This window comes from Aquila chrysaetos, chromosome 24, assembly GCF_900496995.4.
Source record: "Aquila chrysaetos chrysaetos chromosome 24, bAquChr1.4, whole genome shotgun sequence".
In the NCBI taxonomy this organism is placed as follows: Eukaryota; Metazoa; Chordata; class Aves; order Accipitriformes; family Accipitridae; genus Aquila; species Aquila chrysaetos.
This window is the reverse complement of record NC_044027.1, coordinates 3,802,051-4,041,723: the sequence shown is the minus strand read 5'-3', so window position 1 is coordinate 4,041,723 and position 239,673 is coordinate 3,802,051. Positions and strand designations below refer to the sequence as shown.

Sequence of the window (239,673 nt, the reverse complement as noted above, 5' to 3'; positions counted from 1 at the left end):
AGATGTGCTCGGTTTTAACTAATTACTCTCCTGCCAGCACTTGTTTTACTGTTCCCTCCGAAGCCTCTCAGAGCCGGGAGCCATCACACGGTGCCCGCATGGATGCTGGCCCCGCAGGCTGGGCTCTGCTGGGCACCCTGGGCTTGCCTGCCCTCCTTCCCTGGCCCCTCGCTTGGTGTCTCAAGTGAAGCAATTCAATGAAGCAGGCTAAAATTCATGAAATGGTCCAGTCACCTAAACTAGTATTGCTCTGTTGTTGCTGGTTTTAGAGCAGCTTAGTGGCAGGGTACCCCCAGGAGCAACACACGTCTGCCTCGACCTCGCCGGGATGGGCAGTGCGTGATCCCAGCTGGCCATCGCTGCTGCTTGTCCGATACTCTGTGCTGGCGATTTATTATGGATGGGACATTGGGTGTATTAATGATGGGAGCTTATTGTCTAACTGCTAATAGACTGCCAGGGCTGTGCATTCCTGGGGCTGTGTCTGTGCTACCAGGCTCCCATGCTGAGCATGTCTAGAGATGCAGCCAGCATATAGCAAGATGTACAACACAAGGCTTGGAAACTATGCAGAAGCCGTGGCAGGCAGGTGAGAAACCCTTCTGCTTCAGGGCTGGCTCACCCCATTGCTGTGAGGTTTCTGGGCACCGCGTGCTGCGGGCGGCTGGAGGATGCCGTACGGGATGAGCCCCGCGTTCGAGCAGCTTGGATGTGCCTCTGCTTCTTCGGTGGGGACTGCTTTCAACAGCCCGAGCTATTTCTGTCCGCGATCACAATCAATAAAGCAAGAGCAAGGGTTTTTTTATTTTCCACTCCAAATACTTTCTTCATCCTGTTTCCTCCCAGTTCACACGGTGGACTGGGGCGTGCTCCAGCAAGGAGGCCCACGAAGTCTTCTCCTCCTCCTCCTCCTCCTCAATGCTGATGCAGTCCCCTGCTCCTGCCCCAGCCCCAGGCAACCCCGACGGTCCCTTCTAATTCACTGCAATCCAAGGGGCAGGTTTTGCTGGGGGGAAATGAGAGAAACGCATTGCACACGTGCGTGCGTGCACACTCACACACACATACACAAGAAAACACTTTCAGAGCCAAAGGAAAGAAAAAATAAAACTAGGTCTTTGGAAGACACAGCGGCTCATGTAATCCCAGGTTCTGCTGGGCTGCCTCCGCACAGCGCGGCGATGGGGGGACGGGCCGAGGGGAGACGACTGCAGTCTATTAAACTTCCTTTGAGAACCTGCCAGACTGACAACAGCTGGAAGGAATTAACATTTCAGGTCCACCAGCTCCTCTCCTCGCTTTCACCCTTCCCCAAAAACCAGCTTGAGGCCACAGGCCCGGCAGCATCACTTTTTCCCACTCCGTGGCGTCCGACAGTATCTGGTCCGAGCTGATTTCTTCTTTGATCCTGAACCTGCCAGAAGCGTGAGCATCTGCTGGACGAAAAATCCCAGTGCCTGTGCCGGCACAAGCACCCAGTTTGGGTCCCTTGCATCCTAGAGGGTTGGGACCAAGGTGGGATGTCACAACAGTGCTGCACGGTGGCTTCAAGCCATCTCGCACCTCTCAACCTCCTGCACAAGAGACAGCACCGTCGAGGAAGGAAAAAACCACCCAGGCTGCCAGCTGCTGCCACTCAGGGCAGCATGGATGCCCTGCACACGTGCAAGATGCAGGAAAGGGTTTGTTGGCCGGCGAAAGCCCACCGGCTGCCACAAAGCCCATGATTGCTGTCGCTTTGGGGTGTCCTCATGCTGTGCAAGCACCCGTGCCGGGGAGAGCCTCGGAGCTGCCCGTCCCCTGATTACGGGGACCCGCACCGCAGTGAGGGGTGCTGCCAGCCCGGCACCCTGGCCCCTTCGCTCCGTGCGACGGGAGCTTGGCAGGAGCTGGTTGAGGGGCGGGGAGCATGGTGGGACAGCTCTGTGCTGCTGTCGCCAGCAGAGATTACACAGAAAGTTATCGTGTCTCAAGGGAAGGGGGGGTGCAGAAGCTGTCTGAGCTCGGCGATAGCTGAAGCAGTGCAGAATTGGCAAATGCCGGAGGGTTTTGCTGCCAAACGGCAATCTGCCTGAAAGCACCGGCTCCTCCAGCCAGCCTTGGAGGCTGGGACCCAAGCGGAGACCATATATCCCCATGTTCTGCCTTGCTACCAAGTTGGAGAAGGAAAATGCAGAACCGCTCATGTTAACCCTCTCCTGGGTGCCTGGGGAGGAGCGGAGAGAAGCCAAGCAGCCCGTGAGCTCCTCACCCTTATGCACTGCCAGAGACCTGGGCAAAGAGAGCAGGCGACGGCTTTGCCCCCAAAGAAACACCGAGACCCTGGGGGACACAGCAAGGGACAAAGCCAGGATGCACAGGACAGCTGGACCCGTGGTCCCTGGGGTCACATACACATATATAGTCATAGGCACATATATCCAGGGACCACCGCTTGATTTAACGCAAACCCCTTCAGCCTCCTGCCCAAAGGCAGAGAAACAAGGTTGAAGCCCAGCTGTAGGAGAGCTGGACAGACACACAGACCCCGTCTCGCCCCGGTCGGTATTTTCCCTTGTCCAAGCGCATCCCGGAGCTCGGCATCACCACGGGCTCCATCCGAAGGGGGCTCTGCCTCCCGGGCAGTGCCGCAGCTCAGGGCAGAGCCGGCGGCTGGAAGGAGCTGGTTGATCGGGTCGTGTGGGGAGCAGATGACTTTTCCAGTATCGGAGAGGTCAGGAAAACAAGAGAGAGAAACAACCGCTTCAGAGGGGTTGGTGGTGGGCTCGGTGTGTGGTCCGGCTGCCTGGGGAAGGCACAGCAGCCCCGGACACGGGCACGCCTGGGCTGGGGCATGGGAAGGTTGGATCCTGGCCCAGCAGCACTGTGCTTTCATGCATCACCATTACCGGGGCTAATTACATCCACTGGGCTCCTGCTTAGGAGCCCCACACTGGGTGCTGGGTCCTCTGCGCGTGCAGAGCAGGGACCTGAACCAGGAAACGTCGCTACTAAAACTGTGACTTTATTTTTGTTTTAATAACACTTCTTACGCCTTCAACACCTTAACATACACCTTATTTCCTCTACGGAGCTGATAAGAACCCCATCAGCTCAAGCATCTCCTTTTTTTTCCTGCTAGCAAAAGCTGCAGCCGTTGCATGAGTGGCTTTCGAGTGTCACCTCATCCCTCGGCCATGCGATGCCAAGGGCTGGTGCAGGATGCCGAGAGCTGGCGTGCAATGCCGAGGCTCCGAGCCGCCCCGCCGGCACAGGGATACCTGCCTTGCAGAGCAAGCAGAGACTTTTCCGCGCGGCTCGTCAGGAAGAGGTGCCTCATAAACCCAAATAGTGATTTCCTGCTGCAGTCGGTGGGAGTTGTTTTCTTTAAAAATGCAGCTGAAACTGGAGAGGAGATGGAGTTAGCTTAAATATCTGGGAGCTGGGGAGTTTGCTGTGTGTGAGACAGCGCCAGCAGCCAACACACACACACATGCGCATGCACCGGCCAGGGATGCCAACATTTGAAAGCCATTAACAGGAATATTTTGGGAGGAAAATTCGGCCCTACCTTTAACCCCACACAGAAACGCGCTGAACAGCCCCAGTGAGTTATAGAGTGAAAAAAGTGGCACCATTTTTCTTTTAAGACCAAAGCACTCGTCCCTGCTAAGTAGGGAAAGTTGGCACACGTTGCGCACACGTGCGTGACAGGGCAAACAGACACTCACCTCCCACGCATTAATTCACTCCTATTTACATGCTGGGCCTCCTATGGGCTCCTGCTCACACCCACCCTGCTTCCCCCATGTGCACAGATGCGATGGTGGCATGTGGATGTGACCTGAGCGCTCCTATTTCGTCTCTATGTACGTGTGGGTGTGCGTGGGACAGACCCTCCTGTGTGCTATATAGTCTGTCTGACTATATATATATATATATACATACACACACATATACATAGACACACATACCTACATATACATATTTTTGTGCGTTTATTTGTTTGTATATATATTTTTCTACACTTGCCCCAGTGGTACTGTCTGCACTATCTTGTTGTTGCAGGCTTCGTCCCGCGAGCGGCCTCTGGGTTTCATTTGCCTGTGGGTGGGTTTCCCCTCGGTGCTGGGATGCCCTGTGCTGGGGCTGGGTTTCCCGCGGAAAGCTGAACCTCCCGCCCGATTGCCAGGGCTCGGCAGCCCCCTCAGCAATCCGGGAGCCATCCCCTGCGCTGCCGTTTGGTGTTAATTATTTGCTGGCACTGCTGATGCTGGAGGGATGCTGGTGGCTCCCAGAAGATCCAAGCTCCATTTCCACCCAAGCCCCATTGATTTCCAAGCTCGTTAGTGCCTGAGCCTGTTCCTGGTGATGGGCAATGAAAGATTTTTTTATTTAAGGCTCTGAGTTTTAAAGTATACTGAGCCCTCAGCGTTGCTGGGTGTCTGCGCCTTAGCGTCTCTGCCTGCTTCGGTACCCCTGCTGCGAAGGGGAGATATCTAACGTGTCTGGCTTTGTTATTTTGCTCAGGATTTTGGCAGCACAGAGGGAGCTCTCGTAACATACACTGCGCCGAGCGTGCAGCCCCTCGGCTCGGCCGGGACCCGGAGGCTCAGCCGCGCCGGCGATTAACCGGCTAACCTCACGCTTCGCATGTGCTGCCTTCCAGCCACCTTTTATCTCCTCGCAATAAAGCGAATCCTGGGGGCTATCGCCGCGCTGCCTTTCTGGTTGCACTCAGCCTCCTCCCGGGCCTCCCGCCTGAGCCGGGGAGCTGCTCTCCCCTTGCCGCGCGTCAGCCGGGCAGCGAAGCCGCTCAGAAATGGCTTCCAGATGTTGCAAGCAACCGTCTCCCTCCTGCAGCCCGGAGGAGCTGGGGCGTACGAGCCCCGGGCACGTTTCCCCGGGTCCCTCCCGAGCCCGAAAGCAGAGGCTGCCCCTTGCATCCAGTTCGGCCGCTCTCGGCAGCGGCAGTTTGGCTTTTCGGGCAGGCCGGCAGCTGCCGGAGCGCAACCCCTTCCCGTACACACCGACGCCTTTCGACGCCGGGTTGCCCAAGGTGTGAAGTTCTTTGGATGCTCCCACCTGGCTAATCCAAAATTGCAAAGATTTAAGGCAATTTTATTGGCATGATGCTGCCCTCTAGTGAAGGGATGACCAGCCATCCCAGTCTTCCCGCCATGCACACACTGGGCCCATTGCCGGATGGACAGTGGTCAGTGCTCAAGCCTCTGGTTTGTTTCTTGAGTGGAAAATCAAGACATGAGTATCCCATTTTTATTGCAGAAGTCCTCAGCATCTGCGCCTCTTAGTGACATCCAAAGACACCCGTTGCATTAGGAAAGATTTTACACAACTCGATCTGAAGCAGTTTCTAGTTTCTAGCACCAAGCCAAAAAAGAAATCATCGTAAGAGAGATTAAAAGAGATGTCGGAGACTGCGCTGGCAGCAGAAGTGCTGGTCGGCTCTGACCACCCCGCGGAGATCTGCCCTGTCTCAGCTGCGGCAGTGACACCCCACCAAACGGAGGGTCCTCGGGGCTGCTTTGCTACGAGGTGCGTTTTGCTGCAGATCCTGGGTGCCAGGGACCAGCCAGGTGCTCGGTATTAGTAGTGGGTGATGGAGGTGGAAGAAGAAATCTCCCGGCAGCGAATCGCCTGGCAAGGGGCGGAGAAGGGGAATCACCTGCACAGGGGCTGGGGTATAAAAGGCTCTCGGCAAGACAGGGCTCCTTTTGCTGGGGTTGGTGGGACGGGCTCTGTGGTGAGCAGCCAAGGTAAGCGTGTGCTCTGCTTCCCCTGGTAAAAAGCAGGGGAAGGCGGTTGGGGTAACCCCGGGATGGCGATGGGAAGTTGGGGAAGCTGATTTCCTCCATGTACCAGATCAACCCAACCCCTGGGGTTGCATGGGCTGTGCTGAAGAGGCAGTGGGCATCTGTGATTTTTGGGGTTGAATCCTCCTGTTTCTGCCTATAGCTCCCTGGCCTAAAGTCCTGATGCTTTCTTTTTATACTGAGCAGCTTTCCCTTCCCAGCTAGGTTTTGCTCTTCAAGTCCTAGGACATTCCTGTAGCACCTGAGATAAAAATAAACTGCTTTCTGGAGGTTGTGTTGGGGCTTGCTGACAGCCAGGTACCTATGGTGGCTGTTGCCTCTGCTCTTCCCTGAAAACTTGTAGCCTCTGGAAAGGCCAGAGGGTCCCCGAGTGCCTCTCACAGCCCTGCCTGTGGGCTTTTTTGCCCAACTAGCTTGATCCCAGGGCTGCTTCCAAGCAATAGATAGTTGGGGCTTCACTCACCAGGCTGGTGTGAAGGACCACACCAGCTCCCCACAAACCCCCAGCTCAGCATCCTCCATCCCTTTGTCTCATACCAAAGGGCTGAGCAGTCCCGCAGTGACCACGCTGCTGCTGCCCGTAGCAGTGGCTGCTTTTCAAAGGATTCATTTTTACATGGCATTTTACAATCCTCCAGCCAGGATAGCCCAGTGCACGCTACAGCCACTTTTATTCCCCTTTACTGGGGAAAGTTATTCCCCTTTACTGGGGCGCAGAGCAAGGCTGGCCTTGTGGGTACAGCACCTAATGGTAGAAAGGAGGGTTAGCTCTTGTTTCACATTGCTCAGGTGTCAAGTAGGAATGAAAATCCTCCTCCCCTTTCTCTCCAGCCTCTTTGGATTGCAAATCTCAGCCCCGCAGAGCACCTGGCACAGCACCTCTCTGACCCTGCAATGCCCAGGCTCCCAGCTCTGCAGGATGGCACTGGGGCCAGGAGGAGACCCCCCACACACACACCCCCAACCCGCAACCAGTCTGCAGGACCAGCCTTTGCTTCCTCACAGCAGTCCCTGCAGCCTCCTCATCGAGAGCAAACACTTGCCGATGGGGGAGAGGAAGCAAATGAGGGAGGTGAGCGTTTAAACCTCAGGCAGTATTTCTTGGTTGTAAATGGGAGCCGTTGTGGCCACAGCACTTAAATAGCCCCTTGATTATTTTTCTGCTTAAAAAGTTTTCAAGCAGTCTTGCAGCATCCCAGGCTTCCTGGCAGGTCGTGTCCTGGCTCTGTCCCCCAGCCACACATCTGGAGTCAAAGCACCTCTGTACTGGCCAGAAACCCCTCTGGACTCATTCTCCTGGGATGAGTATTGATACTTTTTCCTAACAGACAGGACCACAACTGCCCCTCGGTCCCCAGGATGGCAGTGACACTTAATACAACTGCTCTAATCCCAGTTGGTGCCCTACAGAAAGAGCTGTGGCCTCGGTGGGGACTTGCTGGGCATGAAGCAGAGCCTGGTGCAAGCCGTGATCGTCCCTGTCTGGTTCCCCTTCCTCCCTTTGGGTCGCTCTGCTCTGTGTTTGCTGAGCGTGCGTAACACATCCGCACAGTAATGTCCCATAAAGTTTGCACTGTTTCAGGTTGTGGTTTATGTCCCCTTGGTTTTATGTTTACATTGAGTTATTTTCAATAAAGGTTTTTTATTGTCTGAACTATTTCATGTTCAATAAAGGTTGTTATTGATGATGGTTCAATACAGCATCATAAAAATTGCACATGGCAGAAACATAATGAAATGCCCTTTCACGATAGTGTTGCACAAAGTACAAAAAAAAACCCATGATAAATTCTCACTTAATAAAACCCCTTGCACAGATGGAGGAAACTTGCACAGAGCACATAATATTTCACCATTTTTTCTCCTAGGAGCAGGGTATCCTGTGCCTGTGGCGGCTGGGTGCAGGCACAGCCTCCTCGGGGTTCTCCTCCCAGCTGGACACAGGTAACGGAGAAGCCAAATTGGGGGTTCCTGCTTCTTGCCCCGTGTAGACAGTTTTGCTGAGACACAGACTAGGTTTTCTAACTTTCCTCCTGTATGGCTTTTAGACAGCATGAGGCAGCCTCCTCTGACAGCCACCACTAACCCACGCAAAATGGAAAAAGGCAACTGCACGGTGCGGAGAGCTGCTCCGCAGAAGTGCCGAAGCCCCTCACTGAGCCTTCGCGCTCCCCTTTCTCAGGGGCTATTGCAGAGCATTCACCAGTACCTGCATGCAATGCCAAGGGATGCCCAGCAGTTTCATTCCCCCTGTATTTGACTTGCAGCAGCAGCTAATGATAAGGCTTCAGGAAGAAAAACGGCGTTTACAACTTCTCCCAGCTGATGAACTATGTGGCAGTGTGGACGTGGTCCCGTGCTGGAGGTAAGGGCAGGCTCCCTGGGGTCAGCGCTTGCTGCTCTCTAGGTGGAGCAGACTGGGATCCCCCCATAGCTTAGTGAGAGCAGAGGATCAGCCCCCGAAACTGGAAAAGAAACGGAAACCTGTCACCGTGGTGCACAGTGTGCTTGTCCAGCCCCGTGGCACCGGGCGTCACAGAGAGCGAAGGCTCGGCAGTGGCAGCAAGAGCATCTCGAAGGAAGCGGGGAGCTGCCAGCCCTGGTTAGCATCTCCTGCTCCTGGATCCTCATCTGTGCTTAAATGCTTCGGAGGGAAGATACCGCAGCAAAGGCAACCAGGCTCATCTGCTTCCATGCCTGCAGAGCTGCCAGCCCAGCCCTGACCTGTGCAAGCCTAAAGCTCAAAGTTATTCATCCTTCCTAAACCTCTGCCTTTTCCCTACCAGATCTAGGGATATCCCCATTTGCGCAAGCACAAAAACAAAATAAATATGCTGATGGGATATAACCTGTGCGTACATGGGGTTAAAGAGGGACTTCTCCAATGCAGCTATTCGGTAGCTGTCCCACCTGGAGATGGTTTTTTAAGTTATCATCTGGACATCTAGTGCCAGCCTTGCTGGGGGACATGGATGGCTGACCTTGTGGAGGCATGTAGGTGAGTGTTCCACTATGCCCAGGTGGGCAGGGAACAGACAAACTCTTCAGCAGCCCCAGAAACCACATCATTTCTAAGCCATGACAGGGAAATAGGCAATCATTGCACTTGCTCTGCTCTTTGGCAAATCCTTTCTGCTTTTAGCCCAAACGAGCCAAGAGCTGCTTGGGCTAACGTGGGCCGGGGGTGGCAGGTTCCAAGCTGAGCTGGCACCTTCTGTCTGCACACATATTGCAGAAATCCCGAGGCTCTAGGGAAAGGGCAGGAATAAATAAAAGTTGGCTGTTTGTTAGTTGGTACCAGCCTCGATGACTTTTCCTCCCTGCAGAAGAGCGGGGAGGTGTGGAGTAATGAATAAAAAGTAGTAAGATGGAGAAAAAAAAAAGTCTATCAGGTTCTTCCTTCGCCAGTATCCCCAAGTATAAAAAAAAAAAAAACCCTGTCCCTTTGTCCCCTCACTTGCCCTCTACAGATGCACATGCAAAATCTAATTAAAATTTAGCAGAAGAGGAAAAAAAAAAAATGACACAGGGTTTTTAGCTTTAAAAAAAGAGAGAGAAAGAAAGAAGATCCTTAACAAAGGCCATAATATTAACAGGGCTGATTCGTCAGCCGCTACCTGATAATATAGAGTTGAGCGAGCTTTATTAACGTTGGAAGCCTTGGCTCTTTGTTAATTACGGGCTTTGCTAATGATTTGGAATATTGGCCGGTTCTGGGGGATGTTGATGAATAGAGACCTCGCCAAGATTTATTCCTAATTATCTCATTTGTCTCCCTCCATTACTTTTTATGGCTGAAATTTATGGAGCTATTACCAGGGACCTCACCACGGCTCTGAGATGATTTGGGAGAAGAGAGATGTTTAATAATAATAACAATACTAATAATAATAAAAAGCTAGATTAATAGGAAACCGATTACGTGGCGGTGGGCGGCGGGGGCCGTTCCTGGGTGACCCCCGGTCCCGGTGGCATCCGGCCTCCGATGCTCCCCTCGAGCCCCTGTGTCCCCCGCAGGGAGCGGTGTCCTTGCCCAGCAATCAAGGGACATCTGGAGATGCTGAAAGAGCTGTTGGGAAATTCCTCCCGGCACCTGTAAGAGTTGGGAAACTCCTTTCGGAGGAGATGGCAGAAATCCAGCAGGTTTTTTGTGCATGGCTTCTCCCCGCAGCCATCCCCGTCCGGGTGTCCTCCCTCCCCTCCGGATGATGCTCCGGCTCCTGATGCAACCCAAGAGCTGAAGTTAGCGACAATGCCGAAACCCCAAAAGCACCCCGGGGACATTGATCTAACCCCCGGTGTTTCCATTTCCCCACTCCTCCCACCAAAATAATTCAACGCCTTAATATCTGATACCTCGGGCCACTCATAAGGGGGTTTTTGCCATGTCCCCATGAGGGGTGGTGGCCGTGGCAACAACAGGTCCCATCTGCCACCCCACCACGGGCCGTGCCGGGAAAGCCGAGGGGCTTCCCAGCAAACCAACGCTTTCCTCCCACCCCATCCCGGGGCCGGGGCCAAAGCCGAGCCCACCGCCCTTTAATTATCATGCAAAGCAATTATTTTTTCTCAGCTGTGCTGGGGACTAATTCTCTCCCGAAGTCTCCCAGTAAACATTTTCCCAGTACTATCAAATGTGCGACACAAAGGAGAGCCGGGGCTGCAGCTTATCTCCGTGGAGTATTATTCCCCTATCTTCCAGCATGTAAACCTACTCTCGTCCCGATAAGAGGCCTCGCACAAAAGATCAAAGGCAGCAAGACTCTTACAGAGAGGAGGGTTTTCTTCTTCTTTTTTTTCCTTTTTCTTTTTTTAGTGTTATTATAAATTTGCAGATCCAGAAGAAGCTGCATTCCCGCCCAGTAATGCAGATTAAAATAATTACCCGCAGCTGGTTTCATTAGCCAGGAGGAAAAAAATATTAGCATTAGCAATCCGGGGAACCCCAAATACAGCACCCCTCGTGGGGACTTTGCCGCATGGATGAGGCCACAGCAGGGACAGGAATGTCCCAGCAGCCCCTCCCAGGCTTGGGACAAGCGCAAGCACAGCCACCACACACCTGGATTTTGGGAGAAGAGGGAGAATTTCCCGTTGAGAAATTGTCTCCAAGCAGGATTTGCTGGATTTATTTGGGATTTTCAGCTGATCATGAGATCCCTGAAGGCTCCAGGCACGTGTCCCTGTCACAGGCATCGATCGCTATGGGAACATCGGTGGTTTGCTCGGAGCACGGGTACCCTGGACCTGCACAGCCGGACCCCCCCGGTGCACCCCCCAGACACTAACCCCCCTGCGGAGTGAGAGGTGCTCCTGCTGCAACTCTAGCCAGTTGTCAATCTGAGTCACATCAAACAGCTTCTGCAAAAAATTTAACAGGGAAAAGAGGAAAAAATATTGCAATTATTGAAGCAAAATACATCAGTGCTTTTTTTTAAATTGTTGTTAAATACTGTGGTTTTCTGCCATACATTGAAAGGGGAAGGGGCTGTAAAGCTCACCCTGCATTTTGATAGCCAACATAACCAGCACAAAATGCTTTGGCTGGGGTTAAAGAAAGCGTTCTGGTGGACCCACAGCACTCTCCCCAAAGTCCAGGTTTTGTTTTCTCCCTCCCTCCTAATTTTGGCTGCCGAACCAAAAACGGATGTGCCAGCACGCAGTCACCTCTGTCCCATGGCATGTCCCTGCCAGCCCCATCCCCAACACGTCCCCCGCAACTTATGGATACTCTGAGCCCCTTTATACTTTCCGGATCCTGCAAAAGGAACTTTACACCTTTTTTTTTTCCCCTTCTTTTGCAGATGAAGGTTGGTGCAAATGAAAACCAGGGCTGCCTGGAAGCTAAGGGAGCTCTTTCCTCCTCCGGGTTGGGAGGAAGACGGAGAGTGATTGCCATGGTTATTTCTGGTTGGAAACACCAGGGCGATGCTCGCAGAGGACAGTGGTGGTGATGGATGGGCTGGAACATGGCATCCAGTCCTCCTGTCCCAGCACAACCCCAGGGATCTCCGCTTAAACCCACACTCCCAGCACCCCACAGACCCCAACAAGCCCCCCCGGGACTGAGATGGTGTTCAGACCTCTCTGCCCCCGTTTTGTCCTCCGGAGCCGGGTTCTGCCCGCGGTGATGCCGGCTGGCACCAGCTGAGGATCAGGCTCCAAGCACAGGAGCGAAAGCACTCCCTTCCCACCCGAGCTGCAGCCCGTCAACACAGATGGCAAAATCTAAATGTTATGATAAGGTATTTCTCCCAAATTTCCATCTTAATAGAATTACGAGCCTGTAATTACCCTACAAGCCTGAAAACCTGCCGGAATCCCAATTAGGAATCTGAGGACATAATTGGCCCCTAATTAGAAAGATTTGTCAAATGCGAACAATTTTCTCACCTCTTCATTTTTTTTTTTTCCTTTTCTTTTCCTCCTCTTTTCCCCCTGGTGAAAATACAGATATTTTCTTTTCCCCTCCACCTCTTTCCCCATAAACAGGGGGCTGCAATCTCCCAGCTGCACTGCACTCCGCATCCCACTCCTTTGGGCTCTTGGGAAAGACGAACTCTGCAGCAGCTGTTAAGCTATTTTTTATGTTTCCTGGAAAACTGCAGTATTAAAAAATAAAATAACAACAACAACAAAAAAAAAGACTGAGGGAGAGACCTACAAAACTGCAGCCTTGGGGTTTTGACTTTGCTCCCACTGCAAAGATGGGCACCAGTGGGCTGGCCAGGGCAGCGAGGCTGCTGCCAGAGCAGCTTTCGGGGCTGGGAGATGCAGAGAAGGCGATGGATGCTGGGCGCAGCATGCGGTGGTACAGGGCATCGCTCCATGGCTGCGATCCCCAGTGAGATCAGAGGGGGTTGAGGAGCAGGCGCAGCGGCTGGGCTGGTGCACAGTGGGGTGCAGGAGCTGGGATGTAGCAGCCCTGGTCCTACATGGCAGCGACACAGCCAGATCCAGAGCAATTCCTCCACCAAAACCAGATAGTGAGCTTAGACACGGTGCCAAGCTAACACTGGCACCGACCCACATTGACCCGCAAGCACCGAGCCCTGCGATGCCCATTGCACACACGCACAGCTGAGGGATGAAAATCCACCCCAGGAGCAAAGCCACGGCGGTTCCCACAAGCGCCCAGCCGGGTAGGTGCGTGCAGCCGCCCCAGTGTGCCCATTTCGGGGAGGATGGGCCCTCGCCCCCGTGAAGCAAGTGGCCAAGCGAAACCCCGAGGGGACTTTGGGCTGAGGAGGACCTGTTTAAAGGAAAACTTTGCTGTCCCAGAGATGAGATGCTCCCACTGCCTGCTGTCTGGCAGGAGAGATGGAGCAAGGCAGGAAAACCAGAAAAACCAAAGGAATAAAGGGGGGCAAAGTGGACAGACTCACCAGAAGGGAAAACCCACCTCTTTGGGGACCGTTAAGCACGTGGCCATGGGGCAGGGAGTCGCACAACCCAGCACAGAAACGAAGGGTCTGCTTCCCCCACCCTGTGGGACCCCACGGTGGAACGGCAGCACGCCGGGGGCTGGGAGGGCCTGGAGCCACGGCGGGGGACGATTCACCGAGCTGGTGGAGAGGGCTAAAGCCGTCTGTTGGCACGGGGGGGTCAGCACCCTCGGCAGCCGGCCGGTGCTGCAGCGGCTTGTCCTGGATGGAGCTGCAGGAAAGGGGCTTCATGGAGATGTCTCCAGGAGGAGGGTTGTGCCGCATCACCAACACGTTACCATTAACCAACCCTCAACGAGCAGCCCGTCGTGCCTGCACCCCCATCCCTGTCGTCCCCCCCGCCCAAACCCCCAGCTGAAGCTGCATACCGTCCCAGTGCATGTGCTGGGAGCACAACTGCTCCCCTGAGCCAGGTTTCACAACCTCCCCCCTTCTATCTTCCTCCTCCTCCTCCCACCAGAGGCTCTTTAGTTAAAAGCGACAACAGGAGGGGAGGGATGGGGGGGGATAGGGGGAAGCCTGGTTTTCCTAATTAACAATTAGCACAGAGTGTGCTGCTAATTATGTGGTTCCATGTAATTAAGAAGCTAATTAGTGCAGTGTCAATTAAGATTTAATTAGTACCCTTGTCAAAAATACTTGAAAGCGCAGTTTATATGCAAGTACTTCAATATTTCAATGGTCATGATCTCCCCGACGCGGGGAGCGCCTGCTTGCCAGCCCTCGTCAGAGCCTGCTAACAGCTCTCCCGAGTTTATTGATATTGTCCTTTAAAACGCTGTCGCGTGTATCTCTGTAACAGACACTTGTATTGATTCTGCAGGCAGCTGGCGCTGGTGACGTGGCAGAGCTTTGCTTCCCACCGGGACAGGGCTCACGTCGGCCGCTGGCATCCCCGGGGCTGTGCCGGGTGGGCGCGAAGCCTCCCTCGCCCGGGCCATGCAGCACGGAGCCGGCAGTACCGGCACCCGCAGGACCCCGGTGCCAGGAGCACGGCACCATCGGGGCCTTCTTCAGCATCAGCCACCGCTGAGCAGCTCTGAACACCGCAATGCCCAAGCCCACGTGCAAGCAGCTTCCTCGCCTCCGAGGAGCTCCCAGGCTCTTTTAAAAGCAAGCACGCAACACCCACGGCGGTAATATTTTGTGCGCCCAAATGCTTTTATTCTCATAATCATCGCTGCTATCTCCAAAGATGACGGCAACTTGCCTGTGGGCGCATCAGCGCCCAGAGCTAAACCGATGTCCTTCCAGTCTGGAAAAGAATAGAGCAGCTGGACCGCATCGCACCGCCCCAAAGGGACACCTCGGACCAGTGCTGGCCGTGCTGCTCGATGGGGCTGTGCCCAAAGCCACCGCTTGGCTGAGCTCCAGCCCCTCCTGCCACGAAGATGGGATAGCAAAGGGTCCCAAAAAGCCCCAGGGACCAAAGGCAGTGGCTGGTGATGGCAGAGCAAGAAGGAGACGGGAAGGAAAGATGGGGAGAGCCAGGGTGAATAACATCCACCCCAACACCCATACCAGCAGCATCTGTACAGCGCAGAGAAAAGCCTTTTCTGGTCTGGGCTTGGCCCTGGCGAGGGGTCCCACAGCCGCTCGTGGTGCTCCCGGCTACTGCCCACGGTGCTTCGGATCGCCCAGGAATTTCTTATGTCAGGAAGGGTGTGGGCTGAGGCAGGAGGAGGAAAGGAAGAAATATGACGAGGGCTCTCAAGGCTTCAAGAGACACATAAACAAAAACCCACCTACACAAACAAACCAGGGAAACTCTCCGCAGTTTGTAAATCATCCTCTGCAAGCGGCTCAAAGGCTCCCAAGCCCAGAGATGCAAGGAAAAGAGCCAGTCGCTTGCTGTTTTTCAACTCAAAGGCGTGGGGCTGCTTGCAGGGCGCGATCTTGGATGTGCCATGACAGCAGCTGGGAAGGGAAACGGCATCCCAAACTCACAGCTGGCTTCCACGCACCCCTGGGAGCCATCCCGGGCCGGGCACAGGGGCTGCCACGTTCTCCTCCAGCAAACCCCTGCCCTCACCCCAGGCACTTTCCCACGTGTAAATCCACCCCGTGAGTACACACACACCCCCACACACACCCCACGGGGCTTGCAAACTCCTCCAAAGCCGCACGCTTCGCCAGTGCCAGCAAATTAAAGCCTGGCTCACTCAGGAAGCTGGTTACCGCGTGTTTTGGGTCTTACCTATTCATTTTATGCACTGTGGGAACACGTGCCTGGCTTGGTCAGGGACCAGTTTGTTGCACCAAGCACTAACTGGTCCCAGAGAGCATCCGAGCAGGAGCCCTCTCCCGCAGCACACCCAACGGCCCCCTCAGCCACACGAACATCTGGGGCTTTGGCATTTTCACCCGCCATCCCGCCCCTTGCTGGGCGAGTATTGCCAAGAAATGAACAACTCCAGCACGCACTGGAAGGTTCATGGTCTCAAGGAGGCTTGGGAGCAAGGTGGTCCACAGAATAATCTCCTTGGGCAGATAAAAACCTTCAGAAAGCCGGTTTGTGCTTTTTGAAGAAATGCCCAGTCCTCCGAGCGCTGCAGTTGAGCAAAACCTCACTCGGGATGCGGTGCTGAGTCCCAGGCGTACGTGCACAGAGCTTGACTGCAAAATGACTCCTCGAAACGGCAGCTCCTGAGCAGCTCCTCCTGCCAGGATGGGAAAGCCTTGGCCTGATCCCCAGGCGTGGTTTCTTGGAGGCAGCATCTCTGTGCCAGGCCAAGGGACCAGGCTGGAGCCCAACGGAGCCGACGTGGAGCATCACCAGGAGATGGACCATTTCGCCACTGCACCGGAGGGTTCGGCTCTTGCCCAGGTGACAGCGGTTGGTTTTACACCCTGGGGAGGAACAGGCACACATTTCTTGCCTCTACACCAATTGTCTCTCTGTGGGAAGCTTTCAGCACCATGTTGAATAGCGGAAAAAAACACCCAAGGGACTGAAATAGTGTCTGGACAATCCCTCAGAGTAACCCCATAGAAGAAATGATCCAGGAAGGAAACAGAAACCAGGACAACATCAGAGTTGAATAAATGGCGGGGGGGTCTCAGTGCCAGCCGAGGGAGGGGACCCTCTGTATTTTCCACAGCGAGACCTGGGACCTTGTGTTTCGGGAACTGGCGAGGACAGACTCTGTATCGCCCCGTGGCTTTGAGCAGGGCTGTCCCACACGCTCGGGTCCAACAGGTCTCTGCCATCCCGCCCTGGGCACGCTGCCACAGCCCCGGCTCTGACGCAGCGGAGGGGAACGTGTGGATTTATCACCTTGTTTTAAAGGGGGGAAAAGGAGACGATGGAGCAGCTCATCCTCAAAGCAGCTGCAGCCAACCCACCTCCCGGCCAGAGCTGAGCCCAGCAAAGCCACCGCTCCGGAGCCGCACGGACAGAGGGATGAGGAGTCCAGGGAGCACAGAGGAAGCACAGGAGGTGCTGGGATTTTTCCCCCCCCCTTCTTCCCTTCTCCCTCCCCCCTGCCTTGTACGCGGCTGAGCCGCCTGCTCTCCCACAACGGCTGCCAAAATACAGTGAGACAGGGTATAATTACAGACACTTACTGCGGCCATTACACCACCAGCACGGTCTGCGCAAAGTGACACACGACCCGTCAACTCCTTATTCACGCCATTAAGGGGACTCATTAGCATCTTCGCTCAGAAGCAAAATTACCCTCACTGCTCATTTCAAGATGTCATAAATTTTAATTTAGGACCCAAAGATAGCACAATGGGAGCAAGCTGGCTCTCTCCAGCAGTCGCTGGCTGGCTGAGGGAGGTGGAGGTGGTGGGAGGGAGGTGGTGGTGTTGGAGGGGGGAGGAAAGAGAAATGAAAGGGCTGGTTTGATAAAAGATGGTGGGGTTTTAAGGCGAGATGGGGAAGGAGGGAAGAGAAGACGTGCCCAAAGGCCTGGCAAGTGCTCTGCCCCATTGGAGGCAACGGAGGAGGAGGGAGCCTGCTGAGGGACGAATGCCTCCCCGGGAGGAGTGGGAGAACAGGGGCAGTGCCAGATCCTGCCAGGGCACAGCATACAGCAGAGCCCAGCAACGCAACTCGGTCCTTCCGAATCCCCTTCCCCAGGAGACTGCCCTGACACAGCAGCATCCCCCAGGGCTCGGCACTGGCCGGGTTCTGCTGGGAGATCTCCCCCACCACCCGGAGGGAGGTCGGGCAGAGGGCTCCAGCCCCAGCTCCTGGGATGGAAAGCAGAGACCAGAGGGACAGAAGCCCAGGGATGTGATGCTGCAGCAGCAGAGAGCAAATCCCTGCGCGAGGATGCTCTTCGTGCCCGTGACGCACACTTTGCTTTAAAAGCACATTAATGGTAGGTACAAACTGTCTCAAGCAATCCCGTTACCACCACTCCGTATGTTACCACTCACCAGCCGAGCGGCGAGAGCCCTCAACCCATGGGGCTCAGCTCAGCCCCCGGAGCCCAAGTCACCCCCCCAGGCCGTCCAACTTCACATCTACCCCACTTGGACCTGCTGGGCTAGAACTTTTGTAGCCTGTGGCTCAGCAGAAGAGTGGAAATGTGCTATAGCCTCCCACAAAAATATTGCTTTTATTCTAGAGTAGAAGTAGCTGTTGGAACCACATCTGCACGGGGCACACAGGACTTTGTAGACCAATTTTTGCAAAAGACCTTCCAGCCCATCTCTCCTGCAGTCAAGCCCTGATAACCTCCCTGCCGAGTTTTTGGTACCCTACCCACGCTAGGAGATGTCCCTGCAAGGGTGACCACCGGCACCCCTTCCCTCCCACCCCAGCCCACGGGTGCTTGCTTAATCCTTCGCAACGAGGGAGAGACACCTCCTTTCCCCCCTTCCCTGCAAAACTCTGCCAGGACCAAACACAATCACAAACATTTTAGACTTTACCAGCTACCGGGCTCCATGATTAATGAGTTCAAAAGTCCACATCTTTAAAAAACAGTGGAGGAAAGAATTAGAAGGAAAGCAGCTCCAATTACAGGCGGCTGAGGGACTCTGGCCCACTCCTGTGCTATAAGAACATATAACCAGAAAGGTTATGTTAATTTTTAATGTACAAGACTAATTAATTTCTGGAGCTTGCTGGATTAGCAAAGAGTGTAAATTCCAGCCTCAGCTCAGGCTGCAGATAAACCAACACCACTGAGGGCTGGGGCCACGGGGCTCCACGGGGCCGGGAGCAGCACCACGCCAAGGCCACGGCTCTCGGTGGCTCCTGGGGACCCCGTGTCTCCACGCACAGACCTGGCAAGAACCCCTTTGCCAGCCCTGAGGCACGGTGCTGGTGGCACCGGGGATGGGGCTGCCACAGAGGGTCCAGCCACCCCTGCACCGTGTCTGGCGTTCAAGACGCTAAGGCATCCAAAGCTACTTTGGAAAGGTAAAAATACAAAATAATCCCTCCAACGGCCTTTGGAGAGACTGCAAGGAAAGGGTCTGGACCCGGCAGGCGGGGATCATGTGGCCTGGAAATACAGTAAGTTTTTAAAGGAAAGAAAAGGCTCCATTATTCTCCCATTAAACTCTCCCCAGCTCTCCCCCTCTCTCCCTTCCCTCTGTCAGTCTTTCGTTCGCTCACTGACTTCCCCCAGCCTCTCCGAAGACAGATCGTTCCCTTAATCACTCTGGAAAAGAACCCCAAGCCGATATAATATTATAATTAATTAATTCACTAAAAAGGTATTAAATTTCTTTTCCCCCCTGTGGATATTATCTGAATTCATTGACCTTTAGAAAAATCACCCTCTAATTGTAACCAGGTTCAAGTGCATTTCCAGCCTGTCCCTTTTACATTAATAATATCTTCCAGGACTCCACTATGCTGCTTAAATATTGTATAAATTTCACTGCCCCCTCAAAAAAGGAGAGAGAGAAAGGCATGAAATGAAAACTATGAGCTGATTAAACCAGCTCCGGAGTGCGGGGGGAAGAGGTAAAAGGACTTCACGGTGGCCTGGGAGGTGGCCAAACCCACAGCAGGACCCCGAAGGGGCTTGGGACGAGGAATCCCGCATTCCCAAGGTCCCTGTGGTCCCCAGCTCCCAGCTAGGAGGAAAATCCCAGGACCAGGATGCGGGGCGGCTCCCAGGCAGAGCATCCTTGGGAAAGCAGATTGCCAAGCACTTTGGGGTACAGCTTGGTGGGAGAAGGGGTCCCAGCATGTCCACAGCAACATCTTTGGGGTGTCCGTGTGGCACAAGAAGACTGGATTTCCAACAGGATTTCCAAACACTGAGACAAACGGGGCACTGCTCATCTCAGCCTGGGCCTCACTGAGGTCCCAGCACCTCCATGGGCCCCGAGACTGCTGCTCCCTGGGTTTCTGTTGCTGCAGCCACTGCTTTTTTCATTCCAGGTGCCCGTTGTCCCCTTTTCTGGTTGCAGGGACAGGGCTGTGCTGCTCTGATCTCAGCAAGACCATGCTCGAACGACAAGCCAGCTAGCAATTGCTCCAGCATCCGGCACCGTAAATTCAGTGTCAGGCATGGAAAATCCAGCTGGGCGGCTGCTGTCGAGTCTGTCGGGTATCCCGTGCCAAAGTTCCCCCTGGCAGCAGTCCCAGCCCTGCCAGGGCCAGCGGAGCGGGGCCATTTGGCTCCGGCAGAGACCTGGGGGTACAAATTCCTGCTGCTCTACCCACTGCTCGGGAGGCAGAGCTCAGCCTCTCCCAGCACCCCAGCTCGTCTCAGCCGAATCCAACATGCGGGACTGTGCACAGCCAGCCGGGAGCTGGGGTTTTGCTCCACAGGGCTTGACCCTGGGGAGTTTGCATCCCATGGGGAAGGGGCTGCTCCGACATCACTGCCCCATGCAAGCTGCCACCTGCACCGCAGGGGCTCAGCAGCAAGGGCCAGGTCACCTCCCCTGCATCAGCTTTTGCATCGTTACCTGGGTGGTGGGGAAACTGAGGCACGGACCTTCTCCACATCCTTCTCTGTGACAGAGTAGCTTTCTACCTGCACCTCACTTTGCTCTTCCCAGGGCTTTTTTTTTCCATCACATCTCTACCCCTCTTCACAACCAGCAAGCCGCCATCCTTCAGCCCCAGCTCTCCCGGCCCTTTGGTTTACAGCACGCAGCCACTCCTGCCGAGGCACCAGAAATCCTAACAGCCATTAAACTGTCTGCAAGGGCTCCACGCACGGTCCAAAGGGCTCCCCAACCCCATAGCTTTAAAAAGCTGCTGACGGAAAAACAACAGGCCAAACGCATCCAGGGAGTAACCCTTCTGAGCCAGGGACTCACCCAGGGACCAACCGAGCCCCTTCTCTTTGGAAGCAATTTCTGGACAGGCATCAGAGGTTTTCCGGTCTCTCCCTCTTTATTACATGCAAAGATTTACTTGCAAAGAGCTGCTTTGGTTTCTCGAAGCCAAAGGCGGCCGTGCTGCCTATTCCCCCACCTGAAAAAGCCATCCCTTCCTCCTGACCTCATCCCAACCGTTGCCACAACAACCCGCGGTGACGTCACCAGCGGAGGATTAGGGCTTCAGGTGGGGAAGGAGCAGCAGAAGTAGCCGAAATGCTCAAACCACAGAAGGAGCTCGGCGAGAGCCAGAAAGGAAATGAAGGGAGACGGGGGGAGAAGGAAAACTCAGCAACAGCCCAGCACCGAGACAGGGGATGGCTTCCAGATTGCAGGTCTGGTTGGTCCCACGCCAGGGATGCCACGGAGCCGTGCGGGGATACCTTGGGCCCAGAGAGCCCAAGGTTTGGGGTGGAGCAGGGGAAGCCCCTCGAACCATCTCCCACTCCTCTTGCTGCCTCTCCACTGCTCTTCTGCTCCGGTATCCAGGGAAGGGCTGCCTCGCTCGGGTGAGCATCTCGTTCCAGAGGTGCCGAGGGCTGGCTTGTCTTGTGCTCGTTCCTTCTTGCTTCAGGATCAAGCCCATCTTCTGTTTTATTAAAGGGTTTTTCCCTCCCCAAGAAAACTTCTTGTAGCAAATTTTCTCGGACTTGAGAAACAGCTTGCCAACAGCATTGGTGAGGGGGATTGGAGACATGTCTATACAGCGGTACCTAAAGGATGGTGCTGGGGATGTCACAGCTCTCTGTATGCAGATCTCCGTTTTCAGACAAGTCCAGCCTGCCAATAAAACAACAGAACCAAACCCAGCCCTAAGACCTTTTGCATGGAGCAGCCCAGGGGGATGCAGCTGCATCTTCCCGGAGAGCGCGGTACCCAGGGTTCAGCCTCCCGGCACTGCGCATCGGAGGGTTTCAATTCTGTCCGAGCTGGCCCCGTGTTCAGCACCCCTGCTCGCAGCCCCTCTGCTCTTCTCCAGCCCAGTTCACCCTCCAGCTTCTTCCAGGGGCTCTCCCTTTCCCCAGCTTTTACTGGCACTTTAAGCAAGCTGGTTTGTCAGAGGAGCCGAGCGCAGGGCCTGCAGAGAACAGCAGCCGCTCAGCACCTCTGCCTGCCCGCCGGTTTGCTTTTAGCCCTCCCGGGTTTCCCAAAGCCAGCTCAAAGAGGGAGATAGCGCAGCGGCCCTGGAGAGGGGATGCCGGCAGCAAGCCGAGAGCACAAGCGGGAGATGCTCTTGCTTGCAGAGGGGCATCAACCCTGGTACAACTCGAGCATCTGAAATGTCTTTTCCAAGCGAAATGATTCTAGGAGCTCTCGGGGCCCGGCAAACCCCAGCATCAGCTACTGGGGGAGAGCTACGTTTTGCATAGGGATGGTTCCTACACCCCGAAGCCACGAGCAGCTCGGCCGGGTTCGCTCCGTTCCCTACGACCGAGTCCCGGGCCCCGGGAGCCGCCGGCGGGGGCAAGCCGGGGATGCTCACCCCCTCGGCCGGGCCGGCTCCCCCGCCGGAGCCCCGCGCTCTCCGGTAAGGGTCTGGCTCTCTCTTGTGGCTGCTCAGCCCCGGTGCAGCCTCGCTGCTCCCTCCCCGAACCCTGCGGGAACCCGCGGAGGGGACACGAGTGGGTCTCGGGTGTGCGGTCCACGCAGGACACGCCTCCGGCTGGCCCACGGCACCGCTCCGGTTCGCATCCTCCTTCCTTCTTCCCCCCCCCCCCCCCAAAAAAAAAAAAAACAAAACCACAACATTGCGTGGGGCAGCGGGGAAAAAGCACCCCGGGCAGCGGGAGACCAGCGGTGCCACCGAGAGAGCACGTCACGGGAGGGGAGGGGGGGGGGCAGAGGCGAGGACCCCCCCCCCCCCCCCCCGGGGGGTGCAGCACCCCAAATCCCCCCCGGTACGATGGCAAAGGGGCTGCGCCAGCGGCGACCTGCCGCCCGGTCCCCGTCCCACTGCTCTGTCCATCCCCGCAGGCAGAGCCCGGCCACAGCTCGTCACACCCCCCGCAGCCCCAGCCAGCACTCCCTCCCTTTTATATCCCACTTGGAGCCTCGACACCGACTTTTTTTTTTTTTTTTTTTCCATGGGTGGCTCACAGACTGTAATTAAGAGCCCTTCTCTCCCGCCTGCCCCAGCTCCCGTCTCCAGCAGCTGCTGTTTAAGCAAAGGAAACCCCCTTTCGTCCTCTCTCTCCTTTATAATTTTTTTTTTTCCCCTCCCTTCTGAACATAAAGGGATGACAGTGCTCCAAGCCAGGGTCTTTTGCATTTCTGAGTTGGTTCTGTTAATTGGAAGGAGGGTTAAGAATCTGCAAGGTCGTTTCAATCTACATCTGACCTTCAGAGTAATCCTCTATGCCAACACCAGAGCATGTCATTAAAATGAGGCCCTCTACCATATCCCGGCATCCCTTTATTCTCTCCTTGTGCACATTAATTGCTCATAAGTTGATTTGATCTCCCTATTCTGCAAGAAGTAAATTGCCCTCTTATTTCGCCATTTTCATCCTGTTTTCTTAATTAGGCCCTTAAAAATCTCTAGGGCCTCAGCCGGGCCGCAGGCCTCATCCTGGGAATAAATTTTGATCTCAGCCTGATAAAGAGTGAGCAAACCCGGAGATTGAACAATGTCATTCTCCCCCCTCCCTCCCTCCACGCTATTCTCTTGACATGAAAAGGCTATCAGTTTTTCTCTGTGTTAATATAGGAAATAATTCACACTTCAGGCGTTGTTCTCTATTTAGTGTTCACACTCCCCAGATAAATCAAATCAGGGATTTTTTTTTTTTTTTTAAGTGTCTGAAACTACTTACTCTTTCTCTTCCCCCCAGCCTTCTCGCACTCTTTTTTCCCCTCCTTCTTCTTTTAATAAAGTTTCCAAGATTAGCCCCTGTGATTTTCCATCCTGGGAAGTCTATTTTAAGGTGGATTTTCTTTTTTTTTTTTTTTTCTCGTGTGTGTGTTTAACACCATCACAGAGGGGAGCGGGGGGGGCAGCGGGAACCCGGCACGTGGCTCCGCACGCAGAGGAGCGCACGCAGGGTCTGCAAACGTGGCGTGGGACGAGTTTTGCCAGGCGCGGGCTCAGCCCCCTGCCCAGCCCAGCAGGAGACTTTACAAGCGTATTTTTTTTCCCCTTTCCTTGCGCTGGGCAGGAAGGTGCCCAGCCTGCAGCAGTTTTGCAAAAAGGAGGTGGGAATACCTTGCTCCGAAGGCTGCCTGTCCAGACCCCCAGAGAGGTTCTGCAGCACCCAGGGGTGATGCTAAGCCAGCCCCAGCAGCAAGGAGCGGGCAGCAAAGTCCCCCACTCCGCCCCACGGACCACCCAACAGGTAGAAAACGCACCTGAGCTCCCAGGACGGCTCCACCATCGCTCTCACCCAGCGCAGACCAGGATGGCCGCCGCAAACCTGCCCCCGTGCTCAGCCCCAGAGACACAACTCCTTCCAGCTCTGCTCTCCGGGGCCTTGTGACTATTATTAATTAAGGGGCCAAGGCTGGTTCCAATTAAGCAATCAGCAGACGGGTCAGCACCTCACAAGTCCCAGCTGTGCTCAGCACCAGGAGCTGTGGACCTCCCCAAAGCTCCAGAGGGACCCCAAAAACCCCAAACCACCCCGGGACTGGCTGAATGAGAGGAACAGCAGTGCTTCCCCCTTCTAACCAAGCCACGCTTTCCTGCAAAAAAACCCCTAGCCCCCAAGCAGCCCCCCAAATCCAGGGCAGCTCCCCTGCAAGACGGGGATGCTACTGCAGCCTGAGCTTCACGCACGGCCGTGGCGTCACTGGGGGAAAGCGGCTTCGGGTGCTTCGAGCTCCACGACCCTCCCTCCTCCGTGACAAGAAGAAACAGCCCACGCCGCAATGCTCCGGGGTGTTGTAAATAAATATATTTTAATGATTCTTCTTCCATTCCAGTTCATTCTTTTATACATTTATTTATAAAACAGTAGTAAAATTTTTTAATCAGAGCACAGTGCATTAAAAAAAGAAAAGAAAAATAAAACAAACAAAAACTCCAAAAGATTAAAAAAAATAATAATAATCCACAACTGTTTACTCATGGCCAGGGGAGACGCCGCGTCTCGTGTTGAGCAGCAGACGGTTCTGCGCCCCGAGCAGGGCGCAGAGCGGTCGCACGCCCCAGCCAGCCCCACACGTGCCGTGTACCACCAGCGAGAGCCCAGCAGAACCACCCGACAGCCACGATAATCCCAAGCGACCAGGGATTTCGCACGCCCGCCCTGAAGCGCCCGCGCAGACCCTCTGGTGTCCACAGATCACCCACGTCTATAGGTACTCGGCACAGCGTACGGGGTGCCACTGCCCTGCCAGGGGGGATTATTCTCTTTACAGGCACTAACGGCAGCGCACGAAGGATGCCAAGGCCTCCCGTGAACACGCAGGGTGAAACAGCCCCAAACCCACCAGCACACAGCCCGGAGCCCCTCGCCCAGCGCCCCGACGTCCCCTCCGCTCCCTTCCCTGCACCCCCGCAGGGCAGCGGCCAGACCCTGCTCTGCCCCAGCGCTCCAGGACACCTCCGACACGTCCTCCTTCTTCTTTTCCCCCTCTCCTCCCCACCTTCTGCACTTCCCCACACCCTCACGTCCGACAGGCACCTCTCCAGGGGGGCACCGGGGCTGTCCCCCACCTCGCAATCCCAAATCCAGCCACAAAGGAGCAAGTTTGTCCCTCCTTGGCTGGGCTTTCCCCTCGCGGTCCCAACTCCACGACATCCCCCATCCTTGGTCCAGGACGGGGTGCACCCAGTGACCCCCATCCCTGCATGGGCTCCCAGCCACGGCTCCCACAGCCCGGGGGGGTGATGCTGTGCTATAGGGCAGGATTGCAAAGGGGTCTCCTCTCCCCAGCCTTCCCTCCCTCTCCCTGAAAAAAGTCATGCGGTATTTTCCCTGTGAACAGCTTCTCTCTCCCCTGCTCAGCTCCCTCCCCGCCACCGGCCGGGCTGAGGAGACAGAAGATGACGCAGAGCCCAAAGCAGGTCCCCATCACCGAGCCATCCTGGCTAGGGAATGAGCTGGTGACACTGGGAAGAGAAATAAACCCCACGAGCCAAAGGCGGAGAGCAGCAGCTCAGGTTTGGCAACCGGTACGAACCACTCCCTGGTCCCCGGCCACAGCCCGGACCTCCGTGCCCAGATGTGGGTCAGGACATGGGCTGTCAACAAGTATCCCCCCCCAAAAAAGTGTAAAAACCCTTTGTCCTTCCACCCAAAGAGCCAGGGCTTGGTGTTACGAAGCAGAGGCACCTCTGCGGGGATGTCTCGAGGGAGGCTGAAGGTCACCCAGCACCATGCAGCCCTTTGTCCAGAGGCCAGCGAGGTTTCGGGGTGGTGGGTGCTGCCAAACCCCGAGGGGGTGTCCCCCCACAAGGTAGGGGTCACAGCAGGGGGTTGACTGAGCATCAAACACCCGATCCCAGCTGTTTTGGAAGCCTTCAACATCAACCCAAATTCCTAGCCTCAGACCCAGCTCACTCGGACGACATCCCCCCGTGCCCTGTGAATTAACGTGCTCCAATTAACACCTCTTCTCCCTCCGGCCCTGCGACCCGGAGAGGCAGCGGGTGCTCCGAGGAAGGAGGAACCGTGAAGGACGTGGCACCGTGAAGCACCCGCGGGGCTCAGAGGCCACTGCTGGGGACGCGGGCTCCCGGAGCGAGATGGCAAGGAGGCAGCGAGCCAGACGAAAAGCTCTGAGCATTGTCCCTCTCCTGCCAGGGACGCAAAGGCTCCTGCCCGCTCCGGCTCTGAGCCAGCACCCTGGGGAAGGGGTTCGGTCCGGGAGGGTTTCGCTGAAAGGCAAAGCAGCCGAGATCACGCTCCCGGGCTGGGGAATCTGCAGTCAGGCCAACGCCACGGCAAGTCAAGAAGGTCCGCTCCAGCTCCTGGCAAAAAAAAGCTTGCAAAAGACACGGCGGTACCCGGCGAGCCTTGATCCAAGACCCCCGTTGCATAGAGAAAAGGTACTCCTACGTAGATTCAAGTGCGCGGCAGGACGGGCTCCTCCTGCGAGAAGAGTGCCCTGTAACTTCACTAACCAAACTCGAAGGTCCAGTCCTCCCCCCCAGCGTCGGAGCAGCTCCTCGTCACAGCATGTCTGCATCCTCCATGCTGAAGCTGCTCCGGCGACTGCTGGCCTTGGAGGCCTCCGGGGACATGGCCGAGAACAAGGGGTCGGAGGCCAGGGGCAGCATGGTGTCCTGCATCAACATCAAGTCCAGCTCCTTCTTGGATAGGGATGGGAAGGAAGCACTGTGGCCGGGCTCCAGGCTGTCCGGGAAGCCCCGGGAGCCATCGTCGAAGCTCAGGCTGTGGGTAAAGTCCAGCTGGTGGTAGGGAGACTGGGGTGGTGGAGGCAGCGCCGGCTGCAGCTGCGATTCAGGGTCCGGGGGTGGCAGCAGCGGCTCCAGCGTCCCCTCGTCCCCACCGGCTTCTTGCTTGACCGCCTGCTGAGCCAGCTCGGCCACGTTGACGCCCGAGGGCGAGGAGGTGGGCAGCCCGTGGACGCGCGCCTGCATCTCCAGCTCCTGCCAACAGAGCACAGGAGGTCTTTTGGCGGGGACGTCGCGCATGGGGACGCGGCACGTGGGCATTCGCGGAGGTGGCAGGGACAGGGGGACCGAGAAGCTCACAGGGAAGGAGCCCGTGGAAGAGGTGAAGGATGGAAAATGGTGACCCATGCAAAGCTGAACAACACTCGCTGCGGTGACCTGAGCCTCAGACGTCTGGTTTGTCTGAAGACTTTGTTCCTGGTGACTTGACAGCCGTAAGAGGGAGGAGAGCCCCTGCCCATCCCTTTGGCGGGGCAGGAGTGAGCCGCTCATGGGGCTGGAGCAGAGCGGAGGGAGGGAAGAGCGCAGGGAAGCTCACCTGGATGCGGAGCAGCAGCTGCTTATTCGTCATCTCCAGACGCCGTGAGTGATTCTCCAGGTCTCGTGACCTCTGCAAGTCCTTCTGCATCCTCTTGATGTAGTCCACAGATGCCTTCAGGATTGTCCCTTTGTTCCAGCGCACGTCCCTGCGGTGCAGGATGGAAAAAGAGATTGCCACCTCCATCCCAGCAAGGTGTCCCCTCACCCCTGCTCCACCAAAAAGCCCCTCTGCAAGTATCGCCTGCCCCGGGGCCGAGGGTCGAGCAAGCCCACGAGACCCACAGTTATCCCAGCCCCGCAGAAACCACTGATACGTACAGGTCGTTGGCTTTGGGGATCAGCATCCCCAACTCTTTGATGCGGTCGTTGATGTTAAACCTTCGCCGTCTCTCGACTGCAGGGCGAGAAGAGAGGGATGGCGGTGAGGAGGTGTCAGGAGCAGGAGAGGCTCAATGTCCCACAGCCCCCACCGGCCACGCTGCTGCTCCCAGCTCGTGGGGCTGGGAGCCACTGTCGTGCCCCAACCAGACCCTCCGGAGTTGGGGGGCTCAGGATGAGAAACCTCTGGGGCCGACCCTTTGGCACCTTGCACCCATCCATCGCCCCGGCAGGTCTGACCTTCCCCCAGTGCTAACGAGAAGGACAACAGGGTGTCTCCCGCACTGCAGACATTTTGCAGAGCCGGGAAAGAGGGAGCCATGGCAGGGGGCTGTGGGGGTGTTTCCTGAGGGTGAGGTGGGCTCGAAGGGGAACCCAAGTCAGACGGAGGGGGAACGAGGATGAAGAGTGATGGGGAAAGGGCTGCAGGGGTGGGAGAGGGAAAGCCATGCCACTCACGGGCAGCCAGCACCGAACTCACTCAGGTTGTGATTGTCTTTCTTCTGGCGCTCTTTTGCCAGGGCTCGGCTCTCAGCATCTGTAACCAAGACCCACAACGTCACCCGGAGGGGACAAGGCTGCATCTCGCCCCACGAGCATCCCGGGCTGGTGTCGGAGCATCCCAGCACCCCCCAGAGCCGCCCTCCGCACCCACGGGGACAGGGCAGCCCCGGCCAGTTTTGGCACTCGCCGTCACCCCGCCAGCTCTGGGGCTGGGGACGTACCTGTCAGCTCTCTCTTCTGGGTGAGGTCGGCGGGGCAGGAGCTGCTGGTGACACCTACGAGAGAGGCCGTCACCTGGGGGTCCCCGCTATAGACATTCATGTGACTGCTGGACATCGGCAGCTGAAAACCAGAGGGACAGGCGGGTTAGCTCCATCCGGGGCTGCGGGACTGGGGTTCAAGCCCGGCTGCTTGGCCTCTGGGATGCGAGTGCGTAGCCCAGGCAGGTGTAATTGTCTTCCTGGGCCCTTAAAACAGCTATAATCAGAGTAGCAAAGAAAACAGGACTTCAAAGGGCACAGCTGATCCCCTCCCACGGCCAACATCTAAAATAGGGCAGATGAATCACATCCGAGAAGGGCTCGGCAGGATGAATCCCACTGGGAGGCACATGCTGCCGTACGGATCTGACCCGGGAGACGGCGCTGCTCCGAGGAAGTTTCTGGCTGGGAAACCTCTCCCAGCACTAACATCCCCCTGCGCTGCAGTGGACGCTTGGTCCCTCCCCGTGCCCCTCTCCTGTCTCTCTGGCTTTTTATGAGGGTTCCCAACTATCATTAAAGAGAAGAAGCTGAAGAAGAACTGGCTCTCGCCGTTGCAAAAGGATGATCTCGCTGCCTCCCTTCCCGCAGCCCCAGGTCCCCAGGGACACCCGTCCCAGGGACGAGGCTGGGTTTGGCTGGCACCCGGGCATCGCTGCAGGGATGTGGCAGAAGGACAGGTCCCCTCTGTGCCACCTCCATCCCCAGCAAGCATCGGGGTGCGGGACAGCCCCGGGCCACTCTCCCTCCCGCAGCCCAGGGTCTGGTCTTTTCCTAACGCGCATCAGAGACTTACTGTGTTGGGCATGTGGACTTCGGGGTTCATATAGCCCAAAACGTCATCCAGGCGCATGATGTCATCGATGACCTCATCGAACTGAAAGGGAAAGGCGTAAGGTGCCAATGGGCTTCTCTGCCCTTTCCGGCACCTTCGCCTCCCCCAGCAGCGTGGTGGCACCTCCTCACCTCCCGCTCGGGGTTGGAGCCGATGTTGAGCATGGCCATGGGGCTGTTGGGCGCGCTGTTGCCCGCCGAGGAGGACACGACGTGGGTGGGTCGGACGCCGGGGGACGCGGCGGGGGGTGGCTTGGGCGAGTGGCTGACGGGGCTGACGTGGGCAGCAAACTTGTTCCCGTAGGTTTCAGAGAGATAAGCCTGAACCTTCTTGTCCCGTGACTTCTGGAGGTGGTACGTGGTGGGGTTCTCCAGGTAGGACTGAACCTGCAAGGAGACAAACCATCAGGGGTCTCCCACATCACCTCGGCCCCGGGGCAAGGGGGACACCCCCCAGCACCGTACCTTGAGGACCTCTCCGGGCACAGGCGGCGGGGACTGGTAGTGGACGGGGGTGTTGATGGCCGGGGTGGAGGCCACCGGCATCCGCTGCTGCTGCATGTAGTTCATCATCATCTGCTGCTGCACGCGTTCCCTCTCGGCCTCCTGCTGCGCTTGCTGCTTCATCAGCTCCATCCGCAGGCCGATGCGGGACGCCATGGCGCACCAGGGGGGTGGGACGCGGGCGCCCGCTGAGCACGGAGCTGAGCCTGAGAGGGGGACACGGCACATCAGCATCAACCTCTTCTGCAGCAGGGAAACTGAGGCACGGGGAGGGAGCAGACAGCCCGGAGCACCCGTACCAGCCAGTGACTAAGCCAGGACAATCGACCCAACGCCAGACGGACGGGTCTGCCCTCCTGCCGCAGCTCCCCGTCATGCCACCGCTCTCCCTGGGGACGGCTGGGCCACCCCTGGTGGGGGGGGGGACATGGGGAAAGCAGGGAGCAGCCGGGACCCCGCACCCGGCGAGTGTGGACTCACGTACCGCCGGGTTCAGCTGGAGCGTGCTTTGAGCCACCAACTTCCAAAACACCGGAGCAAAGCCAGAAGGGCCAGGAAAAACCAGAACCCGGGAGTGGAGCGAAAGGGAAAGAGAAAGCAAGGGAAGAGCAGGAAGAAAAGGCCGGCGGGTGCCAGGAGCCGGAGGCAAGCTTTAACCCTCAGCCCCGCTGCCCCGAAACCTCAGCTCTGGCACGGGGCGAACAACGCGGCTTCTGTGCGGGGCCGGCACGCGAGCGCGGAGGCCGGGGGGGGAGGCGTGCGAGGCCCCCGCACCGCACAGACCAGCCCTTGTTCCCCCGTACAAAGGGGACGGCGGCCCGCGGAGGGGGGGAAGAGGATGCCGGGGTGAAGGGAGCTGCCATACCCAGGGCTCTCCGGGACACGACGACGGGTCTCCACGGGGCTGGTTTCCCACACGGCGTCGGGATGGGGATGCGGGAGATGCCGGGCGGGATGGGGGTCTGGACCACAGCATCCGCAGGGTGGGAGGGAAAGCGGAGCACGGGACCCAAAGCAACCGCTGCCAGGGGAACGGGCAGGAGCCAAACAGCCGGGGTTTGCTCTGCGGCAGCGTAACCTGACAAATCTGGAGGGTTTTGCTAGTTAAATACAATGCGTAATTGCAGACAAAGGGGCCACGGCGGACACAACACACCGGGGTTTCGGTGAGGCATCTGATACGCAGTGCCACGCGATATCCTAAGGGGGAAATTAAATCAAGCCAGCATGGACAGAAATACGATTACATGGATCAAGAGCCAGCTATTGAACAGCAAGAGAAAGGTAATTAATTAGACATGGTGGCCCATCTGAAGGGGGATGGGAGAAGAAGAGCCTGGGACAGTTATCAATTGAAGCTTCGTCAAGACGGCTGTCGCAAACGGCCTTAGAGGAGGGCACAGGGGAATGTTTGAGACGAGCAACAGCAGAGCCCTGGAAAAGGACCCAGCGATGCCGGGGACAGCCCGCAGCGGATAAAACAAGGCTGACGGGGGATAAACCACAGCGGATGCACACGGCAGATGTAATAACTCCAAACATTAAGGGCAGGGTGAGAAGAAAAGCCTCCAAGAGCCACGAGGAGACGGGATGAGCCATCGCAGCGTGGAGGGACCGATCGTGCTTTGCAAACCCGGCTCACGCCGCACAGCCGGGGCACGGCCAGGGCAGGGAGGGCGAGAGGCGCAGGGGCCACGCAAGATGGCCATTTTCGGGGGGGGGGGGGGGTCCAGAACTGGGGAGAGCAGGAAAGGGATTTCAAGCCGTGCATGGGAAACTTTGCGGTCAGTCCCCGTGTTTGCAAGCAAGCAGCTACCCGTGGCCCTACAAAGCACCGTGAGCAGCAGCAGGGCTGAGCGTACCCCGCGGGTGGCTGCACGGGGACCCCGGTTCCATGGGCGCAGGGTGGGGGGACGGGACGGGGAGGAGGAGGAGGAGGAGGAGGAAGCCCGAGCAGCCGGCACCTCCAGCACTGGGGAAACTCGGTGTCAAGGGTGAGGACGGAGCTGCCCCGCTGCGGAGCTGGGAGGGTCCAGGCTTTTCTCAGGAAGGGCAGCCGGTACGGGGGGACAGGAGGGTGTCATGTGAAGTGTGCCAAAGCATAGCCACCCACGGCACCCACTCACCCCCACTGGCCCGGGTCCCACCGCCCTGCCTGGCTGCAGGACCCCCCCGCTGCTCCCTTATAGGAAACGGGGATGGGGGGAGTCGAAAGCGCTGCCCTCTCCGCTGGGAAGCTCCCAAGAAGGGGAGCTGCTGAGGGTGAGGGTGGGGAAGGGTTGCCAGAGCCGGGCCCGATAAGGAGAGGGGGGAAATTAGGTCAGGTTTAAAATAACCTGCTTGGTTCTGCTTGGCTTCCCCCCCGCCCCCCGAAACGTTGAGCAGCTTCTGCTTTCACTCTGAGTCAGCCCGGCGGGGAGAGTGGCAGGCGGGAGGGAGGCAGCCGGCAGTGGGAAAGGATGGGGACCCGGCCGGCATCACGGTGCAGGCACCCCACCCCGGGGGACACGTCCCACCCGGGGACACGTCCCGCCATCCGTTGGTCCAGGGGAGCAGAAATAAAGCACGCGGGATGGCAGCTCCATCCGGGATGCCTGTTATTCCTGAGAAGGCGAAAGATGTTAGCATCCTGGAAAAAGCACACCCAGCGGCTTTCCCGCTGAGCCGGAGCCGTCCCCGCGCCAGGGGCAGCTCCAGCTTGGTCCCCACCCGGAGGGGACCCCGGCAAGGGTCCATCCCGGTGGACGGGCAGCAGCTTGCCTGGCTCCGAGCGGGCAGCACGGCCGGCCAAGGCATGTCCAGGCATTGGGTTTCCTGGTGGGTGCTGCCAGGGCACCTGCTGGGCCAACGTCCCCATCGGTCACGGAGAGGGACGAGCAGACGAGGGGAGGGAGGAAGGCATCGGGGGGTCCGGGGGGGTCGACGGGGCAATGGGAAGTGGATGGAGAGGGAGAAGAGGGGCTGAAGGCAAGGAAGGTAGGAGGGAGCAGGGGAAGGGTGGACGGCCCCCAGCAGCTCTCCACATCCCGACTCCACCTTTCCTCTCCGGAGAGCGGGGACCAGCGGCAGTGGGGGACGCAGGGAGGCTTTTCCATGCCTGGAGCAGCCGGTACCCAGGTGGGCCCTCGACCCCCCTGCCCATAGCACAGGGTGTGCTGCCCATTGCCAACCATCGGCGGGAGAAGGCACGGAGCTGGGCTGATCCTGACCCCGGCTGCAGCCCCCAGGTCCGGGGGGGGAGCCCAAAGCACCAGCCCAGGGTCAACCGAGGAATGCAGGGAAAAGGGACCGATTTCCCAAAGGAAACTCTACCTCTGCTCCGAAAACCCTACGACCCTGCCCCTACTTCCTTGGGGTGGGGGAAAAAGCTAATCCCACTCCGTTGCAGGATTGCATCCTAAAGCCAGAGCAGCATTTCGAGTGAAAACCTCCCCAGGTGCTGGAGACCGGTGGGCTCCATCAGCGCCTGCGGGCTGTCCAGGCACCAGCCACACTCCACCACCGCACACCAGACCCACCGCTGGGACAACGCGCAGGGCCGGAGCCAGGGAATTAATCTCCCTTCAAAATATCTCTGCTGCTATTTAGCGACACGGTTATTTCTGGACCTTTCTTGCTTTTCCTCTGGGGGTGTTATTTCATCAAGAGACCAACACGCTCCCCCCACGCCGGGGCGGCACTCGGGGGTGGCTCCAGCCAGAGGATCCCCAGTGCCACCCAGAGCTGCCTTGTCCCCCGCAGGACTTTGCGTGGCCCTGAGCTGTCCCCCGTCCCCACGGGAGCCCAGCATCACTGCAACCCAGGCTGCCGATGCAGTTTATAAAGCGACAGCCGGTGGCGCGGGGTCGGCTGCTCAGCAACCGCCGGTACTTTCTGGAGTGACATCGGGTGCCGCTCCGCAACGCGTGAACCGCTGCGGAGAGCCGGCGTGGGGCACCCAGTGCCACCCCAAAGGGACAAAACACCCGGAGCCGCACCGCCGTCCCCGCGCCCACGCAGCACCCCGCCGCCTCCTGCCCAAGCGCATCGCTGCGCCCAGGTGTGGGTTAGAAATAAAAGCTGCCGTAAGGCACTTTCCAGATTTAGCCCTTGCGAAATACAGCGGGATCGCGTTACCCTCCCTGGGCAGCCCGTGGGGAAGCGGCATCCACGCTGCCTGTCCTGCCTGCACCATATGGGCACACAAACACATATAGAGCAAGTGCAGCGCATCTCCTGCCCACTCCCTCGAAAGCCGAAGAGAGAAGAGGGGGGGCGATGCCCCACTCAGCCCCGAAGACGGAGCTGAGAACCCCCAAACTCATTGCACCGAGGAGCCGCCGGCCCAGCCCCGCTCCCTCGCGTGTGTTTATTTCCTGGTCGATTGTGGCCGTTTATGAGCGGAAAAATCAATCGGCAGCTTCAGCCAGGAGCGGGGACCCCCAGGGAAGGAGGGGAGCTGGGTTGGGGGCCACGCTGCCCACCCACCCGCCGCTCTGGGCCGCTTCATTGACAACCAAGAGGGCAGCGAAAAGGAAAGGGAGAAGAAAGAAGTGAAAACAGCTCTCTGCTTCTTGCTACCGACAGCAAGCGCCCGCCGAGCCTTCCTTCCTCGTTTTTCATTTTCAAATGCCGGGGGGTTGGGGAGGAGAGACGCGGGGACGGCGAGCGAGGGAGCCCGGCGCACCCCAGCCCGGGCAGGACCGAGCACCCACCGCCGTTTCGGGGCAGGCAGCGGCTGGCTGGGTGCAGGCAGCCGGGAGCCCGGCGGTGTTTGCTCCGGACTGAGATTTCCGACGGCACCGAGCTACCACCCCCCGCCGGGCACCCGCAAAGCCACCCCACGGGTGCCCGCAGCCCAGGGACGGGCTCCGCTGCCACCCCGCCGTGTGGGGAAGGGGGACGATGGGGCAGGGGTTACCTGGGGGTGGGATGGCGGCACCGGGGGGGCCTCTGGGTGCCAGGGCCAGCGGGTCGCAGCTCCTCCGTGGTCCTCGCCGGGGCCAGCCCCGTGTTTCCTCATTTTCAGGACCCTGCTTTTAAGGCAGCAGCAGCCACATGGGTTGCGGAGGGCGGGGGGGGGGGGAAGTTGCAAAAAACCTCCAAACCTGCTTGTTTTTCTCACTGCAACACAGGAGTTAGCAATCGAGCTGAGAAAAAGCGTGGCAAAAACAGATGCAGCCACCACCACCGGGCTCTCCGGGGTGCTGGAGCCGAGGCTGGGTCTGCCCCATCGCATCCCCTCGGGAGCTGCAGTGCTGCCTGCAGTGACATCCCTGCCTGCAAATACACAGAGGGGCAAAAGCCATCCCTTGTCACTCCAGAGGATGGTACGCAGGGATCCCTCACCCTCCGTGTGCCCGGAGCGAATGCAGAATAAGCACCAGCATTATGCAGCCGGATTCGGCCCCGCACGCTGCTGGGCAGTACGCGGGGTCCCTCCGGCACCCACAGCCGGTCCCCACCAGGACGGCAACACCAGTGCTGGCCAGCACCAGCCAGGATGGCAATGGCAAAGCCAGAAGATGACAAGGACGCCTGTGTGACGCCCCACACAGCTAGCACGGTGCCGGGGACCCCCCCCCCACATCCCCGTTATGCAAAGCTGCTTTGCATCACGTCCCTGTGCTGGCTGTACCACCGTCCCATGAGGACACCGCGGCACGTCCCCGAGCACCCTGAGCAGATCAAGGTCCCCTACCCACCCCCCCCCCCGCTGTGGAAGCTCCCCCAGGTCAGGCCGGCAAGCCACTGCCATGTCGTCCCCCCCCACCCCAAGCAACGCAGCTGGCACCCATCCGCTCCTGTGCGGCTAGGACCGGCCGCGCGGCATCTCCTTTGGGGCACTCACCCTGACTTGGCAAGGCCACCACAGGGGTGATTTATGCCGTGCCAGCGTACCCATGGTGCCAGGGGTCGGGTAACGCCGGCACCCGGTGGGAAGAAGGCTGGCGTCCTTCATCTTCATGCAGAGGAGCGCACGGCGCTGTGGTCGGCAGCCCCAGAAAGGGGCAGCGGGACAGCGTCCAACCCGGGGTATTAGGAAGGGATTTCTCACCTAGCCAAACCCTAGCCACAGGGCAACCTCCATCCTTGGAGACCCTGATCTAACGCCAACGTTGGCCATGCTTGGGGCTGGACCAAGAGACTCCAGAGGTCCCATCCAGCCTACAGCCCTCTGGGATGAGGATGGGGTGGTGGGAGAGGCAGGGAAATGGCCCCGTTTCCAACCCCAGAGAGTAACAGTGCCCTCCCAACCACCCACCCAGCAGGCAGGAGTTGGGTCAGGCAGGAGATGGGTCAGGCAGGAGATGGGTCAGGCAGGAGATGGGTCAGGCAGGTGGACGGCCAGAGCCACCCCAGCCCCGTCCAGAGCCGCCTTCCCCGTGCGGCGAGCACGCAGCCCTGAAAGGGAGAAGGAGAAGGCGGAGGGACTTGGCAAATAAAAGCCAGGGTCAGTTGACAACGCCAATGAGAGACTGAGTCACCGGGACTGTTTTTAGCCCCGGCATCTCAGAAACGTGGACAGCGGCGTTGTTAACAGGCACTTGGGTCAGAGGCCAAATGTTTTGCCTTCCATGCGTTAAATACCGCTCCTGGAAGCGACCCAGGTATCCAGCACAGTAAAAACATTAACGCCAAGTCTTGTAAGGCAGCAGGACCCTGGCTAAAGTGGTCCCCAAACTGCCCAGGTAAGCTTGACTCACCAGGGAGGTAACAGGGACCCAGTGGAGGAAAAAGCATCAATCCCTGGGAATCAAAAGCCAGGGCTGAGTGTCCCTTGTCACAGTGTCACCCCCAGGGCAGAATAAATGGGGTCCATAAAAATGCCCCCTGGTGCCGGTGGTGCCAAGGTATATCCATGAGAGCCCACCTGCGCGTGGCAGCCGTTGTGGGGTTAATAATACGCAGCCTAGCTCCGATGCCTCTCCTTCACCCCAAAAAGCCTCTCCTTCACCCCAAAAAGCCCCCTCTGCCCGGCACGGCACAGCTGGGGGACGGCATGCGTGCCATCACCCCAGCCGGGCACGGCAGGTGGAGGCTGGCACCCGCGGGCCAGGTCCAGGGGCATTCCCCGGAGCCGGGCTGGGGGAGGCAGGGGGACCCCTGGGACCCCACCACAGAGGGGCCACATCCTGCTTCTACGGCCGCTCCAAACCAGAGCAAAAGCCCTGGGTTTTTTGGGTGGTTGGCACGATGCGGGAGCCCTGATTGAAACATCACTGTCCGACTGACCATCCGGGGAATTCACAGCCCGCGAGCGCAAACAGCCCGAGCCAACAAGTTCCTGCCCTCCCCTCCCACCCCCCGCCCGGCAGCGGCAATTAAAAATAAAAGTGTTAACGGGCAGAAGGACGTTCCTCGGGCGAGGATGAGCCAACAGCAGCGGAGGGGCCGAGGACACGCTGCAGCCCGGCACCACCCCGGGCTGAGTGATTAATCAGCCCCGTATCGTGTCCGCCTTTCAGCGACGAGGCGAGGAGAGGAGCGGGGTGACCTTGGAGGGGCCTCGGCCGCGCTGGCGAGGAAGGACGCGCGGCCGCACCGCGTCCCGCTCACCTCGGCGAAGGTCGCGCGCTCCCAAGCGCGCGGGAGAGCGCCGGGAGCGGGGGGCCCTGCGTGCAACCCACGGCCAAAGAACAAACCCCGTCCTGCTCCACCGCGGGCTGACTCCAGGCAACTTGGGTGTTGGTTGTTTGTTTTTTTTTTAAAATAACTGCATGAATGAGCAATAAGGGGAACTGGCAGGACAGCATCATCCCTGGCCCCCAGCTTGGTTCCAGCAGGGCAGATGCAACGTACCATGGCGCCGGGATTTAGAGGCACCGCGTGTCCCGAAATCCTAGAGAACGCCCCGGAAAGTGGGGACGCTCAGCAAAACCAGCCCTTGAGCTCCACGCGCCCCGAGTCCACGGTGCCACCTGCCACGAGCAGAAGGCGCAAGGTGACAGCACCCACCCCGTGCCCCCCCACCGGTGCTGGTGGCGTTCCCAGCGCCGCCCCCATTCCTCCTTCCTCCCTCCCTCCCACCGCGGCCCCGTGCTACTGGAAGGAGGTAATATTTATAAATACGCCGCGTCCAGCCCCCAGCGCCCGGCCAGGAGGCTTCTCAGAAGGCAGATTTCATGTAACCGTACCGCTGCCGGCAGCCCCAGCGCCGTGGCCGCCCCATCCACGGGAGCCACAGCTGTTCCCCGGCCCCAGGAATAAACAAGTTGGGGACAGCCTGTGACTTGTCCTCCCAAACAGCCCCAGGGCCCTCCCCGCTGCCATCCCGGCCCCAGCAGCACCCATCACGCCCGGGGGAGCACCCAGCCATCGCCGCTTACCCGCAGAGGAGAGGTTTCTCCTTTCCCCCCGGCTCAGCCTGGCACTTTCCTGCTCCGTGAAGGTCAAACTCGTCTCTCGGGAGCCCCCGCTGCCAATCCAGCCCCTGCCCTGGCACCGTGCCGCTGCAACCGGGTCGGGTCCTCGCTACGGGTGCTGCCGCCTCCCCGGCACGAGTTACGCCGGTTTGACCGTCTTGGAGCCCAGAGGGTTTTTTTTTCACCCCCCCCCCACCAGGCTGGGCTTTCTCCAGGCGAGATCTTCGCCTGCCCCGAGCCTGGAGCGGTCCCCGAGGAGCGGTGGCGGGGCCGGGGCTGAGCATGGCACCCACCCTGCTGCAGATAAGGCGAGAGCTGCAGCCAGCGTCGAGCCCGCTGGCACCCAACCTCCGCTCCTCCCGGGGGGTTCGCAAGCCGGGAGCGGGGAAATGCTCCCTGCGTGCCAGGCGGCTGCAAACCCTGCTCTGCCAGCCCAACGCGGCTGCAGCCCCCTTATTTCCTCCTAAAAATTCCCCATCCCATGTGATTCCCCCAAAATCTCGAGGAAACAGGCTGGGCAAAAGCCAGACCTGCTGCTCTCGCTTGTCCCTAAGGCTCCAAAAACTCCCCTGCCCATCCTCAAACTCATTGCCAGCCGTAGCCACCAAGGTGTCCCAGACCGGACCCTGCACTGGGGAGCACCCACTGCCCCTCCGCTTGCTCCCAGCGTGGCAGTGGGGGGTCTGAAGGTGCCCAGGTTGGGTGCCCCCTCGGCCCTGGTAATTTCAGCAACCGGGCGGTACGGCAGCAGCTGTACAAACTCAAACGCTGCACGCTGAAAGGAGAATTTACAACCGAAGCAGAGTCCCCGCATAACACTGTGCCGGGCGGAGGGGAAGGGGCTCAGCCAGGGCAGGGTGATGGGAAACCTTTGGCTTCACAACTGTTTATACAAGAAGTAAATCACTTTCGTTAATAGTGTGCACGTATGGGAAGGAAAAAGAGGGATGTAACTAGCAGGGAAGGATGCTGCCTGGGCGTTTCAGGTTTATCCGGAAAGAAAGTTGCACTGATTTAACTAAAGGAGGGGATTTAAGCAGACAGCAGGGCGTGGGGAGTTTGTTCAGAGTTGAACGCACTCGTAGGAAGGGTGACAAAACCCCGGGAGCAATTCTTAGAAGACTTTTTAAAAATAAGATGGTACAGCCTCTTTGCAAAGACTGGAGGGACCGTGGGGCTGGGGCGGGATGTGCCACTGAAAGACCCTGAACCCTCCCCAGGCGACCCCATCCAGGCAAACCCACCCACCGCCCGCTGCAAATCGCCTGGGCCGCACCGCGGTACTCGTCCCCATGCCCCATAGCACCCACCTCCCCAAAATGCCTCCCAGACCGCCCGCCGTGCCTCCAGGGCATTTCCCGGGGGGCTGCCGAGCTCCGTCTCCATCCTACAGACCTACAGCACGACACAAGCTCCCGGCAGCCAGGATCCGGCCCCACACCATCCTCCCAGGCCAGATCCCCCACCACCACGACATGCCAAGCTGCTTCTGGTGAGGTTCTTCCAGGCAGGCACCGTGCAGCCCTGCTCGCCTCCATCGCTCACGTCTCGGCCCTCTTGCGCTCTTCCTCTGCCCACAGGGAAACGGTGTGGTTTCTTTACTCTTTCTTTTCTTTTTGTAATTTAATATTTATAGCTTTGCTCCACTGCCTGTTCGTTCAGCAGAAGGTGAGGGGGAAGATTTTTGGAGAAGGGATGGCTTCTTCAAAGGCGGCTGTCAGCATCAGTTGGACAGGACCGGGGCCAGCATCAGTGCCGGGATCACACCCATCGTTCCCGGTTTTCTCAGCAATGCATCGCCTTCACCTCCAGCCAGCTCGTGGGTCTCGCTGGAAGGCGAGGAGCAGGAACCAGAGCTCATCCTGGAGTGCAGAGCTCGCCCTCCTGCATCCCTGGGCTGACCGGGTCGTGGGACCCTACATGCATGCAAATCCTTAAGGAAAAGCTGCTCTGACCGAAACCCAAGTACCAGGCACCAACCCTGCGGTGGGGCACAACCTTGCAATGAATCAAGGGGAATCATCGGGGCTCTTTCTGGACATACCAGTGGGGGGGAAAAAAAAAAAAAAAAAAAAGATGAGCACGTATTTCCTGTGCGTTCACGAAGAGATCATCCTTTTCGTCCCTTCAAGCGTTACACCACCAGTGCATTCCCCTGCTTCGGCCGTGAGGGTGACAACAACCGCGGCTCACCCCGGGAATCGCCGGCTGCGGGGGGGACGTGCCCCGGCCACCTCCGCACCGGGACCGCACCGCGGCTCGGCAAAGCCCGAGCTGCTGCTTCCCTTGGGCTCGACGGGGTGATGCCACCACAGAAAGGCCACCGCGGGATGCCCAGGAGGCTGGAGCCGGCACGGCACGACGCGGTGGCGGGCACACGTCGCACCTCCGAACGCTCTCTGCTCTTTTACAGGGCTGTAAAACACCCAGCGCTGGCTCCTGCGGCTGCGGAGAGCCCTGTAAATCTCCCCTCAGCAAACAGAGGGTCGGGGAAGCCGTCATGAAAACAGCTGCCACGGGTCAACACCGGCACGGGCTGCGGCCACGGCATGCCACGATGCTGCCCCGGGGACGTGCCAGCGGCACGGTGCCACTGCCGGGCTGCAGCGCCCACGCCGGGGACACCGCTGTGCTCCTTCAACCCTGGCGAGTCGCTTCCCCTCGGCCCGGTTCCTCTTTGCCCGGGGAGCGGGATAACCCCGTGCAGGGCAGTTACGAAATGGCTCCTTTTTGGTGGGTGCAGCTGGAGGTGTGTCTCCCCGCCCCCCCCCCCCCCCCCCCCCAAAAAACCAAACCACAAACTCCAGGTGCCCCCAGGGACAGAGCCCAGAGGTGATGGGGATGTGCCGTGCCTGGAAAGCTCCGTCCCTCCCCACCATCCATCTGCAACCCCCCAGGAAAAGAGGGAGAAATGACGATCCAGGGCTGAGATCCCCCGCCGTGCCATCACAACATCAAGACCCCAGCACCCCCCCACAGCACCCCACGACACGGGGAAAGCCACGGCGACCCAGAAGGGTGTTTCTACCCCCAGTACACGTGCTTTTGGGGGGGGGGCACCCCCGGCATGGCCTCCCCAACCCCATTTCTCTGCAGTGGCTGTTTCTTTCCCCGCAGGGCTGTGCTGCTCGGGCTCCACGGCCACCCCACCCTCAGCCCTGAAAATGTCCCCCCTGCTCCGATGATTCATCACTTTGTCGCTCACGCACGCAGGGCTCTTCCCTTTCCCCACAGCACCACCGAAAACCAGCAAACGGGGAAACCTCGTCACGGCAAAAGGCAGTGGGGCAGGGCAGGGGGGGAACCAGGAACACACGTGCCGTAAACTCGGCGCCGTTGGAGCGTGGAAAAAGAAATAAAGACCTGGCTGGAATCACAACCTCCATCCCCAAACACCCGGATGCTGGAGTTGTAGCCAGCCCCACCCCGGAGCGGTTTCCTACTGATAAGGGCAGGAGGCAAAGCCAGCATCCCTCGGGAGGCAAACCCGGCATCCCTCGGAAAACACGGCCGGCTTTCCTCCCCAGCACGTGCCACTCGCAGTCGCCCACCGCGGCCATCGGCACCCACCCCTAGACCCTAATTCTGGTGGTTTCTCAACTTCAGCAGCCCAATTCCCAAAGGCCCGTTGGTTCCGGCACGGTTATCCCTGCCGGATTCCCCGGCAGCAGGTAAGCGCAGGCTCAGCTGCCACCGGCACCCGCAGCAGGGAAAAACCAGCCCCGCTCCCTCCTCCGGACGCAGGAGCAGCCGTGCATGAAGCCAAGCAAACATGGCAGGGGAAACTAAAGGGAAGGGGGGGGGGGAAGAAAAAAAAAAAAATCCCCTAAACTCCACACCTTCGCTGTCTGCTCCACACTCTGCTGTTATATAAAAAAAAAAATCACTAACTCCCCCCACGCCCCAAGGGCCGGGAACGCGCAGAAGCGCTGCGATTCCTGGAAACAGGCCCTGCTTGTCCCCGGACCTGCATGGGCTTATTTATTTATCTTAGAACAGCACAACAATAACCACCATATTTTCTCTCTTTTTCTTTTTTTTAAGGAAATTTCCCCATCATCTGACTCACTGCAGCTTTAGAGGACATGGGTATGAGGGCTGTCGTAATCCTTCCTGCTTCGCAATTAATTCATGAATATAATTAATCGGTGGCCGTAGGTTAAGCGCAGCCCCCTCCTACGCCCCCGCCAAACTCCTGCTGCTCCAGAAGAGCAAATTGCAGGCTGCGGGGGTGGGGGGGGGTCATCTTGGTGATCCCCTAAAAGCTGTATGCCATGGGATACCCCAACTCTTCCCCTGCCTTTTGCAGACCCCCAAAACAGCAGGGCTGGGGGGCAGCCAGCTCGTGGGGGGGGGACTTAGGGGGGACACCCATTCTCCTGCCCCCCAGGCCGGGAGGGATTTGCACCCTGTCCCGGGGGGGGGGGGGGGTGCACGAAAACCCCCGAGCAAACCCAGCGCTGCGGGTGTCAGCACCGAGGGCCGGAGCATCCGTGCCTCAGTTTCCCCACGTGGGGGATAAACGGGGCGGGGGGGGGGGGGTGTTACGCCGGTAAAGGCGACCCGGGCAAATCCCCTCCGGTTGCCGGAGGGCTCGCAGCCCCTGGGACCCCCGGCCTTTCGGGGGGGGGCACCCCTAAGGACCCCCCCACGACCCCAAGCCTGCGCCTCAAGCCCGGCAGCGCCGGGAGCAGCCATAGCCCCGGCTGGAGCCTCCTGTAAGCGGGGGCCGCTCCCGGGGGCGGCGGGGGGGGGGGGGGGGGGGCGCGGGGAGACTCGTTATTATTTACAGCAAAAGAGGAGGAAAAAAAAAAAATAGAAACAACCCCGCGGCTGCGAGTTCAAAGCGCCCCGGGATTGGGGCAGGAGCGGGGGGGGGGGGCACCCAACACCCACCCCAACACCCCCAAAAGCCGGGCTCCGACCCGAGGGGGCCCCCGCTGCACGGCTGCCCCCCCCGCCCCGCTGCACTCACCCGGCGGCTGCGGAGCGGAGGCGAACGCCGAAGGAAACAAAGTGGCTCGGTTCGGCTGCGCTCGGCTCGGTTCGGCTCCGCTCGGCTCGGCTTCGGCTCCGCTCGGCTCGGTTCGGCCCGGCTCGGCTCGGTTCGGCGCCACTCGGCCCGGTTCGGCTCCACTCGGCCCGGCTCGGCCCCGCTGCTCCCGCGCCGAGGGAGGGCAGCACTGCCCGCCCGCCCGGCCCGGCTCGGCGCGGCTCGGCCCGGCCCGCTCCGCTCCGCGGCACGCCGGGAGCTGTAGTCCGGAGCGGGGCAGGGCTCCCCGCGCCTGCCGGGACTTGTAGTCCCCCGCCTCGGCCACGGCAGAAGTGTGGGTTAGGTGATTTCCTCCCCCGGAGCGGGCCAAGAGGGGGGGTGCCGGGGCGGGGGTGAAGGCAGGGCTGGGCCCGGGTCGTGCAGCGCCTTGCACCGGGGTCGTGCAGCGCCTTGCACAGCCGTTGTGCAGCCCCTTGCACTGGCGTCATGCACTGCCCTGCACAGGCATTGTGCAGCTCCTTGCATTGGGGTTGTGCAGCCCCTTGCACTGGGGTCGTGCAGCGCCTTGCACAGCCGTTGTGCAGCCCCTTGCACCGGGGTCGTGCACCGCCCTGCACAGGCATTGTGCAGCCCCTTGCACTGGGGTCATGCAGCCCCTTGCACTGGAGTTGTGCACTGCCCTGCACAGGCATTGCGCAGCTCCTTGCATCGGGGTTGTGCAGCCCCTTGCACTGGTGTCATGCACCGCCCTGCACAGGCATTGTGCAGCCGCTTGCAGCGGGGTCGTGCAGCGCCTTGCACCAGGGTTTCGGAGCCCCTCGCACAGGCGTTGTGCAGCCCCTTGCACTGGGGTCATGGAGCCCCTCACACCCGAGTCATGAAGTGCCTTGCACTGGGGTCATGCAGTGCCTTGCACTGCGGTTGTGCAGCCCCTTGCACCCGGGTTGTGCAGCCCCTTGCACAGCCATTGTGCAGCTCCTTGCACCCGGGTTGTGCAGCGCCTTGCACGGGGATTTCGGAGCCCCTTGCACTGGGGTCATGGAGCCCCTCACACCCGAGTCGTGCAGCTCCTTGCACCGGGGTCATGCGGTTCCCTGTGCCAGGGTCATACAGCTCCTTCCACCAGGATCGTGCAGCTCCTTGCACCAGGGCTTTGCCACTCCTTGCAGAGGGATCACGCAGTCCCTTGCACGGGTGTCAGAGGCTTGTTGCGGCCGCGGAGGGTTAGCAGCGACCTGGAGACGTGCAGGGTGGTGGGGGAGCATTAGCAGCGTGTGCCGGCTCGAGGAACGGGGATGCTTGGCCCCCTCCAGACGGGACCCTCGGGGTCTGGCAGCTGCCACGGCAAACTGGGTGGGGAGCGTGGAGCTTTTCGTGGGAGATGAACTCTCCGGGGATTGGGGGCGGCAGCGGGACGGAGCGCTGGGGACCCTGCCCAGCCGGAGGCAGCAAACCCCGCTGCACCCCGAGTCCCCAGGGCACGGTGGGACCCTGCCACCGGGCCGCCCCTGGCAGCAGGATGGCATTTCTCTCTCCGTGGCTGGGAACTCCCCGCTCTGCGGGACCCGCCATGGCAGATTTGGCTGGAAACAGCAGATTTAACGGGCAGTCACATGCCCCAGCGGGGTGACTGTCATCTGACTGGGAGACGGGTGTCAGACAACGGGCGGTGGGCCCTTCAGCGCTGCATCTCCCGTGCATTGCCTCGTGCTGGACCTTGAGGACCAGCCTCTTGGGTCCGGTCTGGGCACCCGGCGCTGGCCCGATCTGTCTGACGCTGCATCCAGCAGCTCCTCTTGAGGGGGTCCAGACACCCCAAGCTGTGGTCGCATCCGTGTCCCAGGCACGCCACCTCCTTCCTTTTCATCGCCCATCCTTTGAGGCTGCAGCAATGAAGAGATTTACCCCTCGAGAACAAAAGCAGGGCATTTTCCTCAGCCTGAGTGTCCTTGCATGACACTTTTTAATCCCTAATTTATTTGCAAATACGTGTGGGCAATTCCCCCAAACCTAATGAACCGAGAGCTGTTCACACACAGCTCCTTGTTTCTGCACATCCTGCTTGAAACTGGTTTCTGAAGCCTCCAGCAACCACACCAGCTCAGCCCTGGGGTCCCTGAGCCACAGCTGAGCACACGGTGCAGCCTGAATTTCTCCTGGTCATCCCGGTTTCCCAGCCAGCCCCAGCAGGGATCCAGGTCCCAATCAAAAAGGTGACCCCAAATTTGTCATTCCTGCAAATTCAAAGGCTCCGTGCACATCTGAAAGCCCATGCAGTGCCTGGAAACCTTGACCATGAACTCAGATTCTGTTGTTTTATCAGGAAGAGCTGAGCCAGATTCTGCTCAGCCGCAGCCAGATGAGACACGAGGCAGTTAGATTTGCAGCCCTTTATTTACTACAGAAGATTTGGATACTACTCATCACCACAGGGGTCCAAGGGAGGATAAGGTGTTGCAGGGACAAATTATCCCACGGGTGATGCTCAGCATCCCTAGGCTGACAGGGCAAAGCCAACTCTGTTGTTGGCTATGTCAAAGATGGAGTAATACTGCCGAAGGAAGATGTTGCCGAGGATCCAGAGCGGCTGGCCGCTGGAAGACGACACGTATGTGCTCTCGACTGCGACGGTGCAGACGCCGTTGTTCTGTCAGGGGAAAAGGAGCAAATTTCAGTGCCAGTGAGTAGCGCGGGGAATTTGTGCTGCCCGTGCCTTCATGGCTGCTTTGGCTGGGAGCAGGATTAGACCCTCCTTACAGTCACATGCAGGCATGCAAAAGCACCGTGAAATTGGGTGCTGGGAAATATGGCACTCAGGCTGCTGGAAGCCTCTGCGCTTGAAAAGAAACTCTGACTTTCTCCTGGGCAAAACTGCCCTAGGATGGCAAACGCCTGCTGGGAATGGTAAAATCACACTTACGTTTAAGACGTAGACCGAGGGAGGCAGCACTAACTGGGTTCCGCTGATGACAAACGAGAGGCTGGGCATGCTCGGGACGTAGTTGCAGTTGACGACGAACTGCAAAAGAAGCAAAGATGGACAGAGGGGTCAGGACCCCCGGGCTGGGCACCATCCTTCCTCCAGCTGTAATCACAGCCATGCTCCCTAAGGGTCAGCGCAGCTCTGACTGCGGCAGGGCTGTGCTGACCTTGGGTTCTGATGTTTGGAAGAATTATTTTTATTTTACACCACTGCAAGGGGAGATACACCACTGCAGTGTTGTCTCAGGTGAGATGCTTTGCTCCAGAGATGCTGGGAGCCCCCCATAGCTCACATTACCACCCAGATGTGTTCTCGTCCCACGGCACCAGCCCCTTGTGTGTGCAGGGCATCCTTCCCACCTACCCCGTCCTCATTCTCCTCCACACCCAGCGCCTGCAGGAAGGCTGACATGTATTGTCCTGGGATGGTCAGCAGGAACGTCCCAGTGTCCACAATGCCGTGACAGCCTTGGCTGCACCAGCCGGTGGCTGACGACCCGATGGCGAACCTGGAGAGGGCAGCAAAAAAGGCATCAGAAAAGGCTCCCCCTCTCCAAAACCCGCTCCGAGCTGCGGTGCAGCACTTACTCCTCGATACCGATCTTCCAGTACACTTCCTCGACCACAGGAGCCCACGTAATCTCCCCGGAGTACAGCTGGGGGTCAATCCCTCCAAGGATGACTTCCCCGCCGTAACTATATGTCGGGTTGCTGGAAAGACACAAAATTAAACCCCAAATCAGGCAGGCTGCTCAGTAGAGAGCGGTGTAGCATACAGGTGCGTGGGGAGATCATGTGGATGGAGAGTGACTGAAGAAAAGGGTGGATCCAGGCTGTGTCTATGCAAGAGAGAGACCCGCTGTCAAAGGTCTCACCGTGAGAAATAGAAGCTGAAGATGGATTCGGTGAGCTGGCTCTGCTGCATCATGTTCTGGATCAGCGTGTTGTAACCGCTGATGGCGATGGCCGGGTAAGCCATGCCCAAAATCCCATCAAAGTCCAGGTAGTAAAAGGGGCTGCTGGGCTCATCCAGGGTCAGGCCGAACTCCTGGTTCCTGACAATGATGTTCTGGATCTAGAGGGAGAGGAAAGATGCTGGGAGATGCCAATGTTTTGGACATCCCCCTTGACAGCAATATCCCACCAGGGAGTTTCTGGGGAGAGGCAGGGGTGGCCAGGAAGTTCACAAAGGTAAATCTGCACTGAGAGGTGCTGAGCTCTTCCCCATCACAGCTGGGAGATGGAGTTGGGAGCAGCCTAGCTCATAGTCTTTGTCCCATCACCCTTAATATTTCATAAAAATACCCACAAAAACTGTTTGCCTCAGTTAAATTAGTTTAAAATCGCACTTCCACCACGTGCAAGTCTCACAACAGAACTTTTCTTACGTCCTGTAATGACAAAGCTCAGCCATCAGCATAAAAAGCAAACACCTATGGCCAAAGACATCCCTTAGACCAAAGCAGTGATAAAAAGCCCAGAGGACTTGAACTGAGTTTGGTTTTGTATCCCAGTCTCCAAGTAAATTTATACTGACACACCATAAACTCAACATGGGAGATTCAGGCACTACTATCCAAAATAAGAAGGTACTTTCAGCCACCCTCTAATTTTTAACTGAATTGGAATGATCACAACTGGAATCACTTCTTTCCCTGATTGCAGCAACTCACCAACACATCAGAAGTCACTTACTGTCACGGTGTCGTACCCCAACACCACCGACACGTCACCAAACCCATATCTGAGGGTGTAGGTCACACCGATGTCCGAGAATGTGGACGACTGGCTGCTGTTGAACCTGTTATGATTCACTGCACAGAGAGAAGGTCACAGCCCCCAGGTCAGATCCTGCCCTTGGTTCAGCATCCCCGTCCCCACAAGGGCAGAAATCCCCAGCAAAGGGCTTCACGGGGAAGGGGTCATCCAAAATCAGCCCCGTCGGTGCCACCGAGCAGAGATCAAACGCCAAACCCCATCGGCTCTCCCTGATTTCCCCGTCATAGCTCCAGCCCGCAGCATGCAAGGGATGTCCGAGAGCGCTGAGAGGTGGGGACCCCCAGCCCCCCAGCACTGCTGTGTCCCCCGAGGGATGCTCACCGCAGGCTGGATCCTGGCAGTAGGTGGAGGGCACCCACAGGTTGGCAGAGCCGGTGTCAAAGATCACCAGGAAATTTTGCGGAGGGGTCCCGATGCTGATCTCGCCAAAGTAGAAGGACTGTAAACGAGAGCATTGGTGGATTTCTGTTTCTGCCTGGTATTTTGAATGAGAGTTCTCAGCTCTCTGCCCTCTGCCAGCTGAGAAACCTAGACTGTTAAGGAGTCATAGTAGTAAGGTAGTCCTTGAGTGCATCCAGGGCAGCTAAAGCAGAGAAAGGGGCAACAATTTGCCTACAATGTAAGAAAGTCAGCAGCAAGGCCAGGAGTAGTAGATCTGCCCTATAACCATCAAACTCTGCTTTTTCTGAGATGGGAAATCAATTCAGGTTAAGACGTGCTGCCTCCTGCCTTCGTCTCCCAACATCACCCAGCCCTCAGAGCCGGGCTACAAAGACGGCAAAACTCCTGCCCATGCCCAGCGCAGCCCCTCCGCCTGTGAGCGGGGAGGGAGCCGAGCCGCCCGCTGCAGAGCATCCCGCAGGCTGCCAGGAAAGCAGGAGGGCATCCCCAAAAACCAGAGCCAGGTGGCTCAGAGGAGGAAGGAAAAGCTTTAATACTTACGTTCAGGTAGTTTGTTAGCGTTTCGTAAGCCACGGCATCGCTGAACTGGTATTTCCTACCGGGGTCCCCTTTGAGGCCCTTCAGGACACCCTCCGGCACCCCCTTCTCTCTCATCAACTCCCCCACCGACTTGCTTTTCCTCAGGGGGATCCTGCACGGGATGGAGACGGCACCGAGAGATGCTGAGTGGCCGGGGGGGGCCCCATCCACACGCGCACCCCCATGTGCTGAGGACGAGCCCCGCTCTGTGGCCAGACCCTGCACCCTCGCACCCATCCCGGCCCCAGGGCTCACCTCACTATCCCCTCCCCGAGCTGGAGGCAGAGCAGGGCTAGTACCAGCCACCTCATGGCTCTGGGTGCCGGTGAGTCCATGGCCGTTCCTGCGCTACCTCGGCCAGGGCAGGGTATATATAGGCAGGAGCTGTGCACAGCCCCTTGCTCCCGACACCCCTTTGCTCTATTGCTGCACCCACCCAACACTAACGCTTGCGGTGTGTTTAATCACCGCAGCCGCCCTGATTTTGCCTCTTTACGCAGTTGTTCGGGCACTAACAGATTGGCCAGTACCGCTGATACCGAGACCAAATATGTGGCATCTGATAAAAAGCAAAATGCTGTTATCAAGAAGTCAGAGTATTTTCCTCTTGCCTTCAGCACCAGCTTGACCTTTCCAGAAAACAAAGGCAAAACACACCCTTTATAGCAAATGGAAATTTGTGATGCTGGCGTTCCTCTTTTGACCCATCCAGGCAGCCAAGGAAGTGCCACGGGCCAGCAGTATTTCTTCCATCCAAATCTACAGACTGTGTTATATCCAATTCCCTCAACACAGCTAGCAGGAAACAGCAGGGGTGGGTTTTCAGCCCAGCTCCAAGCCTCCTGGGTACCAGCACGTACCCCCAAAACCATGTCTCTTTCCAGACATTTGTTCTTTTGTCATCCTGCCCCTTCTGCCCTCCAGCTCTGCTAATACCCCCCAAAGAAGCTGAGATGGGGGCTAGAAACTGCTCACTATAGTAGCCCTGAAAGACGTAACTGGCCTTTACCTGCCCAGTCACAACCACTCAACCATCTCCAAAAGATGGATTTGCTTTGATTTGCTGCAGTTTATCATCTGTGTCGGAGTGACACCAAGGGTGCTCAGGTCACACATCTGGTGCGTTAGAGGTGATGTCTCCCATATGCTTTGAGTGATGCTGGTCATTCCCAGACTGGAGAGATCCAGGGGAGCATGTAGTTTGGCACTCATTTGCAGGGGATTTTTAGTCGCAGGAGACCCTTTCCTCCCCTGGGAAGGTGCTACCAGCCTGCCAGTCCCTGCCAGGTCGCTGAGGACTCATCCTGGCATCTGCTACCCCGAGGACGCTGCTCAGCCTTGTACTGTGACGCCGGGGCACTCACTGCCTGCAGAAACTCTGCCATGCACTGCCGGGGAACAGTGATTGTCCCCACGTCCCCATCACTCTGGAAGCCTCATCTGCGCTGGCTAGTGGCCTCATCTCCCACGGAAAAAATCTGAGACAGCCATGGGAGGTTTTCTGTGCAAAGCTCTCAGCAAAGGAGCCCCAGCTGGACGGAAAGCTCGAGGCTGCTCAGCCCCCTCTGCCTGGGGGACGCAGCGCTGGGCCAGCTCCACCTTCACCATGCGCTTCAACGTGTATTGCTTCGAGCACCCGCCACACGCTGTGGTCCTGCTTCCATTTCGCCGGGACCAAAATCTTTCTCCGGATCTGAATTGACCCCCACGGGGGGTGACCAACATACACACCCCAGGGTGCAGGGAGCAGGCAGGGGTCCGGTCCCCGGGGTCGGGCAGGAGCAGCCCCGCTGTCCTTTGCCGTAGGGCACTTGCAGCCTCCCCAGTCCCCGCCAACACTGGGGCCGGACCCCAGCAGAGCCTTGCTGCTTCCACCCGAGCTGTCGGCGTTGGACCGGCGCTTTGAGCCTGTGGCGGCTCAGGAAACCCCCCCAGCGCCCCTTCCTCCTCCATCGCATCCCGATGGGTCTGCCTTTGCTTGGACAGATCCTGCAGGGAGCAAAGGGAAGAGCAAAGATCAGCAGGGACATGGTCAGCCTTCGCCTGTGCCTTCCTGCCACCGCTGCTGCCAGAGCAGCTTCAGCTCTCAGAAACCTCCCCATTTCGTAGGGTAGGAGAAATGCCCTTCCCTGCTATCCCTGCCTATCTAATCTCCGTCTCGCTGCGCTCAGCCTGTGTCAATATTTTGACACAAAGCACAGAGGAGTTTGTGTCCTTTCTCTGGTGAAATGACAGAGCTATTAATATATCTGATAATGAGCTCCAATGATAAAGAGCTTCTAAGAAACAAGTTTGGATCCTGGGAAAGAGCAGTGTTACCCGAGCTTCTCCCGGCCAAGGTGTTCCCTCTCCCCTTTGGCCACAGACCATGATTCCCGATACTCCGGGCTGTTGTTTTACCTGACTGAATAGCCCCGCTTCAGGATTTAGGGGTCATTTGGATGTCATGGCTAACCTAATCTGGCCTCATATTCCCACTTTGACTTAATCACGGGACTTTGTTAAACCTTATCCAGCTGCAAGGAAGATTAGTGGCTTCCCACACGCACTTCTGATGAGGTTTCCCGATGCCCAGCAAGAGGGACAGAGGTGGGGACTGACCGGCCCCGCAACTTTATCCTCGGCCGGTCGGAGCGATCAGTTCAGCCCTGCAAGTACCAGCAGCAGCGACAGCCAGGACGGCATGTCCCTGTGGTCACTCCAAGGTCACCACAAACTGCAAGCAAAGCAATGTCCACTGCTACCGGCTAACTCTATACGTGCCTGAGTAGGTGCTGGCGAGCATCTCCCTAAAGTGACTTAGTGCAGCCCGGCAGCAAACAGCGGCTGGAGGAGAACGAAGCCGTACCACCCTGTTAGGGACTCACACGGCATTTGCAGACACGCACCAGCGCCTGACGGCACAGAGCAGAACTGGCTTTTTTGGGGAATCCCTCGGGGAACTCCTGTCCCCGGGGCTGTAGTTGGTGTTTAAGACCAACAACCCCAGTGACCTTTTGGTGTCCTGATCCCCTGCACCGCAGCCTGGCGCGTGGTGCTTCTCACCTGCAAAGCAAAGCCCTTGCAGGAATCGGGCTCGGGACACTCATTCGGGGCTTGGCCCTCATTGAGGATAAGGAGGACAGAAGCCAGTGGATTGGGTTTGTGTGGCAAGGTTTTGGTAGCAGGGGGTTACAGGGGTGGCTTCTGTGCGAAGCTGCTAGAAACTTCCCCCATGTTCGACAGAGCCAATGCCAGCCGACTCCAAGACGGACCCGCCACTGGCCAAGGCTGAGCCCATCAGCGATGGTGGTAGTGCCTCTGGGATAATGTATTTAAGAAGGGGGAAAAAAAAAATCTGCGCAACTGCAGCTAGAGAGAGGAGTGAGAATATGTGAGAGGAACAACCCTGCAGAGCCCCAGGTCAGTGCAGAAGGAGGGGAGGAGATGCTCCAGGCGCCGGAGCAGAGATTCCCCTGCAGCCCATGGGGAAGACCATGGTGAGGCAGGCTGTCCCCCTGCAGCCCAGGGAGGTCCACAGTGGAGCAGATCTCCACCTGCAGCCTGGGGAAGACCCCACACTGGAGCAGGTGGGTGCCCGAAGGAGGCTGTGACCCCGTGGGAAGCCCACGCTGGAGCAGGTTTGCTGGCAGGACTCGTGACCCCGCAGGGGACCCACGCTGGAGCAGGCTGTGCCTGAAGGACTGCAGCCCGGGGAAGGGACCCACGCTGGAGCAGTTCATGAAGAACTGAGGGGGAAGGACTCGCTTTGGAGAAGTTTGTGGAGAACTGTATCCCTCGTGGAGGACTGTGTCCCGTGGGAGGGACCCCACGCTGGAACAGGGGAAGAGTGAGGAGTCCTCCCTCTGAAGAGGATGAAGCGGCAGAGATGTGTGATGAACTGATCATAACCCCCATTCCCCGTGCCCCTGTGCCACTGGGAGGGGAGGAGGTGGAGAATTCAGGAGTGAATCTGTGCCTGGGAAGAAGGGAGGGGTGGGGAAAGGTGTTTTAAGATTTAGTTTTTATTTCTCATTACCCTACTCTGAGTTGATTATTAATAAGTTAATTTCCCCAAGTTGAGTCTGCTTTGCCCATGACAGTAACTGGCGAGTAATCTCTCCCTGTGCTTATCTCGACCCACAAGTCTTTCGTTTTATTTTCTCTCCCCTGTCCAGTTGAGGAGGGCAGTGATAGAGCATCTTTGGTGGGCACCTGGCATCCAGCCGGGGTCAACCCACCACAGCGGCGTGCAGCCAGGTCCAAAGGCAGCAGCCGGGATTTGGGGGACGGCAGCTGCCTGCTTTCCAACACACAAAGTCTACAGCCCCCAGCTGAGCCACACAAGCCTTGCAAGACGGGATGGGGCTGGGCTGTGGGACATCTTCATACCCAAGGGCTTGGAAGCCGGGCTGCACCGTCTGCAGGAGCTACCCCGGGCACCAGCGTGGGGCAAGGCTGGTCACTCCTGTCCCTGCACCCGTCGGGCTGTGAGCTGAGCTGCAGCTCGGAGCCTGCTGCCTTCATCAGAGCCACCCCCAAGCTCAATAATTCACTATAGATAAAGGCTGGGACTCAGTCCCACAGCCTTTAGGAGTCCACAGCATGTCATACCCCTTTGCAACAAACATAAATATTTGAAGCAGCCCAGGGACAGCTTCCCCACAGCCTTCCCCATGCTGACTCTGCGGAAACGCGCCTAGGAGTTTATCACGGCGCTTATCTTTCTTGCTGGAGAAAGAGTGTCTGAGACACGCAACCCATCGGTCCACCCTCAATCGTCACTCAACAAACTCAGAAGGTCAGAGACTATTTGGGATGTTGGCATTTATTTGTAACAGGAGACTGTGAGAGCACACACAGAAATCCTGGAGGGATGGGGAACCATGCAGACACGTAAAGGAACATAAAGGTCCATAGGAACCCCGTAGTGCTCCAGCACTGCTGGCTAAGGTGTGTTTGGCCAGGAGAAGGGCTGGATTTTGCTGCTCTGCTCCTCTACACCGACGAGGCGAAGCCGATGCTGTTGTTAGCCAGGTCAAAGATGGTGTAATACTCCTTCAGGAAGATATCACCCAAGATCCAGAGCGGCTGCCCATTCTGGGAAGGCACGTAGGTCTCCTCAATCGCAAGAGTGCAGTAGCCGTTGTTCTGTAAGGGGGGAAGAACGGGGAGTCAGAGCCTCAAACAAGCACCAGGACCCTGCCAGCTGGGCTGCAGGGAGGTAGGATCTGCCCGCACAGGCAGGGAGAGCATTGCTACTTGTCAAGAAGCACCAGGTCCTTTCCTGGCCCTCAAGGACTCAGCAGGACGAAGCTGCTCAGCTAATACATACGTTCGAGACGTAGGCGGAGGGGCTGAGTGGGAGCTGAGCTCCGTTGATGACGAAGGTGATGGTGGGCATGTTCTGGATCTCATTGCAGTCAACTGCATACTGCGGAGAGAGGGTGAAGAGGAGGTTATGGCTGGAACAGCACCCACTGTGAGAGGAGAGATACTCCCGTATGTGGGGGCAACATACACTTTAACCCCTGACAGTGCCATGTCGCCTCGTCCTTCCCTGACACACCTGCAGTATGATGTTCTGTAGATGCCACACAAGTTTTGTGGGACCTGGTCAAGCCCACGGCTTCTGGCTCACTTGCAAGCCCCCCCCCCCGCTCCACACGCACCTCCAAAGCGTCCCCTGCACTTACACCATCGTTAGTCGGCTGGGCACCAAGAGCCTGAGCAAAGCTGCCTATGTACTGCTGGGGCACCGTCAGCAGGAACGTCCCCGTGTCCACGATGGCCTGGCAGCCCTGGATGCACCAGCCGGTCGCTGACTGCCCGATAGCAAACCTGGGAGGAGAACAGGGAGAAGGACGTCACTTTAAGCACCCACTGGCAACTAAACCTGTCTTGGCTGGATCTCTAAGTCTGGGATGCTCCAAAATGCAGTGCCGAACCCATGCCTGCTGCAATAGCTGCAGCTTCATCTGCAGGACAGCCGTACCACCCTCGTTACATGAGCTGCCCAGGTGGATGATGCCCATCAGGTACAAACACAACTCACTCATCAATCGCCACCTGCCAGTAAAGCTCCTGGGTCACCGGTGCCCACATAATGTCCCCAGAGAAGAACTGAGTGTCAATTCCTCCGAGAATGAGCTCTCCCCCGTAGTTGTAGGTGGGTTGGCTGCAAAAACACAGAGTTACAGCAGCAGAGATTGTAAATGGGTGCGATATGCATGGGCTAGCGAGGGACAAATTCACAAGGAACCTGCACGGGGACAGGCAGAGGGACACCGGTGCACACAGGACGTGCAGAGGGTCCCAGCAGATTTTTACCGAGAGAAGTAGAAGCTGAAGATGGGCTGGGTGAGCTGGTTCTGCTGCAGCATGCCCTGCAGCGCGGTGGGTGTCCCTCCCACCGCCAGCGAGGGGTAGCCCATTCCCATGATCCCATCAAAATCAGCATAGTAGAAAGGCTCGGTTGGCTCGTTCTCGCTGAGCCCGAACTCCTGGTTTGTGACCACAATGCTCTGGAGCTGGAGGGGAAAGGGACGCCAGGTCAGCCTGCATGCTTAGGCAAACCCAAGCAGCCGTCGGATGGGATGACTGATGCTCGGACAGCCCAAAGAACACACCGCAAGGTCATAGCTGGTGAAAACATCACCAAGCAGCTGGGAAAATTAGCAGGAATTGGGTTAAAACAGAGTAAAAACACAGCCGGGTAACTGACGGTGGCAATAACCACTTTATATCAGTTCTGCCCATCTCAGGCCCTGGTTTGCCCAAGTCTTGGCTACAAGAGACAGGAGATATGCCCTTAGGCTGTCCCCCAGGGTCCTTCCATCGGGACACCCAGCTGGTGCTGGGGACACAGCGCCCAGGCACACAAGGACGGCGTGGGGTGCACTCACCGTCAGCGTGTCGTAGCCCAGCACCACCGTGAGCGAGCCGCTGCCGTAGGAGAGGGTGTAGGACTGGCCGTTGGAGGTGAAGGTGGAGGACTCGCTGGGATTGAACTTTGCATGATTGGCTGTGTGAGAGAGAAGAGGGCAAAGCTCCTGGGCACACGCTCGCCTGGCCCCGGTGGGATTTCACTGCCAGTCACTCTGCCGGGATAACGCCTGGGAAAGCAGCTTCCTCAGCAGAGCAAGCCGTGAAGAGCGAAACGGGCTGTTTCTCTGCCTCGCAGTTATCTTGAAGGCAGGGTTTGCATCCCAGTTTTGCCTGCATCCCTCTCCAGGGAACAGCTGTTGTGATCACAACCACATCAGCCACCCAGCGCGAGCAAAGCCATCAGCAGTTAAATCCCCATCGCTCTCCCACCATCAGCAAGTTACATCGGATGAGCTCTGCCAGGGAGCGGGACATCAGCTCCGCAATTCGTAGCTTTGCTCTTCCCTCTGCCCTGCCACGAAAGGTCAGGCACAACCACTGAGATTTCTGCAATCTGGGGACACCCACCGTGGCCGTAGCGATTCGGCCATCTTCGTTAGCCGGGCACATAATGGCAGAGGGCTCCGTGTTTCCCAAGGAATGCACCGGCTGGTATCAGGGAACAGCTACCCCAGAGCAGCGTGCCGGGATCATTTTTGGTCTGGCATCGTGATTTCCCCCCTACGCTGTGCTGCTGGGGCAGCTCTGTGCAATGCGGTTGCGGTACTCACAGCACGCCGGCGTCTGGCAGTAGACGGACGGCACCCACAGGTTGGAGGAGCCGGTGTCGAAAAGCACCAGGAAGCTTTGCGGGGGGGTCCCCATGCTGATCTCCCCGAAGTAGGAGGACTGCAGACAAGAGATGGGGTATCTCCGTTGGCCACAGGGTCAGGGACAGACCAGGCTTTCGCCTCCCAGCCCTGCGCCGGCATCCCAGTGCTTTGCAGGGTGGTGGGGAATGCCAGGCTCACTCTTGCAAATAACAAAGTAGGCAGGAACGGACCAAACTCTCACCCTGCTTTTCCTCCCAAAAGACGTAATATTAAATATTTATTTTGTTATCTCTTTTGTCACATGCAGAAAAGCATCGCTTTTCATGGCTGGCTGGGGGGAAAATTTTCTAAAGTCTAAAACAGAAGCTTAAAAAAGAGTGGAAAGAAAGGAATCTCTCACTCCTGGAGGCTCAGGGGTGAACAGATCGCTCTGGCAGCTGGGAAGGAGGAGGGAAAGGGGAGCGTGGTGTACGGACAGGCAGCGAGAGGGGAACCTGGGGTACTCACATCCAGGTGGCTGGTCATCGGCTCGTACACAACATAGTCCTCACTGAAGTGGTATTTCTTAGCTGGATCATATTTAATTTTCTTCAGGAAGTCCTCCAGCACACCGGCCTCCTTCATTTTCTCCCGTATAGACTTGGCTTTCTTCAGTTTGATTCTGCACAGAGGGGGAAAAAAAAAAAAAAAAACCAAAACACAGCAGGAAATCAGAAAATTTGGGCATTTTCAAATGACCTGTTCTCTGGGCTCCTCTGAACCCTGCCACAACGGGAGCCTTCCACTCAGCTGCCTTGTATGTCCCCAGGGGCTTCCCTCCCAGCAAGGGATGCAGCCTGGACTGGGACCACGATGGTCTGTGGAGATGCAGGAGGCTGGAGTCATACCTGGTTAGACTTGGTCAGCATCCTTGGGGATGCAGCACAGCCTGTGCAGGTTACAACCGCAGCCGGCTTTTGTTATCCACCCTCTCCCCAGTCTTTCTGCCGCAGCGGCTGCTGCAGGACACTCACCTCACCATCCCCTCCGAGAGCTGGAGACAGACCAGGGCCAGGACGAGCCACTTCATGGTGCAGGAGTTGTCCGCCAGTCCACGCACACCTTCTCAGAAACTGCAGCAGACAGGCCGAGCTGCCCGGACTGCCCAGTTTTATACTGGGAAGCAGTGAGACCCCCCCCCTCCTTATCTGCTGACCTCGTTTTTCCATTACCACCACACACACCCCCGGCTTCAAGGGCTTCTTTGTATTTTGGGCCACAAGGATTTTGAGGAGTTTGCGTCCTTAGTGGGGTGCTTGGGTGAGAATAGAGCAACACACGTCTTCAACAGCCAGATCAAAGTGTTACCATCTGATAAAAGGCCAGCTCTTATCACAGCAAAGAGAGGAGTGACCCAAACGTCATCATGGTGGGACCTTATCTGTGTTCGTCAAAACCTGTTCAAATCTTTTCCCAAAACAAAGGTGCTCGCGGCTCTTGACGCAGGATGGAAACCCATCGGACTTTTGTCTGCCGTTCTCCCGCCCAGCCGCCCGCCCGGAGGGACCTCTGGGGTGGAGGAGGGATGGCGACTGGTGTTGAGGATTTTCCAGGGCATGGTGCAAAGAGCTGGGGCTGGCTGCTTTGCTCCTCATCCCAGGGGCTCAGTGAGCCCATGAGGTCTCTTCTCCTGTTTTCTCGTAGGTGGTTTCCAGCACTGCTCTGCCTTCTGGTCTGTGCTTCTCCACCTCTTCATCAGCCTCACAGTCCTTCACTATCCTCTCCTCCAGGTACAGCTCGTTTCCATATGTCATACAGCTCAATCGTCCCTCTGCTTTCATACTATTTTGGACAAAAATCACATATTTTTCCTTTTTTAAATTTTTTTTTTATTTTGTGGAGCAACCGATTCCCTTTCCATCCCGCGTTAAAAGGCAGGTGGTGTGCCTCTCTGCATGGGGGAGGTTTAACCCACCCGCGGAGGAAGCCCTCAGGCTTTAACCCACCCACTGGATCCTCACACCAGCCCAGAAAGTCAGGAAATTCCTTGTTTGCTTTTTTTTTCTGTGAAAAAAAGAACCACAAACACAGACTTCCCAAACCAACAACAAACACCCAGACCAAAACGTTTTCAGTTATAACCTAAATATTTTCTAACAAATGAACAAAAATTGTTTTGGTCATAACCTAAATATTTTTGGTTATAACCTAAACATTTTCTAGCAAATGGACCAAACCATTTTCAGCTATAACCTAAATATTTTCTAGACCTCCTCTGGCCTGGCTCACATCCCCTCTCCAAGCAGCCTGGCTCTTCAGAGCTGGGAAATCGCGCTCTCCATCATCCACCGATAGCCCGGCGTTGCTATCGCTGCACTCATCCCGTGTCAACACACTGCACAGATTTGATTCCCTCGGGAGCACCAGGGAGTGTGTGTCCTTTGCTGGATATTGAGACTATAATAAAGCAATTATCTTGTTTGCTAGCAGGATTGATAGAAAGATCAACTTATTAAGATTGGATAAAAAGCAAATTCTGGCTGAAAGCAAAGAGCAGTTATCAAAACGTCAATATACCGAGTGTTATCTGCGGGTCCCCACGGGGACTCAGCCTTGCCAAAAGACAAAGGAATAAGGTGCCCTCTACAGCACGCACAAACACGTTCTACTGTTGGCACTTCTTGACCCAAAGTTAGACAGCACTTGTTTGCCGAGGCGTTTAGTCTAACGGGAACCCAGGATTTACAGTTTCTAACATCAGAGATCCTGTGTCCCTACACGGAGCACGACTCGGCCAACGGCACGCACCCACGCTGCTCCAAGGCAGGACTTCTCCTCGGGCCCAGGCTCTGGGCTTTTTTCCTCCTCTGCTTCCAGTTTCTTTTCTGTGTTGGTGCAGTCCCCCAGCCCACACGCAAACAGCTCCAGCCCAGAACGCTGTCTCCCCCAGATGAGTACGGATCCCCTTTGCATCCCATGGCCAACTCCACCACCTTTCCCGGGACGCTGCGGTGGTGCAAAACCAGAAAACGAGATGAGCTGTGAGCAGCAGCTGTCCTGGCCATCCAGAGGACTTAAGCACTTTCAACACGAGCCAACAAATCCTATTAAACCAACAGCCACTGCAGAGGTGGGCAGCATCTCCCAAAAGCCAGCAGCTCTCGACAGAGAGTTTTGCAGGATTAGAAATGGGCTCTAAGTGGGATCCAGCCTCCCCCATGACCCAAAGACCTCTCCTGTCTGCAGACACAAGTCCCAGAGCCGTCAGGGGACAGAAATCTTTTCAAAGACATTGCCATCACCCTGAATTTCCTAGTCTGCGCTAGGGTCTGCTTTACCTGTGGCAAAAAAACAGAGAAGTGACTTGTCCCAACTCCAGGACAATTTACCACCCCAGTTGCTGCACCTCTGCCCCAGACACAAGCTATTGCTATTTACCTCAACAAATGGTAGCACAGAACTTAATAAACATGAATGTGGGACTGCCAGGACCTTTCCCTGGTCATTAAAGCCTGTTGCTGTCACAAGCACCATGTCAGCTAAAATCCTTCCCCAAGGTGCCAAATCCCATCCAAGCTAATGCTCTCCCCCTTGATCATTTAAACAGTCATGCTGTATGTGATTAATTTAAAATAGCTATATACACTTTGCCTGGAGCTCAATTGCTCTCTGCTTGGGTTCTCCAACCAAGAAAAGCTGTTGGTGGAAGCATACCACACTATGGCATGTGTGTCCGAAGCAGCTGTGTTTATGAACAGCACACAAGCACACATATCCTTTACTCAGCGCTGCACAAGCTGGTTTTAGTGTTTTATTTCCAAAACAGAGTTTATAGTGCACAGACGAACAGCTTCCATCCACATTAAAATAAATATTCCTCTTTTCCTGCACAACCATGAGAATGGCTCCTGAAATACAGTGTCGGGCTCTAGGTCCAACATCTAACTTCCCAAACCAGGGCAAGGATCACCCACTACATGACGATCTTCTCTTGCAGGCAGTTTCTGAACAGACCTCCAGTCACCCTGCACAGTCCCAGCCCCCAAGCTGATGCTGGAGCTCTACATCACCTCCTTGTACACCCCAAAATGGTCCCCACCTTCCTGCATCAGTGTTCACTCACACACCTGAAGTTTAGAAATGCACCCATCACAAGAGATTTTCCCACAATGCTAAGGACTATCCCGAAAACTCCTAGTCAAATACCAGTGACAAATGCCATGCTATTTTCAAGCTATTTTCAACTTCTTTCTGATAGGGCTATCAAAATCTTTCTAGAAGAGAAATGAAAAATGTTTCATTGTGTTTTCCTGGGGTGGGATGGAATGGAAATAACAACATGGGTTTATCATCAGTTGTGTTATCTCCTCTGTTTCCCTTCCAGTTCTTACCTCCAGCATTTTAGAAAGTCATGGAACAACGCTGATGGAAAAAAACACATGGGTTTGGGTTGGAAGGACACCGCACATGAAGGCACGCTCACTTAGGAAGGCACAGATGGCCCTATTAGCTGTTCTTAAGTTGATTCCTGCTGGGGAAGAGTTTTCAGGGCAAATTTTATAAGCCAAGAAATTAAAACTGTGCATGTTAACGCACCACTAGCTCTCAGTTGCTGTAGAGTTTGGAAAAACAAGTGAATCAACTCTTTGCACAGAGTGATGGCAGAGAACCCATGGAAAGCCCCTGTGCCTAGAGCAGATGAGCACAGCCAGGAAGAGTGAAGCCACATCTTGTTCAACATTGGCAAAAGCACCTCATTCCCGCCAGCCCCCAAATTCCACCATTCCAAACTATTAGCTTAAATTACCCACAGTGGTAACAGCCCATCTTAAAGGGTAGGTACTCCAGAGACCATGAATATTCCTGCTATGTTCAAATTACATTCATAGCACATCAATTTCCAAGGCAACTTCATGATTTCCTCCTGATGCTCAGCTCAGTGGAAATCTGGTCTATACCCTTATCTGTCCACAACTGTCAGTGATGGTTCTGCCCCGAAAAGAGACTCCATGAAAGAGTCAGTGGCTTCAGAGCCTCGGCTCCTGTATCACACAGGCCAGAGAACCTCATCCAAACATTTCTGTGAGTTCAGCTTCCAGCTCAAACAACCAGCACGTGGAATTGCCCTGCAAAGATATCCCCATGGGTCACCAGTCAACAGAGAGGGAAAGGTGTCTGCCTCGGCATACGTGTTTCTCTTCATTTATTTTTTAAGTCTATTGCAGTGAGACTAGCCAGGTGGAAGACAGCAACCATTGCTCCAGGTAGAATACAGAAGGACATAGACATTATTCCTTCAGGGAAGGGAGACCTGGAAAACAAAGGTTGCAAGAAGTCCAGCTTGAATTGCATGAGGACAACTGGTGATTATTGGCCTGGCTTTCAATTTTAAATAAAAAGTAAAGCTCACTTTGGAACGTGCAGTTGTCTCTTTGCATCACACACAAAAGACAGGACCACCGGATAATCATCATATTCCATTTATTCTGTATACATTCGTAGTGCACATTAATGTAAGACATGAGCACTCCTCAGGTCACATCGCACTGCTGTTGTTCTTCACCTGTAAGGTTACACCTGGATGAGATATAAAGAAGGACTGAATGGATATCCATAGAAATAACCTGAAGAAGCAATTACACAGCAAGATCAACCCCTCTGGTCAGAGCAACTGAATCCCCGGTGGCCAGAGCCCCGAAGCACCTTTGTTTTTCTGCCATATCAGAAATGTTCAGTATCAAAGACACCAGTACAAGTAACAACAAGGAGAATCGCATGGGAGGAAAGCTTGAGACAACACAGATGCATCTGGGCCTTTCAACTGTAAAATCACATTCACTTATGGAAGAAAAACAAATTAGATCCCTTCTTTACAATTAGCCTTTTCCATACCCTGGCCTGTAATTGCAAACTTCAAAGCTCTCAGGATTTCCACTAATGTATTCACCTTTGGTCCTCTTCGGTAACAGGAATCTAAACCTGTTCTGCTACCTGTGTGCGGCATTTCAAGATGAGCCAAGTTTGGGAGAAAGACAAACTTCCCAGAAAGACTGATGGCAGCCCTCCCAGAAGCTGAATTTAGGCAATGCGTTCATTAACGATCATTCATTAATGATACTTCACAGTCAAGATACCACCCAAGAGGGCTGAGCAGCGTCACATGGAGAGACAGAGGAAAGACTTCAGGAGAAAATGGCCAAGAGAACAGAGAGCTGTAATACCAAGCTCTGGTTTGTTTTTTTCTCCCAGTGAACAGCATGGCTTAGGTAATAAAAATAACAATACTTCGGTAGTAACTAACACATTCGAGTCTCTTTACAGAAATATTGATCCTTTAACCCTCACAATCCAGCCTCTCTGCCATCCTCTCCCTGCAAGGCAGGTACAGGTCACAGATATTCCAACCTCCCTCTCTGAGGGAAAAGCAGGCACATAAAATGGGTTAAAAGAAAAAACAAATCAAATAACCCTCCCACGATAAAAGACAACTAAGTGCCAGGAGAAGCTATATTCCTACCAACAGGTTCTTGGGAAAGCGAAGGGTTAAAGATCCATTTATGCATTCACCAGGGAAGAAATATCAGGGGAAGAAGTCTGATTGATTAACTCAAAACTCAAACAAGAACCACTTAAAAAGGTTAAGACAGTCAAATTCTCTCTGCATAGCACATGGCTGCTTACCAAGTCATCCCTTGAACTTCAATCGCACGAGCAGAGGAAGGAGACCAGCGAAGATGCGATACAGTCCCCAGTGGGGGCTACACAAACCTGCTCCACAGCCAAGTACGTGAACCAACAGCTGAGCTCGTGCTGCCAGGTCCTAGCCATTACCCAGACCAGCTTCATTTTGCTGCCTAAACCCTTTTTTCAGAACCAAACAAAGTCTCAGCAAACGCAATAGTTGACTGAACACAGCTCCTTTGTCCAAGTTACCAATTCACAGACAAAACGTGGAGGCAAACCATCTGCCTTGCAGAAGTAAGCTTGGGAGAGCAAGAGATCTCACAGCTTCAACTCAGCTTCAGGGACTAACTCCAGGGCAGGTTTCAGATGTACACGTGCTCATTTGTTTCCTCCTGGTCACCTGTGTGGCATCAGTTGGATGCACAGAACCCTGGATGAATCCTTCTTAACTCAAAACCAGATTTATGGATGCAGCCACAAAGGGTGGGGTATCCTGCTCTGTGGAGGTGGTCTTTGCTTTGGGGGATATTCCATGGTTGAGGGGATAGGAGGAGTCATTCCGTATCCCTGGTTTAGTTTCCCATCCAAGTAAGCATGCACATGTATATTAGTATGCATCCATTGGAAAAGTCCAGCAAACTTGCATGTAAGGCTCAAAGCAAAATCTGTAAGATCCTTCTTTACAAGGTGCCGTAAAAATACAACAAACTGCATAAATAAAATTTTCAACCAAAAGAAAACAGTACCAAGGAAAGACTCCAGAGAGCTATCAGAAGGGATCCCTCCTGCCCATCACCCAAATCAAAGAACTGAAGGAATGAGAAAACACCAACTCGGATGTCCTCCTCGCCTTTCAACCCAATACTGGTTTCTCCTCCGAAACCATTTCAAGCGTGGCCACTAGAGGAAGCTGCGACACTGGCGAGCACCGCTCGGGCTGTAACACAGGGAGAAAGCCGAAATGGTGACATTTCTGCTCCCACTGCCCCAAGAACTACCACCTCAGCATTCAAACACGACTCTGATCTCTCCTTGCGCTTTCACACCACCTGAAAAATTGAATATAAAGAAGTTCTCAAAGGGTTCTAGCTGCTTAATGCAGACTCTTGGGAAGTTTTCCAGAAAAGCAAAAAACCCAAGAAAATCACTGGGACGTGAACCCAATGAGCACCCTGAAAGCCATAAATGACAACTGGTTTCCTGGTTGCCTGCACGGCGTTTCCCATTTCATTGCTTGAACATTAAACAAACCCTCTGCAAACAAAGAGCTGTGACCGGCTTTTCATTCCCAAAGCTTTCTGGGGAGCTTGCGATGCCACCCGAGCAAAGCCTGCTGAGCCAGCAGTGCTGCTCCCCGACCCGCAGCCACCAGGGAGGACACAACGGGACGTAAAGCAAAGGATGGTGCAGCAAGGCACCCGCCAGATCGCCGTGCACTGAAAGCAGCAGATGCAGCCAGCATCAGCTCTATGTTTTCTCATCTTTAAGGTCAAGGAAATGCTGCTGCTTTGAATAGATGCATCATCCTCCGCTATAAACAGGTTAAGGGATGCTGTCGGGGAACAGCAATAATGTATTTGCTATGCAAGCACACAGCTATGGCACAGCGGTCTCCTTGTCACTGCTGCTTTCAGTGTCCTTGGGAGGTAGGGGAGCATCAGATTCGCCAAAGAGGAAAGGGAGGCACAAGCTGGACAACCCAGTTTGTCTGGAGGACGTGAAAGTCAGCAGTTCAAAAGGTCAAAGCCAGCTTTCCGAAAGCAAAGCTCATTTAGAGCCACCTAAATGGGACTGCAGCCAAGGCTCGCTGGGAGCCCACCCTTTCTGAGGAACCACCAGCACCGGTGTGCTTTCCCTGATCCCTGGAGCTCACAGTATCTACAGACCCTCACACCAGCCTCATCCCACCCATCGGAGACAGGCAGCCAGGCCGGTGGCCACAGGGAGCACCCAAGAAGCAGCCCCAGGCCTCACCTGCTTTCTCCCAAGACACAAGCTGCCACCCAACAGCATCTTCCCTTGCATTTAACCAACCTGCAAACTCCCGTGAGGGTGGGAAAAGGCCCTCACCTCTTCCTTCATGTAAATGTAAAACATTTCATCCTTTTTTCCCTTTCTGGAGGGAAGAGGGGAATAAATATTTTGCATTTCTCAGCTCAGGCGGTGGAAAGGCAGATTCATACAGAGGCTCCCAGAGCACTGCCCTGTGCTGCCATGTGGGAGCTGCTAGTGCTGTCCCAGAGGGTGACACTTACAGCTTAGAAACTCTTTATTTAAATAATTTAAAGCTTAACGCAGTTAACTTTTTTTTACTATATATATAAACAATTTCTTCCCTCACTTCCCTAAAAGAAAGCTAGATTTAGGGGGATACATTACTTGTCTTTTTTTTTTTTTTTTTTTCCTTCAAATAAAGTCATTTGGTACACATATAAAAATATATTATTTGGGTTTCCTTTCCGTTATAGATCACACAAGGGTTGGGGTGGAGAAAAGAATGGAAGACAAGCACAAGGACTTCCAAAAAAAAAGAAAAAACAGTTAATTTAAGCATGTGGTGCACTTTGAGTTTACAGTGCAACGGCAAGCCAAGAAATCCATGTTCTGCCGACACAGGCATGGCATTACTCATACTTTTATCACTTTTTCTGAACTGCATGGCACATGTCCTTGCTCCCAAAAGGGTCACATTTCAGTATGACATTACAGCACCAAAACCAAAAAGGTTGAACTTCAAAAATCTGGAAATCAAGTTTCTGGACCTCAAAAGCAGGCTGCAGCTGGATGATCGAGTTCCCTCCTCTTTCACACTGGAGGCTCACTGACTTCCATATCGGAAAACGTTACGGACAAGGAGAACACAGCAAGGTTTGGCAATGTTTCTGCTGGCAGCAGGACACCTCGCAGCACTGGATCTCTCAACTCCTATCCCAGGGAGGAAGATGAAGAATACAGACAGCAGAAAGGTGGGACTCCAGAGTAACCCAGGGCACTTCTGTCTCATGGAAACAGCTTATAAAGGCAAAGAGTAATCCAGGGAGGGATTAAGCTGCAGTGTGTCACCATGCGGAGAGGGGTGGTGGAACATCCTGCGATGGGAGAGGAGCACAGACCCTACACAGGACCTCACACAGAGACCCGACAGCTCAGCTTAGACTCAGCCCTGGTATGAAGAGAAAAATCCACATCAAAGGCCACAAATTTACCCAAGAGCCAAAATTTAGCCCTTCCAAGTCCGTAGTTGAAGGAAACAAACTGCACATTCACTCAAAACACCGATCAAATATTTCTCATGGACCCAGCCAGGCATGTGGGTGTAGGCAGCGACTTTGATACAACTCCAAGCTCAGCTGCCTGGCAGCTCTGCTCACACTCCCACGTCTCCCGTACCATTTCCCACCCACCCTGTGACAGTCAGTCCCAGTTAAAAAAAATTTTGATTCACAGCTGCTCTTTTCCCCAACTGCAGCTCAGCAAAGCCATCAACCTCTTCTGAGATCTGTTCCCCAGACAGGAGTGAGCCATAGCGAATACATGTTTCATACTGGCACCGGTTTTGGCAATTACCACTGGGATGCAAAAGAACATTTAATAAATAAATAAGTAAACAAATAAATAAATCAACAACACTTCTGAACGGCCACCAAAAAGAACCCTTAAAAAACAAAACAGAGTATGGCACAATTGAAGTTTTCTATACCAAGCCTCAAATCTCTCTCATAATTGCGGTCTTCCCCTCCCCTTTTAAAGCAGGGTCTCCTCAGGAAATCAGGTTTATGTGATCACAGTGTCTGTGCCCATGGCTGTCTGTCCTCTTCTATTAATTTCTAGAGTTGCCCAATTTAAACTGAATCTCAGAAAGGGACAGAAGTATAAAAGGCTTCTACAAGCTTCAAAAAAATAGGAGAAAGGAGCGAGTTGAGGGGGAAAAGACCGCAGCATGAGTTCCCAAGTCATCAGGGATCAGCGAAACCCCAAGGCAAAACCGACTTTGGAATGGCCCAGCTGCAGAGCTTGCCTGGAGTCGCAAGGCATGAAATCCTCGGGAAACAGGCTGGATTTGCAGTGGAGCTCCTAAAGCAACGTGCTTTTGGAAACACGCCTCCACCATGCTACTGCCCTGCCTCTGCAGCCAGGCTGTTGGCACTGCTCGTGGAGCTGCTAGGCAATCAGTAGAGCTAACCCAATTCGAGGCTGTATCCACACAGTGCCGGTACTGTTGCTGGCACCTTCTGCCCCTCTCGCCAGAAATTTAACCTTCAAACAGTGTCATCAAATATCCCATAAGGCTTTAAAAACAAACTACACGGGAGAGACGGAGAGGGGAAGACGGACAGACAGACTAGCCTTAACATCAGCTGTAGGAGCCATCCCATGACACCAGGTAATGGGGTAAACAGGGAAGCAGAAGGCTATGGCGAATGGAAGTCACACCGGGCAATACACTGAAGGGCAGGTACCAAAGCCACGACACAGTGCTTGCACTTGGCGTTCCCCCTTACAGAGGCAGGTCAGTGCTGTTATGTCGAGTTTTCCGCGAAGTCCCATCATCTCTCGGCAGGGCCCTTTGCAAACTGGACATGGCCGCTGTCTTTTTTAGGTCAATGACCGCGTAGGAGTCCGTCCGGCGGGCTTCGTGGGTGGCAGGAGGTGGGACACGGGGGACCGGTGGGTTCTGATGTCCCTTGCGTGGCTCAGCCTCCAGCTCCACCTGGATGTAGTTGAGTTGCCGCGGCTGCTCTGGACAGGGCCGGGGGAAGTCGAAGCTGAAGACGCTGGGCACGCAGCCGCGACGAGGCTTTGGCAGGAAGCCGCTGCGCCGTTGGCCACTGTCCCCATGCAGTGCGGTGTTCTCCGAGTTCATGTAGTTCTGCAGGGGATCTTCTTCACCAGCCTCAGAGCAGCCATTGGGGGAAGGCGTCAGCATGTCCCCGGCACCCACATCCTCCTCGCCCCGCCGGAGCGGCTGGCACTCCCACACTGGGGGCAGCGACGGCAAGTTCTCATAGTGCAGCAACGCCGTTCTGCGATGGGAGCAGCCAGGTAAGCCCGTGTCCTCCCGGGTGAGTTTCAAGCGCCCGCCTCGGCAGAGAGAGGAGGTGGTGCTTGGGGGCAGCAAGCCGTTGACATTCTCGTAGACGCACTGGGGTGAAGGGCACTCCTCCTCACACTCGTTGTTGTTGTTGTTGGGGGGGGGGGCAGAAGTGCGTCCTGCACTCCCGGTGGTGCCGACAGACGCGTCTGTAGTTGGACGTGGGACCTAACACGAACTTAACCTCCCCCGGCTGCAGAAAGACCTGGGGATTGCGGTCTTCGAGGGAGCAGCTGCGGTTCCTATGGGGGAAAGGAGGGTGGACTTCAGGCAAGGAGTGCATACAATGTCGGCCCCTCAGCTCCTGATCACCATTGGCCGTGTTGACGTAGGTGTGGGACTGCAAGGAGAGAAGCAGAGGGACAGTGAAAGGAGAAGAGAAGAGACAAGAACAAAGCAGCTGTCAGCAGCTGAGAAACCAACAGGAATGGAAAAGTTTTCAGCGGCTGATGAAGCAGGAGAAGATGGAAGAATTTCAGAAGTTGAAAAGATTTTGGGAAGCAAAACACAAAAGCCATTTCTGGATTTGTGGGCTGAAGAAGAGACAAAAAGGAGTCCAACTGCAGAAGATACACATCATCTGCTTCATGCTCAATGCATATGGCACAGAACAAAAAGCAAAGCCACTTGCAAAATATTTCCTTGAGTGGCTTACACTGGCGATATTGCAGCACTCACACCTACCTAGGCTTCTCTGATAATGGTTGAGACAAGCTGGATTTTGTAGGGAAAAATCTTAAATTCTAAAACTGAGAACAAAGAGCTGAACATCAAAAATAAAAATAAAAAGAGTCTGAACTTGGGTATGCATCTGCACATCAGTTTCGGGGTTGCAGCAATAGCTGACAGATAAGGCAATGTGACTTGGGCTCACAAGCTAAGTGCTGCTGTCAAGTAATTGCCATGCAAATATTCGTGGATCAAGGAAGCCAACTCAGTCAGCCTTGAAAGAGCATCTATTCTAGTGAAGTGTCAGAGAGCAGAAGTCTACAAGAGCAAAATGAAGCAAAAGAGAAAAAAAGGATGACGAGGTATGAGGGTCCCCTGAGCTTTGCTGGAGTAAGAGAAACTGAGAATTGTACAGGACCGCCAGCAAAACAAGCTCCTTGTTCGTTGCTTGCAAACAGTAGACTTTAGGACATCCAGGTTTACCTGATCATCAGGCCCAATAAGGGCATGAGTAGAGTCTTCACCCACAGAGGAATGCCTCAGGCTGCTCACAGAGGGGTGGCGGACTGCGGAGTATGATAGGGTTTCTCCAGGGAAGCTGTGAAATCCATTGGGAAATCCTGGGACAGTGTACCCCAGACCTGGGAGAGAATCAAGACAGATAAGCATTAGAGCATTGGTTTGGTATAAAATAGAGTTGACTTCACTTTCACAATGAGCTGGCCCCTTTAACTGCACCCTGTAAGTCAGAATCAGCCTGCCTGGGGAAGATCCTTATGATGAAGTACCTAGTATAAATACAGGGGCTAGGCCCTCTTGTTTAAATCTATTGAAGTGACTCCTAATGGAGACAGGAACTGAGCAAATACGAATTCTCCCAGATGTGGTTTCCTCTAGAAACCACCTGATCCTTGTAGGTGCTACTTAAAAAAGGCCACTTGGCAGTGGTCCAGGTGAAAACCAACCGAAGGGTGACAACTCAGTTGACTATTTGAAGGGCTTTTTGTTGCTGTTTCCTTGGAAACAAAATACCACATCGCAGACAAGTAAGGGCCTTAAAATAAACTTGCTGCATGGAGCACACATGGACATAAAGATAAGGGTCAGCAGCGAGGCAGCGCATGGGAGATATCCATGGGCTGCAAAGGGCAGTTTCACATGAGTGACTGCAGGTATCACCCACGTCTCTGTGTTCCCCCCTCTTCTCCCCAGACACTGAAAGAGCCTTACTGTTGGGTGCCTGGGGGGTCCGGGAGAGCTCCCGCTCTGTGGGGTGACTGTTCCTGGTGATGACAACAGGCTCTTCCACTACGTTGATACTGTTACACTGCATCAGGTCCTGAAGCAGATTAAAGATCTCCTCTGCTCTGGAACACTTGAAGGCAAAAATCCCTGCACAGTAACAAAGAGGAGGGTCAGAAAAGCAAGAAAGCAATCCTGTTTTAACATGAGTATATGTAATTCTTGGCTCTAAATGAACAGGCAATTCTGATTTCTTTTGCTGTGTTTAACACAATCAACCCCTGCAAGCCACAGCCAGAGGAAAACAACCAACAACTCGATGGATTATTGCATCAACAGAAATACAATGCCATGACTGCCATCTGACCAAATGGTGCCTTATTACAAGAAAAATAGTGAGCACCTTGGTTATCTTAGGACAATCAATCCCACACGAGCAGAGGTGTGAAAGGGACAGGCTTACCGGTCTCATTTCATCTCTAATCTTCTATTTTAACTCATTGGGCACCCAGTCCAGTTCTCATTACTGGGGAAAGTCTATCCAGTGACTACTGGAAGCTGAACTGGGCCCTGTGGAGTGTGCACATGAGGGAGGGAGAAGAATGTCATATTTCAAAAATGTATGGAATTAAACTGTGTCTCCCCAAACAAGCAGCCCAAACTAGAGCCGGTGTGTGCAGAGCTAACCAATCCCAAGCTGGCACGCACATAGACGCACAAAAGCCATAGCAACGAGAACGGCATGGCAACAACAGCTGCTACCCCAAAGAATAAGGTTTTAAAAATTCTGGCCACAAAAATAGCTATATCTGCCTTATATAAAGTGGAAAGCAGCGTCATTAAGGAGTCCTCCAAATAAAATTAACTAAGCAGAATGAAATCCTACAAGGGAAGGGAGAAAACTCATCAAAACACAACGCCATCCCTGTCATTTCTGTCTGCTTTAAGACTGATGAGTAAGTATGTGTTTGCTAAAAATTTTGTAATATATGAAGAGCAAACGGTTCTGCTTTATCACCACTACCTGGACCTAAACAAAACCAAAATGCACACAGGGCAGAATTTTAATCACTGATCTGCATCCTGCAAAAGGCAAAACAGAAACCAAAGACAAGCAATTCCCATCGCTGGCAACTGATAAGCACATGACTCCAGGAGAGGAAAACCCCACTTACATAAATATTAAAAAGGAGCATACGGCACTACAGATTTGCGCAGTGCTTTACACAGACACTGAACAGTCATGCGGAGTCCTTTTGGATAAGAAGGAGTTTACAAACACATTAATAGAATGAGGAAACAAACTTTTTTTTCCTGGGGCTGCAGATGCCAAGAAAATGTTCAGCTCTTTAAAAGCAAGGGAGACAGACTGGTAAAGGAACTAACAGGCACCATTGTAAAATTGGAGTCTATTCCCAGCGCTGCTGATGACTTGGCATGTACTCCTGGGTGACTCACTTCCCTTCTCTATGCACAGCATCCCCATGCATAAAATCAGTAAAACGTAAAACTCCTTTCCCTCTACGTTACAAAGGGCTGCCAGACACCAAATGCAAATAAGGAGAACTAGCACTAACTAAGGCAAAGAGAATGTACCGAGAAAAACAAAATGTGCTCAAACAACTATTGCTACTGACATGCATTTGGCAGCTCTGTGGAATAAGCGAACCTTAAGAGGGACCTGCAAAAAGGTGCAGGTGATGCCCTTTTGCTTTATCCCCAGAGTTAAAAGACGCTTAACAAAGCTTCAGTCTTGCAAAAAGTACTTTCTAGCTCCTAAGGAAAGAAGTCCAGCAACCCTCCTGCCAGAGCTCTGCATCGTTTGGTACCCAAGCACAGAGCTGACAGTGTAACTAACATCCTCTCTGACATTAAATACCCCCCATCCAATGCTCAAGCCTGCTTCACCCATTACCTCATGAGCACTGATGCACTAGCAAAACGAGACCATTAGATTTATGCCCAGGTCCTGAGCCATTATGTTGTTCTTGTTAGTGTTTTAATCAGGAGCATTAACTGTATGTGCATGCACACTCTGGTATTCTGGGGGAACAGAGGCTGCAAAAGAACCTGTTGATTCATTAGATGCAGGAATTAGGGAAGACACAAGCATCAGCTCACTCCAGCTGCCTGGGAACAGAAACCTCAGTGTTTCTTCCTCCAGGAACCTCCACACTCACCCTGCCCTGTCTGGCAGCGACGACCGCTCTCGAAGGAGAAGAGGTTAGAGTCATAGCCATAGCGGCGCAAGCAGAGGTAGGGCCACCTGACAGCATCTCGCTTGTGAGTGTGCAAGATGAGCTCCGTCTGTGTCAGCTCCATAATCCCAGATCCCAGCTCGTTACCTTCATCATCCACGTTCGTTACCTGCAGAGGCCACAGAGCTCACGTCAGGAAACTCAGTGTACTGGTATCGGAAAAAAAGCCCACCCATGAAGATACTGTAATTCCCATGGATTCCCCCTTCATTTACTGAGATGCCTTTTTCTCAGCTGAGAGTATGAATTCATTGCTGGCAGAAGGCGCCAAGCCGGCAGCCCTGGAGACTGTGTGCTTGGCAGTTCAGCTGATGTGTCTCAGCACAGACACTGGAACACAGCCCTGAGCAATAAAAGGTTTCTCTCCAGTTCCCCATTTCCTTGCTCAGGCTGAATCTCAGTGCAGAGGCAATTTCTACTGCAAATACAAACATATTTGCAGCAGAGGTTGCTTAAGGAAAGGAAAAAAACCCAACAAACCAAAACAGTAACGTATTTGCAAATCTTATCAAGTGAAAGACTTCTCTGCAAGAGCAGCGGGTTTTTTTCCTTTCATGCCTGGAGTTCAAGCTATGCTGGGCTTTGCTGGTAGTCAGTGCTGTCGCAGACTCTGTGGTGGGGATGAAGGTGCAATACTTACCTTAAATTTGGTGGGATGGTTGTCTGGGATGCTGTCTCTGCACAGACAACTGCAGCAGCTCCCCATGACGTCAGCCTAAGAGGCAATCCCTGGGGAGAGGACACAAAACAGAGGACAATCATATTTTCAAACCAACTCCTCCCACCCTCTCCAAACACGAAGCATTTACAGCCTGTATCCGCCTCGATCCCCCTACACGTGGCCCAGTGGGTTTGGATCTCAAACTCTTCAATGTGTTCCTCAGTTAATGGACACCGTACAATATATGGCTAATTAAAAATAACACCTCTCTTACCATTAGGCAATTGTTGGATTTTTTTGGAGGAGCGGGAAGAAATTCCCACTACTGTCCCTCTATCTCCCTCGGGAATTCATGGTAACCAGGTGTCAGAGTCACCTAAAACACAAGGGAAACGGTCCCATCTTCCACCTGACAAGGAGAATACAATTAAACAAATTAAAACCCAGAGATTAAAAAGCAGGGCGGGGTGGAGGTGTGACTGAAGTTCCCTTCAAATATCACAAGGAAGGCAGGTGCACTTTTTTTTTTTTAAATTAACTACCTGCATTTATATGACTATAGAAAATAATTCTGCACAGACCACTCCTGTAATTTCTGAAAAAATATAGAGTCTACAGCTAAAAAAACCCTAAAAATGAGATACTTTTTGGCTTTGGGATCCTACACAGAATTGGGGTTTATCGGAGCTACTGTACTGCAGATAAAACACAACAGTAATACTGAATGGCTGAGGGCTGTGAGGATACAAGGAATTACATGCATCTGCTGCTTAGGAATGTCAAGATACCTTCACTGAATGCAAGGTCCTTCAGGGTCAGAGAACCAGCAACCTTAAAAGTAAGTGAACAAAACAGCTGTTCTGCTTTGGACTATGAAAAGTAACAAATGCCAGAGAACACAAAAACTCTGCTATATGACAACAGCCAGCAAGTGCAAGTATCAAGCAGGCAGGAGTTGCACGCACTAGTAGTAAGAAATACTGCTATCTTTGATGCAAACTTAAAGAACTCCAGATCCATTCTAGGGCAGGGGATTCAGCAGCAGATAACACGAGAGGATGCCATGTTTTATTTGGCGAGAACAGCTAATGATGTCTCCATCTGAGGCGTGAGAGAACGAAGCCATATGGATAACCAGCCTGGCACTGGAGCAGTAAATAAAATGAAAAGGCTATTGGAAACCTCTCGCTCTGCCATGCCAGAATCTGCCTCAACAGTCGCTCCAAATTAAACAATGAATCACGGAGTTGCATCTTTGTGCAAAACCACATTGCACAGCTGCCCTCAGGCTCCCTCGTGGTGCAGAGCAGCGAGGAGAGAGGGGGAAGAGCCAGTGGCGAGCTGACCAAGGGGTCCCATTTCATTTTTTACATCAAAACAGAACCTAAATCACCTTCCACTGCAACCCCAGGCGTTAGCTTTGGCCCCTGAAGAACTCTCCACCACATCCTAACCCTGCAAATTCCCCCAGAAGAGAAACGCTTCCTTTTGAGCAAGCTGAAGAAGCTCGGGCACAAAACAAGCCGCCTGCCACTTGCCCTCCTGCACATACCCATCACCCCTAACAGTAATAACACCACACGCTCCCTGTTCCACGACGGCATCTTGCTCAAGCCATTCTATTTCTTTTGCTAGACTTATTATGGATTTACTCCCCACTGACCTTACAGGCTTTGATCAATAATTTAGCAACAGATCCCTCTCCGCTTCATCTAATCTGGTCACTAGGGGCCTTGTCCTCTAGTGTCTCTGCCCTCGCACTCCCACCTCATCAATTCCCTCAGTAAAAAAAAAAAACCAAAACCACCAACTTGTAGGAAACACGTTCCCTTTTCCCCCTCTTTCTTCTTTATTTCTCTCCCTCTGGTGCTCCCTCCAGCCGCGTCTGTGTAACCTGTGAGGGGGTTAGGTTGAAGTGCTGTCGCCCATCCTGAACAGTTATTATGGTCAGAACTGAACAAACAAGAAAAAAAACATTGTGAGATCCCTGAACACTCCCTTGGTGCTTCCCACGACTCCTTGCTGTTGAATATTTTAGTGGCATCCCTTTCATGCAGACACTGAGACTCTGAAGACTCCTGTCTCTTGCTCAGCGCTTTCCACACGCACCTTTCCGACGGCTGTTTGCCAGTTCAGAGCCTTAACTAGTCGAACCAAACACTCTAATAGCACGATACGCTTCCCTGCGAGCAAGAGCACGTGCCTCCTAAGACCAGCAACCCCATCCTCCCCTCCAGTCTCCCCACCTCCCAAGACCCAAACCTAAATCCTCCGGAAACCTTCACAGCCCTCCTTGGCCCAGTCTCCAGACCACAGCTCACCTCTCCCCATTTCGCAGCCAGGTCGTTCACTCTTGTCCCAAACCCTCTGCTCCTCCAGAGGCTCCGTCCGTACCCCCAAGCCCGCAGAAGACCCCCCTCATGCCTTTGCTCTCCTCCACGCCATTCTCTTAAACCCAGGACTGCAGAAGAGGGTCCACCTCATCCCAAAGGACCAGGGCACCCCGGCCAGCCATGCACAGGGACACCTCGCGTGGAAATACACATGGCCCCACACCAACCCACCCGTGACATGCAGCAACCGACCTCCCCCGACCCCCACCAGCATGGGAGGGAGGAGAAGGGCTGCAGGGGGGCACCTCCCGGGGCAAGAGGGGCGGCTGGCAAGGAGAAGGGTCTGGAGGGAGGAGGAAGGGTCTGGAGGGAGGAGGAAGGGTCTGGAGGGAGGAGGAAGGGGCTGGAGGGAGGAAGAAGGGGCCTGCACAGCCCGTGGGGACGGGGGGGGCATGAGGAAGGGGCGAGTCCCGGGGGGGGTAACGGGGAAGAGGGTGCAAGGGGACGGCTGGGGAGCGCGGAGGGGGTGCGAGGGGACACCGGGGGACACGAGGGGGAGAAAGGACAGGGAGGCGAGGGGGCGGCCCCGGGCCGAGGCGCGGTGCCGGTGCCGAGGGAAGGCCCGGGCGCGGGTCGGTACCTGAGGCGCTGCCCGGCTCCGCCGTCCGGGAGCTGAGGCCCGGGCCCCCGCTGCCTGCCTGCCTGCCTGCCGACCGGTCCCCGACCCGGCCCGTCCCGGCCCGTCCCCTGCCCGGCCCGCCGGGTCCGGGCTCGGGCTCGGGGACCGGGTGCGGGTCGGGCCCCGCCAGCGCCGCGTCCCCCCCCGCCAGCCCGGGCCGGGCCCGCCGGGAGCAGCGAGTCCACCGCCCGCCGCCTAGAGCGTCTCGGGCTGGGAGGACTCGGCTAGGCAAGGGCGCAGCCGCCAGGGGGCGCGCTGGCTCCGCGGCGCCACGGCCGCGGCGGGGCGTGGTCGCGGAAAGGGGGCGTGGTCAATGCGGGAGGCGGGGCCAGGGGAGGAGTCTGGGGGTAAGGGGGTGTGGCGAGAGGGGCTGGGGGCCCTGGGGCGGGGGGGTGAGGGGGGCAGAGAGGCAGGAGTGTTTATGGGGGGACAGTGGAGGGGGATTGGGGGGGTCTGAGGCAGGAGGGGGGGATTGGGGTGTGAGAGGAGGGCGATTGGGGAGGGGTCTGGGGCAGCAGAAGTGCTGGGGGGTAATAGAGGGGGTTGGGGGGGGCTGGGGCACCAGTGGAAGAGGGATTGGGGAGGGGGCTGGGGCAGGAGAGGTGCTGGGGGGGTCAGTGGAGGGGGATTGGGGGGGCTGGGGCACCAGTGGAAGAGGGATTGGGGAGGGGTCTGGGGCAGGAGAGGTGCTGGGGGGTTAGTGGAGGGGGATTGGGGAGGGGTCTGGGGCAGGAGAGGTGCTGGGGGGTTAGTGGAGGGGGATTGGGGGGGTCTGGGGCACCAGTGGAGGGGGGATTGGGGAGGGGTCTGGGGCAGGGGTTGCTGGGGGGGTCAGTGGAGGTGGATTGGGGGGGTCTGGGGTGGGGGGAGGCACTAGGCAGCTCAGTGGAAGAGGACTGGGGGGGCCTGGGGCAGGAGGGGGTGCTGGGGGGGGGTGCGCCCCCATTCACAGCATCCCCGCACACCACCCACCCCAGTTCTACCAGTATCAGAGCACTAAAACAGCACAGTCAATGGCAGCTCGGTGCTGGGGTCCTGCAGGCAGCTGCACCCCCAGACCACCTCGACGGGCGCCTGATTGCTCGTGGGGGTCCTGACTCAGCCCCGGCGCTCCTGATGTCATGTGTTAAATAATAACGCCCGCGGCCAGCGCTTGGCCTTGGATGAGGCACGGCTTCACGGCCGGGAACGTGCAGGGTCTCCGGGAGGGTTCAGGGCACACGCGAGGGGGCTGCCCTGCACGCACGACAACAGGGAGGCCACGGGGAGAGTTAGGCTGGGCTGCAGATTTTACAGTTGCAATTTTTACAATTGCAATCGCTCCGGAATTACAATCCCACCCGTGCCGTTACGGCACGGAGCTGTCGGACATCAGCCACGGGTTTGGAAGGGTGGCAGGGGCTCCTCGGCCGTGATACGCGGGTGCTCCTGCTCTGCTCCAGCGCCGAGTCACCGAGCCGTGCCTCTGCGGTCCTGCCCTTTCTGCGGGGATGCCGTCGGCCGCACGCCGGTCACGCCGCGGTGCTTTGGCAGCCGGGGAAGCCCGTCGGGCAGGCGTCCTGCCCGTCAACACGTGCCGTTGTCGCAGGTGCACGCTTGCCCGTGGGGGACCTCGTGGCGTTTCCAGGGCGGTGGCTTCGGTGGAACGACGGCTGGTCCCACCTCGGAAAGGCCGGAGTGACCCATCTGTCGAGTCTTGAGTCCCCGTGCCCGGCTGGTCTCCTAACGAGGACTTTGCCCATTAATCTTTCCACCGTGTAGGGGGATGGTGGAGCGTGGAGAGCGCAGGCAGCAGCCGCTTTGCAGGTCGGGCTGGGAGCTGGCAGCAGGGAAGGGGGGGAGCCACCCACCACCCCACCACCGCCCGGTGGTACAAAGTCCATAGCGGCAAACGGGTCAAGATAAAGCGGTGGAGACCAACCTTCCGCTAAAACCAAACAGCAGATTAACTTCCCCAGCACCGATCCGAGACCTTGAAGGGTCCCTGGGGAATTGCAGCGCTGGTTCGACAGCACCGCTGAGACCCCTGCGCAGGGATGAGGAGAGCAGCAGCCTGCGGAGATGCTCGCCTGCCCCTTCTCCTTTTCCTCCTGCTTCTCTCCCTGCCCAGGTGATTTTGCGGAGATGTAAACCACCAGTGAGCACTGCAATAACCCGTGCACCAACACCACCCTGCACAGCCTCTCCCAGCGGTGCCACCAGCTCGCCATGGAGCCTGGCCGCCTCCTCTGACAAATTACCATCGCTACAGACTTAGACTGCAGTCCTGAACCTGGTCCCAAAGACCTACATAACGCACGAGCTGCCTGCACCCCTCGGGGCTCCCAACAGAGCCCCGAAATAAGACCCAGCTCCTGGGCAGCGTGGTGCTCGGAGCATGCGGGTGGCAGAGGTCTGGTCCAGTCCCTGCAGACATGGTTTTTTTTTGGGGGGGATGCTGTGTCTGTTCCCATCCCCAAAGTCCCATCAGCAGACAGGAAAATCTTAGGGCATGTGAGAAATACACAAAAATACACCAAAGACGCTCTGCCCTGCGTCAGGGACTCTGCTAAATTTTACCCTGACTCGTGCCCGAGTGTAATTGTTGCAGCCGAAGCCGGTCTAAATGGCTTTTAGGAGACTCGTCAGGTGTTCAGGGCTTGCGAAAACTAGGACATCCTGACTTGCCTCTGGCTAACTCCTTTGTGAGAACCCAGCCAAAGTTTCTCCACCTCTAAATTGGGGTGTAATGACACTTCCCCTCTTTCATGAAGCTTCAACTCTTTCTGATCTAGGCAGGAAAATAAATCACCGCGCGGATCATAAAAGTCATCAAAACGGCAACCTAGGGTGAACTGAGCCGCAGATGGAGGGAAGGGCGCGGACGCTCGGAAAATGAGAGGTAGTGAGAAAAACAGATGTCATCTAGAGCTCTTTCCCCTGTAGGGTTAATGTACACCCCCCCCCTCCGCCATCCTTTGCTCTTCCCCTCCCTGCCTGCCGCTGTGATTCCCTGCCATTGGCTGTCTCTGTAGGTTTAGGCTAAAAAGCCTGTAATTAGGACCCCGGCTGACACAGCTCCAGTTTCCTGGGCAGGCAGATTTAAAAAAAAAAAAAAAAAAAAAAAAAGAGAGAGAGAGGAAAAAAAAAAAATTGTTTCCCTGACTGAGCTTGGATGTTTTCCTTTCGCTTTGCAAAGTTTTCCCTGCTCAGCCTCCATTCCCTCGCCTCCTCCGGAGCGGGGCGGGACGGCGGCCGCCGGAGCGGGGCTGGAGCGGTCGGTGGAGCCCGGAGCGACGGAGTCCCGGTACCGGGCTGCGGGGAAAGGGCAGGTAGGTCAGGCTGGAAAGGTTTCCCGGGATCGGTTCTCTGAACTACGTGTTGAGAAGGGGCTTGGGAGTCGGGGGGGGGGGGGGGGGGGCAGTGGGAGAGTCCCCGTGCGGGGGGACGGGGAGGTGGGCGAGGGGAGCGGGTGGGTTTTTTGGCTGTTCTTCTCTGGGACAAATAAATGAGGGGGAGGCAAATGGTATCGCTGCCCCCGCAGTCTTTGTTTTTTGGGGAAACGTTCCCCGAGAGCAGGAGACGGCGTCTGCTCCGTCGTGCCGGATTCTGCCATCCCGGGCTGCGCGGCCACCTTCCACGTCCCGCAGCAGGCAGGTGCGCGGGCGTGGGGCTGGCAGGGCTGCCCGGCTCCCGTGGATGATGAGGGTCTCTGGGAAGGGGTGTTGGGTCCCCCATCCCTCCTCCACCCGGGATTCAGCGGGAATGGGATGTTTTGGGATTGGCAAGGGAGTTTTTCGCCAGAGGCGGCTGGGCCCCATCGCACACCGACACGCCGGGGTGAAATCCGGTGGCCACGGGGCAGAGGTGGGGTGGTGGGTCTCAGTTCGTACCCGCGGGTGTACGAATGGCCGAGTCACGGCGGGTTAATGGGGTATTGCTCCCCGCTGAGCCGGGGCAGCCGGCCGTGCCTGCGCTCTTACGATGGGGGAAAACACACTAAAAAAGGCCCTTTGCAGCACTGGCACATCCCCTGGCGAGCAAACAGGCCATGGCGTTGGCCACGGTCCCCTCCAGTGACGTGGAAGACGTGGTGCCGTATGGTGGAGCGTGATGCCGAGACCCCCTTATCATTTGGGGGGCTGCGCTGACCCTGTCCCTCCACACTGCTGGCCCATGAGACTGTGTGCCCAGCCAGCAGCACCCAAGCGTTTCTCCACCTCGTGCCATCACGGGTCCCAAAGCCACCGCAGGCTCCTTCGTGAGACAGGCTCCCGCTCTGGCAGCCTGGCTTGGGCTGCATTGCAGGACTAGCTGCTCCGGCTCGCCTTGCCAGACCTCAGCTTATCTCACCCCAGAAGAGATGCATCTTTATTGGTCTGTATCTTTATTTCCACGTACCTTCATTGCAGCTGTGTTGACAGGAACTCAAGCGAAAACAGGTTATCCTGTGGGTGAGGTGGTGAATACAGAGCTATGCCTCTGTAAGCTGCCAGTGCTTTTGGGTGCTTGAAAGGGGATCTGGTCTTTTTGGTGATGGTGAGCTGTTGTGTTTCCTCGGGGTTGTGGAGCTGGGGAGTGTTTGGTGCTTCTGAAAAATAGGCTAGAGGGGTCTGAAAGTGAGTCTTCTAAGATGGAGAGGTGACTATAAAACGAAAGGCTGTGGCAGAGATGCAGATCAGCCCCCGGCCGTGCTGGGAGCAGGGAGCCTGTGCTGAATGCGAATGGGTCGGGGTGGCTGCACTGCAAGTTAATGTGTGACCTTGGCAGGAGAGGGCTGGGAGCCCGCACACCCTCCCACAGCCAGCTGGAGACAGGGGCTGCCCCCAGGGAGCCAAATAAGATTAATATTCCCATGAATTTTAGCCTCCTGTACCCAGGGAGCTGCGACTGCTTCGCAAAGGGCTCTAGCTACTGCGCGGAAGGTGCTCAGAGCAGGAAGGGGAATCCTGCGAGAATCCACTGAGCCAGGAGGTGCCAGCACCAGGGCTGGAGCCTGGACGGCCCTTTGCAGCCATGCTAACACCGCAAGGCCACGAGCAGGCAGGGCAGCGCGGCGGGGACGTTGCCCATCCTTTGGAGAGCACAAGGGAGCTGAGCAATGGCAGTCTGGAGGAGCTCCCACAGGCAGGACGAGAGGCTTTTAAAGCAAAGGCAAATGACAGCCAGTGGCACTCAGCCTGCCCGACTGGTCCCTCGCACGTCCCTTCTGGGGGGACGAACATCCAGCGCTCGGGTCTGTGCTGGCAGGGAGGAGCGGCTCCCCAAAGCACCCTCCTGCCTCAAAAACAGGGACAGGAGAGCCTGGACCAGGCGTCGGGGGAGATGGCAGGGGCAGGCAGGGAGCATCCCTGTATCCCTTTTGCAGGCCAGCGGGGAAGAGCAATAGCAGGACTGCCTGGAGGTGGTGAGGAGGGGAGGAAGGAAGAGGGGACAGGGAGAGGGAGCAGAGGAGACGGACCTGTTAGGGCTGCCTGGCTCCTTAGCATAGAAGATGCATACCACTGTCACTGTCTGGGGCTAATTACAGGGACTTGTCTACAGCCCAGACGGCTGCCAGCCGGTGTAATCACATCAAACCAGGCTGGGCTGGGCTCTCCAGTTCAGCCCCATGGATTCATAGCAGCCAGGAACCCTGCCCTCTCTGCTCTCCCCCAGCATCAGCCCACTGGGCTCCCTGCTGCCAGCCCTGGGACGAGGTGCCCTGTGCACCCTGCTACGGGACTGGGGCCACGCAGGCACCGCCAGCTCTGCTGAGTCTGCGGACCATCGCAGGGGTCTAATTACAGCAAAGCCCCAACAGATTAGACAAATGCAGCTTGGAGGCTTAATAAGCCAAGCACAGCCTGGGACTGCCATTCGCCTCCCATGGGGAGGGAAAAGCAGAGACATGTGTTACCCAAACAAGGCAGGAGCAGAGCTGGGGCCGGACACCGAGCCCACGGAGATCCCCATTCAGCATCCCCAGGGACACACACAATCCTCCTGCACAGCTGGAGAGCTGAGACCGTTTGCTGTCCCAACACCAGCGGTGGTACAGCGGTCCTTCACCAAGTCAGCAAGGCGAGAGCTCTCTTTGGGCTGCAAATACACAGAGTTGAGTCAGATTATGTCATCCCTATCCCTTCCAGAGCTGAGCATAGCTTTGAACAGCACCATGCAACCAGCCCTGCAGTCTTTCTGGGCTAATCCCAGGGCTGGCAGACCCCAAACCCCAGGAAAGAGTAAGCAGCCCTTTTGTTTTATCCCGCTGATTAGCCCATCTGCAGTGTTAATCATTGACCCAGGTGCATGGCAGGGAAACCTGAGCTGCCCAGGCTGATTCCACCGGCTCCCAGCTCCAGAGCTGGCCACCTTTGGGTGCAACACCCCAGCACCCCAAGATGCTACATAGGAAGGGACAGCTGTGGTGGGGGGAGCTCACTGGGAATGGGGGCTGAGCTGGGGGTGTTGAAGCTGTTTAGTGGGAGCAGTGGGGATGCGGCTGCTGGTGCTGGGCAGGATGGCCCTGACAGCAGGGGCAGGGGGGGATAAACCAGATGTGCAGAAATACCATCTCAGCGCAGAGGAGTTCACTGGTCCCCATGGTGGCAGTGATGAAGGAGGACCTAAGTGCGTGCCCTGGGGCTTACCACCTCTCAACCCTTAGCCTGAGCCCGTGCCAAGCCGCTTGCTGTATAAAACACTTTCCAGAGCAGTTGATCAATCCGTGGTGGGCATTGCAGGGGGTGAATCCAGGGGTGCCCTGCGGCTGTTTGGTCACAGCACTGGGACTTGCCCCCGGAGCAGCGGCTCAGCTCCATCCCACCCACGTCCCACCCTCGCTCCCCCCGCCGGGGCAGGAAGCACGGGCAGAGGGCATCGGGCTCCGGGCCAGCGTCCAGGGAGCCCCAGGAGCCACCGCATCGCCACCTCGTCTTTGTTTTGGAAAGCCAAGCCAGGAAGGAAGCGAGCGGTGAAAAGCGCCGCGTGGGGAGGAGGGGACGGGACCGGATGGGTTTCCACTGCGTAACCATTAGCCAGGCGAGGTGGTGGCGGCTGGGCGAGCCGGCTGCCCGGGCAGGAACAGCCACTCGGGGCAGAACAATAGCAGCCCAAGGGGAATAAATTATTTTCCACTGAATTGGGCTAGACCTCGGTCTCCTCCCTCTGCCCCGCTCAGGGACGGGCCACTAGACCAGGGATTAGCCGTACGAGCAAAGGACTGGTGGCAGCCAGGGAAAATCTCCTGCTGTGGGTGAGCGAACGGCTGGTGCCATTTCCCAAAACCTCTTCCAGCTTGAGCACGGACACCCGGGGTCTTCCCTGCCTGGCTTCAACCCACCACTGTCCCATCAGCGCCTCCTGCTCAGCAGACAAAGCCCCAGCCCTGCCAAGCACCCTTGCCCTCGGTGTGGGTTTGTTTATAACCCCTGCAGAGAAAGGAGAAGTCCCCAAAAGCCCTTGGACTTCTGCAGCGGTTCAGCCAAGGGGTCTCGATGTTGTGGTTGCGCTGAGCATCGTCCCAGCTGGACCTGCCCCGGGGTCCCTCCCCGGGACGAGGGGCTGCTCGTCCCGCTGCCACGTGGAGACGGGTCCGCGCTGGGCAGGCGGGATGATACGTGTCCCAGCGATGGATCCCTGCTCCCTGCCTCGATGAGGATCTCACCAGCTCTGATCCTCTCTCCCCAGCTCATGTCCCTGCCGAGCCCTGCATGGCCCCAGCGAGATGAGCCTCCCCCCTGCGCCACTGCCACCGGCCTCCCGCCAGCCTCGTCCGACAGCGACTCCGGCTGTGCCCTGGAAGAGTACCTGGAGCCCCCCGCGGACCCCGCACCCCCCGAGGTGGGCAGCACCCTGGCTCTCCCCCTGGGCTCCCTTTGCTCCCCGGTCTCCCCCAGCCCTGCAACTGCCAGCCACGGGTGGTACCAGCAGCAGAGCACCCCCAGCCCCAGCATAAAACACACGTTTTAGCAACCTCGAGCACCGCAGCTTAATCCCCCTAAAAACCTGCTTGTGTTTCTCTGTCCCACGCGACATCCCAAGGTTCCGCTGCGCTTCGGCACCCGCTCGCCGCAGCCTGCCTCTCCCGCCGACAAGATCCAGCTCCGTGCCAGAGCCCTCCTGCAGCAGCTGCCTCCTCAGGACTGCGATGTAAGACACGCGTTTTTTTTTGGGTGCTGCCCACCCAGGGGCTTCACCCACCGTGCAGCCCCTCACCTCCGCCTCCCCGTGCAGGAGCGGTACTGCCCCGACCTCGCGGAGGAGGAGAAGAAGCAGCTACGAGCGTTCAGCGCCCGACGGAGACGGGAGGCGCTGGGGCAGGGGCTGGCATGTCCCGTGCCGGGTCCCTGCCACGGCTGTCCCTGCAAGAAGGTGAGGCAGCACCCATTTCCCAGTAGGGACCCATCCCCAAAAGCCAGCCTGGCCCCCCCAACCCCGCGTCCCTCTGCCTTGCAGTGTGGCAGGAGGCTGAACAAAGGGGACCCAGGGATTTCAGCGTCTCGGCTGGGGAACCAGTTTTGGCACCCGTCCTGCTTCTCCTGCCACTTCTGCCACCAGCCCCTGGTGGACCTCATCTACTTCCAGCAGGACGGGAGGATCTACTGCGGCCGGCACCACGCCGAGCTCTTCCGACCCCGCTGTGCCTCCTGCGACCAGGTGGGTGCTGGGCAGGGGAGAGGCTTTTTACCTCCCTTTTGCTGTTGTTAAAAGCTCCTGAGCTTGGCCAGGGGCTGCAAACGCAGCAAGAGCCACCGGTGGACGTGAGGAAAGGTTCCTTCCTGAGCCTCGCAGAGAGCCCCGTGCCTGCGCCGAGGCACGGCGGTTCCTCCTCTCTCCTCGGCGCAGCAAAGCATCCTCCAGGCTACGAGTTGGCTAGCGGGGTGCTTAGGGGATGGCTTGTTCCCCCCCCCCGCAGCTGATCTTCATGGAGGAGTGCATCGAGGCGGAGGGCCGGCGCTGGCACCTGGACCACTTCTGCTGCCTGGAATGCGACGTGCCCCTGTGCGGGCAGCGCTACGTGATGAAGAGCGGCCGGCCCTGCTGCCGCGGCTGCTTCGAGAGCCTCTTCGCCGAACCGTGCCAGGCCTGCGGGGACCCCATCGGTACGGACACCCCCCCCCCCATCCCTCCCCTCAACCCTGGGCAGGGCGCAGCGGGGCTTTCTCTGCCCAGGCAGGCGGGACGTGGGCTGGGAGGGTTGCAGAGCCAGAGCCCCGCGGCTCGGCTCGGTGCGGAGGATGGTTTTTGGCACACGGCTGAGGGAAGAGCCTCCCTCTCACCGGCGGTTGCCCCTCAGGTGCCGACAGCGAGGAGGCCACCCACCAAGGGCTCCACTGGCATGCCCGAGCCGCCTGCTTCTGCTGCAGCCTCTGCCGAAAGCCGCTGCGTGGGCAACCCCTCACCTCCCGCCGCGGCCGGCTCTTCTGCTCCGAGACCTGCAGCCTGGGGCGGGATGCATCCTCCGCTACCTCCGACTCTTCCGACTCGGCTTTTGCATCGGCTCCGTCCCCCGATTCGACGCCCCTCTCCCGAGCCAGCCCTGCCGGCAGGACCACGCCGGGGACGGGCAGCACCTCGGTGGCGGGGGGCTGCAGGCAGCGGGTGGAAGGGGCAGGTAGGGATCCTAGTGCTCCGTTTGCTACGTGGCAGGAGGGGAGTAGGAGCAAAACCAGGCTCTGTTTAGCCCCTGGGTACTTTATGGGGTACGTCGCACAGGCGCAGCCCGACGCAGGGCTGGAGCAGCGGCGATGAGCCCCCAACCCACCTCCTGCAGGAGGGCGAGTGCTGGCGGCTGGGGTTTGCTCGCTTTGCTGCACCCCGAGGCAGCCCTCGCTGCAAAAAGGGCAGGCTCAGCCTTCCCCTTCCTCACCCATCCTTGCTTTCCTTCTTCCAGAGGCTTGTTTGGATCAGGCCCCCGTACATCCTGCATTCAGGAGCCTGGAGGACCACGGAGCAGCTGCTAAGGAGCGGAGCAGGGATGCTGTGCACACAGCGATGCTGGGATCACCAGCGGGCCACCCCTCTGCCCCCCAGCCCAGTGCAGAGGGTCCAAATGAGCCTGGAGCCTTGGGCCACCTGGTTTCGGGGGGCTCTGAGCCCCGAACACCCGCAGGCAATGGAAACCCACGCTTCCGAGCGGGCACATCCCCTGCTCGACACAGCCCACGGCCAGAGGACATCGACCTGCAGGACATCACGGAGGAGGACGACTCCTGGTGTCCCACCTGCTCTTCATCTTCGGACTCAGACTCGGAGGAAGAGGGTTTCTTCTTCGGGAAGCCCATTCCCAAGCCCGGGATGAGTTCCCTGGGCAGGGAGCCCCAGGGGAGGGCCGGGAGCAGGACGGCAAAGCCACGGGGCAGCAGCAAGCACTGCAGCGTGTCCTAGCAGCAGGGACTGGGGGGGTCCTCGACCAGCAACGCTGTCCTGCCAGCCCCTGCCGTGGTCTCAACACGTTCCAAGCGCGTTTTGGACACAGCCCAAGGCTGGTGGGGAGAAGCCGCTGGGATCCTTCCCCCCCGGCGGCTGCTGGCAAAGCACAGCCTGCAATTCCTGCCAGCCTCTCCCACAATTAGGAACAGGTAAAGCAGGTAGGGAGCAGAGAGCCGGCAACCTGCACCAGGGCTCCCATCTCAGACAAGGCGGCAGCCCCGGAGAGCAGCCGCACGCAGGGGAGGGTGGCTGGGTGCTTAAGACAAGGGCAGCTGCCTGCATCGTCCCACTGCAGGGCTGCTGCTGGGGACCCACGGGGACAGGAGGGGTGCTGGCCGTCGGGGTCGGATCCTTCCCTGGGACACCTCCTTGGAGGATGAGCACCGCTTCCAGATGCTCTCCATCCCTGGTGACACCGTATCCTGCTGCCACCGTGGGGAGGGGACCAGGGGGGCAGCTCTGCTGCTGACGATGCTCCAATAAAGTTTGGCTGAAATCTGAACACAGGAGAGCCACCGTATGTCTGCCCCATTCCTCCCCGTCCCAGGGTCATTGCGGTCAGAGGAGCCTGAGACCCAGGGGCAGCCGCTGCCCTCTGCCACAGCCGGGGGGGGTCCCCCACGGTGGGTTCACTGCGGGACCCCTCCCTCACCAGCCCCAGGAGAGCGGGACCAGAACAACAGCAAAACAAGGGGTGCACACATCACAGCTGGTTTATTTTTAGATTTAAAACCAAGAACAAACCCCAGGGTTTCGAGGTACATCCCTGTGAACCAGGAATGGAGCGAGGAGCCGGGGAGCTCCCCACATCCGCTGTCCCTCCCATCACCCTCTAGTAAAACCAGCTCCCCCTTTTGCTGCACGAACAGGTCTGGGCAGGGCTAAAACTAAGCAGCCCCCTCCTCCTCCATTCCCAAGAGAGATGGCGAGACTGTGCCAACGTGTCCGTATCGCCTCGACCCGAGGGCTCCGGCCCCATCACGAGCACCCCGCTGCACGGGCACAGCCCCCCATCACCCCCCTCTAACCCCGGGTGGTGAGAGGGGGTGTCCGTCCGCTCACCCCGGCCCCCCCGTCAGCGGCTGAGGGTGGCCGAGTCATAGCTGTTGATGAAATCCTCCAGCTCCTGCAGGTGATGGATCCGGCCCTGGCGGAGGTTGGCTCTCAGCGCCAGCCCCAGCGCCGGCTCCATGGAGGGCTCCTTCTGCAGCAGCATTGTGGCCACCACCGCGATGGTCAGGCTGAACTGCTGGTACGACTGCAGGGGAGCGGCACGGAGTCAGCACGGGGCACCCCAAAACCTCCCCGCCAGCAGCATGCAGTCCTCCCCCAGGGATATCTTTTCCCTCGGTGCTGGTCCATGAACCCCCCACCAGTATCTGAGCCCCTGCAAACCCCTTCTTGCCCACAAGCACCTTCCCCTGCAACCACCGCCACCAGGAGGGGTTTCTCCGCCGTGACCCCAAAAATGCCAAATTCACATCCCCCATCACCCGGCATCGCTTCTCCCCACCCCGGTTCAAAGGGTCCTCGGGTGAGCCCCCCCACCCTGCGGCTGGTCCCAGACTTCCACGCGCCTCAGCCAGGGGCCACCGGGACTCACCAGCTCGATCTCCTCCTTCCTGGCGAGGACGGCGGCGGAGCGGAGGTCCGTGCTGGCCGGGGAGGGTGTCGGGAGCGTGGAGCAGAGCTGGTGCTGGCTGTCTGCAGCCTGGGTGGTGGAAAAGGCGAGGAAGGGTCAGACGCTTTGAAGGAGAGAGGGACTGGGCAAGGTTGGGACCAAATTGGGGCTGCCAGTACCGATTACTAGCCAAGGACTGGTCACCCTGCGGGGGGACCCGCCGGGACCTTGGCTCCCCGGGGCGCTGGTTTGCCACCTTTCCCTCGGGTGCAAGAGCTGCCCCCAGCTCCCCCCTCTGCCCCAGCCCCGGCAGCATCGCCGCCGAGAGCCGCGATAGCAGATTTCTCTTCCCCATTAGGCAGTAATTAAGCTGCTCTGCAATGCTCTCATTTCCTTCGTTAAAGCTTGAGTCCCGGGGTCGTTCACGCTCCAGCACGCTCTCAAGCCTCTAGTTATTTTTTTGGCCTTTCTCCCAGCTGTCTCCCATTTATCGGCATCTCCGGCACAGCTGGCACCAGGGCTGACACGGGCTCTGCCTCCAGACAAAGCAGCACTTTAACCCCAGCCCGTAATCCTGCAAACGGGGAGGCCAGAGCGGCCCCGCTCGGCTGTTCCTGGGCTACGGCAGTATCCCTCAAGCCCGCAGCACCTGCCCCACGTGGGGACCCTCAGGGCGAGCGTGGGGGAGCAGAGGCACCCTGACCCCCGTACCGGTTCCGTCTCACCGGACCCAGGAGGGTGCTGGGTCCCTGGTGAGGTCTCTGGCGCAGCACAGATATCGGAGCAAGCCTGGCTGGGCTGTGCGTCAGGCTCCACGGTAGCTCCCGGCGGGACCTGCGAGTTGTCGGATGGCTGAAGGACACCGAGAAGCTGTGGGAGAGAAAGCGGCTGGGGGAGGAAGGCAGCTGCCAGCACATCCCCTGCCCGCAGCAGTGGCCTCGATGGGCTCTCACCCGCGGCGGGGGGACACACTGCGGAGCTGCCCACCGCGCGCCGAGACCCACCTCATCGCAGGCAGCTTCTCCCTTGGCTTCTTCAGCTCCATCCTGCAGATGCTGCTCTCCCCCGGAGCACGGGCAGAGCTCAGCACCCGCCTCTCCAGCAGAGCCGGCCGTGGCGTGGACCTTCTCGGCAGGCTCCGGAGGGGCTGTTGGACTGTGGGGATGGGACCCACCATCTGCACCAGCCTTAGGGACGCTTTGGCTGCACGGCTCTACCTGTGCAAAGCATTACAGTTGCATTGCAGAGTCCATGGCAAGGGGAAAAAGGGGCTTGCAAAGGGGACTGCAAGCTCCCGCCTCCCCCTTGGTACTGCTTTTAGGTGGAAAGAGGAGATGCCTTAATTCATACCTCAAGTTGCTCCCCCGTCCCAGCAGGGCTCTTCTCTGGCGGGGCTGGCTCTGTTTCCAAAGCTGTTTCCACTTGGCTGTGGCTGCCTGCAGGTTTCTGCCTGGCTCCTGGCTCGACCTGGGGACATGCAATGACGTGAGGCCAGGACACGTGTCTGTCCCGGGGAGACGAGCTGGGGGACGGGACCAACGGGGTGCTAAAACCCAAAGGAAACCACAGGGCTTTGCAGCCTGGGAGAAGAGTCAGAAAAACTTCCGTGCCTGACAAAGAGACAGCAAGATGAAGAGCGAAAGGGCTGGATGAGAGAGAGAAGGAAGACGTTACACTGGCTGAAGAGACCCCCTGAGCCAGGCACCTCTAGGGGTGCGAGCATCCCTGCCTTTCCCCAGGAGAGTGGTGCTCTCCTACCGACGCCGCTTCTGCTGCCTGCTCCGGCTCTGCAGCCTCTGTCGCAGCCCGGGGATCAGTGGCCGGGCTCTTCTGAGGGCTGCTGGCCGGTCCGGGGGGCTCCGGGACCTTCTTGCTCGCTGCCGGCGGGCCCTGGGGGAAACCACGCTGGTTAGGGGCATGGCGGCACCACGCAGGGCTCAGACCGCGCAAACTCGAGTCACTGGTGGGTGCTGGGGCGGGGCGGGGGGGTAAAAACCCACAACCTGAGCCGTGTGCTTCGTGCTCAGCACATCGCCTTTGCAGGACATAAGCGGCTGGGGAGAAGCGGAGTGCTGCTGCTCTTTGACCCCCGGCTGGCTTGTCCCAGGGAGGGAATGAGAGGACTTGCAGAACGGCCGATTCCCTGCAGAGCGAGAAACACAATGGGAGCGACTCCTCGCTCTGCCCGAGGAGATGCTGGCGAGCACCAAGGAGATGCTGCCGAGGACGAGCACAGCGGCGTGGGACCCCTTGCATCGTACAGCGTTGGCACAAACCTCTGGAGAGCCAGGAACACGGAAAGCGCTGGACCAAGGTTAACTCTCGGTGGCCACGGCGAAGGCGTCTGCCGCGTTTCCCACCCAGGCCATGATAGCCCCAGGACGGGCAGCCATCCTGAAAGCCGCCTCGCTCCCTGCGGGAGCAAAGGCAGCCCCAGGGTAGGGGGTTTAGGCTGGAAGGGGTCTCCGGTGCAACCCCCCCCCCCCCCCTGAGCAGGGCCACCTTCAGCACTGCATCCCCCCTTGGCTGTGCACTGGAGCAAAGCGTGGTCCCGGCACCCCTGCTCACCACCCCACGGCTGCACGGTCCCCCCACCCTCAGCACGGCCACCCACCCCGGCAGGCTGGCGGGGGGCCACGGTGGGTGTTGTTCCTCGCCGGGAAATTCAGACCAGGCAAAGCAGCTGGGGCCAGACCACGGCTCCTGCGGGGAACGGCATGGGTTTAGGCACGGAGCAGGACAGGGGACGCTGCGACTGCAGAGCAGAGAAGCTGGGCTGCCGCTGCGCCCAGTGCCGCGCAGAGAAACCTGTCCCACGCACTGTCCTTGTCACCAGGGCAGCGAATGGCCCCTGCCTCATTTCACCCGCTCCCTGCCCTTGGTCCCGCGGCCGCTGCCAGCCTCCCAGCCCACCGGCCCCTCACCCGGTGCCAGCCCTCTCCGAAGCAGTCCTCAGGTCCTTGGTTTTCTTCCCTGTCATTCCAATGGGGTGGTGGGTGACGGTCATGGGGTGCCCATCTCCTGTCCTCCTCGTTCCCATGGAAGTCGGGGGGGCCAGGGAAGGGTCTGGGGTCCCAGGGACCGGGCTACAACGGCAAATCGTTGCCGGCGAGGATGGTGGCACACTGTGCGGAGCCACACAGCTGCCACCCCCTCAGCCCATCTCCCCCCTCACCTGGTCCCAGTCCTCTCCGAAGTAGTCCTCAGGTCCTTGGTTGTCTTCTCTGTCATCCCAAGGGGGTGGCGGGGCACGGTTGTGGGTTGCCCATCTCCTGTCCTCCTCATTCCCATGGAAGTCGGCGGGGCCAGGGAAGGGTCTGGGGTCCCAGGGACCAGGCTGCAATAGCAAATTGCTGCCGGTGAGGATGGTGGCACGCTGGGGGTAGCCACACAGCTGCCACCCCCCCCCGGCCTGTCTCCCCCCTCACCCGGTGCCAGCCCTCTCCGAAGAAGTCCTCAGGTCCTCCTCTGTCTTCTCTGTCATCCCAAGAGGGTGATGGGGGACAGTCGTGGGGTGCCCATCTGCCCTCCTTGTTCCCATGGAAGTCGGCAGGGCCAGGGAAGGGTCTGGGGTCCCACGGACCGCGCTGCAATGGCAAACGGTTGCTGGTGAGGACGGCAGCTCGCTGGGGTGTTTTTGTTTTGCTGCTGTTCCCCCTCCCCGCCACAGCCCTCGGCTCTTTCTTCCTCTCCTGCTCCTGGGGGAACCCCCAGCTTTGGCCACCCCAGACGCGTAGGTGAGACCCGACAGCACCGTCTCCCCTCGCTGCACGGCTGCTCGCCCCGGCCCCTGCCCCCTTACCGGGCACCATCCGCCCCTGCCTCTCCTGTGCTGGTGCTCCCAGGGCGGCTTGTCCCAGACGTCCTGGGGGCCGTGAGCGTGGGACGGTGGCGGTGGTCCAGTCTGCCACGGACCGGGCTGCGGAGCGGGCACAGGAAGATGAAAGCAGGATGAGACCCTCACCTTCACCCTTGCACTGGCTGGACACTGAGCAGGGACGGGGAGCCAGGAGCCCATCCGCCCTTCTCCCCTGGCCGAGGTCCTAGACGATTCCTAATTCTTCGCCATACTGCAGCGATGCTCTCCTGGCTCCTCAGCATCTCGAGCGATGGAGCGGCAAGCACCCGTCTTGCCCCACAAAGCTCCTCCGCTCCCAACCACACCGGCAGCCCCAGCTGCGTGGCAGCAGGAAGGTCGCAAAACCACCTACCTCCCTGGAGCAGCCCAGGAATTCCCTCCTGCAGCCCGCCGGTGAGAACATCTTGCCGAAAGCTCGTCCTGGCCCCGGTCCCAGTGAGGAGAAGGCCCCCGCAGGGTCAGCACCCAGCTGCAAAAGGAGAAGCACGAGTGAGCACATCCCACGGAACGTCACTGCCGGTCAGGTGCCCCCGGCTCTGCTGAGCCCCGAGCACTGGGCCGCCTCCAGAGCCACTCGGCATCGCCGCCGGCGAGGACCCGCAGGAGACGGGCGAGCTGGGAGCCGCGCGGACCCGCTCCCCGTCCCAGGAGGGGACACGGGTCCTGGCAATGCCGGGGCTGCTCCCCTGGCACGGGGCACCCGTGCACCCTGCCCGAAGCGGGCTCCCCTCGCCCGTCCCGGCGTCCGCTCGCTCGCAGCCACGTTTCAATCGCCCTGGTGCAAACCGAACAGGTCACGGCACCCACGGCACCACCCCGCTATTGTCCCACGGGATCCTGGCCGAGCCGTTCCCCTTCCCCGGTGCCAGAGCAGGGACAAGCTGCCCGCCGGGTGCCCCCGGCCAGCCTGGCACCGCGGTGGGGTGCAAGCCCCGCTCCAGCCCGTCCCTTGCTGCTCCCATGGGACAGCCTGGCACGGACACGGTTTGGGCTCTCCGTAAGGGTGAGGGGGCTCGAACCCTGGGGATACAAAGGGGCATTGCCCAGGGAAGCCTCGGTGGCTGCCTCGCTGCTGGGCTGCAGCGGCTGCCTGGGTCAGAGCTCAGGGTTTATTGCAAGGGCCACCATCCCAGGGAGCAGGGGATGCTCTGACCCGAAACCAGCCGACCCCAGCCCGGCCAGGGCACTGGGCTCCCAGAGCCACCAGTTAACCCTCGCAGCCTCAACCCAGGCTGGCAGGAGTTAACGGCAGCACAGGCACCAGGTTTTGTCTCACAGATCAGCAGGGAGCACCCCAGAGCAGCACCGAGAGTAAAAGAGAAAATAACATTTTTGTCCCCAAACTGAGGTTTTACCTGGCAGATCAGTCCCAGGTGGCTCTGGAAAACAGCTCACCTGCCCGGAGAGATGAAACGCCAAGGAGCTTCGGATAGAGACCCCTGCACCCCAACCCAGCTCCCTGCAGCCCCTTACCCCTAGGACTGCCGAATGCAAGCTAATAACGAGTGACTGCTAATGGCAGCCAGGTGCTAATTACCCCCCAGGGAGGCCCCCTGGAGCCCCTCCTTAGCACTTGATTTCCCTTCCCTGAAAACCAAGCTGCGATGCCGTCCAGCAGCTTTTACTCCCGTCTGCAGAGCGTCTCCTCACACCGATTTCAGCTGCTGAGAATAACAGGGGAAGCACAGACGGGGCCCACAGACCCCCCCCCATTTCCCGAGGGCTGCACAGACCCCAGGCAGTACCTCTTCTCAAACCGGCCTCTGATAACCAGGGAGAGCCAAATTCCTCCGGTTATTTAAAATCCCTCAGCAAACCTGGTTTAAAGCAGAACTTGATGCAAACTCTGCGCTGCATCAGCCTCTGGGTGCAGCCCCTGTTCCTGCTCCGTCCCTGCCTCTGTGGCTCCACAGTGCAAGGAGGGGGGACCCTGGACCCCCAGGGCACGGAGCACCCGTGCAAGGGGGACCCTGGACCCCCAGGGCACGGAGCATCCCTGCAGCCCCACATCCCCAGCGCCTGCCACCATCCAGCTCCAGCATCACCTGGATCGGCCACACGGTCCCCCGAGATGCTCCCAGCCTTGTGCCAGGGGATTTGGGGGAGCAGGACCCCCCGGGACTGCAGCACAGCCTGCAGGGACGAGGAGGGGAAGGAGAAGGGTGAGAGGGTCTGCAGAGCGCGGTGACCCTGGCAGGGACGCTGCCATCGCACCCACCTTTGCCGACGCCGGGAGGCCGAGGACCGGCGTGCCCAGCACCCCGCTCCCCGCACGGGCAGCCCCGCTCACCGGGCACGGCTGGTTCCAGCACCGGGGCTGCCGGGAGGCTGCGGCTCAGTGCCAGCGGGTTCACCGAGAGCTGCTCCGGGTCGACGTGCGGCTGAAGCCGCCCGTGTCCCTTCACCCTCTAGCACCGCAGAGGGGTTTGATCCCTGCTCGCAGCATCGCTACCTGCCAGCAGCCCCAGGGACAGAGCCCGCTGCGGCTCAGAGGGTTTTCCGAGCCCGCTGCCGGTCCGACGTATCACCTCCTGGGGCAGCCAGGCACTGGGCACCTCTGCCAGGCACCTACAGCGTCTCCTCCTCCCTATTTCCCTGCGTTCCCGTGGGGAACGGCACGCCCAGGAGTTTGTTAGCACCGGCCAGATGCACCAGTGCAAGGTACGGACATCTCGCTCGGCCCCGCGATGAGCTGCATCACCTTCCCGATGCTTAAGGAACATCTGCGTTGTGTCAGGGTCTGACAGCAGTGGGAGGTTTTGCTGGGGCCTGGGAATGCTTTGATAGCAAGCCGGTTCGAACTCGTCTGCCCAGCAATGCAAACTCCTGCATCGACATGGACGGAGCACAAAGACGAGTTTGTGACCTTGCAGGAAGAAGGGAGGAGATAAGGGAAAACAGGGAGGCTCGGGGTGAGCTCACTGACGCCAAATGTTAGCAAAGGAAGAGATAAAAGGGAAAGCCCAAAGTCTGAGGTGCAGTAAAATCCTTCAAAGACAGCAAACGAGCGGTGCTGTTTGTGGGGACGGGGCAGCCTGCGGCCCATCGGAGCTGGCTGCTTCTCAACGCTGCTCCCACCGGGCAGATAACACAGAGCTTTCCAGCTGGTCGGTTAATTATAGTCTCTAATAGCTATAAATCAATTAACTAAGTGGGTGGATCAATTAGCTCTTTGGGATATGGGAAAGGAATCCAGCAGCAGGGACAAACGTGGCTGCAGCCTGGATGGCCAGTGTCGCAGTACGTCCCCCTCGAGAGCCGAGTGGCTCCACAACCCCACGGCTCCTCAGCTCGTGCACGTCTTCTTATCAGACCTGGGCGTCCCCAAATCGGAGAACTAGCTCTCAGGGAGCAGGGAAATAGGGGTAATAGGAAAGCTATGGTAATTGCTAGGAATTCTGTGTAAGGATAAGCTACTCTGCTTGCTAAAATCTTTATATAATAATAAAGCTCTCGTTGTAACTACAACCCTGTGGCCAGTTCTCCTTCCACAACGGATCCTTAAAAGAACCTGCCCATCCCCGAAGCATCAGGTGACATACAGCGCACCCCAAAAAGTGCAAACCACGTCGGGTTTGGGGCTCCGCAGGGAACGCCTCTGCTCAGGCCGGGTTACTTTTAGCAGGTCTCAGTCCTCCCATCTGCTTTTTCCAGGCAGAAGAGCTCCGGCGCAGGAGAACACAAGAGCTGGTGCAGGGCTGAGGCCCCGTCTCGGTTCACCGATCCGGTTCCAGTTCGCCCAGCACTGTCGCACTGGTAACCAGCCGTCACAGTGACCCCGGCTGCTCCGTCCCGAATTGTTTGCTGTGGGACCACATGGGCACAGTAATATATAATCTGCTGTCAAAGACCATGGAAGTTGAGTCAGGGACGGCCGCAATTACAGCGAGATTAGTACGAGGGCACCGAGAACGGGTGATGGATGCCCAGGTAAGCACCAGTGCAAGGTGCCCCGGCAGCAGGTACGCGTGCAAGGCTTAATGGCACTAATGAGGCGAGTTTTGCTGCTGGGACATTCCCTCCTGATGGAAACGGGCACCTCCCGGGGAAGGCGGTGATGCCTGGGGTGGCCGAGAGCTTTTTTTCCCAAAAAGCCGCAAAGGCTGAGACGGGGGCTGCCAGGAGAAGGGGAGCGGGCTAGGGAAAGGGCAGACCCCGCTGGGGGCAGCGGGCTCACGGTGGGATGGGGGGGGAGAGCGGATAGAGATCGGTGATCCAGAGTGAAAGAGCAGGAAGGAGGGAGCCGAAGGGATGATTTGGGAACGAGGAACAGAACGAAGAAGGTTCGGGCACGGGCAAGGGGGGACAGAGGAAACGGGAGAGACGTTTGTCCAGAATGCCATCGCTGCAACACCGTCCTGCCCACGGGTACCGCCGGTGCTTACTGCGGAGCGCTGTCCTTTGGGGCGCAGCGGCGGCGGCGGCGGCTACAACCGTCCTGGCTCCGGGATCCAACACCTGCACCTGGAAAAGTCACAGTCAGACAAGAAGAGGGGTACCTGCCCGCAGCCCGGCCGGCGTCACGGCCCACGCAGCGTTTCAGGCATTCCCTCGCTTTCCACGCGTTTTTCCCCCTATCTTATCGTCCCCCTCCCCGCACCACCAACAACCCCCGAGAGCGGTTGCCCTCCCCGCCGCTGTGCAAACCCGCTTCCCAGGACCCCCCAGCCCACTCGTGCGGGGGGTCAGCCCCCGGGGGGGGGGGGGGGGGGGGGGGAGCGTGGGGCTTCACTTGCCTGTATGGTGGAGAGATGCACAAGGACCGGCGCTGTTTTGGATTTTTTTCCGAGCAAGCAGCACCCGCTAAAAACAACTTGCGAGGGGCCGAGGTGTGCAAAAACCACCCCCCCCCCCCATACACACACCCCCCCGCTTCCTGCAAGCGTGCAAGGGGCGGATGCCGGCGCCGGGGGCTGCATTTGCCGGTGCCATCCCGCAGACAAACACACACACACACACACACACCAGCCCCCCCCCCACCTTGCAGGGGCAGCCGCGGGAAGGGACGCGTTTCGAGCAAGGCCGCCCCGCCGGGGTTGCACGCCGTTGTCGCCGCCGTTGCTGCACGTTGCCGCTGTGGCGCGGGGGCCGCGCACCGCGCCGCTCGCACGCGGATCCCCGGCTACGCGGGCGGCGCCCCGCGCGCGCCGCCCGCCCGCCCTCAGCCCCGCCCCGCCGCGCCGCGCGCCGGAAGTGACGGTCTCGCGCGGCGGCGGGAGTGAGGTGAGGTGAGGCGAGGCGGCATGGCGGCGGCGGCGGGAGGAGGAGGAGGAGGAGCGGGGACCGCGCCGCAGGGGCTGCGCGGGTGGTTGCGGAGCGCTTACCGCTTCGCCACCGATCGGAACGATTTTCGCAGGTGGGTGCTGCGTGGGCGGGGGGAGGCGGGAGGAGCGGGAGCGGGAGCCAGCGCTGCCCGTTTCTCTCTCTCAGGAACCTGCTGGTGAACCTGGGGCTTTTCGCCGCCGGAGTCTGGGTCGCCCGGAACCTGACGGACATCGACCTGATGGCTCCGCAGCCCGTGCCGTAGAGGCGGTGAGTCCTCGGGGAGCGAGCGGGGACGGGGGTGTCCCGGGAGGCCGCAGGGACAAGGGGCCACCGGCCGACCGGGAGCTGCTCCGCTTCTCTCTAAAACTTGTCTGTGGCTACCGGTGGCCCAACGCTGGCGACCACGGGTGTGTGCCCGTGCTGGCAACCCCCCCCCAAAGCGTGTCAGGGTCCCCCCGGCTCGGGAAGGGGATGTCACCGTGCGAGGTGACCAAATTAACGAGCTACACGAAGGACTAAAGCCTAAAGCGATCTAATTTATACAGAAAGTTGCAAAGCTGTGTTAAATTGCCATATGCCAGCAGACTAGGCTAGAAACAACCTTGTCTAACTCTGCTTAATTGCTGGCCTAGGAAAGAAATAGAGCCACAAGGGAGAAGAGCTCGCCCCACACACACACGAGGACCAGAAGAGATGCGTTTAGCCGTTACGAGTCTCCATACGTTCGCACGAGTACGTTCCGTTCCCCTCCTCTGCAGAGCTGCTACTCGCACTTCAAAGCTGTCGTGCTTGAAGCAGTGACTAGGGGGGGAAAGTTTTAAGTGTGAGAGGGAGAGTTTATTTTCAATTTGTTCTGCAAGGCACAACGAGAGTAGTTTTCTCAAGGATGTGAAGTCATTGTGCGTGGAATTTTCTTCTGTACCCCCATCTCGATGTTTATTAAAGTATGTAGAATAATGACATAACCCACTGGAATTTCATTTTTTTAATAAGAAACTTCAGCTTACAAAAACAAGGTGTAAAAAGAGTAAAGATTTACAAAAAATCATAAAAACATGATTTATATTTCACACCCGAAAGACAAAGGAACAAGTCCAGTCCTGGGTTGTAAGCAGGACCCATCAGCTACTTATTCAAAGGAAAAAACAAAACTGTGACAAGCCCTAGGTAAACTCTAACCACCAGAAGGTTTCCTGGGTAATGTTCAGATGGGATAAAGCTGGGACACTTACTGTAAAGGAATGATGACTGTGTGTGGGAAGAAGCCGCCATTTGGTGTTGCATAGCATTTTAGTGCCCTGGACTGAGACCACAGCTTGCTGTTACCAACTTTAAAGTCCAGCTGTGGGTGGTGAGGCTGGTTGGGGGACAGTGAAAGCACCATGCGAGGCTGACTTGGGAGCTGCAGGTCGGATTTACTCTGATGTGTTACACGACAGCTCCTCCAAGATGCTATTTGTAGAGCAGAATAACTTCCCAGCCCTGAGCATTATGGCAGTAGGACTGCAACATGGCTTCAGATTCTTTGGACAGTTATGCACGGGTTTTTAGTTTAAGACATTCTTCTGAAGTAGCGCTGCCTCCACACTTTGTGACAGAGAACTGCCCCCTTACCTGCCCCAGAGAGAAACTCGCTCCACTACCGATACAGATTCTTAAAAATGCTGTTTTCAAAGCGGGTATTTTAACATCCTGTAAAGAAATTAAGTTCTTTTGAAGTACGGATAATCCAAGCTATGCAGAAACAGTTTCTGCAGGAAAAGGGGATTAATTTGAACATTAAGTCATTTTATAGTTAATCTTAGTTTTGATTTAGAACACACTAATCTCCTCCCGAGGCCTGGGTTCAGGCAGGGGGCAGTTCATGCAGTTAAGTACATAAGGCTGCCATAGGTGACTTATTGGATGTTGTCTTAACAAACCTCGATTAAAATAAAAGCTGCTGAACCTGCGATTAGGAGCAGCACGCTTGCACCAAGCTGCAAGACAGCTGGACAGACTGCCAGAAACATTCAGTAATTAATTGGATTCTCTTGTCACTTGCTGCTGCCTGGGAGTGTCCTTGAAGCAAAGGCAGTCTCATTCATGAGCACAGCATGGCATACATCAGCTTAAGTCATTAGTGACGTTAAGTACCAGAAACTTGAAGCAGAAACTAGAGGCTCCTCTGACTTAAAGTCCCCACAAAAACCACTGAAAAATCAGGAAACCCACCCAAGCTCCAGCCTGGCTCCTCACCCAAGAAAGCGGCGCAGCATTTCGCTCCTGTCTTCGCAAGGGCTGCCAGGGGATTTCATACTGAGGGAAAACTTGCTTGTCTTCTATCTAGCCTCTGCCAACAGCACCCTTCCAGCAACCTTAACTTGGAGCAGGATTAACTTTTTTAAAGTGCTGAAGATTAGCTTTAATTCTGCCCTTACTCAAGTCAAGAGTGAAGCTTCCAGGGCATTAGCAGAAGCGGGGTCTCCCCGGCAGCGTCCTGCCCAAGCCCATCACACCTTAAGGGAGCTTGCCCGGGCAGCACTCCTCTCGGAGAAGCTGTTTGAAGTTTCTAAGCTGTGTTTAATTTTCTTTTATGGAAAGGCAGACCTGTAAAAAAAAGTTTTACTGGAAACAAACCTAACCACTTCTTCCTTCCCTGTAAACTGCTCATTAGATGTATAGAAGGCTGTGGCTTGAAGAATTTGTGACTGCTTAACCAAAGCTGAAGTTAAGCAGGGAAAACATAGGACCTCATTCTCTTTCACAGGGGCTCCAGGTTGCCAGTGGTAAGTTACTGTAGTTTACACATCTGATAAACTAGGTGAAAAGTTGGGTTTCACATGGAAATATGTGGTTCATCTTGTAGCAGTAGGAAATAGCCTTAAGGGCCAGGCCTAGCAATGTCATTTAATAAATGTAAGGAGAGTGAAGATGACACTTGCTATGAAAATGCCATTCCTAAATCAGAGGTGTGGAGTTATGCAGCCCCAACACTACGCTAACTGTGCAAAAGAGAAGGAGCTTCACGGGTGGTTATCCTAATTTGTCAGCTACCGATTCCGTTCAGCGGTGCACCACGAGCCTGTGGTGACATTATTCACGTGCATAGCTCTAGCCTGCCCATGCTATCATACATTCTTTAACCTTGCCTAGCCACCAACGTGGCACAGATTCGTACTAACACGGTTGTAGCAGTACAAATTATCCCCATGGTACAGATATGGTTATCTAAGGAAAGAAGGCTCCCCTAAGTACTTTACACTTAACCCTGCCCACACTGAAGGGATGTGGTTGTTCCTCTTTAGCAGGAGCAACATCCAGAAGCCCCATGCTCCCCAAAAGACATGCTCACACAGAAAGTGGCTGTAAAAGCAGGAACAGAAACAAGAGGCGGCCTTTACTACTCCAGACTCCACCAAGCCCTAGTTTGACAAGCCAGGGTGTAGCACTTCAGCATGGAAAAAAAATCAAATTCACCACCTGCCACCTCTATAGGAAGTATGTTACAAAGACTAAAAGTTACAAATTGGATAAAGTCATCAACGGTATCATCTCCTTTCTCAGTTCCAGTTATGCAAAGCATTTACAGTGACACTGTGGGCTTTAAGTAGGTAGCTCCTTTATAAAACTTGAGAATTTGGGGTACTGTTCCTTAGGAACTGAAGTATCTAATGGAAAAGCACCATTCATTTTGCCAGTATGAGGCTACCGAGCAGAGAAAGTTTTCGCCACAAAAACAATAGGAGGTTGCTGCTAACGAGACTGCGTTTGGATTTTATTAATGTCTCTGCCTGCAGAACATGCAATCCTCTAACATGCGAGGTCCCCTTATCAGATGCTTCCTGTCTCTTCTAAACTTAGATCACAGCTTATTGCTGTGGTTGGCTTGGCTTGCTTTTTACTGGTTGTTTCATTCATCCCAACTCCTTCCCTACCCTCAGCCTGCACAAAATCAGTAGTACAGCAGTTCAACAAGAACCCTAAGGGTACAGCACTTTGCTCTAACTGCAATGCATTCTGTATCATGCACAAGCTTCAGAACAATAAATAGTTAACAGTGGTTAAAGTCAATCCTGGGCTCTTTTTTTTTTCTCCCCCACTTCCCCTTTTGGAAATGTACATTGCAAAGCTCATTTGTAAGACTTAAGAACTCTTCTGAAAGAATTTTGGCCCACCATCCTTTAAACAAGTGGAACCCATACACACACGCACAAAATAAAAATCAGTACAACAGAAGGAGCGGCCTAAAGGCATATCCCCTCAAATCAACTAAGACAAATAATCACTAGTTGGTACAGGTAACTAATGTATGTAGCTTTTGATCATTTAAACGTCTGGTTTTATAAATTTAGAAGCTTGCTAGAATGCTTCACATTCCCATCTGCAATAAACAGGTATCAATATTAATGTAATAGACACCAAAAAACCCACTGAATTGAGGTTTTATATTCCCACAGGCAATAAATTCTCAACCTAAATCTGCCCTATCTGATCTCAAACCCGCTGAAGGGATTAGACGCACACAAAAAGGCAGTGTTCAGAGCTGGTGCTTGGATTTTACTATTTACTTTGAAGAAGGGACACTTGGCCACCCTACACAACTGCATCTATTGCATATTAAATTTCCGCAGGCATGCTTTTGCTCACATGTGGAAGTATTTGCTAGGCTGCTAAGGAGACCTGTGCAAACACTGCCATGACAAGGGGAACTGTATTTTTTTCTTTTCTAAACCAGCAGTTAGCATTAGGTTTGTAACAGAAGGTGCTTCCCAAAGCTACAGCTACTCTAGCAAAAACCCCACTGGAGTTTTTATTCCCTGCTCTATGCTACCTGCGCTGACAGACGTCAACTTACTGACCTGACTGGAGGGGTCTGGATGACATAAGAAAATCTAAAAAGCCAAATCTAATCTGCCTTTGACAAGATGTTATTTGAATTATTACAAATACAGAGATTTCAAATGTGTAACACTAAAATACTAGCCTCTGAGCTTGCTGGTAAACTTCATTCACATACAGATAGGAAATGTAAAAACGTCAGCGATACTGAGTACTTGTAAAAACACACAAATCTGTCTGCTGCTTCAGTCAGGAGGGGGGAATTCACGACTTATTTCCCAAAGTTTCTGTCCCATGCAAAACATTATTGGATACAAGGCACCAAATCTAAGGAATCATACAAAATTACTTCACACAACTGTATTGGCAGGTAAAACTTATCTCCCTGTCTCTTCCTCATGTGGTTCTCATTCTGCAACACCACTGACTTCCGCTGCAGCTCATCCCGGGGTAATCTGGCAACAGCCAGAAGTTTCATTAGACTCTCTCATTGGGATGCAATGAAGCATATTCAGGCCTGGGGACATTACAATCAATAAAAGTGTTTCTAAATTACCACCGAGACAGTATTTATGCTAGAAGCCTTGCCTTCTAAAACAAAAAAACCCCACCCTAATAGCGAGTCCATAGGACACACTTAATGCTTTTACCATTTCCGATTTCATCCCTACACTCAAAAAAACGTCTGGAAGTCCCTAAGTAAGTGGGGGTGGTACTGCCACCCAGAAAAGTCTGACGTCAAGCATTTAATATGCATTATTCCATTTTCTGCCTCACATTAACAACTTCAAAGCCAGACCAGAGAATTGTTCTGGTCAGAACTAACAGGGAAAAAAATTGGTTTTTTCAGTGCTTTGCAGAGAAACTGTTTTTGCAGTATGCATAGTTTAACTGGGGAATACAGGCAGTAAAGGGATAACATAAAGGCAAATTTATGTAACTAACTTGCTAGTGGAATAAGGTTAGCTAAAATAAAGTGGTTTCCAACAACTACAGCAGATGCTGTTTCATACCTGGCCATGAATACATTAAGATTATTCATTCTTAAGAACATAAAATTAAGGAATGCCAATTTACTTACAAGTTGAATGGAATAAGGATATGCTGGGAACAGTTCTGTCCCCACGGCTGCATAATCAGGAGCCCGACAGTCTGCCAGCGTAGAGTGGCTTCCTACACCTTCAGACAATAACCTGCAAGGTGCCAAGAACCTCGCGCTTGCTGTGAGCATCTCTCAGGGCAACTGACTCCTTGCTACAAGACTGGAACCCCAGTACAGGAATCCCACTACATAGAGAAACCAATTCTGCTCCCAGCTGTACCAAAATAAAGGTTTTTGTTGCAGACACTTAGCTTGCAGCTCACACCTGTAGCCACTGAACTCCACACATGAGTTAAGTTACATCATCTGCCTGTGTGTTTGCAGAAGCAGAGCCTAAACCTGGAATTATTCTAAATATGCATCAGTGTATTGGCAGGATTTGAAGCCATACTGTTAAAGAAGGGAAAAAGTTTGCTTTACAGGCTACCCTTGGTCAGACATGCACTTAAGTGGGCTTCACTGTAATTGCAAGTAGTATTTTCATCTTACTGATGTAAAGAGGTAACTTCCAATCAGAATTTCTGGCAACCAGGACACTATAAAACAGTGTCCACCATGGAGGGAGCATTGGGCTACGCTTATATAAAGAAGCCTGCACTAGACAAATATAAACCAAACAGCATAAAAAATGCTATACGCTATCGCTTCCAAATAAAAGCTAAATATTACAGAAACCTCACAGTGTTGGAAAAAGCAAGTTTATTTACTTTGAAGTATAATTCATTCCTTCCCTATCAGGGCAATCATTTTTCTGACTGCAGTATCTCCACATCTCAGCACAACTAGGGTAGCGTCACATGGAGAGGCCACTAATGTCAAAAGATGTCACCAGCAAATGCTACAAAATCTGCTTGGGTAATCAGATGCAGCAACAGCTACAGGTACACTCCCAGCTCCCCACTCCCCTCTGCAACCTAATCGATTCACGTGACAACTGTATTACTACCTGAATTCAAATATTAATGCAAAACACTCAGTCAAAAGATGAGCATTCATAGTGAAGAGTCTCAGCTCACTGCAGTAAGAACTAATGCTGCATTAAGGTTTGCCTTTCTATCGATTTTTTACATGAACAGGGCCAGCACAGCTAAGGGATTCAGAAAGTGAATGCACCATTTGGTAGTCATAGTAAACCATGACTGTCATTTAGAAGAATATAATCCTCTTAAAGGGTGGATAGGCCTGGAAGGACAGATGCACAGGGAAAAATACCAGTTTTCCCTTCCACCTCGTAGATTAAAAAGGCAATGTTAAGCACTATTTTTCCTTTAGTTTTCTTTTTGAGACACATAGTCTTCACACAGTGTACGTTTTGCTCTAGAAAAGAATCCATCATGTATCTGATAATCACAAGCACTTGATTTTGATTCTTTCAGGAATGTCAACTTCTACCTGTGCTGAACTCAACTCAGCTTCCCCTGCAATCAGCAGTCAGATTTACTTCTATTGGATCTCAATTTGGCCTATTGCATTTTTATTAATTTTATTTACTGGTAGCACAAAAAAGCCCCTACCTAGTAAATACATGGATATACACACATTCATAAGAAATCCTTCCAGACCCATCAATCAGTTCCCACAGGACTGTTTCAGACTGTCTTGTCTCCCAAAAAAAAGGAGCATATGATCTCAAACTTATACTTAATTGTCAAAAAGACAGTTTGTGTAGGCTCAAAAAGCAGCATGTTGCTCGGACATCAAGAAATGGGAAACTTCAAGGACGGAGGAGACCTAGCGTGACACTGTGCTCTGACAAAATAAAAGTTTCTTGCTTGCTGTGCTCATCTCTGCACGGCTGAAGCGATTAACAGCAGCCAAAGTAAGAGAGACCAATTTGCCCACAGGACAGGAGATTAAAAGTCACAGTAGTGGCAGTGGAAAGAGAGGAACGGTATCTGGGAGACTTACCTCTTCACCCCCTCCAACAACAACGCAGGGTTGTCAGTGTGTGTCTGATGGGCAAATGCTGACAAGAATAAAAGGAGAAGAGGGAGGAAGAGAAACACACTTTCAGAACTTCTCTACCTGAAAATGGAACCAATTTTTTTGAAGAACCTGATATTTTAGATTACTTCACCTTTAACGACTTTAAAAAAGAACACCAAACCATCAAGACTGAAAGACGTCATGTCTCTTTGCAGTTACATATTCAGATTTGATTAAAACATGAAGTGTGAACAGCCAAACCCCAAATTATAAAAACACCTGAGGTGCAACTGTAGGCTGAGAAGTGACTATAAATAGTCAACTAAGGCCCTATGTTTCTCATAGAATTCTAAAATCAAGATGATAACAGATACAGACATTTTTGTAGCCTTTCAAACTCAACATGGAATCTGAGATTTAACTACATTCCTTCCCTTTATGTCCCAGCAGAAATAAAGACTTCACAGGCTGAATTCTGCTCACACCACCTGTGCAACCTCACTGCCTTCGGTTAGTCTGGGCCTTGGATGACAACTGCAATTAATGAATATTTCCATTGCAGAAGCTGTAACAGAAGCTAGCTCTGTTTCCCACCATTGTGGTATTACCACCACCCTGTTCCCCTGAGGAAAACAAGCCACACTTGTAAAAAAGTGCTAGTTTGCCAGTGTAAGATGCCTCTACGCTACCTGCTTCTGCTGCCACAGCTGTGCAAGCCAGGGCTCAGACTTCTTTATAATCCTGATAACAAAGTTATGCCAGCAGAAACCTGTAGTATAGGCTTTGTTTTTGCTGCCACTGTAAACAGATATGACACACAGGTACATTCCTGTTTTATAACAGGGTTTTTTGTTTTTAAACGCACTTTTTCCAGAGCAGAACCGTTTTAAAATCACACTCCAAGTGAACTTAGCTGCCAATTAAGTTCAGCCCAGAGAATAAAACATCGAGTGTGCACACAGCCCCAGTAGTACTGAGAAAAAGAGCTGCTGACAAAGCTTGCCAGCCATGGGTTTGCCCTCAACCGATGGCAAAGAAATTGGTATCACAGAGATAGCTGAGGCCTGGGGGAGTATTTTCTCTGGTAGAAGAATGTTAAACATTTCTCCAGCAAGAATGGCTCTCAGGGCAGTCAACTCCATCTACCCAACAACTGTTCAAATAAATACCTGGGTGACTGTGTGATTCAAACCCTGGAAATCTGAATGCCAATTAATGGGGAGGGTACCGTACCTGTTCCTTCTGGAGTTTTATCAGCATTACTAGGTACTGAAGGTTTTTGAAGCCAGTTGAATGCTTCTATTTCCTGGTTGTGCTGATTTGTTACACGCCTTACGCAATTCCTTTTTGATATGAGATGAATGATATATGGCATCAAACTTTCTCATTTCATTTTGTGAGCATAATTTTAACAACAAGATGCTTTAAAAACAAGATTCTGACTACAATCTTAGGTGTCAGAATTGCACAGCTCGATACGCTTTTCCAGACCCTGGGCGGCAAACATCATGATCTGATTCCCTTCCTGCAGCGAGCCTTTTTTCCTACAAAGAGGAAAGATGGGAACGCCAACGGTTTTAAAAAAAAACTGAGACTGTTGATTGAGTTACAGAGCTCCCCATCATGGGAATGTCAGTCTTCTGTCCTTATCACTATTTTTGGACGGCACCTGAGCTTGGAGTTGTTTTTCTGAGATTCTTGCTTTGTCCTGCACTGTTCTTTGAGTGTAAAAAAGAATGTAGGCCTGGGTTTTGCACACCTCCTCCACGCTACATACATTCAGTTTGGAGTCATTGCAGTGGACCCAAAAACCTAGGAATCAAAATGAGAAAGAGGACACGAGTTAAGGGAGGCTTAATTCCTTCTGAATGCATTTTGGAACTGTTCATAGGAAGCATCCACAGAGAAAAAGGGCAATGTAGGAGAAAAGTCATCTCTCTCTTTTCCTCTCCAGATGCTTTGGAAAGGAGTTTCTAATCTGGAGAACATTTTGCTCATTTCTGTGCTGTTAACAGAGTTTAGAAACACCAAATCATAATTTAATCAGTTGTATATTATAGCCCAGAAACCTCAATTAGGAAAATAAAAATTCCCTGGAGATAGCCAATTTGTACCTCTTTCTCCACAAGTCAGAAGGCAGAGTCAATACTAATTCAGCTGCAGAGAGACTGCTAGAAATTCACAAAAACCCTGCGGATGTTATTCATGAATAGCTCCTGTCCAGTTTCAAAACACTTTCTGTTTCTCTCATCAACCCAAGGATACTGAGAAAAGACACCCAGCTGGAGCAGCTCCATGGAGTTACATCGCAAGAGAAAATGAAGCATTCATGCTGTTAACAGCAAGCAATAAAAGGCATCCCAAAGGGCTGCAAAGCAAAGAGCAGCAATCTGTGGCTTTAGGCAAAAAAAAAAAAAAAAAAAAAAAAGACAACATGCTACTAGCAATACATTCTGGGAAACAAACTACCAAATGTCAGGAAACTTGATTCCAAACAACTTTGATCATAAAGCTTTACAACACACTACGTCTATGGACTAGAACACGAGTTTGTTGAATTTGTTTCCCCCATAATAAGGCACACGCACCTCCCTCTGTGTTGTAGCAATATGCTGTGTAGTGTCCTGAGCCAAACCCTTTCCCGTGATGCATCACCACAGCGGAGAGGTCATAGACAAAGGTCTCTTTGTCAAGAGAGGAGAGAGAGTCCCTGCAGCAGTAAGGTTCCATGTTTAATACCTGGTCAAAGAGGACATGGACCCCAATCTTCTCACGGTGATTACGTTCAGACCACCTGCAAACACAAGGGCACGAATCAAAGACTCAGGATCCTGCTTCTCAACAGTGGTGCAGGGCTGCGGGAAGATGCACACAAAAGTAGCCACTGATAAACAACTCTGAAGAGCTTTCCTTCCTAGGGTCAAGTAGGCATCATATGATTTTTTCCCTCTGTTTTCACTCTAACATCTTTTGCATACAGCTGATTCTGTCATTTATGCCCATTTGTTATAGTTAGGATATTGTTGAGATTTGCAACAGTCAAACACAAAGAAAGCCAAACATCTACTGTGACAGTCAAACAGCGTTTAAAATACTCAGTTATATAAACGCCACACACCTCAATTGCCTGTGCTAACCATTTTAGAAACTTTTCATAACATTTTGAACTTTGTCTGCTATGTTTTATTCAACAGATAAATACATAATATTGGCATTTAACTGTCACAGGCTTCCAGCTTCAACAAATCTTTCACTCAATTTACCAGTTCATCTATCTCACAGCCACTGATATTAATATTTACAAAACATTACATTGTGTGTATAGTACAAAACACACTACAAACAAGCTACTGATTGTTATGCAAGTAGTACTCCGAGAGGGTATCACACATCTGGTTTGGGTAAAATGTTTACACATATGCATTTCTGAGAAAGCGCAAGAAGTTAATGGGCCCACACTAATCACTTCTTTCCAAAAAGACAGAGGCAAGTCACCTGCCTGACATTTCGTAGTGTGCCCCACTCACCTGAATCGTTTAAGGTGCAGTCGGAGGACCTGAGGTAGTCTGTAGATCATTAACTGCTTTTTAGCTTCACTCAGAACAAGAGGTTTAGGAGAAGACTTTCGCCGTTTGCCTACCCAAAAAAAACCCCAAAATCATCAAGGCAAAGATTGTTAGGGTGTAATTAACTTTCAGAAGGGGAAAAGAACACATTATGAACCCCTTTTTCTTCCAGTAGCAGTAGCCAGCTCACATGCACTCAGGATGGACACACAAGTAAACATTTCTTATGGATTCCTTCAGAGCAGGAACTTCTCTAGGACCAAAACTCACACGTTTAAAAATACTTAAACTTTTTCACTTTTGTGATGCTTATAATCATACAATCAGATATCACCTTCAAGCTGCTCATGTGGACATTTTGCTCTGAGAAATACACCAGAAATATTAAGACAGAGCTAGCGCCAAAGACATCTAGGGCTGTAGCAGTTTCAACAGGTGAACTACCAGCATACAAATGATACTATTTGACATTATATTCTGCCTACTACCTTGATCGTTTTATACCACTGAAATAAGGCTTGTAGTAGCAAGCTTCACTAGCTCAAGAATATTAATACAAGTCAGAGGAAAATGCTTCCAGCAAGGTTCCACCTCTCACAGGGTTTCTGCCTGCCCAAGAATGTAAAACAGCTGCTGAACCGAAACTGGAGAAGAGCAAAAAAGGTTCCTCTTCCCAGTGATTACTCTTTCCAGGACACTGAACATACGACTATACCAGGAGGAAGACAGGTGGCTCTCAGAGCTTCCAATAAGAAATGTACCTGTTAATTAGATTTCTGCACCTCACTGCACCAGTTCAGAACAGATGGGTTGCTCCTCCTCCATCACGTCTGACAAGCAGTGCCCCCAATAGTTTTTGGCACCTAGACACAGGCTGGTTGCCTTTCTCTGACTTTTCTTTCAGCTGGTTAATGTTTCCTTAGCCATTTAACTCTGAAGTAACTGTTAAAATTCAGGCTTTCACAAAGAATCAAATAAATCAGAGTTAAGATGAAGCTGCGCTCAACCACATTGACACTTAATGAACATTATTTGTGAATCAGAATCTGTTCAAATTATATTTGGCTTTGTTTCAAGAACATCTAGTCAACGATTATTTCCTAACACTTTGTGAAGATGTTTGGTAACAGATTTCCAAGTTGATAGAGAACAAATCTCTACAAATATTTGCTACTTCAGCTGCTTAGCTGCAATGTAAGTCAAGTTATTGGCATTTTCCTCCCAAGGGAATGAACATTTGCCATAAATACCTGCATGAAAAAAATTTCAAATCCAGCTTATCAGAGTAGCTGAGCTGCATGATTATACACAAGGCTAAAATTATTTTCTGGCATACAATGACCTTACACTCAGACCTACTACAGGAAAGCAGAAGTCATCTTCTAGCTGAGCTCAGCAAAACACTTGCATTCATATAACGGGTAATACATTAACCTGAGACTCCCAGAATAATGTCAGTTCATTGCTCCTTGACAAAATGCCTACAGAGAGATGGAAACTCTAACCTGGCAGCAGACCTTGAGAACTCTGCATTTGTGATTTCTGGTTAAAGGATTCAATCAAGAACAAGCAGCACATAGATGACTTTTTATAAAAGCTTTCCTGCCATGCAGAGATGAACAAACCATAGGGGATAAGGTTCCTTCTTTTGTCTCTAAATCCAGCTCCCTCTCACCCCAAAAATTCTTGAAGTTGCCTTCCCCTCCAATACAAGCGTCAAGAGCAGTTCTGAACAGGGCTGTATTAAACCCTTAGTAAACTGTGCTGCTGAATGGCAGAAGATGAGAGAAAATGACATATCAGATCCAAACTGGTGCACGAAGGAGCAGAAGCTACCAACAGGAGGTAACAAAACAGCATGAGCAGCAAGGAAGAACACAGTTTTCCTATACATATAGGCCACAACACATGTTTTCAGACACACAAAACACGCATCAGAAACCTCTCACTTGAAAAACAGACGGTGCTTCTAATGGCAGAAACAGCAGCAGCATCCGACTTACTGTTGCACTGGTCACACGCATATATCCTCCCTTCCAGAGCTTCGGTCTCAGTGAACTTGGCCAACATTTCTGTCAGCATGCACTCTGTCTGGTTAACAGGAACGATCCCTTTCTCGATGGAGTGATAGCGCTCAGGGAATTCCAGGGAAAGATCCCAAAAGGGTTCAACGGTGTTGGATTTGTAGTTGCATGTTATGCAGGTGACCTGGGAATGAAATGTGCATACACAAATAAAGTTATGTACATGTACACCTGCAGACTGCCATTTACATTCATGTCTAAAGAGCAAGTTTATGCCCAAAAGGCAGTGCAGTTTCACAGACATAAAGATGATCTGTGAGTCTAGAGAAACACTACTTATTTCCAGTCTGAAAGCTAAGTCTACCCTGAGCAAATAGTTTAAACTAATTTCTCAATTCTCAAAAAAATGGAAATAACGTTAACATTTATGGGATTTACTTACACCATTACAGGTATAATACCAACTCACAGTTGGGTAACAAGCACCTTGGATCTGTTTTCTACTATAAAAAGTACACGTTACCATTTATAATGCAATCTTCCTTCCACAGTTTCTCTACTTTCCTTGCATATTTCAAAGTGTATAATTCCTTTAATGTTTCATCTGCTAACTATATAAAAATTATTCATGAATTGAGCATAAAAGGATAAATTTCAGATGCACTTGTTTTCTTATGTCATCCCAGAGTATTATAAGTAAGAATAGCAGAAAAGTTTTCAATTAAACTCAGAGGCAGAAAGTGGGAACATGAGGTGGTAACAAAACCAGAAAGCAAATCTGGTCAGACTCTGTGTTATTGTGAGAACCATCCACCAGAAACAAACTTCCACCCTTGCAGCTTCATGCCCTGAAGGCACCAGTAACTTCAAGGTGGATTTGTAGCTAGCAGATAGGGAAGGAAGTCTTCTGTGTGTAGAGGGGTTTGAAATTAAATACAGTACATGTACACAAGAATTACATAAGTAGAATAAATAGCTCGGCAAGTTATTTATAGTGTATCATAGTAGCAGATGAATTACACTGATCTGTTAACATCTTCACGCTGTTAACAGATACCTACCACTGAATCTAGAACACTGACCCGAGCCACAACACACCATCATCCAGAGCCAAGAGACACAACTGAACGAAGAACATTTAGTTAAGAAGTCCACAAGAAGTTCATGCACTGAAGAGATGATTCAAATGAACCATGACTTCAAGCATCCTTCCCTGAAAGCCAAATGCTTTAATTTGAAAAATACACCTTTTAATCTTTAAGGTGCACGTAAGTTCTTATGAATGGTAAGCTCACTGGTACTGGGAAGGACGATATAAATAGTAATGACAACACACACATATAATACGCTTCGTGGTCTGATCCTGCAAACCCTTGAGTGTCAAGTTATGCACACATTTCGTTTCTCCTGGAAAGCAAAGGTAGTTGAGGATTTTCAAAATGCACTGGGCTCTCAGGGTCTGCCTTGTGGGGAATAACATGTTTCAGACAAGGGAACGGCACAGGAATAAGAGACCGAGCAGCACGACAGGCACTTTCATCTCCTACAGAAACATATGTTAAGCATGCTCAGTATATCAAGATGACTTTCATATGCCTGCAAAAAAAATTGTCACAGAGAGCTTATTCTTTATAGCACAAGATGACTGCCCTATCTGTCCTTCATCATATTCTTTCTAGCCAAGGAAACAAAACCAAGAAGGGACAAAAAAAATTAGACACTTTAAAAACACCATAAAAACTTAAAACTAAGGGCTCAGAACTTCTGTACTTGTGCAGTTTTCATTCTGAAGTGGCAGAAGTCAATTGAATTTACAATACACTTGACAAGTATCGAAAATGCTGACAACCTGCACAGCAACCCAACAGATTTCTTTCTCAGGAGGCACTCCTAAGCAACTCCTCTTATGTATCTGGTGGCTCCTCAAGAAACAGAGCCTTTGCTCCTTGGTGTGAACAGCTTCAATTGATTCCTGTGCAAAAGCAGGCGCATACCTGACTAAGCAACTGCCCATGAAAGATGGTGTTCACCACCTTCAGGACCTGCTTGGTGAGCTTCCTCTGTGAGAAAGGGATAAGGATCCTGCGCTTCGTTCCTTCCGACTCCAGCTCCTGCTGTACTTTATCCAACAACTCACAGAGAAATTCCTGAGCGTCCTGCTGATCGTAACCTCGAAACGCCGGGATCAGACTCCACACAGAGTGCAGCATGGCAAAGGGGGACACGAGGGCCCACTTGCCAGACCACATCACTCTGAAGAGGGTGTGCAATTCGTGACAGAGGGAGATGTGCTTTGAACTTGGTTCCTTGGGTTGTATTAGTTCTAAACTCCTGCTTATTGAGGAGCCACCATTTAAGCCAGCCGGCAAGCTCTGCGTGCCATATGATCCCACTTTGTCAGTCTTCCCTGACTCATTAGCAGCAGACCCATTTGCCAATTTGCCAGGCATCCTAGACTTCCCATTCACAGTTTTAGCTAAGAGTTCTTCTGTTTCACAGAGATCAAGTGTCAAAAAACATTCTCTAAATTTCTGGAGGTGACTTAGCACTTGCAGAATAGAATTCATATAACATGTGTTTCCCAGGTTCCTTAGACCCGTTACCCCGGGAGTCATCAGAGGCTTACGCCGGATGGAATAAAACTGTTTGAATCTGCTGCTCTGCATCTGCCTTGAGGTAGGGGAAGCAGTTGCCACCTCCCTGAATTTCCTTGGAATCAAGTTCTCTCTGTGCACGTGAGACAAAAGCCTTGCACTCTTCCTCGGAGGAGTGTTTGCCAGCTCCTCCAGGAGTTGTCTCTTCATCTCCTGCCGCCGCTGCCTAGCTGCCTCCTTCTTTTTCTCCAACTCCTCCATTTGTTTCTTTTGTTTTAATTTTAGCTGGCCTCTAGAGCTCTTATCGAACCAGGTCCGCAGCGCCTTCGCAAGCAAGGACTGGCGCCTGTGCCAGAGAGCTGTAAGCATCTGAGATTGTCCCTGAGGGGTCCTTTGATGGCTGCACATGTCCTCTCCCAAAGCCATTGATCGCAATGTCCTGCCACTTCTTGTTGACGGATCATGTTTTTGACTTTTAATTGCTGACAGAGAACTTCTCAGCAATTTCAAATCACCCTCCGGGTTATCATTCAAGACATAATCTTCACAAAGGTAACAAAAGACATACAGATCATTAACTTCCATTGCCAATGGATGCCTGGTTTCTTCAAAGTGTTTAAGTGCATGCTCCTCGATGTACCTCCCACAGGCTACATGGGAGCACTTCAGACAAGCCCAGATAGATTCAGTTGTCTGGCAGTCCATGCAGTGCCACTTCTGGGGGTTCAGGATAGAGTGGTCCTGGGCGAGTCGTAGCCGCCCAACATGTTTGCATCTATCCATGTCTTACAGAAGTCTTCGCTGCTTTGACCTTGGAAGGCAAAAACCAGAAAGAAAAGGATCTTAGAGCCACTATACATGTTTCAAATGATCTCTTTTGTACCAGCTGTGAAGACCTATAAAAATACAGATGTCGCGTCTTGTCAATCCCAACCGCAGTTTTCCCTCAACCGACTACATTATTTCTGCGTGCAGTTTTTTTAAAAGCAGTTTTTAGTACTAGCGAAAGATACTGGATTGACAAGGTCTACAGAATAAAACTGTCTATCTGTCTACTAAGGACAGCCCAGACAGCTGCCAGCATGCCTTACCCAACCTGAATGGCTTGCTTCCAAGGAGAAAAAGATTAATTCAGTCCACACACACGTTTGATCTTTAGCTGCCCTCTTGAAATTGATACATACAAAATGAATTTGGAATTGGAATGCATGTCATCAGGAACTAGACTGAGGTTACCAACTTCTCGCAGAAGGTACAAAAATATCAGATAATTGTCATAACCAGAGCATTTGCAAGTCCGCAGGCTTTACATTCTACCCTTGAATTCTCTGATTTCCCACAGCCTGCCAAATATTTCAATGTTCAAAAAAAACCAACAGGGGAAAAAAAATGAAATCTGTAACACCACGTTATAGTAAACCTAAAGGAACATCTGCATGTGTACAAGTTTGCATGAGCACACATGAACAGAAAAAGCAACTGATTTACTAAATTACTATATTGTAACTCAAGAGAAATCAAAGCAGGGGTACTAGAAGGCGCAAAAAGCTTTCACTCCGTGTCCAGCGCCCATATGTTTTATAAAAGATACTGAGCCATACAAAGAGCACAACTGAAGCACTGCGTGCCAGCGCTGTGGTTTCTTTTGTACAGTCCCTCCAACGCTCTGATCCAACGGAAAGAGAACAGGGCGCAGAAACAGCGCCCAGACCCGTTCACTTGCGCTACTCACGGAGTCATGTTTAAACATCCTTTCCTCCGCGACGCAGCATCCAGGGCACGGAACATCCCCATTTCAGCCAAAGGAGTCTTGGCGGTTCTTCGAGAATTTAATTACTACTTAAGTCTTCACTGTAAGGCAGCACAGCTTCAAAGCCCTAGAGAGAGAATATTCTTGTGATGCACATAAACAAACTAAGAATGCTGGCAGGGTTGTTTTTGAACACGATTAATCCCCTCAGTGCAAGAGCTACTGCGGAGAACAGAATTATCTGGAAGTCAAAGCATGAACGCACCTAGGAACCCAAATACTTAGATGTTAAGAAACGTCACATGGAAGAGGCAATCTGGAATTTCATTTTTCTGCTTTCATTTTCTGATAATCTATAAATCTGCTGATCACATGTAGCCTCTTCATCATAAGCCTTTTGTAGTGGATGACCCAACATATGGCAGAGAAAAAAATCTGAGTTAAAAAAACTGAGCAAAAACGTGCACCTCCTGTGAGCACTTCAATTTTGGCTGCTTCGATAACTTGGTGAAAGAAGGGGGGAGGAGATGGGGAAAAAGAAAAAAAAAAAAATCTGTCCTGAATTAAATTTCATTTCTAGGTGATTTTTCAAACAATAAAAATGAAGTGATGAATAGCTGTCAAGTGTGAACTGCAACGAAATAAGAACTACAGAGGAAAGAAAAATAGGAAAAACCTGCATTTTGCCAAAGGCAGAAAAGATTGTAAAAACGTATCTGTTGTAATAATCCAAGAAAGACTAAATTAACTTGCTTACGCATCTACAACTACAGTACTTGAATACAATACAAAGTAGTGACAGGAGGGACAGCAATAATAGGCACAAAGCGGTTACAGATGTCACAGAGAGTGTCAGATCTGGTGTACAGAATATTTAGTTAAAAAAATCATTTTACAAGGGGCAAAGTTTAACATAATGGAGGCTGCGGCATGCTTTCCTAAAGCTTTAGGATAGGTATTGAACAGTTGCCTCGATTGGTATGCAGAAAATCTATCTGACCAGGCTAAGCAAACATATTTTTAGTGGTCCCCAAATTATGCAAATTTACTTTAATTACTATCTTTTTTCCAGTAACACTGCTGCTAAAGATGGAATCTGTTAAAGAAAAAATCAAAGCTCTTCTATTAACTCTTCTTGACTTCAGATTAAAGCACAAGTGGCCACTTCAGAATTCATTCCCATGGAGTGATTCTGCAGTGTCTAAATAACCATTTTGGTTGTTTATTTAAAACAGTTCAAAAATCGCTACACCTCTCCTTTGGGCTGTATTCATTCACTCACAAATCCCAGGACCTGGAAAGGCACTTTTGGAAATCCTCCACTAAACAAAGGACTGATTTGGTCTCTTCCTTCCAAGTTGGAAACATCCCTTCCCACCTTCCTCTCACCTTCCTCCCTGACCTTTTTCCCCCTTTCTTCTTTATTTTTCTGCTCAGGTCTTGACAGAAAATTGTGGAATAATCCCATCCAGCCTTGGTGAGACCAAGTGGCATAGATTCCGGCTTGAAAGAGTATAGACACTATGGTAACATTGACAGCCTTCATTTACATAAAAGAATACTAATTATGTTGTATCATCAACATCTGTGATTCTGCTCACTGCCATATGCGACAGTGTTGGGAATTTAACCCTTGAGTCTCACCAGCATATCTGAGATTTGTACCATGTAACAAAAAACAGGCCTTATAAATACAATTTTCTAGAGACCAATTAAACAGCTGCCAAATATGGTCGCTCACCAGCTCTGCAAGGTCTCAGGACACAGTATTTTCAAAGAACACTGAATTTATCCTCAATTTCCTAGGAAAAAGAAACAATGCTGATATGTTGCTAGTTTCAGCTGGGTAACAGGCTACAAGGAAATCAATCACACACCAGATACAGTGCATTAAAGAATCATGTTTAACAATGAAGTTGGCTGTCAGTATATAAATTACAAGCCTTTTGTCAACTGCTTTTGCTTTTCCTGTGTGGGCCAGCAAGATTTCCTGTTTGAAAAAGGAAAGAGAATTTAACAACGCTGGTCAGTTAACAAAGCAGCTTTGTTACACCTTAATTCAGTAATTCTCAGCACAAAAGCATCTTTGATAGTGCATGTGATATTCCCCACCTGTTTCTCTTTAGGTATCTATGGATACTTCCCTTGCAAATCTAAGCCCTAACACCATATACATTCAGCTGCTCTGCAAGTCAGAAAGAAATGGTGTTTATTTAACCCAAATCACTTAAATGATACGTCTTTTCAACTTCCTCAAATAAGATCTCCTGCTTTTCATTGGTGTGGTTTTCATCTCAAAGCTGAGAAGGCAGAGCAGGCTGCCTGCACAGCCAGGCTGCCGGAGCATCTGCATTGCTCACGACAGCGCACAGTAGGCTCGCTTTCCATGCACCTGGCTGCTGCACGCGCGGAGCTTCTCCATGCGCCACACTTAAGGATTTCTTCTTCACGTTAAAGATGCCTGTTGCTGACTCACATTTTTGACCCCTTCCATGAAAAAAATAATTAAAATTGGCTTTCTCGCATTGCGCAACTCATGTACTAAAGGCAGCTGGAGTGTCTGCAGGTTCAGCCCTGCCATCCCACACGCAAACAGACTACTAAAGTCACTGAAAGACATGCACATGACTAAGAACAAAATTTGTTCCTCTCTTTTACATAGGTAAACAAATAGCTTGCCACAACCTACTAGCAAGAATAAAAAGAACACATGAACAGGAGAAATTACAAAGCTATGATTAAAGGAAAACACAAAGATGAGTCAGAACCTGTAAACAGTTGCACACGGGGAAAAACAAACCTTGCAAAGATTACAGGGCTGGAGCTATTTAAGATATTGCAACAACTGAACACAAATTTATGTGGTTGATATGACAAGCCATGAGCAACAAGAGAGTTTAATGATGGAGAATTAACACCTTATGTTTTAAGGTCTTGGAAACAAACAAACAGAACTCTTTGCAATTACAGTATATCCGGTCTACTTCTTGGTTTTATAATTTTTTTCCATCAAGGTAGATCTCATTTTAAGAAACATCTATAAACTCATCCTTTCTCACCTACTTAGGTCTTTTCTTTTCCAGATAAGGGGTGGGGGGAGGAAGAGAGGGGAGGAGGAACAACTTAACTGCTCTGTATGGAGAAGAGGTACCAGATGAAGCGTGGATCTGCACTGCAATACAACTAAAGATGAGTTAAAACTGAAATAAAATAATAGGAAATAAAAGGAAAATAAAGACACTAGTTTAGCAAGTACTGGTCTAGAGACAATTTGAAAAATTCTCACCTTCAAATCACTTATAGTATTTAAACACTGGGTCAAACCCTAATTTCTTTTCTTGCATGGCTCATAATCCTGGAAAAACTTATGGCAAGATCCTATAACAGCTTCAAGAACCAAACACTGCAGAAACAATTTGGCTCTTGACCCTAAAAGAGTGTTAAAATAAAACACATGACTTCATTATGTTTCTTTGTACCATTGTTACACATTTGGAAACTGATTAAAGACATCTGTACAGATCTGTTGACACTAGCTACTTTCTTTTTCTAAATAAATGTGCATGAAGCAAAAAAAAAAAAAGTTTAGGGATCAGAAAAGGTGCTAGATATTTAGCCTTGGAAACTAGATGCATCTTTCATTTGTCCAAGAGTTGATTCCAGAACAAATAAGAGTCTGCAGTACTGACACAAACTCCTTCAGCTGCAGTCTGGAAATCATCTTTAAGGACAGGTGGGAAGCTCAGACTGAACGATTCTTTCATTCATTCATCCCTCTCCTGGGAGTGGCAAAAGTGAAACACAGCAGCTTTCACCAGTCCATCAGGAATTGGTACCACATTAAATAAAGCACGTTTGCCATTTTTTTTTCCTTCTCATTCTGTTTTAAAACACTGTAGGAAAAAAATATCCTTAGATATTCTTGGTTTCCATTAAAACTACATATCCTACACAAATATACTGTATATGATCAAACAGGTTTCAAAATCTTGAATGCAGAGAAACAAGCACCTTCCACTCACCCCCCAGTAAACAATTTTTCACATGCAACGCTAGAGTAGAATTTCTAGCCTGCTGCAAATACTTCAAAATGCAAATAAGGAGATATCAGAGAGAATATATATATCTAAAAGTTGCATACAACTACTCAAAAACTTTATTCCTCCGATTATTTTAACCTACCCATTTGTGAGGAACCAATTATTCAACCAGATGTCTAATGAAAACATGTAATCTGAGCTGCATGGAAGATGGTGAAAAAAATTTCCTGCTCAAGACATTCATGTTCCTTTGCTAGCAAGAGCCGTCCATGTATGTACTCACAGCAAAATCCTATATTTGCTTCTCAAAGCCACTAGCAATGACACTTTTTCCAACAGAAAAGCTCATGTAATTGATATGCCATTATAGAAAAGGAATTGCTGCACAAACGAACAAGTGTCACCACCGCATCACCTAAGCAGGTATCCTCTGTCCTTACAAAGTCACTGCACGGTCCAGAACTACTCATTCAGTAACCAGAGTAAGGAAAACACCCTCAAAAACATACAAGAAGCTCTTTTTGCTTCTCTCTCTCCAAAAAGCCATTGGCTTGCCTGGACAGGAATGGGTTTCTCCCTTGACTCCTCTAGTTCAAACCCTGCTGGTTTTAGACTTTCAAATTGCATCTCCAAAGAGTAACAATAGCCCTAGAGATTTTTTCAATTATTCTGAAAGCATATTTTCTTGAAAACTGTCAGCTTTATATCCTACAATTGCTGGATTCTCTCTATCCAGGATGACATACTATCAAGTTAGTTACAGGCAAATTAACACAGCTGACAAAGGAAAAAAAAAAAGGAAAACACATGAGGAAGAGTTACAGATGATTCAGGATTCAGCGTTTCTTTGAAAAGACAAGCAAAGCAGTGAATTAAATAGCTACTGTGAATACATGAATAAAACACAATTTAAAAGACAGACAGACGGATAGACAAGAGACTTGAGCTGTGACAGCAAAAGTGGTCACTGATCCCACCACCCTCCTCCTGGCCAGCCCCCTCCTCGAGCACCAACCTCTTCATGGAGCTGGAGCCCTGAAACACAGAAATCCTCCACCTGAAACCAAAGCTTACCAAATTCTGAAACATCTCACCCATGCATGCCTGGAAGGTGGCTGGTGTCCTACAGGAGTCATGACAAGCTCAAAGGACTTCAGCTGGTTTCAGTACAGGCACCGGAGGACCCAACACACCCCACCACGCTGTTCAACTCTGAAGCTATAATCACAAGGGAGCCTGACAAAAATGTGACTTTCCTGCCAACTTCCACAGCAAGTTCTGTTTTATTAACTCCTTTAAGTTAATTATAACTATGTCAATGTTAAACTGTTTCTGGGAGCTCATGCTGTGCTGTAAAAATTTGCTCTAGGCTCAAACCCAGAATCTCAGGAATCGGTTTTCAAAGAAATACTCAGTCATTGAAAAAAAAAAACCTCCCCCCCCAAAAAAAACCCAAAACCCCCAAAGCACTCAAAAGCACGAGGATTAAGAAAATCCTATTTTGTGCTCAGGTGTCCTCGGTGGGAGTAAATGCAACTTCTGCAGGACTTTATTCTCTGAATCATCTTAGGAAGCTAAAATTGGCGGATATTGGTCCATATCTGATTTTAAGAGTACAAGAAAGAGCACAGACACTACGATGTATTGCGTACAATTAGCTTCAAACGTTTCATACTGCACAGCAAAAAATAAAAGGCTCCAGGGGGCCCAGTTGGTCCCTAACACCAACCCAACCCCCAAAATTAGTCATCCTCCCTACGAAGTTCATTTCACATAGATTTAGGGGGATAACTGAGAGAAGATAAGCATTTGCTTCATGTTTTACACCAGTTGACAGATGTAAATGTCCCAAACCTTGCAAATCAGAGATGTTAAGATCCTGCTACCACAATGCACCGGACATAAAACCTGTCAAACACCAGGCAGCTACAAGTAGCAGTTTTATACATATATAAAAAACATTTACAGGTACTATCTGCTAACAATCTAACCACCAAGTCAGTCAGAAAAATTGCTAACACTGAATTCAATGCTCAGGGAATGGAGCCCCAGGGAAGGAGCAAGGATGAAAAAACTTCTTTTTCCTAAAACTCTGGAATTTTGAGTACTTTAGAAAGAAGTTTTAATGTCTCTGAGACTTTTAAATATAACTGGCGTACTTAAATCTAAGGCCTCATGTAAACTGAAATGTGGTGTTAACCCTTCTGTACTGATCAAGACTGAAAAGAACATGAAGTGTTCCCCAGTACCTATTCCTAAACCTAGCCAATACCTGGAACAGATAAAATAACCTTATCCTGCCTTTTTTGCTGTTACAGCTTATTGTGCTTGGTGGACTGGTTTAGCTATACTACCCAAAACAACCTTCCTGCAGGTACACACTCTCTTTACCAGAGAGGCTTGCTGGCAAACTCCAAGAAGTCAGAAAAAACACCAAACTCCTTTTGTTTGGATAGAATAAATTTATGACTAAACCAAAAGACTTCACACTGCCTGTGTCCTCAAAGAGCAATAATTCATACTTTATACAGGCCAACAAATAGTTGCAAATGTGCATGTGTCTTCTATTCACATTCCTTCCTGATGAAGATCCTCTTAAACAAGAGAGAGTTGAGCTTTCACGAGGAATGGATCTAGCAGTTTATGGTTTGAAAATAATCACGGAAAGGCAAAGAGAAGGTGAAATTCTTCAGTTCACAAAGCATTTTAACACAGCCCTCCTTAGAAACTAGCTATTCTATTATTTACACTGCCATTCAAATTCTCCAGCCATACAAGTTTAAACTTGGAAGTTTTTAAAATTTAAAATATTTTAAAGATGTAATATGAATATTCTTATTGAGCCAAACTCACACTGTTTCTTATCTAAGTGCAAGAGATTAATAAAATTAAGTGACTGAAACCTCAGGTAAAACCCCCAGCTACCTGTATTTTCAATTTTCACCTTTTGACCTTAGCTTTAAGAATAGCTTTTCAATGTGCAATACGACCAATGTTATTTATTCTTTAGGGTCACTGTAAAACAAACAAACAAAAAAGATACATGTCCTACAGTTCCCTGAAAATGTGGAAAGTTACTATATAACAGCCCTGGATGTTAAAAAGCATTATTAAAATGCTGTATACTTCTTAGTTCGTGGCTTTCTAGAAGTTAATGTTTCTTCATTTATTGCAATGCATAAAATCCCCCCCTCCCCTTTCTTTTCATAAGCTTCTGAGGTTTTATTTTTGGTTTGGCTTTTTGAAGTGTTAATAAGCTGGGAAACGCGATATGGATACACTGTATAAAAGAGGCACTCACTGTACATTAAAACAATTCACAGTATTTCCTCCAGTCCTAGTGAACCAGTCCAAAAGGGAAAGAGTCAATGCAGTAATTCCACTGGTACTTACATCTGTAGAAGCCTGAAGCAATTATAGCAAATACATACAATCTGAATTATCAGAATCAAACATGAAAAAATGTTTTGCATTAGAACAGTCTGAAAGTAGATGCTAACTGCCCAACATAAAGTAATAATTTCACTTCATGAGTCAAGTGACCAGCTTTATAGAACCCACGAATTCCCAACAAATTCTATTTCCATAATTGTGACAACATCAGAGAGTGACATGCTGTAGCATTTTAAAGTTTCCTAGATGTTTGCCCCTGAACATCACCCCTGAAACCCTCTCTGCCAGAGCAGACAGTAACAGAGCTTTAACGGATGCAAAATTAGTGGCACTGACTCCAAGTCAAGAGAGCTACATCAATTTTCACTATTTGGAAATTCAGTTTTTTACGCCCCACCATCCCCAAACTGTCGGGATTCATACCAAAACCAATGTCTTTTTGTTTCCTTTCACACTTACCACTGCCCAATTCGGCAAGTATTCAAGTTTAGTGAGACTGCTCAAATGGATAGAGTACGTGCTTACGTATTCACGGGTCAGGACCTGTGCACAAGTGAACAAGGCAGTTTAAGAATAATTAACAAGGTACAAGTTAAACAAAACAAGCCATGTTATATTTCAACGTGGCCTAACAAAGCAGGAATAGAGGAGATAAACAGCCATTCTCTTGTGTCCCCACTTTCCCTACCTTATTATTCCTTTTAATCATGGCCTACTACAATGCAGCCAAAAAGCTACATTTTTTCAGAATGCAGAAAGCATTTTTTCTTTTGACCATGCTCTTTAAACATTACTTTTCACGTTCAGTATATATCACATTTATCACCAATTGTCACATAAACAATACATTCAGAGTTGAGGTTCACAGCAATAGTTCAGACATTATATATTAAAAATATAAAAAAACACACACTCAACCTTTGATAGGGAAAATTCTACACAATTTCCTCCTGCCTTCAAAATAACATCAACAAAATTAAACATAACTTTCTGCTACTGGTATGGTCAGAACCAGTTACATTTTGACCTATAGTACCTTGCTCCATTTCCCCATCATTTGCAAAACCCCATTACTTTTGTATCGAAAGACATGCAATTTTAATAAAACAAACCAAATGCAAAGCCCTTCATTGCACAGGTACGAGGTGAAGTTTTCTAGCTCCAGCACGTCAGAGAATCCTCTCGCTGCTGCTCACGCACACAAAACTGACGGCTGCAGCAGAGATCAATTTAACAGCCCTGGTATTCAGCAGCAGACTAACAGCCTCTTCGAGAATCTCTTTGTGATAGACACAAAGACGGATTATACCAGAGAGTGAATACTTGGTAAGTTATGGGTAGTCCTCTGCTGTTCTTCCTCCCCCATTTTAATTCATATTCATCTTGGCAAAATCTTAGACAGACTATTAACTAATCTAAAACAACATCACAGCTGATACAACACATAAAGCAATCAGTCAAATGAACATGTCAGTGCCATCTACTGAAGCAATAAAGAACAAGACAACCCCAGCAGGCTGTGGCTTATTATCTTCACAGCCGTAATGAATAGGCATAGAGTATTAAATGTAAGTACAGTATTCCACAGTCACATTTTGCTATGTTTTAAGCAGGAAAGGTGCCTTCGATACGTTTGTGGAGCAGTGATTACAAGAAGATGAAAAAAGCGAAGGGTTTCGACACACCTCTCCATCATTTTCTTTTCCTTCCCTTGCCAATCAGCTACTATTAGGGCTTTTAAAACCCCAAGCGAGTGAAACAGAACAGCAGCTAGAAAATTTTCTATGGGTTTTAATAAATGCTGTTAACTGGTAAATGGAGTAAATCATAATGACCAAATTACCCAAATGCAGCAAGGACTTCTGTTTTTTTATTTGTCTAACCAACAAAAACCAGACATCAGCCCAAGATGCTCAACAGTATTTATTTGTACAGCATCCATACGCATGCCCACATCCCTGTACGGGAGGGTGCTGCTGCGTCCTCAGCTCTAGAAGCAGCAAATGATCTGACCCAGCCTTCACTTGGACCGTGGGGCTGGACCAAGGTCTTCTGCGTTTTCTTGTCAACAAAGAATTAGACAGAGAGATTTACATGTCCTCTTGCTCTGCTCAAATAATGTGCCTGTTTTGCGCTCAGAAAAAACAACCTATACAGCAAAGCCTCCTCTTCCTACGTGTGCAAAAGGAGACCTAAAGTGGCATTAATAAAACTAAGCGTTTTTTCAGTCTCAACCTTCCTGATGTCCAGCCTGCCAGCTGACACACAAGGTTTGAGCCTCTATTTTCTGGTACATAAGGAACAATTTCACTTGCTCAAATGCACTCCCCCCCCCCCCCGATGGAATTATTCCTAATTTGCATATTATGAATCCTGTTCTGGCTGAAATCCTTTTCTATAAATTACAGGCATTATCTGAGTAGTGCCTTTGTCCTCACCACAACACGTCGACGTAACAGAACGAGGTAGGAAACAGGAACACAATTTGCAAAATATCAGGTTGTTAATCTTCTTTAAGAACTGAAGATCAACTCAGGCCTGATTCTATAGCATCTGTTATTTTAATAAATTATCCTACTGAGAGGTTAGAGTTCATCACATCAATTTGTCTTGAGATGAAATGACAACAGGACAAGGACAGGAAAGAGGGAGAGGGGAATTTGGTTTTGATACCACGATCCGGTGGAGCCTCAAAAAGCTGTTCCTAAAACCTTCCAATTTTATAATAAACAGGATACTACCTTCCTTATTCACTGACTCACTCATTTCCACCGTGTCCAAAACAGCAGGTCGGGCAGCCATGCTACCGAACCATCCTGAAAAGTTCAGAAAAAGAGCAGTGCAAATTTCAAAGCAGAATTTTTCAGTCTACCTTTAAAAAAAACACTCACTATTTTCACTCTCTATCATGAATATTACATTTTCTCAAAATAAATTAACTCTTTTGAGAAGGATCTTCATCCTTGCTCTCATTCAGGTGAATTAACTATTCTTAGTTAAATAGATTTGCTTCTAGTCTTAGTCTGATGACAGATTAACTCATGACTGGTAGGATTATAGACTTACCTCTGGAACTAAATCACATTTGAATCTGAGTTATAGCTATTAGTTCCTTAAAGCTTAGCTGAACAGCTTTTAGTACCTCCTTTGTATTTTTGAAAGAATCATTAAACATCATTAAATCCAAGCTAAGGGCTCTTTCTCACAACTCCACTGAATGAACAGTTAGCTGATTTAACTTTTTTTTTTTTAGAGAACAGCAGAGTTTTACACGGATATTTTTCAGAATAATTAATACTATTCTAAGTCTAGAAGACTTGTCCTTAAAATTAAAACATGTTTTTCATGTTTGTGTGGTTTTTAAGCACATAAAAAACCCCTTTGTTCTCGGAGAGAAACAGCTATCCATATCAACCTGCTCCTTTGTACCCAGCATGGTGCTTCTGTTCCTCTTACATTTCTCCAACTGCAGAAGACACAACCAATTCTACAGAGACAGGCAGTGAAGCCCTCCAATACAGCAACCAGCGTACATTTAAGCGTCGCTTGTTTTTACATGAAATATTCCAAATATGACACCAAAAATTTCCATGCCATCAGCAAACGGTTTCACTGCACACCAACAAAGTAACGTAAAAGAAGCCACCAAGCAGGTATCAAAAGAATCACCCTTTCAATGTCCTCCTCCTCCTGACATTCCCTTCTGCAGCATTAGTAAGGAAAGCAAGGAGCAGCCTTCCCCCATACTTTTGTTTCTTGGCAGAAGGTGGAGATATTTAGCCATCACTCTCTCCATTTAATTCGAAGGGAGCCAGCTTGGATCAATGAGCTGCCTTAATTCATTGCTTTTGCCTTCTACATTTCCATGAGAGGAGGCATGGATGGGACAGCGAGAAGTTTCCCTGAAGAAGGAAAAATTAAACCACCCTGTAACTACTAACGAAGGTCACTGGATGGAAGAACTGGAGCCATCACTCCTCCAAGAGCGTGATGCTGAAATTATATGGTTTAGTCGCACCCTGACAGCTACAGGCAGCAGATCTCTGTGGGTTCCCAGCCCAAGCAGCCAACCGCCGATCTATATCCCCATCAGACGATGGGTTTTTCTTTTTAAGTAACACACAATCCAAGTTTCGGTTAATTCATCTTTAAGTAGCCCTCTGGACCATACTAAGCCAGCCACAATCTCTGAATTAGAACATATCATTTTTCACTGTTTGTTAATGATTAGAAAACCCCTAGGCATCCAAAAGCAGATTGTGTTGTCCAGATCTAGCAACACATCTGTAGATACATGCACACACGCAAATATATAGACATATAGTCTGTTTAAATCAATCCTTAGATCTCTCCCTCCACCCAGAAAACCCACCAACTACTGTCAAGTATTAAAACCCCACAGTGAAGATAAATGCAAACCCCAATTAGTCAAAAATGACATTAGCTCCTCATTTCACCGAGTTACACAAATCTGCAGGGGTGGGGGGAAGGCATTCATGCCGAACTGTATTTGCTAAAGTTTAGTGTATGAAAAAATTATTCGTTCTGATAGACTACAGTTCAATATTTATGCAGATAATGTTCAAGCTTGAAGTCAGCCACAAATTTCTATCATTTTCTTAATACACAAGGCACTTGTTATTCAGCTGGAACACATTTAATATACAACATAATGTAAAATTCTAAACTATCTAAAATTAGTGGGTAAAGTTAGCTGCAGCATCAGGCAAGAGACAAACCAGGTCCCATCACGCCAAAAGAAAGAAAGGATTTAATATAAAATACAGTTTTGCTGTTTGAAGAAAAGGAAAGCCCATTTGTCACAAACTTATTGGAATGGAGTCAGGCTTAGAGACACTGATCCCTTCCAAGAAAGTGGGGAACAAAGCCACAGCAGTACAGAAACACAAGCCAGCATTGACTGCCCTTCTTAGGATACTCTTTTAGCATTTCTAGCTAAAAGCTACTTATCACTTCATCTGCATACCCACCTAGCCAAGCTGTAAAGACCCTCCTTCCGTACCATTTTTATTTAAAGTTCAAAACCTTGAATTGTCTTCAGAGGCTTTTCATAGCATGAGAGAGAGGGACAGAATGTAATTATAGGACAGTATTTCTTAATCAAATCTAAGCCGCCCACTGAAAGTGAATGGGAAAATATGGTTGCAAGGCAATGCTTCTCAATCAAGTGGACGGATTTGCCTTTCAGAGTGAATAAGGGAATGGAGCTGTGGTCACCATTTCTTAATCAGCTCAGCTGATGTCCTATAGAAGATCTCAATGGAGGAACACAGCTGTGGCCCATAACTCTTGACTTGATCTTCCATGGTTTGACTGAAAAGCCTGAAAAGAACATAAATGCACTAAAGCTTTTCTCCATTAAATTGGTTCTTTCAAAACCGCCACTGGCTTCACCCAGAGGGGGAAAAGAAAAAAAAAAAAGTTTCTTTTTCAGTACACTTGGTTAGAGGTTGAGTGTAAAAGTTTTTGTGATATATACTACACACCCAAGTATACTATAATAGACCAAACTATTCTTTTCTTTTAAAGACCAAGAGGGAGCATGTTATGTAGTAATTCCAACATTCTGTAGGGATTCCTGTGTCTGAGTATGTGGGTTTTGCTTTGGCTAAAGCACCCTTTTGCATTTCAGTTAGCAAAGTTACAAAACATTGAGAAAGCATCTCCTCAGTCAGAATTTTTTTTTTAAAAGAGTACATTTGTCACGACTGACATGTTACACAAGATACATTTCAAATGCACTCATACTAACTTTGAGCTGTCAGATCTGCGTATTCCAGTTTTCTGTCTTCATTTGAAAACGTGGCTGAATTACACAGCCAAGGCAGCAAGACAAGAAAGCGAGCGTGTGCACCATGAGGAGGAACGAAGATGTACTGAAAAAAGCTTCTGTTTTTCAGACAGCTGCCTGTATTTTTCTTCTACTTTCTCAGTAAAGTTCTTGAGAGGACAGACTTCTCAGTGAATTACATTATAATTACCTAAAGGAATTTACCTAGTGAGCCTTCTTTAAAAAAATCTCAAGGTACACCCCAACAAGTTTGCCATTTTCTGAGGGATTTCATACTGATCTTTGTAATGTATCGGAGGTGTAACAGTTAATGTGTACTCATTACTATCTTGTAAGCAAAAAGCTAATTAACAACACTTAGCTCAAAGCAGCCAAGTTTATTTTTTTTCTACCTATGTCCACTAAAGATACTAACTCACTTCCTAACGCTGTAGCAAAAAGTAAAGGGGTTTTTTTTTTCCCTTCAAAACCAGCAGAATGCAGTGTATCACAGTGCACATTTTAATTTGCATTTTCCTCAATACGCTATGATATGAATTACTGCAAATATACAAATAACTAGCTTTATACCAGTTAGAAATTACTTCCCTACAACACTGGCAAAGGACAGAATCTCCACCTCCATTTTTACCTTCTCTCCCCTCACTCTCACTTTAATCTTTTTTGTTTCAGTAGCATGTTATAGCTGTTCCGTAGCTCTGCTGCCAGTTACATGATGAAGCCTGCATGCTGGGGCTGTAATTCAATGGCTCGCAAGCCACATATGACTTAACAGCCTCGCATGAGCCATCTTTGATCTAAAGTCTAATAAAAACAAAAGTGAAGAGCGTTAGTGTTGGTATACACGGAGATACGAACAAACAACCAAGACATTCTGATCTATAAATCAGATTTTAAAATAGTAGTGGTTTCAGTTAAACAATTTGTTGAATTTGCTTAGTACACGCCAGAGCAATGATTCGTTAAGGGTTTCATGTTAACAAGGATGGTCTTCCATTCACTGACATTGGAGGGGGGGGGCTTTTTTCTATACAACGTACCCGCATCAACTCAACAGCCTGTTCATTGTGGTTAAGTGTTTAGGAAAGGTGAAGTGTTTATACACAGAGCAATTAACAATAGGCTGCTGAGACAAGAACATCTCCGAAGGTTTCATTCCCCAAAGGAAAAAAAAAACAACAACAAAACCAACCCTTGATGAAATATTCAAGATGAAAACCACAAAGGTTGTTAACCAAAGTGAGAAACTTCCAGTGTCTCTCATCCACTGGAGAGGATTCCTGAGCAGAAAATAAAGGATTGCGGGGATCTTTTGGAGCATGTCCCACCACGCAGCTCAGAGTGAGCTACCCCCTCTTCCTTTTCCCCCATTCGATCTGAATTGCTGTGCCCAGTGACAGGCAAAGTTTTCAACCTACTTATCTTAGTATCTCTCTATTAATTTCTAACAAACAATTTTAAAACAAAAACCTTAGTTTTGTTTTGACTCAGAGCTGAGGTCAACTTCAGAAACTGTTTCACACTCCCCCAAAGCAAAAAATGCATGTGAAAGAATCCACATGCACCTTATAAGACAGAAGCTGAATTTTGTAGTATTTCCATTTCCTAGCTATTCTAATCTATCCACTACCATCTTCTAAGGGATGAGAAAACACTAAATTTCACTTTATGAGTCCCAGCAGAAGTCCTAAGAAACTTCAGTATAAAAATAGCTAACGAAAGAAAAAAAAAAAAAAGGCCAATAAAAATAGGATCTTAAAAGACACATTCAGTAATTTATACCACCTTTGCCACAAGTGCTTCTTGTCACTCGTTCTTAGGTGCTGAGACGAAACAGTAACTACTTTTAAAAAAAACCCAATTAACAAGTAAGTCTGTTTTAGCACTGAAGAAAACAACCTGCAATGACTGATGTGGACAGAGCGCTGCAAACAAGCAAACACCAAGCGAAGGATTATGATTAGTTGCAAGAAATCCACTGCAGCAAGAAAACTGCACTCAAGGCTTTCACACCCAGAAGCAGAGAGGCAATACACCAAGCTAAATGTGCCTTTTTTTTTTTTTTATAATCATCAGTATTCCCATGATTAACAGTACAACACACGGAAGATCCTTTGCCGTTCCCTTCAAGTTTACCAATCCAAATACTAATCAGACCAAGCGCTGTTTCATTTTGCAAGCCACAACACATGAGGCTTATTCACAATTTCTCCATTCTTACAGGCCTCCAGCGTGTCTTGTCAACCACAGGGCTTTGTACCACATGAAATCTGAATCTCTGCAGGAACTGCAGCAACAGATTCTTTACTAACGATCTTTGGACACACAACAGCTAAATAAATCCCCAATTTTGACTTACTAGCTGTAACAGCCTATAAACCGTTGCATATGTGACTATTGTTAAGCCCTGCTCCTGAACAAGCGAAATTCTTTGTAACAAACAGAACTTGCACAAGACCAAGAATTATTCCAGACCTGAAAAGCTGCCAACTTCAAAACGCCCTTTTCACTTGAAGTCAGCTTGTATTAATAGGAAGAATGATTAGGGGGGAAAATAAACAAGCATTTACCATTTGCAGCCTCGTGTTTGAAAGCACGCCTAGCTCAGAGACATCAAATGCTGCTCATGTTTGGCACGTAATTTTCAAATATTTGCACCTAGCCTATTTTCAAAGCAATTAAAAACACCACCGAATGCTTTTGCTGCCCTCTCCTTTTTTTTTTTTTAACATCATAACAACCTATCTGACAATTGTTAAACAACAGCAACCCCCAAGTGCAGCTGCCAAAGGTAGAGCAGCAGAAATTCAGTGCAAACCCCAGCACTGCATTTACTGCCGGCTGTAGACCGGGTGCAACTCCAGACACTTCTGCTAAGAGTGACACTCGTTTAACCCAAGGGCAAGTTTAATCCACAGCGTTCACACCCACAGAGAGTTTTTATATTCACAGTTCCAGCGATTTATCCGCTCTCATCCTCCCTGCTCCTGCAGCTCTTTCTCCTGTCCTCGTTCTCACGTCCCAGCCGTGCGTTTCCCTTCCTCGAGCAGCAGCTCAGACCTCATCTCCACCAACAGCCCCCATCCTCCCCCTCCCAGACACCTTATTTTTGCTTCCAGTCCCACCTCCCTATCATCCCTCTTAATCTGGTCCCTATTTTTTGCCTTGCCTTCGCACGAGAACGATTGATGCTACTTCAGGAGAAGCTCCCGCCCAAGTCAATTAGAGTTTTGCCTGGGCTGAGGAATCGGTAGCGCCTATCAAATCTTTCACCGCACGCTCCTCAGGTTCCAGCGAGCATCTTCTCTGAAGCAGCAGCGTAGAAAAGGACTAAATTTTGCAACATTTCTCATGAGACGAGCTCAGCGACTTCAAGAGCTCACAGCATCTTTCCCCGATTATAAAGTACAAGTGAACCTCTGAAAAGTAAAGACACTTTCCTCCCCTCCCCCTACATATTTCAGAATAACTGGGTGCTTTCATCACATCTGTCAATATTCTCTCGCTGACTGTACCTAGAGATCAGGAGCTGTTTTGACACACAGGTCATGCTTCTTTTTCCTACGTATAGCTGCACGTAACACGATTAGCAGGCGCATTTCCTAAAATTAGCAGCTTTTCTAAAACTGACTCCTGTTTGTAGGGGCTCGTACGTGTAAGCAGTTATTTTCTTTGGCCATTTGAGCATTCGCAGGAGGGGACATAAATTCGCTGTGACACCCTCTGCTTCGAATGATGCTTAAAATGTGATTTTAAAGCATGCTTTGCTCCCCGAGGCAGACGCTCGCTATCAAGAGACCTAAACCCAACATGCTCCCAGACACCCCCCCCCGTCATTAACTTCTGCTGTTTACCTTTGTGGCGGGGGGGGGGGAGACGGGACACAAAACCCACAGGGGTTTTTTGTTGTTTTTTTTTTTTTTTTTCTAAATAATTATGAACCAGCAGCGATTTTCCCCCTTTTCGTGTCTTCTTCCCCCCCCCCCCCCGTCCAAGCAGAGCATGGGGGGGTTACGGGGGAGTTTTTTTTAAGGCGCTCTCCCCCTCCCCGCCGGCAGCAAGGCCACGACCCGCGGCACCCACCCCCCCCCCCGTGGCGGGACGCGACCCCCGGCGCTGTTTCCCCCCCCCCGGCCGGCGGGGGCCGCCAGAGCCCCCTGTGAGGGGCCGGTCCCGGGGGGGGGGGGTGTCTGTGAGGGGGTGTGTGGGGGGTCGCTCCCGCGCCTCAACAAAGGGAAAGTTGCGAAGCCGCCGAGGGGCTCCCGCCCGCAGACAAAGGCGGCGGCCGACGGGGCTGGGGGGGGGGGGGGTCGGGGTCCGCCTCAGCTCTCCCCCCCCCCCCGCGCCCCCCAACCGCACCGAGAGGGGGAGCCCTTTGGGGAGGGGGTGGGGGCACCAAGGACCCCTCAGCACCCTCCTCACGGCAGGGTGCCCCCCCCCCCCCTCAGCCCTCCCGCCTCTCTTCCCCCCCCCCACTTCGCCCTCGGGGGGGGGTCGCGGCCCCCCCCCCCCCCCCCAACGGCCCCTTTATTTACCGCCATCATCAGCACGCGCGAGCTGTCACCCAGCGCGAGACACCCCAACCGCCGCCGGCCACGCCCTCTCCCCGCCCATTGGCCGCCCGCCGCGCCCCGCCCCGCCCCGCCGTTGGCTGGAGAGCACGCCACACAACGCTCTCGCCTTCCCCCTCGCCCCGCTCCCCATCCAGCGCCGGTGCTTACGCCGATTCCGTAGAGCGGAGCCCCGGCGCTGACGGCGAGGCTGGAGCACCCACGGACGTCGTTTGCGCAGTCCACGCCGCGGCAGAGAGAGTTCTGGCGGAGCTTACGAACTCTACGTAGCCGCTAGGGAGAGCTCTTCAATGGCTTACGCTCGAGTAGCGGGAGGGCAGCGCCGAGGGGCGGGGACTGCCCGGGCCCGGCCCCGGACGGTGACGTACCGGGCTTTGTGAATCCCAGGCTGAAGTTCGGTTGAGTCACAGGAGGGTAAATAAGGATGTTTAGGAGACAAAGAGACTCTTAAAGGGGCAGCGCGGGAGGTGGCGCGTTCCCGCGGGGCCCCCGAGGTGGCTCTGTGGGGTGGGAGATGCCCCACAGGGCCCCTGAGGTCACGGGGGGGCCCCACGGGGGGCTCTGAGGTGACGGGGACCCTGAGGTGATGGGGGTGGGCACCCCACAGGGCCACAGACAGCACTGGTGGCACACAAAGGCCCCCGAGCCGTACTGGCCTTTGCCAGAGGTCACTCGAAGGCCCCCAGGTCACACGCCATGAGGGGATGGAAAGGCGTTTTGTCAGAGACAAAGGGACGTCAGCGCTGAGGCCGGGAGGCTGACAAGGGACAGCCACGCTTGGGAGTCACCTGCACCCACTGGGACAACTCAACTTTTTTCACAGCCTGCAGGAGGTACCCTCGGGGACCGGCTGGTCCTGCTCTCTGGGCAGCGCTGAGCCAGGGCAAAGCTGCAAGCAAGCAGTCGTGGACCACACAGGACCGGCGACACGAAGCGCAGGTCAGCGGTGTCACAGACGCAATTCCTTTGCACAGGGACAAAGCATTCCCCCCCCCCCCAACCTGTCTTGTCCCAGTAAGTTTTGAGGCAAAGCGCCGCCATTTACTGCGACAGGTGGGAGCCTGCTTTCTTCTGCCACGGGACAAGGACACTCCACAGCCTGGTGGTCTCCTTGTGAGCTCCTGCACCAGCCAGCCTTCCCACAAATTCCACTTCCTATGAGCTTTGTCGTCCTTTCTCTACACCTTCCCTTTTTGACCAGTGCCTGGTCTGTTTTGAACCCCTACCTGCACAGAAATCCACAGTCACACACCTCTCAACTCTTCAACAGCTCCCCACTGCAATGAGCCCCCAGTCTGTAATATCTGCTAAGAATTAAAACTGAAGATTAACGAGGCCCTTACGTCCTCACTCTCTTTGTAAAGCTTAGCAGGGTGCAGCTGCTATGTAAGTACTTCATAAAAAATGCCACAGCATAAACCAGAACAAAAGCCCACAGTATCCCCAGGGTAGCAGTGAGACTTGGACTCTCTGCCACTGAAGCGTTGGTGACCCTGGTAACGTCACTCGGCCTCTACTTAGAGCTAGGAGGGGGAAAGCTATGATGATGCAAGGGACCCACATCCCCAAGATCCCCAGTCCCCTCTAGGTCAGGCTTCAACTCACAGAAAGCAACAACACTGCCAGTGATTGATGTTGAGAGGTGCAGAAGCAGAAAAAAAGGATCCACAGTGGTACAGGACTACAGCTTGGCCACCTCTCCCTCTAGATCTTTCATTCTCTGAGAAAACACTGGGGAGCAACAGGAAAACAACCTTCCAGACCATGCCTTGACAGGCAAAATTAGTGTGGTTTTCAATTACACTGGCTCAATCCATTAATGTAACACAATTGAAAGCCCCCTGAAGACTTGTTAAGATGCAGACTAGCATGTTCGAAGCCACGTTAACCTGCCATATTGATGCTGGGGGGGGCCAGAATGAGGAGGATTACTGCAGCTAATAAGATTGAAAAACAGTCATTTTGTCCATCAAGAAAGTAAAAAGCCCTAGAGTAAAAGCAGCCCCTCATGTGGAGCAGCTGATCCCCTCGTTCACAGAACACAGTTACAACAGACATTTTTGCTAAGACATAAAGGGCTAAATCCTACCCATCCTTACACGTGTGGAAACCTACTGACGTCAATGGCTGTAATGGTGTAATTGAAGGCAGAACGTAGCTCAAGGGGTCCCATTTTATTACTCTAGGAACAGTACAATGTATTAATAAAGAACATAGAAGTCCCCAGAGATTCCAGCACACTTTTTATGTTTTTAAGACACGTGACCGGAGTTTTGACATCTCTGGTTACAGAATGCATCTTTTGGGAATTAATAAAGCATTAGCAACATTCAGCATGACTAATCTGACCATTAAAAGGTATTTTTTTTTTAACCTTAAGACTTAAAATGGGAAACAGGACAGAAATAACTATCCCTACAAAGACTACAGTTTGTTTTCATAAGTTTTGCCGGCCACGCTTAACTACGTGGAATGACAGCAGGTCAGATTCTCACTGAATTTTCACCACTGAAAATTAATAGTCCCACTGAAGTCAGCGCACGTGTCATGAACTTGAGCTAAGAGTTGCAAAAATCTGGTATATTCAGCACGTTGGAATTTCTAACACACTTATGGTACATTATGCCATTTATTATGGCTCATTAACCAGATCTTTCTGGACCCAGTGCTGATTAAATTTATTAAATGCCCACACTAAAAGCTCTAGGCACTCTAACAGTTAATTAGGTTTACAGGTATAAATGATAATCACAAAGAAGTCATATCTAAATAACTAGTTCTCCACCAGTCAGCAAATCAAGTAACAAAACAGCTTCTTTTCCCCCCACTGCTTCAGAAGGAAAAATCTATTTAGGAGAAATCTATTTCTGTTTTACTTGCTCTTCAGACTCTTCAAGACCCACATGTTGGGAAGGAACCAGCAATGTTTTCTGTGAGCAAGACACACACTGCTTCTTCACGAGGAACCCACCATCCTTCTTGCAAATCTCCCTTCCTAAAACCATCCTTAGACCTTCTCTATACCTGCCCTTTATGTCCGGCACACAGGCTGCAGAGCTGGAACCCTGCTACACACAGCCTTCCCAGGAACCACGAAGAAAGCTCAGTGCAAAGGTTTGTGGCTGAATGAGGGTGTTTCTGCATATTCTGAGACTGAGCAGGGGGTGGAGCAGGGAGGAGAAGAAAAAATGACAGCTACAAGCTGGACAGGTACTGAACAAGTAAAACTAAGGGGTCAGATTGCTCAAAAGGGATCTGATTTCCCTGGTTTTCCTGCTGTAAAAATAAATAGCCACTAAAAAAATATTTGAGTGATACTGTATCATTAAGTCTTATAATAAATTTTTGGATCTTACTCCCCAAGTCCTTCCTTACTCCATTAAATCCGCTGAAGTCACCAAGATTTCTCAAATGAGAAATGGTGTGCAGGGATAGGACATTTATTACCTACCTTTCAAACAAAGCGACAAAGCGGTTGGTATTCTCTTTCAATGCATGAGAGGGCTCCTGCCAGGCTTATTTATTTATTTATCACAAGGCTTCATCGGTATCATCTGAGAGGTAGAAGATTTTAATACTCCCATCAGATATAAAAGATGAAGGCAAGCTAAGAACATACCCATAATAGGAATGCAAGAATTCCTGTAGATTTTGCTACAGGGAAATTAGTTTGCTTCAGGGGTATAAAGCTCTTGCACCAAATCAAAGATAAAACTCTGCTGAATAATTGTCTCCACGCAACAGAAAATTTCAAAAGCTGTAAATAAACAATACAAAACAGCACAACACTTGCTGTGCAGAAAGACTCCATCTCCTCACAAAATACAGCTTTTTATTTTGATGAAAAATAACAAGACACTTTCACATGGGTATCCAAAAAAAATTTTTTTAAAAATCTCTCATGTAGCTGTTCGCAGTCAAGGAAACTCTGCCCTCGCATGCATTTGGCTGGAATTTCTCCTTTTCCCTCCTGCCGACGAACAGTAATCCCCTGCACGAAGCACTGTACAAAGAACCGTCAGAACCACAGGGCTGATCCCAGACACGCTCAAAACCATGAAGGAGGACAACAAGAAATACGCGTAGCATTCAAGACCTTTGCTTTGAAATATGGGAAAGAGATTGAGAAAAAAAAAACAACAACCTTGGGCTGCCTCCAGTGCCACTTTTTGGAGGGAATCCTGATCCAGATGGGCAGGTAGAAAAGAGGATGCAGTCGCTCTAAACCAGGCTCCAGGGAGTCCTTTCATCTGATCCCCGCTACAGGCACCTGCTGCTGCTTGCGGATTTTGTTGAACAGCTCCATGTACTGAACCATCGTGTCTGCTGGGCTGTAGATGCTGTCGTGCTTGGTGCCAAACACGGACGGGATGCCGGGAGTGTGGTTCCCCATGAAGCTCTGCATGAACTCCATGAGCAGGTTCCAGCAGTCGTTAGCTATCACGCAGGGGCAGTACTCCACCTGGCAACAGAAACCACAGCCCTGAAGCTCGCAGCAGGGGCAATAACCACGCAGGAGGCAACGCGCTTTCCTCCTTCTACCTTGCTAGAGAGAGAATGCTTTTCATAAAAAACATCTGAGAATATTTAGCATATAACAAGGATGGACAAATATAAATGAACAGGACACGCTGGGAACATGCAAGCAATCCCTTCAAAAAGGAAGGGGAGGTAAAATGTACCCTGTAAGGGCATTGCTTTTATTAAATCCCCAATAGTGGGGATCGGGACATGTCTTGGGGACATTGGTTCAAACGCCACATTAACTTTATCCCACCCAAAACCAAACTTCACTCCCACATGCCGGTAAGTCAACAACTCGTGTGGCTGTGACATCTCTCAGGAGTGTACTGGAAAAAGCCTTGGGACTTAAGGACTTCAAGCGTTTTACTAAATATGAGTCTGGTCCCAAATCAGGAGTAGGTCCTAATGCAAACCCTGAAAAAACTACTACACCAAAACAGAAGCAGCCAGACCACCTGGCAAATCTGGTCCTGAACTCAAGTTTAGGGTAAAAAAAGCTTCTGTTTAACCCCAGGTCAATAGCAACGCTGATGCTACACCATCTGTGTTTATTGCAGTGAAGAAATAAGCCATTTCTCAATCCTCATCCCTGCTGGCTAGGAACGCCTGCCTGATTAATTGTATATCAGATAATAGGATTTGTGTGTTTAGAAAAAGCATAAGCTCTCATTTTGAAAGACCTCTAAGCATCTAATTCTCAGCTATCTTGAAGACTGTTCGGCACCAATATATCTAGATGTCTGGAGTCTGACCTGCTCTGCTTTGCCCTTCCCATACCAGCGCAGCCCAGCTCCTTGTCTTTTCCGAGATGTTGTTCAGACCAGCTGAGGCTTGTCAGCCTTCGACTCACACTTGTATTCAGCCAAGCATCTCCCCAAATGCCTTCCTAGATCCTCCCATGTCTTTCGTATACGCTGAAGGATCTTCCTTTAGAGTTTGCTTCAGCCCAGCCTCCACCCCGTGAAACGCCCGTCGGCAGCTGGCAGCCGATGCTCTCGAGCCTCATCAGCAGTCACAGCACTGAGCAGAGAGAGCGGAAGCTGTTTGATGGCAGGCTTCGAGCCCACGGTGCAGCAATCCAGGTTGGCACGCCACGGGGTAGGACTGATGCCTGCCAAAAGCACTCTGGTGAGGAGAAGACCATCTCTACACCATGTGATCAGAACCTGGGGCAAGGGGGCCCTGCTCTCCTTGGGCTGTGTCTGCTCGAGATGGAGAAAGCAAGCAAAACCCAAATCAGCATCAAATTAGCAGCTGAAGAGGTTGTGTTGTCCCCCTCGGTATGCTTATTAACCTGAAGTACACTACTAGTGTTGTGCATCAGGACTTCAAGCAGCTTTTTAGTTTGATGGCATCCCTTCAGGGTTTTGTTTATTGGCACTTCAATGACAGGCTTTTCCGTAGCTGCAGCTGAGCCCCAAAGTACCTGCCTGAATTAAACCTTGTTGTGAAAAGGAGATAAATACCCTGCCTGCTGCATACATGAACGCATCTAGGACAAACTACCAGCAACGAGCAATGCGATCGAGACACAGAAAGAACAGGGGATTTCTTGTCTAACCTCCAAAATGGGATTTCCCTGTCTGTAGTTGTATTTCATACCCTGCGAAGACAATTCTTACCTCCACAGATATCCCACGGGCACTGGGCCCCATTGTAACTGTGCCCACCTTCACCAAGAAGTCACAGTACTGGTAGCGGGTGCCCCGGCTCTCTATCTTGTTCGCCTTGGCGTTTTGGAAGAAGCCTTTCAACTTCACCATAAGGATATCAAAGTTGGCATCTGCTATGAGGCAGGGACCGTTTTCAAAGAGAGCAAAGCAGCTGAGGGGATATTCGGAGTTGTGCATCACGTACATCAGCTTGCCTGTCTGCCCTGAAATAAGAGCAGTGGTATTTGGGCTGTAAAACCAACAGTCCTGCGCTTGTATGTGCTTTTTAAAAAAGAAGCATCTGGTTTTTCCTTTTTCCTCCTTGTTGCTTTTATTCCAGGGTCCTTGTACCACTCATATACGCTTTATGTTATCCGGCTGTTCAGGGAATAGATTGTATCTCCTTCTTAAGATTTAAAGTTAAAGGGCAAAAAAAAAAAAAATCTTCTGCCAGCACGACTCAGACACCAGAGGGTGAGCTGGACGCGAGATCCCCAGCAGGCTGGGGCAGGGGGGTCAGCAAAGAGCACCCACCTCCCATCCCCGAACATGGGGCTGGGCATCTGCTGACTGTCCTCCTGCCCACGGTCACGGGAGGAAGGCTGGGCTTTGCCTCTCTTCCCACTCACCCACCAGTCCTGCCTGGGGAGGACGTGCTGAGACACGCTCTTGAAAACAGGGTGCCCTGGCTTATACCATGCTTTAAAAGCTGGAAACAATTCTCATTTATCCACGTAGATCAAAAAAGCCTTTCCAGGGATGTGGCCATGCAAGTTCCAGCTGCAGAAAAAGCAGCAAAAAGCTGCTCTGGTAGCTTCAAATAGATCTGTCTGGGCAAACTGGCACAGCCGAGCCCCGAGGCAGCCGCAGAGACAGCGGCGATGTTTGCCTTAGCGTTTTTAAACGATGTGAAAATCGAGGGGCGCTTAGGAGGGATAAAGAGACTAGAACAGCCCCTCAGGTGAGCACGCCATGCCGTACCTCTGAGCAGTTTTAGGCCATGCTATGTCAAGAGGGGATTTGGGGTCCTCCGAGCACATCCCCTGGAAAGACCTGGGTCACCTCACACCTCAGACCCTCTTAGAGCTGCTCCCCACCGTCCCGGGAGCCGGTGCTCCGCTCCGCTCCCCCCTCCAGCTTGCAGGCAGGCTGCCACCGCCTGCCCTCCAGTGACTGCCCCTCGAGACGGGCAGATGCTGCCAGGAGACTCGCGCCCATCCTCTCCGCAGCAAAACATGGACTCCAAAGCGACTCAGAAACAGCATTTGAAGTTTCATGGAAAAATAACGCTGACAGCGAAGATAACCCGACACGGCTGCTAAGGCTGGAGCAGGAATCCTCAAGGCAGGGTTCCCTGCCGCGACATGGCCATCCCCAGGGCAGGGCAATGCGGGGACACGCAGGGAGCGGGGAAAATGGTACTAAGGAGTGGGAGGAACGGGCACGGCCGGGTGTCTGCTACCAGGCAGAGAGCATCGGCCACGGCAGGCCTGTCCGTGCCCCACGCCGACCCTCCCCAGCTCCCCCGGGACCCCGTACAGGGACGCTCCTTCTCCCAGAGAAGAGAAAAGGCCGACGGCAACCACAACGGGCACCTTCTGCGGGCGGAGAAGACATTCTGCGGGCGGCGAGATGGCTGCTCGTTCCCCACCACAATAAATCGAACAGCCACGACCTGCGGGAGAAGCCCCGACCGTCCCGGTCCCGGTCCCGGTCCAAGCCGTGGCCTCACCCACAGCAGACGCTCCTTCCACGGGAGACCCTCTTGTCACCGGGGTTCACCCCCCGGGCGCCACGTTAAGGAGCTGGAAAGGGCACCGGGAGAAGAAAGGGCTGCGGGCCGGCCGACGGCACCCCCGGACCCGGACCCGGACCCCCCCGGGGCTCTCCCGGGGCTGACCTTGGCTGCTGATGGTGGAAGCGGCGGTGTGGTAGGTCTCGCAGTCCACGCAGAAGGTTCCCTGCTTCTCGGCCCCCAGCAGCTCCAGTTTCCGCGTCAGGATCTCCACCGTCTGCTGCAGGCTCTTCCCCTCCGCCACCGGCACCTGCGCCACGCTGGGCACCGGCACGGGGACGTCAAGAGGGGCAACCGGGACCCACCGGCGGCTTCTCCCGGCTCCCCTCCCGCCCCCCGGGAGCCCCTCACCGCGATCTTCCCCCTTCCCTCCTCCTCCTCCTCCTTTCCCGTCCTTACCAGGTGACCCCCATACCGCGCCCGCCCGCCCCGCCGGGACGGAAGCACCGGCGGAAGAGGCGGGGACGACGTTGCCGCCGGAAGGGGCGGGGGCAAAGCGCACGCGCGGCCGGTGGCGGAGCGGACGGCGGCGGCAGTTCGGGTCCCGGTCCCGGTCCCGGTCCCCGTCCCTCCGAGGCCGGTCAGCGTCTCTCAGACCCCGCCACCATGCCCAAGGCCCGGCGGACGCGGGTCCCCGGTCCCGGTTCCATGCTGCCGCTGGCCGAACAGATTCTCCAGGAGGCGGCCCCGCGGCCCACGGCGCGGGGGAAGGGACGCGGCGGCCAGGCCGAGGCCGAGGAGGAGGAGGAGAAGAAGAAGGAGGAGGAAGGCTATGTGGACCCGCGGCTCTCCCGGCGCATCCTGGAGCAGGCGCGGCGGCAGCAGGAGGAGCTGGAGGCCGAGCACGGCCCCGGCGCCCCCGCCGCCCCCCGGCAGCGCAGCACGGCCCTGGGTGAGAACCCCCCCCCCGGTTCGCCCCCAGCCCTTCCCCGGGCGTCCAAGGGTGCGAGGCTCAGCCAGCGTTTCTCCCTTGGCAGGCCCGGCGGTGCCCGGCTCGGACTCGGAGGACGATGAGGAGTGGCCTTCGTTGGAGAAGGCGGCGGCGGCGGCAGGACGGAGCGGAGAGTATTGCGGGGAGGTGGTGGTGGACCCCGAGGACGAGAAAGCCATCGAGATGTTCATGAACAAGAACCCGCCGCTGAGGTGAGGATGCGGTGGGAGAAGGGGCCGGAGCGGCGGCGGCTGCCGCTTCCTCCCGGTCCGGCCCCTGACTCGCGCCCTTCCCGCGCTGGTCCCAGGCGCACGCTGGCGGACATCATCATGGAGAAGATCACGGAGAAGCAGACGGAGGTGGAGACGGCGCTGTCGGAGATATCGGGCTGCCCCATGCCCCAGCTCGATCCCCGCGTCCTGGAGGTTTACAGGGGCGTCAGAGAGGTAAGGGCAAAGCCGCTGAGCCCCACAGCCACCGCCGCTGCGCCCACTCTGCCGCAGAGAGGTTGTCCCCATCCTCGCTCTGCGCAGGCGCTTCTGTGGATTAACTGCAGTTTGTGTAGTATTGGTCACTGAAGGGCCCAGAGAGTTTCTGAGCGACAATCTCCTGAGCAGCGTGCTCGGGGTGGTCCTGGGATGGTCCCGTCTCAGGACCTGGGACGGTCCTTCCTTACTAGAGATGCTAAGGGAGGGGAAGACTTTCTCGTGGTCACGGGAAAAGTCCCGCAGCCCTGCTGTTGGTGCCCATATGTCACGGCCTGGCCTGTATCCTTGTCTTTTAAGGTGCTGTCCAAATACAGGAGTGGGAAACTCCCCAAGGCATTTAAAATCATTCCTGCCTTGTCCAACTGGGAGCAGATCCTCTACATCACAGAGCCGGAGACGTGGACAGCAGCTGCCATGTACCAAGCCACCAGGTGAGATCAGCTCTGGGAGCTGCTGACGTGGGATTTTTTTGCTCTTTCTTTCCATAACTGGAACCAGATTTACAAAATACCAGCCGGTCCCCTGCTTGGCCTCTTTTCTCCACCCCTCACTCTGTGCTTTGCTTTTCTCAGGATATTTTCATCCAACCTGAAAGAGAGGATGGCCCAGCGGTTCTACAACCTGGTGCTGCTGCCACGGGTCAGGGATGACATTGCTGAGTATAAGCGCCTCAATTTTCACCTCTACATGGCTCTGAAGAAGGCTCTGTTCAAGCCGGCAGCCTGGTTCAAAGGTAGGGACTCCCTGCAGAGCTGCCCTTCCTACCTGGGAGCCTCTCGCCATCTGGGAAGCTCAGTGGGGGGTGCGTGTTGCACACCACTGCCCAGTGTGACAGGACACTCTCCCCTGCGTGGCGTGGCCCTGGGGGCTCAGTGGGGAGGAGAAGACGTGGAGGAGATGCAGGGATTCCCCCTCGGTGGACGAGGCGGCTTCCAAACCCCCAGGGGCCTGTTTGCGGGGTTCAGGGTGGGAGGGTGATGAGTGCCCGTAGGCTTACGCAGGTGCTGCCAGCGAGCGCTGGCAGGTATTGGGGGGGGTGGTTCTGGAGGTTGATGGCAGTTTACGAACTGTCTCAAGTGATATTTGTCTTGTCTGGCACCCTGAGGTGGTTCGGGCTGGTTGCGTGGCAGGGAGATGCTGCGACCCCTGTAACAGCAGCTACTGGAGGAGCTGTTATTTCCTGGGGTCAGATGTGTCCTGGGATAGGAGAAGGGCCTTAATCACAGGGTTCTGCCTGCTGCGATTGAGAAAGGCGGTGCCTGACTCTTCCTCCTCCGCAGGGATCCTCATTCCCCTGTGCGAGTCCGGGACCTGCACGCTGCGGGAGGCCATCATCATCGGCAGCATCCTCACCAAGTGCTCCATCCCCGTCCTCCACTCCAGGTAACGTGCCAGGAGGCTGGGGGGGGTCAGAGGTTCTCCTTTAGGGACACCGGTGCAACGCCTCGGGATCTGTCCTTTAGCCTCTCCGGCATCTCGGAGGTGGAGGGGTTTGCTCAGCTCCCTCTGGGGTTGAGATTCAAGGCTCAGTGCCGGGTTTGTCATCTTTCCGTCTGGGTGCCTGGTGCCCCGTGGTTCCTGCCTGGCCTGCCCTCACCTCGGTGCTCCCTCCGTCCCCGCAGCGCGGCCATGCTGAAGATCGCCGAGATGCAGTACAGCGGCGCCAACAGCATCTTCCTCCGGCTGCTCATCGACAAGAAGTACGCCCTGCCCTTCCGCGTGGTGGATGCCCTCGTCTTCCACTTCCTGGCCTTCCGCACGGACCAGCGGGTCCTGCCCGTTTTGTGGCACCAGAGCTTCCTGGCCTTCGCCCAGCGCTACAAGGAGGACCTCTCCTCGGAGCAGAAGGAGGCTTTGCTTGAGCTGCTCAAGTTCCACAGCCATCCGCAGATCTCACCAGAGATCCGGAGGGAGCTGGTGAACTCCAAGACGAGGGACGTGGAGGGGCAGCAGCCCGTGGCCATGGAGTGAGCAGGCAGAGGCAGGGAAAAGCTGCAGCCTGACCCATTCCCGGGACACTGCTGGATGCAGCTGGGAGCCCTGTGCATGAGCGAAGCTGTGGGGAGGTGTGTAGGAGCATCCATCCCGGGATCCTGCCGTTCCGAGTGGGCGCTGGGGGCAGGCTGTGCCCATACAGCTGGATTCTGCTCCCTGGGCTGCTTGTCACAGGGCACGGCAGCCCCTGTCCCACCCAGGAACCTGGTGCCACCAGCACCCGGGAGGGTTTGGCTTGTTCCTGTATTGGAAAATAAAACCCGAGCCGTGTCTGTCAGTCAGGGGTGGTTCTGCCCCGCAGCCGCACACACCTCTCTGCGGTCGCATCCCTGCACAGTCCTGCCCTGTCCCCCACCTTGTCCTGTCCCCAGCAGGTGGCAGAGCAAAGCCACCAGCCCCGGGCGTCTCGCAGAGCCGCAGATCGAGTCTGCGCTGCCGGTGCTGTCCCCAAATTGCAAAGGGAGAAGGGGCCCCTGTGCACCCCCTCGTCCCTCCCTGTGTCCTGGCTGGGGGCTCTCCCTGCCCTGAGCAGCACCTGCGTGGTTGGGCAAAGGGAGGGCGGGTGGGGGGACAGGGCTGGGACCCCCAGACTGTTCCCAGAGCCCAAAACCGCTCTCAGGGAGCAGGGGCAGGGAATGCTCCTGCTGGTGCGTGAGGGTTTCCCCAAGGGCTTGGTTCATGCCAGCAGCAGGGCCTGAGCCAGGACACCACGAGGAGCGTGTGTGGCTGTGGGCAGAAGCGAGGGCAAGAGCAGCCCAGCAGTGCTGGGAGCAGAGGGGAAAGCCCTGGGGGGCAGCAGAGGGGGAAAATCCTCCAGAGAGCCCCTCTCCTCACAGGGGCTGGAAGCAGGCTGGGGCATGGGACAGCCTTCGTTTTTTGGGTTGTGTTTTGTTTTATTTTTTTCTTTTTCCCCCATCCCTCTACCTGGACACCCCATGCCCTGGGTCCTCCTTCCTGCCTGGCACCATCACCAGCCTTGCTGCTGGCACCCTGGCTTCCCCACTGCCACCCTGCCTCCAAAATGCCAGCTGTCCCCCTTCCCCAGGGATTTTCCTGAAACACTCGCTTCCCCAGCTGCCCCTCTGGGTTCACCTCTACTCGGCAAGGCTGGTGAAGCCCTGGCACCCCGGTGCCGCTGTCCTTGCCTGGCCATCGAGGCCACGTGCCTGGCCTGCTCGTGGCAACCTGCCCATGCACACATGCCACCTTTGCTGGAAAACCCAGCAGGGGCTTTTCCTCATATGTCCCACGAGGTCCTGTGCTTACCCTGGGGAAGCGCTGACGGTGACGCTGTGATGCTGCGAGGTTTGCGTGTTGCAAGTAGGTGGCTTTGCCCCTGAAACCAGCACGAAGTCCTGCAGGCATGGCCCGTGGAGGAAAGGCCCCGCAGCTTCCAACGGCAGCAGGTTGCGCTGAGGACGGCTGCCTCCTGTCTGCTTCTCTCGAGAGTTGGCACCTTCTCCCGTGACAGCAGCAGAAGCCACGTGAAGCAGAGCAGCATGCAAAGCCTGGCCGCGCAGGCTGGTTGCACACCACAGCGCCTTTTCCTTGGCTTTCTGATTTTATCTCAATTCTTTAAAGAAGCCAGAAGCCGATGAACACAAGAGATAGCCCGGGCTCGCGCAGCGCATCCAGCACGCTCTTGTCACCCTGCAGCACCGCCCGAGCTGCTGGATGGGTGAGAGGGCGGCTTTGGAGCTGCCGGGGGTGTGAAGTTGCTGCCTCCTCTCCAGCAGCCGCTCTGCAGGCGTGCGTCTTGTGCGCAGGAAGATGTTTGTTGGGTTCCACGTTCATCCACCACCATCCATGAGCTGCCCCAGGGCCTCGGCGAGCGCAACGCGTCCCTCGGCCGCTCTGCAGCATCTCCCCTCCGCCTCTCAGCGGGGTTGGAGGCAGCTGGTGGTGTCCTTGCCTGCCCGCTCCCCGTTTCATCCTGCTTTTGCGGCCCCGGGAAACGCAAGGCTGGAGCCTCTGGGAGCATCCCCAGGGGATCCCTCAGCTGATGGGGTCCCACTCCAGAGTGATTCGCCGCAGCAGCTGGAGCTCTGCAAGGCAGAGCGCGGAGCGGATTGCAAAGGGAAACCCTTGAGGCGTACATACTTGTTTAAAATACTTTATTGCAACGTTACGGTCCTCTGATTCTCCCAGCAGCGGGACTCTTGCATGTGAACACCAAACCAGTTTATTCTTAAATTAAAACTCATTTATATATAAAAAAAATTTTTTTTTTTTGTACAGACAGGCTCTGCACGCCCCCCAGCTAGCAGGAGTCAGCGGCAGATGGCTCTCCTTAACAAATCAGGCTAGTGGAAGAACAGCAGCCCCATCTTTTTCCACCTGATAAGACTTTTGTCTCTAGTGGCATCCAAAAAGGAAGATTTCTACCTCCTTTTCCACATCCCCCACAGGAGGACAACAGCCACAGATCCACATGTCCAGAGGTCACCAAGCAGCAACAGTCTGCCTCCCATCCCTGCAGCATCTCTCTGGCTTCTCCTGGTTAATACAATTCTACTATTTAATGGTTTTCTCTTAGAAAAGCAGCATTATTTTTTTTTTTTAAACACTTTTTATAAAAACTAACAGACAGGATCAACACCAATACAAAAATGCAGTAATCGCTTTTCAACTCAAGTGCGCAGCAAATTTTCCACCCTATAAGGATACAACGCGGACCCACATGGAGATACATGCAACGCAGCCCCCTCCTGAATGCGATCCGAGATCCCTGCCTTGGGGGAGTGAAGATGCATTTCAGACTATAGCAGCACATTCAAATGTATTTCTTAAAACCTAGTCTGATGGCTAAGCTACCTAAAAAAAACCAACCAGCTTCCAAGTGAGAGTCTCCCGTTGCCCAGGGAGCTAGGGAAAGGGACGAAGGGTGAAGGCACTCTTTTGGAAGGAGAGGAGACCAGCATCCAGGCCCCACACCAAGGAACTGCAAAGTCTTCCTCCCTCCCCATTTCCCAGCAGTTAACAATAAATTAAGCAGCCTCAGTGGGGCAGCGGAAAGCCAAGGGGATCGCACCCAAACCTCGCCCAGAAGGCTGCTCCCCGAGGCGAGGACTTCTGCTGTCCACGCAGACGGGGAGCACGTCCCCCAAACAAGCCGAAACCCCACAAATCCCAAATCTAATGGCAACAAGAAATAAGCCACACGTTTCCCCTCCAAGCAGAAGCAGCCGTGCCACCCCCCCAGGAGCCACAGCAATCTGGCACAAAGCAATGGGGACCAAGGGGCCAACAAGCACCTGCTCCCTCCTCCCGGACACTCGTTTCTCTCTCGTGAGCCACGTGGGCCCGTAGCACCCCAGCCCGGTGAGGGAGTTTAAGGGGTTATATAGATTTTGGTCACGTAGGCCAGGGTAAGAGGCTCGCTATCCGTCATTGATGGCCCACACGGGGCTGGAAGTCGTCACGGTAAACACCCCCGAGGAGATGGCGAACAGCGGCCAGCCAGGCTATGAGGAACACAAACTGAGAAACATTTTACAACTTCATTTTGGGTCGTGCTCCCCCTCCCCAGCTATTCTTGTGCCCTGCCACCACGAAAACGGTCGCTTCACCCCGGCCACCTGCAGAAGCCGACGAGCGGCGTCGAGCTCCGCCAGCCCGGCCGCTCGCTCCGACAAGACGAGCGCAGATCCTGCTCTGTGCTCCCAGCGAGCGGAACAAATCCTCAGCAGGCATCAGATGGAGAGGGCTGACGGATGGGTAGGTGGGATGCAGCGACCTTTCGGTGTCCAGGGCGAGGTTCTGTCGCGGCAGGGCTGGGCAGCTCTCGGGAAGGGGAGGCTGGTCACAGGTTGATGTCCGTGACGTCTGTAGGCGTGCTGGTGGGCTGGCTGGCCGAGTAAGCAGCAGTCTTGGCGGTGCTGTATTCCTGTTGGGTTTGGGACGCCTGTTTCAGGCTCTCGGTTAAGGCTGCCTCAATCTGCTCCTGACAGGCTTTCAGGCAGTCCTGCGGGAGAGGGAGCAAGACAAGAGGCCTCAGTTCTCTGCTGCTCAGAGGTGGGAGCCTTATAAATAGCTCTGAGCAGCTGCCGGGCTACATCTTTGGCCCCTGGAGCATCTAAACACACAAGACAAAGAAGCCTTTCTCCGACAAGGGGCATCTCCAGCTTTTCTGTGCTTTAGGCCCCTCCCCAGGAGAAGCCCCACACTCTGGTTGTCTTCTCCCCACCTCCCTGCTTGACCACATTCTTGAGGAATGCACGTTGTGCCCATCAGAGCTTCCCAAAGCATCCGGGCTCGTGCCTGGATGCAGCGTGTGATTTCAGCATCACGGCAGTCAGCTGCCGCTGACGACCGAGGGTAGAGCCGAACAGCTCTGCGCAGGCTGGTATCAACCTTTTACAACCAAGACTTCCCAGATCCACGAGCGACGGCCGGCGTGCAGCAGCACGGGTGCACACGGGGACCGTGGAGCCCCACTTGCTTCCCCCAGGCCCTACAACCCAGGTCTCCCGGAGCTCGGTCTGGTCCTGCATCTCTGTGGTCACCCACCCGCTGCAGAGAAGCTGCGTGCAGCTCTGCCTCCTCCCGTCCCTGCCCACGTCCGAGCCAGGACAAGGTGAATCCCCGCTGGGTGCCCTGGCTGACGCACACTGCATCGCTTTGGGGATCTCCAAGGCAGCTGGATCCGACCCTCCCAGACCCAACAGCCGCCCCAGCCACGTGTTCCCTACAACGCTAAGTGCCATCGACGCCGGCACATTACGAGAATGGTGCTGCGGCCACGAAGCTTCTCACGAGGCTTTTACCCTCCAGCTCTCTGCCCAGAGAGCCCGTGTGACTCACCTGCAGCTCCCCGGGGCCCAGGGAACCCTGTGCTGGGGGGGACACCAGCCACACAAACAGGAAGGCGCAGGGGACTACAAGCAGTGGCGTTATCACTTGTAATAAAAGCAAACCCCTCTCCGTTTTCTCCCCATACAAGCTGTGACCAGAGGAAGAAACTCCTCCACTTCAACACCAGAGCACCACGACGCACCGAGAGCCACGGGAGGCATCGCCAACGGGCGCACCCCAGCCCGGCTCCTACACCGCGACTGGGCTCCCACCGAGGGGTAAGAGGTGGCATTTCGCACATCGTGGCCGGAGCCGAGCTGGACGCCGCAGGGCCACGCACGCTCGCTGGATATTGTCACACACCGAAATCTCTTACCAGGAATCCGCCACTGGTTCTTAGAAACTGACAGAGGATGTGGCGAGCGAAAATAGCAACGCCCACCTCCCCTTCCCCGCGCTGCTTCCCGTCAGCGCAGCCTCCAGCCTGCCTGCCCGCAGCACCGGGGCGAGCTCGCTGCAGAACCTCCAGCCACGGCCAGCCCGTCCCCGCGCTTTCCTCAACCAGGCTCTCTGTCGGCAATTTCGGCAGACGTGCTAAAAACCGTCTCGGCCACACGCAGCCAGGCTCTTTCGCTGCCTGGTGAAGCCTTGGGGGTTTGCGGGGGATGCCCGGGAGGCAGCTGGGCTTGCCCCAGCCTCTGTGGTCCTTATCCGCAGGGCAGCTGTGCCGTGGGGCTCTGGCTCAGACACCCAGTGGGTCTGGTCCTGCTCCACGTGGGATGAGGACGGATACAGAGCAGCTCCAAGCCTCACCCAAAGTGCTGCCACAGCCAGCAACGAGCCAGCCTCAGCGCGGCAGCGCAGTTCCTGCTGGTCATGGAGCTGGCACAGCCCTGCGCCATCGTCCCCTTCTGTCCCCACAGACTCCCCGCACCCCCCAGAACCTGGCTGAGCCTCGGCAGCTGCAGGAAGGGGATCGCTCCTCCGGTGCGGAGCCAAAAGGGAAACTGAGTCACAGCCCAGAGACACTGCGAGGCCAGGTTCGGGGAGAAGCATCAACACCGCAAACACAGGAGGCTGAGGCCAGGTGCTTCCCCCGGGAGCCCTGCAATGCTGCGGACACATCCCCAGGGTTTCCTTCTGCTACAGAAGCTGCTGTGGTCCTGCCTGGGCAAGGGCTGTTTGTGCAGCACCTCGCACCCGGGCAGGCTGCGGGGCAGAACAGATGCCCTCTCCAGGCTGAGGAGGGAGGGGAGCAGAGGTGTGCTGGGCTCCATTTCGGCTCCCCTCCCTCGGTGGTGCCCAGCCTGCTTCCCACCTGTTCCCTCCACCGGCCTCGACCCAGAGCAGGTTTCAGCCCCTGCCCCATTCACCGCAGCAGCTTGAGAGCAGCTGGCTGCACTGATTCACTCTTTAAAAAGGCTCCGCCAAACAAAAAAAATTAAAGCCGCACAAATAGATCAGGACGCCCTCCTGCCCCATCCCCTCCCTGCCTGGACAAAGCCTCGTTGCAGCCTCCCACCCGCTGCGGCATCAGCACCTCTTCCAATTCCCGGCACTGCTGTCAGGGGACTGTAACTAACCCCGCGCCCGGCTGCCGGCATCAGCGCTCGGGCAGAAGAAAAGATCAAAAGGGGCCCCCGGCAGAAAAAAGGCTCCCGATTACTTCGCCGCAGCGGGAATGACCCGGAAACAGGGAGCCCGACAGGATCCCCCTTCCCCATTCAAAGGGCAGTGGAGGGGCAGGCAGACGCCCCCCACCATCCCGACATCCCCAGCAAAGCCGCTGCGCCAACATCCCGAAACGCTTTGTGCCTCCGACCCCCTTCCCACTCGAGGCTGGGCACCTGCAACCAGACACCGGTGGAGGTTAGCAGATGTCGAGCCCGGCTTCTCCCTCTGCCCCATCCCACCTCGTCAACCCGATCCCACCAACACCTGCCTGCGCAGGGAACAGACGCTCCCCTTTGTGCTGCTTTTCAAAGGCTCCCAAGCTCACCCCGCTCTGCACAGGCAGTGCTCGGTGGCCAGGAGCCGACTGCAGCCACGGGACTGACCAAGGGTGCTGCATTTAGAGACGCTCACTCATCTCTAGGCACTCCTTAAACCAAGGTCAGCATCACTACGAACAACCTAATTTCCTTTTCCTCTAAGACAAACGGGCAGCAGAAAGAGGAAGGGTTTCCACAGGATCCAGCAGCAAAACCGCTTTGCTCTTTCCCCATGAACACTCACCACCTCCGTGCCAGTGATGCTGGCCAGCAGCTCAGTGATTGCCTCACCGGTGAAATCGTTCACGGAGACCGTCAGGCCGTGGATCGCTGCTCCGATACTGCCTGTCGCAATCATGGAGGGGGGGTACATGGCAAAAGTGTAGTCTAGAGCCAGGACGGAAACACAAGGGGCAAAAAGAAGAAGCTGTTAGCAAGGATGTGTGTGGTAAGTTCTTGAGACTGGAACTTCCCTGGAAAACTAGTGAGGGCCAGGCAGAGGGGTCTCTCCAACTTAGCAGAGAGAAACAGGGGTGAAGTAACAGGGTGAGCATCAGAGCAGCAAGCTTCATTAAGCTATTTCTCTGGGCCTGTCTCACCAAAAGAAGGCCTGAAGATGAGGTTGCTCTAGTGACTTATAGCGAGACTGATAAAAGCTCACATTCAACCCTGCCTTTACCCTGGATGCCCTCCCACAGTCGCAGCCTGCGCAGCAAGAGGGGTGGCACAGCAACTTTGCTCTTTCCTGGCATCTTTCAGGCACCCACTAAGAGCCCCCAGGACCATTATCCCACTTTGTCAGGGATAGAAAACACGTAATTGAGCAGCAAAATGTTCCGACATGAATGCAGGCAGGCATTCAGCTCCCCAGAAAGCCAGGGCATTGGAGACCAGCCCCAGGTTACCCGGCAAGCCTGACTCGAGCCCAGGCTACCCTGTCTGCAGTGGCCAGCCCACCCTCCCCAGCATCCTGGAGGGTGGCTCCAGCAGGAGCAGGCACCCACCTGTGGCACACAGGGCAATAAAGGTCTGTGCATGTTTCTTCACCAGCTCCATCTTGTCCTTAGGCAGTGGGAGGTGATGGAGGATGTGAGCCAAGAAATCATTTGCTATCACTGAGACCAGGTCCCACTTTAGCTTCTCCAGGACTAGAACCTCCCAATCCTGCAGAGTCAGACAGACAGACAGAACGTTATTCAGCAGGGCTAGGCCAGGCAGAAACACTCACCAGATTCAAGGACAGATAAGGCCAGCACTTGGGGAAGGGACAGTAGAACAGTACAATCCATGAGACAGGGAAGGGAAGAAAAGAGGGAACGTCCCTGCTCTGCAACTATGACACAAATCCAGCCTTAAGCTGTTGCAAAGCTGGGAATAAAGATCAGAAGAGGAAGTGATAGATCTGGTTTCTTCTTTCCAAGGTGCAGTCGGATTAGCCTTCCACACTCCTCTGCTTTGCAAGGTTGCTGCTACAGCCCACAGAGGAATAACCAGAGCAAGGAGCAGTAGGCACACCATTCCCATATTCCTTCTCCACTCCCGAAAGGAGAGGCTGATGTCCAGGCTCCCAGGAGCAATCCAGCTTGGGGCTAACACCATTACAGCAAAGTGAATAGAGAAGCTCACCTCTCTGTGTGCCCCTTGGAGCCGGCCAGTGCGTTGACTCCTTCCTACAGTAGCTCCTTGGCTGGTGAACCACGGGAGGCAATAGCTGCTCTGCAGCCAGCCCCGCTGCACAACACGTTGAAGCAAGAGAAGGTGGGGGGAACACAGCTGAGCTTTCAGGGCTGCATCCAGACAGCCCAAGCTCCTGTACAAGATCTTCAACCCCTACAGAGCTCAACGGCTGTGACTAGGTGCTGAGGTCCTCAGCCCAACGAACACTGGGCACGGGACCCTACAGAGGAGCCCCCAGGCTGGGCCCTAGCATTTTGGCAGAACCTCCCCTACTCATCACACCTCTTGTCTGCCAAGAGAGCCTCCAGTCATGCTCAGCAGAGCATCCCCAGCAGCTTCTCAGGGGGAAGAGGCACTAAACAGCCATGCTAACACCCACCTCTCCCACTGACATACAAGCAATGGCTCACTGGTGCTTCCCAGTTACATGCCGGGTGGCTGCCAATGTCTCCGTCGTATGTTGTGGTGCTCTCTCTAAGCATCTAACAGATTTCTGTAATATCTTCCACGAGCCAGTCTCTGTGCAATCTGCAAGCTGGGGAACAGATGGTGGGAAGGCCGGGTGCCCCCCACAGATTTCAGCTGGAGCCCGGCTGCTCCTCTCATCTGCTCAGCCTCTCGCAGGCTCTTCCAACTCTGGGCGTTAGTCCTAACACTGACAAGGAAACCAAAGGGCAGAGCAGCCACAGGCAAGCACTTGGCAGAGTCATCACCCAGCAAGTCCTAGTGTTACCAGGTGGTACCACCACGGTGGTACCAAAGCACCCATCGAGCAAGGTATAAGCAAGGGGAGCCCCACGATTGGAGTCTTAGCACAGAATTTGGGACCCCTGCATTCAGTTCCCCACTCTGCCGTCGAGGTCTATGTGACTTAGCTAGAGTAGCAGTTGAATCGAACTCAGAGGCCACACACGTACTGGTCTCACTGGGCTGGGTGGCTTTAATGTTACATCTGGGTACGACCATGCCACCGACAGAGCAGTCTCAGGAGAGGTGAGAGCAGCGTCTTCCCAGGATCATTTCCCTTCCCGTTGCAGCAGGAATGTCACAGGCAGCCCACACCCAGCCAGCCAAGCCTCTCTGCCGGTCCCAATTCCCCCATGTCCCAAGCCACGATGAAGATCTCTGCCCCTCAATTTCTCTCATCCTCTGGATCAGCAGCAAATCTGGTTTTGGCAACATGGTCCGGGTATGCCAGAAAGGCCACAGAAGATGCCCCCATGTTCTTCCTCCCTGCTAGCAGGCCCTGCAGATGTGCTGGCAAAGGAAAACACCCTGCAGGAGCTGAAGCTCCAGGTTTGGAAGGACAGAGCTGAATTGGGATTTGTATCGGATATCTCCATTTCAGGACCTAGTCCCACCCAGCAGAATATCTATTCTTTTTCCAAGTAGTCTAGGATTTCAAGGTCAATGCTGCTCACAGACGTGCCAAAGGGCTGCCAGAACAGATGGATTTGAAGAAGTGAGATTTTTCATAAGGGCAGATCTTCATTTTCTCTCTTTTTTTTAAAATTTTTTTTAAAACCCACTCTTTCCCCTTACACAACAATACCAGTTTTGAGTTGCTTAAATGAGCAGCATTGCTCAACCTGCTCCAAATCCCCCATGAGGCCAAACGCGCCGTTTGCCATTTCACAGCCTGCACTTTTCCAACCAGAAAGCAGTGCTTCGCTAGAGCATGCTCACTAGTCTCACATATGGATGGCCAGCCTGCCAGTCCTTCTATATTTTTAAGCTAAATCCACAGGACAAAAGCAAGAAGAAACCTAGCAATGAGCTCCAGAGCCTGAGGATCTCAGCACAGGTCACCAAGGGTGGCTGGTTCAACTGGGGGATTAGAACAGAGAGGAGAGATCAGGCTTGGGTAAAAGAAGAAAAAACAGGTAGTGCTGGCCACTGGTTAAACTGCAGCAACACAGCAAGGTGACACAAGGAAAGAGCTGCTGGAGAAAGAGAGCTCTGTGCGTTGTCCCTACGTGTTACTCATCTGGAACCCATGAAGGGCAGCGGGCTGGGAAAGCCGGCTGCTTGCTAATGCATCAGCCCAGTTTCTCGGGAAAGGGCACAGGACACTGCTGACACCTTCGGCACTCACTGCCCCAAGGGTGAGAGGCCAAGGCAGCTCCAGCCTGACTTCTCCACGCCAGCTGGGAGCATGGCCCTTTTGCAGCCCCAGGGAAAAGGTCAAAAGCAGGACCTGGAGATCGCTGCTCGCAAAGCAAACCCAAAAGGGATCACTACACCTGAGAGGGGAGCTCCTGAGCACAGACGGGACACCATCCCAGCATCATCCAGCGACAAGCCAGCTACTGGGAGTGACCAGAGGCACATGATGTCCACACTGGTGTGGCAGACAGCCTGTCCCTGCTGGGACACATTTTGTCCTAAGGAGAAGAACCAGGGCACAGACCAGCTCAGCCATGAGACCTCACCTGGGACAAGCTGGCTCCTGCCACACCAGGACTGATCCGGTACAACAGCCTGTCCATTTGCAATACACAAAAGCAGCTCTTTTCCAGCAAGTACACAGGTTCATCGTCTTCTTAAAAACCTCGTTGTTACAAAAGGCCTGATCCCAAGACCCAGCCGGCACTCGAGATGCCAGCTGAAGGCAACAGGCGCCAAGGACTGTCACCAGCTCACAGGATTTAGCTCAGGGAAGCGTCCCTCCTGCCAAACCACCCTGCTCCTCGCTTCTCTCCTGCTAACCCTGGGGACTTCCCACTCCCAGAGCAGCATGTCAGAATCTCTGAATCACTTTATCTGTGGAAGAAGCAGAACAAAAGGCTGCAAGAGATAGGCAAGCAGGTTTGCAACAGCAGCACCACTCAGTATAGCAAACATCCTTTTCCTGGCATTTTGTTTTGCACCTAATTGAATCAGTCTCTGCCTGGCTAGTGAGAGAGGAAGAAAGTGGAAAATATTTCTTTGTTTCTCCAGCCTGTGGAGCCCACCCTCCCTGTGGAAGGGCTGCAAGCTGCCAGTGGTGCCCACTGAGCATCCCATTGCTGGGAATGCATCAGGTCCCCCTTCTGCAAGATCCCCCAAGGCAGAGCTCCCCCACACTCGGCCTGTGTCTCTAGGGGTGGAAATCACAGAGCAGCTGAGCTTCCCCTCTGCAAGCTTGCTCCCTTGATCTCTCCTGGCTCCATCCCACAAGAAAAAAAAAGAAAAAAAAAAAAAAGAAGGAAGGAAAGCAGTGACCATTTCCCATTGCCTCCCCTGCTTGGACAAAGTGATCTCAGAGCACAGTCCTGTTGCAGTGAAACAGCCTCAAGCCCCTGGTTGCTGCCTCTGCGCCCTCTCACTAAGACAGACCCGAGTCACAAGCGGAGATGGTTTTACTCAATTTACAGCTCTGCAAACTCAGTCTGGGATGTGACAGTCACACCAGCTTCTCTCCTTTTCATGTAGTGACAGTCACTCTATACATCAAGCTCTACCCTCAGCAACACCCACACACCCGCTATGCCTACAAGGAGTCTGTGTAAACCTATCTGGCGAGGCTGCACAGGGAGCAGAGAGCCCAGCTCCTCTCTGCAGCAGCCCTGTCTGCAGGAGAAAAGGAAGTTGCGCTCGATTTTGTCACTCAAGTTGATAAGGTACCATTTTACATTATCACAGACTTGATGAGACACCAGCGAAGTGGGAGCAGGCTGCACTCTGTTGTGCTCGTGAGCTGACTCAAAAAGAGGGTGGAAAGAGCTGCTGATGTTGCTGCTGGCCACCCACCCTACCCAGCAGCTGAGACACAGGTACAGAAATGAGCAGCCGTGAAAGTCCATTTGCAAATAGGAAATCTGGGGCAAACGTTTTGTTTCCATCCCCTGACCAGAGTTCAAGACTGGATGTCAAGGGTAAAGGTGCCAATTTCAGGTGCAGAAATGGTCACACCTATCTGACCCATGCAATAAGCAGAAGGTAAAACAGTAAAACACAAGTATATCTTCTGAAAAGTCAATGCTCTGTCACAAGCAAATATCCCTTTCTACTCAGCTGTTATCTCCTTCTCTTATTTTCACTCCTTATGGCCTGCCATCACTGCTGCTCCCTTCATTATCTGCCTGGTGGCTTTGATCCTGCTTACGGTCTTTGCTAAGAAACACCTGGCAGTTTGCAAACCTGAGCTTAGGTCAAAGATTTCAGAGGCAAGACAATGTATTAGGGGCAAACCAGGGAGATGAAGGTTACATACAACTGCTCTGCCCAGCCTTCAAGCAGCTGAACGCGCTCTTGCACAGGCCAGAAAAGCCTTTATTAAAAAAAAAAAAAAAAAAAAGGTAGGTTAGATAACGCTCTTGACGGAAATCCAACTTCCTCCAAATGGACAAGTCCCTCGTTGCATCATTTCCTTCTCCCTAGAATAACTTCATCAAGATTTTGTTTCAAATACGTCCTTTCTAAACTGCTGAGCTGGTGCCAAGCATCCCTGCAAGAGAAGGAAGCAAACCTACTGGGAAAGTGGGCCAGCTTCCTCCGAAAGGCCGGGGAGGACACACTGGAGGCTGAAATGGCACCGATCCATGAGAAGAGGCCAGGATGCACCATTGTCCAAACCTTGATGAAGAAGCTCCCCTTCCCCTCCCCACCCTCTTCTACTGCAAGATTGTGAAAGAGAAGTAACATTACCACGATTAGCACAGAGGAGGAAAACAGCAGCTCACCCTGGTTTTGTAATCAGGGTATAAACTCTTGTCAGGTCCCAAAGCAAAGACAAATCCTTCACATATCTTCAGATGTTACCTCCGCTCCCTCTTTGCAGTGGAGAGCAATGGGAGACTGGAGCAGGATCTGCTCCAAACAGGGTTAAATATCTACCGAAAGCACGTTTTGTGGCAGGCAGGGAAAGATGACCACCAGATCACGGGCTACAGAGCATCTCCTGCCCAGACATCTGCAAATGCCTCAGCACCTCTCCTTAAGGGCTGTGGCTGGTTTGTGGTGCCTTCTGCTCAGCCCTTTGGCTAGCACAGATCACCAGGAATAAACCCCTGCACTGCTGAATGCTCACAGCCATCCCCTTGGGAAAGAGAAAAGGGATCCTATTTGCCTGAAAAAGCTATCTTTGGCTATCCCAAGAAAGGACTTTTGACCCCCAAAATGAAGCCATTCTTGTCCACCTCAACTGCATATTGATTCCAGAGCACAACAATGAAAGACATCCGTGCCAACCATCCGGCTCTGCCTCCTGTTGCAGCCCAGGATCCTGGTGGGAAAAAAGTACAAGGAAGAACTCCAGTACCGAGACCTGCACAATCAGAAATGAGCAACAGGCGGCAGACAGTGCTTTCCTCCTTCATCTCCACCCCAATGCTGCCAGGAGGAGGGAGAAGGGAAGATGAACATTGTGGCACTGCTTAGCCACAGCTTCCTGCGGACAAACCTCTGGGGGGAAGAAATAAAAAAAGACTCCAAGTGAGGAGGCATTAGCATTTGAGTGCAAAAGTGAAGGAAAGCCTCCAGGGATGTTGCACATGCGCTACCCACCTGCACATCTCCTAACTGTTCTCCTTTGGAAGAAGCCTGCTACAAACACAGCTCAAGATTAAACTGAAAAAAGCAAATCCTCACCAAGAATAAATCACCAAATAAATCAGAATGAAATACAACTGGGATCTGTGGGAGATATGCATAAGGTGCCCACCAAGACCAAATCCTTGTAGCCCAAGAATTTACTGTGATGATCTCTCCTAGTCTGCAGGGATGATGACAGGATTCCTTGTAAAGTCTGGATCAGAGAGGGAGATAGAGGTGAAGCATGGCAGTAAGTTCACCTTCCTGCAACCCATATTCCTGTTGGACAGAGAGCTTACCCATCACTCTGAAGGGACAGAAATCGGACACTGGCCCACAACATGCATTTTGATTGGCTTCATGCTCCTGAGGGCATGGAGAGCACTGTCCATGCTTTGAAATGCAGCCTGCTTGCCCACAAGACGACTGCTAGGCACCTTCTGCTCAGCTTGTTGCCTCTGCAACAGAGGCAACTTTCACTGGCCCAGCAGAAAAGTGAATGCAAACCAACTACCATTCCCCCCTCCCTGTTTTTCCAGCTAAATGTTAACCCCCTCATTATCACAGGGCCAACAGGAACCCTCCCATTACAGGCTGGGATTAGCTTCATGGGATGGATCCCAGTCCTGGGAAGATACCCACGCAGAATCCATCGCTGGATGAGAAGGTGCTCTCAAGGATGAAGCTTTACTGACAAAGCAGGAGAAAGTCTTTGCACACAGAGATTTTGTGGCAGCCCCCCCAGCAGGATGCTGCAGCACAACCACAGCTCAGCATCCAGAGAAGCAACAAGCCCTTGTGTTTCCTTTGTGCATTCCCATCCCTCACCACTATTCATGTTAATGATCCACATACTTTTTTTCCGTGGGTGCTACTTAAGGCAACAACCACCCACAAATGACTATAGGGAGAGAGGTATGGAGGTGAGGGGATTTTCCCCAGCCTTCACTGGCACTTGGAAAAACCATGTTCATACTAGAGTTCCCCAGTTACCCAAATTGCCTTCCGATTCACACCTGAAAGTTTTGTGGGTTCACTCCCCACCCTGGGGACAAATCACACTCAGATCATCTCACCCACCCCAGCCCAAAAAAATAGATATTTAATAAGGCGATGACTAACCCTGAGAAATTCTCGTAGACAAACCGTCTCCAGGGATGTTTGTTACTCGAAGCGAGGTGGCCGTTTCCTCCCAAGGGCTCTGATCTAACAGCACGGAAGGCCCCCAAGAAAAGGGGTTCTCCAATTTCCTCCCCCATTGGCAAAGTTGAACTCAGAGGTTTGGATTTTTGCTTTGAACTTCCATCAGACATGAAAATGCTTCGCCTTTTAAAACCTACAAAGCTTCTGCCTGAGCGTACAATGGAAGAGGCAAAGTAGCCCTGTTTTAACTCAAGGGCGCGGAGCAGGACCTAGGCAGCAGCAAGGTCCCACTCATTTCCATCACCTTGACAGCACTATCAGCCTTGATGGTACAACCCAGCCAGCTGGATCCCAGGTCAGAAAAGCTCCTACCCATTTTGCTGGTTAACTCTCCACTTAAAGCTTCGTTTTTCCTGCTGGTGTGGAAATGCATCTCCCACGTCACGCCCCTTTGCAGCCGGGGCAAGTCAGAGCCACACGCCCCAGCGGCAGCCCCTGCCTTGTGCCCTGCCGGCTGCGCAGACAGGAGCCTTTGTTCTCCAGAGCTGTCACTCGAGAGCAAGCTCAGCGTGGCAGCTCCGTCCTGGCAACAAGCACTTAAAGCACAAGGAACCTTCTCTATAACCTGGAGGTGACAAAGCTGCTTCCCACAACAGGGAGCGAGGGTCTGCCCAGGATGGGAAGGTCTCCACCAACTGCCATCATGCCCACCGGGGCAAGGAGGAGAGAAGGTTGGTTGGGGAACACCAGGGAAGGTGAAGAAATGGGAGAAAGAGAACAGGGGGAGACACTGAGGCAGGTATGCTGCCAAGTAGCAGGATGCAGGAGATAAGAGAGCTAGGGAGGAGGTAGAGGGCTCTCTGAGATAGGGGTGTTTACCAGGAGCTGCTGAGGTGTGATGGAGTTGTCTGTGTAAATGCAGAGTTTCTCCACGGTCAGGGGCATGGTTTCTCGCAGCTTGGAAGCAAGGAGCATGCAGACTGCTCCCAGAAGCTGCAAGTGATTTTTCCGCATGGGGACGGACGACAGGTAGCGATCCACGTAATTCATGGCCAAGGGGAAGACCTCTTCTTCGCACTTCTGCTCCTCGCACACCTGACAAAACCCAATTACAAAAATAAAAAATAAAAGGAAGTTTTAATCAGCACAGGACTCCCCAGATCTTGCCTGTACCGCAGCTTCAAAGCTTCTGGTCATGATGGTGTTTCACACTTATCTGCAGGGCTTTGAAGACACCTCAGTGCTAAGGAGTAAATTAGCTACAGGCATTAAGCCTATGACTTCCGTGGGATTACACCAGCAACAAGTTTGACCAATGCCTTAAGACTTCATCTTCCTGTGGAAAGCTGCAGAACTTACTTGTGCACTCTTTCTAACTACATATAAGTTAAGACCAAAATTGCTTTATTTGGCCCCTTTTTTAATGTTCATTGTTGGGGATGTCTCTAGTCAGCTGTACAGCAAAGCTACCATTTTCTGCTCTGTGGAGACTGGGGACCTCTAGAGAAAATGAACAATTCCAGCGTATCTGCAGCTGGAGACCTAACAGGGGAGGATCCACAGTCACTTCTGGCAATTCCACCTTAAGTGATCCAGAAAGACAAGAAGAATCAATGGCAGAGCCCAAATCAATGGTTGAGTCCGAAAGCCTTCCTCCTCCCTAAGCCATACTTGTACCACAGCCATGAACAGAATCCAGGAGCTCTAAATTTCAGTCCTCTGCTCTTATCTCTCAACCAGTATCAAAACACTGGTCATATTTAACTTCCTTCTTTCAAGGCAACCATAAAAATATTGAGGTTTCTCCTCACACAGCAGCAGCCACCACTGTTCTCCTTCCAGCAGCGACTGCCTCCCCCTGCACAGACTGCCACAGCGCCGGGGACACCGACACGCACGGTCATGACAACTGCCCAGTGCCATCCACTTCTTGACCGCCTTTAGGGCTTCACAGGAACAGGCTCCAAAGCAGCATTTATCTAACTACCCTTCTCAGTAAGGGAATTACAGAAACAGAACAATAATAGCAGGGGGAAAAAAAAACAACCACCCAAACTTTAAAAAGCATCTTGCTCATTATTTCTTTTGACAGAAGCAGGCAACTTCTTGCAACAGCGGCTGGGGTGGAGAGCGGGCAGGCTCGATCCCAACGTCGTTTGTTCTTTGCTGAATCTGTTCTTTCTTTCTCTATTGAGACTGTTCACTCTGACCACCTCATGAAGAGGCCCATGAGATTTCCCCCACTGAACTGTATCCCGCAGAGAGCCGCATTCATTTTTAATTTAGGGAAGTAAATGGTAGCGATATTATTTTCCCCCTTTAACCAGGCATTTTCAGCCCCATTCAGGAAACACAAGTCTCTAGCCTGCCGGGTGCACAGCTGAGCTCTCTGCCCAGAAGTTTTGGGGAGCAGTGGGTGAACAGGGAGTCCGATAGCAGCGTGGCAGCACACCACCGAGGTGGGGTGAGCACAGGCTGCGGGTTCGGGGCGGGGGGGGGGGAATCTGCTCCTCCTGCATGGGGCAATCACATCTTCTAGCACAGCCAGCACTCACAGAGATACTGCCCCACTGCAGACTGCCTTCCTCACCCGCCTCCAGACCCTCCATGTGCAGCCCCCTTCCTCCCCACCGGCATACCCTCCATACCGGAGACCTGACCTCCGGCGCATGCCAAACCCTGGGATTTCAGGGCTTTCCCGTCCCCTGGATTATCCCTTGCACCCCTGCACGAGGCGAACAACCCCCCCCCCCCCCCGACCAGAGAACACGGGTCGGGTGCTTCTTCCCTGTGCTTCCCCCCGCCGCCAGCTCTCTCCCGCCGGAGCAGGAGCGCGCACGTTTGCAAACGCGGACGGCGAGCGAGGAAAAGCGCCGGTGGCCGGGCGGGGAGCCGGAGCTGCGGCGGGAGAGGAGGCAGCAGGGAGTCCCGTACCTCCAACATCCAGAAGGCCAGCATCTTCCGCATGTAGGGCTTGATCTCCCGCTGCACGCATTGGAAGTAGGAGACGCGGGGGCTGTAACGCTCCTCCTGGCTCAGCAGGTTCTGCAGCACCCGCCGGTCCCCCAGGAGCTGCGGGTCGCGCCCGGCGCGGGGCACGCGGGGGACAGCTTCCACGCACAGCAGCTCCATGGGTGCGGGCAAAAGCGGGCAGGGCGAGCGGGCAGTGCGGGCAGTGCAGGCAGGCACCCCGCCGGCTCCGCTGCAGCCGCCGCGGGACGCCGGGAACTGGCCGCGCTTCCAGGGGGCGGGGCCGCCGCCCACCCCGGGGCGACCCGCCAAGCCCGGGCGGCCGAGGCGCGCCGAAGGGCGGGGCCAACCCCGCCTCCCACCAATCCGCGGGCCGACCGGCTGCAACGCGCCGAAACCGGGCGGTGGTCACGCCTCCTCCCCGGGGGGCGGGGCGAAAGGCGCGCCGGCGGGCTGACAGCACGTGGGGCGGCCGCGGGGTTCTGCTGCCATGTTGGGGCGGGGGGGACAAGGCGGGGAGGGGGGGGGGGGGCAGCCGGGGCCGGCCGCCCCCGGGACTCGCCCCGTCTCTCCGCTGCGGCACCAGCGGCCGCCCATCTCCCCCGGCACCCCCTTTGTTTCCAGGGGCCGCTCCCCGGTGCCCAGGCGGTGTCGAGCTCTCTGCAGGCCATGCAGGCTGCAGAGGGACAGTCCTGGGGTTTGCCGGGAGGCTTCTGTCAACCCAGTCTACAAATTTCTAAGAGTAATTTTTTCAGTATGTGGCCCTATACCTTTTTTTTTTTCTGTATGTGTGTCTGACCGAAGTCCTTCAAGGCTATGAAAATAATCAGCTGTGTACATACTTGGAGCCAGTCCATACTGAGCCTGCTGTCTTCCAAAAATTACCCTCATGTTACTACTGGTGCAGCTCTATGGGAGATAGCAACCTCAGTGTCTGCTGAGATAAGGGTTTGTCAGGCTTGGCTGGTTTTTCAGAATAATTAACAATTGTTTGGCAATAATTGTACACTGAATAGCTACTTACTCTAGGAATTTCAAAGGCTTTTGAGTAAGTTTGCATTGTGACTTAACACAGCATAGGATTTGCTCCCCACCGGTACCTGAGTCTGCTTCTAGTCGACCCAGCAGTAATTGCTTTCTGGTATGGGAAGTTGCAGACAACGGGCTGTAATTCTGGCCACGTTGCTCTCTGATGTTTGTCACTGGCTACAAAAACTGCAGTGTCTTGACTTTGCTAGTGCCAATGGGAAGGGTCAGGCAACAGTATAAAATGTACAACAGATTCTCTAACTGGAGGGGAGAACGCATTGCCTTCAAGCTCGCAAATTAAAAGCTCCTCACTGAGTGGAGAGAATTAGCTCAGGAGGTCCATTTTTAATGAAAGTTCCCAATACCAGTCGTGAAGCCCAAGTGCGATGACCTGCATGTATAAGCCTCTTTGCCACTGAGATGGTGCCGCAACATGGCATTTGCAGCAGCAGTTGGAACCAAATGATTATAATCACAAATGTAAGAGGTGGGAAATACATTCCAGCCCACCAGCGTCTTGCTCTGCTAGATTATATCAGCCAATTCTGACTGCCTTACCCTCTGAAATGAAGCACCTCAGCAGTACGCACTCCTGTAACACTTCATTGCACAGGGCAGTATATTCCACTTTACAGTGCAGTATTGCTGGGCTGAGAGCATGATACAGAGAATCGGATGGAGACAAGCCCAAATTCAACTCACAGCAGTAATCTGTACCTGCAGTCCTAGGGAGAAAGCTGCTCCTGTTCAGAAGGGAACAGAGCAATGGGATGTGTAGAAATCAAGGACTTTTAGGATGTGGTATCATACAAAGGGGACTCAGCTGGAACACCTGTGACCAGTTCTGCTGGAGTATTCCTCAATATATGCACTTGTATGTATTTTTGGGCTAAGGAACAAAGAAGCAAAGAGGTAGAGCGATTTGCTATAATAGCTACTCCCCCCCGCCCAAGTCACTTCTATGTGTGGCATTTTGACACATTTAGTACTTTTTTTGTATTTTCAGTCATCTAAAAAGAGCCTTTTAATGAAGAACAAACATACGAAGTTAATAAGCGTAAGTAGAACAAGACTGAATTCTTTGTTCTCCCTGGTCAGGATGGGTTTTTTTGTTGTTGAAAATGAAAAACATCTTTTTGATCAGAGGTTTAGAGGTTCAAAATACTACTCATGACAGTGAACACAAAGGTCACATACATAACACATTTCATGTACTGGAATCCCATTTCTACACTTGTACAGATGGCTTTTATTTTCTGCAAGGTATATGATACATTGCAAATTTTTAATGATGCCATCAGTGTTGATTTGTTGTGCCGAATGCCCTGAGAACACCATACAGCACAGTGATGTGGAACCAGAGAAAAGAAAGGGGGAGAGAATTAGATCAATCCCATCCCTGCCTTAAAATGAAAAAGAAGAATTTTTGTAGGTGAGATGAGATTCCCAAATCCCTTTCCCAACTAACTTTCTTTCACCTTACAAATAAATCTTCCAGTGGTTTGGGCAAGAAATATTTGAAGAATCTATGGGAGAGATTTCTGTGGACCAGTCAGCTGGTTTTAATCCGGGATGACCCCCCTGCTCCACTCCCCCACTCTTTCATTGTGAGCAGCATCCCCCATTTGTGCAGGGGAAGAGAAGGGCCTCATGTCCCACATTTTTAGTAAAAATAGACAGCAGCTATTTTCTTTAGTCAGGCAAAGGGAAACCACAGCACTGGGTTCTTGGTCCTTCTGGTTTCTGGGCTGTGCCTTTTGAAATTGAAAGTTTCAGGCCCTTTCCCAGACTTCATGGTCTTTCTCCTGTTTCCCAGTGTCTGCACGGCGGTTCTGACACAGCCCGTTCGGCTAGAGCTGGGCTCAGTGGCAACCGTGGGCCATAGGACACGCAGGGGGAAAATGAAGCCTGTTGCATAAGAAAGTGTTCCTTCCAGATGATGACTTGGCAAAACTGATGCCTCTGCAAGCCACATTATCAGGCTAGAAAGGCAAATTACAGACTGCAGGCGTCCTAAAAAGCCTATTGTGTGGGTGTGCGGAGGGAAAAGAGAAAATTCCAGGAAAACCAAATTTTGGTCACTGTTGGCCATAGATAGTCAGCTTCCTGGCTTTGGCAAGAGAGAGCACAGCAATATTAAAAAAGGAAATTCCTTCAGAGTAAAAATTAAAAAACCTGATGGCCTCCAGACTTCCAGGATCTCGAACCAGCAATGTTATTCTTTGCTGAATCATAAAGGGGGCTCATTTTTTTGGTATGTTGATGATGAATTAAAAAGAGTGACCAGCAGCTGGAGCTTTTAAAGGGGCAATGCAGATGCAGGTCTGATTGCAATGGGCAGCTGGTGTCACATGTGGGCTTGGATCAAAGCTAAAGCTATTTATTAGGGTGGCCATTCAACAGGGGGATGTCCATAAGCTCTTCTCTGTGGAAAGTTTTTATCTATGTCATTTTGCATCAGCAGTGGGCCTGGCCCCAAAGGCTGTCAAACATGATCAGTACCTTTTCTACACTGGTTTCTATGTCTTATATTTTGTATCTACCTTCTGTCCAATTTTCATCTACCAAGAGCTAAGCCATCTTCTTCCTTGGTCATACTGTAACTACAGTGTCATCAGTGACATCAAAATGAAACTGCTTAACATACATGAAGGACTTGAAAACCAAATCCAATGAGCAAATAACTATATAATTTGCTATAGGAAATCCCCAAAATAAAATGAAAAACAGGTACCATTTTGTGCATGTGTGAGAAAGAGCAAAGACCATATTTCACACTTTCTGGTTTGCGAATTTCAAAGCACTTCAAACATCCTAATCCGTTATATCTCACGTCCAGTTTTCCCTAAAGCAGAGATATTGCAACTATTCCCAGCAGGAAAAGACAAGGCCTCTGGCACGCAAGGGCTAGCAAAGCACACTGTGGCAGTGCTTTGGCGTCACAGTCTGTGCTTGCCAGAAGTCCCTGCTGCTTTAGAAAGAGATGGCCCAGTGTAAGGTCCATCATACACACTTAAACTGCTGATAAAGATAGACCAGTACTAGCAGGTCAGGCCATGGGGTCCACAGCTTCATCTGCTGACACAGCAGCAGCTGGGCAGATTGCTGCAGGGACGCAGCACGTCGGCCCATCGCAGACGTTGGCTCTAGTGCACATGAATCAGAGCCTGCAGGCACAGGGAGCTGAGGCATCTTCCCCACTCATTCAGCCATTCCCTGGTCCAGTGGGCAGGAGAGCTGAGGATTTCCTGGTCTCGGTCCCATGCTTAAACACAAGACTGCCGTCTCCCCCCCCGTAGCTGGCTCTCTCTCCTTTCTCATATCTTATTCATTCTTAACTTAGAAAAAATGCTTTCACTGAAGTGAAGGGAAGTTTGGTTGAGTACAAGTTTAACATTTGACCCAGGGGATGTGTTTCCTAATATCTTTCCCATTACTGGCAACCAATGCATTCCCTTTCCTCTGACTTGGTCAGACTTTTGAGTACAACTAATTAGTTTGGAGTGATATCATCTGAATACTGAATCTCAGCAATGCTTAGATATACCCAGTAATGATATACATGAAAATTCTGAAGAAGAAAGCTTGCTGCTTCAAAGGTCAAAATACAGCTTTTTCATTGACTTAAATCCCCTTATTAGAGCAGCTTTTGGTACAGTTTGGACCAATTGTCTATTTAAACAAAAATAATAGCCTGACTGTTGATACTGTTTGGGTTTATGCTATATCCCTCACATCTGCATCTGAGCATGCCTGATCCTGGGACATATATCAATTTAATAATACGAGTTCCTTAACCAGGATTATTAAAGGAGAGAAACAGTTGGATGTAGGGAAGCCCTTTGCTTAGGTGGCTTCCAGAACAGAACAAGTGACTGGTAAGAGGTATGAATGGATGAAAAGAGACGCATTTGTAAACATGCACTTAGCAAGGAATTCACTACGTCTTTTGGCAAATCATTTAGGAGAAAATTTCCAAAGTGACTATGGCTTTGGAGTGTCTCCATTTCGCAGCAGCTGGGCCAGATTCGACTCCAGTGGAGCCAGCCCACTTTGCCTCAGCTAACAGTTTAGGCCAGCAGAGATTTAAATGTAGTTTCACCTGACTTTTTATGAAAATCATTAGAACAGGTTTGTCTTCATCTGTCATTTTAGCAGCTGTTTTCTGCCTTAGTTCCCTTTTCCTAACGAAATCTAAAATTAAGTCACATTTTCATTGACTCAAACTCATACCATAGTGAGCCATCCCCAGGTGAATGTTCAGTTTTGCTCCCAAATCAGGCATTTTAGAAACCAGCCAAATTCAGCTGGTAAAGATAGAAAGAAAGACCATAGAAAAAAATGCAAAGCTGAAACCAATCAATTTCAGAAAGCAAACTTGGGGCTTGGAAAGCCCCCAGTTGTGATATATTTAGTTCATTTCAGGGGATTATCTGTGGTCGCCAATTATGCAAATTGTTAAAAAATACTGCCCTGAAATTTTACATATAAAATAGATTTTTTTACAACACCCTTCCCTTGTCCATCCTTCCTGCCTTTTCCTGCCCTGAACTGATCTTGTTGCCTACGTCTTGTACACCCTATTCAGTAGATGAGATGCGTTTGGGTTTTTCTAAGAATTTTTGGTTGCATGGTATTTTTCATTTGATGTGGCAAGCCCGGTGCCTAGCACCTCTTTGCCAACGCAAACTGCCAGTCAGCGAGTCAGCGCCAGCTCAAGACTTCTCAGCAGTGTAGGCAGAAAAGGAATTAGCCATGGTTGTACTGGAGAAGGGATCAGTCCTGCCTGGTGAAGTGATGAGGAAGGGCGTACTGGCCCAGCTGCAACAGGGGCAGGGAGAAAGGAAAATCCTTGAAAGCTGGGCTTGGTGCTCCTGCCGCAAGAAGTTGAGTCTGCTATGGGATGAGGCTCAAGCCCGCGTCCCAGCTGTTCACTGCACAGTAGCACCCAGTCACATTTTCCAGGACCTCACAAAGCAAAGCAGGCAGCAAAATCATGGCAGTAGGGCTGGAGCCGGCCAGCACTCCTGAGACAGTGGGGTGTGATAGACTGAGCACTGAACTGGCAGGCAGGATGGCTAGATTTTAATCTTGGCTTGGCCAGGTGGTAAACGGGGATGGAGACTGGGCAGGTTTCTGCCCAAGTCTGAATTAGGAGGATTGTTCTCTTTACAGGGGCAGAGGGGATCACATCAGGACAGGATGGAAGGTGGGCTCGGAGCGTGTGTGCTACCCCGCTGCCGGCCTTGCAGTGGAAATACTGCGGGACCGAGCTCTGGGGTACCAGTGATGGGCAGGCAGGAATCTCATCAGATCAGCTGAGTCTGTGCTAGATTTGGTTCCTTGGAGGGAGGGAGGACTATGTTGTGTGCATGTGAGTGTTTTGGGGGGTAAAAGAAAACGATTGATACCCCACTGACTTCCCCCACTTGTGGTGCACCTGGCTTGCTGTTACCTTCCAGCGCAGGCTGAGTATACACTACAAGGGCTTTGAACTACCGGCAGACCTTGCAGGCGAGAAGCCTTTACCATGAGCTTGCTGGCTGCGCTCGGTTCACCATTGGTGTAACTGAAAGGAAACATCTTGTACCAACCCCACATCAGCCAGAATATGCCTACGCAGCCAGCGAGCGCCGAGCTGAGCCACTCTCACGTCCAGCACAGCAGCTGTGTCTGTGCGTGGCAGACCCTCCACTGACACCCCAGGGACCATCCCAAAGACCACCATCTTTGCTGCCAACCTGGCTTTACCACATTAAGCCAATGCATGCATAGCATGTGTGTCCTCCCCCACCTAGGCAGTGAAGAAGTATGCTCATCCTTCCAGTTCAAACTGCAAAGCCAAAGAAGGAAAATTTTAAGGACCTATAAACCACAGTGATTAAGTACAGGCGAAGAGGAATGTCACACCTCTGTGTTAATAAACGGAAATAAAATACAATCCACACAACAGCACAGCTGTCATTCAGATAACCTGCAGCTTTGAAGACAAGTCTCCTTCTCCGAGTATTAGATTCCCAGAACACCTTTCCCTGAAGGCACAAATGTCACTGTATTTCTTGTGATTGTCACAGCCAGGTACCTCTGTATATCCCAACAGATGTATGGAGATCAAATTCACCGAGATGCTAGTATCCATAATAAAATACAGATGCATTTCTCCCAGCAGTTCTGGTAGTTGTATATTATCTACATATGCTTCTGCATTCATGTCATCAATAATTACTGACATTAACAACATGCTAATGAGATACACTCTGAACGCATACACATCACTGGGCAAGCAGTATTCCCACTGAATTTAGGCAGATCTTTGGTGGAGTGATTGCAGCAGTCACCTGATATGTTAACCATTTCTTCCAACACTAACGTGCTGCTTTGCATTTGCTCTGAGCCTTACAGCATAGGAGCTGCTGCTCCTGCCTGTCCGCTCTGTCCTCTCCTAGCATCACAGCAGTGAAGATGCCTTCTGAAACACCATAAGCTGAAATCAGTAGTGGTTTATATGGCTAGCTGAGTTAGAAAGAATGGTATTGTGTCCTATTCAACTATTCCTACTAGAGAGCCAGGCTTCAGCCACCCCAACTAGACCTGATGCCAAAATCAAGTCCACAGCTTACGTTCCTGCCCTGTACATATGAGCAGAAATATGGTCCTTCCCACTTCACTACAAGAGCCTGAGCAGAAGGGAATCAGATCTACTGCAGTGCAACACCAGAGTCAGCCTCCTACCAGGATATTGTCTGTAGCAATTAAAATATGAACTTCCTTCCCACTGCAAACTGACAAACAAAGAGGTTCCTGCAATCAGGCATGAGTGCTTCTGAATTTATTTTTGTAGCTCTTCAGCATTATTTATAAGGTGAGCTGGCAGACCATGTCCCCAAAACAAGTGTTAACGTCTGGACAGTGAACAGCCTGCTGCGAGTGTTAGGGGCTTGGCCAGACAGCTTTCAGGGTGGAGAAGCTGAAATCTGGCTGGATATGCTCTACTCTGGGTAGCTGCCGACACAGGGATGAATCCATGTAATCTGGTCCACACTGAAGAACCCTCTGTTGCTCCCAGTATTTTGAAGTGGCACAACATAAGCTGCTGGGGAAGGAGAAAAGACGAGGGGATGGCAGAGCTTAGCAGATCTGCAGAGGAATGCAGGAACATCCTTGCTTACCAATGAGGAAACTGGGGTACGGGGCACTGAAATGACTTGCTCATTGCTCCCCAGCAGATGAGTGCCAGGCCTAGACAGGGAACCCGCAACTTCCAAGTCCCAGCGTGGTGCTCTGTCTGCCTAAACCCCACCACAATCGAAGAGGTCGCGTGCACAACATCAGCACCACGTCCTGCTCAGGCACGCTCTGGTGTGCTCGGTGCTGGTGACGCAGCTCTCTCTCCCCCAGGCACTGATCCGTTCGGCACTCACACATAATTTCTACTGTTCTGCAATGTAGGGCTGTAAAGATGCTGAGCAGTCACTCCTCCCTGGGTGATTCTCCATAGCCCAGCAAACAAGGGGACCTTGCAACTGTTGTTAGCTCTTCTTCACCTCTTTGGTGGGGGAGACTCCCTGCTGTGCACACACCTTGCCAGTCCTTGTCCAGGCTCAGGGCAATAAGCGCAGAATTGCTAAACAGCCCCATCAGAGCCACTGATTATCTGCACAGCTTGGGTCAGGCAGTAAGGAGTGCAGGGCTTGCCAGGCCTGCTAGGAACTGTCATTGCCATAAAAACATCCCCTCCTTCCTTATGTATTTGAGCCAAAGCTTCTTGCAAGCAGCTGAAGGATGCTGGCCCAGCAACTTTAGAAGCAGCTGGAGATGCTGGAACTAGAGATGCTGGTTTGGACCTATAAGGCGTTACACAGCCAGGTAAATGGCTGTCACGGGGGCACTGCAGGGATTATTGAGCAGTGCCAGGGGATAGGACCTCTCTGGGAAGCCATGGTCCTTGCCTCCTGAAAGCCTATGAGGGAATCAGGAGCATATGACAGATGAACAGACGAGGAACATGGGGACAAGGACACATGGGTCGTCACGGCCCAGCAGGTGCAGCGGTGTTAGCTTTGCTGTTCCTTGACCTGGAATGCCCCTGCCTTTGTTCTGCAAGCGTGACTTTGGAACAGAGATCTCTGGAGTCTCTCCTTTGGCTTTTCCTTCTGTGTTTTGGACCAGTCTGGTCCCCTGGCCAGGCTGAACTTGTTAATGTGACCCTAGGGAGAAGAAAAGGAGAGCTACACCTCTGCCACCCAGCGCACCAGGGCAAGCAGGGGAGAACTGAATGTGTGGAGAGCTGCAAACAGCAAGTGGAGGAAGCATGCAGAGAACTGGGCAAAGCAAAGAAGATGAACTGCATTGCTCTGCTCATTCTGTGACAAATATGTGAGGCTCAGCTGGCAAGGCGACAGGAGGAGACGGCTGCTCAGATTCAGCCAGGGAACTTTCATTTCCCAGGCTGAGCTCTGAGTGGTGTACATGATGGAAAGTAGAGTGACTTGTTTCTCCTCCCACCTGAGCTCCAGGGGCTTCTTGCATTCAGAAAAGGCAAACATCAAATTGGCATGAGATTGACTTCTCAGCCCAGGCAGAGACAGAAACTGGGAAGATGCATGCATGCTTAGAGAGCCAGAAAGAAAAAGAAAAGGGAGGATAAGGAGAGAAAAATAAAAGCTCAATCAAGGGCTCAATTTTCAAAGGCACTCAACAGCCAGCAAATCTTTTTGTTCTCAAGGTGGTGGAAGAGGCAGGATCTGGATTAGTCTCAGCGAAAGCTGAGCTTTTTTAGAAACCTGCTCCCTCCCCTTCCATGCCTGTGATGAAGATTTCACAGAGATGAGATCTGTTTGATTTAAAGGTATAATCCTGTGGTCATGGATGTAATACACAGGTTTGGGTGCCTGAACAGAGGCTGCAAGAGACTCACTGCCCCCCTTAAAGCAGCCATCTGGGAATGCATGCCAAGCCCCGTGTGCTCTGAAGTGACTTGGCCATCATCTTCTGAAGGACCTGGCCTCTCGGTTACAGGCTGCACTGTATGAGCACCGCTGTCTTGCCCTGTTTGGCAGCTGACAGGCCTTGTAGTACAAAACGTGAGTGTAAAAACACAGGGACTGGCCAAGCCAGCCTTTCAATAATGGTCTGAAAACTCGGGAGGGAGTCGAACACACAGCACAGCAGCTAACTCCTGGGAAACAGTGACTGATGACTTCAGCTCCTGTCTTGACCTCATCGAGGTTGGGGAGTACAGTCAGTTCGCAGCTGCCTCCAAGAATTACCAAAAGATTCCAGGTCAGCTGGGATCTTGCCTCTTCCTTGCCAGAAAAGAACAAACCCTTAATAGCTACAGAGGAAGAAAGAACAGGAGGCCCTAGAGGGATGTAAACAAGTTGGAGGTGATGGGAGATGACAGTTAGACCTCAGTGCTACTTAAATCTCCTGTATGCCCTGTAATTCAATGGCCTTAGCCAAGGAAACTGGAATTACCCCTGGTCCTGTGAGTCCCTCTGCGGAAACAGCTACTGAAAGAGGACTCGCCTCCCTGCCTGATGTTGGGGTTGCACCGAGGCATGAGACAAGAGAAGGCAAGACCCTCCTTCAGCACCCAATTGGGAAGAATGTTTTCTCCACACTGGCTGTGCCCAGCACATACACAAGCAATAAGGAGACCCTGGCAGTCTCCCCCAGCCCCTGCCACCACCGCCCTGCCAAGGCCCAAGGTCCCCCCATGAAATCCGTTGGCTTGCCTGGAGCTGCGGAAGGGCATCAATGCATCGCTTGCTATTTTGCACGGAGCCCCTTTCCTGTGGTCACGCTCCAGGGCAGAAGAGTTGAATGCACATTTGCCGTTACCACTTGGCTGCCTGGTTCAAGATGCAGCTGTTTGGTCACTCGGGGGAATCAGTCGGTCCCCTCCCAAGCATGCAGGGTCAGCAGGAGCTCCCTCATACCCAGGCAAGGATTAGGCAATGTATTACTGCATCAAGCACAGCTGAATACGGAAGGGCTTAATTTTTTAACAAAAGCTGTGACCAGCTTCAGTGGAGCCAGCAGCAGATTCTACTTGGGAAAAAAAAAAAAAAAAAAAAACACAAACCAAAAAACACAACCCTTTCTGCTGGTAACTGTAGTGAAAGGAATGAGATCTCGGTCTTCTTAGCAAACTGCTGGGCCTGGGAGTGCTTGAAAGGTTTCCTAGAGACAACAGTGCAGTGCATGGAAATGTTTTCCATTTGCAACTGCACTCCTACCTCGTTCTTCTCAGCACACCAACCTAAGCATGACCTTTTGGGGTTTGACAGCTAACAACCAGTCCTGGCTCCTGCCACTTCCTTTTGAGCCTACAATGCCAACTTCTTGTGATTCCTAAGCAAGATTACAAGCCAGAAAGAGGTTGGATATTCTCTGGATATCAAGACTATCTTGTATTCTAAAATGCATGAGAGGAGATGCTAAACCACATGCTTCAGAGTCAACACCAGTAACGGTTCTTGCAAATTATCCCTAGTCTGCTTGTGCAGGGTTCTTATGCCTTCTGAGTCAGCTAATACTGGCCTCTTGGAGAGAGGAGACTGTTAAATGAGCCTTCGGTTTCATCAGCACAGCAATTTCTATTTTCTAGTATCTTAACAAGTTTCCCAGAGAGAATGTGGAGCATTATCCCCCCTCACCCAGATAACATGATGTACAATAAGAATATGTAATAAGTGTTTACAGTGAAAAGAAAAAGTACACATTGGAAAGAGCCAGGAAGTGTCAGGGCTTAGGGATTGATTTCCTAGCTCTTTTCTGCCTTGCTTGGTAGCTTGGGCAGACCACTTAGCTGCTACATGCCTCAGTTTCCCTCCAGCCAAATGAGATAAAGGAGGTACATAAGTCTCCATCAAATTCAGCAGAACTGCTGCCAGATATTCCAGAGAACACGTGTGCAAGTGGAACTCCAGCAAATGCATTTACTCTGCACTTACCTGGCACTAAGCCTACTCCATTCATATTTATGCAATTAATCATTAATGATGTTCATTTATTAATGGTGTTAAAGGCCTTCAAGATGGTAGAAAATTCCCAAGTGAAAGATGCTACAAGATTATGTCTTCAAAACAACTCTATAAACATGCAAGCAAAGGATTTAGTTCTCCCTGAAAATGACATCGTGGAGTGGAATGACTGGATCAGACCCTTGGAAAGGGACCTAGTAATTAACTTGGTGTAAATTAATCAGCTTCAGTCAGGATTTAGAGACTTTAATAGCTGAGTGCTAGCTTTTGTAGTGACAACTCCCAGAATGTACTTTGAAGTGGCCTGCCTGCTTGAAGTGGTACAAGCTCCAGGACTCGGGAACCAACAGCTATTATTTGCCTTACAATGGGTATAAAAGCACCCCCACCCCCCTGAGATCTGGGCCTTTTGGGCCCCATGCACACAAGGAGAGACTGAGGAGGTGCCAACCTCACTAGATAAGGCGGACAAAGGAGCTGCATGAGAAACCAACTGCATAGGGAGAGCGAGGACAATCTGGGATCTGGTTTCCTGGGTGAAACCGCTGAAGTCCAGGCTGCTGCCAAAGGGGCTGTCCCGCTCTCCCCCCTGCCTGATGCCAGTCCTCCTCCCTTCCTTGCATGGAGGCTGGTCTTTGCACTGGCTGCCCTGTTCTGACTGGGTTAAACTCTGCCAGATCAGGGACAAGACCTGGCTGGCTGCAAAGCTGCATTACCGAATGGGCAAGTGCAGACAGGAAAGCTGTGCCTGGGAGAGATTTAGGTCAACTTTGTCTCAGAATCAGGTGGGCTTCTCCATTTGCTCTATCCAGATAAAAGCTTTTTTCACCATGCAGAGGATGTTGTGGTGGCAAAACCATTTAAGTATAACTACATTTAAACCAGTATATATGTAAAATAAACTGTGTTAATGTAAAGTACAACCATATTTGGATAAGAGCATCTACTGCTCTAACTATGCTGGCAAATAAACCTCCCACAGCTCAGGAACAATTACATTGGTGAAGCACGGACTAGACCTACATCTTCTGAGCCCTAGTGGTTACCAGGGCAGGCAGCCATTCTGAGGAGCAGAGACATATACTGCATAAGCGATAGCTGTAATAAAGGAAATGCTCATTACTATGTGAAACACAGAAACCGAGACTACTGCAATTAATTAAAAAAGGAAATCAGAGCTGGGTCACTAGAGCCTAAACATAGAAGGGGGGGCGGGGGAAACAACAATCTGGGGAAAAAATAATAATAATATTCTCAAGGCCCCACAAAGATAACTATCACAGGCTACACCCCAGCTGACCCCAAGTCACCCTGGTACATGGCTACTGAAAGTGCAACTCTTCTGCTGGCAGGGTGGGGCTGCCAGCATCTGTACCGGGGATGCGTCCCTCCGCCCGCCACAGCAGCAGCTGGAAACAGCTCGAGAGAAAGAGAAGCCTCAGCAAAACAAGAAATTTTAGAGGATGTTGTTCTCCAAAGAGGCTGGGAAAGTGTTTGATTTTTCTACCTGAAAATAAATATATACGTATGTTATATTCTGCCCAGTTATTCTCTCTCTTCTTGTTTACCTCAAGGTCATGCTGTACTGCCTGTCCTTTGTGGAGTGGAAGAAGCAGAATTTGGCTGTGATACCATAAAGGGGAATTTTTACTGAGGCTGCTGGACATAAACACACCCTGTGGTCCTCTCTGTCTGTCCAGGCCCCATTGCTGCAGCCCAGGCTTACCGCAATGGGTCTCCCTATGCTGCAGCACGGACTGGAGCTGGGCAGGAAACATTTTTCCCATCCCACAAAAATCTTCCTGTTCTGCATCAGGATGAACCCAAGACCTTTCAGCACTTCTAGCCTTGTTTTCTGAAGAAACAAGCCATATGCAATCCTACTGCATGTGTCTGTCCTCCCTTTCCCATAAATTCTTAATCCTTTGGCCAATTTCAACCAAGTCAGACTGACTTGATCAGGTAAAAGGTACCAACAGTGTTACATTCCCACAAGTCTCATACAAACAGGCAGCTCAGGAGAAGAGAGACTCAAATCACACTTCCACTGAGAAATAGATTCAATCCTTCGCAGACACCAGATAGCACGCACAGGAGTTTCAGTTTCGTTGGAAACCAGCTGTGCCTGGCCTTGCTACTCATGGCAATAGTGTCTGGGAAGCTCTGCCACAGCATGGCATGACCTGGGACATGGGAGGGCAAAGCTCAAGTCCAAGACTTGCTTCCTCCTGGCCATGATTCCCAGCCAGTGCAGCAGGGTCACACTTTCTCTTGTTCTAATAACTTCTAAGCATGTACGGAAAGATCAGTGTTTTCCTCCAAATATTGCACTGGGGAGTTTCAGCCAGCTCCAGTACAGGTACAGCGGAGCAGAGAAGTGGGCTACTCACCACTGCCCGCAACTGGTGGAGCAGGGCTGGGTTTTGCACAGAGCGGGGCATTGGTCGGGGGCAGCTCTCCTCCAGCATCCAGCTCGTTACACTCTTCATCAGCAAGAAACTTGCAAACACTACAAACACTTTCTTGACCCTTTGGCAAAGCCCCTCCTGCTCCCCAGACTGGGGCACTGCGCCACCACACCACACATGTCCCTCCACCCCAGGTTTTCACCACACTTTGCAGAGGAGACTTCCCTTATTTATTTTTTCTCTCTTCTCTGCCACCTCACAGGTCTTTACCAGATCTTTGCGGATGGTGTCTCAATGCTTAATCATGCATCCCAGCTTTTGCATTATCTGGGCCCTGGAGGCCACCCTGCGACATGCGTCCATGCCAGAAAGGTCAGAGATAAGCAAAAGGTCCTTCTGTGCTCCTGTCTCCCTGCCTGGGTTTCTTAGAATCTAGCTGCCCTCACAAAGAGAAAGAAGACAAACAACTGCATGGGCACAGTGACTGATAGTGCTTCGGTAAGCCCCCAGCACTGTCTTTTAATGCCCAGGCAAGAGGGAGAGGTTGCCCTAAGCTATTGGCAGGCTCATATCCCTACACACAGAGAAGACTAAGGGCAGCAAGGTGGGGGAAAAGAGCTGATTGCACTTTCAGAGGTAGCTGTGCAATCACAATTGCAGTCCAAGCAGACAATCAGCTTGCACAGGAAGATAAGTACAGACACAAGAGAATCCACTCGTGGCCTGTAAGAGGTAGAGATGCATTGCACTAGTGCACTTCAACTGCTGCAAACTGCAGGCTGGCAGGAAAGTCTATGAACAAAAGGAGCATTTAAAGAGGGCAAGATTCATGCAGGTGCTGAGAGCTAGCACAAAGCCTCAGACTTACCTCCACACCCCAAGCTGAGGTTGGTGATGGGTAAAAGGGACAGGACACTGAGCACTGTGCTAGTGTCTAGGCTAAGGCACAGAGAAACATCCATTGCTGATTATAAACTCTGAGCTGGGGAAGGGCAGTTATCAGGGAGACAGTACAGGAGGCATCTGTGAACTGATTGCTGAACTGAGTGAAAATAACCTCCTGCTTTTAATCAGTGATAAGTTAGAAGGTACTTGAATGATGGTGGATGGAGAAGTAAGATCATACATACTGAATCACACCTCCCTAGGCCTGTGTATTTTAAAGTGTGCTTAACTTTATTTTCATCACAGCTGCTGAGAGTTTTGTTCCCAGCTTAGGCCAATAATGACAGCTTTGGAAAATCCCATCACTGCAGTTTAACAATGATGAATTAGTTAATACCTGCAAAGTGCTTTGATGATGTAGATTTCCCAAGCAGGTAGTGCAAATGCTGCTGCTGCTTCTGGATAAAGAAAACACATGGGATACATGTTTAGCTTACAATTGGAACAAAACATAGATGTCCCTGCCAGTCATACTGCCTGACCCCCTTCCCCTCTCATCAAAAGTGGAGGTGAGGAGCATTAATGTTGAAGAACAGCTGTGTTAGTTTGTGTTCATCCCTGTAGGGCTGAGGTTCTGCATGACCCTCAGCAAACGGACTCCATGCACTGTGCCTCAGTTTCCCCTTCTGTAGTACTTTGAGGCTGATGGAAAGAGACGTTCACAGAACTCAGCATTTTTTTATAATTCGTGCATTTTGTGGCTTGCCTTTTTTTTTTTTTTTTTTTAATTCTTGACTGGGCATATAAATACCAGCTGCCCAAGGCTATAGTGCAGAAAGTCAAAGGCGTATGTCTTTGATTTATGAGGCCTCCATTCAGTTCAGTTTGCCTCCCCCTGTAGTTCCCATGGGAAAAGTTGCTCTTCACTTCCTATCCAAAATCTCTTGTATGGTATGGCTGGGAGCTGTTAGACAACAACCTCTTTCTGCCCTTGCTACAATTTCCTCAGCAAAGTCAGCCGGACATGCTGCTTCTGCCTTCTGCTGTGCTGAATTTGTTGAAAAAACAAAAGGTAGCAGGTTAATAGGAAATGCAGGCACTATGGTTTTGCTTAGTAAGGTTGTGATCAGGTTAAAAATCTCGGTTATCCAACCTAATGCACAATGCAGAAGAAGAAATCAGCATGTGTAAACACTGATGGAAAACATCCTACCTGCAGAGCAGCCCACCACTGTATACAACTCCTATACCACAACCCACAGAAACACTGAAATATGCAGTCCCCTTTGGCTCCCAGGAGAAAGGTTGATGCCAAAGGCTGGGATAGGACTCAAGAGAGCTGGTTCAAGCCCAAAAGCCCGGGTAAATCAACAAGTCCCTGCCCTAATCTTTTTGCTTTAAAATGGACACACCATCTTTTGCTTTAGCCCTCTACATTCCCCCAGTAAATCCATTCTGCCTTATTGTCTGTACAGTGCTTTGGAGAGCCACGCTGCTGGGGCCTGGGGCTGTTACAGCAAGTAAGTGATTTGCAATAGCCTCCAGTATTAATATTTGCACTTTTTTTGTAGCGACTCCTCAGTCTCCTGCCAGGGCAGCTCCCTTCTCTTACAGCCATGCTCTCCTCTGTATCACTGGCCCCTGCTACTGGGTTGTTATGAAGTGATGCCAAGTGTCTGCATGAATTGTTTCAGGACAGAGATTATGATCTATCTGAAAGAGGGGAGATACATTCATCTAAGTGTCAGCTATTACTGTGAACACATCAACCAGACACCAGAAACTAACAACATGCCCTGGAAACTCCTACTTGGGTCAGTAGATTTACTCAGCTCTGTATACCAATTTGATGTCCATGGAAACATTAGATCTTTCTTTTTCAGGCATACACTGCTTGAGATTACAGTTGATCCTAATTAGTAACAAACTGTAAGCCAGGGACTGTGCATTTGTACTTCTGAACCTGACAGGGCTCTCCTACTAGATGGGGTTAGGAAATGCTGCAAGACAAAGACCAAACTCCTATCTTGTGCAGTTATAATTAGCAAGATCTTGGATGATTCCTTCCCTGATGCAAATAAGAGAGCCCTCAGCCCCCACACACCCAAGAGCAGGAAGGTTAGCCTATGACTAATGATGGCAGGGCCAGAGGGTACCATTCCTGTGTGCCAGCAGCTGAGACAGCGAGATACAAAAGGTTTAAAGACAGGGCTGATGTTTGCCATTAGTTATACCCTTGAGACCCCATTGATTTCAACGGGCTCCCATGTGCAACATGAAGCAGCTCTCAGCCCATTCAGCCCCACAATATGCAAACTTATTTTTACCTGACAAATGTTAAAAGTATGCATAAGTGTTTATTTACTTCCTGCACAGTAGAAGTTAAGAAGGAGAAAATAGATGCTCAGCAACGATCTCTGCTCACCTGCAGAGATTGATGGTTGGATGCACAGCTGAAAACTACAATGGTGCCCTAAAGACAGACCAGTTTCCACTCCCCATCTCTTGTCACTTCTTGCACCTGCAGATCTGGCTCAGCCAAGCCCTTGCAGGCACAGCAAAGTGCCTAAGGAAGATGTGTCTGGTTGCACATGTGGATCATGCTTTGAGCTAAACCTGCAAACCACTGCTTTAGAGCAGAACCAGAGTTTTGAGAGCAGACATTATGCTGGCAGTCCTCAGCCACCAAAGAGGTCTGCTGTATCTGGGCCCACTCTGCATCCTCTGTTTAACCCTTCAGCTTTGCAAGCTGACAGTTTCAAAGAGCTTTAACAGTTGCATCAGAGTGCAAGTGAGGCAGAAAACAAATATGGCACAAGACCTTTCACGAGAGTCACTAGAATGAACATTACACAACATATCTCAGCAGTAGTTTCCCTGCACACACTGTCAGAGCTATACGCACATAAGATTTTGCCAGTTTTGGTGCTGTCACTACTGTTCTCGTACACCATTAGCTGTTTGTGTGTCAGCAGCACCGCAATGCTGAGCAGAGCTGAGACTCCCCTCTGCTAACTGCATGCTCACTCTGATAGCATTTGTTATTTGGGGCATTGCAAGCAATATTGGGATTGCATCCTTCCCTGCACTGATCAAGCCATGTGACACAGGGCAAGTGACTTATATATCTCTACCCTACCAGGCTAGGGCTAGAGAGGTGGCCTGAACAGCCACTGCGGGCTCTCTCCTGTGCAAGATAGCAGAAAAATGCTGAGATAGTTTCTGGGTAAAGATGAGAAGTGTCATCTCCCCAGATGAAGAATTTGGGGAAATCTCTGCAAAATCTGAGACTTGCTGGGGTATTTCCAATGGAGAGGCTAACCCGGGCTCTGATTGTCAATGCTATTAAATATATCAGACAAAAAAAGGGCAGACCTCCCATCTTTATTTGTTCATTTATTTTCCAGCTCAGGCTAGAAATCTAAACAGGGCTGGTTTGAAAGGTACTTTCCATAAGCCTGCAGTCCATCTGTGCTTGCCTGGGCCCAGCTCCTCCATAAAACATGTGCCTATAGAAACGCGAGCTGGCCTGAAGAGCACAAGTCCCTGAATACTTGAGTTTAGGACAGACCGTTTTCAAGTGAAAAAACCCTTGCAAGAGAAAGTCCCGGCCACATATGGAAAGGAATAACACAAATTGTGCAAACAACTGGGTTAGAGCAAGCGGATTTACATACATCTGCATGAAGCAGGGAACCTACTCTACTCTGCCTGCCTTGTGCCAGCAAAATGCCTTCCAGAGACAACTCTGTTGTGCCTGCAAATAGAAATGCAGGATGGAGCCATCTGCACAGGGATACGTTGCTCTTCACCTCTCATGATGGTGATATAGGTGGTGTTGGACTACAAGCCCACAACAGAGCTGATTTGGGCCTCATCTGATTTTGGAGTTCAGGCACCGGTGCAGGTCTCAGCACCTGGGCATTACAGGCAGAGGCACAAACAGTTATTTTGCTGTTTTGCACAAGGAGTTTGACACAGGCCACTAGCCATGGACAGATGAACCCTGCATGCAGACAAGATGAGACCAGCGATGCTGCAGTGAGCAACTGGGAGCAGGTTGCACATGTAGTGTGGCTGGTCTGTGGTATGTTGCAAAGACTAAACCAGGACCCTTTATCTCATTGAACTCCGGGGCTGTTCCCAACCCTTAATCTCCCATTTGCCCAAGCTGTGGTTCTTGCATTGCCAGCGCCCTGGTTACCTCAACTAAATGCAAGGGCATGGGGCAGAAGGACGCAAGGCAGCACTCCTGCACCAGCCTTCCTGCACCGGCTCCGACTTCTGCTCTCAAATAGGAAGTTGATAAAAACCTCACTTGGTTGCAAAAAGAAAATCAGATTTCAAAACCGCTGTCAAAGGGCTCCAAAGTCTAGCAGCAGTTCTGGCATTAACCCTTTCCAGAAGGCAGGCCTCTTCCCAGCTGCACCTGGGGCTGAGAAGCGGTTGGGGCTGACACCAGATACCCTGGTCATGCCTTGGGCAACTCTTTGGGGGCTTTTTTTTTTTTCCTCTGAGCTGTCGCTTACATTCTCTTGCAATGTTGCTTTTATCCTGGGACCTATCACATCTCAAATCAGGTTGGGGGGTGGAGGGGAGGGAGGAAAGCAGGGGTTAGGAAAAACTGCTGTCTCAGTTAACATGCTAACCTACTGCAAGAGATGAGCAGAGCGGGGAAAAGAAACCCAGTGCTAGGCTGGATGGCAAAACCCATCAACCTCTCAGCACAGCACTTGGATCCCGGTGGGAAGATCCAGCTCCTCGGTGATTGCATGGGCTTTCCCAGTTCTGGGTTGCAGCCCCAAAATCCTGATTCTGAGGGACTCCTCACAGAAAAGCCAATTTCACCTCTCTTTTGGGCCTTGTGCATTTTTTTCACCCAGCTGGGACATTTCTGCTTGCCAGTCTAACTGAGTGAGAATCACTTTTGCAGCTGGGAACAGATACATAGTGACCTATATATCTGTATCCTACCAGCCTAGGGCTAGAGAGGTGCAGTTCAGCACCTCAGAGTTCAGCAGGGGAACCCACTGATCCATGCTCAAGAAACCACTTCACACACAGGACATCCCAGAGAACTGACACCTCGTGTTTGCTCAGAGGATCAACGCTGCCATGGCTCTTTGTAGACTGGATGAAAAAGATTTGGCCTGGGGGCTTTAGTTCAGGAAGTCACAATTTTAGCATCCTTCCCACTAGGTATGGAAAATGCCACTAGAAGAGGGCAGTTTTCAGCTTCCCCCCCCCTTTCCTTTGCTGCCATGGCCTAAAAAGATGGTGCTCACCCTGACACTGGGGGTCAAGCAAAGAAGACTGCAGCAGCCAGAACATGAGGACCACCAGCTCAGCCGGCTATTCTCTGCACACAAGCTACTCCTGCTGCTTAAGCAGGCAATCTTTAACACAAAAGGAGCAACCTGCTCTCAGGGGGAAGAGATTTCCTGGCTTCTGGGAGGCAGCTGAGGCATCGGATTTGTCGTACCTCTCAACACACACATCACACTCCTGCAAACGCCCCATCGGAAGCCTCCTGCCACGCAATGAATCTGCACAAACCCTCCCCGCCAGCCCCGGCCCCTTTGCAATGTCCCTATCATGCTTCCACTCCATCCAGATGAAGATTGCAGAAGACCTTTGCAAAAGGTCCCAACCATCTGACTTTCCACTGAGGCAGGATCTGGGCAACTCACTTCCCCCCGCGCCCCCAGTACCGGCTGTGGATTTCCTGGCCCTCCCGCATGCGCAGCCTGACCCAGAACGGGGCGTGCTGGCTGGGGGTAAGCAGGTGCTCTGTGTTTCTCACCTCTTTCTCCTCCTTTCTCTCTGCGTCCTATATCCGTCTATGATTAAATCGAGCCTGTTTAACCGCCACAGCCAGATGTGAGGACCCCCTTCATTTGTTATAGGAAAAAAAGATAAAAGAAAGAAAAGAAACAAAATTACATGTGGTGACAGTTGTCTGCACGTGAAACATGGCCTGTAGCCCTCTGTATACCCTGAAGCCACAGGATCTTTGCTTGGGCCGTGGGAACTCAATTTATCAGACCCTCAGAGACCCAGTCTTAAATATTTGCCCCAAAATAGACCTTACTGTTGGTAAGGCTGAGGAAATGCATGCTTTACCAGACTCCACGTGCCCTCCCATACAGCCTGGTGCAGATCTCAGCCCTCCTTGCCCAAGGAGCCTTCTCCAGCACAGACCCACTGTTCCCCATCTCCATGGGCCAATACAAGCCTTGCTGCCCCCAGTCTCAGACATCGCCTTCCCTCCAGCCAAATTAGGTAGTTTCACAGCCACAAAAAACTTGTTCCACATCTGCCCCTGGAGCAGCCTCCCTCACTCCCAGCACAAGCAACTTCTCTGCCACACAAGGATGTCACCCTGGGTTCCAGCAAATACCCTCTCCATTATGCTTCAGTAGGCATCCTATTACCACCATCCCTGGGAATATCACTTCTTGGGGTGATACCAGCATCCTCTTGGCTTGATGGAGGTCCTCCCAGACAAACCCAAGTGACACACAGTCATGCTCCGAGAAAAACTTTGTCCAGGGAGCATGGTCCAGTGTCAACAGTTTCTAGCCACAAACATTTTCTTCACTCTATTTTTTTGCCTCTTCAAAATTGCATTGCCTAGGACAGAGAATAGCCTGGGATTTCCCAGCCCACCATCACTAGGTGGGACCCTTAAAGGGACCAAGGCTACAAGTCCCTAGGGAGTTGCACAACAGAGGGTCAGCAAGCAGAGCCAAGCCAGAAACTCTGTCAGGGCAAGTTAACAGAGGTTATAGAGAAAACTTCAGACTTAGAGAGGAAGAGACAGAGACATGAGGGAGGAAGGGAGGAGGAAGGAAGGGAGATGATATCCATCCCCATGCCCAGAGCAGGGAGGTGAACAGACAGAATAAGCAGCGAAGCCTATCATTGCCTCCCAGCTGGTGCAGATCCCTGGAGACAGGCTGTGGGTCACAGCCCACTGAGGACAGGACTGTCATCTATGTGAAGCTTTATCAGCAGCTGTTTCTTCTGTCTTTCTGTCTTGCTCCAAACTCTTGATTTCCAAAAAGGGTGGGAGATGTCACAGAATCAACAACACATCCTGAACAGCTGCTGCCACCCTCTATCTCTGCCTCACCCCTTGTGTCTCAGTGCTGCTTCGGAAGCCCCCAGAGAAACAAACTGCTCTGCCTGGCTAATACAAAGGGCCTGAGGAGTGACATTGCACCACAAGTCTAGAGGACTGCAGATGTCTGGTAGGATTCAGTTTTGGGTTCCCATTAGGTCTGACTGATTCAAGACTTCCATAGGGTAACTGCCTTTGGGTCAGGCTCCTGTGGGAAGAGCCATCTGGAGAAAACAGAAGTTTTTCCAGCTCAGGCTTATTCCATGACATGATCTGGAGCCTCTCCTCCCTCTCAAGGAGGGGAGAACGCGTGGAAGAGGGTAGAGTTGTTGTTTTTTTCCCCAACACCCAAGGCTTCTCATGGAGCAACTAGTGTGAAGATGGCCTGGCTGGACCTCCAGCCTGGGCAATGGGCTTCTTCCATGGCCACAGGCAGAGGAAGGAGGTACATAGACATGGCTGACAAGGTCTCTCCAGCCATTTGCACAAAGATACTTAAGCATCTCATTCCAGTTTGAATATGCCTCTGTGCTAGCAAAGGAAGGACTTTTAGAAGGGTGTATGATTTTTAGAGACGCTAAGCAACGCAGCTCCTTCTGAAATCAAGAAAGGCCATAAAAGAGCCAGCTTCTTCAGAGATGGGGGGAAGAGTCCTTGAAAGAAAACTAATGCTATTCAAGTAACTTAACAAACCTCCCTCTCCTCACTCTCCCAACAGCCTATTTCAGGATTTCTTCCCAAGAAGCCTCCCTTTTCCCTGAAGATCCTTTTTTGAGCACAGATGAATAAACTTCAGGCTTTGTTCTTAGGAAGAATCTTTTATCAGCTTCTTGCCCTGATAACAACAATTTTCTTTTCACCTGAAAATGGGGATGGGGAGCTGGATTTGATCAAAGAGGAATCAGTCCAAACCCAAGCTCTAAACTCAGCTTGAACCTGTTGAGAAGGTCCAATAAGTTCACAGAAATTCCTACACTTCATCCATTGCTACTGCTTCTCTATTTCCAGGATCCCACTGAGAAGAAAAAAGTGAATTTCATCAGACTCCAAGCTCAAATTTACAGGTATAGCCATTTGCTCAAAGTGCTTTGCTAAGAAACACCAGTATTCTTAAAATGACAGATTTAATGGGCAAGTAAAGATGGCAAGAGTCTCTCTCAACACCATTATTGTCACTCACTTTTGTAACAGTAAGCAGCTGCCTAACTTCACAACTCTTCCAGTCAAATCACTGATGGTTCTTCAGCTATTTCCCCTCCCAACTCCATTTTAAATATGGGGGAAAAAACAAGCACAGAAAGGGAAGCTTATTGCTATATACAAAGACAAAAGTTTGCACGACATCACCCATCCCTGTGGGAAGCATCTCCAAAAGCTAGTAAAACCCCTCAGGCCAACATGGGAGAATTTTAGCAAGCTGAGGCATGTGGGCTCTCCAGAACCCATCCAAACAGCTTCCCCATCTTTCAGAAATAGGAAGCGCCCCAAAGGACCCCAAGCCCAGCTGGGATAGGCAATGTCACAGAACCACAGCTCAGAAGAATTTTCCAAACTTTCGTGTTCTTCTACTCTGAAGCAGAGCCAGGTCAGCCCACTCACAGCACAGCCCATGATCTGCTGCAGGAATTACTCATGCTGGCCCTGAATGCTCCCTGCCAGAGCAGCATGGGCAGCTTTGTCCTGCTCTGATAGAGGAGCTACCCGCAGCCCGTCCTGGAGAGCAGAGGTAACCCACCACCCCATCCCCATCCCTGGGCCTGTGCATGGAGGAGCAGGATTCCTTCCCCCACCCCTACCCTGAAAAGACAACACCCACCATGTGGTTTCCTGAAACGATAGCGGTATTTGTCAAAGACAGCAGTAAAAAACCCAAATGTGGTAAGTGGCCTCTTCTGAGTTGAGAGCTGCCTGTGCTCATGCTCCAGGGTAAGGCTGTCACCCTGTGGGGCCAGCAGCAACACCTTACTCTTTGCAAAATATCAAAGGCACATACGATGCAGCTCTGGCTCAGAGCAGAGATGGCTTCATCTGGCAAGCTGTTACCCACAGAGGGAAGTGTGCAAAAAACACGCAGGAGACAGACATTGTCCTAGCCTAGCTTTAATGCTGACACCTGCTTTACAAGAGAGACGGTGCCCACCTTGCTGTGCAGTACTTCCTCTGACAGCCTGAAGGGCTGATCCTCTGAAGATGACATTTAAAAGTCATGCAGATACTCTAGGTGGGGAATGGGCTCATGGCCCAAGGCGAAATATGCCAAATGTGGATACAGGGGTCTGCAAACAGGGATAGTTCTGGTTTTGCTGCAATTACGCATTGCATTTGCCACTTCTTGGTCAAGGATGAGTGAGAAGAGGATTCAAGATTTGAGAAAGTTTAGGGTCAGACATATGGCTCTGACTGATCAATCCATGCTAGGGACAAGGCAGAGGCAGTGTGTCTCTTCTCCCAGAGTACCTCTAGCTGGTTTTAAGGGTCCCTAGCAGCCAGATCATCATCATCCCTTGACAAGGCAGGAGAGAGGCTGGGCCAGACAAGTACTGGCTCTCTGCTGAACATGCCATTGGCTCTCCCTGATACCACTGGGGATATTTTGATTTACAGCATCCCTGATACCAAGGGACTGCATCAGTGACTATTACATCCAGCATCTGGCATGTCCGAAGCAGCTGCTAACAGTTTGCCCAAAGCAAGGATGAGAAATCAGAATGACAGCTTGCAGATAAGATTGGACAGAGAACTTGTTATCCTCTCCAGTGCAGGAGGGAAGGTGAGGACCATTTGCATTGCCTGTAAGAATCTGCACTGGAGACCATCCCCTAAACCTGGCAGCGTTCCTCTGCCTGTTCTCTTAGCAAACTAACATCTGCCGTTCCTCAGAAAATAAAGTTCACATCTCACCAGTTGCACAAAAGCAGACTTAACCCATCTCCTCATCACCTTTGGAACCTAAAGCTTCAGACAGAGGGACAGAATGGAGAAGAACATCCACTGAGTCACTGATGAGGCAGGACGAGCTGACCAGAGATCTGCAATAGTTCTCGGCAGCAGAGACTCTGGACAGCCTGGAGGTGTGGGTTTACATGCTTGGTGGATTAGACATGGTGCTGACTCAGAAACATAGCTATGAGCTGGTGGAATGGGAAGGAACAGTTTTTACATCAGCTGAATAGTGTTGAAATAAAAGGCCTAGCAAATATCAATCACCTCAAGCCCGCTTTAAGCAGTAAAGATGCTCTAACATTCCAGTTTGGCCAAATGGAACTCCTGGGACCTCCTTGCTGTTGCAGGCTCATCCTTAAGGAGCAAAACTTGCAAAAGGAGACCCTGGGTGGGGGGAGCCTGCCTGAGTGGCAGGGAAGGAGAGCCAGGGACCCTTTGGGGGTCTAATTCCAGCACAGACACTACCATATAGTATAACCTGAGAAGGGACACTAGCTCTGACTGCCTGCTTAGGAGCTGGCTATAAACACCTCATTTCTCTGTCTAGCTCAGCAGCCTGCAGATGAACTACAGCATTATCTTCTAGAAAGACAGTCAGTCTTGATTTGGAGCCTTGACATGTTTGGGAATGTACTGCACCCTTGAGGAGCCCAATTACATTTCCCTATGAAGAGATGCATCTTATTTCCTGTTTTAACTGTGCTGACCTGCACTTCCAGCACCTGGATCTTGTTATGACTCTCTTTGATCTAAGAGCCCTCTACCACCAGACACCTTCTCCCCTTGTGGTTATTTATAGGTTTGACTAAACAGCTTCAAGCTTTACTCTGAAAAACTCCACGGCTAGTGCGCCTAACTTGCACACCGAGATGCATTTTGCATTCTGGAAACTCTTCTCCACCCCCTGTGCATGCTACATCTGTTTGAAAGGTGAATGTAAATTCCAGATGTGACTCCTCAGCACTATCCAGAGAGCTCATCTGCATCCCCACACCTCGCTATGAGCCCAGGCAGGGCAGTCCTTTCTGCCAAGGATCAGCCGCCCCTACCAAATAACAAAGCTAGCAAGAAATCTGCAAGGGTTTTACTTCAAGACAACTTAATTAACACACATGTATATAGCCAACAATAACACCACTGCTGTTTTAGAGGGGAGGATAATAACACTAACAAAAAAATAATCTTTCTCAAAATAGTAAATAAAATAATAAAAAACAATAGCAGCAACATGGCTATAAGCTCTCTGCATTTGAGTTTTCATTTCTGCAAGGCTTAAGCCAATGTTATGAGAGGAAAAAACCCAAAACATTCTCACACGTGCAATTTATTCCCTCCTTGCCCAGCAGCAGCTTCCTCTGCATAGCAAGCATTTGTTACAGTCAAACTGCAAACCCCTCAGATCTGGTCAGTCAAGGAATCTGGGGGGCTCATCGGAGATTTTCAGCAACAAATGGGTGCAGGGAGGATTTTGGTGGCATTCTCACAGCTAAGGGGTGTAAGAATCTAAATTAATTCACTGTTGGCTATTTTGGTTTCTGAATTAAGTGGCTCAGAAATAAGAACACATTGGTCACAACATGCCCTCTGCTGGCAACGGTGCTGGGGTGGCTTGGGACAGACCCCAGCCACGCAGGTGGCACCTGCCTCCTTTTGGGACCCGGTGCTGCAAGGAGACCAACCTGCAGCAGCTCCATCCTTTGCTCTGGGCCTGTCCAAGGCACATCACTCTGGCAAGCCAGAGGCACAATGAAATTTAAGAGCGCAAAGGGACATTAGATCACTTGGCCTGGCTTCCTGTCTAACACATGCTGCAAAATTTCACCCCTGCATGGAGCTCAGTAAATTTCCATCTGACTAACCACCTCTCTCAAAGTTGTGATTTTAAAACATCAAGGTCATACAGCCAGCCTCCTGTGGGCTCTTCTGCTATGCTGAGTACCTCCCAGGCTCAAAAAATTACAAAGCCTTGGGCTTTCCCTACCCAAAGAGTCCAGAGTCATCAGTTCCCATTATTCTTTTCAAATATGAATTTCAACAAGCTTTACAGCTTCCCCTCTGGGTTTGTACATATCAGAGTAACTATTCAGCTGTATCTCAACAAGGTTAACATTCTTCTTGTCTGGGGTCACACAACTGTTTAGTGTCAATGCACCTGGGACTCCTAACTCCTACCTCTTCTTTTAAATAATCTGCATGCGATTCAGAGTAAAAACATGAACTTTTTTCCTTTCTCAGTTTGACACCAATGTGAAAATGTTTTTTGTTGTTGCTAAAAATGGGAAACAAGAGGAAATGTTCCAATCTTTGGGAAAACACAACATGCCCAGGAAGGCACACAGACTATCACTACCCTGCATTTTTTCATTTTGCTGCCAGATGACCAATTTCACAGTGCTCCAGAGGAAACTGGCACATTAAATTGGCAAATCCTTCCACTGGCAGTGTCATTTCTCACTTCACATGGGCCTGAAATAAAGATGCTGCCCTCCACCTATGGACACAAACCGCCAGTAGGGTTCTGCGTCCAAATTCTGCCCCTTTCAGATTGGATCCCTGGCAACATCTTTTACCATGGCACTAAAGTGCTCCTTTTTTGGTAGTCCCCTGTTGTCTCGGCTAACTAGTCTCCTCTAGTGGCTACTAGCAGCTACTTCAGAGCAGCCAGTACTTGAGAGACATGCAAGAAACTCTTAAATCACTGACTAACTGGACCTTTATGGAAGTTTTTTATTCCCATCCCATCAGAAGGGAGCTATGCATAAGGGAAGAATTATGTACCCACACCATAAAAAAGGGATGTTGTATCCATAATTTCATGACTGTCTGCAAATCTCTGGACTAGTGGATTTCTGCCAGGCTCTGGATACTCTGCCTGTGATGAGTCCAACATGGACTGCACTGCTCTGGGAAGAGCTTTCCAAGGGTACTGCATCACCAACAAGAATATTTTAATGTCAGATGCTGCTTTTTGTAAGCTCCGAAAGCATGTCACAATGAATGCCAGTGCTTACAGATGGGAAAATGAAATGCAGAGGAGCAGAGACTTGCCTATGGTTACTCAGCAGGCTATCTGCAGAGCCAGGACTAGAGCCCAGAATAATACAGTGCATTGCCCCACTAACCATAGCACCCAGCCTCCCCTAGCATCCCTCACTGCAGGACTTCCCCATCACCCCCTTCCCAAACGAAAGCCCCTGGAGTGAAAAGAGCTAGAGACTTCAGAAAACAAAACTGTTCAAATTTGTCTATGAAGTTTTGGGAAGGAGGAAAAAAGAATATTCACAAGAGTAAAAAACAGGCAGCACAGGGCTGTGAAGTACTCTCATTTACACAATAGCTCCCACACATTAATAATAAGCTGGAATTTCAGCAGCCTTATTTGCAGCAACCCATCTCTATAGAGGGAGCTCACAGCAGGAGACAGTGGGTGCCAGGGAAGCACTGCAGAGTTGTGGCTGCTCATCTGGACGAGCATACACCCCGGGGAAGGAGGCAGCACACACACAAGAGCAGCAGACCCTACCTGGGTGCACGTGCTTGCGCGACATTGTGTGAAGGAAAGCACTGCACTGGCCTTGTCTCTGTCCTGGCAGGCAGATTCCTCAGCTGCAGAAGGAGCTTGCAGCTGGAGGAAACTCCTTGCAGCCTGCCTGAGCTGAGAGCTCTAGTGCAGAGCCTAGCTACGCTGACCAGTGTCCCTTTGCTCTTAACTGCTGTGGGGATGCATGAAGCAAGCAGGCACGGGAAGGTTTACACTTGGTAGCCTTGTCTGACCTCATGGCTGAGCCTACTTCTAGCAGGAGACTGGACTAGAGACCTCATGAAGTCCCTTCCAGCCTGAATTGTCCTGTGGGGCATCTGGTCCCTGATGGGAATACAGGCTAGGTTAGGCAAGGCTCCCTCAGCATTGCTTAGGTAGGAGCTGGGCAATTCAGAGTCTTAAGATAACTAGCTGGGAATTGCTGACAGATGTGGGGGGCTCTGAAAATCTTGCCTCTGCAAGGCTCCTTTCCTACAAAAGCTGAAGGAAGAGAGACTGTGCCCATGTTCTCAGTAACTGCTCAGCCTCTCCACTTTCCAGCTCCTGGAAAGATGCCCCAGGTCAGCTCAGGAAGACACTGAATGCCCTCCATCCATGTGGACAGAAACAATCATTGCACAGAAGAAAATCTGTGACTCAACTGGGGCAGCGGGAAGCTGAGTGGTTCTACAAATCAGCAGTTAATTCTCCAGAGTAGGAGAAGGTGCTGGGTCTCAGACTGTATTCTTCAGGATTGTGTCTGTGTTTACATGAAGCAGTTAAGTGCATAAACTCTACTGAAGGCAGGGACTGAAAGCCAGGTTTGTTTCATTCTAGGCAAGTGCTGTGAATAACAGGCTGAAAAGTGACATTACAAAGTACTGGAGACAAGAGATCAAGAAAAGACTGTCCTCGTGCAATAAAACAACTAGGAGTTGTGGATCAATTATCATGTGCTGTATTTATATTGCACCCCTCACAATCTCAGTAAGATAGCTAAATAATATCCTCATCCTCCTCACTGCATAGATGGGGGAGTGAAGGAGAGACTTAGGCAAGTTAGTAGCAGAGATAAGAGCAGACTGAAGTCCTGACCTGCACATGTCAAACACATGCATGCTACTCCCTCACTCTGGACCCCCACCCAATCTCTCTTCTGCCTAAAACATTTCAGGATCTAGCTCCACACCACTAATCACAATTTACTTTTCTTTTTTCCCCTGATGAGTGTGATGGCTGTCATATTATATTAGGAGGAGAAAATGCTGCCTTACTCAGTACTCTGATGCACACAATGTTCATCAGCAAAAGCACCTGTCCACACTTGCTTCCCCATTTATTCATCCCCTGGATTTGCTACAAGAGCAACTTATAAATTGGTTGAATTAACTTGATGGCAAGCTGAGACCAAGGGCACAGTGCTTCTCATGGTACCATGCACAGTACCAACCAGTCTGAAACTCCCCCGGTGTTCCTACAGACATTTCTGGCTCAGCCCAAGCCTGTCTCTGAAGCACCACTGCATGCATGTTTTCAGTCCAGACCTGCCAGAGTTCACTTCCCTTCCCATCCAAACAATTGGGGTCAGACACTTGTCAAGAATTACCCAGCAAATTGCAACCTACCAAAGTTAAGCACTCACATTTCCCCTCTTTTAGCTTCATCTACAATGTCAGCTTACTCACTAGCATGCAGACCTCCAGAAGTTCCTCAATTGGAAGCCACAAGGGCTCAGCATCTCTGTGATCACAGCTCTACATCTCTTCTTAACATGCTAGGGGGCTGAGAGCCTGTCCCACCTCCACTACAAAGCCCTGGCAGAGACAGACGTCCCTGCTGAAGGATGGCAAAGTGGCTGCCTCACGGTTTGGCAGAACACCAACACACTGGGAATTCACATAGGCAAATTGCAGCAAGATCCCCCAGTCAGCACTGATCCCCTCACACGCAGCCATTTCAAAGTACTTTTAATATCTTCAGCACAATTATACTCCACCAGCCCTCTGCCAATAGTTTTGCTTGTCCCCGAGCACATAAGCCATAAGATTGCTATCTCTATCACATTTTCAGTCTCTGAAACTATGTTGCCTCCTACCTTTGATGATCAAGAAATTTGCTTCTGCAGGCATGTTTGCTTTGAACAATCCAGCCTCCACCTTCCTCTGCCTCCTCGCTTTCCCTATCTGTTAATGGATTTTGCTGCCATTGTTGTTGAAAAGCCAGCAGCGTGTGGAAGCTGTGTTGCCATCCAAACCAAATGAGATCAGGACCTTTAATTTCCAGCGTGGCAGCTGTTGTTTACATCACTTTTTTTTCCCCTTTCACATGCAGTAATTGGTTCTTACAATGTTCTTGCTCTCCCACACATGTACTTAAACAGGAAGCAAGGGGTGGGAGTTGTAGTGTGGGGGTTTCCTGTTCTGACTTTCTGAAACACTTAACTGACACCAAAGCTTTGATCAGAAGATCTAAGCACACAATCTGGTACACCGAGGTTCAGCTAAGAGTACATATTGCTTACAACAGGAAAACCCTAAGTGCTCCCATGGTTACAGGGTTACTGGCACACCGCTGGCACTTTTCAAGCTTTTTTTTGCAAATAATTTCCTAATGGGAACACGGGCTATTCTAAAGCAAGTGCAACACCATTACACGAGGTTTTGTTTTCCCAGTTACCCTGCAGAGGCAGGCTGAGAGCTCTCCCCAAGGTGCCCAGAGAAGTGGAAAACCACAAGCTTCAACCCGTCTCGGGAGATGAAAGCGACGTTCTTGTGACCCTCGGAGCAAGGCAGACTGAACTTTACACCCTCACCCCCGCTGGCTCACGCCACCCCGCGGGCCCACGGGCTTCAATCTACGCCCGGACCCCACGAACGAGACCAGCACCCGTCTCCCGCGGGCCCAACAGGCGGCGGCTGCGGGCACGCAGGTGTGCGGGGGAGCGCCCAGGGGATAACCCCCCCCCCCGCGACCCTGCCGTGGGCGCACCGCTGCGGGGGTGGGCGGGCAGCGGTGCGGGCAGCTGCAGCCCACGCGCGCTCCCTCCCACCCACACTACAAATCCCACAATGCCCCGCGCGCCCCCCCCGACGGCGAGGCGGGTATTTCCACCCCTCCCGCCGCCGCCTCACCTGGCGCATGCGCACAGCTCCATATGGCTCCAAGATGGCTGACACAGCGTCCGGTGGTTCCGGCACGGTAACGGCGGCTCCTCGCCGGGACGCGGGGCTGTTGTGGAGGGTGTTTCCCGCGGGGAGGGGAGGGCCGGGCAAACCGGCAGCGGTCTGCTCCTCCTATGGAACCGGGACGCCCGCGGCCTAGCCCGTGGGGCTTTGAGGCGGAGGCTGAAGGGAGGGAGACGCTGATTGGCTGAATGGCCGGAGGGAGGCGGGGCTCGGTAGCGGCGCTTGATTGGCTCAAATTCTTCCGCTCGGATTGGCCGGCGAGGGGGGCAGCGAGGCGGGGGAGCCGGTGGGGCGGCTTTTTTTAAAGGGGCCGCGCCGCAAAAGGCGGTCCGCGCTGGTGCTGCCTGCAGCACCGCGTCAATCTATGTATATGTATGTGTGCGTAAATACATATGTGTGCGTGTAGATGTATACGAACAGATCTGTGTGTACATGTATGTATATTTATGTACCTACGTGCATATGCATATGCACGCGTGTGCCTGTGTGTGCGTACGCGTGCAGTGGGGGGCAGGCAGGGCCGGCCCCTGCCCTTTGAGAGGCAGCGCGCAGGCAGCGCGCCGGCAGCCCTGCCTTCAGCCCTCCGGTGTGTCACAGAGCCCGTGGCAGGATCAGCACCCTCGCCCTTCCCGGTACCGGCTCCTGGGGCAGGCAGAGCTCAGGCCTCGCTGCTCCCCCGGGGTCTGGAGGTGGCTTCGTTTCTCTGAGCTCTTGTTTCGGGGGGCTGGGGCGGGGGGGGGGGTGTCTCTGTCCGCAGAGGTCGGGCAGCAAGCATGCAACCACGCCGGCGGATAACTACTACCTGGCTCGGAGGAGGACTCTGCAAGTGGTGGTCAGCTCCTTGCTGACCGAAGCCGGCTTCGAGAGCGCTGAAAAGGCCGCGGTGGAGACGCTGACGGAGATGTTACAAAGCTGTGAGTGTCCAGCAAAGTCACACTGATCCCCTGGAGTTTCTTGTTTCTCTGTTTTCAAATTGGCCTTAGCTCTTTTATTTTTTTGGTGTGGTTTTCTCCCCCCCCCCCCCCCCCAGTTTTTATTATCTTGTATTAACGATGCTAGCAAAAGCGGAATGCTAGACTGGTGGCTAGAGCACAGCCCTGGAGTCACAGACTTCTGTGGGCGTGAGATGTTTGTCCGAACTCAGAAGTACTTACTTATCTTACTCAGTGAGTACTCATTAGATAATCATTAGGTACCCTAATAAGCTCCTCATATCGAGATGCTGCCAAAATAAACAGAGAAATAACAAAGCTCCAGACGTCTGGTTAGTTAAGGTTGTAGAAGTGCCCGTGTTTGGCAGCTCTGCTCCTGCCTTTCTGCGTGATGTGCCTAGGATCTCAGGTTACATATTTTTCTGAAATCAAGCGATGATCAAGTTTTGTATTTTTTCATGCTTGTGATGCAGATTTGCCTTTTGCGTTTGTGGAAAACACCTGACTCTTGGATCTTCAGTGTCTCCGTATTTTGCACATGCTTTAATTTTAAATATGCAGGCTGTAATACAATGGATTCCAGGAGCTATTCTTCATTCCTTGCTAAATTTGCAAAAAATTTGTGTCTCTGAAGCTAGGGTTGGGCTGATACAAATGTGTGGTCACTGTCTCAATCAAATATATGCTGGTGTTTTTTATTTCCCCCCAGATATTTCTGAAATTGGAAGGAGCGCAAAGTCCTACTGTGAACATACAGCCAGAACACAGCCTACGCTCTCTGATATAGTGGTTACTCTGGTGGAAATGGGTGAGTAGTTGACTGGTCCCACTAATTCCAGCTGCCTGCATTGCAGAAGATTTGGGTGTGCTGTGTTGGTAGGAAAATCCTTCACCCACATTTCTGGTGTTTGTGTGATGCCCACTGTTTTGGGCCTCATGCAGGCATTCAGATACCACTGCTGCAGATGCAATATAAGTATATCAGAGTGCGTGATTTTCTTTCTCATGTAATTTGGAGCCCTTGGAAAAATTCTGGAGAAGCCTAAGAGAAGGGATTTTCGACAGGATAAACTTTTCGTGTGATTTCTGTTTCTTCTTTTGTATTTCAGGGTTCAATGTTGAAACGCTTCCTGCATATGCCAAGCGCTCCCAGAGGATGGTCATCACTGCCCGTATGTGGGAAATCCTTTCTATTCTTATGCAGGAAATTGGAAATAATTTGGCATTTCTCTCTGCTGGCATCCAAAGAGCTCCTGCTTTTCTGATGCAGCCAGTGCTCCTGGAAGCGTAGTTTGTGTTAAGGACTCCTGTAATGACTGTGTAATAGATGAAGGAAGTTACCCTCTGCCGAATCAGTTGCCTTTGCTTCAGCATCCTCACTGCACATGAGAATCTTCAAGATGGTTTTGTTCTCCTTGTGTAGGAGAGAGGGGTCAAGTAATCCTTGTTCCCTTTTGGGATGCCAAACACAGTCTGAAATTATTGCTCGTGGGATGTCCTCTGTCCCTTTTATAGGACCTGGAGACATGGGTCACAGCTCAGTATAAGCCAGCACTTTATGCCTAACTCTTGGCAGAATGAAGCTGGCTGATTAGTGTTTGTGCGGTTTTTTTTTTAACTGTAGCTCCTGTGACAAACCAGCCAGTGACTCCCAAAGCCCTGACAGCTGGACAGAACAAGCCACATCCGTCCCACATTCCTGGCCATTTCCCTGAGTTTCCAGATCCTCACACTTACATCAAGACACCAGTGAGTGAAAAAAGATTTTTATGCCATCTGGGGTCTGTTTGAAGTCAATGACACCAGTAGTGGTGTATAAGTATTTTTACTGCAGTGCTGGTACTGTTTATCCAAAACATTGCTTCTTCTGGCTTAATATATCCCTTGTTGTTTGCGGGTTGCCCTTGCTGCAGGTTGCTGGCTGATTGACATCTGTAGCTCTCTGAAAATCTGTGCATGTTGAAGGTCAATGCTTGCCTGTAGCATCTGCATCCTAGTTGTGTTTTGAACTTCAGATGTCTGCATTGCATCCACTAACGGTGTTCTTTTTTTTTTTTTTCCTCCCTGCTCCACAGACATACCGGGAGCCAGTATCTGATTATCAAGTCCTACGGGAAAAGGCAGCATCTCAACGGCGCGATGTAGAAAGAGCTCTCACACGTTTCATGGCTAAGACAGGAGAAACACAGAGTCTCTTCAAAGATGACGTTAGCACATTCCCATGTGAGTTATCTAGGACACTTTGTGCTGTAAATGACAGCTGTCTAACTGAGTATACACTCCGTTAGAGTTCTTGCTACTGCAGGAGGTGAGCACTGAATGATCACACTGTGTTTGCCCTTCTGAGGCACCGGAAGGTTGGGAAATGAGGAATTTTCTATTTAAAATGGGGATGAAAAACAGAATCAAAGCCAAATGGTAGGCTTCCACCCTCATCAAAGGCTCACTTTCTTCTGCTGGCGGAGAAGGCCTTGGCTGATAGGTGCTAAGTTCAAAGCTCATCCCAATCCTGTGTCCGCCTCTCTGTAACTTTTGAACAAGTAATTTCTTCTCTCTTACATTTTTGTGGTAGGCAGTGGAGTTTTTCCTCTTTCTTTATCTGCAAAGCAGTGATGAGAATTCCCACCTTCCCAAGGCTCACTGACAACACAGATGTCAGTGTTATCTTAAGGGGGGCCTAAGTGATGCTTCAGCCTGTGAGATAATTGAACTTTTATTGGAGGTCAGGAAGGATTTTTTGTGTTAGTGTAATGCTGTGTTGGAAACATAAAGGGGCCTCAGAAAATAGGAAATTAGAGACTGCCAGCTTTTAGGGACAGCACATTTCACCCTGATCCCTGGGAGCAGCAGGAAAAGAGTGTGTGTGTTTAAAACCAGAACCAGTGAAAGTGTTTGGTCTCTAAGTAACTGGTTGGCTTCATGCTTCATAATCTCTGTCTTGAGGAGTAAGTGTTTGGTCTCTAAGTAACTGGTTGGCTTCATAATCTCTGACTTGCGGAGTTTTCTCCCAGCTTGCTGACCATGTCCTTTTCCCTAACCCTAGTGATTGCTGCCAGGCCTTTCACTGTACCCTACCTGACAGCTCTTCTCCCCTCTGAGCTGGAAATGCAGCAAATGGAAGAAACTGATTCATCAGAGCAAGACGACCAGACAGACACCGAGAACCTCCCCCTGCACATGAGCACGGTATGCCCAGCCTGAGAGATCAAGGTCTCTTGGGCCCACTTTCTTAAACTTATGAAACCTGGTTCTTTGCCTGTCTTCCTTGCAGCTGGGCAGAGTGGGTGGAAAATGGCAGAGTGGGTTGCATTTTACCGGGTGTAAATGACTAAACATTGTCATGGTTCTTTAACTTTCTGCAGGGTACAATGCAAAATGGGGTTGGATTATGAGCTTTCAGTACAACCTTCATTTCAGTGTTAGGGGAGAGAGGATTGTCCTAGGATCCCACACTGTTCCCGAAGGGGATCTTCTTGCATTAGCAATCCGGAGGCCTCACTTTTAATGCAGCTCTTTGTGTGCTGCTGTTTATCTTGGCTGTTGATTATCTGTTTTGCCCATAGGTTGTGTGGTTTGAACTTCTAAGCCTCGTTTAGCCTAACTTCGGTTGTTTATGCTTATTTATGCTTTTTTAATGTGGCAGGATGATTCAGGACCTGAAAAGGAGAACGCTTCAGTGTTACAGCAGAACACCTCCCTGTCAGGCAGTCGGAACGGGGAAGAAAATGTGATAGACAATCCCTACCTCCGGCCAGTGAAAAAGCCCAAGATCCGCAGAAAGAAGTGAGGTGTAGCCAGCTGGCTGCTCAGAGGAATTAAAACCCGAGGGGTTCACCTCCGCTGCTGTGGGTGAGAGGCATGGAGCAAGACAGGAGAGGCAATCCAGCTGAGTGGCAGAAGCAGAAGAATGATCTCTCTCTGCCTAGTGAACTACACTCTCATCCTGGTTTGCAATACTCCCTGTTTCCCCTCTGCTCTCCTGCTGGCTTGGAATGGTCAATGGTCAATTGCCTTAAAAGCGTTGAAGGCCACCAGGTTACAGATGGGAATTGTCTCGTTTGCTTTTGTTTGTTCTCACTGTCAGCAGGATTTACTCTCTGAAGAGATGGGGGACACGAAGGTTCTTGCTGCTCAGTGCTTCCCAGCAGGCTCTGCAGAATAGAAAGGCATAATTTGTTTGTGGCTGTCTGGCAGGCTAGAAAAGAAACTTCTGCAATCAACCCTGCCTGGCCTTATAATCTAAGAAGCATGTATTAACAGAGACAGAAAAATCCCAGAGAGGTTTCTTTCTTTGGATTCTTGGCAGGTAAAAGCAAACAGACTTTTCTTTTATAAACTAAAGGCGTCTGATGTGTTGGTAAGAGAGTGAAGTGTAAATACAGAGCTAAGATGGCATTTTATTCTCACTTTTCTGACTGCAGCTGCACTTCTAACTTAAAAGCGCTAAGTGTGGTGTTTACCCTGTACTGCTTTGAGATTATTTTCTAGCAGTATGAATGGCAAGATTTAACAGCTGCTTCAGGCTATTTTTCAGTTCTGTTGTTAGTTTCAACACAGCACAACTCCTTTGAGAGTTCACACCTTCACCAGCTGTTTTGAAAGATGCTGTGCTGAAAAACTTGGAATATGGAATAAAGCTGTATTGATTGCAGTCCGCAAGGCCATGCTATTGATCGCACTTTTTTATGTTGTCCATTCTCAAATACGGGCTTTTATCAACAGAAGCTGCGCTTTTTTCCCCTTTATTTCCCCAGAGCAGGAGACTTTATTTCAGCAGGAAAATAACTGCTGATGGGTGTATTGGAATTGTTAGCTGGTTCTGGAGGGCTTTGCTTTAATTTTCATTCAGCCTTTACTTAAGCAAAATATGGGTTAAATTTCTTTGGCAAAAGACTCTTGCAGTTTGGTCCAGTCTCCCAAGCATCTCTTCTGGATGAAAATGTGGTGCTGGGTGAGGCAGCAAAGACTGCCTGCTACAGACTGCCAGGCAGGTCATGGTTTCCTAGACTAGCAGCTGAATGGAAGAAGTCTGTTGCAGTTACCAGGGAGATCAGTGTTATGTGTGTACCTGTTCACCTCTCTGTTTAGTTAAGGCATCCTCCCAGGCCTCCCTCTTCCCCTGTCACCGAGGGAGGAGGAAGGTATAAAGGAGGAATTGTGTCAGTGAGAACGGAGACATTCCCGCCAATCAATCTGAAATTACATCTCTAGCAAAAAAGTCCTGCATGTGCCATTGTCACTTGCTGGTGCCTTGGTTGTACAGAATAACAAATGTACAGAGACATTGTGTATGTATGTATATATAAAAATTTATACCTTTTTTTACTTGGATTAAGCATTTTTCATAATGAGAAAATCCCTCGCTGGGTAGGGGAAAAAATGTGGAATGAAAATAGTAATTTTTATGTTCATAATAAAAGAAATTTTATCTCCTACAAGCAAAGCTGGCTGAGTCCTTAAAGTTTCAGGAGTGGAAAAGCAGCTGAATGGCACCTGAGTGTGTTTTCAGTGGGGTCTACAAGTGGGAGGAAGTCTTGTCCTTCCCTCTGCATCTCTTCCTTTCTCCACAGCAACACATGATAGCTGAGAAGGTTGGGAATTTTCAAAAAAATCTTTGGTTCATTAAAAGTATGTTCAGTGAGGACGAAGTGCCTTTGAAATACCGTCAGTTTTGCAGCAGGTTTAGTAGGTTTCTCCAGTCACAGGTGGAACATGTGGTTGAGAAGGACTGCAGAATCGTAGGTGCTGCTTACTTTCTTTTACGTCTTCTCTTACACATGTATTTTTCTTCTGATTAGAAAACCAAGACAGATGGAGGTGAAGTATGCAGTATCAGCCATGAATACAAAGGTGAAACCTTAAACAGCAATAAACCTCAGGTCTTAGGACAGTACAATTTCCAGTGAGTCGTACCCCCTCCTTCAAAAGGTTGCACCAAAAGGGACAACTGCAAATCGGCAAGTACATCCCTTTTTGACAGCTGCAACTACAAAGCAGCCTCTTGTGGTTGGGAGGGAAGGGGCCAATGTGCCTCAGAAAGACAGCTCACAAGCAGCTGCTGTCATGTGTATGTGAGAGCACTCGAAGACCGAAAGTGGGAAATGGGAAGAATGCATTTTTTATAGCTGAAATTGGGCTGCAGGTGAAATTTGCTACAGAAACAGCTAAACAGACCCAGAAAATTTGAAAACCTGCATTGTGACTGGTAGTTACACCGAGAATGAATGTTGCCTGCTCTTAGTTTTCCCCTGAGATTGAATCAAGCTTGTGATCAGACAGATTAAGTCTGTGTGTGAAGGTTTGTAAACATTTATAGAAATCCCTAGGGTCTGAGTTTTACATTACAGAAACAACTGATGATGAACACCAGCACCTTTCTGTTTCAGACTAAATTTATTTTCGTGGCCAGATTAATTAGCAGCATGTTGCTTGCTCTGTGCTTGAGAATATCTTCCTCGTGTCAGTAGGGAAAAAGCTAGTAACGCAAACGTATGTCTTGCAGGCCATCTGCTCTAACCTGTCCCAGCACAGCCTCTTTCCCGAGGATGTTTGCTGTGTGTTACTTTAATATAGTTGCTGGCTGTGCACAAAGCCATTATACTCTTTCTGAACATACCTGAGGGCAGTGCAGTACCGGTATGTACGCCCCCATGTTTCTCAGCTCTCCTCAGGCTGTGAGTGAAGCCCTGGGCCCAGCCTGAAGCATCTGTTGGAGATGAGGAGATGGTGATGAGGAGGCTGGGGAAGGCAGGTGGTGGCTGAAGGGAAGATGGTGGTATTCGCTCCCTGGGCTGAGGAGATGGGGCAGCAGCCGAGGCGCCTTCTAGCCACGGTAATTTGGCTCCTCTCCGGTGCCAGGGAGGACTGGATTTTGGGGGGAAACCCCGCCCTGTGGCAAGGGAAGCCATGTCGGGAAGGATGGCAAGGTGAGGTGTTTCCATGGTGACCCAAAGAAAATGGCCGCCAGCCCCGCCTGGGCCGAGGGGGTGCTGTGCCCCAGACCCAGCAGCACCCAAACACCCGCAGAGGCAGTAGACACCTTGTGTGATACCAGGTAAGCACAATTAGTGGCAAGAAATCCCTCTTTTTGAAATGGTTTTATTTGGAGAGGCTGGGTAGTGCAGATGAAGGTCTCCACAAGTGGCCGGGAAGCGGAGGCGAGGCCTGAGCTGTCCCGCTGGAAGGGGAGGACGTGTGGCGGCAGCCCTGGCTCCTCAGCTGTAGTATAAACTCAGGTAGGCCACTCGGTCCCGGTGTTTCCTGAATTCTCTGTCTATGGTCAGCTAAAAGACAACTACTATCCGTTACATATTAGCAATGACAGTTGCTTCAAAAAAGTGCAGGAAGATGTGAGATGGTGTCGAGAACCTTAACCTATGTTTTAAATCAGGTTTTCTTTTCAGCAGAGCTACATGGGGAAGTCTGTGCCCTGGTTCTCTCACTTTGTGGATGGAAACGTCCAGAGCAAATTTCTTAATAGAAGTGTTTTTTTGAAGGACTCCAACTGTTTTTGCAAACCAGCATTTTCTGATAGAAAATCACTTTGTATCTTGTGCCTAGAAAGCCACGTACCCAGCAGGCCAGTGAGGAAAGGGTGACAAAACTTAGTGCAAATGCATTAAAGTAATCATCCTTTGTCAGAAGCATTGAGCCAGGAATAACAACCCCTTATCCCTGTCCTTACCTTCTGTACCTCCATTTTTAGCATCCTCTTTGCTGGCATTGGCACTAAAGACCAGTCTGGAGAGCCAAACTTCATCGGCCAAGTGATTTTTTTGTGTAATTGCTTGTCTGCTTTGTAAGTTCCAGGTCTAAAGAAAACAGGCACAAAATACGTCATTTCTGGAGCTGGTGTATGATGTTTGTAATACCAGAATTTACCAGCCCTACCTCGATCCATGGGAGAAATGCATATTGTGGTATTCTAGTCATCATGCTAAGTTAAAAACTAAAGCAGGGGAGCTTTCTGAAGATAAAAAAGCATTACCGGGAACTCGCTTACCTATCTCCCATTTGTCTTAGTACTTCTCTCTGCTAGTACTCCTGCTTATTATTAAAAGTGTAAGAAAATGAGTTGCATTACCCAGGGAATAATTCTTTATCTGAAGGCTTATCTGGAAATCGTGGTGTCTTAATGGAAAATGGAGCATAGGCAGGCTGGCATTTTCTCTCTTTCATCCAGAATGACTGGTACGTTGCTGGGCTGGGAGTCACAGTCTGCAAGAGATAAAATTTCTATATGGAAGATTTTGTTCTGCAAACCATTCCTACATGCTCTGATCAGCAGCCAGCTGGGCATTATGGACCTGCTGTTCAATGCATGCTTTGGCTACTCAGTGTAAAAATATCAGAACAAGTCAATTATGCACTCCCTACTCCTTACCCCATGTGTCCTGTGATGTGTCTCCTAATGTATTGTTATTCCAGAGAAGCTGGGCCAGAAAACATAGCATGTTTGTTCAGGTAGTATAGCTGAGCTCCCTCCCTGATTTTTCCTCAGTACGTACATCTACATGTGTGTATATGTCATACAAAGGAATGTGTATATACAAATGCATGTGTTGATCTTGCCAGAGCTCATATGATCCGTCATCGGTCTCTAGGCTCAACACCTCCCACTAGACTACGTGTAAAGAGATCTGTAGCTACCGTATATATTAAGTTGGAGGCAGCCCCAGCAAATATTGAAACTGATAGTCTGTGTTGGGAACAGCCCACATATTCTTGCAAAGCTGCAGCTCTGCCGCTTTGAAGCATGCTTTTCTCACCTGTGGCTCTGGTATGAAACGCTGGGCTGTTCTTGCTCCTATCACATAGCCTTTCTTGCTCAGTGGTTTGTTTTCCAAAGAGTGTCTGAGGCTGCTTCTCTGTGATTCAAAAGCAGAAGTGTCTTACTGACATTTTTAAGAGACCACTTGCATCAGGGGAAGGGCAGAAGTACATGAGCAGCAGATGTTATTCCTTTTAATTCCTCTAATTTCTCACTAATGTAGAGCGCTAGGGCAGCTGGAGCTTTGAGTACTGGTACATTTGGAAGGGGGGAGAGTTTCTAGGTGTATGTGGAGACCTTGTCCAATGGGTTGCAGGGCAGGTGTGGGGGACTCCGCCACAGGTGTGGCGGGCCACGGTCCTATCACTCCTGTACTGTGTGTCTTCTGTGAAGGAAAAACTCTGAGCATGAAAACTGAACAACTTACCTCTTGACTCAGGTAACGGCCTGGCCCGAGCAAAGGGTCTCCCTTGATAGCTATCAGCTGGATTCCCAGCCTGTCTGGGGCGTGGTGGAGAGGGAACATTTTCCGCTCTTGACATGACCCAAATGAGATCCGCTTCTGCACATCTGTGAGACCAGGAGAGGGAAATGCCACCAGTGGAGATGACCACTTGCTGCTTTTCTTCCTCCTTAAGTGTCTGCTGCTCTCTGCCTGAGGCCAACCATCCCCTTATCTCCCAGATGGGAATTTCCCCTGACCCTGGGTATTTGCGAGGGGTCTGCCCTTTGGATGGCTGTTCCCTCCTGCCACAAAGGCTTCTTTTTCCCCAGCCTGAGCAAAAAGCAGCCTAGCCCCGGTTGTGGGGAAGATTGTTGGGAAAGCCTGATGCCACCAGGGAGCTGTGTAAGAAGGAAAGCCCTCGTGCCCACAGCCCCCCTCGGGTGCATGCACCTCGCACAGCTCACCTCTCGGCTCCCACTCCACTGCCATGCTGCCCTGCCAGACCAAAAGCTGTGTGTGTACTCCAGTTGCTATAGACACAGAGCAGGGGGTGCTGGAGGGAATGCTGGGGATGGCAGCGCGTGAAGGGTGCAAGGCAAAGAGGAGGAGTAATAACATCCCTGTGGATTGCGCTATGCTGGCTCCTACTCTGAGAAGCTGCTGTTTTCATGCTGTAAGTCAGTAGGGGAGAGGTCTCGGGGGAAGCAGCCTACAGGTTGTGCTGTCAGGACCCTTCTCTGTGATCTCCCTTGTGACACAGCCTGATATGCCCTGTTGTCTGCTGTCTTTTTCCCTGTACCTGGCTGTCCTGGTAGGGCAGCAAGAAACCCCTGGAAAATGTCATACTGGAATTAAGTCCAGCTTGTGGATTCAGGCCCTTCCCTGAGCACATGTGTGAGTATCATGAGAGAACTGGGGAGCATCAAAATATTAAGGGTGAGATGAGTTGAAACTGAGGATTGTTGCTTTTGCAGAACACTTTATTTAATCATTTATTCTGCACAATTAGATCAGAGGAGTCTGTTCACTGTAATAGGATTGGTATCTTCATGGCCAGTTGCAGCAGGAGGAGCTGATATCAAAGATGAGACTGTCATCACAGCTCTGCACAAAGGTTTTGCCATTAATGCAGTTGTAGACGATGCTCTTGTTGGCTGGATCTACATAGATGCCATTGGCCTTGCCAGCACAGAAGTCACTAACACCAGAGCCCCCGCTCCCACTTCCAATTCCACCTGTAGTACAGGGAGGTTCAGTGGCTGGAGGACTGGGCTGAGTTGGAGGTACACACTCTGCAATAAAAGCACAAAGGGGCTTATTTTGTGTTGACAGTCTCTCAGCCCTCCCCTCCCTTCATAGGGCCTTTAGTGGTGGGGTCAGCTATTAAAGTGTGTTACCCCAAAGTCTGGCCTAGTTCACACCAGGCCTTTGAAGCATCTGGACCCAGGTCCAAGTTACAATCTCCCTCTTTTATCCCAGGGGATATAGAGTGAAGGGATCTTTCCAGGGCAATTTCTAGTTGTGGCTTCCACAGAAAGTCTTTATCCACCAAGGCTCCAGAGATAAAGGTTCACAGGTCTCTGAAGCCCTGCATCAGCAGGGAGGTAGGGAGTCACCTTCGAGAAGCACACGCTACTCAAGCTACTCACTGCCCTTTTGCATACCAAGACCCTTCTTCAGACTGGTGATCAGGGGATATTTGCCTTCCTTGCAGAAAGTGCCAGTGAAGTCATCCAGATCAAGGGCCCAACCATAGCACCTCCAAAATTGTTCTTCTTCGGTCAACCTGTTCAGTGCCAGGGCAGAAAGCCCAATTAGTCCCAGGATGTGCTACTGCAGAAGGCCTCCTGCCTTATTATTAGCACAGCCACACATCCCACCGTACCTTGATGTTGGAGCTCTTGATGTTGTCATAGCCAACCCATTCGTTGTCCTTGTAGGCACAGGGCACATCCTGGGGGGCATCCCAAGCCTGGGTGGCTCCAGAGTCCAGGACATTTGCAGATCTACGGAAAAAAGGGCACAGAGGGAGAAATTAGCAAGTGTCCTGCAAAAAAGGGCAGTTGGAATATTACAGGGGTTACAAATTCCTTTCTGGGAAGTCTGAGGAGTGTTTGTGTTGTTCTTGGTGGCTTAGGTGTGAGGGAACACCTACACCTTGTAGTAAGCCAAAACCCCAGCCTGCTTAGTGTAAGGTCCAGCTGGCCCAGGTCCTGATGTTGGTGCCCCAATAGCAGTGTCAGATGGGTTTTGGAGCACGGAACAGATGCTGAATAATGGGGCAGGATCTGAGAGGGTATATTCTGGTCTTCAGGCCGTTGAAGGATTTATAAAGGGTCTCGTTGTTCCATTCGTAAGTTGTGATCTCATTGTTGGACATCCCAGCAAAGGCATATAGCAGGTGAGTGCACAGGCATGGGTCAATGTTGTCTGGCATGAAACTTCTCAGGCCAGGTCTATACTGGGCCCAGCTGGTGAAGTAACATGACAGCACAGACGCAGTGCCTGCACAGAAATAGAGGAGATGTGGTCGGGAGAGAAAAGAGCAGAGAGGACATGTCTCTGAAATGCAGAAGGACCAGGTACCTAGCTGCACAAGGCCATGTTACTTCTATAACCATCCTTCAAGTCACACAGGAAAGGGAACAGTGCCCTGGGCTGCACTTAGGAGTTAGTAACTGCATGGGGAGGATCTAATAAAAAATGATTGGGCTGTGTTTCCTTGCAGGGTAAAGAGTTGAGAGATAGTGAAGTAGGGTTGGTTATCCCTCTCAGAACTGGCTCTCCAAGGATAATAATGGATTTCTTTCCTTCCTAGTTTGTTTCAGCAGATGAGTCGGTCTAGGAGCCTCTTGCACCCTTAAACTCATGAATCAGGGTGGTCCCGAGTGCTGGGTCTCTTGCCCAAACTCAATCTTTCTCCTTTGCTGCCAAGTGAGGAAGAACAGAGGCAGAAGGGATCTCTGGTGAAGTGCCTGGAAGGTGGAAGGCTCTTTGCATGTTTGCTGTGCTGCCTGTTTGACCTGCCTTTGAAAGCTTCTGCAAAGACTAAGCTAGTGGCTGTGCTCATGCTTCATTCAAGCTGAGCAGGAAGGGGCTGCTAAGAGGAAGCTTGTGTGAAAGCAAGCAACATATTTGCACTTTAGATTGAGCATGCTATGCTTCATCAAGCTTTTGACTTCAGAGACACCATTGCTGTGTGCCTGCCTGCCTCTCCTTCCTCCCCTGTGGCTTGTAAAAGAGTTCACTAGTAAGTCTGTTCCAGTTGCCTGCATGTGCCATAACTGAGAAAGGTTTGGTAGAGTTGGTTTTGGGGTAGAAAGCACATACCCATCTAGGCGTTCAGGAGGAGGACCAGACCTTTAAAGAAAAAAGTGTGGGATTAGTGTTAGAACTGAGAAATAAGGTAATGTCTGAACTAGCAGAAACTGTCTGGTACATATCCTGTAATGCAGACAATAAAATTGGTTCTATCAGTGGGCCTATTTTTGCTCCTCTTCATGAGGATCTGTCTGAACCCAACATAACCTGTCTCCCAGGTCACAATTCATTCTGATTGAAGGGGACACACAAAGGAGCTCATGGTCATTAACGACGCAATGTTCTGCTGCTGCTTTCAGCCAGGGTTAGGCAACAGGTGATCTTGGTGCATATAAGCATGGCTGAAATAGCAGAAGCCTTTTGGAATATACTCTGCTATGGAGACAGTAATAGCCTTTCTATCAGAATGACCAGTTTTCCTCCTCAGAGTGTCACTTTCTTGGTCCAAGATAATTTTTCCATTTAATAAACAATTAAATCAGGAATTTGCATATCTAAAGAAAAAGAAATCAACTCCAAAATTAGTGCAAAATACAAACATCCCCAAAGTAACTGCCATATATTTTCCTTTGACAGAAGAGAGTGTGCTGCATTTTTAATCCCCAAAAGTCTCCTGTATAGCCAACCAGTATAACAGTGAAAGAGCCACAAATACTTATAAAGGTAGAGAACTAAGTTTTGAAGCAGGACTTAGCGGTAAGCAAAGTGAGCTTGGCCATCTTTGACCAGGACTGATCTGGTGCAGCCCGTCTCCCACTTTTATATGGTTGTCTCATTTCATGCCAGTCTTGTATCAACAAAGATGGACAAACATTATGAAACTTGGTAAAGATCAGTATCACAAAAAAATGATACCAGTAAAATAGGCCTTAACACTCCAGCTGGAGGCACCACTATTATCATCAGTCTGTGCCATGTCGTGGTGCTGCAAGATTAGATGAAGAACAAGCTTAGGTGGCTTTTATTCTTAGAAATTTTGTTTACAGCAACAGGCTTTGTGTCAACAGTGGCAATTATGCAGTGATAGATGGCTGTTGTTCAATCTTGTGTTGTCAGTGTGTCTGCCCAGAGGTGGTAGGCACTGCCAAACCACAGGTGGTTTACACGGGTTTTATGTCCTTGGCTGGGGCAGTCAGCGAGACAGGACTGAGTAGGACTTAGGCTCACAGCAGTGGGCTTTTTGGGGGACACAGGAATTGGGCTCACTTGCTGTAGGCAAACTGTCTGTCGGGATCCAGGGGGCTTTGTGATCTGAGCTCTCTCTTGCTCACACCATCTGAGGTGTTGTCACTTCATGGAAGGGGAGAGAGTTTCCTGGTGTCCCATCAGGAATGGAAAACCAACTCAGCTTCTGCCAAATCATTCTCCCACTTGTGAAAATAATTTTCTTCAGGGACAAGCATTATTTCTTGGAGGTCAAGCTCTACAAGAGAGAGCCCAGGGACAGAGCATCATGCAGGTTGCATTTCCTCCCGCACTTATTCCCTCCTCTTTTTGATCAGCTGTTTCCAACACTGAGAGACCTCTGTGTTGCCAAGCGTTCATGTCTTGCCTTAGCTTTCTGTGATGCTCCATAGGGAGAAATTACCCCAATCTCTTTTATTCTGTATGAGTTTGTCTCATTTTGTTGTTTTCAGGATGCAATGTCTTCTAAGCATATCTGAATGGAATTTTTTAAAAGGCAGTTAGAGGTGCTGAAAATGACGTTTTTAACTCAGAAGATTCTGTCTGCACACTCAGGGCTACTGCAAATGGTGGAGTAAGACACTGGGCACATGGCCAGTTGCTCTGCACTGAGTTGTTCTTTAATACCTGTTAAGATGATGTGAAGGTGGATTTCTAGTACGTCTCCCAGACTTGGTTGAATGGGAGCGTGTAAAATGCCCTCAAAGTTGTCGATGTCACATGCTGGCACTGAAGCCACTGACCTGCCATTAAAGTTCATTAGACTTCTAGATTTTGTGTATGGAGTGGATGAAATACGGTGAATGATGTAAGAGGTTTGTCAGAATCAGGCATGGTGCTTGCACAGCCTTGCACTCATCTCCTGTTAGATGTGTCTGACAACTGACTCTCAGCAAACTCTCTAAAAACTGCTGTTTCCCCCAAAGACCTTAGCCATCCTGGCCTTGCTAACCTCAGTGGACATGAGCCATTGCTTTACAGAGGTGGTTTTGTTCTCCTTGCCCTTGCTATGGAGGTTAGGCAGGTCACTGTGGAAGGCTAAACTGGGGAGAAATTTAAAGGTCAATGCAATGCCACCGTGTATTTTGGAGTGCCCTATCCTAACCCTTATCTGGATGCAGAGGTACAGGTATTGGTCTCCTGGTACAGGGTGATTGGAGCTGAGAGCCGATACAGGCATTTGTGCTGATGGCAGCATTACAAGAGCAAAGGTTCATGTTAGCAATGCAGAGACATATATTAGGTAGATGGGCCCTTGGCTAGGTATATGCAAGATCTGGCTTTGGATTTCCATGTGAAGCAAGGCTGCTCCTTATCACATTGGCAATGCAAAGATATTGTTGAGCTAGTATAAATGTATACTGGATTCATTTTTTGGATGTGAGAAGCTATGTGATTTTGTCCATAAAAACCTGGGGAGAGCTATGCCTGTTTTGGGCTGTTGATCTGATGTTCCTCATTGCAGGCAGACACCTTATTACCGCCAAGGAGACAATCTGTTGCCAGTATGTTTTTTCTTAGTATGACGTCGTGTTCTTGGAAATTCCTTGGGAATTTTCCTATGGGAATTTAGCCCAGATATGTCTGCCTATATGTATATATGTATAGCCTATGTTGGGAGCAGCAGGGAGAAGCAATATTTCTTGGAGTAATAGAGATTACTATAGGAGCAAGTATGGGCATTGCTGTGTTCTATGTTTGCAGACTTTTTTCTCTTTAATGGTCATTACTTTTCTAGCTCTGGAGCCTTTTTCTCTCATCTCTTTTCACAAATTGTTAATATGAACAGTAGGAAGCTATTCAGAATTGTGGGAAGTCCGTTGAAGCTAGTTTGCTGAAAGTTTCTGAGGAGGAAAGGGGTAACGTTTGGAGGGAAGACAGAGAGGTAACCTCTTTCTGCCAGCTTGCTAAATTTTTCCTTCATCTCTTGTGAGAGTCATTTCATCCTGTACTTAAATTCTCTTTAATGGGCTGGAAAAAAACAGTTGTGCATGACGGGAATCATGATGATTAACTTTTTAGTGTGAAGCACTTCAAGGGTGTTAAATATGATCTGGCACTATGGTAAAATATGATAAACTCTTTCTTTCAAACCTATGCTCTATACTTGGCTGGGTAGTGCTTTCTGATATGCTCCAAGAGGTCTGTATGGGAACTTCATTTCCTTATGAGCTAGAAGGGTTGAATCTCCTGAGAAACCAGCATGCTCTCTCTCACTTAGCATGCAGTACAGCCTTGTTTGGTAATAGCAGCATTAGTTTTCATCTCTTTCATTTTTATCAGCTAGCCTCATAAAAAACTCTCACTCCCAAAGAATCATCTAATTCCATGAATTAAACGAAGGAAGAAATTGAGTTAAAGGAAGAAGTTTCCCTGCACATGCAGCTTCTCGAGTTGCAATTAAGTGCACCTTGAAAGCACTGCAGGAGGCAAAAAAAGGCAAAAAAAAGTATTAGCATGTAGTTTTAACTAAGGAGATCATCTTCCTCCTGCTTTACAAGAATCTTGTAGTCAGTGGCTGGGTACTATCAGCAATTAAAATATCCAACAGTAGGTGTCAATGTTGCTTGCTCTTCCCAACCGTGTAGCTGGAGAGCTTTTCTAGCAGTCTTCTGATAACATTTCAAGAAGAAATGTGCTTGCAGGCCAGAAAGTTTAGTTGCTGCTCCTCTTTGTTTAATCACAAATAGAGATCTGAGATTAACAGGTCATTTTTGCACTTTCAAATAGAAATGGAATGCTTCATTCTTGCTATACAAAAATAACCAGGATAAAGGATAAACTTTGTTCAGTTCCTTTCTCCAGAGCTGTATAACCTACATAAGACATGACTATCTTAGAGTGAAAGAGGAGCTGTTAAAGACATCTGTCCAAAAACTAGCCTAACCTTTGCAACATGTCAGGATGCCTATTAAGACATTAGTAATTTTGTTGATATGCCCAGGAATTGCATCCCCTATGGAAGAGCATCCCAGTGCCTTGGCAGGGTACTGATAAATCTATATTTTTGGCTATCTCAAATGTTTAAGTCACCTGCTTATATCTCTAACAAAGAATTTAGGCTCAGTTTCTGTCTCTTCCACCTTTCCTTACCAGCATGTTGCAGGGGAAAATGGGCTTGAGTAGTCAGTTTAAAGATAGAAACTTTATTTCACTGAGTCCATGTTATGTGTGTGCAGTCTCTGCAATATGCCTAGTTTTATTCAAGTGGCTTTGAGTGAGGCAGGCCTAAATTGTGTGTGGCCTTGGCATATGTCCCTTATTAATCTGCTAGGAAAAGGAGATTTCGAGCCACCTCTGATGTGTTTATGGTTTCCAAACCTTTCTTTTCTATTGGGCACTTTTTTGCTGTGGAGAAAACCCTGTTTTTCACACTGGCAAAACATGAGACAAAGCAGTCACACCAGATTATTCACTCCAACGATAAATGTTACATCCTGACAGCAGTTCAGCAGGTTCTCCTAACAACTGCCTGGTTTTGCTGAAAGCTCTATATACTTGATAAGCATTTTATCATGAAGATCAGAACAATCTTATCTAATCTTATCCTTCCTGGCAAACTACATCTAAATGCAGCCATCTCCATCCTGGATGCAGTAAGCAGCTTCAGACTCCTACCCAATGCTTGATCCTTTTGGAGTTCAGCTCAGGCTCCAGGGCCTGTAAAAGAGAATGTACTTCTGATGCCATCACACGTCAATGGCCTATACCATGGCCCTGCCTAAACTGTGCTGTGTCAAATATCAAACTTTTGGGAGCAGCAAAAAGCAAGCAGAACAAAATCAACAACCCCTTTGTACATAAATGCCTGCAGCAAGAAGTAACCCTTTATTTTCACTTCGCTAAAAGTGAGAAAGCTTTTCTGCCATGATCAGGACAGCTTGACTCAATGGTGGGTTTATTTCTTACAAGGTCTTAGCTTTTACCTTGCCATCTTGGCAAAAGTTTACCTGCTTGACTTGGCTTAAAATCTAAGGGAGGAATATCAACAAATCACCGACTGCTACTTTGAGTTGTGTTGCTTCCAGTGACCTGTCTGGGAGGTGCTGGGAGATAACCAGTTCTCCTCCTCTTCCTTTGGTTTCTGCTTTAGAGAGAGGAATGGTGGAGTTTCTTCCATTCAAAAGTAGGTGAAAGGTATCAGGAGTCTGGTCATCCTGGACCTAAGGGAATGACTGGGAACATCTTTATCTCAGCGTTAATGTTCTACATATCCAGAGGTTGGAGTTGAGTTGGAGGTGGGGGAAGAAATAGACTCTGCAAGCTGAATCTCGATTAGAGATGCATGAAGCATGTTAAGAGAGACCTATCTGCGTCTCCTATCAAGAGCTTTGTTGATATTGCTGGTCTCTCAGTAGCCTAAGAGCTTTTAATAGCTGAGCTCTATTTGGGGGCTGCTGATCTTCTTGGAAAACTGTCCCACTCTCTTCAGGGGTCTGACAAAGAATTAAGAAAACTTGGCCACAGTGTCAGTGGCCAAACATGTGAAAATCTGTCTCTACATCCAGTTGGGTATGTATACACTTGCTTAAGTTACTGCCCCTATAATCCAATGCCTGTAAATGGAGTCCTGAAAAAGGATCTCTCCCACCTCCAAGTCATGTAACCCTTAGACATGTCCTTCACTGTGCAGCACACAGAGCTGATGGTGGCTGGTGTAATAGTATCTGCGCAAAGAGGAGGTAGCTGGAACGCCTATGGGTCTGGCATCTGCTCAGCTGCCTGACTGAGAGCTTTGAGAGTGATTTGGGAGCTGTCCTGGTCTGAATCCCTTTCTGTTCTTCTAAACAGATCATCTGGTATAGCTGAAAGACTCGTGTTACTGCTGCCATGAGAACCATCCTGTGGGAAGCCCAGGCTGAAGAGCCAGCACCGCTACCTGCAGTGTAACATGGTCTATCCAGGAGCGCAAGATGCACAGGAAATGTCTGGCATCTGTTCTTGTTCAGATTCATGGCAAGAAGTTAGGAGCTTTAAAGCTCCTCAGATTCCCTCCTCCAAAAGATAATTACACCATGTAGGTCTTGGGCAAGGACTTCACGCAGACGGGCGTTAAGGGCACTTTGCCTATACAGGACAGCCAGGACAGACTCATATCTCTTTGATTCTTATGACACCAGTTCATTTGTTTCAAGGTCTCTATTTTTAAGCCTGCTTTCCACAGTACTAACTCCTTGTTACAAAGGCTGGATCTGTTCTGCTTCACACCATCTTCCTCTGGCATTTGATTTCCCTTCTCTCCACAGCTCATTGAGTGGAACTAAAGAACTGCTGATTTTCAGATACCAACCATTCCCTGCCTCCCGGGGGAAATTCTTGCCTTCTGCATGTACATTCCCAGAAATATCATCTCTGACTCACTCTGATTACAAAATGCTGCAGCCATTTCCCCAGCTACTTCTACAGAGTGTCATCATTTATTCACCTTTTGTCCCCAGGTATAGTTTATAAGGACTTAGAAGAGTTCTTTTCATGAGGAATTTGATGCAGTACTGTAATCGCCCATTGCATATTCTTTCCTTACAGCACATCTTTCATCTTTCCTTATTCTCTGTTGGCACTAAACTGCTATAATTAGGCGCTGTAAACAAATCTCAAGCTTCTCTGATGTTGTGAAACACTCAAACTTGATTTCTGACCATCCTGTTCCTCAAATAAACCTTGACTCTGCACTACAGGCATCCTACTAACATTCCCGGGTGATCAGGATTGAGGCAATGCATTCACCAGCTCTCTGTGGTGGTGGTGAACCCCAGTGAACAGGGTGTTCTCTGTGCTTAGGAAAGGGCTGCAGATCCTTCCACCTATCCTTGTATCCAAGCGTTAGTCGCAAGAATTATTTCCTGGTCTGTCAGCAAGTAAGAACAGGCCTTCGGAAGAGGGCATGTGTGCATAGAATACAGATTCACAAATTACTCGCTTGCACATAAATATCTGTGCCCAAATGCAGGTGTGTGCAGGTGAGCAAAACGTACTGCAAAAAGGTTATATATGCATGAAGGAACATGCACATGGGTGTTATTTTAGCTAAGGAAATATCACATGAAGAATGCTTTGTTTCAGCTGCTCTAGATTTTTCTTTCCTTTCTCTATTTTTATGTACCTTATGTCACATGCAAATTTTTTATAGTCTGATCTTTTAAAAATTGGATTTATTAAAGCATATAATCTTCAAAAATCCACTTAAGATTGAAAATGCATATTAGAGGCTAAACTATTATAATCTATTATTTAGAAAAATATCAGCACCAAGCATGCAGATCTTGAACTTCTTACAGTCAGGATTCAAAGTGGCAGGTTCAGTCAGGCTGCTCCCTGTAACATGACCTGTTTTTCCCATCCATCTTACCCCGACAATCCCCATTATCTCTGAGGAAAGAACCAGATGCCCTGGATTGCGAGCTGAGACTAGCTGAGAGTATTGGGTGGTGATCCATCACTGAACGCTGCAGCCAGGCACTGAGTACGGCATCGTCTTGCATTTGCATCCAGTGTTCACGGGGTCTAGTCGTTTCCAGTGACTTACAGCAGGGCTACAGGAACTTCCTTTGAGGCTTGTCCTTTTTCCTCTGAACCCTTCAGAGGAGGCTCTGCCCTCACAACAGTATCCCAGCTCATCTAATTACTTACTAAGCTCTTTTTCTGGTTAGCTGACATCTGCCCATTTCCAATTAATTCTTGCTCACAAGCTCAATAACCTGAGCCATCTGTATAGGTAAGGGAGATAAGCTTCCCATTAAACATTTACAGGACATAACAAGAGAGTATTGAAGCAACTGTTGCTGAGACAACCCAGGCGGGTGTCTGCGTGCAGGGGAGTAGCTGACCCTGCACCTCTACCTGCCATGCTGTAATCAAATGAGAAAAATACATGGGTCTAAAAATGTATGTGGACTGTCGTGCACCCCCAAAAGTGTACACGCTCCTCTTGCTTACATCTATGAATGTTTCTGCTACATTAGCATGATAAAGGCTTTTAAAATAGTTTGGTAGCATTTTGGGCCCTAGAAGTTCTAGCAACCAAACAGCCCTTAAATAAAACATTCACTACTTAAGCAGCAGTTCTGGATGCCCTTTAACCTCAGATGCTTAAAATAGCTCAGAAGTCAGCCTGACCCCACTGTTCAGCTTTCCTGAACAGGGTGAAATGTGTCCTTAATTCTAGGCAGAGACATTATCTTTGTCCCCACGCCTCATCAGTTACTGTCCTTGTTTTGAAATAACAGTTTTATTTCAAAATCTTGCTAGGATGGGAGCAACCTCTTGCAGAGTGCCTCTGTCCTTTTTCTCGTTCAAGGTTTCCATCTCTGGGGCAGCACAGAGAACAAGATCCTTTGCCAATATATCCCATTCCCTCAACAGCAATTAGAGCCAACAGAGGGGTAAAGTCTCGCCTAAAAACCTTTATGAAAACTAAGGAGTCTCAGGAATGAAGCCAGGGCATTGACATGTATGTCTCAAGATCCGGGGTGAGATAATCGCTTTTAAGGGTGTAAAGAGTTTAAGGGGCCGCAAAAGGGGAGACGTGACTCCTCTGCTCCCTCAGCACCAAGGCGAAGCACAAGCAACTGGGGCAGAAATCTGCTGAGCTGTGAGTGAACTTCTCCAAGGCTTGGGGCACCAGAGGGGGGGCCTCAGGGGACCAGAGGGGACCTCGGTGGCACAAGCACAGTGCTGGCCCCTTCCCGGTAATTCCCGCCTGGAGCCACGGGGGGGGCACCACCAGCCCCACTGCCCCCAGGTTGCCCCCGGCCCCCCCACCAGCCGTGCGGCCCCGCTGGGCCTGCAATTGGATCCGTGCTCTGCAAAGTGATCCTTGCTGCCAGCTGGCCTTACGCAAAATCGAGGGCATGAACATCCAGGCCATGCACATCCAGGGAGGCACATCAAGGGCATGAATATCGAGGGTGTACGCACATCGAGGGTGTACACATCGAGGTTGTACACACATCGAGGGTATACACATCGAGGGCATGCACATGTGGTCTTAAGCCTGGGTCCGAACCGGCAGCGCAGGTACCTTGCTGGCTGGCAAGTTGCTGCTTGTATAAAGTTAATTTGGTGCTAGCTCGGGAGAGAGGGATGGCCAGCTCTCCACCGCCAGGTGGGGTCCGAGATGCTGGTGTAGTAAACTCACAGGCCTAAACCAGCACCCTTGAAAAAGCACCTACTTCTGTTAGCTAATGGCTACAGGAGGGTCCTCTCCCCAGTGCAGACCAGTCAAGATCTCTCCAATCATACATTTGTGTTAATAACTTTTTCCCTCTGATGGAGTAGGCTGTCAGCCTGATATTATCTCACTGCTCGGAGCTTGAGCTTCAATTGCAAGGCGATGTGGCTGAGCTGCTAGCTTTGCTGTGCAAAGCTGCCTACTTTGTGCCGGTGCTCTGCTGTTTGGAGTGTGGTGCTGAGAAGCAGAGATCTGGTGTGGTTTGTAGCGTTGCTTTCATCAGGTCATGGGAGAATCTGTATGTCCTGGGGACAGGAGACTGGGTGCTTCATCAGGATACATTGCTTCCAGCTTTGTATGCTCTCAACTTTTGCTTACAACATAGGAGTTGTACTTCAGTCCAGGAACTGAAACACCTAGTGCAGCCTACTGTCTGCCCAGCCATATCTAAAGACAGCTTGAATTTCACAAGCCCCAGTCTGTGCTGGCTGGTGTCACTCTGAGCAGATTCAGCAAATAATTCCAAATATTGCAGACATGAGAGAAAACCCAGGTATGCTGAGGACTGTGGCTAACTTGAAAGCAGTAAAAGTGAAATTCATCAAAGAAACTACCAATTACTTACTTCACTCAGGGACATGCTGCAGGGAAGGAAGCACTAGGTTTCTAGCGTGTGAATACATTTCTGCTCAGCACTTGCATGCTGGCTAGCCTGTTCAGTGGGGCGTGGGAGTGGGGAAGTTGGAGTAAGGGCATTGTCCTGAGTTCAATCTTGTATTCATGTCTTTCAGCATGGGGACTCTCCTGGGGCTGAAGTGGGGCAGAGAGAGCCTTGAAAGGCTGCCAGGTTTGTTTGGGGCGTAGAGGAGGAAATGGAGGTAGAAGAGTCTGTGTAGTAGTCTCTTGAAACAGCAATCATTTCTCCTCATTGATCAGACATGGTGAGAGGGGGTGTGAAGGGGCTTCCCTTTGATTTGCTGACCCTTTATTTTACCTTCAGGGAAAGGCACACACCCTTGTCCCATCTGTAGCTGGGACATAGCCACCTCTCTGCGCAGACCCAAGATGCTCTCTGTACCTCTCTTCCTTTCCTTCCTCACTTACAGGCCGGTTGCAGTCACTTTCAAGCATCCAGGCACTCTGAATGTGCTTCTCACTGAGAGCCCTTTGTTGTCATGCCAATCTCTATAAAAACTTTAAAATCTCCCGGTGCCCACCACAATACCACAAACCCTGGCACTCCTGGCAGCGACACAGCAGGCTCTGGAGGCTGTTACCATGCTTTTGTTACCAAGGGAAGCAGCATGCTGGCCTTCCTTCTTTGGAAGCGTGGCTGTGCTCCACATCCCCACTCAGCTCTGCCCTCCGTGTGGAGGGTTTAACTGTGCTGTGTGGCTGTCTCCTACGTCACATGTTTTTAAGAAGCTCTTGCCAGCTTCCTGCTGAGGAGCTGATCCTGCTGACGTCTGCAGAGCAGGCCACGTCAGGCACGGCCGGGAAGGGAAATGCAGTCCTTTTTTGGGTGCAGACTAGAGCAAAGTCTATTGGCCTGAGCAGAGAGGAGGGCTGAGATTCAGGAACAGCTGGGCTCTGTCAGTAATTTAGCACTAAGAGCTTAAACAATACCCAGGATAAACACACTCCAGGACTGGCAGACCTCCCTCTTTTTCTCAGCTCAGCACAATATTTTCCTTTCTCTTTTAAAAACGTTATTTCACTGCTGATAATTAATTTGAGTGGAATGCTTTTCCAGAGTTATATTTAGGTTTTCTTCTCTGACAGCACTCGCCTATTCCAACTTTTCTAATGCAGCTGTATTGCTGTGCTTTTTGAAATGGAAACGATCATTTGCGTTCCACAAAACTTAGCGGCTTCATGTCCTGAGGCAGCACCTGAACTGGGGCATTTTTGGGGGTTCAAAAAGGCTGTGTTTGTGGAGAAAGAGAACTAGAGTAGCAAAGCAGAACCACTCTATACCTCCAGCTTCAGTCTGGGGGCTTTCAAGTGCCTGGAAAAAGGGGGACAAAACAGCTCTGGATCAGAGCATGCTTAAAGTGGCATGTTATTCAGAGTAGGTTATATGTATGTGGGCATACTTGAAAATTTGGACAGTTTACAAGAAGTCTTTAAGATAGGCTTAAGTCAAATCCCCACCTGACAGCTCCTCAGCTTCTGGGAAAACCCCAAGCCAGACGCAAAATCCATAGCAAGGCACCCTTCCCCACACACACGTCCTACCTGCCTAGCAAGGCTTTGCTTTCTCTGCCTTCCCTGCAGCTCTGACATGGCTGTACGCTGCAAAGTTCCTCCTTTCATGTGGGTGGTTGTGAGATAAGACAGCTCTGTTCTGGGCCTACGTGGCGTAGTTTAAAAAAAAAATAAAAAATCAGGCTACCAAGGCTACAGAGCTATGAGGAGGAGATAGTTAATCTGAGAACAGCTTTCTACCCTTGCATAAACAGCCCAAAATGAAGGACAATTACAGTGCTGCCATTGTGGGATAGGCTGCTTAGCTGGAAAGTCCCTTTACCCCCCCCAACCCAGCCTGACCCCGGGGCCTCCCAGTGCTCCCGCCTGGTTTAAGGAGTGTGTTGCCATAAGTGAGGGTCACACCCAGGTCTCTAATCTTATCCAGCAGCGGTGGAAACCTGTTCAGCAGGGTCATAGAGCAAGACCCAAAGTGGCTCCATCAGGAATACTTCTGTTTTTCTCATGTTGGTCAAGACGTGGTCAGAGTCTTTTCTATCCCATGCGTGATGCCTTTCTTTGCATAGTTAAAGCTGCATAAAGTGTAATTAGGCAGCCCCATATAATTAAGACAATTATGTAAGGTAAGCACCCCACAGAGTAATTGTGGCCAATTTTTAGCATACCCAGGGGCACTTACAGGGCCCAAGGTAGCCCTTCAAATGATTTACCTGCTCACATGTCTCTAAAGCACTCATCTTAGGTGTGTCTTAGGTGACATCTTTGAAGTGGACATTATTGTTCTGCTCCTGCTGAGAAACAGCTGGCTGGAGAAGTAGCCTCTTTTAGTTCTTCCTTCTTGCAAAAAAGGACTTTCGTATCTTGTTTCTGTTCTGAAGCAGACTGAAACTGAGACTCGATGTGAGTGACCCAGATTCAGATGTGACCCACCAGAAGAAGGGCTTAACTTTGAGAGCTGTCACTCCACAGGGGAAGCGTGGGTTGCTCTAGGCAGAGGCTCAGTTGCTTGCTGTCTTCGTCTCTTGCTTTTTGATGAGAAATTCCAGCCTGGTTCTGAGAAATCTTCCCAACAAAATGGTGGTGACATGAAAAAACTTCCTTGAAGTGTTTTGTTTGTAGTGGAAGGATATGTCAGTTCTCCTGCAAATACCATAAGGTTTCTTTTTTTAGATCCTGTTCTTTTGAGACAAAAGGCAGCTCTCTGCTTTCTTCTACCCTTTTACCTGGTTCCTGAAATCCATCTTGTGCCTTCCCTGCCTGAAGATTGACCTCTGCTCAAGCAGCACAATTCCTGAGGCAAGCCATATCCTAATCTGCATCTCAGCTCTAAATCTGGAGTCACTCAGTCCTTGTCCAGAGAAATATGCCAGTATCTGGCTATGATAACTGAACGTCAGTACCAATCCTGATACAGAAGGCAGAGAGTCACCTGAGCAGTAGGAAGGACAGTGTTAAGATCCAGAGGCTGTAGGAAGTGGTAGGTTGGAAAAAATTGCGTCATTGACCACCTGCACTAGCCAGGAAGAACCCTTCTTGCTGTGTGCTGTCTGTGCTTGGAGAAGGGGGCGTCCTGAGCACTAAAGAAGTTGTCTTGCAGTCAACAGAGCTGCCCACAGGGCACCTCTTTGCTCTTTGGGTGGACCAGATCCTCTTCTAGCTTGCCAGCAGCACATATGTGTACATCTGGGATGTTTTCTAATGTGTATGTTCCAGTTTGCACAGAGCTCAGGCCTTCCCTTTCTTAAAATAAAGTTGAGAGAGCTCTGTGAACCAGCCCTGGGATACAGCTGGGTGTGAGGAAAGGCTGAATATCAACCTGTGGTGCTACAACACCCTGCTCCCTCTGGCTCACCAGGCCTTGTGTTCTGCTGTGCTGGTGTCCATCCGAGGGAGCTCCAGGAAAGTCACTGAATTTAATGATTTTGGTAGCTTCTGAGATGTTTAAAATCACAGTGGGTCTTGGTCTTCTACCCTCTCCCTGCCCCAAAACACACATCAACATCCAAAACTGAAATTTGATTTTATTCTTTATTCTTTTTCTCTGCTTCTTTTAGCTGACTCCTGTGTTTCAGACCTTAACATGGATCTGCAGAGCCAGTTCATGTTTTCAGTCATCTTAGCAATAACCTTTTTTTAATTAAAAGCTCACCCCTTGCAGGAGGGAAAGAAAAGCTTCAAACATGAGAAGACTTGTGACGAGATCTCAAGCACTGGCAACTTTGAGCTGGAATTTCTAATGGTGGAACAGAACAGTTAGAGCACAATGTGGCCTTGCTAGAAAGAGGGAAAACAGCCATTTATGGCAGACAAATGTGTACAGTTGCCAAGCAAGGGCCCTCCTGGGCTCTGGAGCAGGCAGGGTGAAGGGTGCATGAGTTATTATTAGCTGCTTTGTATGGTGAAAAGGGCCTTCAGTTGCCTGCTCTCTGCAAAAGCTGCTTCACTCAGGAGTACTCTTGAGAATGAGGGAGTGGAAGGCAGGAATTTGAGACCCTTTTAAGGTCTGTTTACTCTTCCAGCCTCCGCAGATTTCAAGGGCATGTATCTGAGGCAAATCTGAAATGGTTATCATGGTGAGAGCTGCAGGCACAGGAGGGAGTGGAGATCCCTGCAGCCCTGTCAGCCAGGACTAATGGGTGACATGGGAATGTTTTCCTGCTCCACTGGGCCACTTCTGTACCAAATGTCTGTGATCCAGGTTGAGAACAGCCCCTCCGCAGGGACCATAAGAAAACAGTCCCGGGCCTTGTGTTTTCATACGACTTCTTGCTACAGGGAAACTGGAAGGCGATTTTCCCCTCCCTTTCCCTCTTGCGCAGTGTTTTCTGTGTGGAGACCTTCACAGCATTCATCCTCTTTCTAGCAGGGGGTTGGCTCACAGCTATGTTCCCAGCTCCTTTCTCTCATTAGAAATGCACCTTTTCAGGTTCGTAAGTCTCCATGTGCTTTTATAATGGGAAGTGAGCCTCCATGTGCATCAGGAAAAGGAGGCACATACTGAGAAAAAGTTAGTTGCTTTTGCAAATACAGAGCAGGCTGGTGCCAGCAGCAGGATCAACCCTATCGTGCTTGTTCAGCTGCTTTTCAGGCCAGCTGGGAGGAACGCGATCCTAAGCACACACAGCAGAGCTGGACAGTAAGGGATTTCAACCTGGCTTCACACCTTGAGATGGGTAGCAGGGATGTAGTTAGCTTTTGAACTCTGTGAGCCTCCAACAGGCTGCATCAGGGTGGAAAACCTTGATGGATGTCCACAGAGTCCCATACTGGAGGTCACAGAAGCATGTGAGCTGTAACTCTTGTTTTACACTGCCATAACATCTCCAATGCTGAGATCCAGATTTCCCAAATGCTGGTGATCTAAGACACTGTTTTGGGCAGCTCTTTAACCATGAATATTAACTTTCAAATCTTGGGTTACCCAACAAGATTTCACATCCAGATCTGAGTCTGGTCCGGGTGAGCAGACAGCTAGAATGTAGGCAGAAGATCTTAGCTGCAGAGCTGCTGTGTCTCTACGTGGCTCTGACGCAGCAGACCAGGCTCATCTGGTACCAGAGCTGCTGGGGATGCTGCAAACAAAAGATGTATGACATGGTGGTTAGGAATCTGAGTTTTGGGGAGACATCTCTGTTCAATTCCTGGCTCCATCACAAACTGCTGGCCTGCCCCAGGCTTGCCATTCTGCTTTCCTGTGACTCAGTTTACCTTCTGGGAAATAGGGGAGAACAAATAGCGCCCTACTTTGTGGGCTAATTTTGGGGGATAGCTGTATTAATGATACTTCAGTCTTTTAGGCCTTGGGATATCCTGTGCAGGTGGGAGTGAGTTGCTGAGCCCACAGTGCCCAGGCAGGATGATGCTGGCTGTGAAGGGAAGCAGCAGGATGCATCCTGCACTAACAGAGGGGCTCTGATCCCTGCCTGCCACCTCTGCCCCCTTCCATGGCCTGTGCTGATGTCTCAGCTGCTGGCATATTGGGTTGCGCTTTCCCAGATATGAGGAAGGTCTCCTGACAGAGCCCTGTGTATAATTCACTTAGCATGGCCTCAGCTAAGGCTCAGTACAGGAAGGGGAAAGTGGGTTATTGTTGTTATTGTTTTTCCAAGCCTCCTTTTGTTTTCTAAGGAATGTGGCTGCAAAGCCGTGCTGCCAAAGCCTCTCTTGAGAGTCCTGCTCTGACGCCAGGTCTTCCTTGGGGCTGCTGTGCCCAACGGGGGATGTATGCCAGCGAATGAGCTGCATGTTGTTTCTTTTACAACCGAGTAGCTATTCCCCTTGTGACACAGCTCACCCCACTCTCCATCCTCCCACGCACTGTGGCTATCACAGTTCTTCAGTGTTTCCTTTGCACAGCCTTTTCTTCTGTCACCTCGTGGGGAAGTGTCCATGCTCTGGATTTCCAGTCATCATTCTTGGCATGTCTTAGCCACCATGTTTGTTTTTTGGTGCCTGCTCAAATTCCAGAGGTGCTAAGAGATCCCAGATGGCTTTGCTGATCTCCCTGTGGGAGACAGGGACATAGCTGTCTGGGGTGGGAGTGGGACTGTCCCTGCCATTACTGGTGGGTGGGGTGGGGCAGGGCTGGAGTATAACTGGGCTCCCAAAAGCATTAATTATAGTGTGAGCTGGTGATGAGCATGTGGAGGACAATCACTCCAAGGAGCTCTGGGGAACACTGGTCAGCAGGGGTGGACTGAAACAGCCAAGGCCAGGGTGGCTGGTCTCTCAGGATCATCTATGCTCTAGCAGAGTCCTTGGGGCCAGGTCTTTGACCATCACATCCATGGCATACCTCAGGGCAGCCTCCTGGACACTATTTCCAAGATATTGAAGTTATGTTTAGCTTAAGCAGGTTTAAATGTGCCTGTTTCATTCCAAACCTAGCTTCTATATGAAGGTCCTGGGTTTTTGTAAAGCGAGACCAAAGTCCTGAGCAGAAATTGAGCAACAGATCAAGGCCTTGGACAGGCACCAAGGTCTGACCTGAAAATGGCTCAGGAATCCAGCCCCCCCTTCCTCTCCTCAAATGTACACAGATAAAATCATGACTCTCTCAATTCCTCTACATATGAGTGGAAAAATGCCCCCCGAGACTCTGCTAAAGCCTTGGTTGTTGCTGAAATGCAGAAATATGAAGAGAGAGCTTATGTGCTGCTTCTGTGAGTAATAGATGTGGCTCTAACCTGAAATTTGGGATCCAAACCCAGATGAACTCATGTGCAATCCAAAGCCATGCCTAAACCCAGATTTTTGAGTAAATGACCCGTACCTTAATAACTAACCAACTCCCTCCCGCCCTCCCTGGTTGCAGACACCCTGGCAGTGCAGGGTGAGTTCCAGCTCTGAAGCCAGATACCTGTTTGGCTCCGGCCTCCCTGACTTTCTTGAATAACAGAACTTTCTGTGGGACTTCTGCAACAGGCAGAGTGAAGAAAACCACATCTGCTTCCTCTACTGGTGTCTGCAAGACAGCAAGAAAGCGTGTGAATGCTGATACTAAGTCTGTCTTTGCTCTGATGGTCAACTGGCCTTTGGTGTTAGCTACAAAGGAGCTGTGCTCTGGTTAGAGCACGCTTGTCGCATGTAAAATTGCGGATAGCAAGGAGGCTTGCAAAGCACTGGAGGGTGGATGCGTCTGGTACACCCTGCTCCTGCCTCCCCCTGCCCAGGTGCAGCACCCCACCAAAAACCAATTACCTGGCTTTGCCAGGGAGGGTGAGGAATCCTTGGGAACAGCCTAGAGCAGTCCTGCAGAGTCCACCTGCTACCCAGGAGGTATCTCTCCAAGCAGGGATCAGCCTGCCTCTTGGGAAAGGGCACCACCCAGATCTAAGCTCTTGTAGGGTGTTGCCCAGCTTTATCTGGGCCGTCTTTGTGTGCTAATTGATGTTTGCAGGGGTTGGGAGGCTTGCTGGGCTCTGGGAAGCAATGGCTTCTTTCATATTTGTGGGTGTAGCCTGAGAAGAACCCCAAGGACCTTCTCCCAGTGTCCCTTCTCTCCCACGCTGGAGCCTGGACCATCCGCACACTGCAGCTCTCACTGGCTATAAGACAAATGTCCCCCTGTAGATTTGCAGTCTGGGCATATAGAGGCCACAAGAAGAGGGATGGATCCGGCAGAGCTTTGTCAGTATAGCAGCTATAGATTATGCCTGACATAATCTGTACTGTGGAGTTGAGCTGCGGACCAAGGGCTAGTGGGGAGGGAGAGGAGGGGAAGCCAGATCCATATGGCCAGATCCATAGCCCGTGACAGTAATAAGATTCTGGAGTTAGCCCTAACCAGGTCAGCTTGCCATAAACGAGAGTGGGCCAAAATCTGGAAGTCCTAGAGCTACTTGTCCTCTCTTTTGTTAAGCAGCACCTGCTACACTGGGTCTTTGAAGTCTGTATGGGACTGGCTTGATCTCTTCAGCCTTGTGGGAAAACACAGAACTTCCCAGAAAGATCCCATTTTCTGTTTGGCACTGTATGTCCTATAGAACCCTCAAGCAAAGGATGCTGTGGTGGTAGCTCAGGTCTGTGATGCTGCAATAGAAATTGCTTTAATCTGTAACCGTCTCCTGCTCTTCTCCACAGTGTAGGTGAATAAACTGCTCTTCACAGGCTTTCAAAAAACACATTCAAGGCCAGCAGAGATCCCCACTCAGTGCCGAGATGTCAGGCAGCTCTGAACAGGGTCAATAAATTCACCTACCAGCTGCTACAGCAACAGTGCCTTTGGTGCTCTTGCCCTTATTTTTTTGCCTATGATTAGGGTTGCTACGGCGCTGCAACACACATTACCCTGCATTAATAGTTTATAAGCAATAAATGCAGATTTTGGCAATGTACTGCTTTGGCAGCTCGTCACAGCGTTGCTCCCTGACTGAGCTGGAGTTTGGCAGACGAGTCACATTCTCACCACCTAAAAAATCCTGTCTTGTGGTTTCAGCCAGAGGGTTTTTTTTTTTTAACTTCTCATTTCTAAGAAAAGAAAAATCCCTTTTTCGTAGCATGGCTGCATGTCAGCAAAGTGTGAAATCCCTATATATAACCCTCCAGCCTCCCTTAGAAGGAAAGGTGTGAGAGAGACCCAAGGAGAGAGGTTTGCCTGAAAAGCGCTGGCTGGGGGGAGGAACGCTGGCCCCTTACCCCACCAGGCTACAGCACCGGCACAGTGCAGCTCATGGGAAGGGCCCTGTATCTTGCCTCTGCTTTGTGGCTTGGAACAAGACACAGCATCTCTTAGGCTCAGTTTCCTGCTGTGCTGGTTGTCTGTCTCTCCCATGTTAGACCATAACTCGTCAGCTCATGTGGTTGTTCGTGTGTGTCTTTGCGGTGCTGAGGAGGATTTGGGTCTGGTGTCCTGTGTTATTGGAGGGTTTGCCACCAGAGTTAGTGGTGGGTTTACCTGTTCCCAGCTGTGGAGAGGGAAATCATGTTTTGACTGGAGCCAGTATTTATTCTGGGACTTTCTAGAGGGGAAGAGAGCAGAGTCCGGGTAGGCAGACACACCCCAGGGTGCTGCGATAAGGGAGAATTACCAAGGGGCAATTTGCCTCTGCGCACAGCTGTGTCTCACACGTGCTGTTTACCTTGTGCTGGAGGCAAGGACTGGGGGAAGATGTTATCACCAAGGGCTGGTGAAGGGCAGAAGGGGTGGAGCAGGACAAGGGCTGTCCAGGGGCACTGGACCCTTCCTCCCAGAGTCCTGCTGCTCCTTGCTCCATTTCTGAGATAAAGACAGGGCTCTGGACTCTTTTTATCTCATAAACTAACAAGCCTGTTCCAGGCTTTACAGCTGGCAACTTTCTCTGGACCTGACTGTGCAAACCCCTCCAATCCCCACGCTGCTCTGGGTCTGCTGCCTTGGTGAGCGCTCCGCTGGACCTTTTCTATTGTCCCCTTTCTACCCTCTCAAGCTTTGTTCGACAGGAACAGAGGTAGGCGGAGGCAGTTGCATCCTGCAAAGAGGATGTGGAAAAAACAATAACCAAATGCAAAGAACAGGAAACCATCTCTGAAATCAGTGTGAGGTCATCTACACACCTTCCCCAACGAGGCAGCTTCATGAGGAACTGTATGTAGTCTGAGGCTTCGTCTCTGGACGATAATATTGAGCTTTAAACAAATGTCTTCTTACACAAGATACTGTCAACATGGGTTCAGCGAGAAGCTAGTAAGGCCAAGGAGAAAACCCCGGAGTCCACTGAAGGCAGCTGGAGCCAGCGAGTGCTCAGCACCATTGGAAAACTAGGTCCAAAGGCCTAAGGAGTTTGAAGAAAAAGCAATTCTTTCTGCTTGCGACTCCCTTGAGTACAGCAATGTTTGCTTCCTAAAATACTTCTGAACAGATGTGACATTCACAGTGGGTCAAATAGGTTGTTTTCCATGAGGAAACATGGCATGCAGTAAGGAAAGTGGATCAGGGGGAGGTTGTTCTGTGAAAGATGGCTCCTAGGAACTACATGCTCCCTCGCTGAAGCCCTGGGCTTGGGCTACAAAAGCTACCATGTTCAAATGCTGGGGGGAAAAGCATCCAGCTCTCAGTCCACATACAAATCTGCTCAGAAGCAGAGGGGAATATTTAAAGGTCCCTGACAGTCTACAAATGAAACTGCCCAGACATGCCCAAAATGTGTCCTGACATGTCCTGTCCACAAATCCCAAGGCACTCGGAGCTGGTGTGGGGAGTCAGGTTACAGGCAAAACAGGCGGAACAAAGGACCAAGATGACAAAAGACATTCAGGCACCAAAATAGGTGGCGAGGTGCTTAGCAAAGCCCAGCGCCATGGAGTCATGCAGGATGATAAGCTTCTGGGAGCTTGGCCCGTCTAGAAGATGCTAGGTGCTTGCCCTGACTGTGGTCTAGACTGCTGGGAATCAATACGTGCTGTAAAACATGGTCTGATCTAGCAGCTAACAGGTTAAAAAGGCTTTTTTTTCTGTCCATGTCCTCCCTCTCCCCTCCCCAGTTGCATTTCACACGGTTCAGTCACAGTCTTATTTCACAACTGTGTGTTTTGAAAGAACTTATTAGCTCTAAGTAAGTGTAGGCTGGGCTTAAGACTCTTGCTTTATTGTTTACCCTGCCTGCTAGGCCTGTTTCTGGGGTCAGACCCAGGTTACCAATTATAGCTGTGATTAAACATCCTAGTCCAGTTTACCCCTGGGCTTTTTTCCCCTTAAATTCCCAGTGATTGTGCTTAACTGGTGTTAGCAACCAGGTGGCTGCTGGCACTACGGTCACAACTGTCTGTGCCTTCTCCGGCAGACCCAGCTAATGAGATTTGAACCGGGCCAATACATCTATTATTTTTATAGTTCAGAACTGTTCCCAGGGATTTTTTTTCAGGTTTTTTTCTTAATGTAAAGAAAGCCAGCCCTTGGCTTCCCAAATCTACATAGATAACCTTAAAATCTTTCTCAAATGCTAGTGTAATTGGGAGGGACCTAGCTGGGAGAAGTGACAGCTAATCTAGCAATCCATGGGACACGTCTGATCAGGAGGATTTGAATGTTAATTCTGCGTAACTATTTTCCTGCTGATAACAGGGGGTGCAGATTCACACTGTCGCTGTTTGACTGGCATCTGACTCTAATGGTATTTGAGGACAGCTTGAAATTGTTTTTTGTGTCTCATACCTTATGAACTTCAGCCCAGCAGACTAAAAAAGGTGTCGTCACCCCCCAAAAAACATAACAAGTAAAAATGTAGCGTGGGAACAGTTGCCTTTTAGGTGTACATAAAACACTGTGAGTTGCTGACTCTTGAAAAGCCTTGAGTCCGTGTGAGCAGCTTGGTCTGTCCATGCTGATTTTTAACCCTTGATTGAAAGCCAAGTGTTCCCCTTCTATTGTAAAATTTCCAGCTCAACTGGTTTTGAGCCTCATTTGGATAAACAAGGCCAGAGTGTTTGAAAGCCTATCTGAACTTCTAATTCCTGTCAAACCAGTTACAAATCTAGTCTGGCCAATTGCTATGGAGAAGTTTATTGTGGTTTCTTTTTTTTTTTTTTTTTTTAATTGAAATCTAAATGCTCTCAGCCATTTCCAGCTAAACACAGGGCGGAAACTAATCTAGCCAGAACAGCATTAAAACCAGCTCTAACTTCTCTTTTTAAAATGAATTTTATTTTCTAATTGTTTGTTTACTCTGTAACTCCTCAAAGCAATTTGAAAGCATGTATTAAGTCTTATGCCCTGTCTTTAAGACTGCAGTCTTCTTGTAACAGGGCCAGAAATTATGGGCACATAACCCGCTTAGAGGTCCTTGAGCTCCACAGGAAATCTCTTATTGGAAGGGCTTAACGAAGACAATCTGATTTTGGAGACCAGGGCCTGTGTCCGACCATATGAACACACACAAGACAAAGACCCTAAGTTGTGCAAAGGGAGCCTGTAGAAAGACGGTGGTTAAGAATAAATGGAAGATCTGAATTTGGAGGATGGTGCCACCACTTACTTCATCCAGTTGCAGAGCAGGGGGGACCAGGGGAACCTGCTTGCCAAGGTTAGATCATCATCAGCACTTAACGAACACTGTTAGCCCTAATGGCAAATAAACCTGCACTTGCTATTCTTGGCAGGCTGGAGGACAGAAGACCTCTTGCTACAATTATCGTCCAGTGACTCAGGACTGGATGATACCATCCAAGTACTTTTTAATGTGACCCTTCTGTTGGACGGGAGAAACAAGCCCTTTTCCCTGCTCTCGGCTTGTCTGGTTAGATTTCAAGCTCTGCTCAGACCTCCTGTGCTTTACTACAGTAGAAAAGTTGAGGGTTTATTTTTGCTTTGGCTTTTACTGATATATTTGTATAAAGGTCTTCTACCAGGATGGTTTTGCTTGCTTCCTAATTTTCTGCTGATTATGACTGTACCCACGCGCTGTGAGCGTGTCTGCTGGCTGACAATACAGGTGTGTTTAAAGTAATGAAGCTGTGTGTGGACAGGCTCGGGCTGTGTGTTTATGCAGCCTCTTCCAGTGGCCTCTGGCTGCTGCTACAGTATAAATACCCTCCCCTTGCATTGTGCTGTGCTCTGGGTTTCACATGCACCCATGTGCTCTTTCATGTGTGTTGCTGACTTAAAAAAAGTCCTTAGACTTTAATCCTTGGGTTTATTTGAAAGCTTACAAAGGCAAATCTGTTTCATAGCAAGAGATTTGCTTGATTCCTTGTGCTCTGCGGATGAATGGAGTGGCAGATGGAGCGGGGAGGGGAGGACTCGGGGACCCCTTAGCTCTATCTTCTTGCTAGCTTGACCCTGCGCCTGCTGCCCAAAGCGCTTTCTTTTTAGCGACGCAGAACACAAAATGGGGTCAATACAAACCTCTGCTTGGGCAGTATCTGTTATATCCACCTCTTCTATGATTTCAAAAGCTATTTTCTTACTCTTTGCTCTGGCTTGTTGGTTATGCATTGCTACACAGCCATCATCTCATGCTTCAGAAGGTGTGAAATCCCATGTATAGCGTGTGCACATAGGAATGGCAGAGGTGCGAATAAAATGAGCTGCAGAGTCTGGAAGCAAAAGGCCTCAAAAAATCCTATTACACCCTTGAGTCAAGGGAAATAATTGGAGTTTTGAGACCTGCTGTATAAAGAGGTGCTGGAAAGCCTCCCCCCGACTTGCTGCATGAAATGCCCTCTTTTGAGGGGGACAGGCAGGGCAGTGCTCTCGCTACCCTTTGCCAAGAGCAGTGCCCAAGTGGGACAGGACCCGGCGCGGTTCGATAAGAGCCACGATAAGGTGGAGCTGTGCTGGCAGGCTGTGTGCCGGCAGGCGCACGCTGCTCCTTATCAAGGAGCGCCGCGGTGAAAGCGCTGTGCCAGCGACGGGAGCGGCACTGTGGGAACCAGTGATGGCTCAGCCTCTGCGGGGCTGCTCCTCGGGCAGAGGCAAACCCAGATGATCTAATTCCCTGCCTCGGTTTTCTCCAGCTGCACCCACTGCTTGTGGAGATGCCAAATGAGGCCCCAGCCATAGGAGGAGAACGCGTTTTCGCTGGGGATCACATCAGAGCTGTGGCTTCAGATCCTCCCCCGGTGCATGCCAAGGGAGGCATCTGGGGCTGTGAGACAATGGCTCGAAACAATCCCGGTTCTCTGCCAAGGAATATTTATTCAGAAATCCTGTCCTGTTTTGATACTAACTCTCTCATGGTTGATCAAAGCAAAGGCAAGAAAAGAGCTTGGCCTCCTACTGTTGCTTTAGCTTCAGGCCAGTTTCAGCAGAAGCTGGGCGAGTGCCTTTATCCTGGGCAGCGTGGCTGGCAGCTGGGCCAGCTGGTGCAGCTCCCTGTTTTGTAGTGGCTTTTAGGTGCTGCTTGCATCTCACAAAGCATCAGGGCCTTGCACCGCTTGCACCGATTCTCCTCTCCCCTCCTGCTGGGCTGGATGGAGGCAACCGAGGACGCTTGGTTCTGCTCCACGCTTGCCTTGGCTTGCTCTCCCTGCTCCATGATCGGACACGTCCTCTGCATTGCAGGCACCTCCTCCTGGATCCCACTCTTCCTCCAGCCAAAAGCCAGGCTGGAGGGAGGCACTGGGTCCTGGGGTGTCTGCCCTTGCTCCTCACCTCAAATGCTCCTCAGGCAGTGAGATGAAAGCGGTTATTATTGTGTTCCCCCTCATCTCCCTCACCTGCCTGGGACAGTACAGGTGATGGCAAGTTCTCCCTGCACACTTCAGGGGTCTCTGGAAAGGATTTGGCCTTGTCCAGGGAACAAGGATCTGTGATGTGTCTTGGGGAAGGAAATTTGGTGGTGGAAACCTGCTGGGGAGAGGAGCCCCTCTGTGTAGGGGGCCGGACCCCATCCTGTACTGAAGCCAGGAGGGGAGGAAGGGGCAGACAGCAGGGATGGGTCACTGTCGCTGACTGCGCTGGGTGACTGATCTGTGTCATTCCAGGTCAGCAGAAATGCCGCTCCAGCGCTGTCGAGGATGCCCCAGTGCCGATCCAGCACCCCATGCCTGTGCTGGGCCAATGCTCCAGCAGAAGTGTGCAGCACCCCGGGGCTCTCAGGGGCACCCTTCCCCTCGCACCAGCTCCCATCGGCTGCACCGTTCCTTCAGTCTGTTGCGGTTTCAGCGACTTGCCAGTGCCTTGGTGGGGACGAGCCTTTGCTTCACCTTCCCGAGGCGGCGTGTTTGTTAGTGGATGTGGCCCGTGAACTCACCCGCTGGCGGGGAAAACCTGACCCTGCCGGTACCGGAGCTCCGGAGCTCCTTGCAGCAGGCCGGGGAGGCTGGGCTGCGGCGGGCAGCGGGACCGGGCTGGCTTCCCGCAGGCCGCCGTGGCTCCGGGAGCAGCCGGGGGTGCCCCGACATCGGCATTCCCGGGGCGGCAAAGGGCACCTGGGCCGATCCGGGATCTGGGGGGGGGGGGGGGTTCCATCGCTTAGAACTGCCCGGGGACCCCTTGCCCTGCCCTCCCGCCCCCACGACCGCCACCTCCCGTGGGTCACCTCGAGTACCGGCAGCTGCCAGGGACCCCCGATCCCCCCCCTGACACCCGGAGCCCACGGGTGCCGCAGCCCGGGGGCTGAAAGGGAGCCTCTGCCCTGGAGCAGGGGGGTGCGGAGAGCTTGGGGGGGGGATGCGGAGAGCTGGGGTGGGCCGAGCCCCGGCCCCCTCCTCCTCCTCCTCCTCCTCCTCCTCCTTCTCCCAGGTCAGCCCCAAAAATAGCCCTCCGGTAACTTCCCCCCCCCTCCCCGCTCCGCCGCTATTGTCATCGCGGCGCCGACGTCACTCCTTCCACTGCGCTGAGGTCAGGCGCTATTAGCATACCGCGCCCTCTCGGCCAATGGGGGCCGCCGCGCCGATGACGCCTCCCCGGGCTGCCCTATTTAAAGGCGGCGCGGAGCCCGGCGGCGCAGAACGAGTTGGGGCGATCGCGGTGCCGGAGCCAGCGCCGCCGCTGCTGCCGCCTTTCCCCCGCCGCCCGGGAGCCCAGCATGAGCCAGCGCCAGAACCAGCGCCGCGGCGGCCCGCGGGCCGATATGGTGCCCGAGATCGCCGCCGCCGTGGGTTTCGTTTCCAGCCTGTTGCGGACGCGGGGTTGCGTCAGCGAGCAGCAGCTGCAGGTCTTCAGCGGGGCGCTGCGGGAGGCGCTCGCAGGTGAGGCGCGGCCCCGCCGGCCGGGGAAAAGATCGGCTTATGCGGGGAGGAAGGTCCGGGACGAGAAAAGCCCACTCGTGTTCGTGCTCTTCCTCTCACCCTTGGGGCCGGGCGCCCACTGGTGTCCTTCTCTGGTGCCCCTCTGTTGCTGCAAGGACCTGGTGTCCCTCCCTGGGTGCCCACCTGTGTCACCCTTGGTGCCGGATACCTATTTGTGCCTTTGCTTGAGTGCCCACCCATGTCCCTCATGGGACTGGCAGGCATCTGTGTGCCTCCCTGGGCACCCACCCGTGTCCCTGTGGGGTCCTGGGCAGCAGCTGCCTGAGCCCTGAAGATGAGCAGATCCCCTGCTGAGGGTCTTGTAGAGCTCCCCTGCCTTCTCCCAGCAGCAGCCCATCTGCTTGAAGCCCTCTTGATGCAGCTTGATATGAATAATCCAAAGCTGCTCTGTGTGCCCTGTCCCCTGGCCAGAAGGGCTCAGCTGTGTGTCAGTGGGGTTTGGCTCTCCCCTCCTGATGGGCATGTCTGGGGCTCAGGACTAACTGGGTGGTTCAGGGGTCTCCTCCCAGCTGAGCACAGCCTTGTGATATCAGCCCTAAGAAGCGGTGGTTTGTTTGCTGCTGTTGTTCTGATAAGGGGTACTGACATGCCCCTGAACTTGGAGAATGACCTGGATGTTAAACTCTGTGGTGGTTTGTTGTTGGTGATATGGTATCTACCCTGGCCACCCTGGTGGTCGGGACAAGAAGGTGTTGGGGTCCTGTCACTACAGCCCCTGTGGCACCATCCTGCCTGGGGTTTCTAGGACCCGAAGAGCTGTGCTCCTGTGCCTGGAGCAAGCAGCAGCTGAACAGTTGAGTGCTTGGCTCTGGAGCCTCTGTCTGATGGAGGCAGCCTGAGGAGGACTTGGTTTCCTCTGCCTGCAGCGAGGTGTGGGACCCCCTTGGGACTGCAGCAGGACACAGACCTCACAGCTGCTGCTCGCCTGCTCACCACTGTTCCCTTCTCGCTTCCCTTGCAGAGCACTACAAACATCACTGGTTTCCTGAGAAACCGTTCAAAGGCTCTGGGTATCGTTGCATCCGGATCAATCACAAAATGGACCCCATTATCAGCAAGGCAGCTAGCCAGATCGGACTCAGCCTACCGCAGCTCTACCAGCTCCTGCCCAGCGAGCTCACACTCTGGGTAGACCCCTACGAGGTCTCATACCGCATCGGTGAGGATGGCTCCATCTGTGTCTTGTATGAAGCGACTGCAACAAAACCTGTGAGCTCCTATGGGATGCTTACCTGTAAGAACCAGATGATGTTAGGTCGTACCAGTCCTTCCAAAAACTACATCATGACTGTCTCCAGCTAAATACTCCTCTTGTCCTTACACTGCCAAGACACAGGCTACTGTATACCTCGCCTGAGGATCTATTTTTAAGATGAAGAGCTATTTATATTTTTTAAAAAAATCCAAGAAAATCCAAAATTAAAATATTGGGCACCGCTTTGAACAGAAGCGGTGTTCTAGGTGCCTTTTTTTAAAGCTGTTGCAAGCTTGTGAGTTTTTATTATGAAGCCGATATCTACCTAATTAGTGTTGGATGGCAATTTTGGGCTGACTTGCTCACTTGGGCAGCTTGGAATGGAGGATGAGGGGGAAGAGCCAGGCTGGGAAGTGTGGCTTGGTGGTGGGAAATGTCTGTCGCCTTCTCACCATTCTGGTACCCAACAGTATTGCTGTATTGCCAAGTATTGCAATACTGTTGGAGAAGGGACGAAGGAGCTGCTGTCTTTTCTCCACTAACTACTTCACTCCCCAGCTGGTCTGATCTCTCTGGGGCCTGGATATAGTGTTTGGGGGAACCTGCCTCAGGTCTGGGTGATGCCAGGGACCATGGGGTCCCTCTCCTTTGCTCTCGCACATCTCCTGTGGACTCACTCCGTGAGTATTGCAGCTCTGCTCTGCCCCACTCCCAGCACAAAGTGAGGGTGAGCATGGCCTGTCTCCAACCTCTCCGTCTTTCCTGTCTGCTGTTGGACTGAAAGGGGCCACTTGGGTATTGGTGTCTTGTGAAGTGGAGCAAGGCAGAGATGCACCGGGGGTCAGGCTGTGCAGAGAACGTCCCCAAGATGAATGTTGCAGCTACTGTGGTGGCACTGTGGTACTGTTTGTTCCTGGTGCTCCCCAGTACCTGGCTATCACCCACTGCTTGCTGCACACCGAGAAGGGTACTCCAGACCCTGAAACCAGCACTGAACAGCTGTGAATTACAAAGCCTTTCTGCTACGTGTGGCTTAGACATCAGCCCATGACCTGCTTTTGTGTGGCCTCTCTGTGCTCCAAGAGTGGAGTCTGGCCTCTTGCTTGCAAAAGTTGCCTAATCCAAAGCTGATGACTTGCCGTGTCACTTCTCCAGAAGAGCTGAAGCAACTCGCCTTGTGCTGTAGAGGTTGGTGTGTGAGAACCCCTTTGCCCTGTCCCTTAATCAGAAGGGTTGGGGGTCTCTTCCCCCTGTGTGTGGGATGCTCAGATGCTTTGGTGTCCTAATGTTACTTTTAAAGTCACAGCACTTCTTCCCTCTCTTCCTCCTCTGTGTGATCAGCATGTGGCTGTCCCTGTCTCCACTGATAACTTGGTAAGGGGCATCGTTTGGTTCCAATCTCTTGGTACATTTTGCACAATTAATGCCTGGTCCTATGCTCTGTCTATTCAAGCAAAACTCCTCTTGGAGTCCCAGTGGTACTTGTTTTCAGGGAGACTTTGCCCAAGTGTTGTTCAGGATTTGGCCCTTAAACTGCTCTGGCTAACTGCAAATGGAGTGGGAGCTGAAAGTGCTGTCACAAGAACTTCACCTACCTGTCGGGAATGAGCCTTTACCAGGATGTTTTATGTCTGTTGCCTTTTTACTAACCAGCTGGTGCTCCTCCAGTGATCCTGGGAGAAGTGATTGAAAAAGCAGGGCATTGACATGGCTGTTTGTAATGAAACTTTCCCAGATTTGTCTCGGCACACTTTTTTTACCTTCCTCTTTTCTGACCTGGCAGCTGACTGGCATAACCAGAGTTGTTCTTGCCCAGCCTTTGATGAATCAAGTTCTCAGACATTTGTGCAATATATTTCCAAATCTTGGGCGCTCTGGGAGAGGAAGGAAGCCTCCCATCTTCCACAGTTCTGAGCTTGTTTTTTAATATCTTAAAAAAAAAAAAAAAAATTCAACACAGCTCCCCAAGTCTGACTGCTAATGTGGAAAAGTAAGTTCAGATTTTTGTAAGCTTCAAATCATGACTTCCAGAACTGGGAAACCAGCCTCAAATCTTAGATTCTTTTAAAATGTCAAGTGGTGAGTTATTTGTCCTTGAACAGTAATAACAGACTGTGGCTCTGAAGTTGCATCACTTCCCTCTGCATCACTCTAATTTCTCATGTCAGCAAAGCAGAAGCTGAAATGAAGCACTGGGGTTTTTTCCCTTGGTGAACTTGTGCAATAGGTGACCTCACCAAGAGGGGAGTACTTGGGAACTTCCAAAAAGCAAATTCCCTTTTCAAGGAAAAGGGATCTTGGTGCTTTTTGGAGTCCTCACTTAACCTGCTTACATGGAAAGCCCGTGATGAGAACTGCATCCAGGATAAGCATCGTTTGCTTTGCTTGCTGGACTCCTTGGCTGGATGTGGAGTTTCCTGAAGGCTGTTAACTTCCTTGTGTTGTAATTTATCATGATCAAAGCTGTCTTAAGATTTACCCCCCACTTTCACTCTGTTCCCTCACTCTTACCAGAAAAGTTTTTCAGGAACAACAGCCCACACCAAAGGAATACACTATAATTATTCTTAACATGCCCCCACTTCCAGAACCAAAATAGCCAAATCTCATTCTTTTGTCCCTGGTGTGGAGGAGTCTAATGTTAAAGGTGTCTGTGTTTAGCTTCAAAACCAACCAAATTTGGGTATAATCCATTTCTCTCTTGTAGCTGGTTACATGTAAAAGCTGTGAATTCATGTGCTCTGTTGCCTTCTGCCTACAAGCCTGATACTCAACTGCAGAGCTGAATGGTGTGTATTTTGAGACAGTGTATTTGAGGGGTTTCCTGTAATTTTTTTAACAAGCTGGACTGTTGAACGGGACCTGCTTTTTGTATTTGGTGAAAATGATAGAAAGTTTGTAAGCTACACTTGGAGGAGGGAGTGGATGGTTACTAATTGTATAGTAGTGTTTTTATATACAGAATGTACAGATCCTTTGACAGACGTATGCTTTTGTTACTTTAATAAAAATGTAGCACTATAAATGAGCCTTGTTTTCTTGCTGGGAACTGTTGTATGCTTGCAAAGAGGGTGAGGGTTGGGATTGCAGCCTAAATCCCACACTGTGAGTGCTGTGAGCTTGCTTAAAGTGTGGATGACTGTTAATATCCAGCTGTGTCAAGGAGGAGGTTTAGAAAAAAGCTGCTTAGTCAACATGCTGACTCTAAACTTGACCCTCTAAACCTGAGGAATTAAGGCTGGGAATTGTTCTGATGACTAATGTGTGGCTGTGGGTGTCCTGCCTTCTTCCCTGTGCTGACTGCTGTGTTCTGGCTTGGGCAGCGGTGGATTTATTCAGTGCAGGATTGTAGAAATCCTGTGTCCTGCCAGGGCATGAAGGTGTTATGTAGTCAACTGCCAGATCTCTTACCCAACCCTCGGAACGGCATAAATGAAGTCTTGGAAAGAAGCGATCGATGATCCGAGTGAGGCATGGGGCAGTTCCTAGTTAAGCCTCCCTGCCCCCACTGTCCTTTCAGGGGTGGCTGAGCAGGCAGAGGAGGAAGGGTGAGAGATGGGATTGAAATGTTCAGGCATGTGGAGGATGCTCTGGGCCTGTCATGATAAAGGCAGCTGGGGTTGATTCACAGGAGATCCTGTTTTGGCCCTGTTGAGAGGCTGGTGACTGCAGCATGGAGCTGTAACCCTGCTCCCTAGCATGGGGATGTCCAGCTTGTGTTTAACCCCCATCTGCACTCCTTCAAGCTGACCTGATTTAAGGACCTCAGCTAGATTGGCTTGTGCTAGTTTCAGTCCAAAACTCCATTTTTCTGGCGTTCAGGAGGCCTTGAGTTGCAGCCTGCTGGGGTCCTTGTGACCCACCCCAACCTGCTCCCTGTGCTGGTGCCCTCCTGGAGCGGTGATGCCAAGGTGGGGGCACAGGCCTGGTCCCACCGCTCTCCCTGTGGGGGCAAAGCAGCTTCTTCCCCTCCTGCTTTTGTCATAACGTGCCACCTCTGAGAGGAAAAGCATTTGTGGGCTGATTTTGGTGCTCTGTCAAAGCCGCTCCTTTTTGAACTCATCCCTTCATTAGTTTCCATGAACACACCCAAATTGCTGCTGCTTGTGAAACAGGGCTGTTGGGGAGGAATGGGTGTCCCATTCAGTTGCTGATTAGCTTGGGAGTCATCTGGGTTCAAAGGCTTGGTGGAGTCAGATGATGGCAGCCTTCCTCCCTCTGGCTTGTCCGGACCAGCAGTGGTCTGCCTGGACCTGTGTGCTGTCATCTGCGGCCCATTTTCAGGCTGGCATAGTCCATGCCATGACCAGCCTGGCATGGTCCTGCCTGCTGTGGCCCGTGGCTGGCATTTGGGCCAGCAGGCAGAGCCAAGATCATCTAAAATTTGCGTTGCTCACAGCCAAGATAAAAATACAGCTCTTACGCCATGGAGGGTTCTGTGAGGAGTCAATGCTACCCGCACCGCAACCAGATCCCACCGCTAGCGTTTTAATAGCTGACTCATCTACTATTTTTATTTTGCTTGTCATTTTTCTTCTGGTAGGATTGTGATACCTGGTGTACAGGCTGGGTTTTCTCGGGGATGCAACTTTATCTGCCCCTCCAAAGCCCTTCCTAGGCCTTTTAGTGCTGAGCTGCAGCTCTCAGCAGATTTTCTCAGAAAAAGACTGAAAGTAACTAAAACCAC

General features: G+C 51.7%; 15 protein-coding genes and 2 long non-coding RNA genes across 54 annotated transcripts; 7 read left to right on the top strand and 10 right to left on the bottom strand.

Moving 5' to 3' along the window:
- Nucleotides 1–24,431: 24,431 nt before the first annotated feature.
- TFEB (transcription factor EB) lies at nucleotides 24,432–43,512 on the bottom strand. Of its 6 annotated transcripts, XM_030000656.2 has the most exons (10): nucleotides 43,399–43,443; nucleotides 43,262–43,317; nucleotides 29,903–30,147; nucleotides 29,570–29,824; nucleotides 29,400–29,480; nucleotides 28,565–28,685; nucleotides 28,321–28,377; nucleotides 27,780–27,855; nucleotides 27,460–27,607; nucleotides 24,432–27,116 (listed from the first exon to the last, which is right to left on the bottom strand). In XM_030000656.2, exons 3-10 carry the CDS (start codon nucleotides 30,095–30,097, stop codon nucleotides 26,676–26,678), a joined length of 1,374 nt encoding a protein of 457 aa, XP_029856516.1. In that variant the 5' UTR covers nucleotides 30,098–30,147; nucleotides 43,262–43,317; nucleotides 43,399–43,443; the 3' UTR covers nucleotides 24,432–26,675. The 6 variants fall into 6 exon arrangements, with proteins under 6 accessions (XP_029856516.1, XP_029856511.1, XP_029856513.1 ...); XM_030000651.2 differs by having other exon boundaries at nucleotides 43,262–43,512; XM_030000653.2 differs by lacking the exons at nucleotides 43,262–43,317; nucleotides 43,399–43,443 and adding an exon at nucleotides 38,251–38,551.
- Nucleotides 41,842–42,393, top strand: LOC115335251. The gene is made up of 2 exons (XR_003921401.1): nucleotides 41,842–41,957; nucleotides 42,331–42,393. It is a non-coding gene; the product is annotated as an uncharacterized LOC115335251 (long non-coding RNA).
- Nucleotides 43,513–45,704: 2,192 nt separating the features above from the next.
- LOC115335173 (pepsin B-like) lies at nucleotides 45,705–49,362 on the bottom strand. The gene is made up of 9 exons (XM_030000502.2): nucleotides 49,277–49,362; nucleotides 48,983–49,133; nucleotides 48,362–48,479; nucleotides 47,957–48,075; nucleotides 47,137–47,336; nucleotides 46,850–46,972; nucleotides 46,626–46,770; nucleotides 46,200–46,298; nucleotides 45,705–45,926 (listed from the first exon to the last, which is right to left on the bottom strand). Exons 1-9 carry the CDS (start codon nucleotides 49,354–49,356, stop codon nucleotides 45,774–45,776), a joined length of 1,188 nt encoding a protein of 395 aa, XP_029856362.1. The 5' UTR covers nucleotides 49,357–49,362; the 3' UTR covers nucleotides 45,705–45,773.
- Nucleotides 49,363–53,833: 4,471 nt separating this feature from the next.
- Nucleotides 53,834–58,713, bottom strand: LOC115335172 (pepsin B-like). The gene is made up of 9 exons (XM_030000501.2): nucleotides 57,714–58,713; nucleotides 57,208–57,361; nucleotides 56,659–56,776; nucleotides 55,906–56,024; nucleotides 55,331–55,530; nucleotides 55,056–55,178; nucleotides 54,697–54,841; nucleotides 54,336–54,434; nucleotides 53,834–54,151 (listed from the first exon to the last, which is right to left on the bottom strand). Exons 1-9 carry the CDS (start codon nucleotides 57,767–57,769, stop codon nucleotides 53,999–54,001), a joined length of 1,167 nt encoding a protein of 388 aa, XP_029856361.1. The 5' UTR covers nucleotides 57,770–58,713; the 3' UTR covers nucleotides 53,834–53,998.
- A 3,430-nt stretch (nucleotides 58,714–62,143) lies between these two features.
- FRS3 (fibroblast growth factor receptor substrate 3) lies at nucleotides 62,144–76,490 on the bottom strand. The gene is given in 8 exon segments (XM_030000499.2): nucleotides 62,144–68,614; nucleotides 68,616–68,795; nucleotides 69,608–69,765; nucleotides 70,355–70,516; nucleotides 72,547–72,733; nucleotides 73,265–73,353; nucleotides 73,560–73,694; nucleotides 76,259–76,490. Coding segments are annotated over 6 exon segments (1,506 nt in total). The 5' UTR covers nucleotides 73,331–73,353; nucleotides 73,560–73,694; nucleotides 76,259–76,490; the 3' UTR covers nucleotides 62,144–67,861.
- A 2,641-nt stretch (nucleotides 76,491–79,131) lies between these two features.
- Nucleotides 79,132–87,194, top strand: PRICKLE4 (prickle planar cell polarity protein 4). The gene is made up of 9 exons (XM_030000581.1): nucleotides 79,132–79,178; nucleotides 79,476–79,608; nucleotides 83,948–84,100; nucleotides 84,302–84,409; nucleotides 84,494–84,631; nucleotides 84,716–84,916; nucleotides 85,176–85,362; nucleotides 85,557–85,874; nucleotides 86,154–87,194. The coding sequence occupies exons 3-9, from the start codon at nucleotides 83,951–83,953 to the stop codon at nucleotides 86,645–86,647; spliced, it is 1,596 nt and encodes a 531-aa protein (XP_029856441.1). The 5' UTR covers nucleotides 79,132–79,178; nucleotides 79,476–79,608; nucleotides 83,948–83,950; the 3' UTR covers nucleotides 86,648–87,194.
- A 193-nt stretch (nucleotides 87,195–87,387) lies between these two features.
- Nucleotides 87,388–95,371, bottom strand: LOC115335210 (collagen alpha-1(I) chain-like). 14 transcript variants are annotated; one of them, XM_030000582.2, is made up of 14 exons: nucleotides 92,525–92,776; nucleotides 92,116–92,232; nucleotides 91,742–91,900; nucleotides 91,489–91,650; nucleotides 91,238–91,399; nucleotides 90,928–91,016; nucleotides 90,590–90,726; nucleotides 90,317–90,456; nucleotides 90,072–90,203; nucleotides 89,664–89,780; nucleotides 89,318–89,530; nucleotides 89,025–89,183; nucleotides 88,296–88,403; nucleotides 87,388–87,950 (listed from the first exon to the last, which is right to left on the bottom strand). In XM_030000582.2, exons 1-14 carry the CDS (start codon nucleotides 92,669–92,671, stop codon nucleotides 87,768–87,770), a joined length of 2,025 nt encoding a protein of 674 aa, XP_029856442.2. In that variant the 5' UTR covers nucleotides 92,672–92,776; the 3' UTR covers nucleotides 87,388–87,767. The 14 variants fall into 14 exon arrangements, 12 of the variants coding, with proteins under 12 accessions (XP_029856442.2, XP_040975817.1, XP_040975812.1 ...); XM_041119883.1 differs by having other exon boundaries at nucleotides 90,590–91,016; nucleotides 92,525–92,778; XM_041119878.1 differs by adding an exon at nucleotides 94,391–95,371 and having other exon boundaries at nucleotides 90,072–91,016; nucleotides 92,525–92,641.
- A 2,007-nt stretch (nucleotides 95,372–97,378) lies between these two features.
- On the top strand, nucleotides 97,379–98,402 carry TOMM6 (translocase of outer mitochondrial membrane 6). The gene is made up of 3 exons (XM_030000014.1): nucleotides 97,379–97,528; nucleotides 97,603–97,704; nucleotides 98,070–98,402. The coding sequence occupies exons 1-2, from the start codon at nucleotides 97,416–97,418 to the stop codon at nucleotides 97,697–97,699; spliced, it is 210 nt and encodes a 69-aa protein (XP_029855874.1). The 5' UTR covers nucleotides 97,379–97,415; the 3' UTR covers nucleotides 97,700–97,704; nucleotides 98,070–98,402.
- Nucleotides 98,403–98,433: 31 nt separating this feature from the next.
- USP49 (ubiquitin specific peptidase 49) lies at nucleotides 98,434–136,721 on the bottom strand. 15 transcript variants are annotated; one of them, XR_005931303.1, is made up of 10 exons: nucleotides 133,001–133,053; nucleotides 123,113–123,196; nucleotides 115,203–115,347; nucleotides 112,871–114,281; nucleotides 110,856–111,060; nucleotides 108,814–108,922; nucleotides 107,875–108,080; nucleotides 106,520–107,098; nucleotides 105,269–105,385; nucleotides 98,434–99,129 (listed from the first exon to the last, which is right to left on the bottom strand). XR_005931303.1 is itself a non-coding variant. In XM_041119728.1 (9 exons), exons 5-9 carry the CDS (start codon nucleotides 114,251–114,253, stop codon nucleotides 106,908–106,910), a joined length of 2,094 nt encoding a protein of 697 aa, XP_040975662.1. In that variant the 5' UTR covers nucleotides 114,254–114,281; nucleotides 115,203–115,347; nucleotides 120,355–120,478; nucleotides 123,113–123,196; nucleotides 133,001–133,053; the 3' UTR covers nucleotides 102,444–106,907. The 15 variants fall into 15 exon arrangements, 10 of the variants coding, with proteins under 10 accessions (XP_040975662.1, XP_040975661.1, XP_029855870.1 ...); XR_005931302.1 differs by having other exon boundaries at nucleotides 105,269–105,326; XR_005931301.1 differs by having other exon boundaries at nucleotides 105,269–107,098.
- On the top strand, nucleotides 133,190–136,320 carry LOC115335206. Its single transcript, XR_003921392.2, has 3 exons — nucleotides 133,190–133,450; nucleotides 133,860–133,975; nucleotides 135,924–136,320. It is a non-coding gene; the product is annotated as an uncharacterized LOC115335206 (long non-coding RNA).
- Nucleotides 136,722–136,851: 130 nt separating the features above from the next.
- MED20 (mediator complex subunit 20) lies at nucleotides 136,852–141,491 on the bottom strand. 2 transcript variants are annotated; one of them, XM_030000568.2, is made up of 4 exons: nucleotides 141,407–141,491; nucleotides 141,113–141,267; nucleotides 139,183–139,436; nucleotides 136,852–137,498 (listed from the first exon to the last, which is right to left on the bottom strand). In XM_030000568.2, exons 1-4 carry the CDS (start codon nucleotides 141,418–141,420, stop codon nucleotides 137,283–137,285), a joined length of 639 nt encoding a protein of 212 aa, XP_029856428.1. In that variant the 5' UTR covers nucleotides 141,421–141,491; the 3' UTR covers nucleotides 136,852–137,282. The 2 variants fall into 2 exon arrangements, with proteins under 2 accessions (XP_029856428.1, XP_029856429.1); XM_030000569.2 differs by lacking the exon at nucleotides 141,407–141,491 and adding an exon at nucleotides 140,808–141,017 and having other exon boundaries at nucleotides 141,113–141,218.
- A 97-nt stretch (nucleotides 141,492–141,588) lies between these two features.
- BYSL (bystin like) lies at nucleotides 141,589–144,698 on the top strand. 2 transcript variants are annotated; one of them, XM_030000567.2, is made up of 7 exons: nucleotides 141,589–141,899; nucleotides 141,985–142,150; nucleotides 142,246–142,384; nucleotides 142,724–142,857; nucleotides 142,999–143,159; nucleotides 143,707–143,809; nucleotides 144,049–144,698. In XM_030000567.2, exons 1-7 carry the CDS (start codon nucleotides 141,614–141,616, stop codon nucleotides 144,395–144,397), a joined length of 1,338 nt encoding a protein of 445 aa, XP_029856427.1. In that variant the 5' UTR covers nucleotides 141,589–141,613; the 3' UTR covers nucleotides 144,398–144,698. The 2 variants fall into 2 exon arrangements, with proteins under 2 accessions (XP_029856427.1, XP_029856426.1); XM_030000566.2 differs by having other exon boundaries at nucleotides 141,964–142,150.
- Nucleotides 144,699–146,518: 1,820 nt separating this feature from the next.
- Nucleotides 146,519–194,636, bottom strand: CCND3 (cyclin D3). Of its 3 annotated transcripts, none has more exons than XM_030000316.1 (5): nucleotides 194,538–194,636; nucleotides 160,420–160,635; nucleotides 152,211–152,370; nucleotides 151,451–151,593; nucleotides 146,519–148,385 (listed from the first exon to the last, which is right to left on the bottom strand). In XM_030000316.1, exons 1-5 carry the CDS (start codon nucleotides 194,544–194,546, stop codon nucleotides 148,224–148,226), a joined length of 690 nt encoding a protein of 229 aa, XP_029856176.1. In that variant the 5' UTR covers nucleotides 194,547–194,636; the 3' UTR covers nucleotides 146,519–148,223. The 3 variants fall into 3 exon arrangements, with proteins under 3 accessions (XP_029856176.1, XP_029856177.1, XP_029856175.1); XM_030000317.2 differs by lacking the exon at nucleotides 194,538–194,636 and adding an exon at nucleotides 193,502–193,751; XM_030000315.2 differs by lacking the exon at nucleotides 194,538–194,636 and adding an exon at nucleotides 162,475–162,782.
- On the top strand, nucleotides 194,541–200,958 carry TAF8 (TATA-box binding protein associated factor 8). 2 transcript variants are annotated; one of them, XM_030000314.2, is made up of 8 exons: nucleotides 194,541–194,604; nucleotides 195,349–195,505; nucleotides 196,233–196,331; nucleotides 196,633–196,695; nucleotides 197,148–197,272; nucleotides 197,599–197,746; nucleotides 198,567–198,709; nucleotides 199,167–200,958. In XM_030000314.2, the coding sequence occupies exons 1-8, from the start codon at nucleotides 194,545–194,547 to the stop codon at nucleotides 199,308–199,310; spliced, it is 939 nt and encodes a 312-aa protein (XP_029856174.1). In that variant the 5' UTR covers nucleotides 194,541–194,544; the 3' UTR covers nucleotides 199,311–200,958. The 2 variants fall into 2 exon arrangements, with proteins under 2 accessions (XP_029856174.1, XP_040975754.1); XM_041119820.1 differs by lacking the exon at nucleotides 194,541–194,604 and adding an exon at nucleotides 195,651–195,757 and having other exon boundaries at nucleotides 195,391–195,505.
- A 1,526-nt stretch (nucleotides 200,959–202,484) lies between these two features.
- PIFO (primary cilia formation) lies at nucleotides 202,485–205,228 on the bottom strand. The gene is made up of 6 exons (XM_030000553.1): nucleotides 205,203–205,228; nucleotides 204,721–204,863; nucleotides 204,292–204,390; nucleotides 203,607–203,740; nucleotides 203,208–203,334; nucleotides 202,485–202,806 (listed from the first exon to the last, which is right to left on the bottom strand). Exons 1-6 carry the CDS (start codon nucleotides 205,225–205,227, stop codon nucleotides 202,738–202,740), a joined length of 597 nt encoding a protein of 198 aa, XP_029856413.1. The 5' UTR covers nucleotide 205,228; the 3' UTR covers nucleotides 202,485–202,737.
- Nucleotides 205,229–205,784: 556 nt separating this feature from the next.
- Nucleotides 205,785–208,793, bottom strand: LOC115335293 (acidic mammalian chitinase-like). The gene is given in 8 exon segments (XM_030000755.2): nucleotides 205,785–206,030; nucleotides 206,388–206,489; nucleotides 206,492–206,518; nucleotides 206,614–206,744; nucleotides 206,894–206,988; nucleotides 206,990–207,243; nucleotides 208,069–208,100; nucleotides 208,756–208,793. Coding segments are annotated over 8 exon segments (909 nt in total). The 5' UTR covers nucleotides 208,779–208,793; the 3' UTR covers nucleotide 205,785.
- Nucleotides 208,794–233,492: 24,699 nt separating this feature from the next.
- BTG2 (BTG anti-proliferation factor 2) lies at nucleotides 233,493–238,011 on the top strand. Its single transcript, XM_030000622.1, has 2 exons — nucleotides 233,493–233,731; nucleotides 234,753–238,011. Exons 1-2 carry the CDS (start codon nucleotides 233,569–233,571, stop codon nucleotides 235,091–235,093), a joined length of 504 nt encoding a protein of 167 aa, XP_029856482.1. The 5' UTR covers nucleotides 233,493–233,568; the 3' UTR covers nucleotides 235,094–238,011.
- The last annotated feature ends 1,662 nt before the right edge of the window (nucleotides 238,012–239,673 follow it).

Bases quoted from the DNA above. Each gene is read 5' to 3' on its own strand.
- PIFO (XM_030000553.1), bottom strand. From the start codon at position 205,227: ATGGCAGTGGAGTGGGAGCCGAGAG. The intron at 204,864-205,202 runs GTGAGCTGTGCG...CTGGTCTCACAG, and splicing joins AGTGGAGTGGGAGCCGAGAG to ATGTGCAGAAGCGGATCTCA. The intron at 202,807-203,207 runs GTAAGGACAGGG...GTTGTCTTTTAG, and splicing joins TAAAAATGGAGGTACAGAAG to CTGACCATAGACAGAGAATT.
- LOC115335172 (XM_030000501.2), bottom strand. From the start codon at position 57,769: ATGAAGTGGCTCGTCCTGGCCCTGGTCTGTCTCCAGCTCTCGGAGGGG. The intron at 57,362-57,713 runs GTGAGTGTCCTG...CCCTCTGTGCAG, and splicing joins CTCTCGGAGGGGATGGTGAG to AATCAAACTGAAGAAAGCCA. The intron at 54,152-54,335 runs GTATGTATTAGC...CCCCCCTTACAG, and splicing joins CCTCCGCCTACGTCTCGAAC to AACAACGGCTACTGCACTCT.
- BTG2 (XM_030000622.1), top strand. From the start codon at position 233,569: ATGAGCCAGCGCCAGAACCAGCGCCGCGGCGGCCCGCGGGCCGATATG. The intron at 233,732-234,752 runs GTGAGGCGCGGC...CTTCCCTTGCAG, and splicing joins GCTGCGGGAGGCGCTCGCAG to AGCACTACAAACATCACTGG.
- TOMM6 (XM_030000014.1), top strand. From the start codon at position 97,416: ATGGCGGCGGCGGCGGGAGGAGGAGGAGGAGGAGCGGGGACCGCGCCG. The intron at 97,529-97,602 runs GTGGGTGCTGCG...TCTCTCTCTCAG, and splicing joins GATCGGAACGATTTTCGCAG to GAACCTGCTGGTGAACCTGG.
- LOC115335173 (XM_030000502.2), bottom strand. From the start codon at position 49,356: ATGGACTCACCGGCACCCAGAGCCATGAGGTGGCTGGTACTAGCCCTG. The intron at 48,076-48,361 runs GTGAGCATCCCT...CTCTCTGTGCAG, and splicing joins CTGCCAGGATCCAGCCTGCG to TGAATCATAACAGGTTCAAC. The intron at 46,771-46,849 runs GTAAGTGCTGCA...TGCCCTCTCCAG, and splicing joins TGGAAGATCGGTATCGAGGA to GTTCGCCATCGGGTCGTCAG.
- CCND3 (XM_030000315.2), bottom strand. From the start codon at position 162,672: ATGGAGCTGCTGTGCGTGGAAGCTGTCCCCCGCGTGCCCCGCGCCGGG. The intron at 151,594-152,210 runs GTGGGTGCCTGC...TCCTGGCTCTAG, and splicing joins TATTGCCCTGTGTGCCACAG to ACTACACTTTTGCCATGTAC. The intron at 148,386-151,450 runs GTGAGTGTTCAT...CCTCTCCCGCAG, and splicing joins GCATCACTGGCACGGAGGTG to GACTGCCTGAAAGCCTGTCA.
- TAF8 (XM_030000314.2), top strand. From the start codon at position 194,545: ATGCGCACAGCTCCATATGGCTCCAAGATGGCTGACACAGCGTCCGGT. The intron at 196,332-196,632 runs GTGAGTAGTTGA...TTTGTATTTCAG, and splicing joins GGTTACTCTGGTGGAAATGG to GGTTCAATGTTGAAACGCTT. The intron at 196,696-197,147 runs GTATGTGGGAAA...TTTTAACTGTAG, and splicing joins GAGGATGGTCATCACTGCCC to CTCCTGTGACAAACCAGCCA.
- TFEB (XM_030000651.2), bottom strand. From the start codon at position 30,097: ATGGCGTCCCGCATCGGCCTGCGGATGGAGCTGATGAAGCAGCAAGCG. The intron at 29,481-29,569 runs GTGAGGAGGTGC...TTTCCCTTTCAG, and splicing joins GCTCCAACCCCGAGCGGGAG to TTCGATGAGGTCATCGATGA. The intron at 28,686-29,399 runs GTAAGTCTCTGA...TCTGGTTTTCAG, and splicing joins AAGTCCACATGCCCAACACA to CTGCCGATGTCCAGCAGTCA.
- USP49 (XM_041119727.1), bottom strand. From the start codon at position 114,253: ATGGATAGATGCAAACATGTTGGGCGGCTACGACTCGCCCAGGACCAC. The intron at 108,081-108,813 runs GTGAGTGGGGCA...TTGTGTTTGCAG, and splicing joins CTGCACCTTAAACGATTCAG to GTGGTCTGAACGTAATCACC. The intron at 107,099-107,874 runs GTGCGTGTGCCT...TTTGATTCCTAG, and splicing joins TTGCTACAACACAGAGGGAG to GTTTTTGGGTCCACTGCAAT.
- MED20 (XM_030000568.2), bottom strand. The intron at 139,437-141,112 runs GTCAGCCCCGGG...CTCTTATTTCAG, and splicing joins TTCCACCATCAGCAGCCAAG to GGCAGACAGGCAAGCTGATG. The intron at 137,499-139,182 runs GTAAGAATTGTC...TTCTGTTGCCAG, and splicing joins CCCGTGGGATATCTGTGGAG to GTGGAGTACTGCCCCTGCGT.
- PRICKLE4 (XM_030000581.1), top strand. From the start codon at position 83,951: ATGTCCCTGCCGAGCCCTGCATGGCCCCAGCGAGATGAGCCTCCCCCC. The intron at 84,632-84,715 runs GTGAGGCAGCAC...TCTGCCTTGCAG, and splicing joins ACGGCTGTCCCTGCAAGAAG to TGTGGCAGGAGGCTGAACAA. The intron at 85,875-86,153 runs GTAGGGATCCTA...TCCTTCTTCCAG, and splicing joins GCAGCGGGTGGAAGGGGCAG to AGGCTTGTTTGGATCAGGCC.
- BYSL (XM_030000566.2), top strand. From the start codon at position 141,614: ATGCCCAAGGCCCGGCGGACGCGGGTCCCCGGTCCCGGTTCCATGCTG. The intron at 142,151-142,245 runs GTGAGGATGCGG...CGCTGGTCCCAG, and splicing joins AACAAGAACCCGCCGCTGAG to GCGCACGCTGGCGGACATCA. The intron at 143,160-143,706 runs GTAGGGACTCCC...CCTCCTCCGCAG, and splicing joins GCCGGCAGCCTGGTTCAAAG to GGATCCTCATTCCCCTGTGC.
- LOC115335210 (XM_041119875.1), bottom strand. From the start codon at position 92,671: ATGTGCTCACTCGTGCTTCTCCTTTTGCAGCTGGGTGCTGACCCTGCG. The intron at 91,017-91,237 runs GTGAGGGGCCGG...CGTTCCCCGCAG, and splicing joins TCGGAGAGGGCTGGCACCGG to GAGCCGTGGTCTGGCCCCAG. The intron at 87,951-88,295 runs GTGAGTCCCGGT...GCTCCCCTGCAG, and splicing joins GGAAGGAGGAGATCGAGCTG to TCGTACCAGCAGTTCAGCCT.